Below are 288,358 nucleotides of genomic sequence, written 5' to 3' on the forward strand. Positions count from 1 at the left end.
TTATCTTAATGAAAAAAAATATTTGTTTCTGAGGCTGATTACTTACGAGGCTGAAAAACAAAATTTTTATAATTTCTTTTTTTTTTATTTTTTTTTTTTTTTTATAATTTCTTAATTAAGAACAGACCACCAACACAAACAAGAAACCCAAACAAAAAAAATCTTTTTCATTTTGAGAAAAGAAAACAAATTTTAGTTTTGCATCAGTATACTATTAATACTAGGACTATTAAAAAATAAATACATGCATCAAATCTTAGCCAGCTCTGACTGCACAAGATAAGATTTTTTTTCAAAAACGTTTTTCTAGAAACCTTTCTTTGTTCCTCTTTCTTTTTTTCTGTACATTTTCTCTTTTTTTATTGTGGAATAACCAGTTATTCTACTTTAATACTGTAATGGTTAATAATGAGTGTCAACTTGATTGGACTGGAAGATACAAAGTATTGAGCCTGGGTGTGCCTGTGAGGGTATTGCCAAAGGAGATTAACATTTGAGTCAGTGGACTTGGAAAGGCAGACCCCCCACCCTCAATCTGGGTAGGCACAATCTAATCAGTTGCCAGTGCAGTCAGATTAAAAGTAAGCAGAAGAACGTGGAAAGATTAGACTGGTTTATTCTTCTGGCCTATACCTTTCTCCCATGCTGGATGCTTCCTGCCCTTGAACATTGGACTCCAACTGCTTCAGCTTTGGGACTCGAACTGGCTTCCTTGCTCCTCAGCTTGCGTCTCTTGTGATTGTGTGAGTCAATACTCCCTTTTAATAAACTCCCCTTTATAAATACATCTATCCTATTAGTTCTGTCCCTCTAGAGAACCCTGACTAATACAAATACAGAATTATTCCTTTTTCTCTTAACCACAACAAATCATCATGACTTATAACTTATCTTGTCAAAAATGTATTTCATTTTTTCTTACACATTTAGCATATATAATTGTCTCCTTTATAATTTGCAGTGGTTTTAATTCTATTTGTTAATTATAATTTTTAACCTTTAGTAACCTTAATTTCTAGTGAAAACTGAAAAGTAAGAAACTGTGACGTATTATACCAACATTGTATAGATGAACACAATTTCATAATTTGTAGAAACACATCCTTCTTCGTCGTATATTTTTTCATGTTTATTAACTAACAGACTCAAAGTATTTTATTTTTCTGTGCAATTTAAGAGCCCAAAAGTAGATAAATTCAGGTTCAGCAGTTAATGTTTCAGTACCACATAGATCTGAAGTGACCCAGACATTTAATTATTACCTATTACTTCATTTAACTTTGCATAATATTAGAATTACACTTACCAAGAAGATTTTTTAAGTACTTATAAACATAATGGTATGTGAGAAGTTTATTTATACACATTTTTCCAAGTTATATCCTATTTAACACCCTTGTTCTTAACAATTATGATTGAACTCCTCATCAAAATTCCATTAGACATTAGTCAAAGCTAACCGCTATCTTGTTTTTTCTAGTTGACAAGTCAAGCAAGTATCACAAATATCACAGAAGCAAAGGAAATTAAACGTGGTTTTCCCTCTCCCTCCCTCCCTTTTTTTAACTTCTATTCAATCAGTCAATTCATTTTTATTGCATATTTTGCTCTTAGTTTGTAATTATAGTTTTGTAACCTTAAACATCTGGTAGAGATAGCATAGAAATGTTTGACTAGTAAACCTGGGTAGAAAAAAAATGTGTATAATGACAATGATTCATACATTCTTGTTTTTATTTTACCAGTACTATTTAAACTAGTTTTATCTATCAAAGCTTATTTCATATTAGGTCAAGTTGAAAAAAAAAATAAAGAAAAAGACTTGGGTTTTTCTCTATATGTCTGAAAGTTTTAGGAACACATAATATACATAAGCCCTCATTTATCTCTAAGCAAATTTGAGTAGAACTCATTTATGAGATTCTATAAATTAGTAATATCATCAAGAGGTAGAGAAAACCACACACAGAAATAACCTACAAAAACAAATACAAAAACATATACAAATGTACAGACAGATACACATATCATAGTTTCCATTCTAAAATTTTGGTCGTGAGTCAGTAAAACATGGAAATATAAGCTCACTGGCTAATCTCAACTTACATTTTTATTAAATTGCGTTTCTGACAAAAATGGGACAACTTAAGGTTACTGCTTACATGGAAAAAAAAATTTTACTATTTCTGGAAAAGACTTTTAAAGTTTTTCATTTACCCAATTTCCAAATTTTGTGTGTGTGTGTGTGTGTGAGAGAGAGAGAGAGAGAGTAATCTCTTGAAGTTTTTAATTCCCAAAAGATAACTGCCACGTTGTAAAAGAGACAAGATAGAAAACTAACATATCAGATGAACACAGAAAGAATCCACATTTCTCTATGAGGGAGTTTCAGAGGATATTTGCCTATTAACAGAGGTCAATCTTCCAGAGGTGGTGGGCTAGCTTTTAGGCAAATGACTAAGAAGAAATCTATCAGCTGTTTTTCTCCAAAGCCCTTCTAAATGGACAGAATACTCATTTCCAGATAGTCTTATTTTATTTTTATCTTCAAGTGGTTACTTTAGGGGGAGCTTGAGATCCTTGAAAACCAGGAACTCAAGGGACTGAGAGGCTGGAGTGAAAAAATGTCTGTCAGATGTGGACAGAGAGATGGAGGAGGTAACAGCTTGAAGGGGGAAGTAGTGGATTGAAAAGGGATACATCAAGGATTGAAAAAGAAAGAAAAAGTGAAGGGAAAATCCAAAATGTCAAAAAGAAGAAGAAAAAAGCGGAAATAAATGGAAAGAAGAGGTCCTAGAGAAGCCAGTATGGGGAGATCTTACGTTTCTCAAAGAGACCAATGAATTTTCACATTATTATTGGCAACGAACATTCCAAGAAAAAAAAAAATAGGAAACTAATACGAGAAGGCAGAGCATATAGTTAGCAGGGATTGGAAAAGAGGATTTTAGTCCGCTGAGAAAAGTTCACAGGAAAGCAGAATCCAACAGAGACAACAGGTTTATACACTTACAAACCTGAGTAGAATACTACATATTCATAGTATTTAATGACAATTCTGAATTTCTGAATACATTTTTATATTATATGTAATATAATCTTTTATATATGTTGTATACAGTGTAAATAGGATATATATGATATATACATAGCCCAAATCTGAATATCAGCTTTCAGTTAAATCAACTTCTGACCACAGAGCTCTTAAAAATAAGCTTCTCAAATATTTTATCAAGTTTCAGTCAGGACAAACAACAGATATTTCTAGAAGTATTGATCTCCTTTTTTCCTTTTTTTGGAGACAGAGTTTCACTCCAGGCTGGAGTGCAATGGTGCAATCTCAGGTCTCTGCACCCTCCGCCTCCCAGGTTCAAGCAATTCTCTTGTCTCAGCCTCCTGAATAGCTGGGATTACAGGCACACACTAGCATGCCAGACTAATTTTTGCATTGTTAGTAGAGACAGGGTTTTGCCATGTTACCCAGTCTGGTCCCCAACTCCTGGCCTCAAGCGATCTGCCCACTGTGGCCTACAAAAGTACTGGGATTATGGGAATGAGCCACCACCCAGGGCCCTTCTTTTTCTTTTAAACTAACGGTACCTCTCAAGTGACTCAGAACCCAAACCAATAAGCCTTTAATAACTTATCCATGGACAAAAGAGATGTCCTTCCAATAGGATGCAAGGCAGGGTGTGGTGGCTCATACCTGTAATCCCAGAACTTTGCGGAGACAAGGTAGGAGGATCACTTGAGTCCAGGAGTTCAAGAACAGCCCCTGCAAGATAGCGAGGGACCATCTCTACTAAAAATAAAAATTAGCCAGGTATGGTGGTGCACGTTTGTGGTCCCAACTACTTGGGAGACTACTGAGGTGGGAGGATCACTTGAGCCCAGGAGTCTCAGGCTACAGTGAGCTATGATTGTGTCATCGCACTCCAGCTTGGGTGACAGAGTGAAACCCACTCTCAAGCAAAAAAAAAGAAAAAAAAAATAGAAAACAGAAAACAAACTGGGTGCAGAAAATAGATGCAGCCCTCCCAAGATTTAAAGCCACTTCCAAAGAAAGCAATAAGAAAGAAAAGATCTTTGTTGCCTGTAAAATGACATCTCTCATCTCCTATAAAACATAGAATGCCTCTGGTCACAGATTACTAGGGCGAATAACTAACCAAGCAAGAAAGGCTGAGATAACAAACTGTCTTGAGAGCTGGTACTGCCAAACAAAGAAAATTCTTGGACTCCCAGCCTATTCTACTGGCCGCCTGACACAAAACAATACTTGCACCCTCCAGCTGTGAGAAATCAGAAAGAATAATCTCACTGGTTGTAAAGCCAAGCTCACAGGACATAAAATTGGATGAACAGGAAAGAGATGACCATCCCTGGGAGAGAAGAAATCAATAACTAATGGATCTTCTAAAACCAAATTTACACAAGAGTGACCTTTCAAACAAATGATTTTATCCTGCTACTCTGAATTTGGTAAGGAAAGGAAAGAAGAAATTTTCTGTCCAACTGGACACCACCATCAGAGATCAGGGAGGGCTGATCTGGGTAAAAATTCTTACCTTTCTGTCTGCTTTTTGTCAGTTGTCCCAGGATCTCATCTGTAGGCTGCAGAGTGAGTAGGTGTCTCAGCTTTCCGGGGTTGGGTACCAGAAACTGTAGGGGATAAAAATAATAGCTTTTCCTCACCAATCACAACGCTGATGGCTGAAGCCCCCATAAAAAAAGCTGATTAACAAGAGAAAAGCATACAAATTTATTTAATATGAATTTTACATGACATGGAAGCCATCAAAAATGATGACTCAAAAAATGGAGAAATACGTGTCTTTTTACGGACAGATGTGCAGAGATATGATATGATTGGAGGACAAAAGAGTACAATCTATTGTTACAAAACTGACAAAGCCTGTTTTTTCAGATTCTTCTTAACATCACTGTGTGTCATTCCTTTCCTCCGGGTAAGGCAGGACACCTGCCACATTAAGGTTTTCAGGGAAGAAGGAAGGGAGAAGACCAGAGAGTGACCCTCCTAAGTTTTAGGGGTTGCTTCAGGAAAAAGAATGAAGAGAAGGTGAATGTGTCTTACTGCTTCCATTGTTTTCCCAAATGCCAAAGTACCATATTATGGGGTAGCATGTCCTGAATCCAATTACTAGCAGATAGTGGTCTTCTCCCTGCGTCCTTCCGCCATCTTTCATCTGTGTGTGTATGTGTCCAACTTTCCCCTTCTTATAAGTACATCATTCGTAGTGAAGTAGGGCTTAGCCTAGTGATTTCATTTTAATTTAATTATCTCTTGAAATACTCTGTCTCAGGACAAAGGTACTAGGAGTTAGGATGGCAACATATGAATTTTGGAGAGATGCAATTCAACCTAAAATAGTTTCCATCATTTTCTACTTACTCCATGTACATTTCTATGGAATATTTTCTTCTTGAGTAAATAGACAGAGCTGGAAAAAAGATGAAACCTCACTCTTTTGATTAGCTTATTAATCAGTTGACTTTGTGTTAATAAAAATAAGAAAATTTTCTGAATATATTTGACCTAATCAGGTGAGTTCTCCAAAAGAAGGTGTAGTATAAGACAAGATACTCTCTGGCTGGATCCAATAAGAAGCAAACTGCTGTGTAACAGAGCCTATTGAGAGGGTTGCATGGTAGGATATTGGAGCTGAGAGAGGTTTTTAGGTGACAGCCAACAAGAAAACTAGACCTCAGTCACAGAGCCACAAGAAGAAACATTCTGCTAACAACCATGTGAGCTTGAAAGAAGACAGGAGCCTCAGATGAGATCAAAACCCTACTGAAATCTTGCTTTCACCTTGGTGAGAGCCAACTAATATGTATTCAAATCATGTCTCACAAAAAACGTGAGATAATAAGTTTATGTTGACTTGAGATGTGAAATTTATGGTAATTTGTTTTATAGCAATCAAAAGCTAATTAATGATCTAAAATGAAACACATTCTATATGCACATATTTTTCTTCATAATTGATGCATTATCTATCAATAATAGATATTTTAATGATTAGATAGCATTGTTACAAATGTGCCATCTCGGTCTCAGACACTTGAGAATCTTAAGCAATACATTAAATATTTTTATCTCAAATTTTATTTTCAAAAAGAAAAATATATTGCGTATTTGTGTTAACTTAAAACTACGCAATAAAATGCTCAAGAGTTCTATATTTAACACTTTGGCCTTTATTCCACTCAATTTTTTATCAGATGTTATAAAACCAAAGAAAAAAGAAGCATGTATGGAGAAAGCATATAGAAGTATATATAAAGGAAAATATAGAGATGTTAATTAACATTATAGTGGTATTCACATATACATTAAAATAACTAAGAATTAAGACTTAAAGATTCATGAGGCCAGTTAAAGTAAGACAGAAGGATGTGATTCATCATGTTACATATAAATTATTTTTAAAGCATGATGTGAGAATTAAATGAATAATAATATGAAGTAAACATCAAACTGAAAACAACTTTTGGACATTTTTGGCCACTGTGTCTCAGAAAGTAGAAACAATATAGAATCTTTCCTGCTAGTTAAGTAATTGAATACATGGACCACATAAGCTTCAAGAGAAAAACAATATTCTCCAGTGTGTTTCTTTAAGAAATAATTAGATAAAATATGAAATTGCCTCACCTATTCTCAGAGAACAGCTCTATGATACATATATGTTGAGTTGACTGAGCTGAACACCATATGGAGGACTTACTATTTATTTATTAATGCTTTTTTTTTTTTTTTCCTTTGAGACCCTATGGTGAGTACAGCTTAAGTCCCTGACACGGAAAGGTGTTGAAAAAGCCACTCACCCCACATTTGCCTTTTGTCCTAACAAGAGAGTTCATCTGTACATTGAGGCACAGAGACATTTTATAGCTCCTTATTTAATGACTCAAATCTCTCACTAACCAGAACAATGAGCTCCTATTATTACAACATATTAACATATCTTCATCTTCCAAAAGTTCTGCATAATTATATTTCTACAAAATTGTGTATACAATTTGAACTTCATTCCTAAATTGATTTTTTGGGGGGAACAGGTGTTATTTTTTTCTAAAGCAGTGTTACATATTTTTTATTTCATCTTTAACTTTATTGCCTGCTGTTCAGAGATTATTGGTGATAACTATGCAGATCATTATAAAGTTTCACAATTTAATATAATTTTGAAAGAGCATTGCATTGAGATTATGAATTTTTAGCATTATCTTAAATATAATAATGAACATATATGAAAGGATGATGTACAATTACATATTTGATATTTCAACTTATCAATTCATTTTCAAGTCCTAAATTTTCCTTAATAATTTTTGGTCAGAGACATAAATATGCATTATATTTTTCTATATTAATTGTATTTTTTTCTATTTTATTGGTTTTAATGAATACTATGCAAATTACAGTACTTTGTTGTATTAACTACCTTTTGTTTCCTCTTTTACAACCCTTGATTTCATGTGTTTTTGCCCTAAATACAGCATTATCTCAAGGAAAGACTCTTATAATCAAACTGTAAAATATTTGCTTTTACATTTCACATGTCAGAGTTTAAATAAATAAATATGTCGTGAGAAAATATGTGAAAGCTGGAAGTTCTTCTCTCCTGATAATAGAAGATGAAGATTCTCTTAGCTGGGAGAGTGAAAAGAATTAATTAGAAATCAAGAGTTATACTCTCTTGAACTTCTATGTATCTTAAAGAAGAGACTTTTAAATTTAAATTTTATCGTAGCAGAGGAGAAGATACATATTGAAAACAAAAGTGTGTTTGAAGGATCCAAGAGAAGAGGGCCAATGTATTGCTGTTACGAAGGAGGAACTAAAGTGTATAGCATACAAGCAGTAGTTGAGGACGTGGCTCCACTTGTTATTTGGGCAGAAATTCTTGGCCCCATATTCCCTCGCCAAGTTTTCCTATGTTCACTTTGACTGAGAAGCAACCAAATGACTCTCATAAGGTCAGGAGAGATATAGAAGTAGCCAATGGAAAGGGATAGGCCTAAGAGAGCTTCGTGTATGGTTTAAAAGAGAAGCTGCAATGATCTACTAATAGAGACTTTCTGAAAGCATAAATGTGTTAGAAAAATCAGCACACACAGGTTAAAAACAACTCTGGTAAGTGGGCTGGATGCCTGGATTGACTGAGGAAACTTGAAAAGACTTCACTAAAATTGACAGATTAGGTTTCTGGTATCAGGGGAGTGAATCTCAAAATAGGAATTAAATTCAGACATAAATAAACCGATTATATATATATGTATATATAGCCTTTCTTAAACTCAGAGAGACAAATATATATCTATATATACTTTTACATGTATATTCACTTATATAAATGCAACTATTTTTCATTTTTCAATTACCAAAAAGGAGATATGTATGTTTAGTTGATCTATGTGTCTACATAAATATGTAAATAAACACATAAATTATGCTCCAGTCATTTTGAGATCTAAGATTACAATAAATGATACCATATAATTTATTTTTAATACAAAATGCATTTTAATAGAAAAATTTAATAAATTGATAGAAATTTGCATGGCTAATTCATCAGATGTTACTTGTCTCATAGTGTCTAGAATATCTATTTTTTTACTCCTTTTGATTTTTATTAGTTTATCTATGTCTCTATAGATCATAATTTATTTGAATATATTTTTAAATATTTCTCATCATAAATTCCATATACATATTTTGCTATTCTTAAAGTTGCTAAAATATTATTCTTCATTTTCTATTTTAATCATCAGTGATAACATTTTATCTTTTGAGCAATTTCTTATATATGATATAAAATGAGAAAATAATTTTATTTTTCTTCACAATGTCTTTCTACAGTTTATTTCTACAATCTGAAATTTTTAGATGCTTACTGTTTTGAATATTTAATTTTAGTGTTAATTATTTTTCCTTTACTGCCTTTTTTCAAAATTTCATTTGATGTGTTTCTAACAATTAACAGCAGTTATATTATTTTGTATGTTGTTTTGCTTTATTTGCTTATCGTCAGCCTTTTATGTATTGCACAGGGAAGGTGAGATGTACATTGACTGTTTTGTTCTTTGGAAATACAGATAATAATATATTGTTACTGTTTTGGATCACTTTTTTGTTTGTTTTGGGGTTTTGTTTTTTGTTTTTACAAGCTGGTTGTATGCAAGTCTCTTCCTTTATTATTAAAATTTATACTTACCAGATTTTCACTGTGTGTATTTTTCCTCTAAGAAATTTTACCTAATAACTGATTAGCTTTTTGAATGTAGTTATATTTCCTTCAGCTTAAAGAAATAATTATCTAGCATTTGAAAGAATTTTGCTAGCTGCTCTTATAATTTGCTGATTAAATTTAAGTTATATCTAAACTTTATTAACTATTTTATTCATTGAAGTTTGTCTTTCATTCCTTGTTTACTTACAATAGTAACACACGGATATAATCTTGATAATCATTATTAAGTAGTACAGATAAAATAAATGTTACTCCTTGATTAGTCTCAATTTTCAAACCATTCTCCTCTACAGAAGGTGTTTTTTTTTAATAGTAAGAACTTAAGATATCTAGTTCTTTTTTCTATATATTTATAATTACACATGGGCATATTCACATGTACACACACACACACACACGGGAGTTTTGATTTGTCAGTTTTTCCCATAAATGAGATAAAGCAATAAAATGTCCGTCTTTCTTTTGCCAGTTAACATGTCTTTAAATTTTTTTATGTCATTTTACAAGGTTTTACACATTTTTTAAAGTATTGACTTATACTTTCTGGTATGGATATAAAACAGCTCAATATTGGTAAGCATTCAGTTACCTTTATTTTTTTACTTTATAAATGATTATGCAAAGCATATCTTTTGACTAGGTTTGTTTTTCATCTCCAGGCATCTGTCTTGTTCACAAGTATTATCTCAACATGCAACGCAGCGACCAACGACAGTAAGTGCAACAGAGTGTATGTAAATTATCAAAACCTTTGGAGTAGTTATAAGCAATAACAAAACGTTTATATGAATTTGACACTTGCTATGTACAAACTATTAACCAGGCCTGGAATGGTAGCTGGTGCCTGTAATCCCAGCTACTTGGGAGGCTGAGGCAGGAGGATCATTTGCGCCTAGAAGTTTCAGGCCACAGTAAGCTATGATCACACCACTGCACTCCAAACTGAGTGACAGAGTGAGGATCCATTAAAAAAAAAAAAAAAAAAAAAAAAAATCAGTGGTGCTACAGAGATTCCAATGGAAAGCACCCTAAGATCGTTGAATGATGTAGGTGTTTTCTGTTTGACAATAACATGATAGAAATGGATACTATGTAATCATGTTTTTAAAAACAACTTGAGTTCTTGAAGCACATAATTTTTCTTCAAAATAGAGAAAAACAATTCATTTTTGGAAGTTTCATGTGTGAACCAGAATCTTTTAGCTTAAAAAAAAAAATCTAGGGTCATTTTCACTATTGGCTAAAGATAAGCAGAAATTGATGAAGGGGTCAATTTTCAATAATGACAAATTATAATATAAATATTCACCATAGAAGATGGTCAAAAGGCAGAAAATATTTAAGATAAATATAATGCAGATGCTAACCGAGGAAAAAGTCATTTCCCGTTGACAGTTTTCAAGTTTTTATTTCCTAGTTTTTCCAGTTAGTGCTCTAAAATGAGTGGTTTAAGCATTTTGACAAGGAAACGTAAATTAGCTATGAACTACTGTTGGCTCTCTGGAATGACACATTTGACCCTGGGCTATGACTAATTGGGACATATACTCATGGGCTCCAGGCAGCAGACATCTTGGCAGAGGGTCTGGAAGGCTGATGATAGTAGTAAAAGATGTGGATGAACTAGGTCTTTGAGGTGAAAAAATAAGGGAAAAGAAATCAAGATTGAAACTCATTCACATATAATCACTCCAAACTCTCTCATTTATTATTTATTAAGTTTAGCATGCCAGCATCATAGTCCTCACACTCTTTTTTTTTGCCTGAATGTTGCCATTTTCTGTTTTTGTTGTTGTTTTTAAGATTTCCCTTTTTCTCATTTTAGGCATATTTCAGTGGATTGGAAAGAAGAGGTGTCACAATTTGTTTGGGAGATGAATTGTGAATTATAGTTCTGCTTTTTCCATTGTAATTTTCTCAAGGTTGCATGACATAATATTACACTTTAGTTTTCAAAAGTCTTTGACTATGTCAGCAATATCAGAGCAATCAGTCAAATCCAACCCTCTTAAATATCTAAGTTTAGAGTATAATTAGTATGATTCTCAGTACTGTATTACAACAGATATGAGAATAATATTTTCAAGGAGACCAATCCTAATACAAGAAGAAATTACTCAACTCAAATAATAATCTAGTCATTTTCATAGATTCATTCAGAGACTCTGTTAGTCTGCTCGGGCTGGTTTATGGTTTGAATGTTTGTCACCTCCAAATCTCGTGTTGAAATTTAATTTCCAAAATTGGAGGCAGGTCTTGGTGGGGGTGATTGACTCATGGGACAGATCCCTCATGAGTGGTTTAGCACCATCTCCTTGGTAAAAGTGAGTTACCCCTCAGTTCACATGAGATCTGGTTCTTTAAAAGAGTCTGGGACCTGCTGCTTCTCTTTCTCACCATGTGATGTATTGGCTTCCCTTTGCCTTCTGCCTTGTTTGTAAGCTTCCTGAGCCCCTTGCAAGAGGCAAATGCCAGCACTATGGTTCAGTACTGGTTGCAGAACCATGAGCCCATTCAACCTCTTCTCTTTGTAAGTTACCCACTCTCAGGTGTTGCTTTATGGTCATACAAATTGACTAACATAGGCTGCCATAACAGAATACCCCGAACTGAGTGTCTTAAAGCACATAAAATTAATTTTCTCACAGTTCTGGAGCTTAGAAGTCCGATATCCATCAGAGTTGGTTTCAGGTAAGTTTTCTCTCTTTGTCTTATAGGCAGACACCTTCTGGCTATGTACTCACATGGCCTTTTCTCTATGCCTGCAGAAAGAAGGAGAAATCTCTGGTGTCTCTTCCTCTTATTATAAGGATATCGGTCCTGTTGGATTAGGGACCCATTCTTATGACCTCACTTAACCTTAATTACCTCCTTAAAGGACCTATCTTCAAATACAGTTACATTGGAGGTTACGGCTTTAGGACATAAATTGTGGGAAAACATAACTCATTCCATAACAGAGATGATACTAAAAATATTTCACAATTAATAGATCATGACACCAACCACTCACAATGGGAAACAATAATGACCACAACAGTGTCATAAAAACCTCAGTAAAGTCTCTATAAACTGATTTTTATTCTAATTAGAATTAGTTTATTAACATTTGGTCTTATTAAACCATACATTAAGTCTGTTCAATATCAGTATAATTATACCCACATTAACTCCTTGAAGGTAATATTTACTTCCACAAACTTAAAACTTACCAATTAAAACACACAAAAAAGTCTGTATAGGATAATAGTAATAACTATAATGCCTCTCAGCTGGATGCTACTATAATCTAGAACTAATAGTCATAGTCATCAAAATTATTATTCTTGGCTAAAGATTAAAAACGATTCTGTATATGCTCTAAATGCAATGCCCACCATAAGAAAACTACAATTGATTTTCATTACCTGAACATCCAACTTTATAACTAAAAAGTAACATTTTCCTGTGACTGATATAGCTTACACTAATACTGTCCTTTAGAACAGGCTTTATAATTTTTCTTTTCTTGGGATCAAAGTTATCAATTCATCAATGTATTTTCTATTTAAGTTTTTAAAAAATGTGTTAACATTTATTTGCAAGATTAAGAAGCATATTTAAAAAAAACAAAAAATTCATGCAAATGCTTAAATATCTTTTTCTACTTTAACATAGTGATGTTGCAGCTGACAGTGTTAACATTATATCTCCAAAAATTGAGTCACAGTTTCCATAAATCCTAATTGGTAATGCTTTCCTATTCAGAAGAAGTTTTTTTTTTTTTTTTTTTTTTTTTTTTAGAGGGAATCTCACTCTGTTGTCCATCCTGGAGCGCAGTGGCACAATCTCTGCTCACTGCAAACTCCACTTGCCTCATTCAAGAGATTCTCCTGCCTCAGCCTACCAAGTAGCTTGGATTACAGATGCATGCCACTGCAACCAGCTAATTTTTTTTTTTTGTGTGTGTGTGTGTGTGTGTGTGTGTGTGTATATATATTTAGTAGGGACGGAGTTGCACCATGTTCCCTAGGCTGCTCCCAAACTTCTAAGATCAAGGAATCCACAGGCCTTGGCCTCCTAAAAGTGCTAAGATTACAGGCATGAGCCACCGTGCCCGGTCTCGGAAGATTTTAATTATTTATTTATTTATTTATTTATTTATTTATTTTTATTATACTTTAAGTTCTGGGGTACATGTGCACAACGTGCAGGTTTGTTACATATGTACACATGTGCCATGTTGGTGTGCTGCACCCATTAACTTGTCATTTACATGAGGTATATCTCCTAATGCTATCCCTCTCCCCTCCCACCTACCCACAATAGGCCCCAGTGTGTGATGTTCTCCTTCCTGTGTCCAAGTGATTTCATTGTTCAATTCCCACCTGTAAGTGAGAACATGCAGTGTTTGATTTTCTGTTCTTACAATAGTTTACTGAGAATGATGGTTTCCAGCTGCATCCATGTCCCTACAAGGACACAAACTCATCCTTTTTGTGGCTGCATAGTATTCCATGGTATATATGTGCCACATTTTCTTAATCCAGTCTGTCACTGATGGACATTTGGGTTGATTCCAAGTCTTTGCTATTGTGAATAGTGCCACAATAAACATACATGTGCATGTGTCTTTATAGCAGCATGATTTATAATCCCTTGGGCATATCCGCAGTAATAGGATGGCTGGGTCAAATGGTGTTTCTAGTTCTAGATCCTTGAGGAATTGCCATACTGTTTTCCACAATGGTTGAACTAGTTTACAATCCCACCAGCAGTGTAAAAGTGTTCCTATTTCTCCACATCCTCTCCAGCACCTGTTGTTTCCTGATTTTTTGAGGATTGCCATTCTAACTGGTGTGAGATGGTATCTCATTGTGGTTTTGATTTGCATTTCTCTGATGGCCAATGATGGTGAGCATTTTTTCATGTGTCTGTTGGCTGTATAAACGTCTTCTTTTGAGAAATGTCTGTTCATATCCTTTGCCCACTTTTTGATGTGGTTGTTTGGTTTTTTCCTTGGAAATTTGTTTGAGTTCTTTGTTGGTTCTGGATATTAGCCCTTTGTCAAATGAGTAGATTGGAAAAACTTTCTCTCATTCTGTAGGTTGCCTGTTCACTCTGATGGTAGTTTCTTTTGCTGTGCAGAAGCTCTTTAGTTTAATTAGATCCCATTTGTCAATTTTGGCTTTTGTTGCCATTGCTTTTGGTGTTTTAGACACGAAGTCCTTGCCCATGCCTATGTCCTGAATGGTATTACCTAGGTTTTCTTCTAGGATTTTTATGGCTTTAAGTGTAACATTTAAGTCCCTAATCCATCTTGAATTAATTTTCATATAAAGAGTAAGGAAAGGATCCAGTTTCAGCTTTCTACTTATGGCTAGTCAATTTTCCCAGCACCATTTATGAGATAGGGAATCCTTTCCCCATTTCTTGTTTCTGTCAGGTTTGTGAAAGATCAGATGGCTATAGATGTGTGGTATTATTTCTGAGGGCTCTTTTCTGTTCCATTGTTCTATATGTCTGTTTTGGTACCATTACCATGCTGTTTTGGTTACTGTAGCCTTGTAGTATAGTTTGAAGTCAGGTAACGTGATGCCTCCAGCTTTGTTCTTTTGGCTTAGGATTGTCTTGGCAATGTGGACTCTTTTGGTTCCATATGAACTTTAAAGCTGTTTTTTTTTTTTTTGTTGTTGTTGTTGTTTTTTCCAATTCTGTGAAGAAACTCATTGGTAGCTTGATGGGGATGGCATTGAATCTATAAATTACCTTGGGCAGTATGGCCATTTTCATGATATTGATTCTTCCTATCCATGAGCATGGTATGTTCTTCCACTTGTTTGTATCCTCTTTTATTTCACTGAGCTGTGATTTGTAGTTATCCTTGAAGAGGTCTTTCACATCCATTGTAAGTTGGATTCCTAGGTATTTTACTCTCTTTGAAGCTATTGTGAATGGGAGTTCATTCATGATTTGGCTCTCTGTTTGTCTGTTACTGGTGTATAAGAATGCTTGTGATTTTTGCACATTGATTTGCATCCTGAGAAATTGCTGAAGTAGCTTATCAGCTTAAGGAGATTTTGGGCTGAGACGATGGGGTTTTCTAAATATACAATCATGTCATCTGCAAACAGGGACAATTTGACTTCTTCTTTTCCCAGTTGAATATCCTTTATTTCTGTCTCTTGCCTGATTGCCCTAGCCAGAACTTCCAACATTATATTGAATAGGAATGGTAAGAGAGGGCATCCCTGTCTTGTGCCAGTTTTCAAAAGGAATGCTTCCAGTTTTTGCCCATTCAGTATGATATTGGCTGTGGGTTTGTCATAAATAGCTCTTATTATTTTGAGATACGTTCCATCAATACAGAATTTATTAAGAGTTTTTAGCATGAAGGGCTGTTGAATTTTGTCAAACGTCTTTTCTGCATCTGTCAAGTTAATCATGTGATTTTTGTCTTTGGTTCTGTTTATATGCTGGATTACTTTTATTGATTTGCATATGTTGAACCAGCCTTGCATCCCAGGGATGAAGCCCACTTGATCATGGTGGATAAGCTTTTGATGTGCTGCTGGATTCAGTTTGCCAGTATTTTATTGAGGATGTTTGCATCGATGTTCATCAGGGATATTGGTCTAAAATTCTCTTTTTTGTTGTGTCTCTTCCAGGCTTTGGTATCAGGATGATGCTGGCCTCATCAAATGAGTTAGGGAGGGTTCCCTCTTTTTCTATTGACTGGAATAGTTTTAGAAGGAAACATACCAGCACCTCCTTGTACCTCTGGTAGCATTTGGTTGTGAATCTGTCTGGTCCTGTACTTTTTTTGGTTGATAGGCTATTAATTATTGCCTCAGTTTCAGAGCCTGCTATTGTTCTATTCAGGGATTCAACTTCTTCCTGGTTTAGTCTTTGGCGAGTGTATGTGTCCAGGAATTTATCCATTTCTTCTAGGTTTTCTAGTTTATTTGTGTAGAGGTGTTTATAGTATCCTTTGATGGTAGTTTGCATTTCTGTGCGGTCATTGGTAATATTCCCTTTATCATTTTTTATTGCATCTATTTGATTTTTCTCTCTTCTCTTCTCCATTATTCTTGCTAGTGGTCTATCAATTTTGTTGATCTTTTCAAAAAACCAGCTCCTGGATTCATTGATTTTTTGGAGGGTTTTTTGTGTCTCTATCTCCTTCAGTTCTGCTCTGATCTTAGTTATGTCTTGCCTTCTGCTGGCTTTTGAATTCGTTTGCTCTTGCTTCTCTAGTTCTTTTAATTGTGATGTTAGTGTGTCATTTTTAGATCTTTCCTGCTTTCTCTTGTCGCGACTTAGTGCTATAAATTTCCCTCTACACACTGCTTTAAATGTGTCCCAGAGATTCTGGGATGTTGTATCTCTTTTCTCATTGGTTTCAAAGAACATCTTTCTTTCTGCCTTCATTTCGTTATGTACCCAGTAGTCATTCAGGAGCAGGTTGTTCAGTTTCTATTTAGTTGAGCGGTTTTGATTGAATTTTTTAGTCCTGAGTTCTAGTTTGATTGCACTGTGGTCTGAGAGACAGTTTGTTATAATTTCTGTTCTTGTACATTTGCTGAGGAGTGCTCTACGTCCAACTATGTGGTCAATTTTGGAATAAGTGAGATGTGGTGCTGAGAGGAATGTACATTCTGTTGATTTGGGGTGGAGAGTTCTGTAGATGTCTATTAGATCCACTTGGTGCAGAGTTGAGTTCAATTCCTGAATATCCTTGTTAACTTTCTGTCTCGTTGATCTGTCTAATGTTGACAGTGGGGTGTTAAAGTCTCCCATTATTATTGTATGGGAGTCTAAGTCTCTTTGTAAGTCTCTAAGGACTTGCTTTATGAATCTGGGTCCTCATGTATTGGTTGCATATATATTTATGATAGTTAGCTCTTCTTGTTGAATTGATCCCTTTACAATTATGTAATGGCCTTGTCTCTTTTGATCTTCAATGGTTTAAAATCTGTTTTATCAGAGACTAGGATTGCAATCCCAGCCTTTTTTAGTTTGTTTGTTTTCCATTTGCTTGGTAGATCTTCCTCCATCCCTTTATTTTGAGCCTATGTGTGTCTCTGCATGTGAGATGGGTCTCCTGAATACAGCAAATTGATCAGTCTTGACTCTTTATTGAACTTGTCAGTCTGTGTCTTTTAAGTGGACTGTTTAGTTCATTTACATTTAAGGTTAATATTGTTATGTGTGAACCTGATCCTGTTATTATGATATTAGCTGGTTATTTTGCTCATTAGTTGATGCAGTTTCTTCCTAGCATCAATGGTCGTTACATTTTGGCATGTTTTTGCAATGGCTGGTACTGGTTTTTCCCTTCCATGTTTCGTGCTTCCTTCAGGATCTCTTGTAGAACAGGCCTTGCAGTGAAAAAATCTCTAAGCATTTGCTTGTCTGTAAAATATTTTATTTCTCCTTCACTTATGAAACTTAGTTTGGTTGGATATGAAATTCCGGGTTGAAAATCCGGAAAATTTTGGTTTTAAAATTCTTTTCTTTAAGAATGTTGAATATTGGTGCCCACTCTTGTCCAGCTTGTAGAGTTTCTGCCGAGAGATCTGCTGTTAGTCTGATGGGCTTCCCTTTGTGGGTAACCTGACGTTTCTCTCTGGCTGCCCTTAACGTTTTTTCCTTCATTTCAACTTTGGTGAATCTGTCAATTATGTGTCTTGGAGTTGCTCTTCTCGGGAAGTATCTTTGTGGCATTCTCTGTATTTCTTGAATTTGAATGTTGGCCTGCCTTGCTAGGTTGGTGAAGTTCTCCTGGATAATATCCTACAGAGTGTTTTCCAGCTTGGTTCCATTCTCTTTGTCACTTTCAGGCACAACAATCAGACATAGATTTGGTCTTTTCACATAATCCCATATTTCTTGGAGGCTTTGTTCATTTATTTTTACTCTTTTTTCTCTAAACTTCTCTTCTCACTTGATTTCATTCATTTGATCTTCAATCACTGATAGCATTTCTTCCAGTTGATCAAGTCAGTTACTGAAGCTTGTGCAATTGTCACGTAGTTATCGTGTCATGGTTTTCATCTCTATCAGTTTGTTTATGGTCTTCTCTGCATTGGTTATTCTAGTTATCCATTCTTCCATTCTTTCTTCAAGGTTTTTCGATCCTTTGCGCTGGGTACCTAGCTCCTCCTTAAGCTCTGAGAAGTTTGATCGACTGAAGCTTTCTTCTCTCAACTCTTCAAAGTCATTCTCCATCCAGCTTTGTTCTGTTGCTGGCAATGAGCTGTGTTCCTTTGGAGGGGAAGATGTGCTCTGATTTTTTGAATTTCCAGCTTTTTCGCACTGCTTTTTCCCCATCTTTGTGGTTTTATCTGCCTTTGGTCTTTGATGATGGTGACGTATTGATGGGGTTTGTGTGTGTGTGTGTCCTTTCTGTTTGTTAATTTTCCTTCTAACAATCAGGACCCTCAGCTGTAGGTCTGTTGGAGTTTGCTTGAGGTCCATTCCAGACCCTGTTTGCCTGGGTATCAGCAGCAGAGACTGCAGAAGTTAGAATATTGCTGAACAGTGAGTGTTGCTGTCTGATTCTTGCTCTGGAAGCTTCAGAGGTGTACCCAGCTGTGTGAGGTGTGAGGTGTCAGTCTGCATCTAGTGGGGGATGTCTCCCAGTTAGGCTTCTCAGGCTTCAGGTACCCACTTGAGCAGGCAGTCTGTCCGTTCTCAGATCTCAACCTCCGTGCTGGGAGAACCACTGCTCTCTCTTCAAAGCCGTCAGACAGGGACATTTACATCTGCAGAGGTTTCTGCTGCTTTTTGTTTAGCTATGCCCTGTCCCCAGAGGTGGAGTCTACAGAGGCAGGTAGGCCTCATTGAGCTGCGGTGGGCTCCACCCAGTTCGAGATTCCCAGTGGCTTTGTTTACCTACTTAAGCCTCAGCAATGGTGGGCACCCCTCTCCTAGCCTCACTGCCACCTTGCAGTTAGATCTCATACTGTTGTGCTAGCAATGAGGGAGGCTCTGTGGACATAGGACCCTCTGGGCCAGGCATAGGATATAATCTCCTGGTGTGCTGTTTGCTAAGACCTTTGGTAAAGTGCAGCATTAGGATGGGAGTTACTCTATTTTCCAGGTGTTCTATGTCTCAGTTTCCCTTGGCTAGGAAAAGGAATTCCCTTCCCCCTTGCACTTCCCACATGAGGTGATGCTTCGCCCTGCTTCAGCTCTCGCTGGTTGGGCTGCACCCACTGACCAGCACCGACAGTCCGACACGCCCCAGTGTGATGAACCCCGTACCTCAGTTGAAAATGCAGACATCACCCATCTTCTGTGTCGCTCACGCTGGGAGCTGGAGGCTGGAACTCTTCCTATTTAGCCATCTTGGGCACCCACCCCAGGAAGATTTTAATAATAGCACAAATCTTCTCCTTTAAATCCCATTGACAAAAACTAAGTATCTTGTCCATCCCTAGTGGCAAAAGACAATGAGTATAGTTCATTTTAACCTTTAACTAAACATGGGTTTGACAGTTGTCATTTGCCATACTCTGTGTTAGGCAGAAAATATTATTTCTTAGTCTATACAGCAACCAAACAAGGGATTTATTTTTATCCTTATTTTATGAATGCTGTCACATTGTCACCATAAATCACTGAAAGACACGAATATTTTGTAATGTTGGCATCTAAAACTAACTCTACTATATCTACCTACAAATCATGTTCTCAAACTTTGCCAAATTTTAAGTTATTTTTTCAGTTTAAAACATATGATCACTACTTGTGTCTATTAGGTACATTGTATGCTACAGACTGGAGGTGACACTCCTTTATGGCTCTTACAAATGTCATGAAAATTTACTTCTATTTAGTTATAGTGTTTGAATTAGAATATGCCTTGTGGTGGGGAGAGTGGGTGTGGACAACAAAGAAAAGAGAGAAGGAGGGAAAGAGAGAAGGAAAGATTCGGTTGGAAATGAAAAAATTCTTATGATTCAATTAGAATTTTATCTAATTTTGCTTATGGTGAGCCTTGAATAAAGGTATTATTCAAGGAAATAAAGGTATTATTAAAGGAAAGCCATTAAAAGCAATTTGAATTCCCTTAATAAATATTTTGAAAGTACAAAAGTAGTACTGAGCATATATAATAGATATAATATTCAGAATTTAGTAATTACAAGATGATTTGTCCTTTGAATCTAAGTTCAATTTTGTTCTAGCTTTCATTCATTAAAAAACCTCTTATTTTTATAATATTAAAAAATTATAATTATCACTAATACATTGATAAACCAATTTTTGAAGTAACCCTAGTTTAAAAGAAATGTCTTAATGTCTTAATGTAATATATTTAAATTTCCAAGAAAAGAAAATCAGAACTCATTTTTTAATTGCTAAAGGAAAATACTAGCCATTACCTAGATATCAGTTAATAAAATATATATATATATAGTGTTATATTAATGTAATGTATTATTAATTTATATGTAGGGAAACAGGTCTATTGTTTACTATCTTTTACTAAATTGTCTAAAGTACAATTTATATCTAAATATAAACACTACTGTTTCTAGGTATATAGAACAATGCTGCAAGTCTTATACTTCAACAACTGTTGCTCTACACAAACTTGAGAACAACATGTTTTGATGGGAAAGTGGTAGAATCTATAACCACCTCTGAATTTTAGTTTCCACTCTTTCATCTGTTAACCTCATGGTGCAGATCAGACAAGTCTACATTTCCAATTGGAATCTTTATCTTTATTTTATAAAACTATTAACAATAAAACTCACTCAATGCCTTAGTCAGTTTGGGCTTTTATAACAAATTACGATAGACTGAGTGGTTTATAAACAACAGAGACTTATTAGGTTGTTTATAAACAACAGAAGCTTATTACATTGGCCATTAAAATGGCAAAACCACAATTACTTTTTCACTAACCTAATATTTACCATGGTTCTGGAGGCTGAAAATTCAAGGCCAGGGTGCCAGCATGGTCAATTCTGGTAAGATTTTTCTTCCATCTTAGAGACTACTATCTTCCTTTGGCACCCTCACATGGCAGAAAGAGAATAAGAGAGTTTTTTGTGGTCCTTCTTATAATGGCACTAATTTCACTTATGAAGGCTTCACCTTTATTACCTAATTACCTCTTAAAAGTCCCACTTTCTAATATCATCACAATGAGGATTAACGTTTGTGAGGAAACAAAAACATTTAGTTGGTTGCACCCAGTAAGCTATCATGAGAATACAAGATAGGTGAAAACAATTACTATATCCTTCACACTCAAATAATATTGATTTTCTTTCTTTCCATCATATCACATGATCCGAAGACACTGATATCTCTAAATACCTACAATTCCTTCATTCCTTTTGTTATCAGTAAAGAAGAAAAAGGAAACATATGTTCTGATTACAGATTTTGTGGCTAGCATTGTACACAGATTTAAACATTGTATGTCTAAGCCACTCCACAAACCTAAAAGACTTTTGTTTATTCCTACACATTAACTGATATCTAAACACTTAATGAATTCTCCAATTTAGCCAAAAAGTGATCAAAGCAGGGTTCATTTCAACCATTTGATTTCAACTCTTATTTCTGCAATTTGCATTGCTTTATTATCCAAGGAGTAGATCTAGTGATTTCTAAAAAATGGAAGAAAATACAAGTGTATAGTTACACTGGAGGAATGAGAAAAAATATTCATACATATAGCATAATTTGAGGGAGGGGGAGGATATCAATAAACAGATAAAATCTAGGCATTTTTCTCTCAGAAATGTCATATTTTATGTATTTGAAATAATCTAGGAATATTAAAATTGATGTGGAAATTGTATACCTTGTTAATTGTTTCCTTAAAGAGATACAAGATCAAAGAGTAGGAAGTTCTTCATATCAAAATAAGATAAAATGCTCCCAAACTTGTATGTCTTTTGCTGGAATTTAGCTTGATGTTATCATTAAAATTCAACAGTTATTTCACCCTCAGAACATTAGTAAATGGACTGATTACTTTGATAATAGTAATAGCTGTTAGGCACTTCCCTGATAAACCTCTTAAATTTGGAGGACTTTGAAGCAAGCTTACTAGAAAGATATTGCACTGTTCCTTTATCTGCAACAAAATTTCTCCCACAATTTAAAAAATAACTCCACTAGGATTTAAATTTATTATTGTTCAAAGGATTTTCAAAGGAAAGGAAGGTGCTGCTAAATACATTTAAGGAAGTTTTGATGTTTTCAACCATTTTGAAACCATTTTGACTTAGTAACATATAAATAATTATTTGTACAGAATTTTTTACACAAATACAAATAGTTGCTTTTCATTTCTAGTTATAAATATAACATTAATACATGAGAGGAAAATGGAAATATAGAAATTATATTATATGCAATTAAAAAATATATTATATGCCTAAACACAAAAGCTAAAACTATTAAAGTTTGGGGGAAAAAAAAAAGAAAAGAAAACATAATTGTGACCATGAGTTAGGCAAAGCATTTTTAGGACAGGATAAAAAAATAAAAACCATAAAAGACTAAATAAATAAATAAATAAAAAGATTTAGACATCATCAAAATTTAAAATTCTGCACTTCAAATATATCATGAAGAAAATAAAAGAGGAAATAGACTCAGAAAATTTCACAGTAAAAATATCGGAATAAAAAGGACAACATTTTAAAAATATAAGATCATAGAAAACAATTACTGTTATGTTTACTCTTAGAAGCAACACACTAGTGATGACGGAAAATTATGTTACCTTAGTGGAATATTTTATAACCCTATCTTGCACCGACATTTAAAGATAACTAATGAAATAATGCCATATTATTAACAATGCAAAATAGTACAAATTCAACTGGAGTTCTATCTGAAAAAAATGTGAACTACAAAGTATATATCTCAAAGCCCTTAAATTTTTAGGTATTAACACTTGAAATAATTTATTCAAACATTTGAGTTACGTCTTACTTTTTATGATTATACACTTTTTAGGAAAGAAAAGAATGAAGGAAGCACAATAAAAAACAGAAAAATAGTTTTCATTAATTTTCCAATGAGTTCTCAGTGCCTGCAGTTGGTAGTTAATTGAAAGGTTTCCAGTGGTGTCAAAGGAAATAACATAAGTTGCTTTAACAAAAAGTTGTAAATGAAGTCCACCTTTTTAATTAGTACCCTGAATGTTGACCATTCTAAGCACTAATTTGTTACTGGCCTTTTTAACCTCAGCTATGAACAATGTGCTATAATGAAATTTAATTTGACTCCTACATTATTTTTTTTAAAAAGATTGTTAATACTAAGCCTATGAAATTATTTTTTAAATGTGGACAAGTTCAATTAAGACCCACAAAAGGAAGTGAGGGTGTCATCTGGAGGAGACCTTCTGGCCACGCATACTTGTATCTTAATGAATTAATCATTGTCCAGACTGACATTTGGCTTGCAGGACAAGAAACTCAGTCTCATCACCATCCCAAAGCTGTTTCAGCTGGGTAATATTAATTTATGTCAGTCAAGCTAAGAAAGATTTAGAATAAAATTTAAAGAATATGATATGAGGTATTACTCCCAGGATATTAGATAGGTGAGACAATCAGACTAACTCATACTTAATTTTAAAATAAGTTACCCAGTAGAACAAGTAATCAGAGGCTGAGTTTATGCTCAGATAAAAGAGACACATAGTTTAACAAATCAAAGTAAGAATCCAACAGGCTCTAAAAGTTGTAGATAATATAGCAAAGTTTGCCAGATTCTTACATGGGATGTCAGGGAACTGCTTCGGGACAGTGACTTAGTTCGCATTGCCTTCCTTTGTGCCTGTGATACTTCAAAATGTGTGTGAAATTTATCTCTTATTCTAAATGATTTAGATTTTTTTTTCTGATTAGGTTGATATGTTAAACTATTTTGTGTTTATGCTCTATGGGTACTGGAGTTGTCCTGTTAGAGAGTGTCTTTTTTTTTGAGGCCGGTCTCGCTCTGTCACCAGGCTGGAGTGCAGTGGCGGATCTCAGCTCTGCAAGCTCCGCCTCGGAGTTCACGCCATTCTCCGGCCTCAGCCTCCCGGTAGCTGGGACTACAGGCGCCCGCCACCTGCGCGGCTAGTTTTTGTATTTCTTAATAGAGATGGGGTTTCACCGTGTTAGCCAGGATGGTCTCGATCTCCTGACCTCGTGATCCGCCCGTCTCGGCCTCCCAAAGAGTGTCTTATAGTCAATCTTGATATTCCACAAAAAGTATTGTGCCTATAAGTGCAAGTTTATTTTCTTCTCTGAGAAAAGGATTTCATAGTTTTGTTAAATTGGCATCACATCCAAAAATTTGTAATCCGCTGATTTAAAGCAAATTGGGCATCTTTCTCTTTCATTCGCAATTTTGATTTCATAGGACAATCTTGTTTACCTTATTTCCTGGAACTGAAGAGGCATATGACTTTTGCCCCTTGAATGAACTAGAAGTTTAATAATCACAAAAGCAAAGTTATGTACAGTTTTTGAAAGCATGTGTATTAATTTTCTATTGCTGCATAATGCATTAACATAAACTTTTTAGCTTAGTAAACATTTATTTATTATCTCACAGGTCTATAGGTCAGATGTTTAGGTGGGTTTGGCTGGTTTGTCTGGACAATATCTCACAATACCTAACCTAGAAATAGGCACTTGTCTGGAAACTGAAAGAATCCACTTTAAGCTAAGTCATATGGTTAGCAAAATCTAATTTTGACAGCTGTACAGGAGGCAAAATTTTATCTCTATTCTTTTAGATTTTGGGCTAGGCTTGAGAATTAAGTGGACATAAAACAGATTAACAGGAGAAAAATGTACACATTTATATAAGTTTTATGTGACATAGGAGCCCTGATAAAGAAATGAGGACCCAAAGAAGTAGCAAAACCTAAATGTTTTTATATTAGGCTAGACAAAGACAGGCAATTGTAGAAAATTAAATGGTGTGGGGAGATAAAAAGACAAACAAGAATTATCTTTACATGATCTGCTTGTGCAGAATTCTCTTGGTTATGACTCTTAGTTATGTTTCTTTTCTCCTAGTATAGGCAAGGAAGGCATCTTCACTGGGAGTTTTTTTTTTTCTGGTTCTTTTTTTGTTTTTTTATTTCTCTATTTTTTTTTTATTATTATTATGCTTTAAGTTCTGGGGTACATGTGCACAATGTGCAGGTATTTTACATATGTATACATGTGTCATGTTGGTGTGCTGCACCCATCAACTCATCAGCACCCATCAACTCGTCATTTACGTCAGGTATAACTCCCAATGCCATCCCTCCCCCCTCCCCCCTCCCCATAATAGGCTCCAATGTGTGATGTTTCCCTTCCCGTGTCCAAGTGATCTCATTGTTCAGTTCTCACTTATGAGTGAGAACATGCGGCGTTTGGTTTTCTGACAGAATCTTGCTCTGTCGCCCAGGCTGGAATGCAATGGCATGATATCTATAGCTCAAAGTAATCTATATTACAGAGTGGTATATTCTGCCACCCTTCACAGTGGTGAGTCTGGAATCTCTGTAGCCTTGCTGGCTGTCAGGTACAGGCCACTCACTGTTCCTAGAGGCCACAGCCTTCTTCTCATGTGGTCTCCTCCATCTTCAAATCAGGAATTGGCTTAGACAGATGAGACAATCTAACTAACTCATACTTAATTTTTAAATAAGCTACACAGTAAAACAAATGATCAGATGATATACAGGAATTGTATATTAAGTCTTTACCACAATTTGGCATTTCTCAGAGTTCCCTGTTTGCTATCAGTTGGAGAAGGCTCTCTATTTTTAAAATGATTCATGTAATTAAATCAGTTCCTCATACATTATGTCCTCTTTGTGTGTGTGTGTGTGTGTGTGTGTGTGTGTGTGTGTGTGTGTGTGTGTGACAAGGTCTCACATTGTCACTCAGGCTAGAATGCAGTGCCACAATCACAGCTCACTGCAGCCTCGACCTCCTGGGCAAAAGTGGTCCTCCTGCCTCCACCTCCCAAGTAGCTAGGACGACAAGCATGCACCACTATGCCCAGCTAAGTTTTTTAGTTTTTCCAGAGAGAGGTCTCACTATGCTGTCCAGGCTTGTCTCAAACTCCTGAGCAGAAATGATCCTCCTGCTTTAACCTCCCAAATTGTTGGGATTACAGACCTGAGCCACTGTGCCCATCCTAAGGTGAATTTCTTATTTGTAGGATCTGAGGACAAAGTCAGGACATTGTTGGGGTGCCATTCTAAAATTTTGCCTACCACAGTTGAAAAATCAATCATTTACTAATTTAAAAATATCTAAGATTCTGGCCAGGTGCGGTGGCTCACGCCTGTAATCCCAGTACTTTGGGAGGCCGAGGAGGGCGGATCACGAGGTCAGGAGACAGAGACCATCCTGGCCAACATGGTGAAACCCCGTTTCTGCTAAAAATACAAAAATTGGCCGGGTGTGGTAGCGGGCACCTGTACTTGGGTGACTGAGGCAGGAGAATCGCTTGAACCTGGGAGGGGGAGTTGGCAGTGAGCCCAGGTCGCTCCACTGCACTCCAGCCTGGCAATAGAGCTAGACTCCGTCAAAAACAAACAAACAAACAAACAACAACAAAAAAACAGCAATAACAAAAAAACAGCAACAACAAAAATACATGTATATATTTTTAGGTTCATATTCCCAAGGTACTTATGTAAACTGGCTCAAACATAATATTTTCTGTGGAATTTTTCACTATTTTAACATACATAATATCACCAGCTATTATCAAATATACTTAAATAACTTAAATAACTCTATCTATCTATCTGTCTATCTATCTATCTATCTAGATGATTCTATACCAGAAAACTCAATATCAAATTTTATAAAGCTTTTCTTTAAAGAAAATTAAAAAGCCAAGAAACTTTGTGACTGTATAAAATTAAAATCAAGTGATATTCATTTGATTGTTAAAGTTAAAGTCTATTACTATTTATTCTACATTTGTAAGCTTAAGGTGACATAGAGAGAAAGACATAAAAACTCTTCTGGTATAGTAGGTAAATTCTGTAGTAATTAAGATTTCCAGGTTTGTATTATCATAGATTTGTATTATATGCCTGATAGGTAATATTCATCCCTCGAATATATTTTAAAAAGTAAAATTTAGAATAATTCATTTTAGTGACAATAGACTTTATAGTGGAGAATTGAAGTGGTGAAAAGTATTATTAAAAAGACATTTCTTTATATGAGCTGATTATCTTGTGAATATATCACACTGAAAAAATATAATGAGAAAAATCAAGCCACTCATGCTTAAAATTATAATTTTCTAGGAATTTTAAAAATACAAGCTCAACTGTAAGGCAGGAAATAATTATGTTTGAGTAACATCAATTTTCAGAATTTATTTTTATATCTATGTGAAGATTACACTACTAATACTCTTGGATCATTTGAGAAATCTCTGCTGGATATCATCTTTTACTTTTCTTACATTAATTGTAAGGCAAATATATATATTTTAGGTTCATATTCCCAAGGTACTTATGTGAACTGGCTCAAAAATAATATTTTATGTGGAATTTTTTCACTATTTTAGCATACATCATATTACCAGTTATTATCAAATATACTTAAATAACGTGAAATCTTTGAGTATAATTATTACTGTGGCATAGGACTCTGAGGCTTTATCATGTTCTTAAGTACTACCTTTAAAAGGTAATCATTTAATTTAATTTTTGAGGAACTGCCTAACTGTTTTCCATGGAGGCTGCAATATTCTCGTTCCCACTAGCAATACACAAGGTTTTCAATTCCCTACATCTTTGCTAACACTTATTATACTCTCTTTTTTTAAAATAACCACTGTTGGAGGTATAAGGTAATATTATAATATCGATCTGTGTATCCCTAATAACTAATATGTTGGGCATCTTTTTATTTGCTTATTGGCCATTTGTATATCTTCTTTGGAGAAATGTTTATTCAAGTTATTTGCCCATCTTTTTAAACTGAGTTGTTTGTAGTTTAGTTGAAGGAGTTCTTTATACGTCCTGGATATCAATCCTTCATCAGATATATGCTAAATATATTTTGCCATTCTCTAGGGTAGTTTTTTACTGTATTGATAACATCCTTTGATGCACATAAATTTTAAAATTTAAATCCAATTTATTATTTTTGCTTTTCTGTGTGTTTTTGGTGTCACATCCAAGAAAACATTATGCTAAGTAAATGATATAATTATTATCGTGGCATAGGACTCTGAGACTTGCTTCATCATGTTGTTAAGTACTACCTTTGAAAAGTAATCATTTGCCTCATAAAATCTATACTACATCATCACATGCTAAATATAAACTCTTATTAGTTTTCACTGGGGTATAGTATAAGTAATATAACATTGTTATTTTAAATATTTTAAGTGTGTAATTCACTGTTACTAAGAACAGCCACAATGCTGAGTAACCATAACCACTATCAATTTCCAAAACCGTCTTATCATCTGACACAGAAACTCCGTAAACCATTAGGCAGTGACACTCTGTGCTTTCCTCTTCCCAGCCCTGGTAAGCTATATTTTGTTTTCTGTGTCTTTGAATTTGCCTATTCTAGATACCTCAGATAAATAGAGTTATACAATATTTGTCATTTTGTGACTCCCTTGTTCTAATTAACATAATGTTTCAAGGTTTATTTACATTGTAGCATGTATCAGAAATGTATTTCTGTTATTGTGGGTAATATTCCAATGTATGTACATAGCATATCTATTTATCCATTCATCTATTGATGAACATTTGGATTATTTCCACCTTTGGCTATTGTGAATAATGCTTCTACGGACATTGATATACAAGTATGATTTTGAGTCCCTGTATTCAATTACTTTATGTATATACCTATGAGTAGAATTGATGGTTCATTTAAATTAATTTTTGAGGAACTGCTGAACTACTTTCCACAGAGTAGAATTGATGGTTCATTTAAATTAATTTTTGAGGAACTGCTGAACTACTTTCCACAGAGGCTGCAATATTTCACATTCCCACTAGCAATACATGAGGTTTTCAATTCCCTACATCTTTGCTAACACTTATTATATTCTTTTTTTAAATAACCACTGTTGTAGGTATAAAGTAATAATATAATATTCATCTGTGTATCCCTAATAACTAATATGTTGGACATCTTTCTCTGCACTTATTGGCCATTTGTATATCTTCTTTGGAGAAATGTTTATTCAAGTTCTTTACCCATCTTTTTAAATTGGATTGTTTATTATTTAGTTGAAGGAGTTCTTTATACATCCTAGATATCAATCCCTCATCAGGTACATGCAAAATATATTCTGCCATTCTCTTGAATAGTTTTTTACTGTATTGATAACATCCTTTGATGCACATAAATTTTTAAATTTAAATCCAATTTATTATTTCTGCCTTTCTGTGTGTTTTTGGTGTCACATCCAAGAAAACATTGCCAAAAACAATGCAGTGAAGCTTTTCCCCATATTTTCTTCTAAGAGTTTTATAATGTTAGCTCTTAAGTTTAGGACTATTGTTCTCTTTAGTTGCTACTTTTATAGGTACAATGTAAGGGTACAACTTCATTCTTTTGCATGTGGATATCTAATTTGCCCAGCATTATTTGTTGAAGAGGTTTTAATGTAGCAACTCTGGAAATCTGATTCTCCTACTCCCCAGCGATCACTGATTTTCAAAGTTAATGGTAGGGAAATTCTTAAGTAACACAGTTTTCAATTAAATTAAAAATCCTAATTTTTAAGATAAATGTGGCCAAAAATTTTGGCATGACATATGTATTTTTTTACCCAGATATTGAGGAAAGCATTACTGCAATCTTGCATTTTGTTTCTTTTGAAAGTTTTATATCTTTAAGACACAATCCTGAGCGAAATTTGGTATGGTTATCAAAATAACAACAACAAAAAAAAAATTGGCATGTTACTATAAATTAATTGGAAACCCTTTCCTTACAACTGAGATGACCTTTATTTGGATATGTTAAACTAGAAATTTCTGGATTACCTGAAACCAAGAGCTATATATGGTGTTTTTAAAAATTTAGACAAATTAAATTTAGCCGAATTTATTCCAGCAAAAATGAGTCCTAAATCAAACAGCACCCTGGACCAAAAGAGTTTCACAAAACTACATCAAGCAATGTGGTCAGACAGTATTTGCAGACAGAACAAGAAAATGACTTACAGAAACAGCTTGATGGAATACAGCTCAGAATTTGCCTTATGTGGACATGGTCTGATCAGTTGGATGTCTGCCTTAGCCCAAGATATATATACAGAAATATACTCTTAAGTTAGGTTGCAGTTTGTTTATATACTAATTTAGGTTGCAGTTTGTTATGTAGGAACGCAAAGTACCAAGGGAGCCTCAAACTAAATTTAGTTTAATTTAACAGTTCTCCTTCAAAACTGAAAGGATAACAAAAATCCTGGGCATTGATAGCACTCTGTTACCATCATAATTGACTTCTTCGTCTCAGTATGGAATTCACAATTCTTGATAAGTCAGCTGCATATTTATTTACGTTCTCTTCACAGTTTCATTTTCTAACCATAGACAGTTTGATGTATAAGGAATGGCTGCATATGAACATTTAAGATTCTTGAGAATATATGAAATTCCAGGGACACTGTTATGATAGCTATTAGGTGAATAATACTAGGAAACTAAAGTATACTCTTTAGAAGGAGCTCCCATAAACCAAACTGATGAAAATAAAACACATCAAAAACGAGCCATAAAAGGAATCTACTTGTTTTAGTCAGATACCTTGTTGAGTTTTAACCATAGCAGATATATTTATCCAAGTGCAGTAGGAGGTGTTAGCTATGGCATACACCTCCTCTTCAGCCAACAGGTAAGTTAAAGCAATTGTTTGATCTAAAACAATTTTAGCAAGAGAAGTTTGCTGGGCAATGGTAGCTTTTGCAGTGGAGTCAGTATATTAGCTAATGTTTGAAAAAGATCTTTAATCATAACCTTATTTACATTTAGCCAGAGAAGGAGCATTCTCCCAAAATATGCCCATTTGGAGGAATTTATGACTGCTGGCAAGTTCCTCTTTATGCCATAATGTAAATTAAGACGTGTGCAATTTCCAATTTGGTTTGGAGAGACCATGGTACTATTAGAATCTCTAATCCACATTGGCCTCTAATTTTCCACTTATGGGTACATGAAGTTGCCCACATGTTGAGCATTAAATCCTGTAGAGATAAAGTATATCCTAGTGGGGCACAACAGAGAGGCCTCTATGAGATGCCTTGTGCATTAGGGGTCACGAGCAGGGAAGCACTAGTAATATTTATCTGAGGCTCCATTATTATATGATTGCCTGGTTGGAGGTTACTAATGATTAAGGGATTAAGATGATACATTTGCCTATAAACTTTCAATTATCCTTTCTTTGATTCATTTTTTAATTTCTGGCGTAATTTAACTATAAAACCCTCATTATAGGTTTTTCCTACTGCATCTGAATGCCTGAAACTAAAAATGTAAACCTGTAGAAAAAAACACACATTCCACTTAGAATATCAGTAAAATTTGTTACAGGATAAGCCAAACAATCTCTAGTAGCATGTAAGGATTTAAGTTTATCATGACATATCTAACATTCAATTAAGTTCCCTGTGGAAGCTATTGATTAGGAAATCTTAATTATCTTGTCATACATAAATGGAAAAGAAACATAGGCAAAGAAGAAAGGTGAAAGAGATTTTATGATGACAGAGGAGAGCGGTCTTGATCTGTAATCTTAGGAAAGCTGACTAGGCTGTCACCCGGTTTTGAGGAAGAACGTCTCTTGTTAGTTTTACCTTGAGGTCTTCAGTGGATTTAGAGTCCCAAGATTCTGAAGGGGCTCTGTTAGATTGAGAAATGTGGATCTAAGCTCCTTAAGTTTTACTGCCACGTGGATAGAACTTGGTATGGTCTCCTCCAACAAACTTCGAAAGCAGTTTTTTTGTGGTGTAATTTCCAAAAGGCCCAATCTTCAGGTTCTAGGTTGTAAATGGTTAAGCTGTTGTTGGATCATGAAGGGCTTTTACTGGTGAAAATATACTTTGGCAAAATGCTTTAAAGCCTGGCAATATTGAGTCATGTCAGAATTCATGAATGTGAGATACATGAAGTTCTATTATTAGGGCATAGGCCTTCCAATGACTGTTTGTAAGGGGTCAATTAATGTTTCCCAGTGGGATTGGATCTGATTGCTATCAATTGATAATACCTTCGGCCAATCTAATTTATTCAGTTAGGTTCCTGGTTGCCATTGTGTTTGAAACACTTGATTATTTTGCAACTCGTCCAGTAAAATGAGTACCTCTATCACTGGAGATTTCTCCAGGAATATTCCATAAGCAAACATATTTTCTCACAAAATAATTATGTATTTAACCAGAGTGATAATCCAAATAATTCAAAGGAAAATACAGTCAGTTACAGAGTTGTAGGAAAAAAATTAACTTTTTAATAGAGAAGACTTGGTTTTTCTTAAGAAGTAACAAATTAAATAATGACAACATGAAGTGCAAGATATCTTGGTAAAATACTAAATCTTTGTTTCTTAGGCCAGTTTCTCAAAAGGTAAAGGAAAACCTTTCATAATTACCTATTAAGAGCAGTTCAATACCCTAATAAAATCTTTTTGTTAACAGAGAGGACCAAATTCTAGTTTTACATGAATGTATTTTGATATTAATCTTAGTTTTAGAAATACTTATGAAAAATTACCTTCTACAGTTGGTCACATATAAAGTTTATTTTACAATATTCATCTTTCATAAACTTCTATGATCTTCTTTTATCCTTTTGGTTATCTGTCTTATAATTTTGCTTTTTTTATTTTAAAATAATCATTCTATTCTAGGATAAAAATTACTATTTTTCCCTTAAAAAACACATCTTTGATTTAAGATTCACTTACCAAAATCACGTCTTCCATTTCTCATCTAAGTTGTTTCCTTTTTTATTTCTAGTTTTAATTACCATATATTAATTAGTCTTAATTCTTAGCAACTGTGAATCAGCATTTTGTAGATTAATGAAATTTTATAATTTCTGGAATTATGTATTTCCTTAAAGTGTAAGTTTTCATGTTTATTAACAATCTCAAATATATTTAGTTTCTCTATACCATATTAAAAACTATATGGCAGAAGTGCAGAAACATAAACCTGTTCAGCAATTAATGTTTTAGTATTATATTTGTAAATTATCTAGATGTTTAATGAATATCTATCATTTAATTTAACTTGGTAAACCTCCAGTGGTGTACGTTTCCAAAGAGATTTGTAAAGCTATTTTGAAGTACACATGTCATAACCCAAAACAAAGCAAGGCACCCAAGTTATTTCCTTGCTAACTATTTTTACTGCATAGGCATCTTATATAGTCATCACAAAAGTAATGAACCTAAAGAGCTAAAAACAAGATTTTTTTTCATGTTTTGTTGCTTGATATATATGAAATAATGGATATTATACTTCAGCTTGCACATTTGTTCTTAACTTGAAATTACAGTTTTATTATTTTAAACATCTAATAAAGATACAAGTTATTGGCCTGCATCATACTTAATGCTGATAACTCTGATGACATGCCTGCTTGTATTACACCAACAATATTTTTATTTATCAAAGATCACCTAAGTCATGTGAACCTAAAAATAATTTGGATTAGTAATCATTTTTTGAAAGAACAATTAATGTATCTATTTTTAAAGCCAATTAAATAAAGCTCTTTAACAATGTAATTTGACAATGTAATAAGATTTTTGAAATCATACATAAATACCATACATTCAGACATACATAGACATATTTAAAAACTATGTGTCCAGTACAATACTACAAAACGTAATAATTGATGAAAGCATCCAGATTGGATCTGATAATTAAGTAGACTCAGTCGTAAAAAGTTGGAGAGCCTAATACACAAATTTGGGAAGCTCTAATATGAGAGAGAAGTCACCCATAACCCTAATTGCTGTAAGAGATTAATGGACACAATGATCCTTGGAAGGTACCTTTGCTTGATCTCTTGATGCCCCTAGGGTTGATAGAGGTCTATTTTGGATCTAAATACTGACACACCAAATGGTTATAAGACTTTAGATAAATACATTTAGCAGAGTTTATGTGAGCCAAGAATGATTCATGAATTAGGTAGAAACTTGAACCAGCCGAAGTTCAGAGAGCACGACCCACTAATGTGAGCAGATCATATTTATAGATAGAAAAAGAAAGAAACACACAAAAACAGCTTGATTGATTACAGCTGGGCCCTTTCCTTATATGGACATGGTCTCGTAAGTTGGGAGCCTGTGATTGGCAGAAGTTTGGTTGCTGTGATTGGCTTAGGCCCAGCTAGTTGTTCAAATGATGTACTCCTTAGTTAGTGTGGAGTTTGTTTGCATACTATGTTAGGTTACAGTTTGATATGCAGGCAATTAAAATACAAAAGCAGGCTTAGGCCAAATGTAGTGTAATTTAACAGTGGTGAATCAAAAGCAATATAATATCCCTGAGTATCAATAAAAAGTGCTTAATAAAAAATAGTCATGATTACAGGGAACATATTACCTACAAAATGTTATTGTAATGTTGCAAATTTGGCCAGCACAAAGTTGGACAAAACCTGGCAACTGAGAAGATTCAACGTGACCTAGAGATGGCCAATATTTTTTTTGGTGTGTGTGTATGTGTTTTAATCTTATTGTGTAAAAACAATTAACATGAGATTTGGCCTCTTAACAAATTTTAATTGTACAGTACAATATAGTTATCTATAGGCACGATGTTGTACAGAGGATTCGTATAACTTAGCTACAGTAATTGAAATTTTATACTCATTGATTAGCAAATACCCCTTTGTCCCTCCTCCAGCCTCTGGTAACCACCATTCTATTCTTTGCATCTATGAGTTTGATTATTTTAGGTAACTTATATAAGTGGGGTAATAAAGTATTTTTCCTTCTGTGACTGGCTTGACTTAACATAGCAATAGTAGTAGACTTCAATATCTCACTTTCAATAATAGGTAGAACAAAGAGACAGAAGATTACCTAAGAAACAGTAGACTTGAATAACATTATAGTTCACAGGCACCTAGCAGACCTATTCAAAACATTCAAGCCAACAATGGCAAAATATATATTCTCCAAGATAAATCACATATTAAATTACAAAACAAGTCTTAACAAATTTAAGAAAGTTGAAACATACCAAGTATCTTTTAATCACAATGGAATAAAACTAAAAACCAACAGCAGAAGAAAAACTGAAGAATTCACAAATATGTGGAAATTATACGACATATATTTGAACAATCTCTGGGTCAAAGAAGAAATCAAAAGGGAAATCATAAGATATCTTGAGAAACAATAAAACTCAATATGTTATAACTTATGGGATGCAGCAAAAGCAGTACTAAGAATAAAAATTTTGGCCATAAATGTCTATATTAAAATGAACAAATACTTCAAATAAACAACCTAATTTTATATCTCAAGGAAGTAGAAAAAGAGAACAAACTAAATACAAAGCTATCAGAAGGAATCAAATAATAAAGATGGGAGCATAAATAAATAAAATAGAGACTAAAGAAACAATAGAAAAAAATAAACAAAACTCAAAATTAGGAGTCAATTTTTAAAAGAAATAAAATTGACAAAACTTTAGCTAGACTAAAAAGAGAGAAGACTCAAATCAATAAAATCAGACATGAAAGAGGAGGCATTACAGTTAGTGCCACAGAAATAAAGAGGATCTTCAGAGACAAATATGAATAATTATGTAACAACAAAAACTAGAAAATCTAGAAGAAATGAACAAATTCCTAGAATTCAACGACCTACCAAGGCTAAATCATGGAGAAATAGAAAGTCTGAAGAGGCTTATAATGAGTATGGAGATTGAATCAGTAATGAAAAACATATCAAGAAGTAAAAATCTAAAATCAGATGGCTTTACTTGTGAGTTCTGTCAAACATTTAAAAAATAAACAGTGTCATACCTTCTCAATTTTTTTTTCAAAAACATGAAGAGAAAGAAGCATTCCCAAATTCATTTCAGGAGATCAGGACCACGCGGATACCAAAACCAGACAAAGACACCAGAAGAACATAAAATTACAAGCCAATAATCCTGATGAACATAGACGCAAAAATCCAGCAAAGTACTAGCAACCAAATTCATCTGCACGTTAAAAGGATCTTACATAATGTCCAGGCATGTTTTATCCCTAAGATGCAAGTGTGGTTCAACATAACCAAATGTATAAATGTGATATACAGCATGAAAAAAAAAATGAAAGATAAAAATTACATGATTGCTGCCGGGCGCGGTGGCTCAAGCCTGTAATCCCAGCACTTTGGGAGGCCGAGGCGGGTGGATCCACCCCGAGGTCAGAGTCGAGACTATCCTGGCTAACATGAGTGAAACCCCGTCTCTACTAAAAATACAAAAACTAGCCGGAGGCGTGGTGGCCGAGGCGCCTGTAGTCCTCAGCACTTGGGAGGCTGGTAGGGAGAATGAAGCGTGAACCGGGGCCGGGCTGCAGTGAGACGAGAATCAGGCCACTGCACTCCCAGCCTAGAACACAGCAGAGACCAAGTCTCAAACAAAAACAAAAACAAAAAAAAAAAAAAATTACATGATTGCCTCAATAGATGTAGAAAAAGCACTTAAAATTATTAACAAGCATTAATAATTTTAATGCTTATTAAAATTAAGCATTTGACAAAAACTCCCAAAAAAGTAGTAATATGAGAAAATTACCTCAACATAAAGGCTTTATATGAAAAGTTCATAACTAACATTATATTTAACATACTTAACATTCATCATACTTTGTGAAAAATCTTTCAGTTTTTACCATTAAAAACTGACAGCTTTTTCAGTAAGACAAGGAACAAGGCCAGGATGTCCACTTTTCCACTTCTATTAAACACAGTATTGGACATTCTGACCAGTGAGTTAGGAAAAAGACATAAAAGTCATCCAAATCAGAAAGGAGGAAATAAAATTGTCCCTGTTTACAGATGACCTGATCTTATATATATTAAAATAGAGCATAATTAAAAGAAAAATAAGAAAACAATGTTATTTATAATACCACTAAGAAGAATAAAATATTTGGGAATGAACTTAACTAAAAAAGTGAAAGACTTTTACACTGAACTGCAAAACATTAATGAAAAAAATTACAGAAGTTACACAAAGAATGGAAAGACATTTTATGTTCATGGATTGGAAGACTTAATATTGTTAAAATAACCATACTTCACAAAGCCATCTACAGATTCAATGCAATTTCTATCAAAATTCCATTGACTTTTTTCTTTTTTACAGAAATTTTACATGGAACCAAAGAAGACAGCATATATCTAGAACAATCTTGAAAAGCAGTAAAATACGAGGCAGTATACTTTCTGATTTCAAAATATAAAACAAAGATTTAGTAATTAAAACAGCACAACATTGGCATAAAGACAGAAATATTGATCAATGGAAAAGAATAGAAAGCCCAGAAATAAAAACATGCAAAATATGAACTTTCTACTTGAAGATCTGATATTACTGATCTAAAACTTGCATCATTTAATTATTTGCTATGTTCTGCCAACAGGTTATCACATGAGTAACCGACTCCTTATTATGTGTACATGACAAAAGGAGACTGTTTTCTAAATGCATAAAATTAATTGATCTAAATGAAAAATCATGCTTTACAGAATGTAAGCAATAGTACTTTCAGCAACTGCAACCCTTTGTCTTTTGGAATGGTCTTCCTAAGGCTACTACATTCACAGAAGGTTGAATTATAAGCCTAGAGAAATCTCCTAGGCCAAAGGAAATATCTGGGTAGCTATTGAAAATGCCTTTGCAGGCTAGGTGCAGTGGCTCCCGCCTGCAATCCCAGCACTTTGGGAGGCTGAGGTGGGTGGATCACTTTAGGTCCGGAGCTCGAGACCAGTCTGGACAACGTGGTGAAACCTCGTCTCTACTGAAAATACAAAAATTAACTGGGTGTGGTGATGCATGCCTGTAATCCCAGCTACTCAGGAGGCTGAGGCAGGAGAATCACTTGAACCTGGAAGATGAAGTCTGCAGTGAGCCGAAGTCACGCCACTGCACTCCAGCCTGGGCAACAGAGTGAGACTGTCTCAACATAATAATAATAAGAAGAATACATTTTTAAAAAAGGGAAAAAAAATTCCTTTGCCAAATTATGACAGTAAGATAAATCTGACATAGTTGACTCCATCATGCTTCTGACCTCCAAATTGTCCTTGATCATTCCTGGGCATACTAGGCCAAGCAAACTTTGGGAGGAATTTAGTTTATAGTTTAACCTTAAAACAAGGATGATAATAGTGATTCCCAAAACAAAACTGTGTAGTTTCTGTAGTTGCTTACTGCTCAGGGGTTCTGTGGCCAGAGATCACAAGATGCGTGACTATTACAACTGCTTCTATAAATAACATAAATATTGTAGAATCTAAGATTGTTTTTTGAGATGTTTTCCAGAGTGACTCCACCTGGACTTCTGACTCATGACTCAATTGATCTTGTGGCCCCCATCTAGAATTATATACTATTTTGATTAATTATGAAATGACATATAACAAAAAATTCCATTGGGTAAATAGTCTAGACCACTGGTTCAAGCTATTTTATTGTTTTTATGTTTTTTCCCTTAAATACTTTTCAAATTCTATTATATCTGTTGATTTAGCAAATATTTATTTGCTTATAGTGTAATGAATAATCCAATGTGTTCACAGATGAATTTTCTGATTAATATTCATAATACAACTTTAAGGAATACTTGATTTTGAACGATCTTAACTACATTCATCCTGTTTCATTTTTTAACTTTTAAAATTGTAAAGTTTTTCATTTAAAACAATACATTAAAACTATGCTTATGATATATATAGAGATAGATAAAATGAAATTATGTGTGGGATTTATTGTAAAGTAAATCAGGAGGGAAGTCATTAGATAAAGCTAGTGTCATTGATGAGTAAATGGGAGCCCATTACATTTTTCTCTTAAATTCTTTATATTTGAAAATGTTCAAAATAGATAGCAACAAACAATTATAATCCTATTAGAAAGTAATTGTTTAGAAATATTTCTGACTTTTTCCCAAAGTTACCTATTTGAATCTTTGTATTATGTTGCATGAGATTAAAGTGTTTTAAAAATTATACTTAGAGTCTGAGTGCAGTGTCTCACACCAGTAATCCCAGCATTTTGGGAGGCCTAGGCAGGCAGATCCCTTCAGCCCAGGAGTTTGAGACCAGCCTGGGCAACACAGCAAAATTCCGTCTCTACAAAAAATAGAAAAAATTAGCCGGGTGTGGTGGTGTGTGCCTGCCTGTAATTCTAGCTGCTCAGGAGGTTGAGGTGGCAGGTATACATGATCCTAGAAAGTCGAGGCTACAGTGAGCTGTGATTGTGCCACTGCAGTGCAGCTGGGGTGACAGAGTGAGACTCTGTTTCAAAACAACAACACAAACAACAAATATGTGTATAAATGTATGCATACATATTATAGTACTGAAAGGTTAGAAGTCACTTCTTGGCTACCAGGAATATTTTTATATTTTAATGCATCAATTTTCTTTATAAATATATTTCTTTCATTTTTTTCACCTAAGTTCAAGTTATGATGTAAGAATGTAGCATCAGATATTAAGAAAAATAATGTATCTCACTGGTACTAAGACAGATCATTATGTATTATTGGGTATACCAAGTTAAGTACATTAGCCAAATATTTATGCCAAAGTAAATATTAAAAGAACAAATCAAGCAAATCTAAATTATTTTTTATTGTTTTATTTCTCCTTTATTAAATCTAAAGATAAAAGAATACATGTGTAGAGGAAGCAAAACTTTCTAATTACTCTCTTAAGCCCTAGCTGGACCTGAGAATCAACTTGGTATAAGATAGATTCACAGACAAAAAACATTCAGATTTATTTAATGAAAATTTTAAATCATCTGGGAGCCTTAGTAAATAAGTAAAGACCCAAAGCAGTAGCAAGAACTACTTTTTTAAAAAAAATTCTAAGTTGACCAATGTGAAGTAAGTTGCGCGCGCGCGTGTGTGTGTGTGTGTGTGTGTGTGTGTGTGTGTGAATGTAACTAAAATATGTGGGGAGACCAACGAAGATAATTATTTCAAAAAAATGTACAGAAAGTTTTCAGTTTTAACCTCCATTCCTTTATGGTAAGAATATATATATATATATATATATATATTTTTTTTTTCCCCCTTTCTCCTTTTTTTTCTGAGATGGAGTCTCTCTCTGTCACCCAGGGTGAAGTGCAGTGGTGTGATCTCAGCTCACTGCAACCTCCACCTCCCAGGTTCAAGAGATTCCCCTGTAGTAGAGACGGGGTTTCACCATGTTGGCCAGGCTGATCTTGAACTCCTGACCTCAGGTGATCCACCTGCCTCAGCCTCTCAAAGTGCTGGGATCACAGATGTGAGCCACTATGTCAGGCCGGTAAGAATTTTTTCTTTTATACTCCTAGCATAGAAAAGGTAGCTTTCATACGGAAACTGTATTTCTTATTTTAAAAGAAAGAGGATTAGAGTACTCTTCTTACATCTGCTGTTTTTCAAATGACTTTAACTCAAAATAGTCAATTTGCTAGAATAGCATATTTTCAAGTGTCACGTTCTAATCTCCTTCACACACCTTAAAATATTCTGAAAGCCACATACATGATCATTTATCTTTGTTTTGCTTAAAGATTTAATTAAAATGTAACAAATTCATAGCTCTCTCCCCATTCAATATGTTTTCTAGATATTCTCTAACTTGTTAGGTACAGACCTTTTTAAGGTCTTGTGTTATCTTTGCTAATGTTCATTGCGCATCAGAGAATGACTCATTAGGTTACTGTATTTTTGAAAACACAGTTCACCTACATGTTGACATTAATTTTTAATTACAAGTTTTACAAATAAAACAGCTGTCCCCCTTCCTGGTTTTGTTTCTGTTCTCTGAATGAATCTATTTTCCAGTTGACATTCACAAGTTATATATGTATTTTTATGACTTTTCTAAATATAAAACAAATTATATATCTAAAAACTTTTAAAACTCCTATAATGCAGAGAAATGTCTAGAAATAACCTCAAAGGAAGAAACTATAAAGATAGAGGTAGTTTTAAATACAGAAATACTGTCTTAATTTTCAGAAAGTACAAAATTAAAAGTCACATGAAACGTGGGAAAAAAACATGTGATCATGAGCTTCTGTTCATTTTTACGTCTTTCACATCACTATACTGCGAGCTCGTTGGTTACAGGAAATGTATTTTTATAATGAAAACAATGCTTTTTAGCTACTTCTGCAAGTCTTATATCAGCCTATGTTCTGGACTATGTTTGCAAGGATATTTGTATAGCAAATGGCAGATAACATCCCCTCTGAGTGAAATGGCAGATGTTTTTCCACACGAGAATAATGAAGATAACGTCTCCCTCCAGGGAAAGGTCAGCTAAATTTGCTAGCACCATGGTTAAAAGATCGGGAATGTCATGTTCTCTGGATTTCTCAGCTGTGACACAAACACACCCAGGGTGCGATATCCACCTATATCAAGACCTGCCGATTATGGAGTCAAGGGAAAACAATGTAAACATAAACTTCATGCTGCCTGGTGTGCCATAAATAGAAAAGTCTTCTTCCTTGAACCTAAGAATTGCATACCTTCTCACAGTAGCTATGAAACTGTCCGGCTAATTTGTTAGCTTCCAATCCCAGTAAAATATCAGACCTTGCAAAGTTCTTCACCTATCAAGTCTTTGCCTGATAGCTGTGTATGAACCTTATTGGAGACAAATACAATAAATTTGAATAAAAAAGTAATAATTGAGGCCAAGAATGTTGAATCTTGCAAGAATTTTGAAGTCTGCATCTTTAGTAACTAAAATAGTGTCTGACACCATTGAGTTAAAACCCAAAAAATTTCATAGGCATGGGCAAGGACTTCATGTCTAAAACACCAAAAGCAATGGCAACAAAAGCCAAAATTGACAAATGGGATCTAATTAAACTAAAGAGCTTCTGCACAGCAAAAGAAACTACCATCAGAGTGAACAGGCAACCTACAGAATGGGAGAAAATTTTTGCCATCTACTCATCTGACAAAGGGCTAATATCCAGAACCTATAAAGAACTCAGTCAAATTTACAAGAAAAAAAAACTAAACAACCCCATCAAAAAGTGGACAAAGGATAAGAACAGACACTTCTCAAAAGAAGACATTCACACAGCCAACAGACGCATGAAAAAATGCTCATCATCACTCGCCATCAGAGAAATGCAAATCAAAACCACAATGAGATATTATCTCACACCAGTTACAATGGCAATCGTTAAAACATCAGGAAACAACAGGTGCTGGAGACGATGTGGAGAAATAGGAACACTTTTAGACTGTTGGTGGGACTGTAAACTACTTCAATCATTGTGGAAAGCAGTGTGGTGATTCCTCAAGGATATAGAACTAGAAATACCATTTGACCCAGCCATCCCATTAGTGGGTATATACCCAAAGGATTATAAATCATGCTGCTATAAAGACACATGCACACGTATGTTCGTATGTTTATTGTGGCACTATTCACAATAGCAAAGACTTGGAATCAACCCAAATGTCCATCAGTGATAGACTGGATTAAGAAAATGTGGCACATATACACCATGGAATACTATGCCGCCATAAAAAGGATGAGTTTGTGTCCTTCGTAGGGACATGGATGCAGCTGGAAACCATCATTGTCAGCAAACTATTGCAAGAACAGAAAACCAAACACCGCACGTTCTCACTCATAGGTGGGAATTGAACCATGAGATTACTTGGACCCAGGAAGGGGAACATCACACACCAGGGCCTATTGTGGGGAGGGGGGATGGCAGAGGGATAGCATTAGGAGATATACCTAATGTAAATGACGAGTTAATGGATGCAGCACACCAACATGGCACATGTATACATATGTAACAAACCTGCACATTGTGCATATATACCCTAAAACTTAAAGTATAATAAAAAAGAAAAGAAAAAATAAAAAAGCCAATCAACCACAACAAATGTATTGAACAAGCAAACGAATTAGAATTGAAGTATTTTGTCTCTATTTTAAATGTTTTCCTACTGCACTATAAATACTAGTTAGACTTATAAAATATAGTTTAATTATTTTAGTAAACTTGACACTTAGGAAAAGTCTATCACCACTTGAACCTGTTAATTCAAACTGCTTATTGATAGAGGGTTCTTGATTCATTTTACATGCCAAAAACATCATCATTGGAACATTTTATTTTTGAAAAACACCACAGAAATACCAGTCTAAAATTTTCCTTTGCATATAAAATTAACTAAATGTTAATACTCTGTTTTCAATATAATCATTTCAATGAATTAAATATTTTATATTTTTAACTCATATGTAAAAGTGTCTATTCACATAGTATCAAAGTCAGTAAAGTGCTAAAAATGTGCCTTTTACTGCTTTTCTTTGTGTACTTTTGCACTGAAATTAAATTGAGTGGGAATTGTGTTTTTGTCATATGTGACTCAAAGTGGAAGTGAGCTCTCCAAATAAATATGTCTGAGAGATAAGTAAGCATGTCAGACAGGATACATGAAGAAAATAGATTGTGTAAAGAGAACTAGACATGGTATTTAAAAATGTGATTTCATGAAAACTTGTAAGTGAAAAACAGGAATTTATATTGAATCATGAAGAACATTTGCAAAGAATGGTGAAAATACTGATGAGAATTACAAAGGAGGTCACTGAAGAGAGAAATGAGGCTTGCTCAGAACAATGAATTTTTTCTTGTAAATGAACTGGGTTCTGCAAAGAGATAGTCACTTCATTTATCAAAACATTGGTGAATGAGTTGTCTCCTTGCCATCACCAAAAGACCCCAGACAGTAGAGCTTAAGGTAAAAGCGAGACTCCGTCGCCCAGGCTGGAGTGCAGTGAAGCCGGGATCTCAGCTCACTGCAAGGACTCCGCCTCCCAGGTTCACGCCATTCTCCTGCCTCAGCCTCCCGAGTAGCTGGGACTACAGGCGCCCGCCACCTCGCCTGGCTAGTTTTTTGTTTTGTTTTGTTTTGTTTTGTTTTTGTTTTTGTTTTTGTTTTGTATTTTTTTAGTAGAGACGGGGTTTCACCGTGTTAGCCAGGGTGGCCTCGATGCCCTGACCTCGCTATCCGCCCGCCTCGGCCTCCCAAACTGCTGGGATTACAGGCTTGAGCCACCGCGCCCGGCCAGTCTTGGGAATCTTAAGACATATCAGAGAGTGCAGCTTCTTTACCAAAGCAAAGTACGGAATTGTTTGGGGAAAAAGTTGCAAATGAAGTAAATGGGTGGGAAACAAAAAACAGCATAAACATGTGTTAAAAATGTCATCAACCAATAGAGTCTAGAATGACGAAAGATACAAGGCCTCTTCTAGAAATGAGGTCTGGTAAGAACTTTGTTACTCCCCATCATCATTACAATTGTTTTTCTGCTTGGGAGTGAATCTAGCCCAGTATACTAGGATCTACCTGCTTAGAACTTATTTTCCAAATACATATAGTGTAAAGAAGACCCAGTAAGGGATATATTAATTATAATAATTAATGTCATAATGTCTTTGCAATGTGTAAATCTTTTGATAAATAAGAAATATGTTAAATCCAGGTAATACAGATTCAAAAATGTTAAAATGCCTTCCATAATTCCATTGATAGAGGCAGAAGTCAGAGAAATTCCAGGTGGACAGGGGTAGGTCTCCAGTAAAACCCCACCCTCAAGGTGAAAAGTCTGAAACCCATGGCCCAAAGTGATAATTTCTATCCCTGTTTGCCGACTCTCTCCCAATTAGTTGCTTTTAAATAATGTCTTTTTACAAATCGAATGTTGCCTTTTCCAAAAGTATCTATGCTCCGCCCCCTGCCCAGCAGCTCCCATGCTGGACCTGTAAAGACCCCAGACTCAATCAGTAGAGAGGGGGATGCAGCTTGACTGGAAAGAAGCAACTTGATTTGAGAGGTACGGCTGGACTTCAGGGGAGAGATGGCTTAACTTCGAAGAAGAGCTGGCCAGAGATAGCTGGACTTCAGGGAAGATTGCTTGCCTGTCCTTCCACCCCTCCAGCTCCCCTCTCTTTTGAGAGCCATTTTCATTGCTAAATAAAATTCTCCACCTCCACCATACTTCAAGTGTCCGTGTGACCTCATTCCTCTCAGATCCTGGAGAAGAGCTTGGGACTCATTGAGCATGGGTACCCGAAAAAGGCTGTTACACTGCCCCTTTACCATCACTGGCAGAGGGCAGCTGCCCCACCTGACAAGGCAAGGTACCCATTGAGCGGACAACACACTGCTGTCCATGGATGGTGGAGCTAAGAGAGCATTGTAACACACACTCTGGGGCTTCGAGGGTCACAGGCACCCCCACTTGGGCTCCACCATGGGGCCCGCACAGAGCCTGCGCTGGCCAGTGCCGAAAGTGGCCAGCTGGATCCCGCACTCACTTGCTTACTTTCTCCTTCCCATAAGAGGTTGAATACACCTGGCCGAGTAAGTGGGGCAACCCTGTTGTAAGTCCAACGCAGGGGTCGAGAAAAATTCCGGCATCACCATGATATAGAGATAATGGAATGAAATGTGAAAGTCCCATTTGTTTTTTCCCAACAATTTAATTATAGTTGTGCTTCAGGCACTTGGTTGATGACTGGGGATAAAATGACAAACAATATAGCTATACCCATAAGGAGCACATATTTTATTAAAGAAATAAGAGTTAGGTACAGGAACAACAACAACAAAAACCTAGAGATTTAAATATGCTATGAAAGGCACTGGTTGAATGTTGGCTAGAAATTGTTAATGTTGCTGAATAAAAAGTTACTTTAAATGGGATAGGATAAAAATATTTCTCTGAGGTGAGGTGCTCTAAATTGAGTCCTAAGGGATGAAAACTTCCACGTGAGGAAGCATGGTGAAGAATATTTTAGGCATAGGAAACACACAGGGTGACTATAGAAAATAAAAATGACAATGTCACCAGATTAGATTGGAGAGAGGAAAAGTGCAAAAAATATTGCGGTGTCTTGTAGACCAATCATTAATGATTGATTCTTCTACCCAATTATTCAATTAATGTTTATTGAGAACCTGTTATGTGCCAGGAACTATTCTAGGCATTTAGGAATATTCTCTATGGAGTTTACATTTTACGTGAGAGAAAACTGACAGTGAATGCAAAAGATAAGAACAACATTTAGTATATTGATAGGTGATCAATGCTTTGGAGAGAAATAAAACTGTGAAGGGAAAGAGGGAGTAGCTCCATGGAGAATTGGCTTACAATTTTTATTATGGTCTATGTAGATATGACAGATAAAGGCAAGAATAAAGGCTTGAACTGATTTGGGTGTAATGTTCAGTGTTACATTTTAAACATGCTAATGAAATTGTCCTTGCAAAATTATGACAGTAAGAGAAATCTGACAGAGTTGACCCTAACTTGCTTCTAACCTCCAAGCTGTCCTTGGTTATTCCTATACATAGGCCAAGCTAACTTTGAGAGAAATTTATAGTTTAACTTTGAAACAACAATAATACTAATCCCTACCAAAAACTAATTCCCTCTCTCTTCCTGCAGCTGTAAGTGCTTTGTAAGACTGATGAGAGGTTATGAGATACATGCAGTTTCTAGAGTCCCTTACTGCTCAGGGGTCATGTGGCCAGAGGTCACAAGATTTGTGGTCTTCCCAATTGCTCCTATGGATAACATCACTACTGTGGAACCTAAGATTTTTTGTGTGAGATATTTTTTAGAGCGACCTCACCCAGACTCCTGACTCAGGATTCAACTAATCCCGTGGCTGCATCCAGAGGCAGATGCAAATGGTTTTCCATACCTCCATGATTTCATCTTTAACCAAGCAGCAGTATCCATTCCCTATTCCCCTGCTTTCTAGAGTGTGCATAAAACCCTTGGAGTCTTTGGGAAGACTGATTTGAGTAATAACTCCAGTTTTCCCTTGTGGACCGGTCTTGCATCAGTTACATTCTTTCTCTACTACAATACTGTGGTCTTAGTGGATGGATTTTGTCTGGGCAGTGGGCAGAAAGGACCTGGAAGATGATTACATTAAGTTGAAATCATTCTTAGATACTAAGTGAAAATTAGCTGGCTATAGTAAAAATTTAATTATAAGTTATGGAAATTTTCAAGATCTTTTCACTATTTTATTTTATTTTATTTTTATTTTTTATTTATTTATTTTTCTTTCTTTTTTCTTTATTATACTTTAAGTTCTAGGGTACCTGTGCACAACGTGCAGGTTTGTTACATGTGTATACATGTGCCATGTTGGTGTGCTGCACCCATCAACTCGTCAGCATCCATCAACTCGTCATTTACATCAGTTATAACTCCCAATGCCATCCCTTTCCCCTCCCCCCTCCCCATAATAGGCTCTGGTATGTGATGTTCCCCTTCCCATGTCCAAGTGATTTCATTGTTCAGTTCCCACCTATGAGTGAAAACATGTGGTGTTTGGTTTTCTGTTCTTATGATAGTTTGCTGAGAATGATGGTTTCCAGCTGCATCCATGTCCCTACAAAGGACACAAACTCATCCTTTTTTATGGCTACATAGTGTTCCATGGTGTATATGTGCCACATTTTCTTAATCCAGTCTGTCACTGATGGACATTTGGGTTGATTCCAAGTCTTTGCTATTGTGAATAGTGTGGCAATAAACATATGTGTGCATGTGTCTTTATAGCAGCATGATTTATAATCCTTTGGGTATATACCCAGTAATGGGATGGCTGGGTCATATGGTATTTCTAGTTCTAGATCCTTGAGGAATTGCCATACTCTTTTCCACAATGGTTGAAATAGTTTACAATCCCACCAACAGTGTAAAAGTGTTCCTATTTCTCCACATCGTCTCCAGCACCTGTTGTTTCCTGACTTTTTAATGATCGCCATTCTAACTGGTGTGACTGGCCATCAGAGAAATGCAAATCAAAACCACAATGAGATCTTTTCACTATTTTATAAAAGAATATCCTGATAGATGTTTGGAGAATTGGTAGGAGTCTACTTTGAAGGAATGTGATCATGGAAGATTATTAATATTGTTTGAGGATAAAGATGTTGACTTGGACAGTGGTGGCAATAGAGTTGGAGAAGAAACAGCTTTTAAATATATATATATACACACATACATATATATACACACACATACATACATATATATATATATATATAATATATATATATTTATCCTTTAGGGTTTTACTTCACAATGGAATCAGTAGTTAGTACAGGAATCTGTATCAATATTGTAATATGAACACTAGATATTTTGATTATTCACTTGATAAGGAAACTCTGAAAATATAATGAATTCAAAAGGCCTAGGGTTTAATGTTTTTATATAATTCAATATTTGTAGCAGTACTGCAAATGTTATAAATTCCCTTGGTTACAAGGCAGACAAAAATTTATTAGGATTTGTTCCATCCATAGGTCTGAATTACTTGTACCATATCACATTATTTTAATTACTATGTTTTTGTATTATGTTTAACAATTTAGTTGATGAAACCCTGTCTCTACTGAAAATGCAAAATTAGCCAGGCATGGTGGCAGGTGCCTGTAATCCCAGCTACTTGGCAGGCTGAGGCAGGAGAATCGCTTGAACCCGGGAGGCAGAGATTGAAGTGAGCCGAGATCGCACCATTACACTCCAGCCTGGGCAACAAGAGCGAAACTCCATCTCAAAAAATAAATTAATTAAAATAAAATAAAAAATTAAATATATTTTAGAAGAAGAAACTACTGAAGACACGATAGATAAGATATATGGCATAAAAAGAGTAAATATTGAAGAGTGCTTTGGAAGTTTTTGGTTTGAAGAAATCAATGTTTATTCAGGGCACGACTAAACTATTAGAAGGTGAAGAATAGTCAAGACATAGATTCTATTTTGGGTGTAATGTGGGAGGGAGCTAAAGTCAAGAGTTTCTCTTTAAAATTTGCAAAACGACACATAAAAGTGAGTTGATTAGTCAGCAAGTTACTGACAACAACTCTTTTTAAGCTCTTGTTTTGTGTCAGACACTGCTATAGTCTCTAAAGGACACAAGAAAACAAGGTAGAGGTTTCTTGACATCTCTAAGCCTCATTTTCACTCTTCTATAAAACTAGTGTCTACTAAATGAAGTTGTGAGGATTATATAATAAATAACCATACTTTTGCATACTAATTATGTCTGCTAAAAGGTGACCACTATAGAATAAAACTGAGAGTGCAAATTAAATTTGGAGGAATATATTTGATTGAAATTTAAATGTTAAGTAAATAATTGTATGCAAACAGTTAAAGACAACTCTTCCTGCAAAATAAAATATTCTAAGGGTTTGAGGTTCCCAGGGAGGAACCTGGGGTCCCATAAAACATAGTTTAAAAAATTAAAGTCTAAATCTATGATTTATTACTTAGCAAGTGGTGGTTAATTGGCTTTTCTCAAACATTCTGTTTTCTACCTTCGCTTTAATTTCCTCAAGTAAGTGCATTATATTTCCCACACTGAGATATTAGAAAGCAAAGTTAATCTACGCTCCCAAGGAGAATCAAATTAATTTAGTCACCAAAATTTAGTAATGTTGTTTCAGTGCTGTCAGATTCTATTTTGAAATCTGTCAAATTTTCATGTATCAGTGATCAAAAGGGATCCCCCCAGTTTGATTTATTTAATATATAGGTAAATTTATTGACTGTTTTTCTTTAAAATGTCTTTTTTCTCTTCTTTTATGTTTTGTTGTTGTTTTCCAGTGAACAATTTACTATTTTAAACACGCTTGCTGCTACCAGCATTGAAAGCAAAAATTATGGCTTCAACTACTTTTTGTTTTTCACTTATAAGTTTATATATTTTCATTTAGAGAAAAGGAAGTTCTCTGTTATTACCTACCATTGAAAAGCAGAATAAGAGTCTAGATTTAACAACTGTATAAATCTACCAAGGATCTTTCATTTTGGTGACACTATTAGTTGAGTTGATAGGTTGACTATCATGACTCATCTTCCATTTGTTGTGTGGGTTGAGGATTTCTTTTTGGGAAAACACTAAAAAGGGAATATTTTTAAAATGTGATTTCCTTCATATTTTTCCTGATTGATTGCACAGCTTTTTCTCTGTGGCTTCTTCCTCATCCAGCATATTTCAGTTTTAATAGCATCTTTTTTAGAGAGGCTTTCACTAATCACTCCGCAGAATTAACTCTCTTTGTACTATGCTCTATCCGTATACCTTGTTTATTTCCTCAACAGCACTCATCAAAATTTCTGATTATCTTCTTACTTTTTTATCTACTTCACTTTATTATAATTTCGACAAGGTCAGAGACCATTCCTGCTTTATGCATTCACTTAAAACATTTATAATTTTGCATAGGACTCTTTTCAGCTAGCTCTCTAGCTCCTGTCAGGCCAGTGCTGTGGTGATCAGGTCCTCATAGGCTTGCACCAACTTCATAAAAGCATCTCATCTGGGGCCCATATCCATCACTTTCCTCCTTATTATGTAATTTTTCTGTGCACCTGAGAGAGATGTGCCCAGTAAACCCACTTAGCCTTTACACACACAAAACCTCAAACTGTGGAGAAGGCAATGCCTGTGAATTTCTGGATCAATGGGGAATAAGAGCAAAGGACAAATGCTTGTCCCTTTAATCTTCTGAGTGGACAGTTTTGAAATATATGTCAGAAAGCTCCTCAGACGTTCTGAAAAACTGTACGTGAATTGCTATAATCTGTGGCCAACTTGATAAAGCATTCATATATTAAACTTTTCTTCTTCATCTCATTTTTCTTTTCCCTCATCCTTACTCCCTGGTATAACATTAGCAAACAAACTAACTCCTTGCAAACCATTGTCTCAGGCTCAGTTTTTTATGCTACCCTAAAATAGGCTATTTCAATTTAAATTAATTAATATAAAATAAAAATTAAAAATTAGTTTATTAACAAAATCAATGCACAAAAATTAGTAGCATTCCTATACACAAACAACAGTCAAGTCAAGAGCCAAATCAGGAATTCAATACCATTCACAATTAACACAGAAAGAAATAAATACCCAGGAATATAGCTAACCAGGGAGATGAAAGATGTCTACAAGGAGAACTACAAAACTGCTCAAAAAATCAAATGGAAAAACATTCTATGATCATGATAGGAAGAATCAATTTTGTTAAAATGTCCAAACTGTTTAAAAGAATTTGAAGATTCAATGCTATTCCTATCAAACAACCAATGACATTCCTCACAGAACTGGAAAAAAACCCTATTTTAAAATTCACGTGGAACAAAAAGGAGCTGAATAACCACGGCAATTCTAATCTAAAAGAACAAAGCTGGAGGCATCAGGTTACCTGATTTCAAACTATACTATAGAGCTACAGTAACCAAAACAGCATGGCACTGGTACAAATACAATCATATAGACTAATGTAACAGAATCAAGAGCCCAGAAATAAGGTCACACACCTAAAACCATCTGTTCTTTGACAAACCTGACAAAAACAAGCAGTGAGAAAAGAACTCCCAATTCAATAAATGATGCTGGAATAACTGGCAAGTCATATGCGAAGGATTGAGACTGGACCTGTTCCTTATACCATAGGCAAAAATTAACTTGAGATGGATTAAAGACTTAAATGTAAAACCCAAAACTATAAAAACCCTGGACGACAACCTAGGCAATACCATACTGAACATACAAATGGGTAAAAATTTCATGATGAACATTCCAGGAGCAATTGCAAAAAAAAGCAAAAATTGACAAATGGGATTTAATTAAACTAAAGAGCTTCTGCATAGCAAAGGAAACTATGAACAAATGGACAACCGACAAAATGAAATAAAATTTTTGTAGACTAGCATCTGGTAACAGTCTAATATCCAGTGTCCGCAAGGAACTTAAACACATTTGCAATAAAAAATCAAACAATCCCATTAAAAAGTAGGCAATACGACTGGGCACAGTGGCTCATGCTTGTAATCCCAGCACTTTGGGAGACCAAGGCGGTCGGATCACGAGGTCAGAAGATCGAGACCATCCTGGCTAACATGGTGAAAACCCGTTTCCACTAAAAATACAAAAAATTAGGCAGGTGTGGTGGTGGGCACCTGTAGTCCCAGCTACTTGGGAGGCTGAGGCAGGAGAATGGCGTGAACCTGGGAGATGAAAGTTGTAGTGAGCCAAGGTGGTGCCACTGCACTCCAGCCTGGGTGACAGAGCAAGACTCTGTCTCAAAAAAAAAAAAAAAAAAGTAGGCAAAGGACATGAACAGACACTTTTCATAAAAAGACGTACATGTGGGCAACAATCCTATTAAAAAATGCTCAACATCACTGATCATTAGATAAATGCAAATCAAAACCACTATGAGATACCATCTCACACCAGTCAGAATGGCCATTAAAAAAAAAAAATAGGGCCGGGCGCAGTGCCTCAAACCTGTAATCTTAGCGCTTTGGGAGGCCGAGACGGGCGGATCACGAGGTCAGGAGATCCAGACCATCCTGGCTAACATGGTGAAACCCTGTCTCCACTAAAAAATACAAAAACTAGCCGGGCGAGGTGGCGGGCGCCCATAGTCCCAGCTACTCGGGAGGCTGAGGCAGGAGAATGGCGTGAACCCGGGAGGCCGAGCTTGCAGTGAGCTGAGATCCGACCACTGCACTCCAGCCTGGGCGACAGAGCGAGACTCCGTCTCAAAAAAAAAAAAAAAAAAAAAAAAAAAAAAAAAAAAAAAAAAATAACAGGTGTTGTAGTTCACAGAGAAAGAGGACACTTATAAACTGTCGGTAAAATTGTAAATTACTTCAACCGTTGTGGAGAACAGTGTGGTGATTCTTCAAATACCTAAAAACAGAACTATCAATCAACCCAGCAAACCTATTACTGGGTATACATCCAAAGGAATAAAAATCATTCTATTACAAAGACATATGCATGCATATGTTCATTGCAGCACTTTTTACAGTAACAAAGACATGAAAGCACCCTAAATGTCCATCAATGGTAGACTGAATAAAGAAACTGTGATGTATATACATCATAGAATAGGTAGTAATAAAATGATAGATTATGTCCTTTGAAGCAATATAGATAAAGCTGTAGGCCATTATGCTTAACAAACTAACACAGGAAAAGAAAACCAATTACTCATGATCTCACTTATAAGTGGGAGCTAAATGATGAGGACACATGGACACACAGAGGAGAACAACACACAGTGGGTACTTTCAGAGGGTAGAAGGTGGGAGGAGGGAGAGGATCCAGAAAAAAATAAGTGATGGCTACGAGACTTAATAAATGAGTGATGAAATAATCTGCACAACAAATCCTGATGGCACACGTGTATCTATGTAACAAACTTGCCTACACATGTAACTCTGAAATATATATATATATATATCACATATATATATCATATATATATGATGATCAGTCTTACTAGCCACATTTTCTTTTTTTTCCCCTCTTTTTTCAGAGAGGGTCTCTCTCCCTCTGTCGCCCAGGCTGGAGTGCAGTGGTGCCTCCGCTCAATGCATCCTTGACCTCCTGGGCTCAACGGAACCTCCCACCTCAATCTCCTGAGTAGCTGAGAACACATCACAACAGCTGGCTAGTTTTTCTTATTATTATTATTTTAAATTTTTTGTAGAGATGAGGTCTCACTATGTTGCCAAGGCTTATCTTGAACTCCTGGACTTAAGCAATCCTCCCACCTTGGCATCCCAGAGTTCTGGGAATATAGGCATTTGTCACTGCACCCAGCCTCACTAACTGTGTTCCTAACACTCAATAGTCCCATGTGTCTAGAAACTACCACACTGGAAAATAAAACTTTAGAACATTTTCATAAAGATGAAGAAGTTTATTGTATGACACTTACTAGTCCACGGACTAGTGCACCACAGAACCTCAGTAGACAAGTGAAGGTACGTCTAGGTAGGAATTAATCCACCTTTCTTATCTAGAGAGATAATCAATAAGCCTGATCGTTTTGATAGGATTTTATTGACTGATCCCTTTCACTTATATCATATGCTTTAATTTCCAAGACTCACTAATTTGTAGGAGTTAACAAATGGCTATGCCAATTGTGAGACTTATTGGAAGAAGATGTGAATAATTTATAAAGACAACACTAGCATAGGAAAAGGTGATTACAGTTTTTTTTTAATTGAAAACAAACGTATTCACTAAACATGTAGAAGAGATACACTACTTCTATATTAAATACATATTTTTAGATCAGTCCATAAAATGAGTTTGACAGTCAATCTTAAGGTATAATTTAAAATAAAATTCAAAGAAAAAGAACAATTCAGGTTTAACCAAATAAATTGGGACGATTAATTAAACTAATTATTGGCATGATAAGTAATCAAACTCTTGTTTTCTCAGTTAGAGGGTTATTTGAAATGTTTCTTGAAATTAAATTTCTGCTAAATAATTTTTGCTTTAAAAAATGCTTTTTGGTTTCAAATAGTAATGTTGTGGTGATGCTTCTAGTTGTATCACTTCAGGCATCAACATTTTAATTTGTACAAACTGGGACTTCATTTCTGTCTTACTTGTTGATTCTTTGAAATACTCATTATGTTTATTTATAGTTACAAGACGGACATTATTTGTTGGCTATACCACTGACCTTTATCTCCTCTAGAGTCATGAATATTTTCACCAGAGGCGGTTGGCTCACGAAGTCAAGAGATCGAGAGCATCCTGGTCAACATGGTGAAACCCTGCTTCTACTAAAAATACAAAAATTAGCCGGGTGTGGTGACATGTGCCTGTAGTCCCAGATACTCAGGAGGCTGAGGTAGGAGAATTGCTGGAGGTTGCAGTGAGCCGAGATCGAGCCACTGCACTCCAACCTGGCAACAGAGTGAGACTCTGTTGGAAAAAAAAAAAAAAAAAAAAGAAAAAAGCATACAAAACCCCATTTCCTTTGTAGAAAGGTAAGCGTATCAGCTTTATAAACATGCAATTTCTGATATCTAGTGTGTTTTATTAAAGTCCCCAGTGAAGTCAAAAACAAGCATTCCCCCAGTGTTGACTGAATCTGAATTCTTGTAAAATTGTGCCTACTTTTCTTTATACAAAGCTGGAAATACATATTTATATATTTAAAAATAAATGCTTATCAAGTAGAATCATTACATTAAAAATTTTATCATATATGCTAAAAGTAACTCTATGCACTAAATGATGATTAAATATGTACAAATGAATATTAATTTGTTGTCTCTTCAACTTTATGAAAAATCTTCAAAATGAAAATCAATTGATTATAATTAACAAATAGTACAAGATCTAAACTTTCAGTATAATTGTACTTATAAGTTAAATATCTTTCACAGTCAAACTGAAGAGGTGAAGCACCCCAAAAGTAAGTTACCAAAAAGAAATACCAGTGACCCATAAATATACAAAAGTGTATCTAAATGATCAGTATTCAGCAACTAATTTGGAGAGATAAAAAAGGATGATACTATAAGTGTAAGTATAGATTTTTTTTGAAACAATATTTGACAAAAAATTCAAAACAAACTTAATGCCAAAACTTTTGACCAAGGCATACCATACGTATATATTTATTCTATGAAGAATGAAACAAAGAAAATTACAGAAATGCTTGTTTTAGAATATTTATCATACGATTGTTTATGAAGGAGAAAAAAGTAAAGAGCTGTAATATGCTACTTTAAGGGTCTGAATTATATAATTGGATAAATTTTTTTTTACACATAACTTTTATAGAGCCACAAAATTATGTTCTTATAAATCTAAAACTCTTCTAAAAAGTAAAGTCTCTTTAAGTAATATTCTTAAATATATTTATAAATCTGTAGATATTCTTACAATATATTATTAGGTAATTAAATCTAATTATGAAGCATTGTTGTGATGCCAACAATATGAAATGATAAAAACTTAAATAGAGAAAAAAGATTGTCATGGGCCAGGCACAGTGGCTCATGCCTGTAATCCCAGCACTTTGGGAGGCCGAGGCAGGCAGATCATGAGGTCAGGAGTTCAAGACCAGCCTGGCCTACATGGTGAAACTCCATCTCTATTAAAAATACAAAAATTAGCCACGCATGGTGGTGGGCCCCTATAATCCCACCTACTACGGGAGGCTGAGGCAGGGGAATCACTTGAATCTGGGAGGTGGAGGTTGCAGTGAGCTGAGATCACACCATTGCACTCCAGCCTGGGCAACAAGATCAAAGCTCCCTCTCAAAAACAAAAACAAACAACAAAGATTATCATGATGTAATAGTAAAGTACTTTATGGCGTGCTATAAGCACTTTGAGATGTCTCATTTAATCATTACTGTTCTTTATGTAGTGTGATTAATTACTGTTCTTTATGTAGTGCTATAAGTGCTTTTATATTTCCAAGACAGATATTACTTGTTGGCTATACCACTGTCCTTTTTCCCCTTTCAGTTCATTCTGTAAAACTCACTTTAGTTTTTCTTTCAAGACAGGTCTAGTAGTAATGAACTTCTTCAGCTTCTGTTTGTCTGAGAAAGTCGTAATCTCTACCTTATTTTCAAAGGATAATTCTGTTGAATGTAGGATATTCTTGGTTGACCGTTTTATTATTTGCACTTCGAACATGTTGGCCCACTGCCTTCTGGCATCCAAAGTTTCTGATAAAAAATACGCTTAAAATATTTTAATGGATTTCTTGTATGTGACATGTCATTTCTCTCTTGCTGCCTTCAAGAATGTCTTTGTCTTTCAGAAGTTTGATTATAATGTGACTCGGTGTGTGCCTCTTTGAGTTCATGTTAGTTGGCATATGTTGCGTCTCTTGGACGTTTTTTCAGGTCTTTCATCAAATCTGGGAAGTTTTCAGTGTTTACATTTTCAGATAGTCTCTCTGTGCCTTTCTTTTATCTAGCTGCTTCTTCTAGAAATTCCACAATCCATATGTTAGTCAGCTTGACGGTGTCCTACAGGTTCTTCAGGATCTGTTCAATATTCTTCAAATTGTTTTTTTCTTTCTGTTCCTCAGGCTCAATAGTTTCCACTGACCTATTGTAAAGTTCATTATTTATTCCTATTCTTTATTTTGCTTTCTCATATTTGCCTTTGAATTTGTCTAATTTTTCGTTGCAGTTACTGTACTTTTCAGATGCAAAATTTCCTTTTTTAAGTTTTTTCTCTTTATTATCATATTTTGTTCATGTATCATTTTCTTAACTTTTGAAAAATGTTTCTTTAGTACTTTGAGCATCTTTTGAAAGAAAAATCTTTGTTTAATAGATATGTCAACAGCTCCTTCTCATGAACAGTTCTTGTCAGTTTATTTATTTATTTATTTTTCTTTTGAATGGGCAGTACATTTATTCTTCTTTGTCGTTCTTGTGATTTCTTTTGTTGAAGATTAGAAACATAAATCTGATAATTTGTAACTCTGGAAATCAGATTCTTCCATTACCAAGGGTAGGCTTTGGTGTTATTTTGGTTATGACTTTTGTTTATTGTTTTTATTTTTTGCTTGTTGTGAGCTGTGCCTATGCCAAGTATCAACTTAAAGTGTAAACTTAAGGTCTTCCCATTTCTTTTGAGCCTTGTGTTTCCCTGAACATGTGTGGTCATTTCTAATTTTCCTTATATATAAACTTACTTTTTCGTATTCTAGCTTTTAATGTCTGGCTCTCAAAATGGGAAAGAAAGAAAATTGAAGAGTAGGGAAAAAAGAATACAATCCCTTTACATCTTCTGGAAGTCACTTCAGCTGCTGAGGAAGGAGGCTTTAACCATGGGACAGGTACAGCATCAGACCATCCCCTGGAAGTTGGAAGCATTAGATAGACTCCTTCTATGACAAAAAAGGGACTTCTGATATCTGTCATTTGTCTATCTCAGTCATCTGTAACTATCCACATGTAGCAAGAGAGATGTTTTCATTTGACAGTATGTTTTGGAAAACACTCCATATCACTACACAGATATATTTTCAATTTCCTTTCATGTGTGTATAGTAACTCATTTATAAATGTGTCATTGTTATTTCAATCAATTCCTTAATGAATATTTGAATTATTTCTAATATTTGCTATTACTAATAATGACACTAATAATGAAGAAATTTTGTGCATTTCAATTAGCTTTGCATGAGTATGTTTAAATACCTATACACAAGTCAAGGAGTAAATGGATATGTGATTTGCTAAATAGTGTCAAGTTTTCCTTCAAAAAATTTGCACGATTTTATATTACCACCAATAGTATGCCATTTCTGTAAACATTTAAAAACTATTTGCTACTTAAGTTTTTGTTTTTTTTGTAATATGATAGATGAGAAATAGTGTTACTGTAGTGTTACTTATCTCCTTAAGAGTGAGATTAAGCACCTTCTTATATGTTCAGAGATGTTTGCATTTCTTTTCCTATATATTGAATTTATTTATTTTTCCTATCATAACATTGGTATATATCTTTTTTATTTTGTAGGAGCTCTTTCTATGTTAAGGACATTAACATTTGATTGTCATATAAGAATATTATAGTTTCTCTTTTTAGGATAATTTTTGTCAATTATTTTATCTGCTATAATTTCTGATTTGCAAAGTTGCTGCAGGTTATTATGCACAGATAATAATTCTTATATTTTTATGGGACATTTAGAGAGCATGAAGTAGCTCTTTATCTCTTATTTTTGGCATAAATTCTATTTTTTTAGATATGAAGATTATGGCTTATTTTTCTTTTATTTGCGTTTGTCAAGTTTATGATTCCCAATGTTTTTCTAAAATTTACTTATTTACTGTTTTTTTATTTAAACAAATAGATGTAAGTCTCACTATGTTTCCCAGGATAGTCGAGACCTCCTGGCCTCAAGCAGTCCTGCCTGAGCACCCCAAGGTATGGGTATTATAGGCATGAAACACTGCACTCAGCCGTGCTTTTTAAATTTTTAAACGTCCAAAATAATTTAGTTTGATTTTTTTATCTTCTTATTTTTGCATTGAATGGCTGAATTTTACATTGTTAACAAATCTTAAAAAATTGTCATTTAAAGGGAGAATTTGACATATTTATATACATAAGATAGACGTTTGATCTCAATTTTGTCATAATGTTTCGTTCCACTACATATGCAAAGAAAAAAAATACTATGAGGTTTATTTCTTTATCATTTTTCTTTTGTTTTGGTATTTTTGGAATTTAGTAAGTAAGATTTCTTGGCTGCTTAAAATAAGAGTAAATATGATTAGCAAACAACGTTTTATCCTTTTTACCTTCTCTCACTCTATTAAAATATTATCACTAATATTATCTTAATTCGGGTATTTTCTTTGTCCTGTTTAGTGTGATAAATGAATTGAACTACTTAATTTTTTGGCATGAAATGAATTTTTTTTGCATCTATCTGACATACACCCTGCCTTTTTTTTCCAAATATCTGTAAGTTCTATACTCTTACATTATCAGATCATTTGTATTTACATAATATCCTATTGCAGTTATCTCTATTTTTAATCTTAATTTTGTATTTAAATATATTTAATGTATACAAATGACCTGTTGTAAAATCTTCAATATCTTGTTTGTTTGAAGTTCTTTCTTTGTTCCTCAGGAACACTGCCCGAATATATTAATGCAAGAGGATTTTTTGTTTTTTTGTTTTAGATGCTTTTAGCCTTTATTTACTTTTTGTACTAAAATTTCTTTTGGTTGGATAGAGAAAAATACTTGATTCATATTTTCTTTCTGTTTGTAACCAGTATCTTTGGTATGCAATGTTACTCTTCAGACGTTTGATGAAAGCCTGATTTTTCTTAATATAAGAAAATTGGTATTCATGCCTAGGTTCTCAGAAATTTTTTTCTTTGTTTTTGTAGTCTAATAGTGTTGCTCTGATAGTTCTGAGTGTCAATAATTATTACTCAGTTTCTCCAGGTAAATAGCATGCCTTATCAGTGAGAATATTTCTGAAATAAGGTTCTCTTGACATAGGTCTATATATTTTTAACATTATTTTTTGCTTTTGGGGGGAAGATAGAGTACTTTTGTGGGAGCTCAAATTAAACATGTGCTAAATAACTTCATCTTCTGCTTATATCATTTTCTCTTGAAATATTTTCATGCTTTTCTCTGTATCTTGAACTTTTCAATATTTTTCTATTCTAGTCTCTATTTTTATTACAGGGCTTTATGAAGTCTGTATTTGCTCTGTGTTAATTCTACACTGTCATTTCTGAATTTCTTTTATGTTTCACCTACTTGTTTTGTCTAGTTAACAAGAAGAAATTTGGAAGATTTAAAATTATGCCATGGTTTTATTTTCTTGGAACTGAACATCTGGATTACATAATAAAATATCTATTTTTTAAAAAGTTAGTCTAATTTGTGAGAATACAATTTGGGCCTTTTAAAATCACTTTTTTGTGTGTAGAATATTATTATAAATCAGAATTATCTTTTGACTTACAGGAAAGCTAAAAATACATGGACCTAGAGTGTATTTCCAATTCCCCTAATTTTTGTAGCACAATAAGGAGTCACCCGAACAGTGTGATGAGATAGACAAGTATTAAACATTTTTAGATTCTCATTAAAGAAAAAAAAAAATGACCACAAATGCCTTTTTTTTTTTTTTTGAGATGAAGTCTCACTTTGTTGCCCACGCTGGAGTGCAATGGTGAGATCTCAGCTCACTGCAACATCGGCCTCTCACGTTCACAGCAATTCTTGTGCCTCAGCCTCCCGAGTAACTGGGATAACAGGAGTGAGCCACCTCGGCCAGCTAAATTTTGTACTTTTGGTAGAGACAGGGCTTCGTCATGTTGGCCTGGTTAGTGTCTAACTCCTGACCTCAGGTGATCGGCCCGACTCGGCCTTCCAATATGCTGGGATTACAGGGGTGAGCCACTGCACCCTGCCACAAATGCCATTTTCTGATAGAACCAGGAACTCCCTCTCCTAGTTTTTCTTCGTTTGATTCTGCACATTGCCTCATTTCTTTCCTTTCCGGATAAATTAGTATTAGCTAACTTAAATTGCCATGGACCGTGAAAATACATGCTTTCTTCCCACCCCTTCAGGTACCCCGCAAGTGGTAAATACCTTCCCTAATTTACTAAGGATAATGAAGTCGCATTTACTAAGGATAATGAAGTCAGCATATTCTCAGCATACGTAATGAATAGAGTCTCAATCTTCTGGCCTTTAAAATCTGCCTATTTTAGTCGGCAAATAACAAAACATTCAAATATTAAATTTTCAGTTTATTTCTAATGGTAATATACTTAAAATTTACTTTGATGACTTTTTACAGAATTGAAGTATCATTTTGTCATGAAGGAAAAATATGATTCAGCATCGGTAAACCTGTTTTTCCACAATCCCTCTAAAACTGACAATATGCCAGACAGAGACAGATTTAGATAATTTGAGACAGGTGCAACAGTATGCGTATAATAAATCTGTTCTCTACAGACAATGATGTGGATCAGATGGGCCAGGTGTCAAGAACATAACAACCAGCATCAACTAAGAAGACAGGTTTGGAGCTGATACTGTTTGAACAGGTGCAAGGTATCTACAAATATAAAAAATATCCATCTATTGAATGGAACATGTCCAGTTGGAATCAGTACTGATTCATAACAGATGAAGAAAATCCAGCAAACACCTGTTAGGTTTTCAGAAGAGAAAATATGTTGGTGCTGTTAACTAGGTTGTCAAATAATTATAAAATGCTATTATAAGACAACTGAAATTTAATTTTAATTTTCCTGTAATGCATCACCATACTGAACTACTTCCCCTAGAGATACGGGTGATAGGAACTCGCCATCAGCAAAGCAACTTCTCCACAGGAGATGCTGGAGGACATCATTTCACATAAATTGGAACTTCACATTTATGGGCAATACCATAAATAGCTTCACCAAATACAACTGAATTGGCTGACTTAACTACATTCTTATAATTGCTATTCAATTCAACGATAGAATTGATTTATCTGGTAATGCACTAGCTCACAGAAGGTTGACAATTGGATGTCAGATTTTCATTTTAAATCAAATGTGTTGTTTGTTTATGGTCCAATAACTTGTCAACACAACCAAAATAAGGACAAAAACAAAATAAACAACTGAAACAACTCACACACATATAGAGATATCAGTCTGAGGCTATTGTAAGTCAGTTCTAGTCTAAAAATTGAAACAAAAGTATGGTTATGCTTGAAAGTGCTCTAAAATATTTCCAGTTGTAGAAATTGGTATTTAATTTGAAGATAAAAATAAATACTTTATAATTATTATTATATATTGTAATGTCTCAGTGTTAAATGCATATGATTTACAAAAGAAAATATATAATACCTACCAATAAAAAACCCTTAATTGTGTATAATTCACTTGAAAGATGAAAAATCTAGCTTTTCCCTAAAAAAATATAACAAATACATATGCAAATATGTTTGAAATGATATTAATTAATTTCCAAATAATTCAATTTAAATTTTGTAAAAATTTTAAGGATGTTATAACAGCAATATAGATTAATTTGGAATATTTATTCTAAAACTAAAATTGAAACCATAACCTTTTCAGAGCAATATCAAATATTTATATTTAAAAATACTTACTAGGTAAAAGTATGCCCACACCTAAAATGGACAAAGTGATTAAATATGCACACACTTGTCATTAATATCAGTTTGTAATAGATGTCTAAAATATCATTTCTTTTGCATACATAGTCTTCAAATCTCTGAAATAAAGTGAATCACAAGGCCAACCAATTTAAGTGAGTATAATTCTTGCAAACAATTAAGAGTACATCTACTGAAGCAGTGTTTAGCATCTGAGTTATCTCTGCTGTCATTTCTTTTCCTTAAGTTAATTATTTTATAAATTAGAAAATGAATATCAGAAACTTTACATGAAGACAGTCACAGAGATTTAGCATAGGCCTAGGTTAAGTAGCTAAAACATCTCACCACAGTCTGTTGCTGTTAGAAGGTCCAGAATGAAATCCAAGTACAATATAATAAATTAGCACCTATATATATATAGGCATAAAATTGGTGTGATTTGTAGTGTCTTATCTGCACATACTTTCAAATGTATAATTTATTTTTAATATGCTTAAAAATATGTGCATTTTTGAAGGAAGCGTATAATAATTCCTAATAAATACACTGAATGTTCTTTGAGATCTATGGCCTTCCTTTATTTTAAATCTTCACTTCTTTGTATTAGTGTGCTTACCACCAAACTATTGTCTCAAGTTACTTTAAAAAAATCATCTAGCCTGTTATATTTATTACTTTAATTAATACTCAAATGCTAATTCTTAAAACGTTTTCATCTTTAAACCCCAGTAATCTCTGAATATGATTAAATGGTCAAAGACTATGACTGGTGCCACACATGAGATGGTTACAGTATCTAATACTTGCCTCAATTTTTGAAAGTAAATCCAGCACAACAGATGCAAATGACACAGTGACTGTATCAAAATCCATTCTCAAGCTATGATTCTTTCCTGTGTTCAGAGGTCCTTTCTATTTTGAATGTCTAGCCTCTGCTTGGCCGAAGAATCTAGCAAGTAACTCTCCATCTCTCCTCAAGGATGGGTCACAACTGGTCTTAGCTAGGCAGAGTGATGTCATTCCTTTTAGAATGATTGTTTTAACAGAGACATGTATTTTTTTCCAGCCAGTGGGATATGAAATAAATTCTGTGGGAGTCATGAATAAGGTTTGTCTTCCTTATAAAAGGAAGCACTTGGGAGTAATTGCCTGTCTTCTTTGCTGCATCACATAACTGCATGTGATACCTAGAATTACTGCAGCAGTCATCTAACTGGAGAGAAGGGCGGAGGAGAGAAATTATTAACACCTGTGGTAATGACAGAAGTAGGAGATTAAAATCACCTGGATCCCTGTGATATCTATCATTCAACCAGCAGCTCTCAAGTTCTGGAGACTCAGGAATTCTTTACAGTCTTAAAAATTACTGAGGATTCCAAAGAGCTTCTGTTTATGTGGATTACATCTCTCAATATTTGCTGTATTAGAATTTTTTAAAAAGAAAATAAAACATACTATATATTAATTCACTTGATATCAATATATTTATTACACACTATCATGAATAACATGTTTTTTATGAGTGATAACTATATTTTTCAAAATAAGATAATTGTGGTCAGGCATGGTGGCTCATACCTGTAATACCAGCACTTTCAGTGTCTGAGGTGGGTGGATCACCCGAGGTCCGGAGTTTGAGACCATCCTACCAACATGGTAAAACCTCATCTCTAGGGGAAAAAAAATTAAAATAAAATAGCTGGGCATGGTAGCACGCACCTAATAGTTCCAGCTACTCGTGAGGTTGAAGTAGGAGAATTGCTTGAACTCGAGAGGTGGAGGTTGCAGTGAGCCTAGATCACGCCACTGTGCTCGAGCCTGAGTGACAGAGTGAGACTCTGTCTCAAAAATAAAATAAAATAAAATAAAATAGACTGTGTGAGAGGGAGCATAACTTTACATTGTGTTCTAATCTCTTTAATATTTGGCTTAATAGCAGAGGGTGGATTCTTATATCATTTTTTGCATTATCCAGTTGTGATATCACACATAATATAGCTCCTAGAAAATGTCACTGTACACTCATGAGAGAAAGAGAGAAATAGGCAAATAATATATGAGTATTATTTGGAAGATATTTCAGATCCACACTATGAAAACTGCCTTATCAATTCACCCTGAATTAAACACTTTCTAATTATTGTTTTGTGAAATAACATTAACTTTTATTACTTAGAGTCCCTTCAATTGATTTTCTGCTGTTTTTAGCTAACACCATTTTAAGTAAAACAACAGTCAAAAATATTTCAGTCATGAGTCACAGATTTTTTTTAATCTCAAAAAATAGTTACTAAGTTTAGAAATTATTATTCTCTATGCTTACTTTCACCTGTGTGTTGTATAACTGGTTCTAAAAGTTGCTGACTCTCTAGGCAAGGAGGGCCATTGGATTAAAAATACAGTATAAATCTTTTGTATTACTAACATATTTGTTATTATGTTTTTACTTATTTATTTATTATTTATTTATTTATTTATTTATTTTGATATGGAGTCTCTCTCTGTCACCCAGGCTGTAGTGTAGTGGCACAATCTCTGCTCACTGCAACTTCTTCCTCCCAGGTTCAAGAGATTCTGTTGCCTAAGCCTCCTGAGTAGCTGGGATTACAGACACCCGTCACCATGCCCAGCTAATTTTTGTATTTTTAGTAAAGATGGGGTTTCACCATGTTAACCAGGATGGTCTCGATCTCCTGACCTCATGATCCGCCTGCCTCAGCCTCCCAAAGTGCTGAGATTACAGTTATAAGCCACCTCACCCGTACTAAATTATTTATTATTAAGAGGTGTTCATTACAACATCTATTAGTTCCTGAGGAGGAAAATTAAAATTGTCATGTAGAAAAGAATAAAAAAGTATTTAATCCTAATATCTGACTCATATGCAGATTTATAAATATATGTATAAGAATTCAATAATAATTAATAATTTTGCACATATAATTTGGTTATAATATATTGACATTGCCCAGTTAAAGAAAAATAAAATTGTGTAGCTAGAGATAAGTTCAGTGTCAACAAAACTCTAATAAAAACCAACTGTAAAATGGTTTCAAATTTTAAAATGGATTATGTAAAAATAGCAGGAGTTAAAAAATTATTTATGTGTAAAGGAACTCACTCAAAGATTCTAATCCTGATTTTATCTTTTATTTTTTGTAATTGCTACAAAAATGCTGAATTAAGACAGCAAAGGCTGTAGAGAACATTAGTTGAAGTAGGAAAGGTGAGATTATACTTGTTTTTTAGGTGAGATTTCCTAGCCACAAAGTCAGAATTGTTACATTGCAACTGTAAATCTGAGTTTTTAAATATTTATTATTAAATAATAAAATTAAATATTTGTTATAAATTTACAGAAAATTATATACTGGAACTGGAATTTAATTTATTGAAATGGAGAACACTCAAAGAGAAAGCACTTTAATTTGACAATTTGTGGAGTACTAAAATTGATTCCATTACAATTTGAAGTTCAATAATTTTTGCTAGACAAAATTATAGTTAGAACAGAAAAATTAGTATTTGCATATTAGAGACAGAAATGCATTAAATTTGTGATGATCAGTATTTAAATTGATTTGATAATTTAAAACATTTTAAATAAATTAGAAACAAAATATTGCTTGAGCATGATTTTGAAACTATCTTTTCTGGAAGTAAAAATAATAATTTATTTTTTAAAATGACATAGAAAATTAGCCTTAGAAACATGTCTTTAATTTTGAAGCCATAGGATGTAATATTCAATTACATTTATCACTACATATTTCAAGCTAATTCTGAATTCATTTGAACTACTTTGAAATATGAGCTGAGTATTGTCTGCATTATTGTTGTCTAATTCAACACTGAATTAGTGTTGCCTGTATTTCCCGAATTTGACATGCAGTGAAAGTAAACAAATCTCAGTAAAAAATATTAGCAGCTGCAGGGCGTGTTAAACTAATTTATCATGAAATACTCGCAACTCAGAAAATTATGAAAATGTTTTACAAGTGACCAAAATAATGTGAACTAAAAAGATATTTTAAACCTTAATTTATTTTCTAGTAGTATTCTAGAATTAAATATTTGAGGAAAGACATTAGTGGAAAATCAATTTAAATATTAATGAAACACAGAAGTTTTATAATGCTTTGAAACTTGGCCTATTGTAAAATTATTTCTTTATGAGAACTAATGGATTTTTAAAACTTAACACCATTGTTACATTGTCTTGTCTTATCTTGCTTTTGCTTTCTGAGTTAAACCTACACCCGAGTTGTCAAGTTTTTGTTTCTGCCATCTGCATTGAAACTGTCATTCAGTTGCCAGGTTTGGTGGCTGCTCCACCATTTTGGCCAAGCAGTATATTCTACCTCTTTGGAATGTTTTCAGTGGGGGTACAGGTTATTTGATTCCACTTAACAGTAAATATTTCTCTTTTTGTGTATGTTTCCCAACAATCTACAACCCCAGTCGAAGCTAAAATTTTAATGAGAAAAAAATTAGAAAAACCCTAATTGGTGTATGTTCTACAAAATATATGACCAATATTCTTCAAAAGTGCCAAGGGCATGACAAACAAGAAAGAATCAGGCAACTACCAAAGATTTGAAGGACACTAAGGAGACATTATTACTAAATGCAATGTGGTATCAACTGTGCCTTAGAGTAAAAATAAGGCATTAGTGGAAAACTTGGTGGAATAAGTAGCTTAGTTAATAATAGGATTATATTACTATTAAATTCTCAGTTTTGATGAATGTACCATGATTATGGTTAGAGGAAGATGAGTAAAAGCTATATAGGAGTTATTTACTATCATTGCAACTTTTCTGTAAATTTATAATTTTTTTTTTCTTTTTTTTTTTTTTTGAGACAGGGTCTTGCTCTATTGCTCAGGCTGGAATACAATAGTGTGATCACAGCTGACTGTAACCTCAAACTCCTGGTTTCATGTAATGCTCCCACCTTGGCCTATTTTAAAACTATTTGAAATAAAAAGTACAAAAAGGTAAGTGAAAATATAATAAAAATTGTCAAACCTTTGAGGCTTTCTCAAGGAATTTATGTTATCTAACTATGGATGGGACCAGTAGTGGGAGTGGGAATGGTGAGAAACAAGACACACATTCTTAATGTATGGCTTTGGGAGTGCCAAAGGTTTCTCAGCCAGAAGTTATGTATTTATCTAGTAAAAAATAAAGTATAGGTCTTCAATTAGTTTAATAACTATATATTAGCAACTATTTTGGCAGAAGGATGGGTCAGGATTTATGTTTAGTGTGAGTAAAATGCTGGGGAATATGATAGTCAAGTTTATTATCCTTATAAAACTTGCATTCTAGTGAGGGAAAGAGAAAAAAGAACAATTAATAAGAACATTGCAGAAATCTATGAATGCCAAGAAGGATGTAAACATGGACTCTTCAAAGGCAATATGGCAGATATTCATGGGCCCTAAATCTAGACCCTGCAGTCTTACAGGGTAAACTGACTCGTGCTTAAACAATAGTATAGAGATCTGTGATATTTGTAAGAGTTTGCAGGATGCAGAAAATATTTTCCCCAGATAACATGTTGTGAGAGTGATATTCATTGTATTTGTTTGGATTTTAATATGTCCATAGGATTTAAGGAGGATCTAAAAACAAGAAATTCTGAGCCAGCAAAGGATTTACATGGAATATGAAAAACCTGAAGAAAAGCAGTGGAATATTTTTGGGTCCTCCCTCAAATCTGACCCCAAAATTTATGTAGTTATTGATCAACAAATATTAAACAAATACATGACAAAGTATAAAGCTATAAATTTGGGATATACAGAAGTCTTTAAAAGCCAAACTAAGGAATTGTGGTTTTACTTATGTGTCACATTAGAATAAAGACAAATTTGAGTTATCAGGTAGTTTCAAAAGATAAAGTTGATAGTGTGGTTTCAAAAAAGAATGGTGGCAGAAAGTTAAATTAGGATATAACAATAAATAATATGTACTTTATGTTTATTAGCCAACCTATAATGTAAGTATAAATTAAATATATACACATATATATATAAAATATGCACTAGTATCCCTGTTTTGTAGATAATAATGATGGTATTTTTCCAAAGATTAGAAAAAAAAAAATACCATTATGGTTAAAGAATTTCCCCAGTATCAACATTTATTAAGTGGTAGAGTAGAGATTCAAACCTAAGGATCAAAGAGTTTGAATTCTTAAACCAAGATGCACTGTAATGGGAGAATATGTTTGATCCAAGGTGGTGACCATGGGAATGCAAGGAAGTGTAGATTAAAATACCGTTATGAATAGAATCAATAGAATGTGGTTATTTCGCAAGGGTTGGAATAAGAGGAGTAATTGATGCCACCAATGTTTCAATCCCCCAGAGGGGTGGAAAAGGGATTTACTAAACAAAGGATGTTCTTTTTTCGTGAGAATAACGGATGAGATCATCTCAGCAGAGGCTGAAGTAGTAGGGTAAGTTTTGTTAATAAATACATATGTTGGATCTCTGTAAGTCAGGAAATGAGTACAGATGAATATATGTAGACATTAGTTGGTGAGTTTTGTAACCTCATCTCTCATTTGTAAAGTTCATGTTTTGGCAGAAAAAAGCAAATGTGCACAATACTATATCTACAAAAATACAAAAGGAATATTAAAAATTAATTTAATTAATAAGGAATTTCCATTGCAGGTAAAGCAAGTGATAAGTGAAGTTTCAGATCTGTTATTAGTTATTTTCATGAAAGAGTCTTGTATTTTTGAATTGTTTTAAAATAATTATGAATATGTTATGCATTTTCATTTTTATTAATATACATTATATTCTTCATCTTTTCTTTGCTCTCATTCTTTCTTTTGCCATATAAAGCATCCCTAAACAACATTATTTTTAACTCTATTTGCTTCATATAAATAGAAAATGAGATCTAATTGGTTATGGTATCCACTAGCACCTGGGTAAAAGAAACTTTAGAGAAAAAACAAATTTCTGCCTTTCTTTGTCAGTCACTTCATTTAACAATGGCAAATCATTATTTTAATGCATAGGTATAGCCACTCAATTTGAATCTAAGAAGTTCTCTTAAACTCTCTTACAGTGAGATTTAGCTGCTTTCTATCTCTTAAGTATATTTCCCTGCTGCTTGATAACGCGATTCTCAGACAGCAGGATCAATGATGTTTTAATGTTCCAGGTATAGAAAAGGTTCACTGCACTTGACCAAGAGTCAGCAGGATGAGCAGGTAACTCATGTCATTTTCTATACAAACATTTTTCTTCAGGGTATCACACATATTTTCTTCCAGTGTCTCCAATGTTCTTGCAAAAGTCTTATCATATAAAGGAGTACCATGAATTAACTCATTTAATTCTTACAAAATTATAGGCAATATTAATTTCATTTTTCTGCCAAGTAGAGAAACATGATAAGTAACATGACAAGAAATCATGCTCAGACGTTTGCTTCCAAATTAATGTGATTTTTTTTTTCTTTGCTCTGCCCCGTGTTGTGGTGGCTCTGTTATTGCCTCCTATGTGACATTGCAATGGGACTTTAGCAAGGTCTTTCCTAGAATGTTTGGAATCACCAGTTGTTGCTTCTACACTTCGTTTATGATATGTTGCTGTCATCCCCATTACAGAGTCTGTGAAGCTGGATTAAAGGACCATCCAAAGTTGCGGCACCAAAACAAATGTGTAATCCCACTGCCACTAGGAGTCTGCCTGTGGTAGATCAGTCTCATCTTAGTTAATATGACATTGTTTGTGTTGTTGCCATTCCACTAAGATACAGTGAACTCTCAAAACATTTTCTCTATGTTTACTGGGATTACCTCTAATTTACATTTCACATTATTTTGAACACTTAAATTTCAAGTGATTTCTCTAAGATCACAGCTACAACTGAAAAAAGGATGAGTGCTTGCCTGTACACCTTGCGGTGACTACTCCAGCATGATTTACAGCTCTTACCTAGTGACATTTTTTTTTTCCTGATCTATCCTTAGGAAATGTAGATCTACAGGAGCAATAATAAGGCATCTATGCCTTTATTTTATTTGATTTTCATTTTTATGGATACGTAATGGTTTTACATATTTATAGAGCACATGTGATCTATTCATACATGTGTGTGTAATGAATAAAACTGGATATTTGGTATATCCATCACCTCAAACATTTATCATTTCTTTTTGTTGGGAACATCCCAGATCTTCTTTTCCAGTTATTTTGAAATATACAATAAATTATTGTTAACTGTAGTTGCCCTATTTTGCTATTGAACACTAAATCTTAATCCTTCTCTCTAATTGCATTTTTTTTTACCCATTAACCAACCCTTCTTTATTGCCCCTCTCCACTACCCTTTCCAGGCTCTGAACACCACCATTCTATTTGTTACCTTCATGGACTGCAATTATTTTAGCTTCCACATGTAAGTCAGAACATGCAATATTTGTCTTTCTGTGTCTGGCTTATTTTACTTAACATAATGTCCTCCATTCCATTCATGCTGCTGCAAAAGACAAGATTTTATTCTTTTTTATGGTTGAATAATATTTCATTGTGTGCATATACCACATTTTCTTTATCCATTTATCTGTTGATGGACACTCAGTTTGATTCCATGTATTCACTATTGTGGATAGTGCTGTAATAAACAAGGGGGTACAGATATCTTATTTATATACTGATTTCTTATTTTGGATATATATCCAGCAGTAAGATTTCTGGATCATATGGTAATTCTATCTTTAGTTTTCTGAGGAGTCTCCATATTGTTTTTCAGAGTGATTGTACTAATTTACATTCCCACTAACAGTGAAACTATGCTCCCCTTTCTCCACATCTTCACCAGCATGCATTACTGATTGACTTTTTAAAAATAACATTTTTAATTGAGCTGAGATGATGTATCTTTGTCGTTTTGACGTGCATTTTCCTGATAATTGGTGAAGTCAAGCATTTAAAATATATACCTATTTGTTATTCTATGTTTTCATTTTAGAAATAGCTATTTCAGGGTAAAAAGAACCCCTCCTATCAGGCTCTTTAAATATTAAACAGCTTGGGACTTTGAGACCACTTTTCCATGACATCTTAACCAGGGGAATGCTAACCAGGATTATGCAATGCAATCCTCAAAATTTCTCTGACTCAATTAAAATGGCTGGATTAAAAGTGGAAAACTCCTAGGTTTGAAGACTAGATAGATAGATGATTGAGATAGATAGATAGATAGATAGATAGATAGATAGATAGATAGAGTCCTCTGAAAGTGAGTTGAATTATCAAGGCATGAGATTCTGTTATAGATTGTTGTAAGTATCTCTTTTCATATAGGGAACAACTGAATAAAAAGAAAACAAAATACAAATAAAATTTTCTAAAATATGCAAATGGAAGTGTGATGCGAGAGCCTCATTGAAGGTCAGAATATTCTTCTAAATTATTTAGGATTTTAAGAGGCTATACACGGCCGGGCGCGGTGGCTCAAGCTTGTAATCCCAGCACTTTGGGAGGCCGAGACGGGCGGATCACGAGGTCGGGAGATCGAGACCATCCCTGGCTAACAGTGAAACCCGTCTCTACTAAAAATACAAAACCCAGCAGGGGCGAGGTGGCGAGGGCGCCTGTAGTTCCAGCGCTACTCCGGGAGGCTGAGGCAGGAGAATGGCGTGAACCCGGGAAGTGAGGCTTACAGTGAGCTGAGATCGGCCACTGCACTCCCAGCCTAGGCGACAGAGCGAGACTCCGTCTCAAAAAAAAAAAAAAAAAAAAAAAAGAGGCTATACACACCATTCTCTTCATATTGACAAACAGTGAGAAATTAAAATCTTCCCTTGAGTCCATTAGGTTCTTTGAAAAGTTTCTGCAAATAGAGCGTTGACACAATACTTATTGCTACAAACCCATGTCTAAAATCTTCTTTAAATATATGTGTCTTATGTTTTAGCCAATGATGTGGTATATCTCATAGCCATATTCATGTAAACTATTTCAATTAACGACCGATCAAATTAAATTACCAAGACATGCATATATATGCATCTACATCTATGTATAAATGTATATATAAATATGTATATTTATATGTAAAAACATGCTCTTAAAACTTAATGGACTCCAAGAGAGATTTAGTGTGGGAAGCATCAGAAGTTCTTTTTTTTTTTTTTTTTAATTTATTTATTATTATTATACTTTAGTTGTAGAGGGTACATGTACACATAGGTACGGGTTTGTTACATGATAACCAACGTGCCATGTTGGTGTGCTGCACCCATCAACTCGTCATTTACATCAGGGTATAACTCCCAATGCAATCCTTCCCCCTCCCCCTCCCCATGATAGGCCCGATTATTGTGATGTTCCCCTTCCGAGGTCAAGTGATCTCATTGTTCAGTTCCCACCTATGAGTGAGAACATCACGGTGTTTGGTTTTCTGTTCTTGTGATAGTTTGCTAAGAATGATGGTTTCCAGCTGCATCCATGTGTCCCTAAAGGACACAAACTCATCCTTTTTTATGGCTGCATAGTATTCCATGGTGTATGTAGTACCACATTTTCTTAATCCAATCTGTCACTGATGGACATTTGGGTTGATTCCAAGTCTTTGCTATTGTGAATGATTACTTAATAAACATCGTGTGCATGTGTCTTTATACTTGGCATGATTTATAATCCCTTTGGTATATACCCAGTAATGGGATGGCTGGGTCATATGGTACATCTAGTTCTAGATCCTTGAGGGAATCTCGCCATACTGTTTTCCATAATGGTTGAACGGATTTACAATCCATCAACAGTGTAAAAGTGTTCCTATTTCTCCACATCCCCTCTCCAGCACCCTGTTGTTCCTGACTTTTTGTGAAATATGCATTCTAACTGGTGTGAGATGGTATCATTAATGGTTTTGATTTGCATTCTCTGATGGCCAGTGATGATGAGCATTTTTTTCATGTGTGTCTGTTGGCTGTATAGATGTCTTCTTTTGAGAACTGTCTGTTCATATCCTTTGCCCTTTTGATGGGGTTGTTGTTTTTCTTGTAAGTTGTTTTTGAGTTCTTTGTAGGTTCTGGATAATGGCCCTTTGTCAGATGAGTAGATTGCAAAAGGGTACTACTCTCCCATTCTGTAGGTTGCCTGTTCACTCTGATGGTAGTTTCTTTTGCTGTGCAGAAGCTCTTTAGTTTAATGAGATCCCATTTGTCAATTTTGGCTTTTTGCTGCTGTTGCTTTTGAAAGTTGTTTTAGACATGAAGTCTTTGCCATTCCTATGTCACAGATGGTACTACCTAGGTTTTCCTCTAGGATTTTTATGGTATTAGGTCTAACATTTAAGTCTCTAATCCATCTTGAATTAATTTTCATTATAAGGGAGTAAGGAAAGGATCAGTTTCAGCTTTCTACTTATAGGCTAGTAATTTTCCCAGCACCATTTATTAAATAGGGGAATCCCTTTCCCCTCCATTTCTTGTTTCTCTCAGGTTTGTCAAACATCAGATGGCTGTAGATGTGTGGTACTTTAAAGAAATGAAAAGCATAGGAATTTTTCAGGGAAATTTAAATGAGAGGATTTAAATTAGAATGTTATTTCTGGTTCTTTATAACCCAGCAATGTTTTTATTAATGGTATTAAAAAAAGAAAAGAAAATGTATAAATAAGGCTTTGTAGGAGCATTTCCACATGTATCAGTGACTACATAAAGGTTAAAAAAAGTAAACCCCACCATTGATTGCATCACTCTAATACACACATCATCATAATTGTAGTGAATATCTCTTCACTTATTTTATTATAAATATATAGGTTTATGTACCCATTGAAATCTCATCTACTATTTTATCAATGCTGTCTTTACACTGAGTTATATTAACATGTGGTCTTTATGTTTCCTAATTCCAGTATTCACCTGACCTCAATCAAAATAGTGTTGACTACAAAAGGCTAAACATACATTTTATCATATATAAATATAATAATGCTCCCAGAAACATGCCCTCTGCTTAGAAACATTGGTTATCCTCATTCTTTTAGGAAAACAGACACATATATAATGATAAATATCTTACTTTTCTCACTTATTTTATGGTGCAGGTACAGTGTAGAAATTCTGATACTCATATGACATTTAGTTCTAAGGAATAGCCAAATAATATTTCATGATCTTGAAATATTTATGCAACTTTTCTCCTAATGCTTCCTTATTGAAGCACTTTCACTTTCTTTCTTTCTGTTTTTTTTTTTTTTTTTTTTTTTTTTTTTTTTGCCTTTGCTACTACAAACAATGGTACATAAAACATTCTAAAGAATAAATTACTGAGAACAGAGCTTTCTAATATGATATTCTTTTATTTTTTTGATACAGAGTGCCAGGAATTGAATTGCTGAGACAATGAGTATATGTTTAATGCAATAGTTTTAAAAATATACTTTTACTTCTATAGTATGGAGTCCCAGAAATGTGATTGCTGAATCAATGGGTACATTCGTAATGAAATTGCTTTTGAATTACATTTTTATTTCTATACGATAGTGTTGCCTGAATGGGATTGCTGAGTAAATGTATACATTTTTAATGTAATAATTTTCAAATAGTGATCTAAGAAAACCAAGAGTTTGGAAAAGGCTTTTGTTGTTATTTTGGCTGTTTTTTAAAGGGGCTGAGAGAAATGTCTACTGGGTGATACTGGTTTCACTTTCGTGTTTCAACCACAGAAGTCTTCCTTTTATACATTTGATATATTGCTATCGTAGCTGTTGATAGCTGTCTATCAGAATCAATTTTCCTTTCCCTGGGCATACATCAACACTATATTTTCTAGCTTTCCTTGCTTTTACTTGCCACTGTGTGACAGAGTTCTCGGCAGCCGAAAAAGAGCAGAACAAATGAGATCAGTGACTTCCAAGCTTGTCCCATAGAAGTGTCCCATATACCCTCCATCTATCTTCTTTCTGACTGATCCAGGCTATCATGGTTGGTGAACTTGTAAGCCACATTTTGAAGCTTGGAGAAGCTCTGTAAGTCTAAGTGATTATGGGGAGAAAGTCCTATTGCTGACTAGAGAAACTCGTCTTGGAAAAATAATTTGTTTAAAAAAGTATTATGTTTGAACCATGATACACTTTGGAATCAATTTGTTACACAGGTAGCACCAACCTAACTAATAATTGCATGACTTGAGCAGAGAAAAAGCTTTTTGAAGTCTGGTACTCTGTTTCAGTAATGTCCTACTTATTTTTTAATATAATTTCTGAAAGAATAAATAACTTAATTTTCTAATAATAGCGACAAAGATGATGATTTTCAAAATGAAATAAAGCAAGTTGTTTAAAAAAGTGCAATGTGCTCTTACAAGCTTGAAGCTCAGGAATTATTTCCAGCTTCAGATCACAAGAAAATAACACTAAGCCATATATATATTTCAATTTTTCAACTTCTATTTCAGAGTCTTATAAAAGATAAGAATATGGTCTGTCTTTTAATAAATTAAGCTTTAGATGTTGATAAATGTGTGATAGTCTTTAATAAAATAGGATAAAATCAAGATTAAAATGTGACCACTGATAATACTTGTGATGCCTGTTAACAAGAGCAATAGTAATATTACAAAATAAAGACCAGGAGAAAGACATTATTCCTTTCCATGAAATAGAAATACATTACATCAGTTTCTTTCCCTTTTCATATGTTTCCTTCCATCATTAATTGTATCATGAAGCAAAATTAGATTTGTCTTTCAATATTTGTTCAAAGAAAAATATTATTTTTTCTCTTTATTTCCTTCCTTCCTCCCTTCTTTAATAATGTCATCAAAAAGTCATTAAACAAACAAGCATAGAAAGAGGCCTGGTGAGTCCTGCGGTCCATGTGAGGAAGCAGGACAAATATAGTGTAAGCTGTTGGTGTCATAATGTTGGTTATGTATAGGAGATTGAGAAATAACTAGTAGATAGATTTCTCAATATTGGATAAAACAATTACAAGTTTGAAAAGGAGGGAACCTAGAATGAATATTGTGGTGATGGGATAGAATTGAAGTTATTAGTGTAAACTAATACAGACACACACATATATACATATATAAAATATATTTAAAATAGATATATAGATATTTATATATTACATACATATTTACATACACATATGTATGACTCAAAATTATGCACACATATGTTCATCTATGTAGTATACGGCTACACACACACACACACGCACACACATCTTTGTCCTCATTTTGCCCAGTAAAAAGGCCACAGAGTACCAAGCAGCAATAAAGTAAGTGCTGAAATCTTGGTTTCTGAATTCATTTCCCGCTAAAAGGAACCAGATCTCCTTGAAGAAATGGCTACTTCTAAAATTGAGAAAGGGAAAGGACAATATAAACCTGTAATATCTCATGTCAAAAATTACAGAATAGAAGTCATTTCTAAAAGATTAAGTTTAAAAATAGAACATTGTATACTTGCGGTTTGGTTTAGAATAGTATTTTTAATCTACAGTTTATGACTTTAAAATAATCTATAGTTACATAGTGGTCTATATAAAAGTTAAAAACAATATACAATAAACTATTTTTACATTTTAAATATGGAATTCTATTTCATTATAATTATTAAGTTATAACTATCATATTTTCTTATATAAAATGACATCAGAATATATCATTGTTATGATAATTTTGTGCTAGTTTAAAGAGAGACAAAGTAGCCAATGGAACAGAAGAAAGAGTCCAAAAACACACCATACTTCTGTGGTCACCTTATTTATCCCAAAGGCAATAATACAGTGTAAAGAGGAGAAGATGGGCTAGGTGCAGTGGTTCACACCTATAATCCCAGCACTTTGGGAGGCCGAAGTGGGTAGATCATCTGACGTCGGGAGTTCGAGACCAGCCTGACCAACATTGTGAAATCCCGTCTATACTAAAAAAAAATATACAAATTAGCTGGGCTTGGTGGCGGGCGCCTGTAATCTCAGCTACTCGGGAGGCTGAGGCAGGAGAATCACTGGGAGGCAGAGGTTGCAGTAAGTCGAGATCACGCCATTGTACTCCATCCTGGGTGACAAGATTTAAATTCCGTCTCAGAAAAAGAGAAGAGAAGATGGTATTTTTGAAAAAGTCTTTTGACCCATTACCCTCACATCATACACGGAAGTCATTTTAAGATGGACTGAAAATTTAAACAACAAGTAAAACAATAAAATTTTTAATTGAAAATATAGGAGAAACTCTCAGTTACCTTGGAAGAGCAGACTTTTTTGAAACAACACAAAATTTATGACAATGACCGAAGAAAGCTAAAATAAGCTTTATTAAAATTAATAAACTTACATTTAACAAAATATACCATTAAGAGAAAAAATCGTAATCTACTAATTGGGAGAAAACGTTAACAACATATACATCCTTCAAATAACTCATTATATACATATAAAGAGCCACAAATTAATAAAAACACAGATAACTCGATGGAAAGAAATGCACAAAACACTTGAATGGATAGCTTGATAAAAGAAGATATCCAAATGGCCAATAAATATCTGAAAAATTCTGCAATTTCATTAGTCTTCAGATAAATGCAAATTAAAACTACAACCTGATACCACTGCATGCACTTCAAGGTAATGGGAAAGCAGAACATAATGTGAGCCAACCAACACTATCATGTAATATTGATAGGAATATATGTTGACACAAACACTTTTATAAAGTGTTTGGTGGTATCTGTTAAATATGAACAAATACATACCATATGACCTAGCAGTTTATTCTTAGGTATATGCCCAATAGTTATGCCTGTGTATATTCACCAAACAACATGTATTGAAATATTTGTAGCAGCACTATTTTTATTAACCCTAAAGTTTCAGCTAATTGTGTACAATTATTAGGAAAAAGAATAAATAAATTATGGTACATTAATGAAGTGGAATACTATGCAACAATGAGTACAAATGATATAGCACTACCTGGAAAAAAAAAAAAAAAGAGATAGATTTTATAATTATAAAATTAGGTGAAAGAATCCAAACTTAAATGATTGCACTGCATGATTCTATTTACATAAAGTATAAAACAGCCCAAACTATTTTTTAGGTTAGAAGTAAAGAAAGTGAGTATCTTCAGTGTGAGGAGGGTATTGAGTGAAAGGAGCATGAGACCTCTTTTAAGAAGCAGATAATGTTTCTTCTTAATTTGAGTGCTAATTACACAGATGTCTTCATTTTGGGGAAAATGCATTGTGCTGTATATTTATTTCTATGCGCTTTTCTGTTTTATATATATCTCAGTAAACTGAAAAAATGGAAATTACAAAATAAGAATAGATCTTCATCATACACGGAATGGAAACTGAATATAAGAAAGCACAAAAAGTATGAAGCTTATAAATGTGAATTAAAAGTCTATAAAGTTAGATGTTACCCTGATGTGATTATTATGCATTGTATGCCCGTATCAAAATATTTAATGTACCCCATAAATATATCCGTCTACTATGTGCCCATAAAAATTAAAACAATTTTTTTTAAAAAAATTGAATGTATTCATAATTATTTTAGTAACTTATTGACAGTCATATTTAAATAAGTGTGCTTTGGAATAAATCATATAACTCGATTAAAACTTTCTATAGCTTTTATGAATGCTAATAAGTTTCATTTCTGCAGTTGTCACAAGGTATACTTCTGAAAAAGAGTCTAGTTTCACAGCAGTTCTCACTATAACCATGTAGGAATTTCTGACATGGAAATTTTTTCCCTGTAGTTTTGTAAAATTTACTCTCTCTCTCTCTATATATATACACACACACACACATATACACATATATACACACACACACACATTTTATATAATTAAATGTGAGACATTAAATATTTAATATTATATATACCTTTAAATATATAATTTATATGATATATTTAATGTCTCACATTTACTTCTTAAATATAGATGGTCTGAAATCTAACAGTGAATTTTACTTTTAGAAATTTCAATCATTCAATCAGCATTTATTAACAATATAGTGGATAATTTAGTGAAACACAACTCAAGTTACGCGTATTTATTCCTTGTTTGCTGTTTTATTCTTTTTGCTTGTAGTAAGTAAGTCCTAGAAAGTTATGTTTTTTGTTTTTTTTTTTTCTTTTTGGAATCTTTGATCGTGTTCAACCTCATGAAAAAGTCAGTTGATCTCTACTATTTTGGGAAAGGAGGCAAGGTGAAAGAGCACTTTGAGTTTCATAGTAAGAAAGAGAAAGCTCCCTGATCCTTAGTTTGATCACCAAGCTTGTAAAAACAGTAACAGTTGTAAATTTGCAAAGTGAACAGCTAAACATACACTTCTGAGGTGCCAAGCAGCTTAGAGGATTATGCATTTGAAAGAACTGAAACCTAAGGAATATCTCCCTGGGAACTCAGGGAACAATCTAAGTTGAGTCTGACAAGGAATGAGTGGAGTTGCCACTGGAATCTGTTTCTTGTGAAAGACTGCTCTAGACCCTGCCTTGATCAGGTCAAGCAAGATAGAACTGCATTAGGATCTTGACTGCAGCAGTCAGACTAGGAAAGTTTAGCGCTCAACAGCAACACATTTTGGTAGCTATATGTAAGAGTAGCCATGGGTTGACTGAAAACCAAAGCCATCTTTGCATGTGTATGGAAATGATTGGATGTCTTTTGGAATGTGAAGATTATTTAGAAATGAATTATAAGAAATAATCTTAAGATTGAAAATGAGGGGTGGATAAGGTGTCAAAGAAAAAGCTATTAGGCTTTCTGCCACCCTAGCCAGCAGCTCCCTGAAATGAATTTAATTTGAGAAATAAAGGAAATTAACCCTGCATCTGAATGTTGTGGATCATTTCCTATTGTTTACTAGTTACCATATACTTAGGTACCAAAAAGATAAACAACAAAAACAGAAACAAAAATTAAAAAAAAAAAAAAATTACCCTAAAAGAAGTAAATATAGAGGCTGAAGAAAGCATGCAAGTAAAAAATATATTGGGATATTTGAGATTTTATCTAAGTAGCAGGTAAAGCATAAAATGTTTCTGAGAAAAAATTCAATGTAAAGCAAAATAATGAAATTATATGACAGTGATGCAGAAAGACTAAGTTAATATGTTTTTGTTGTTTGTAGGATGTAGAATATTGCAATCAGCTTGGGTCACCATGTCCAAAAAGAATATTGAAAGAATAAAACTAAATAAATCAAAATAAAAGCATAAATGATAACAAATAGGGAAGATGGAGAAAAAATTTAAATGCAAAAGGAAGAGAATCTTTGGATTTTTTTTTCTTTCTTTTTTTTTTTTTTTTTTTTTTTTTTTGATGGAGTCTCGCTCTGTCGCCCAGGCTGGTGGGCAGTGGTGTGATCTCGGCTCCCTGCAAGCTCTGCCTCCCAGGTTCACGCCATTCTCCTGCCTCAGCCTCCCGAGTAGCTGGGACTGCAGGCGCCTACTACCACACCTGGCTATTTTTGTATTTTTAGTAGAGACGGGGTTCACCTTATTAGCCAGGATGGTCTGGATCTCCTGACCCCGTGGTCCACCCACTTCGGTCTCCCAAAGTGCTGGGATTACAGGCGTGAGCCACCGCACCCGGCCGAGAATGTTTGGATTTATATTAGCTATAAATACAAAGACGCTCAATTAAAAATGTTCTTATCCTCGAATGCTCACTTAGAAATACTCAAAATATAAGTATTTGGATGTATAAAACTCATGACAAAGATGGTATACAAAAGTAGGTAAGTTAAAGTAATTTTTTTTCTTTTAATTTAAAAACTCTGACAGAGTTAGCTATCTTCAATGGTTTGATTCTTTACTAATAATTTCTTATTGTTGACAGTTGTACCTAATAATTTCTTTTCTAGCTTAGTGATTTTTTTCATAGAAACACTGATGTAATTAATAATAGAACCATTTGTTATTTCCTTCTTTTATATATAGTCAACACATTAATATATATTTGTTAGATGTTAAGCAATGCACTAAGCTATAGGAATTCACTAGAAATTCAATCGCGACCAAAATATACTGTTATTTCTAGGTTTTTAGTTCCTCTCTCTCTCTTCTCTCTCTCTCTCTCTCTCTCTCCACGCACACACACACACACACATACACACAAAATGCGTGTGTATCTATGTCTATATTTATCATATTGTACGGTACTCAACAACTTATGGCCCATGGACCAAATTCTGTCTTTCTCCAATTTTTGCATGGCCCATGATTTTTACACTTGTAAATGGTTGAAAAAAAAAATCAAACGATAATATGTTGACATGTGAAAATTATGCAAAATTGACATTTCAGTATTCATAAATAAAGTTTTATTGGAACACAGGTGCACTAATTTGCTTATGTATTATCTATGGCTGCTTTTATGCTGCAATAGCAGATTTGAGTAGTTGCAAAAGAGTGTATATCACTTGAAAAGTCTAAATTACTTACTGTGTCTATGAAAACTGGTTGTTGTAATAGATACTTGCATTAAATGTATCTTTTTCACCTTTATTTATAAGTGAATATGCCTATATGTATACCCATCCTAGAAACAGAATGAGTCATGGGAAATCAGGTTGTAAATATAATGAAAAATGACATATATGTATTTCTATTGGCAACATAATTTAGATCAAAAGGATTACAGTCTAACGTTTTAAAAATGATGCAGGGGAAAAGGCGAAGGGAAGAAAAAAGTGAGTATTTATAAATTTATTCATAAAATCTTATAAATTAAACAAAAAACTGTCGTGTGCCTTACATATGCTTTTTTAATGAACAATATATATTTTAAGAATAATTCATTAAAATTTATTGATAGGTATAGGAAGGGGTAACTACCTATGTGTATATCTTTTTCTTATATGAAAGTGTCATCCTTTCATAGAGTATTAAAACATTGTCTTACAACTCATACATTGAAATAAAACTTTCATAGGACTTCATGTATAAGAAGACATCACTTTAAAGAAAGTCAGTAGCGGTTCTAGAGTATTTGATAGTCACCTTTTCAAACCATTAGTTCATATAAAAAGTGAAAGCAAGATAGAAAGGTACAATGTGGTTATGCCATAAGATTTTGCTGTTTTTCCATAAGAATAATGAGTGTTTTCATTTTAAAATACAATTTAAAATATGATGCAAAATACAATGCAAAAGCCACAGATGAGTTTTTCTACACAGTAATGACTAGGTAATACTAAATCACATTTCATCTAAACTCCAAAATGTTTCATAATTACATTGTGGTTTGTGCCCTTGTTCATGTTCATGCCTTGTCAATATGCTCCTTATACATTCAATTTATTTTTGTCTTGCTCTGTTAGCCACATCACCCTCTAAATTAGTAATGGATTTAATTGGATAGAGTAATAACCAAGAGCATTTTATTTTCAGAAATGAAATTATATAAATTGTGGTTTGCTTAGTTATTTGTAAATTATGAGTTTTATAAATAATAGCAAGCCATCATATGTTTAGTTTATCAGAAATTTCAAAACTTTTTATGTCATAGTGATATAGTTTGGTTGTTTTCCCAGTCTGGTTTTACTTCTTTTGTGTTTGTTAACATAGCTGTACTTCATTTTGATGCTGATTTGGCAACCACTTATACCGCTGCCTCTTGTGACTGATCTTCAGTGTGTTATGTCGGTCCATCTCGTATACGAATAAACCAGAGACAGAGAGAGACAGAGACAGACAGAGACAGAGAGATGCTGCTGTGACAAAATTTTTAAAAGTTGAAGAGAAAATTCTTCCAGACTAGGGAAGGTTAAGAGATCATCAGGACATCTGTAATATAGTCAAGCTAAAGATAGTGTGAAATCCAGATAAGTCTCAGATGAGATCAAATGGTTGAGTCATTTCCAAGTTGTTACAACCTTCAAATGTCACTTTCCAATATAATAAACTTCAATAAGATTTCTGGAACCTTATTAGATACATAGCTAACCTTGTTTGGTTAATTTAGGCAGTAGATATAAGAGATTCCATTCATGTTTGGTCTGGCAATATTCACAACTTGATACTTAATGAATTAATATTTCTTCTTTTCTTGCATTGGTTTTGAGGAATTGTGATTTGTTGTACCTTAATTGCAACGTCCATTTAGCTATTAGAATTTTTTTCACACATAATTTTAATGGATGTTAAAATTTCTTCCATCGTCATGCAATCACTAAAATTTTTAATACCTGCAATGTTGCCGAATGTAATCACATTTGTAATCTGCAAGTTGGTCTCTTATACTGCTGAATTCAAGTAGCTCAAGATTATTATTGGATATTCATTTTCCATTTAGTTAAACTTATGAATAATAATCCTTTTTATTTATGATTTCCTCTTAATTTCATCACAATAAAAATATACTTATGACAGCATGTGATATTTTAAGTGAAAAATGTGGTTTCCAAAAATGAAAAGATCTATTCATTCAAAATCCAAAACACAAAATCTAGAATAGGTAATAAAAATGTATTGGACACATTAGTAAAATACTATTTAAAAAAGAAATAGCACTGAACCAGTGGTCAGTATTAGAGTGGAAGCTTGAACATGACACATGCCCTCTGCACATCACTTTCTCCATCACAAGATTACACAATTGGAATACATGCTTTCTAATGAATCATCTAATTCAAATAGTTTTGATTCATAGAGAGTCAGCTTTTAATCATCTATAAGTGAACTTAATTATCTATTCTTTACTATCCAATGGTATATGAAAGTTGGGCTTAACTATATAGATATTAATGTCATCATAAGTAAAATGGGTACATGTATGTACACACACATCCTCTCTGTATTATCATTCTGTCCATATATTCAGAGCACAATATCTCATCTGGTTAAATTCTCATGTGTCGTCATAATTATTAGGCTCTTACTAACACTGTAATTCTTACAATAAGAAATGATTGGGCAGGCAATCTAGTTCAAATTCACACTAAGTGAAGGAACTTTTTACACTTCATACATTAAAGATAGTCACCCAGAGTTTCTATTGAATACTCAATATCATTGGATATTATTATCTCCAATAATAAGATAATTGTAGTAACAAAAAACCTTACTAACACTCAAGGCAACCCATTCAATTTTAAGTAGATTCAGTTATTCAATTAAATCAAATTTATTTATTGATCATTTATAACAATCCAAATATTGTTCTGGACATTTGTAATAACTGTCCTTATTCTGAAGATATGCTTCAATGTATTTTTTCCAATTGGATTATGTGATTCATGACTACAATTGATATACCTTAAGACTATGGCTTTTTTTCTTTTCTTTTTTTCCAAAATAATTGAAATAGCAACCTACACAGCTTTGTTAGAGTCATCATTGTTAATTTTCCATTCAGGGAAGTAGTCTGATTATTGCTAACTCTCTAGCGGCATATTCAGCATAGGGGAAAGTAATGACAAGAGTATAGATACACTGTCTGTACTGTTGTCTTTTCCTGCCATTTCTCAGTGTAGCTTTGACAGGTAATGTAAGTTTGCCCTATTCTATGGGTAGTTAGACGACATTTGCTTCATAAATTGTCAACATGTTCTCTCTTCAAAGTTGTAAGGATGACCTTAAGCAAAGACAAATGTCTTGCTAGAATACTAAATTTCCTCTAAAAAGCCCTACCCGTCAGATAGAATATCAAGATATTTTCTTAAAAGTGTACCTAAAACTTTGAAACACAAATAAGAATAGATCTAAATTAGTGATTTCCTGACCTTCAATATCTGTACATGGGGATTTACTTAAAATTCTCCTAGGTTTCTTTAATGATATTATTAATTAGAGAAAACCATCACACCACAGGAAATGTTTTGTAGTGAAAAGATTTTGGTATCTCTTTTTAATTTGTATTACTCCAGTCATTCTTAAATTACTCTGAGGCATGCCATGAATAGCAGCTACCCAGGATTTGTCACTGCTGCTCTCATTTCTATATCTAGAGTAAAATTTATCTCTATTCAATTAAGAATTTTCATTTTTAAAGAATATTGAATTACTGTGACATATAGTGTTACATAATAATTTGGATATAAAACACTAGCCTGAAAGCGTCTTCACTTCTAGAAAGTACCCGTGCAATTTATCAGTTAACTCTGTAGACAATGCTCTTAGTTTCTTTACATAACACTCAAAAGAATAGCATCTCCACTAATAACTGGATATGGAAGTCATGTGGAAGAGTAAGATGGCATCATTGTTTGCTTTTATGCAATAGCGTGGAGAAAGTTAGCAAGAGTCTTCAGATTATATTATATAATCACAAACTACATCAAGGGAGATGCATATTTAACAAAAATTTACTCGATAAAGTTGTTGACTTATTACTTCAGATGATACTTTCTGAATGCTACTATGTATAAGGCACTTGGAGTACAGAATTGGAAAAACAAATCTACTTTGAAGGAATTTTTATTTAATTTAGTATAAAAGCCAGTCAATACAGCTGTTATTCATAAACTACTATTTCCTGCATTTTAAATTCAGTAGCATTTATAGCATTTGACTATATACTAAACCAAATAGCAAATATGGGGATGGCAGATAGTTTCTATAAATTTTCAGCATAAATCCAATAATGACATCATGCTAATTAATCTTTGTTCTAAATAGATAGATAGATAATAGATAGATAGATAGATAGATAGATAGATAGATAGATAGATAAATAAATTGGGGGAAGAGGTTTCAGTGTGAGGTGATTTTTCTTTTGTTTTGCTTACTTTCCTTCCTTGTAAGATTTACCTATCCATCACTCTTTAAATGCAGAGTAATTCAAAGGCCCTTTAAGTCTTGGAAGACTGCTGCTGCTTAAATGTCAGTACAATGATCGTGGAGAAATTGAAAGCTAGCAATACAGCAATTAGGCAAACAAATAAATAGAAAAAAAATAGCGTGTGGAACAATAAAATATTATTTTCATACTTAAATAAATTTTTCAAGAGATAATGATGCCTTGGATACAGAACTGCTGTTACCAGAGCGGTTGTTTGACAGATTTAATCTTTTTCCAATTGAAAAATTAGATGTCACATGTTCTTTTACCACAATTGTATGATGGTTACAGGTCGTTTTTTGAACTGTAATGAACTTGAACTATGATTACTTTGATCCCTGTTACACAATGAACATTTATTTTTGCTGCTGTCATTGTTTTAGCTTATTTTAAAGAAGAATCCAAAAAGTCCTAGCAAAGAAAGGATTTTGTTCATTGGCAAAAACATGATTGGTGTTCTAGTAATGTTTCATTATACTAATCAAATACCCTGAAAGTGTATTTATTCTTCCGCTTCAAATAGAAGCATATGGTATACAGTAGGAGCCAGGAAACTACAATTTGTCATCTGTGTTTGTAAACAAAGTTTTATTGGAACACAGCCATGGTCATCCATTTAAATACTGTCCGTGGCTAATTTTGCACTCACAGGCAAAGTTGAAGTGTGACATAGACCATTTGGTATGACTTGAAAAGCCTAAAATATGTATTATCTGGCCCTTGATAGAAAATGTTTCCTGACCCCTTCAATAGAAATAAAGAAGAATGTACTGCCAGAGAATGGAGCAAAAACCAATGTGCAGAATATGCACTATGCAGTAAGACAAGAAGGAAGAAAGAGTGGAATAAAGTGAAGAGAAGCAGAAAGATGATAAAGGTAGTAGAGGGAATATATATGAAAATGTTTACAGAAATATGAAGCCATTTTAAAGGTGAAAAATGCCTTGGTAGTAGTAATTAAAATTGTACATTCTTCTCTTATATATTGAAAATTAGAGACATTAAAAAGGCAATATATGACAAGCCAGAAGGAGGCAAGATTTAGGTCAAGTGCCTAAATAAATCTAGTATGATAAGGCTCCATGAAAACAAACCTGGTTTTAAGGGAAAAGGACAGAAGCACTGCACATATTTTTCTGAGGCTCAAGAACCATACTAATCTCAAGCATAATGTCTAAATGCGAAGTTCAAGGAGAAATGCCAAGTATTGACAGCAAATGTATTAGCGAACAGGTATTAGGCAGCAATTATCTGTGAAGGCTGTATGCAGGATTCATCAACCCATACTCTGCTGGACCACTATACAGATAAATTAAATCCTGGGGAAGTGGTAGTCACAACAGTAGCCTCCTGCTAATAATTGTACCCCTGGAAAAAAGGTGAAGGTATAACCTGAGAAGCAATTCAGGTGTCAATAGTGATCACAATGCTACAGATGATGAAGATTGACCTGGTAGCAATATATGCATCATGATGATGCCAGCAGAAAACTTCTTTATCTTTTGAAGGAAACTAGTGAGGGATATGGTGTTACATTTCTGATCACCAACTTCCATACAGAGCAGATGTATAGACACATATTGGTAGACTTTGTGATATTCTTTGTGGAGGACATGGGCAGGGAGGTCAGTGGGATGAAGCTGTCAATGCTGGCAACGTGCGTCACTGCGACTGAGGAGTTATTTATGAATTTGCAAAACATATGGTTGAATCCGGTAACCTTTCTTTTCCTTTTCCCCAACGCATCTTTGAAGTTGTCTTATTACTCAGGTGTTCTGCTTCTCGTGGTTTGTTATCGTTGTTGTTTGTTTGTTTTTTGCTTATTTGTTTATTTGGTTGTTTTCCAGGTATAAAGCCTACTGTTTAGATAAATAAATTAATGACTTTAGTTTTGCATTTTGGAAAAGATAGAAAGAAGGGAAAAGAAGGATAGATTAATGTCTTTGTCATAGCAACAAAGTTAGATGTATTTTAAGAATTAATGGTTTAGTTTGAGAGAAGAGTACTGTATTTTCACACAGCAAATTGTAGATGGATAATACACACTAAGGATGAGTCATTAAACATTGCCTTCAAAACCTCTGTCCAGTTAACTGTTGCCAACTCTCTGTGAATCAGAAATTATAACCTATACAACGTGCTGTATTATGTATGTTTAATTTGGTAAAATATAAGCTAGCTTTTGGGATTTATATTAATACAGTCATGTGCCTCATAACCATCTTTTGGCCAACAATGGATGACATGTGCCATGGTAGTCTCATAACATTATAATAAAGCTGAAATATTACTATCACTTACTGATATTGTAGCCATTGTAACATCCTAGCACAACACAATACTTTTTATATGTTTAGATACACAAATACCGTTGTGTTACAATTGCCTACAGCATTCAGCACAGTAACATGCTGTACAGGTTTGTAGCCTAAGAACAACAGGCTACACCATATAGCCTAGGTATGTAGTAGGCTATACCATCTAGGTATGCATAATTGCACTCTATGATGTTCACACATTGATAAAATCACCTAATAACGCATTTATCAGAACATATCTCTGTCATTAAGCAACACATGATTGTACAAGTTTTTTTTGTTGTTGTTGTAGACACTATGTAAGAATCCTATCAAAGGTAGTGGCTGCATTTAAATGTTCTTAACATTAGTTGTATCTATTGATTTTCCCGTTAACCTGGGGACACAGTAAGTTATGACTGAACTTTGCTTATGTTCTTACCTACAGCAGAGAAAGAGAAGAGAAATAAAATAATGTGAAGACTTTGTAGAGGACATGATATACTTTGGAGTTAATACTTATATTAGGAAGTAAATATTCTCACTCCTCTAATATTTATTAAGCCAGATTTTCATAATGTATAAATATTATCTAGTTGCAAATAAGGAGTTAATTTTAGCACTGAACCAAGGAACACTGAAACATTTCACCTGTTCTTTGGAATAGTATATTAGTATCTCCAGTGAATACATACAGCTCCCCAAAGAGCTGAATGGAAAACTAGAGCAAAGTCTTGGTATAAAATAATCTGATTCACTGATGTTTCTTTGGATTTATGGTATCAAATACTTAGGTACTCCCAATCAATATTTTGTTTTTTTTAAATAAAAAAATCATCAATAAATTAGTTCTTGTCCATCACATAAAGTTTTATGCTTTTAATTTTTGATACAATGTGGAATAATGTGGAAGTAATTTTTATATTCCATCATTTTATAAACATCAAAATTAAGGGTAAATTATTGGTCTATTACACAAAAAACTACCATTTATATTCTAGTAATTGCTTCTTCTCTACTAATTCTGATCATAACAGAGAACTTTACTGCACTTAAGTACACTTTTAAATATACTTCTAAACTAATTGCACCTCCTTATTTCTAGAAGATTATAACCCTACTTTTTAATTGTTTTGATTGTATTAAAAGTTCTTCTTACACAATTAATAGAAAATCAATACTGCTTAGAACTGTAGAACAGTGACTTAATGCAATTATATTACAGGATACCATTTATTCTACCAAAATTCTACCATTACTTGTAGAATTTTTCACTTCAATTTGTATCGGTAAATTTTTATATATGCATATACATTTTTAAATTATTAAAATTCTCTTTTCTCAACTTGTTTAAACTGATTCTTAAGATATTTCTAAAAATTCTATTTTCAATGTCTATAATGCTTGTAAATTAAATAAAATGCTTACTATTACATTTAAACCACTCTTCATCTGCTTAACCCTTCAATTATTTGGAATGTTTATCCTGGCTATATTGTAATATAAGTGTTTATTTTGTTGACAAGTGTTTCAACATTTAAAAATGCCTTCTAAATTAAACAAACAATGTTCCACAGAAGTGGTTCAGAATTTTGAGGGTAAGAGTTTCATATTTTTAAAATTTCAAACCACAATTCTTGAGCTGTGATAATGTAATATTAAATTTTATTTGCATGTTTAAGTTTTACCATTTTTATCTACAGTAGAAATGTGCCTGAGAAAATTGATGTTAGAAATTTCAGGCTTTCATTGGAACACGTTAGTATTTCAAAATGCTATTTAAAAGGCAATACTCTGAAATAGAAGCATAAGGATATGCTTGTGTCTTATTGGAGGCTTAACAGTTATTGGTTGTAAGTTGCAAATCTGCTAGCATTTCCTCCTGGTGGTTAAAAGCAGAGGGCTCAAGTGAACACATCAGTGGTTAAAAGCAGTTCCTACCAATCCTTAGCGCTGTGAACTTAATTCACTTTGCTTCTGATCACAATTCCTTTGTCCTTAACACTGAGAAATAATAATTGCACAAGGTTGTTATAAAGAATAAATGGAATAATATTTCTAAAAAGAGATAATACTTAGCATATAGTATTCTCTAAAAAAAGGGCAGCTATTTTTTTAACTATTATATTTTTAATTCACTGGCTGTACTCCTTCATGTAAAATGCTACTGTTTGTAACTCCAGGTAGAAAAATCATTAATAAATGTTCATTGGCATAAATGAAAGGTTACAATGAGAAAAAAATTCACAATGAAAATATTTCAAGAAAATAAAATCAATAAAAGTGAAATGTAAAAACTAAAAAAAAAAAAAAAAAAAATCAAAGTGAACTTTATAATTCTACTACCAGAGGCATTTTAAACAAAATAGATTTAATGAAAGGAGTCAATTATTTACTCAGAGCATGAAAGGTTTTTGTTTTTTTTTTTTCTTTTAAAGTGGAGAAAGTGGTAACGGAAATGTAGCTACAAAATGTATAACAAGAGTAAAAATAAAAGGATTGGGGCTATCAGAATATAGTTGCTTAGATGAGGGGACCACACATGTCCTCAAATGCCATGAGGTACTATCTAATGACCCTTAGGGAAACATGGGAAGGTGATTTTCTGAGTGCTCATGGGAGCCCAGACTGCAGCTGTATCTGTCTTTAGCTTCTAGGGGATGTCTACCAGAGGTGGAGAAGAAGCAGGTATCTCTTGCTTCACTACTTGCTTCAATCTTTCCTCAGTGCCTCCCATCCTGAACCTAATAAGAAACTAGGTAGTAATAGTGTTGGAGACATGCAGTTTTCTTGTTTTCATCTCAAGCACGGAACAGATTTTAAAAAGAGTGATTGGGGCAGAAATAAACAAGTAATACATACATAGCATGCTAAATCTATTATTTAGGAAGAAAGAAAAAAAAGATAAAAATCTACCAGCTTAACAAAAAGGAAAAAATAAGAACCAAATGAACTTAGACAAAGTTTATATTAACCTTAAAATAATGAGAATAGATTAAGAGCTGGAGAAATTCAAGTACGCTTCATGTTCCTTAGGCAACCACTTTCACAGGCACATGGGAAAATTAGCTAATTATGTAGAAAGTGTAAAAAGAAATGAAGGCATAAAATTGGCTTAGTCCAGAACAAAGTAAACTCAATAGAAAAATAGGATTGAGCCTGATACAAGAAATCAGGACAAGCCACAAAGGGAGAGTAGAAACAAACAGTACAGGCATATAGGAAAGCTGTTGGAAAGCAGTGCACACAAAATGGCAATGCAGCTTGAGAGGGCTGTTGACAGCAATGAAAACAAAAGACCCACTAAATTATTTGTATGAAGTGATTGTTTAGAGAGAAAGTTGAATCTCATAAAAAATAGTAATATAGGTATATACATTTATCTAAAAATAACTGTCACTTTTATGAGATAAAACCTATGTTATTTTAATTATTAGTGACTTTTAATGGAGTATAGGGTTTCTACTTGGAAGCATGAAGATATAGAGTCAAAAAAAATATTTAAAAGAGCATGCCAAAACCTTTGGCAGTGTTCTTAATAAGCACTTCTTGATGTCTTGAATCACAGTGTTCATATGTAATCAGCAAGTGCTATTGCAAAGTAATTAGCTATTAATTTTACGTTCCTTGGGGGCCTGCAGAAGTAGTTTAGGATTATTCAAATTTGAAATCAGGAAAACAATGATTTTGGAAAATATAGGGTTGTCATTTTAATTTGGGGAGAGTTTCCAGAAAAATGCAAGAAATCAAAGAGCAGAGTCGTTCTCAAGTAAAAAGTAAACATTTGAAAATAATATTTAAATTTAACATAATTTATTTTTTAAAAAATAAAGTGGTAAACCAAACACATAAAAGGTAGCTATGGTGAGGTAGTTATAAGTTCACACATTGAAAGTCACCCAGACTAATAGGGTTCAAATCTTGCTACTTGTCCTAAAAATTTTCAGTCTTTCGAAACCTGCATAAAAAATTTATTGTACTAAGTCTACTTTGTATGAAATGCATTCAACAGGAAAAAAAATCAAGTTTTTGTTGATGTTATTTGACAATATTTTAATTTTGAAATCTTTTTTTCTTATTTTAACCTTTCAATTATGCCAATGAACTTGATCACTTAACATCTCAGTTTCTTTAACTTCAAACTTAGATAGAATAATAATGTTACATCCTTAGAGGGTGACACAGATTGAACAAGTTAATATACATACATACAATACACTTAGAAGAATATCTGATATATATCATGAATTTTAAAATGCTATATCTCCTCATTGTCATCTGACAGATGACTTAAGTTATCTTTTGATCAAGTATTTTATTCAGTTTCATGATATTTTCATAACTAATGGATGACTAATAGAGTAGTAAATGAGTCAACTGATAGCAATTATTTTAACTCTGAAGAAAAAAAATATTCTCTTTTTTTCTGTCCTTAGGTCTATTTCATTCCATTGTCAACCTCAGTCTTATCATTGCAACCAAAGTATGCTTTTTTCTCACTTTCATTTGAACTTTTTATTCTACTTTACATATAAAATCTGCACACATTTTGCCCCCTCCTCTTAGAAACATCCACCTGCCACATATACTTTAACTTGTCACAGCTTACATTCAGTTTGAAATTAACCTGCTCAGAACATAGTTCTCTGATCTATCATATTATATTAGGTACTGACGTCTAATGTCATTTCTCACTCTTTATAACGTTTATCCTATTTTAATTATCTTTTCACAGATTGATCTTTCTCATTATATATAAGCTCCTTGGGAGCTGCTGCTGTGTCTGCCTTATCTAAGAACCAAAATATTAGTTTATCTTAGGGCCTGGGATATGTGACATTCTACATGTGTTAGTGCATTCTCACACTGATATAAAGAAACACCTGAGACTAGGTAATTTATAAAGAAAATAAGTTTAATCTCTCATGGTTCTGCAGACTGTACAAGGAGCATGATGCTGGCATCTGCTCAGCTTCTGCGGAGGCCTCAGGAAACTACAATCCTGGTGAAAGGTGAAGGAGGAGCAGGCACGTCACATGGCCAGAGGAGGAGCAAGAGAGCAAGGAGGGAGATGCTACACACTTTTAAACAATTAGATCATATGAGGACTGACTCCCAATCCCAAGGACAGTACCGAGCGGGACGGCGTTAAGACATTTCTGAGAAATCTGCCCCATGATCCAGTCACTTCCGACCAGGCCCCACCTCCAACACTGGGAATTACATTTCAACATGAGATTTGGGCAGGGACACACATCCAAACTGTATCACTATAAATGTGTGTGTGAAGTGTTAATAAAAATTTTTATGCAAATTAAAAAGTGCAGGTGTTCTATGCTATAAATATAATAAATGAATATAAATAAATCTGAAAATAAATTCATAATTACTATTTGAAATCTCTGGAGAGTGAACAAAAGCAGGCACAAGTTGAAAAAATTCGACTCTTGAAAAAAGCATACTTGAAAAAATCAGTTCTCATATGTTTTTTATATTGAGGGAACTCACTGGTCTGTTTGGTGTGATGTAAATAGAACTTAAGCAGAACGATTTTTGCCCTGAAGGGCTGAATTGCTGAATTTGTGGCTGCCAGAACAGGTGAAGTATCTGCATCAAAATTCCCTTTGAATCATTGGCTGACTCCCAAACTACTCAGGCATGGGAAGACTCCAAGCAGCTCAAAAAAAAAAAAAAAAAACAAAAAAACAAACAAACAAACAAACAAAGCACACACCTGGATGGCTGAGAGAACTGGGCAGAGATTTCAATTTTTGCTTAATGCAAGAGAGAGACTTGTTATTGCTATTTATTATTACCTTTTTAAATTTCAGCTATTATTTTTGGTACAGGAGGTACATGTGTAAGATTGTTACATGGACATGTTGGATGTGGGTAGTGAGCATAGTGTCCAATAGTAGTTTTTCAAACCAGGCTCCCTTCTCACCCTCCCCATTCTAGCATTCCATAGGGTCTATTGTTTCCATTTATGTTCATAGGTGCTCAATGCTTAGCTCTCACTTAAAAGTTCAAACGTTCAGTATTTGGTCTTTTGTTCCTGGATTAATTCACTTACGATTACAGCCTCCAGATCCATCCTTTTTGCAAAGAACATGATTGCATTCTTTTTATGACTGTGAAGGATTTCATGGTGTATATATGCCACATATTTTATTCATGCAATACATCATTGAGGACCATCTGGGTTAATTCCACATCTTTGTTATTGTAAATAGCACAGTGATGAACATACAAGTGTATGTGACTTTTGGGTAAGACGATCTATATTTCTTTGAGTATATGTCCGGCAATGATATTGATGGATCAAATGGTAGCTTTGTTTGAGGTCTTGGAGAAATCTCCAAAGTGCTTTCCACAGTGGCTGAACTAATTTACATTCTCACCAACAGTGTATAAACATTCCCTTTCGCAGCAGCCTTGCGAGCATCTGTTATTTTTTGACTTTTCAATAATATCCATTCTGTCTGGTGTGAGATAGTATTTATTGTGGTTTTGATTTGCATTTCTCTGATGATTACTGTTGATAAGCATTGTTTTCATATGTTTGTTGGTTGCTTATATGTCTTCTTTTGAGAAGTGTCTGTTCTTGCCTTTTCATCACGTTTAATGGAGTTATTTGTTTTTGCTTGTTGATTTGTTTAAATTTCTTATAGATTCTAGATATTTGACCTTTGTTGGATGCATAGTTTGTGAATATTATCTCCCATTTTATAGGCTGTCTGTTTAATCTGTTGATAGCTTTTTTTGTTGCATAGAAGCTCTTTTGTATAATTATGTCTCACTTGTGAATTTTTATTTTTATTGTGATTGTTTTGGGGACGTGGGCGTAAACTCTTTGTCAAGGCCAATGTTGAGAAGGGCATTTCATAGGTTTTCTATAGTTTGAGGACTTACATTTAAGTCTCTAATCTATCTTGGGTTAATTTTTGTGTATAGTGAAAGGTAACAGTCTAGTTTTATTCTTCTGTATATGGCTAGCCAGTTACCCCAGCACCATTTGATGAATAGATGGGCACAGTGGATCACACCTGCAATTCCGGCACTTTGGGAGGCTGAGATGGGAGGGTCAGTTGAGGTCAACAGTTCGAAGAAAGAGAGTATTAATCAAGTCAAGTTAGAGTGCTGGTAAAAACCTCAGTCTTTACATAGCTGGAGTCTATCAAAATACAAAACCAAGCCTTCATGATTTCAGAAGTATCAACAAATAACTTAATTGTTTGCTTAAAAAAAAAAAGCAACCAACATACTTAAGAGAACGAAAACCTAACTGAAAGCCTCTGGATTGCATTATCTACATTGTTCAGTATATAATCCAAAATTACTACATGTAAGAAGAAACAGGAAAATGTGAGCCATATTTGGGAGAGAAAAGAAAAACAAGTAATAGAATAAGACCTGGTAATGTGAGACTTAACAATCAGAAACATTAAATAAACCAATAAAAATATGGGGAAGAATATATAGGAAATGACTATCATAATAAGTGAACAAACAGTAAATCTCAATTATGAAGTGAAAAACAAAATATAATACTAAATAAGTATCTCATAATTGAAAATTCCAATATCTGAAATGAATTTAGTTTGTCAGAATGGTTAAACTGCACATTGAAAATAGCAGAAGAAAGTTTTAGTGCATGTGGAAAAAGATTAATAAAAGTTATCTTATATAAAGAAGAAAAAATAAATAAAATTGACATAGTGACCTATAAGATAATGTTGAGTGGTCTACCACGAATGGATTAGGGGTCCAAAAAAAGAGAGGAGGTAGAAGAGCTAGAGAAAGAAAAAAAAAAAAAAAAAAAGAACAAAACAAAACAAAACAAACAAACCAAAACTGAGAAAAAAGAGCTTTAAATCTTTCAAATCTGATGAATAAAATAAATGTAGAAATCCAAAAGCTCAGCACAATTCAAAGACAAATCCTAATCAAACTATAGAAAATCAAAGATATTAAAGTAAAAATTGTTAAATGAAGTCACAACATGAATGCTAATATGAATTAGGCCTGGTTTCTCCTCAAAGATAATAAAAGCCAGAAAATAATGCAACATCTAATGGTAAAACAAAATTATCAATCCAGCATCCTAGTCAGTTGAGGCTGCCATAACAGAATGTCATGGACTTGGTGACTTAAACAACAGATATTTATTTTCACAGTTTTAGAGATTGTGAAGTCCAAGAGCAAGGTACTAGGAAATCCTGTATCAAATGAGGTCACTTCTGGATAGTCAATCTTGTGCCCCCAAAAAGCAGTGAGTAAAGGGAGAGAGAGAGGATGCGCCTATGTCCTGTCTTAAAAGAGCACTAATGCCATTTATGATGGCTTCACTTTCATGACTTAATTACCTCCCAAATGCTTTACTTCCAAATACCATGAAATTAGGGATTAGGCTTCAACATATGAATCTGGGGCAAGACAAACATTCAGCCTATAGCACCTAGTGAAAAGTAAGGCATAAAATCAGATAATGTGACATCAGCTAAATTTACTAAAAAAAAAAATCATAAAGAAAATTATACAATTAAAGGAAAATGATGTTTTTAGAGTCAATGAATCATTGACTCTAAAGGAGGGAATGCAGAAAACAACACACTGTTAAAGGCAAATTTTATTTAAGCTTATAATATCTTTACATTGGAAATATGTAACAGCAATGGGGAAAATACTAACAATAAGTAGACTCTGATAAGTTCATGGTGCTATTTTAATCCTTAGAGCAAAATAAAAGTGATTATAAGTGCAAGAAGAGGTATAGCTTAGAAGACAATAAAGGAATCAAATAGGAACCCAAAATTTTTAAAAATATCTATTCCAGAAAAGACAGGGAAAGAGGTAAAGATAAACTAGATAACCACACAAAATAAATATAAAACAAAATAACCACATAGAACAAGCACAAAACAAATAAAAACGCATATGTTTATAGAGTTCAAAGTATTTAAAATATTTATCATACATTATCTAGAAGAAAAAGGTAAGATCCCATCTAGTATCAAAGTGCATATAAATTGACTTCCATTGTTGGTGGGTTTGATGAATATATTCAATATATTCTTCAATAAATTGAAAAAACAAAAAGAAGTTTTAAGAATATCCATCTTCATCTTATTATCTGGTGGAACCCCAGTAATAGATATAAATGGTTTATTCCCAAGGATATAGAAACATTTAAAAACTTTGTAACTATAAAACCTAGTGATACTATTTCAAAATTGCAGTTGAAAACCTCATTGAAATATTTACAAATCTATCAACTCCTGTGCCATAGTGCAGTAGACTATTTTAAAATTTTTTAAATTGGGTAAAATATCTAAAAATACGTTTGACAGAGTATATGAATATTGTTATTCAAGCTACTGATATTTATTTACGAAAGACCCATGCTTACATTTTGAAGCATCTACCTTATGAATAGAAAAGTACTTGTTATGAACTGAATTTCTGTGTAGAGAATATGTACATCAATGTTGTTGCTCTAATTGGCCAGTATGAACAATAAGTGGCTAGCATGATGGAGGCCCTGTGAAGAAAAATATCTTCCAATGCGTGTTAAGATAAATCTTTCAAAAGATTCAAGGATCTGCCAATTCAGTAAAGATTTTAGAGGTCCAGTAATGAGAGACATGTTAGGATATCACCTTCAAAATAGCAGACAAATTGTCCATTTTACATTCCATACCACCAAGAGGGAGGCACAGTGTCCACATGTCTTTTCAATTTCTGAAAGATATATTCCACCCCTAGAAATAATTATCCAGCTCATATATCGGGTGACATAGAAGGCTGTCAGTTTTTAACAGCTTTTACAGACTACCCACTTTCCTTAGCTCATGGCTCCTCATTTCATCTTCACTCAAAATAAGACATTTATGCAGCCAACAGACACATGAAAAAATGCTCATCATCACTGGCCATCAGAGAAATGCAAATCAAAACCATAATGAGATACCATCTTACACTAGTTAGAATGATGATCATTTTAAAAAGTCAGGAAACAACAGGTGCTGGAGAGGATGTGGAGAAATAGGAACAGTTGGTGGAACTGTAAACTAGTTCCACCATTGTGGAAGACAGGGTGGCAATTCCTCAAGGATCTAAAACTAGAAATACCATTTGACCCAGGCACCCCATTACTAGGTGTATACCCAAAGGATTGTAAATCATGCTGCTATAAAGACACATGCACACTTAGGTTTACTACGCACTATTGACAATAACAAAGACTTGGAACCAACCCAAATGTCCATCAATGATAGACTGGATTAAGAAAATGTGGCATGTATGCACCATGGTATACTATGCAGCCAGCCATAACAAAGAATGAGTTCATGTCTTTTGTAGGGACATGGATGAACCTGGAAACCATCATTCTGAGCAAACTATTGCAAGGACAGAAAACGCAACACTGCATGTTCTCACTCATAGGTGGGAACTGAACAATGAGAACACTTGGACACAGGGTGGAGAACATCATACACCGGGGCCTGTTGTGGGGTGTGGGGAGGAGGGAGGGATAGCATTAGGAGATATACCTAATGTAAATGACGAGTTAATGGGTGCAACACATTAACATGGCACATGTATACTTATGTAACAAACCTGCACATTGTGCACATGTACCCTAGAACTTAAAATATAATTTTTAAAAAGTCAATTTTGGTCCAAATTGTTCTCATGCTGTTATTTCTTTAGTTCTCTGAACACAGCTGGGAAAGAGTCTCCACTTATACAGACTCATATGTTTAGATGGTGTCCACTGGGATAGACCGGGATAATCTCCCCATTGCAAGGCTGTTAACTTTAATCATATCTGTAAATTATCCTTAATCATGTAAGCTAACATAGCTACAGTTTCCAAGGACTAGGATGTGGACCTCTGAAAGTCTATTGTTCTGCCTATCACACCAACCTTCCCATCTTTCTGTTTTCATGTTCTTGACAGCCAGGCCATGAACAACTTCTCATGAGTGTATATTTGAACTATGTTCCACTCCTCTTTTCATTCAAAGTGTATGAATAGGTATACAAGCTGATGCTCTGACCATGAAGAAAATTTTTTTCTCACTACTTTCTTTCAAGATCTTCATTGAGTGGAATTCTACTGTGGTAATTAATCTGTTTTTGCTTGCATCAAAGTATCAGCCAATCAGTCAGGAATTCTTACTACCATATGTCTGAACTGAGCTGTGCAATAGTGATTGATGACATGAGGCCTGTATTTTCTGATGATGTAGCTTGCTTGTGCCTTCAGTTCCCACTTGTACTCAATCCTGGTTATCCTATCTCCATCGTAAAATTGGTTATTTCTGGGTTTGTCTTTGACTTGTTGAATTTTGTAGAACCCAATTTATGACTATCTATTCCGGACACGTGGTCAGTTATGAGGTGTTCCATCTCTACAGGTGCCCAATGTCAAGTCAAGAGGTATTTTCCTAAAAAGCATGTATTTCTTTAAACTGTTGGATAAAGACATGGTTCAGGGTTCTAATTTTCCCATTGGGGCACTTCATAAACTCTAAAGAGTGTATTTTACCACCTCTACCTCTATAATATAGTATTATACCTCTAACATTCTGTGGCATAGAGTCTACTGATTGTATGTTCCAAGCAGCAGGGCTGCTTGCATCACAACCTGAACATTCTACCCATCCCTTTCTTAGTCTGGACTTCATTTAAAGCTAGGAGATTTTTCTGTCACCATGTGCAGGAGTCAGAGCAATATTCCTAGGAGCAGAACATACAGAAGAGGACTACTAGGCATTATTGTCCCTTATTGGTGTTGGGATATTCAATAAATGCAATATATTTTTCTTTATTATGGAGGGGATGACCAGTATGTCCCAGACCATAGGCACACAAACATAAAAAGTTTTACTAATGTAGTCTTTTCATTTTCTACAGTTTACCTTCCACGATCTGGATTTCACATGCCTTACCAAGGTCTTCAATGGGCTAGCCTTTTCTTGCTCCACTAATTATGATGACATCAGTAGAATGGATTAGTATGAAATTCTACAAAATGTCAAACAGGTCCAGATCTCTTTGAACCATATTACAAGCGAAGGTGAAAAAATTAACATAGCCCTAGAGAACAACTACTTGTTTGCATGTTTGTTTGTTGAAAATAAATACAATCCACTTTTCTAATGTGAATGTAAAATAACTCATTTGCTAACTAAATAGCTCCACACTCTGCCCCTGAAAATGCAAATCTGCACCTGCAAAAACACCATATCTGCCACAGTACCTGTGATTACAGCTTGGCTAATTAAGATAGTTCACTGTCATTATCCAGAATCCATCTGTGTTTTTTGTTTTTTAGTTTTTTTTTGTTTTGTTTTTGTGTGTGTTTTTGTTTGTTTGTTTGTTTGTTTGTTTCAGGAACCAGATAGGTAAATTAAATTGAAATGTGATAGGGATGACTACCAACTTGCATTTTTAAGTCTTTAAATGTGTCACCAATTTCTGCCATTTTCCCCATTGTATGCTATGAAACAATGCCTGTAATAACAAACCCCACGATATGGAATGACAGAAGGCACAAGCAAACTACATTATCAGAGTAGAGGCCTCGTGTTTTGATTTGCTGTTTTGGAGATGGAAAAAGGTAAGGAATTGGAGGCTCCTACTTGGCTTTGTTCATTATAATATTTCTTACTCTGCTGTATACAGATCTGGGCTTTGTGCCTACCAACATGTATGTCTACTGCAACGAGAAATTCACTGGCTGGGCAATGAGCACTTTATATGTTCATAAATCCCATGAACTCACTCACTGTGAGCTAGATCCAGCCCAAAGCTATTTATATTTGGCCCCACATATAGCCTAGAGCCATAGTGGCCCTTCTAATCTCCAGACATAAATGACAACCTTGACTCGATGTCCAATAGTCCTTAAAATATTTGAGTACCTCCTTTTTGCTTGAGATACCTGAATACACATATTTATGTAATTTTAACATGTATTAAGAGACTCATTGCTGAGTAGACTTGCCTTGTCAGTACAATCTTCCTTTATGGGATCAGACTTTTTTTTCAAGCATTGAGTTCTGTGTATGAAAATGGGCTCTAGTTCGGAAACTGAGACAGAATTAGGGAGTTTTTATTGGAACAACTATCTCAGCCTCATGATCTCCTTTGAATTCTTATTTATTTATTTATTGATACAGGGTCTTACTCTGTCACCTACTTTGGAATACAGTGGCGCGATCTCAGCCCAATGCAACCTCTGCTTCCTGGGTTCACGCGATTCTCCTGATTCCCAAGGACTGGGATTACAGGCGCGCGCCACTACACCTGGCTAATTTTTGTACTTTTAGTAGAGATGGGGTTTCACCATGTTGACCAGGCTGGTCTCAATCTCCTGACTTCATGATCCACCCCCCTTGACCACCCAAAGTGTTGGGATTACAGGCGTGAGCCACTGCAACTTGCCCCTTTGAATTCTTTAATGATACAACTCGAGATATGCTCATAATTGTTATCATCCTATTTTGTTCCTATATATGTTTTGGTCCATTATTTTGTGTCAGACCAATTTGACTGTTTCTCCAAATTGCCATACCAAAGTTTTGAAATCAAAGACTTTGTACACATAGCTTTTGAGGATTTGATTTCAATCTGGCATTTATTGTTGCAGCTCCTATTATCCCCAGTGCTGTTAGTGAGCCCAGTTGTGCAACAGGGTCTCCTACCGTTAGCTTCAGGTTTCAGAGTAGCTACCACTGACTTTTTAGTAATGATGGTGCCCCTCTCATCAGCATAGTTCTCATTGCTTTGGGATATGATGTGTTTTCCATGCCATTCATGGGAATGTATTCACCTGAGCGTTTTCTAGTCTTACAGATTGTATCCAATCTCATATGCCAACTTCTCTGAGCATTTTAATTCCTTCTTCCAACATTTATTTTTGTAATTCTGGCATTTCACTTCACTTAAAGGGGTGAATGGATTTCTTTATACATTTAGAAGCCTCCCCAGAATCATGTTCATACTGTCTCTCAGAGTTATTCTCAGTATGTTAAATCCTGTATCCTGGAAGAGTTCTGCCATGTTAATAAATCATAATATATCCAAATGTATGCTTCAGTCCCTGTATTACAAGACTCTCAGAAGCCAAAAATATGTGCACTCTCCAGGACCCTAACAGGACATGTTGGCTAGGTCTTGCAGTTTCTTCATGTTATAGTTCCTTTTCTTCCATCAGGCTCACCATGCTTCTGCCAGGATTCTGTTATGACTTAATTATAGTTAATAGCCTAATGTCTAGGAGAAAGGGAAGGTAGGGGCACATTATGAGTGCGGGCCTATTGTCTTTCAGAAAAGAGTTATCTTCTTTTTATATAAACAAGATGTGTATGGAAGTACGGGTAGAGGGAGATTAAATGCTGTAATTAATGGAGAGTAGATTAATGGACAGGTGGTTCAGAGGAATCAAGAGCTTCAAGATTTGGGTGCATCAACCTATTTTTACATCATGATTCAAGATTCTATTCTAGTAGAGATCTGATTTTGGCCTACCAGATTTTCTTTGGTTGGACTTTTAAGTTTGTTTGAAATTTGGTTACTCTTACAATAAATTCCTAGTCTTGATCTTATCTTTTATCTGACTGCTACATGCAGATGAGAACATCTTTATATGAGACAAGTGAGGCCCTGTGGCTTTCACAATTAGCTTTAAATAAACAATTTACTATTCTCTCTCATCTTTTTGTTGTCCTTTCCTTGAACACCAAGTGATCTTAACAATACCTCTACAATTCTACTGCCCTTACAGTTACATTTCTCCCCTGCCACATAATTCTGAAAATCTTGATACATTGCACAGTTTAGTGTATCCTTTTCCTTTAGATGTGCCTCTTTAGTTCACTGTGAGTGAAAATTTTAACAATTGCCTTTTTGTGACAAGATATCTGTGCCCTTGCTACCACTAGTTATCTGGTTCTCATGCCGAAGAGGTGTTAGGAACAGTGCCAAAATCCAATCTGAGTAGTTGCTTTCTCCAATCGCTTCTGGTACCAAGTATCACAGCAGGTTGTGTTTCAAAGGAAGCAGATGGGTAGCTCTGAACTCTGTCCCACAGAGCTGTCCCAAATTGGGATAAGGTAATGAAGCATTTTACTACAGCATTTCTTTCAGTCCCTGCTTTAGGACTGTCCTGGAAAAGCAAGGCAGTTTTCCTCAGTTGAAATAATTCCAAAAGAAATCTGATAGCTGAGGGCCATCTCCTAGCTTCATTACAAACAGCTAAAAATGAAGATTAAGGCAGTGCCTCACAGAGTACTTTTTACATAGTAATTTAAAAATTATTTAAATTTAGCCTTATATGCTCAACTGAGGCTCTATTAAGATATAAAATGCAATACAAATATTTTTATCTCTGAAAATGAAAACATGAGAAAACATTGACAGAGACTATGATGTAGAAAGGGAGAGAAAGGATGGAAAAAGAATATATCTCATACCCTCAAGTTTCATGATGAGTTATGATGTGACTGAAGATGTGGAATATGAAATTTAAAAATTGAATGTATTAAAATAGCAATATAAATATAAAAATGGAAGGAAGAAAGAAAGAGAGCTGAATGGGAGTTAAATAAGGCAGCAAAATGTCATTTTTTAGATTAAGTTATCAATGTTATCTTACTTTAACTGATAAAGCAAAATTGATTTATTAGTATATGAATTAGAGTTATGAAGGTAAGCCACACACCAAGTTGAAATAGAGGCTTTTAAAATAATTAAACTTAAGGAGTGAATGGAGATGGGGGTTGGTAGGACAGGAGATTGACTCTTTTCATACCAGATTTTTCTGTTTGTATCTATCTTGTTTGTATTTTGAAAGCAATGTGTTAATATGTGCACTAAAAATAAAGCAACAATTATTGTTTTGGAAAAAGAATATTTGTAATTATGCAATTTAAGTTAAATTATTTAGTAAAGATTTAGTGTTTGATTGTATTGCTAGAAGTTATGAGGAACCTGGTTAACAAACAAAGTTAATTTATAGTTAATTCCTCTGGATGTCAAAAATGTAATATCAATGTTAAGAAGAAGCTGAAAATATTATATACACAAATCCACAAAATATGTTGTGGTCTCGGCATAGATCATTTAATCAAATGAGGTTTGTATTGATACTTTCAGTTTCCATTTGTATCTTACTCTCTTCCCCAGTACTCATCTCATCTCTTTCATTTCCTTGAAACTCTCTGTTTAGAGAGTTTTGAAATTATATGTAATACCTTGAGTAAGATAAGACAATTTTTAAAGAGTTAGCTGTAGCGGATAGGGTGACTTTTGTGTGTGTTTGTGTGTGTGTGTGTGTGTGTGTGTGCCTGTATGCATATATACGTCACAGATAAAAAAACCTGTCATCGGAATCCTCACCAATTGAGAATAAAGGAAAGCATTTTTAAGTATTAATGTAAGCTCCTCTGTAGTAATATGTTGCTTTTGTAAAGTTAAGAGCTTCATATTTTTTAGATGTCTAGATTTTTAGTTTTTCTTATTAAATTGTTGTTTTTTCTATTTTATTTTTTTCCCAGCTCATAGACTCAATTTTTTTTAATGTGAATATCAACAAATTATAATGGCAAACAGCACTTTCTACTACATCAAAACTACCGCTCAGCAAATTGAGGACAACATGCCAGAAAGTCAAAAAAATGCAGAAATGATCCACAAATGCTTTGTGAATAAAGTCCTTAATCTTAGTTACTAACTATACCATCTGTTCTCTAACCATGCAATGTTCTTTCTCAAAAAAATGACTGATATGAATCATCCTTATTAGAGAAGAAATGTTAAAAAGCCACATGAAGTAAGGAAGTTCTTTTTATTCTTTTAAGGTTTTCCTCGTCTGCAAAGGAAAAAATGAGTTAAAGACACAACACAAAGTTTATAGTTAAAAATGAATAAAATAGTTAAATGAAAATTAATTTTTAAATAGGTGAGAAAAACTGAGCAGTAATTCACTTTCACAAATGAATGAATATTTAAAGAATAAGGATGAAATCATGCATTAATAACAAATCTCAGATAAATGGTGGCTATATTTGTTGCTTTCCTTGAAAAAGCAAATTTGTCTTTGAAAATAAGGATAAATTAGATCAATGTTTAAAATAGATGTTTCAGTATAACTTAATGAAACTGAAATAATAAAAATCCTTTTCTAATTGGGGGAACTCTTGACCAATAACTGTAGAATGCTCTTTTCCCTTGCACTTATGAGTAGATATATTCATATATATGGTGTGTGTATATATATATATGTGTGTATATATATACACACACACCTTTTTATACTTATAGTAGACAAATAAAATATGTCTATATTTAAAAAATATAGAATATATACATATTTTAAACTTATATATAATATATAAATATTTTAAACACACACACACACACACACACACACACACATACGTATATATTACTACTACTTACAGAAACTTAAGACTGGTACCAAAGCACTGGCCTGGTAACTAAAGCTTAATGAAGAAGTAGAATTAATGTCCTTTTCAGGGACACGGATGAAGTTGGAAACCATGTCTCTCAGCAAACTAACACAAGAACAGAAAACCAAACACTGCATGTTCTCACTCACGAGTGGGAACTGAACAATGAGAACACATGGACACAGGGAGGGAACATCACACACCGGGGCCTGTCAGGGGGTGGGCGACTAGGGGAGGGATAGCATTAGGAGAAATACCAAATATAGATGGCAGGTTGATGGGTGCAGCAAACAACCATGGCATGTGTATACTTATGTAACAAGCCAGCATGTTCTGCACAAGTATCCCACAACTTAAAGTATAGTAATAAAAAAAAAAAAAAAAACAGAAGTAGAAGCAGCATGAAATCCAGTAAGGGTCATCTTGTATGTGAGCTGGTAGAAATTGGCAGCAGTTCATCAAACTAAGGCTCACGTACATAATATAATACAAATTGCCAAATCTAGATTATGGAAAATTTTATAAGTGGTTTGTGAATAGAATATAATAAAAGAATAGAATAGAATAGAATAGCAGAATAGAGTAGAATAGAATAGAACAGAATAGAACAGAACAGAATAGGAAATTCTAAAACTCTAAAGGCTCTTTGGAAGTCTTTTCGATGCCTAGATAGCTCCAAAATAGCTTGTTGTAAGACAGTAGGAAAATGCTCTAAATGTTTTCAACATCATCATCTTAAACTTACCAAACAGATCCAAGACTTTTGTTGAATGCTGTGGCTAAAAATGGCTTTATTTCTTTTATGTTAACTTACTTCTTAGAAGACTAAAACAACATCTTCATCTGCTCAAGAATGTTCTGTTACATGTCACACAAAAGAAGCATAATTTCTGGAGTAATTTGGAAATTATTAAAATTTAAATATCTCATTCTTAAAAATTGGAAGCTTATCTTTACAATCAAGCAATTCATACACTGTGCAATTCACTCAGATAAAAGATTTTGCCTTTCTAGTTTGACATTTACTCATTCATTTGTATGACTGAAACCCCACTTCTTTTATGCCACAAAAGATACAGTGCAACTGATACATATACATAAATTTGACTGTGCTGATGTTACTGTTTCTTCTTCTCATTTACCTTTTTGGATTCCATTTCAACATTAGCATTTGCATAGTTGTAAGTACTTATATAAATATTCATGAAACAAATATTCTACCTAACTATTGTGTATCATTTGCACTGTTGCCACAAACATATTTTTAAACTGGCTATAATCTGTAAAAGACAATATTCTTCATAGTTATTAAATATTAACAAATTTATTAATTTGATTGACATTATAAAAATAATTAGCAAACTTTCTCTTTTCATTTGCAGTAAGCATTGAGTACTCATTTACTTATGAATTTAACAGAGGTCCTGAGAAACATAACAATTTACCAAATGTCTGGAACAGAAATAATAGATGAACAAATGCTTAAATTTTTTAAATTATTGTTTTAATTCTATTAATTTCATATTAGGCTACAGAAGAATAATTACTAGAAGTATGTAATGGAAAATGGAAAAACATAAAATTCAGGAAAGTAGTTCACACAAAACTTTTTCTCCGTTAATATTGATAAATTAACAAGCACAAGAATCACATGGTTTTTGGATCATGTTTTGTTTTACAATTTCTTTCCAAACTACTGCACAGCCCTTAAAGATGCTGATCCCATCTATGACGGTTAAGTAGAATATTTTTGCATTAAGTATGTCTAACTAGGATTAAAAAAAAAAATGGAAAATGCTCCCTGAATTTTCTTTTAGATTATGAAAATAAACTACATCATTTTCAGAAAACTACTGTCATAAGAAATGTGATTTAAAAGATTTTCAAAAATTTATTATACAAAATCTGGAGATATATTGGCGACTTTCTAATAGCTTCAAGTTTATTCTAAAAAGGCTCTAAAAATATGTACAATGAAAACTCATCTATGAAAAAAATCTTACATTTTAAATAGGCCATTAGATATCTACATATTGAGTAATCATATTATTGACAACCACCATATTTGTGCCTATCAGTACAATAAATTTGATTAACATGATATTTAGATGAGAAAAAGTTTTACACTGTGCATAAGTAATAATGGGTTTAAAAATTTGTGTTTAAATCTGGAAGATAAAACTAATGCTTCTCTTTAGATTAGATTTAAGTGAACTGATCAACTACCTTTAAAAATTAGAAATTTAGTCTCTTCAGAACGAAAATGAAATAATTCACAATGTAAATGTATTTTTAAATATTTCACATGGATTATTCTAGGACAATTTAAGGATTTAGAGTATTATAAACCATGAAATACGTGATACAAAACAAAACATTACAGACTTCAGACAATAGGAGTGCTAGTTCTAAACATTAGATTATTCCTCAGCCGACATCTGCATGTTATTCTTAAGAAGATAGATCAATATATTGCATAATACAATTAGTATAGAGATAAAAGGCATAGATCAAAATGATGAGATTTTTATGAGGTAGTGCTTATTGTTTGCCAGCAATGCATGATACAGTCATGCCGGGGACAGCATCCAGTTTCTAGGCTGTAAAAGATTATTCATTCAGAAAACAAAGGAATATTTATGTTATCAACAAGCTAGTCATAAGGAATGCAACATATGTCATTAGTAAATGCAAAATGAATTTAATTCCTATTCCACCTCAAATATCCATTTTAGTGTGGAAGTTTTAGGGGAAACAGAGATGATTACACGTGCCTATAACTGCAAACTCTAGTAGAAAGACATATTTGTCAGAAAAATATTCATGATGTATTCAACTGAATAATTATTTATACTATTTATGAAATGAATTATAACAAGACCTAGGACATTTAAATGTATTCTAAATCACCATCCCTGAAATGCACTTGTATATAACATAAAAATAACAATGGACAATTTAAATAAAGGAGTAAGGATAAAATTGACTAATTACCAGAATAAATAGGACACATGTTATCTGTAATAGGTGCTCAAGGAGGGAGAAATTAGCATGAACTAGAGCACTATTTACCAATGTGCCATTCTTCATGGACAGTCTTCACACGTTTTGTCATAAGCACACACCACCTGTTATCTTATTTACTTTGAATCTACACACAATAAATATTCAATCAACTCAAATTTAGTTTTCATGCATTTTTTTAAGAAAACAGATTAATGAGGCTTATTTTTGCGGGAAATTTTGCCCAAACATTTTGAGGCATTATTAGTGTGAAAAGGAGAATTTTCCATAGACTGACCTCTTTTCACACACACACACAAACACACTCACACTCACACACACTTTGAGATGGAAGCAAATAATTGGCAGGAAACTACAACCATCATTGCAGTCAACGAGAAGTAGCATTACCTCAATTGCAGATGTTGACAATATCCTGACTAACAGGACACTCAGCCCTGTGCAATTTGCAGAGGAAACAAAGCTGGAAACTCCAATAATGAGCTGATACTCCTAAGGGGAACTGAAGTAATCTGAGATTGTGAAATTGTTACTAGCAAACGCCAAAGTACATTTGTTGTGGAGGAAAACTTTTCCAATTTGGGTCCACAGGCTACCCACAGGTTGTGATAAAACAATAAGCTGAAAATCATAAAGTCAATAAACATAAGATTTATGCTGGTAATAATTATGCCTAGAAATAATTTATTTATTATTTATGCCAGTCAGCCAAACAACCAACAGTCCTAGCTCCTCACTACAAAGTGCATATTTTGGAATTATCAGATACAGATTTTATAACTGAATGCATAAAATATTTAAATATATAAAATACATAGTTGCTAAGTGATAAGGAGGTATTACTAGGAATTAAGTGTTATATAAGCAGTCTTGAAGAGGAAAATAATGAACTGGAAGAAACAGCTAAAGAACATCGTCTGAAAGAAATGAATTGGAAAATATTTAAAAGAACATTAAAAAGAATACCTTGACTATAAGTCCTCAAGAGAGAATAGAGAGAATGAAGGAGAGGCAGTGTTTAAGAAATAATAGTTTTTTAAGAACTTGTTTAATATGTGAATCTACAGATCAAGGATGCACACTGTATACAAGAATAATACAAATAATATATACTCACTTATAAATCATGTGGAACACCAAAGACAAAGCAACTACTTTAAAATAGCCAGAGAGAAAGAAGAAGTTAAATACAGCAAAACAACAATTAGAATGATAGTGGACTTTTTGAATGCAACAATGGAGTAAGAAGACAAAAACGTTAGTCTCTCCCTGTAAAAAATATCTGTAGATTATGAAACCTAAAGAATTTACCCCAGCAATTGGTTTAAGACACAAGAAGTGATGGTGGCCGGATGCAGTGACTCACACCTGTAATCTCAGCACTTTGGGAAGCCGAGGTGGCTGGCTCACTTGAGGTCAGGAATTTGAGACCTACATGGCCAACACAGTGAAATCCCATTTCAACGAAAAGTACAACAATTAGCCTGGCATGGTGATGCATGCTACTCAGGAGCCTGATACAGGAGAATTAATTGAACTCAGGAGATGGAGGTTGCAGTGAGCCAAGATAGTGCCACTGCACTCCAGCCTGGGCAACAACAAGGAGACTCTGTCTCAAAAAAAAAAAAAAAAAAAGAAGAAGAAGTGATATAATAAAACAGTAAAAACATATGCAAATCATAAAATGTGTTCTTATATGTGTTTTTTGATTAATATAAGTATACCTTTCTGTGAAATATGAGTACAACTGCTGGGTCATAGGATATGATTACATTCAACTCTAGTAAATAGTATAGTGCTAAGCAATTTTCCAAAGCAATTGTATCAGCATATACTCTTCATAGTAGTACATACTACTGTCTATCTTCTATTTATTTATTCATTCATTATTCATGCTGGTGAATATGTAATGATATAACATTAGTTTTAATTTACATTTTCCTGAAGACAAATAGTTGACTCTTACTGTTTTAATTTTCATATTCTTCCAGATTCCTAAAATCAACACTATCCAAATTTCCATCAAAAACAAAGTGGATAAATTCATTGTGATATATTCATACACTGAAATACCATTTTCCAGTAACATGAATCAGTAAGTATAGACAATTACATGTATGAATTTTGTAAACATAACCTTCAAGGAAAGATGCCAGAAACAAAAGTATGCACTGTTTGAATTTGTTTATATAATGTTGAAACACAGGCAAAAGTAATCTATAATGTTAAAAACCAGAGTACTGGTGATCCTTGGGGAAAACTGAGTAGTTGCAGTAGGAGGCAGGGAATGGTGATGAAGACACAGGTAATATTTCTCTATCTTGATAATGGCCAAAAAAAATGTGTTTACTTTTTGAAAAACCATCCAACTTCAATAGCAAAATACCAAAAAAAAAGAGAGACAGATATTACTAAATTAGATTATAAGAAATTTAGTTATTTGTTATTTATAAAATATAAATAGAAAATACAAAATAAATTAAAATCAAGTCTGAAATAAGGAATATATAATAAATATTACCCCAAAGAAATCTGGTACATTCAAATAAAATAAACTTTAAAATATAAAACATTAATGGGGATAGAAGAAGTAATGAATAACGATAAAATAAAGTAAAATTTGAGAAAATTCGAAGAAAAAATTGACGAGCCTTTATTATATGAGAAATGCAAACAGAATACTTTTAAATTATTGATAATTAAATCATAGAAGAAATATGCAGTAAATTTAAAGAATTAATTTACCTCATCTAATAGGCTTATAGATAACTCTGCCCCCAATAGCTAGAACATATCTATTCTTTTCAATTGCACATGAATTATTTATATAAACTGATGAACTCCATAAAACAAATTTCTAATAAACAATACCATTTAGAACACGTTCTGTGACCACAGTACATTGAAGCAAGAAGTGAATAAGAAAAAAAAGAAACAAACAAAACTCAACTGCAATGAATATGTCCAGTGTCAGATCTCAGTTTCTAAATACCAAGATCTACAAACAGGAACCAGATATACTCGAAGAAATTATAGATTCTAGAACCAGGACAATAAGAGCAGCAAATGACCACACTGGTTTATCTTATACTAAAAAGTAAGAAAGTGCTCAAAATGTAATAGGAACATATCATAGAGTGCAAAATCCAGCTTGACAGGCCCCTACTGGCCAAAATCTAGGATATTTGAACATCAAAATAAATTATAATAGTGTGGTGGGTTGAATAACATCCCCCTTCCAAAATGTATGTCCTCCTGGAACCTCAAAATGTAAACTTATTTGGAAATAAGGTCTTTGCTGATGTAGCTAGTTAGGTTGAGTTGAGGTCAACAAGATTAAGATACACCTTAAATTTGATTAGTGGAGTCCTTATAAGAAGAGAAGTTAACACAAAGAGATAAACACAATGAAGAAAAGCATGTGATGATGAAGCAGAGATTGAAATAGTGTAGTTACAAGCCAAGGAAGACCAAGGGTTGTTAAGAGCAACCAGAAGGAAGGAATAACTGAGAAGGTGGCCAAGAACCATAAAATAATGCTCAACATCACTAATGATCAGAGAGATGCAAATGAAAGCTACATTTTGATACCATCTCACACTAGTCACAGTGGCTACTGTTAAAAAGTCAAAAAATAACAGACGCTGGCAAGGCTGCAGAGAAAAAGGAATGCTTATACACTGTTGGTGGGATGTAAATTAGTATAACCTTTACAGAAAACAGAATGGAGATTTCTCAAAGAATTAAAATTAGAACTACCATTTGACCCAGGAATCTCATTACTGTGTATAGACCCAAAAGAAAATAAATTCTTCTATCAAAAAGACATATGCACTTGTGAGTTCATTGTTGCGCTAATCACAAGAGTGAAGACATGAAATTAACCCAGGTCCCCATCAATGGTGGACTGAATAAAGAAAATGTGGTTTATGTACACCATGGAGTACTCCATAGACATAAGGAAGAATAAAATCATCTACTTTGCAGCAACACGGATGCAGTTGGAGGCCATCACCCTAAGCGAATGCAGAAACAGAAAACCAAATACTACATGTTTTCACCTGTAAGTGGGAGCTAAACCTTGAGTACACATGGACATAAGACAGGGTACAGAGACACTGGAGACTCAAATAGGAGGGAAGAAAGGAGTGGGGAAAGGGATGAAAAACTTTCTGTAAGGTACTCTGTTCACTATTTGGGTGACAGGATCAACAGAAGCCCAAACCTCAGCATCATGTGATATTCCCTTGTAATGAACCTGCCCAAATACCCCCTGAAGCTAAAATAAAAACTGAATTTTTTTTTAAAGCAAGAAAGATTTTCCTTTACCTGTAGAATAATCATGACTCTACTTCCAACTTGATTTTGGACTTCTAACTTCCAAAATTATGAGAAAATAAATTTCTCTTGTTTTAAACCACTTAGTTTTAAGTACTTTGTTCAGCAGCCCTCAGAAATTAATACAGGTAGGAACAGATTATAATCCACTAAATGAAATGCAAAATCATGACTTCATGATGATATGAGCAAGTAAACATATACACTGAAATTCGAAAAGGAATGGAATATATACAGAGTCAAATTACACCCTCTCACATACATTTAAATAATTTATGTATTAATTGCAGAGGGAAAAATTGTAATATTAGAAAAGGAAACTTGGCAGACGTCACTTTAAGTTTTTAAATTTAACGATAGTGATCAGGTAAATCAAGATCACGTACCATCAGATAGGTTGCAATGAAAATAAAATAGCGCCTCTGTGTTGTTTCTGCTAAAGATGAATAACCTGAGTCTATTCACAAAAAAAGACAAAGTCCAAACTAAAGAGCATTCTATAAAATAAGTGCTCTGTAATATTTAAGTGTCAGTGTCACAAATATTAAGAACATGCAGAATAACTATCTCTGATTAAAAGAAACTAAAGTGACATTTTAAGAAAGTGTAACATTATTGTAAACTAATATTTGAGCTATAAAGGATAATATGAGGACAATTAGTAAAAGCTGAAAGGAGTAAGAGTATTAGATATTAGTAATATATCAATGTGAATTTTTAAAATTTGATGGTTGTACAGTGACTATGGGAGAGAACATCATTGTAGAAAACATATACTAAACTATTCAGAAAAGACAAAGCATTATGTTAGGAAATTACTCTCAAAATGTTCAGGAAAAAATATTTATTGTTTGTATTACAGTTGGAACTTTTCTAAGTTTGAGGTTTCAAAAATTTAAAAAAAAAATCCACATTTATTCATCATGTGTATGCCCTAGACATCTATTTATTGAATAATCATAATATTCCAGGTGCTGTTCTGGACAATTGAGGTACAACATTAGGCAAAGTACACAAAAATCCCTCTCCTCATGGATTCATTAATTTCCCCATTCATAGATATGAATATTGCAATTGCTTCACTAACTTTTCTGTATGTGGCAAGCTAGTGAATGATTTTCAGCTCTCAGAATGGTCATTTGTAACCAATCATTTATTTACTTATAATAAGAAATAAAACTGTGACTAAGTAATACATTACAACATTTAATTATAACAGGAAATAAAATTGATGAATAAATACAACATTATTATAGATACATTAACAGGAACTATAGCCATAGTGATAGAGCTCTTGATGGGTGTGTGTGTGTGATTTGTTAGTACATAATAAGAGAATGGGCTAACATATTTTCAATCATATAACTAACTGAACTATCTTTTTAACCAAACTTTCTTACTTCAAGCATCTATGTCAAGGACTGATATTTGAGTGTATATAGATATGTATTTTGTCAGATAAGGTATTTTATTGGATCATCAAAATAAATAAAATTTTATATATTCATGAAGAGTGAGAATTCAGATAATCAGAGTTTGTCACACGTATCTGAATGGAGAAAGAACCAGCTAGTGCTTCAATAACTCACCATTATTAATCCCTATGAATTCATGACAAAATAATATAAGGACAATATGTCTATATTATTAAATAATAAATGTATGCATTACTATATATGAATGCTTTATAATTTTTTGTTATTATTTACTTTTTGGATTGCTACTTAATAAAACATATGTCCTCTCTGTTTTCACTGCTTTTAATGTGGGGTAACTTATTGCTCCTGCTTTGTGGACAGCATTCATAGGATGATAAAGGCACTAATTAACGATAAGAAATACTATAAAGCTGTAATTTATCTAGAAGATAATTAACTGCTTATTCACATAAAATATAAACTTGATAATTTACCTCATAGTAAAATAATAAATAAGTTGGTCTACAATGAAGTTATGGAGGAAAGAGAACAGTATCTTAAAATAAAATTTAAATCTTGCTAATGAAACTTTACCTCAACTATCCTCATAAACTTCTTACAGCTATTAAAAAAATAGAAGGAACTTGTGTCTATTTATATATCTAGATAAAAATTGCTTTTGCACCAACTTTATTGAGTGCTGAGAAATACAACTGCTCATATTTATCCCTGAAGTAGCTTTACTTTTCCTGAACAAACACCTCTGAGCTGTATTTCTTGAGAAAGCATATATCTTCCTCCCTGCAAGTTCATATAATTGAGGTGAGTATCATCATCCTTGCAAAGGTCTGTAAAAACTGAACTCTGTAGTCCAGGAACGATAGAGGAAATACCACGATTGACATCTGCTCCCTAATTTCAGTGGAACTGATGAGCTCCCAGTGTGTCATAAGCTAACTAACCATACTTAATTACCAGAAATATGGTTACACAATTACTGTAATGGACTACAGGGATGAAGTGTCAACCTTATGGTTTTGACTTCAGAGATATGGTAGCTAATTGATTGCCATGTTTCTAGAAAATACTTGAGAAGCTTTCAAATGTATTAGGTATGTTTAGTAGGAACACAAATTGAGTCAAATATTTGAGATGCAGTGCCTCTAATGTCCAAAATAAATATTTTAACCAAGTCATAGACTCAGCTATTGATTGAAGGAATCACTGGGTCCAATTCAGAAATTGCCTTGTAACATTATCACAAATATGTACTGTAAAACTTTTTCCAGGTCTTCTCTTTAAGGCCTGAGGTAATTTACTAGGCGATTGTGCCAGAAAAAGAAAAAATTCAGAGTTTGGAAGATGACACTGTGATCTACCAAAGTAAAGGTTTATGAAGCTCAAGAGATAAACTCTTGACTTAAATATATTTTATATATGATCTGTGTTTATTCCCCATGTGCCTGAATGACTAACTGAAATTGGAATATGTGAAAAACGGCAGAATTTCCTAATTGATTACTTAACATTTGAAATAAGGACCATTATAGTAGAAGGGTTAAAGGAAAGTCTTAAGAACTTTTCCTCCTAGCCAGAATAGTAAATAAAATATGGCAACACATAATGGGGAAATTCCTAAGATTAGTCTCACTTCCCTCATCACTGGATATTTAAAATATTAAAAGTAGTGATTTCTATCCTATGTCTGTTTAACTTCGGCTTGGCTTAATCAGAAGGCATATGAATACTGGAGATTAATTGTGTATTACTGTGAACATAATCAGATGGTGAGTCTAATTTTAATTACTCTTCCACATATATAATTTTTCCTTGGACAAATCAATACAGTTTCATCTACCTGATACATATGTATTGAACTGACAAATACTTTTTCTCTATTTGTAGAATCTACCAGAAGCCATTTACTTTTTTCTAGAAAAAGCAGGAGTAAACCTTCCCTCTCTTGCCTCAGAGCCATGTCTACTCTTTTGTTTTCTTTCATGATGTAGTTTTAGAAATTATAATTGATTGGACACACAACAAAATAAAATGCTTACCCATTATATTGAAAACTGAACATCATGAATCTCGATAAGACATATCTGGCAGATAATTAGAGATTAATCATCTTATCATCACCACCTTGGTGAAATTTCTAAGAGATTGCATTTTTGGAATCACTCCCTACAAAATGAAGTAGAATTTGTTGTGCCATGACTACCACTATATTGCTCCTATCATTACAAATGACTGACAAAACCTCACTCAATGAGGCTATTTGGATGTTGGAGGCACATTTGAGTGTGTTGCTCTGACCCACTTACTGAATAACAGAAATGACTGCCAGCAGGACTAAGGGAATCCCTGAGTGAGAACCTTGGCAAATTCTCTTACCAAAAAACAAATGTGAAGCCTGACAAAGTTGTCAAAAACAACCATTAAAAGAGACTGAATCGTTGACCAAAGGCATACACCAAATCAAGAAACATTTGTTTAAAAACAGTGAGTTATTGTGGCATATTACCCAGGGACTAATCCTGGTTCTAGCTTTAAGCCCCAGATCTTTGACAAAGAAGTTCTACCCAGGAGAGTAAGGTAGCACAGACCACAGAAAATGCCTTTTTTTTTTTTCTCCCTGATGGAGCAAGCCAACTTTACTGGAGCAAACCATGTATATTGCATATGCAGAGGTGTTGATGAAAATAATAGTGATTTCAGTGACAAAAAGAGGGAAGGCTTATTGTGCAGCTTATCTTTTGTTATTAAATAGGCAGAGGGAAGCAACAAAAAGGAAAATTAGCCTGAAATTTAACAGGAATATCTGAGATTTAAGATTTCCAGAGAGTCTTGCTGAAATTCCATTTATTGGGCTGGTCAGAAATGTTGCATGCATGCATGTACAAGGCTGCACATTTACTGGAGCTGGCCCTAGTGAGTTAGTCATCACTGGCTAAATGTGAGCCTGAATGTGCATCTGTGTACCCAGAGTTAACTAGGGCAGACCTGTCAACTGCCTGAACTGTGAACCACTCCTAAACCTATACACAGAAATTCATCAGATAAGGATGGAAGCCCTACTTGCCAAGCATATGTAAGTAAAATCCTTGAACACACATTGACAGACCATTAAGTTATATTGACCTATGAGTGACCCTTAAACATATAGACTTAAACATCAAAATTGAAGAAAAATCTTAGTGGAAACATTAGAAGTTGAAAACTTCAAAAGAAACTGACTTCCAGATATAGTCCAGGCAAGTTATTACACAAATTAAAAACAAACAAAAATAGCAACAAGTATTCTTATATTTGTGTGTATGGGGGTGAGGAGTAGAATCCATGGATGTTGCGATGTATTATCTAAAAAAGCTCAACTTTCAATAAGAAGTTATTGGACATGCAAAAAAAAAGTGCTCCATGTAAAAGAAATATAGTAGTCAATAGAAACTGCCTTGGAGGGATCTACATGTTGAATTTAGTAGGCAAAATCTTCAAAGTAAATGTCATAAACATGTTCAAAGAACCAAAGGAAAGCATGAGAATTAAATGGAAGAAAGATGACAATTACTCATCCAACACAGAATAGCAATAAAGAGATAATAATATATAAGAAATGACCAAATGGAAATTCTAAAGATAGTGCACAAAAACTGAAATGAGATGCTCAATTAGAATGATTCATCAGCAGATATTAACTGGCACATAAAGAATCAGCGAACTTGAAGATAGATCAACAATGTTTACAAAGTTTTCTATACTTTCTATAGAATAGAAAGTACATGAATTGACTGGGAGTGGTGGCTCACGCCTGTAATGCCAGCATGTTGGGAGGCCAAGGTGGGTGGATCAGCTGAGGTCAGAAGTTCGAGACCAGCCTGGCCAACATGATGAAACCGCATCTCTACCAAAAATACAACAATTAGCTGGGTGTGGTGGTGTGGGCCTGTAATCCTAGATCCTCAGGAGGCTGAGGTAGGAGAATTACTTGAACCCAGGAAGGGGAGGTTGCAGTGGGTCAAGATTGTCCCACTGCACTCCAACCTGGGAGACAGTGCAAGACTCCATCATAAAAAAATGTACATGAACAAAATAAACACAAAAGCTCAGAGATCTGTGGTCATAAGTGTCAACATATACATAATAGGTTTCTCAGAATTAGTGAAGAGTAAGGAATAAGCAGAAGATATATTTGAAGAAATTATGGATCAAAACTCCCCAAAATTGATGAAATATTAAACTACAATTCCAAGAAATTCAAGTAACTCCCAGTGTAATAAACACAAAGAGAACCACCACTAGACACATCATTGTCCACTGAAAGGCAATGGACAATTGTACCTAAGAGTAGCAAGAGATAAACAACTTTAACATGTACAAAGGGACCAATTTAAACAAACAAACAAAAAAAACCTTTCATCAGAAATAATGGAGGTCAAATATATCCAAAATTTGGAAAACAAATAAATAACAATTGACAATTTTATATTCAACAAAATTATTATTTAAAATTAAGGCAAATAAAGACATTTTAAAGTAAACATAATTTTGTTATTGAGAATTTATTGCTAGCATATTTTCTTTAAAATAATATTAAATAAAACTAGTTATTCAGGGTTAAAGGAAGTGATACTGATTGCAACAGCGGCCCTTCTGGAGTGGCTGCCTCAAAGACTCCAGATACAGCGGTGTCAGGGTGCAGTTAGGTCTGCACACTCCATGAAGTCGGTGGGAGCCAGGAGCAAGCAGAAGCCCTGGCCCCTTCTCAGTTGAAGGGGTGGGAGCCCTGCAGCTGCCCAGTCTAGGCTGTGAACTCAGCATCTCTGCTCTCTCAGAGGCCCAGAAAGACCATCCTGTACCCACAGACTTGGAAATACCTGCTCCCACTGCCTGGCCTTTCCCCACTGCTGGTGCCCACTCTGATTTTGGAGCAAAGTAGAGGCCAACCCCAGGCACTGTCATGACCCGACCAGGTGTGTGTGCACTCATGGCAGCACTTACACACCAGCACCACCATACTACCTTGGTCATCTCTGGACTTTGGGCACCAATAAGCAGGTTGATGGGGGAGGCCAAGGGGGCACTGAACACAGCTTGGTGCGGGCCCACAGGAGCCCCTCAGCACAAACAGCCTGGGCACTGGGGATGTCAGGTTGATGGCAGTGGGAGGCAGACAGGCTTCTGAGTGGAAAGAGGCAGGTCCCTCGTGAAGCCCTATCTTGAGGCCTGTGATAGCCTGAGGCATGGGGGCTGGGAAGCCAGATTCATGGCCTGAAATGAGAACTCATGGTGCTTTTTCCAAGCTCTCCACGGCCACCTATAGACCAATCAGCATGCGCTTCCTCCCTTCTGATGCCCATAAAACCCCTTGACTCAGCAAGACACAGGCAGATGTCAGAACGGCCTGCCTGAAGAGAAGAGCTACACATCGTGGGTCTCCTCTCAGCTGAGAGCTGGGAAGACATCAGATGACCTGCCTGTGGAGAGGAGCTACCCATTTTGGGTCTCCTCTTTGCTGATAGCTGGACACACTGGGACCTCCTGCCTGTTGAGTGGAGCTACCCACTGCAGGTCTCCTCTGAGCTGTTATGCTGCTCAAAAAAAAAGCACCTCTTCACCTTGCTCGCCTTCCACTTGTCCTGGATGTGAGACAAGAACTTAGGACCCACTGAATGGCAGGGCTGAAAGAGTTGTAACGTAAACAGGACTGAAACACACCCCTTACCTGCCCACTGTGGGCAATGAGGAGAGAAGGGCTGTGACTTTTCAGGGAGCCCATACCTCAGAGATCCCAAAGCTAGGGCTGTGACACCCTCTTTGGGGCTTTGCAGTTCCAGGTGTCTCCAAGTTTCTGGGACCCACTGTGTTACCTGGTGCCAGCCATGGAAGCTGCTTGTGGTATGCTTGGTCCAGTCACAACCTCACAGGGAGTTGGCTCCCATGCCAGTGCCTGGAGCTCCCTGCCCGGCTGCAGATGATGTGATGTGCCTGGCTGTGTGCAGTGGCTGGACCCCATACTCACTCATATACCCCTTGCCACTCCTCACCTGGGTAGCCCTTGGGAGGCATGGGATCTGGGCCAATAGCACAAGCTGAGTGCAGCCTGCCAGGCCGATGATCCCAGCAGATCCAAGCAAAACTCAGGAAAAGGCACCACTGGCCACAGAGGTTTCCAGTCAGAAAAGCAACACTCCAAGGATTCTGTGACAATATTAGAAAGTAAATCAAAGCCATGTAAAGGCACAAAGGGCACTGGTAAAGAGAATAAGGTAGGTAATTACAAAGGACAACACAAATTTGGGAAAAAAGATCCGCTGGATTGTGCCCTGTGCAAGGACACCAACTTAACAACTATCTACACATAAAACACCTTCATAAGTACTAACAATCAAGTGAACACTCACAATACTGGTTTTAATTTAGTATTGCTGAAAGGGACACTGAAGAGATTGAGAAAAACAATCTTGAATCGCTGATGCCACTCCTCTCCCACCTCCTGACAGTGGCAATATTGTGTGAAGAGTGTTTCAGTGTCCTATGGGAGGAGGAGTGCAGTAATTGTGAGACTTTGATCTCAGTGCTGTCCTTTATAGCAGAAAACATAGCTGGACCAAACTCAGCTGATGCCTACCCACTAAGGGAGCATTTAAACCAGCCTTAGTCAAAGGGGAAAGTGGCCCAAACTTGAGTTCTTTCAAGCCTCACCACCATAAGCTGAAAGAGCTCTACATAAACTTGAAAGGCTGTTTAGGCCACAAGGTCTATAACACCTGGACAACTCTGAGTGTTGAACTGGGCCCAGAGCAAGTGGATTATGGGTCATGTAGCCTATGAGACTCCAGCTAGGGTAACTAACGGAGTGCTAGCATCACACCTCCACTAATCCCAGGCCGCACAGTTTGCCGCTCCAAAGAAGACCCCCTCTTTCCACTTGAGAAAAGGAGCAGGAAGGGCAAGGCAGACTATGTCTTTAATGTTGGATAGCAGATCACCCACAGTAGTATAAGGCAGTGATGAGAGTCCTCAGGCCCCCTTTCCAGACCCTAGCTTCCAAATGACATTACTAGACACACCCTAGGCCAGAAAGGGACATGCTTCCTTGAAGGGAAGAATCCAGTCCTGACATCACTAGTCACCTGCTAGGTGAGGAGCCCTTGGGCCCTGAACAACAAGCAGCAGTACTCAGGTACTACATCAAGGGCTTTGAGTGAGTGCCTAAGACTTGCTGGCTTTAAGTATCAGGTAGACCACGGTGGGGTAGAGCACCAAACAGGCTCCTGTGGTCCCCCATTCCAGGACTTGGTTCTTGGTTGACATTTTTGGACTGTCCTGTGCCTGAGGGGAGCCCAGTGCCCTGAAGGATGAGTCCAAAGCCAGGCAGCACTCACCACAAGCTGATAGAAGAGCCCTTGAACCTTAAGGGAACATCAGTAATAGTCTGGCAATACTCCCCATGGCCTGTGGTTGTGATGGCCATAGGCGAGGCTCCTTTGCCTTTAGAAAGGGAAGGTAATAGTGAAAAGAACTGAATCTAGTGGACTGAAGGCCAGGTCAGCCACAGTACAGTAGAAAACCAAGCTGACTTCTAAGGTTTTTGACTCTACTCCCTGGCTCCTGGATAGTACCTCTGGACTTCTGGGGACCTGGGGAAACTCACCACCCTGAAGGGAGGAACATAGGCTTGACTGACTTTGCCACCTCCTGATTACAGAGCCCCAGGAGCTTGATAAAACACAGGCAGTAGCCATGGAGTGGTTACAGTAGGCCTTGGCCAAGAGCCAGGTCTGTGCTGGCTCTGTGCTGGCTTTAGGTCTGATCTAGCAGTCATAGTGGTGGTGGCCACAAGGGTGTAATTGTTTCACTCCACCCCCAGTTTCAAGTGGGTCAGAACACGGACTTCATTTGTTTGGAAGAAAGCAAGGGTAGAGAGAAGAGTCTCAGTCTAATAATTCAGATAATTCTTTCAGATCCAAGATCATCAAGATGGTGTCTGTAAGAGTCTGCAAGAACCTCAGCATTACTGGGCTTGGAGTGTTCCCAATAGAAAATACAGCTTAGATCACGACATCCAAGTCCTTTTTAACATCTGAAAAACCTTCCCAAGAAGGACAAGTACAAATGAGCCCAGATTACAAAGACTAAAATAGATACCTAACTCTGCAATGCCAAGACACAAACAAATATCTACAAGTATCAAGACAATCCAGGAAAAAAAAATGATCTCTGTAAAAGAACTAAATAGGGCATGAGGGGCCAATCCTGGAGAAACAGACCTATCTGACCTTTCATACAGATAATTAAAAAATAGCTATCTTGAGTAAACTCAAGGAAATTCAAGAATTCTATCAGACAAATTTAACAAAGAGTTATAAACAATTTAAAATAATCAAGCAGAAATTCTGAAGCAGAAAAATGTAATAGGCACACTGAAGAATGCATCAGAGTCTTTCAGTAACAGAACTGATCAAGCAGAAGAAATAATTAGTGAGCTTTAACACAGGCAATGTAAGAATACACAGTCAGAGGAGACAAAGTTTTTTTTTAAATGAAGCATGCCTACAGTACCTAGAGAATAGCCTCATTAGGGCAAATCTAAGAGTTATTGGCCTTAGAAAAGAGGTAGAGAAAGACACAAGAATAGAAAGTTTATTCAAATGGGTAACAGAGAACTTCTCAAACGTAGAGGAAGATATCAATATCCAAGTATAAGAAGGTTATAGAACACAAGCAGATTTAACTCAACGACTACCTCAAGTCATTTAATAATCAAACTCTCAAAGATCAAGGATAAAGAAAGGATTCTAAAAGCAACAAAAGAAAAGAAACAAACCACAGAGAATGGAGCTCCAAAATGTCTGCGGCAGACTTTTTGGTGGCAACCTTAGAGGCCAGGAGACAGCTGCATGACATATTTAAAGTAATGAAGAAAAAAAAAAAAAAATACTCTCCTACCCCAGAATAGTAGATCTGTTTACAATATGTTTCAAACATGAAGGAGAAATAACTTTCCCAGACAAACAAAAGTTGAGGGATTTCATTAACACCAGACTCATCCTACAGGAAATGCTAAAGGAAGTATTTCAATCATTAAGAAAAGACATTAATGAACAGCAAATAACCACTTGAAGGTACAAAACTCACTCGTAACTGTAAGTACAAAGAAGAACACAGAATACTATAACACCATTACTGTGATGTGTAAATTACTCTTATCCTAAGTAGAAAGACTAATCAAAAATAATAACTACAACAACTTTTCAATACATAGCACAATGAGATATAAAGAGAAACAACTAAAAGTTAAAAAGCAAGGCAGGGGTACTAAGTTAAGACCTAGTGTTTTTATTAGTTTCCTTTTGGCTTGTTTGCTTCTGCAAACAGTTTTAAGTTGTTGTTAGCTTAAAATAATAAGTAATAAGATAGCATTTGCAAACCTCATGGTAACCTCAAACTAAAACAAACAAACAAAACAACAACAAAACATACAACTGATACACAAAAGACAAAAAGAAAAAAACTAAGTTATATTACCAGAGAAAATCACCTTCAGTGGGGTAAGATAAAAAGGAAATGAAAAAGGAAGAGTAGAATGCAAAACAATCAGAAAACAACAAAATTGCAGGAGTGTCTGAGTGGATTAAAAAAGAAAAGTGAGACATATTGACCTATTGCCTACAAGAAACACAGGTAACCTATAAAGACACACATAGACTGAAAATATAGGGATGAAAAAAGATATCCCATGCCAATGCAAACCAAGAAAGAATAGGAGTTGCTATACATATATCAGACAAAATAGAGTTCAAGACAAAAACTGTAAGAGACAAAGCAAGTTCATATATAATGTTAAATAGTCAATTCAACAAGAGGATATAACAATTTTAAATATATCTGCACCCAATATTGGAGCACCCAGTTATATATGGAAAATATTTGAGCTAAAGAGAGAGACTCCAATACAAAAGTAGTTAGAGACTTCAACACCCACTTTCAGCATTGGACACATCTTTCAGACAGAATCTCAACAAAGAAACATTGGATTTAATCTGCACTATAGACAAAATGGATCTAAAAGATATTTATAGGACATTTTATCCAATGGCAGCAGAGTACACATTCTTTTCCACAGCACATGGGTCATTCTCAAAGATAGATCGTATGCTACATCAAAAAACAATTCTTAAAACATTCAAAAATTTGGAATAACATCAAGAATCTTCTCTGACCACAATTGAATAAAACTAGAAATCAATAACAAGAGGAATTCTGGAATCTATACAGGTACATGGAAATTAAACAATATGCTCCTTAATGATAAGTGGGTCAATGAAAAAAATTTTAAAAATATTTAAAAATGCTTGAAACAAATAATCGTGGAAAGGTAATACACCAAAACCTATCAGATACAGCAAAAGCAATATTAAGAGAAAAGTGTATAGCTATATAAGTGCTTACATCAAACAAGAAGAAAAACTTCAAATAATCTAATGATGCATCTTTAAGATCTAGAAAAACAGAGAAAACCAAACTAAAAATTAGTAGAAGAAAATAAATAATAAGGATCAAAGCACAAACAAACAAAATTGAAATGAAGAAAATAATACAAAACATCAATTTTTAAAAGTTAGTTTTTTGAAAAGTTAAACAAAATTGACAAAACTTTAGCCAGGCTAACAAGGAAAATAAGAGAGAAGATCAAATAAACAAAATAAGAGAAGAAAAAGGAGACATCAGAACTGAGACTGTAGAAATTCAAAGGATCATTAGTATCTACTATGAACAACTATATGCCAATACACTGGAAAATATAGAAAAAATGGACAAATTCCTAGGCACATACAATCTACCAGTATTGAACCAGGAGGAAATCCAAAACCTGAACAGACTGATAACAAGTAATGAGATGAAAACTGTAATAAAAAATGTCCCCATAAAGAAAAGTCCAGGACCCAATATCTTCACAGCTGAATTCTGCCAAACATTTAAACAAGAAATAATATCAATCCTACTCAAACTGTTCAAAAAACATAGAGTAGGAAATATTTCCAAACTCATTCTTCAAGTCCAGTATTACTGAGATACTAAAACCAGAAGACACATATAGGTTAATATCCCTGATGAAAATTGATGCAAAAATTTTGAACAAAAGACTAGAAAGAAAATTCAACAATGCATTACAAAGATTATTTATCATGACCAAGTGGGTTTTATCCTGGTTTGCAAGGATGGTTCAATACACACAAATCAATCAATGCGATACATCGTATCAACAGAATAAAGGGCATAAACTATACGATCATTTCAACTGATGCTGAAAAAGTATTTGATAAAGTTCAATATCCTTTCATGATAAAAGCCTCAATAAACTGAGCATAGAAGGAATATAATAAAAGCCATATATAACAGACCCACACCTACTATCATACTGAATAGGAAAAAAACTGAAAGTCTTTTCTTTAACATCTGGAACAAAACAAAGATGCCCACTGTCAGCATTTATTATTATTATTATTATTATTATTATAATACTTTAAGTTCTAGGGTACATGTGCATAACGTGCAGATTTGTTACATATGTATACTTGTGGATGTTGGTGTGCTGCACCCATCAACTCGTCACCACCCATCAACTCCTCATTTACGTCAGGTATAACTCCCAGTTCTACCCCTCCCCCCTCCCCCCTCCCCCCCCCCATGATAGGCCCCAGTATATGATGTTCCCCTTCCCGAGTCCAAGTGATCTCATTGTTCAGTTCCCACCTATGAGAGAGAACATGCGGTGTTTGGTTTTCCGTTCTTGTGATAGTTTGCTGAGAATGATGGTTTCCAGCTGCATCCATGTCCCTACAAAGGACACAAACTCATCCTTTTTATGGCTGCATAGTATTCCATGGTGTATATGTGCCACATTTTCTTAATCTTGTCTGTCACTGATGGACATTTGGGTTGATTCCAAGTCTTTGCTATTGTGAATAGTGCCGCAATGAACATACGTATACATGTGTCTTTATAGCAGCATGATTTATAATCCTTTGGGTATATACCCAGTAATGGGATGGCTGGGTCATATGGTACTTCTAGTTTTAGATTCTTGAGGAATCCCTATACTGTTTTCCATAATGGTTGAAATAGTTTACAATCCCACCAACAGTGTAAAAGTGTTCCTATTTCTCCACAGCCTCTCCAGCACCTGTTGTTTCCTGACTTTTTAATGATTGCCATTCTAACTGGTGTGAGATGGTACCTCATTGTGGTTTTGATTTGCATTTCTCTGATGGCCAGTGATGATGAACTTTTTTTCATGTGTCTGTTGGCTGTATGAATGTCTTCTTTTGAGAAATGTCTATTCATATACTTTGCCCACTTTTTGATGGAGTTGTTTGTTTTTTTCTTGTAAATTTGTTTGTGTTCTTTGTAGGTTCTGGATATTAGCCCTTTGTCAGATGGGTAGATTGCAAAAATTTTCTCCCATTCTGTAGGTTGCCTGTTCACTCTGATGGTAATTTCTTTGGCTGTGCTGAAGCTCCTTAGTTTAATTATATCCCATTTGTCTATTTTGGCTTTTGTTGCCCTTGCTTTTGGTGTTTTAGACATGAAGTCCTTGCCCATGCCTATGTCCTGAATGGTATTACCTAGGTTTTCTTCTAGGGTTTTTATGGTATTAGGTCTAACATTAAAGTCTCTAATCCATCTTGAATTAATTTTCGTATAAGGAGTAAGGAAATCTTGAATTAATTTTCGTATAAGGAGTAAGGAAACGATCCAGTTTCGGCTTTCTACTTATGGCTAGCTAATTTTCCCAGCACCATTTATTAAATAGGGAATCCTTTCCCCATTTCTTGTTTTTCTGAGGTTTTTCAAAGATCAGATGGCTGTATATGTGTGGAATTATTTCTGAGGGCTCTGTTCTGTTCCATTGGTCTATATCTCTGTTTTGGTACCAGTACCATGCTGTTTTGGTTACTGTAGCCTTGTAGTATAGTTTGAAGTCAGGTAGCATGATGCCTCCAGCTTTGTTCTTTTGACTTAGGATTGTCTTGGAGATGCAGGCTCTTTTTTGGTTCCATATGAACTTTAAAGCAGTTTTTTCCAATTCTGTGAAGAAACTCATTGGTAGCTTGATGGGGATGGCATTGAATCTATAAATTACCTTGGGCAGTATGGCCATTTTCACGATATTGATTCTTCCTATCCATGAGCATAGTACGTTCTTCCATTTTTTTGTGTCCACTTTTATTTCACTGAGCAGTGGTTTGTAGTTCTCCTTGAAGAGGTCCTTTACATCCCTTGTAAGTTGGATTCCTAGGTATTTTATTCTCTTTGAAGCAATTGTGAATGGAAGTTCATTCCTGATTTGGCTCTCTGTTTGTCTGTTATTGGTGTATAAGAATGCTTGTGATTTTTGCACATTAATTTTGTATCCTGAGACTTTGCTGAAGTTGCTTATCATCTTAAGGAGATTTTGGGCTGAGACAATGGGGTTTTCTAAATATACAATCATGTCATCCGCAAACAGGGACAATTTGACTTCTTCTTTTCCTAACTGAATACCCTTGATTTCTTTCTCTTGCCTGATTGCCCTAGCCAGAACTTCCAACACTATGTTGAATAGGAGTGGTGAGAGAGGGCATCCCTGTCTTGTGCATTGTTATTCAACATAGTACTGGAAGTCCTAGCTACAGCAATCAGACAAAAGAAATAAATAAAGGGCATCTAAATTGGAAAAGAAGAAGTAAAATTGATGACAGCAGCAGCCCATATGGAACCACCACTGCAAAGATGCCAGGAGCAGCAGGGCAGGCATGGCCAGGGCTGCATGCTCCATGGAACAGCAGAAGTCAAGAACAAGCATAAGCCACAAACACTTGAGAGTTGTTTGGGCAAGAGTCCTACCTCCTTCTGAGTTGGTGGGGCAGGAGCCCCACCCAGCTGGGTTCAGCTGCAGCCACAGAGCTGATGCTGCAAACCCAGGCATCCCTGCACTGTTGGGAGCCCAGGAAGCTGTACTTTTGCTCCTCCAGGTTCAGAAGTACCTGCTTTCACTGTCTGGCATCTCCCTTCTCCTGGCACCCACTCTGATTTTGGAGCAAAGTTGAGGCCAATCCATGAGACTGTCCTAATCTGGCCAGGTTTGTGGCTACTCAGGGTAGTGTTGGCATGCCAGTCCTCTGCCTCCTTGGACCCCTTTGGGCTTTGAGCACCAATGAGCATGGGAGGGAGATGAAATGGGGAGGGGGGGGGCGCTGAGGATAGCTCAGTGTGGGCCAGAAGGCGCCCCTCTTCATGAGCAGCCTGGGCATCATGAACGACATGATTGGTGGCAGCAGGAGGAAGACAGGCTCCTGGATAGAAAGGGGACAAGTCTTTGGTGAAGCTCCACCTTCAAGACAAGGATGGTCTGAAGTATATGGGCTTAGCTGTCAGTTCTGGGTGGAATCTGGATCCCAGAGTAAGAATTTATGGTGTTTTTCCTGGGCTCGCCCATGGCCACCCATGGACCAATCAGCACATGCTTTCTGAAGCTCATAAAAATCCCTAACTCATCCAGACTCACAGAGAAGTCTGGATTACCAGCTGTGAGAAAGAGTTATCCACTTTGGGTCTCTCAATTCATTGGGATGACCTGCCTGCAAAATGGAGCTACCCATTTTGGGTCTCCTGAGAGCTGTTCTGTCACTCAGTGAAGCTCCTCTCCACCTTGTTCACCCTACAGTTGGTTGCATACCTCATTCTTCCTGGACATGGGACAAGAACTGGACATCTACTGAATAGTAGGACTGAAAGAGTTTTAGCGCAAACAGGGCAGAAACATGCCTCCCTGCTCATCACATTGTGGGCAATGAAAAGGAGAGAAGAGCCACAACCCTGTGGGGAGCCCAGACCTAGGAGTTCCCTGAGCCAGGGCTGCAACACCTTCTTTGGGCTTCACAGTTTCTAGTGTCTTTGAGTTTTTGAGTGCCACTGTGCTCCCCTTATCCAGACACTGGTGCCTACCGCAGAAGCCACTTGTGATATGTTTGGTCCAGCCGCAACCTTGCACAGAGCCAGCATCTGGAGCTGTCTGTCCCACCACAGCAGTCAAACTGCCTGGCTGTGTGTAGTGGCTGGACCCCACACTCACTTTCTTACACACCCCTCACTGCTTTGTACCAGACTTGCCTTTGGCAGGCATGGGCTCCGAGCTGGTAGTGTGGGCTGAGCGCAACCTGGCAGGCTGAGTGAGTGGAAGAAGACCACTGGGAGTGAGCAATATTCAGACAGAGGGCACCACCAGCCACAGAGGTGTCCAGCTGGCAAAGCAACACCCTAAGGATCCTGTGACAAAATTATCCTTGTTCCTTGTTTGTTTATGATATACACTTATATCTGGAAAAATCTAAACACTCCATGAAAAATATGATTAGAATTGATAAACAAGTTCAGTAAAGTTTCAGGATACAAAATAAACCTGCAAAAATCAGTAACATTTCTATGTACCAACAGTGAACAATCTAAAAAAGAAATAAGAAACAATCCCATTAACAATAGCCACAGATAAAATTGAATACATAAGAATTAACCAAAGAAGTGAAAGATTTATATAATTAGAAACTATAAAACACTGATGAAAGTAATTGAATAGAGCATAAAGAAATGGAAAAAAATTCCATGTTCATGAATAGGAATAATCAACATTGTTAAAAAGTACATACTTCCCAAAGCAATCTACAGATTTAATGCAATCTCTATCAAAATGCCAATGACATTCTTCACAGATATAGAAAAAAATAGTACTAAAATTTATATGGAACTCTGAAAGTCCCAGATTAGCCAAAGCTATCCTAAGCAAAAATAACAAAACCGAAGGAATCACATTACCTGACTTCAAATTATACTACAGAGCAATTATGACCAAACCAGCATGGTACTGGCATAAATACAGGCAGGTACACCAAAAGAACAGAACAGAGGCCCAGAAGCAAATCCACACACCTACAGTGAACTCATTTTTGACAAAAAATGTCAAGAACATACATGGGAAGACAGTGTCTTCAATAGATGCTTCTGGGCAAACTGGATATCCATATGCAGAAGAATTAAACTAGACCCCTATCTCTTGCTATATATAAAAGTGAAACCAAAATGGTTAAAAACTTAAATCTTAACACCTCAAAATATGAAACTCCAAAAATACATCGGGGAAATTCTCCAGGACATTGGTGTGGGCAAACATTTCTTGAGTAATGTTTCTCAAGCTCAGGGAAGCAAAGCAAAATGGACAAATTACATATCTAGTTAAAAAACTTCTGTACAGTGAAGGACACAATTAACAAAGTGAAGAGAAAATGTACACAATGGGAGAAAATACTTGCAAATTACTCATATGACAGGGGATTAATAACCAGGATATATCCAGGAGCTCAAACAACTCTATATGAAAAAATCTAATAACGCATTCAAAAAATAGGCAAAAGATCCAAATAGGCATTTCTCAAAAGAAGACATACAAATGGCAAAGAAGAATATGCAAAGTTGCTCAGGATCACTGATCATCAGAGAAATGCAAATCAAAACTACAAAGAGATATTATCTCATCCCAGTTAAAATGGCTTGTAGCTGAAAAATAGGCAATAGCAAATGTTGGTGAGGAAGTGGAGGAAAGGAAATCCTCATTTACTTTTGGTGAGAATGTAAATTAGTACAACCACTATAGAGAATAGTTTAAAAGTTCCTCCTAAAACTAAAAATAGTGCTACCATATGATCCAGCAATCCCACTGCTGGGTATATATCCAAAAGAAAGGAAATCAGTATATCAAAGGGATATCTGCACTCCCAAGTTTGTTGCAGCACTGTTCACAATAGCCAAGATTTGGAAGCCAGCTAAGTGTTTATTAACAAGTAAACAAATAAAGAAAATGTTGTAGATATACGCAATGAAGTAATTTCCAGCCACAAAACAAGAATGACATTCTGTCATTTGCAACAACATGAGTGACACTGGAGATCATTAGGTTAAGGAAAATAAGCCAGGAACAAAAAGGCAAACGTACATGGTCTCTCTTATTTGGGGGATCTAAAAATCAAAATAACTGAACTCTTGGAGTCAGAGAGTAACAGGATAGTTACCAGGAACTGGAAAGGGTAGTTGAAGAACAAGTAGGGGAGAGCTGTGAGATGGTTACTGTGTACAAAAAACATAGTTGGAAAGAAAGAATAAGACCTACTATTTGAAAGTATAGCAGCTATCATCAATAATAATTTAATTGTACATTTTAAAATAACTAAAAGTATAACTGGATTGTTTGTAACACAAAGGATAAATGTTTGGGGGATGGATATCCCATTATCCATGATGTGATTATTATGCATTACATGTCTGTATCAAAACATCTCCTATACCCCATACATTTATACACCTATTATGTATATAAAATTAAAAATAAAGTAAAAATTCAAAAAAGACTAACTTATTTGTTCTCCTTACTTATCTTAAATGACTTAAAAACCATCACATAAAATAATAGTTTAAAATTGTATTGTAGGCCTTATAATCATATAATAATATTTTATGCAATATGTAATACATATGGCAAATGCAAAGGAAGACACAGAATTATGGTGGAGCAAGGAAATGACACCATGCTATAAATTAAATCCACAGGAAAAAATGAAAATTACCAGTAGCAATAAACACGCAATGTATATAGTAGACCACGTAAATACATATTTCTTTTTTGCTTTCTTCTCTCAAATTCTTCGAAAATATAAGTCAGTATGAAATATTCATTATATAAAATAATAAAGGGTTATGTACTATACATAAACAATAAATAGTGTATGCTTTATATACTCATAAAAACATATAACACTGTATGAACTATAGGTAACAATAATGCTTTAATACTTTAGTAGCACAAAAATGGGAAGGTGTAGTTATAGATTTAAGTCAGTATCAATCTGTGGTCGATTCTGATAGGAGCGTATTTTAATTTCAGGAGTAGGCACTTAAAAAAATCCTAAAAAATATATAAAATATAATCTATAATATAATATATATTATATATTATATCTATTATATATTATATATTATATAATATAAATAAATATATCTACATAATCTATAATATATATTATATATAATTATATTATTTATTTATTTATTTATTTATTTATTTAGAGACAGAGTCTCATTCTGTCACCCAGGCTGGAGTGTAGCGGGGCAGTCTGGGCTCACTGCAAACTCTGACTCTCGGGTTCATGTCATTCTCCTGCCTCAGCCTCCTGAGTAGCTGGGACTACCAGTGCCTGCCACCACGACAGGCTAATTTTTTTGTATCTTTAGTAGAGACGGGGTTTCACCATATTAGCCAGGCTGGTCTCGATCTCCTGACCTTATGATCCGCCTGCCTCGGCCTCCCAAAGGAAATATATTTTTTAAGTTCAACAAAGTATTTTAGAAGTATACATATTTTAAAAGTCATTTTTTCTTTTTTTTATGCTGCGATAACAGAATACAACACACTGGGTAATTTATATTGGATAGAAGTTGATTTGGCTTATGGGTCTGGAGGCTGGGAATTCAAGAGCATGGCACTGGTGTTGGGCAAGGATCATCCCGTGGTGGAAGGGTAGAAGGTAGAAGCAAGCATGAGGGATACTGTGCTAAGAGCATTAATCCATTCATGAGAGTAGAGCCACCATGACCTAATCGCCTCTTAAAGGCCCCATCTTCAAATATGATTACCTTAGCAATTACATTTCAACTTGTGTTTGGTGGGGACATTCAACTCATAGCAATTCCTATGAGATAGATTTTTAGAAGTGGAAATGATGGCTCAGAGTCAATATATGTTTTTATTTTTTTAATAGAAGTAATAATTTTGTTTTTAAAAATTGCTATAACTATTTACATTACCAACATTTATGTATGATTCATTTTCTCTGATTCTCCGTCTGTATTAGGTATTATCTCCATGTTTAAAATATCCTGTCTTACGGGTATAAAATGTTGTCCAATGTTACCTTAATTTGCATTTTGACTGCTAATTGGTTTGAGTTTCTTTTAATATGCTTATTAACCATTTGAGTTTTTTCCTCTGTGAATTGCTTCTTCAATATCACTTCCATATTTTCCTATTGTGTTATTTGTCCCTGACTTATCACATTTTTTTTCTTCTGTGTTTTGAATGTTTCACTGGATATTTTAGGCCAAAATTCTGATCTCGATGGTGATTATGTCTTCAATTCATTTACTAAATTATTCATTTGGGAAATTATATTTTTTATGCATTCCAGCTCCAAAATAAATGTTTTCCATGTGTATACTGCACTTGAATATAATAACTTGCTTTTTGTCGCTGTTATTCAGGTAGATACTTGTCAGCACCAACAGCTCTCTTTTCCTTGGTCTGTGTTATTTTTGTTTTAAGTGCTTTTCTTGTCTTGCTACTTGAAATCTTTGTTATTATATTTTTAAAAATTATTTTTTGGACATCTGGTCCAGTTGATGCAGCACCACCTAAACTGTGTGCATATGACATAAAAAGCATTTTCCACCTCTGCAAGCATGGGGATACAGTATTAGACAGGCTGCCATTCAACAACTGACACACCAGGAGAAGTGTATACCTAGGTCTCCTTACGCATAAGGTGTCAGGTTTGGGAAGGACCCAGGCGACTTATTCACATCCTCATTGTGTTAACATTTCATGTATGACTCAAATTATTTCAGAGAATCCAGCTTTTTCCAAGATAAGATGCACTTTAATATTAACTCGAGAGCTTTAGTCCAACCTATGATACCATGGAACCCCCACAGAGTCCTAGATAGAGGAACTCTGAAGTTCAGAGTAAAAGGGAAGAAACTGCATTCAGCTCTCAATTTTCCAGAACATTTTCTGGTTGTATATTCTTTCCATGATTAAATATCTACTAATTTAGATTAGCTCATGGTTACTCAAACAGAGTAAAGTCTTTAAAATATCTCATCCAAAATTGCCTTCAGCATGTGAGTACAAAATGATAATAACTGACTTTAAAATAGTCAAGTTAAAACTGGTCAATGTTCTATTGTCTCATTAAATGCAAATTCATTCTGATCCTCTTTTTCTCTGACTATTCTCTGCTCTTACATTCTAACTATCAATCGTAAAGTTCATAAAGAAAAAATAATGAAGTGATATGAATGAAAGATGAGATGTTTATCTTTGTATATTACTTTTAACAAGTGAAAGTCCAATAATATTGAATTTCTCCTTAAAATATAACTTGTCTTGAGGATTCACAAAATAGAGGAAATCCTGGGAGTGATGTTGTGTACTGTGTTTCATGCTAACAATAGATTGATTCGTAGTATAAGTTATCTACACTCCCTAAATCTCAATGAATACCTACATTTAGAATACTTCCCTTAATTTGCATTTATATTCTACAAGTTTTACAGAATTTAGATGCCTCATGTCTTACCAAGAAATTTAAACATCATCTAGTTTTACTCTTTCAGAAGTTATTTTAAATAGAAGATTGAAAATTTTATGTTTCCCTTTAAAAGTTTGGAGTAAAATTAATAATGCATAATAAAAATTCACGTTGAATTTATACCTATTTTAAGCTAGCAGTTTTCAAAATATTATTGTTATGCTTCAATAACAGACATTAATGGTGTGTTAGTAGTTTTACGGTCAGTTTTCTTATTACAGATAATGTACTTTATAATACACAGTTTCTATTTATATTCATGGGTTGGTTTTCTTATCTTTTCTATACATCACATATTATGGGCTAATTGTCCCAAGCATCAAAGGTTTCCTACATAATATTGTAATGCAACTAAAGAATCTGCCATTTAATAACATTGTAAGGAAAATAAAGTGATCACTTTAGTAAATCAGATGTCATATTAAAGTTTTAATGATATTGCAAATAATAGGAAGACATAAAATTTGATACATTTTTATATCTTCCTAAAATGAATAAAATACAGGACTCCGAAAAAATTAAAGGATGTATAAAAGTATTCAAACAGGAAAATTAAATAATAGCAATAATATATAATCATTAATTCAATAATATCAAATAATATCTAGGAAACATTTCTGACAAGTAGTGAAATTGTAATTCAAAGACAAGTTTAGCTTTGCTTCTAGTGTATGAAAAATTGATTTTAAAACTTTTGAAAAACTATTTTATACATCTCTGAAGCTTATTTTCTTTGTTGGTCACATGGAGGAAAATAGGATTATCATAAAATAAATGAGATATATGAAAGGGATTTTGAAACTCTTGGTAAGAGGTGGTACAAAAGTTAAGCATTGCTATAATCAAGTAGTGCTACATTTTAACACATCAAAACTAATCAAATAATAAATGTTAATCCCAAATTTCTTATAAGTTTTACGTTTCAGAGATAGTTACTGAGTGAATTTTCAGGCTTACTTTATATTTCTGAAAAAAAAATGAGAGAAAACAGAAGAAGGGGACAAAGAAGGAAGAAGAGGAGGAAGGAAGGAAAAAAAGGAAAAAAAAATAAAGAAAATTCATAAAAATTAGAAAACCAAAGCTATCTATCTGACTCGTATTTAATGAAACAAATTTATGTACTGTTTACATGGAAAACAAAAAATTACTAAGCTATTAAATTGATAATAAAATTTATAAAACAAATATTTTAGCTTAACTATTTTTAATACAAATTCATAGTGTTTGTTTAAAAAGTTTCACTTTTTAACACTCATGTCAAAACATGAATCTGAATCATGTGTAACTGTCTTGGCATCATGATGCTATTTGTGAGGAGAGTAGGGGAGTCCTTTGCTAGCTGTGTACTATATTAGGTATGTTGACTCTTATTCTAGTTAATCCTTGTAATCACTCTCTGAATTACACATGATCCCCATTTCACACACGAGATAACTGTTAAAACACATTCAAAATTACACATTACACAAACTGGATCCATAGCCAAGTATTGCTGATTCAGAAGACATTTTTATTTCATTACCCCATCTCCCTTCTTTATATGCTCATATTTTCTTAATAATTAGGTGAGAAAGTAAAGAGGAGGTAGGCTAATCTGAATAATATTATAAATATAATTTAATAGGCACAAGATTAATATTATTTAGGCAATGTTTATGAAACTAATAAATTTAGAGAAAACAAAATTAGCAAGATCAGTAGTCCCATTTCAACATAACCTTTCAGATAATTTTCCAACGTTTGATCAAATGAAGCATGATTACTGTTAATTTGAATGTAGTTTTCTTATGTGAAAACATTCCCTTGTTGATGATTAAATTCATAAGAAAGCCACAATGTAAAATGTTGGCCATAGCAATTTGTTTCATTTGGAAATTGAAAATAATTAATTGAAATGATTACTTAATTTAAAAGAAATTCAAATGTTTTAATTGATTGATTGGAGTGTTTGGATGTTCTCACATAATGACTTTTTCAAACACCTCAGTTTATGGCAAATTATGATATATACATGAAATGCATGGTATTCGTGGATTAATGAGAATACAAAAATTTAAATATTTAATTCTGCTAAATACTATAAGATTGCTTTGCAGAAATGTTAATATTTCACTTTTATCTTCAAGTGATAGTTCTATTGTGTATAATATTTGTGGAGACAAGCATGTTTTCTTATCTGATATCTTTGATATTGCTGGCCAGAAGCTGGCTTTGTATCTGGGCTATGCCTTCACCCCAGAGGTAGAAGTTGTACTCAATCTCAATTTCTCTTGGGATTCATGGACTCCTTTCCACAGCAACTCTGCAGAGATTGAGAAACCATTTTCCTAGTGGTTGCTTTAAATTGCTGTCATCTCATGTCAAGTATCTATGCCATAAAAAGGTATAATCATAGGAGGTGATATCTAGTGCATTCAGTTCAGCTTTGGAACAAGTTATTAGCAAGTTATCCACAAGTTATTAGGAAATAAGAAAAACAAGCACCTGCTACCCTACGCCTCTGAGATTTAGCAAGCAACAAGCAATGTAGTTGGTGTTTACCCTGAGCACAGGACACAGTAGTTTTATTTCAACCCTTATAAAATATTACTCCATTGCCTGCTTGCAATTAGAGTCCTAGAGGAAAATCTGATTATAATTTGACTGTTATTTATTTTTAGGTGATCAGTTTTTCTTCTATTTAAGATTTTACAACTATATCCTGGTTTTATTTTTCTAAAATTCTATGACAACACAGAGATACACAGAATATTATTTTGGTTCATGATTTTAAATTTTATAATACATCCAGGTGTGCCTTTTCTTTATCCACCCTCCTTGATACTCTATGAAATATTCCAAACAAATATTTTCCATCGTTTTTATTTATTTAGGAAATTTTCGTGCATTATATTTTCAACTAGTTTCTCATTTTGACTCACTTTTTTCTACTCCTTCTGGTAATGCTATAATGTCTATTAGATATTAATGTAGCCACTCCAATACATTTTATTGATTGTATGTATATATCTTTTTTATTCTTTTACTTTCAATCTACCTTTATCATTGAGTTTGAAGTGAGTTTCTTGTGGGCAAAATACATTTTTGATTTTGTTTTAAATCCACCCTTTCAATTTCTGTCTTCTGATTGATGTACTTATACCATTTATGTTTAAGATGATTACTGTTATGTTAATGTCTAATTCTGCCACCTTATTATTGGTTTTCTATTTCCTCTGATTCCCATCTCTCTGCTTTATTTGTTTTGTCTTCCTGAAGTTTATTTGAATATTTTTAGGATCATTTTTTGATTTATTTACAGCGGATTAAGTGTACCTCTTTGTAGAATTTTTATTGTGGTGACATGGGGTGTTACATGACTTATGTGTAATTTACAAACATGACTTATAGCACCCTACAGTTATCAGCATTTAACATTTCCAGTAAAGTGTGGAAACTTTGCTTCCATTTGATTTCCCTTTTTGACTTACATTTAAATAATATTATCTTGCATATCAGATGGTGGTAAACTTTTGCTTCTGTCATTGAATATGATGTATAAAACCCATAGAGAACAAGATAGGCTATTTTATGTACTCATATTTCTATTATTTTTATTATTGTTTCTATTCTTTCTATTTGATATTCCAAGATTCCTTATTTAATCATTTGCTTTCTATTGGAAAAATTGTCCTTAGCCAATTTTAAGAGGTTTTCTTCAAATAATTACTTTTCCTTTACCTGAGAAATCCTATATTTTTCTTTACTTCCTAAAAGATAGTTTTACCTTGTATAGAATTCATGGTTAGAAGTTCTCACTGGATGTGGAAACTTGAAAGTGATAGGTTTTATTGACAAGAGAATATTTCTAAAGTGATCAGAACAAAGATCAGAGCAGAACTAAATGAGATTGAGATTAAAAAAAATACACAAAGGATGAATGAAATGAAAAGTTGGTTCTTTGAAAGGATGAACAAAATTGAGAGACTACCACCTAGACTAACCAAGAAAAAAAAGGAAGAAGATTCAAATAAGCACAATCAGAAATGATAAAGGTGATATTACAACTGATACCTTACTATACCATACCATACCGTACCACAGAAATGCAACAGATCATCAGAATCCATTATGAACATATCTACGTGCATAAACTAGAAAGCCGAGAGGAAATGGATAAATTCATGTGAACATATTAATGATACTCCCCAAGATTGAACTAGGAGAAAATAGAAACCCTGAACAGACCAATAATGAGTAATGAAATTGAATTAGTAATACAAAATCTTCCAAAAAAAAGAAATCCTCAGGACCAGACAAATTTACAGCCAGATTTTACCAGACACACAATGAAAAGCTGATAGCAATCTTACTGAAACTATTTCAAAAATTTGAGGAGGAGAGATCTTTCTGTAACACAATCTACCAGCCAATATTCCTAATGAGCATGAATGAAAAAGAGCAAAATACTAGCAAACTTAGCCCAACAGAACAACGAAAAGGTAATTCATCACAATCAAGTAGGCTTTATTCCAGGGATGGAAGGATGGGTCAACATATGCAAATTAATAAACATCATTCACCAAACAAAGATAACTAAAAACAAAAGCCATATTCTCATCTCAACAGATGTCGATAAAGCTTTCTGTGAAACCTAACATTCCTTCATGATAAAAACCCTCAACAAATTAGGTAACACAGAAACATACCTCAAAATGATAAGAGCCATATTATGACAAACCCACAGCCAATATCATAATGAATGAGAAAAAGTTGAAAGCACTTTCCCTAATATCTGGAACAAGATAAGGATATCCATTCTCATCATTCCTATTCATCATAGTACTAAAAGTACTAACCAGAGCAACTGGGCAAAAAGAAAAAAGAAAAAGAAAAAGAAATAAAAGTCATCCAAACTGGAAACTAGGAAGTCACATTATCTCTGTTCACTGCTGAAATTGTCATATACGTAGAAAACCCCAAAGACTCCTCCAGAAGGCTCCTAGATTGACAAATGACTTCCATAAAGTTCCAAAACACTAAGCCTATGCGTAAAAATCAGTAGCATTTCTATACACCAATAATATTTAAGCTGAGTAACAAATTAAGAACTATTTCCCATTTGTAATAGCCACAGATAAATAGAATACCTAGGAATACATCTGAACAAGGAAGTAAAAGATCTCTACATAGAGAACTACAAAACACTGATGAAATAAACTGTAGAAGATACAAACAAATGGAGGAACATACTATGCTGATTGATAGGAACAATCAATATCATTAAAATGATCATGTTACTGAAAGCAATCTAGAGACTCAATACAACTTTTATTAAATAACCAATGTATTTTTTTTTTACAGAATTAGAAAAAAAAAAATCCTAAACTTTATGTGGAGAAATAAAAAGAGCCTGAATAGCCATAGCACTCTGAAACAAAAAGAACAAATCCAGGGACATCACACTGCTTGACTTGAAATTATACAAGGCTATAATATAATCTGCAAGACTCCAAGTTATCACAAGAATATGGTAACTAAAATAACATGGTTAATATGTTTTGGATGTGTGTCCTTTCCAAATCTCATGTTGAAATGTGATCCAGAATGTTGGAAGTAGGACCTAGTGGGAAGTGAGTTCTTACCATGAGTTCATGTGAAAGCTGTTTTTGTTTTTATTTTTATTTTTAAATAAACTGTCATTTCTTTTGCTTCTTCCCTTGCCGTGTTATACACCTGCTCCCTCTTGACTTTTCACTATGATTATAAACTTCATGACACACTCATAAGAAGCAGATGCCAGTATCATGCTTCTTTCATGGCCTGCAGAACTGTGAACCAAAATAAACCACGTTACTATATAAATTAGGCAGTCTCAGGTATTTACTTATAGCAGCATGAGAAAAGGCTAATAGGATAGTACTCGTAAAAAAATAGACACATACATAAATAAAACTGAATATAGAACTAAGAAATAAAAATACATACCTACAACCAACCTGATATTTTATAAAGTAAATGAAAGTAAACAACAAAGAAAGAATACCCTAATCAATAATTAGTTCTGGGAACACTGGATAACCATTTGTAATAGAATGAAACTGGATTGCTGTCTCTCACTGTATGAAAATTAACTCAAGATGGATCAAAGACCTAAATGGAAAATGTGAAATTTCATTTGTCTGAGGATGAAAGTCCTAGACTAAAACCTAAGAAAGACTATATTGGTCATTGACCTAGGCAAATAATTTATGGTGACCTTAAAAGCAAGTGCAACAAAAACAAAAATAAGCTAATGGGACTTAAATAATTGAAAAAGTTTCTGCACAGCAAAAGAAAGAGTCAACAGTATAAACAGACAGCCCACAGAATGGGAGAAAATATTTGCAAACTATGCCTCTAAAAAAGGTTTAATATCCATAATCTACAGGGAACCCAATAAATCATCAAGAAAAAAATAAAAAAACCCATTAAAAACTGGGGGAAAGACATAAGCAGACATTTCTCAAAAGAAGAAATACAAAGGGCCAACAAGTACATGATAAAAATACTCAACATCACTAATCATCAGAGAAATTGAAATCAAAATCACACTGAGATATCATCTTATACCAGACAGAATGAGTGGTTTTTTTTTTTTATTATATGTATTATTGAGACAGGGTATAACTCTGTTGCCCATGCTGGAGTGCAGTGGAATGATCATGGCTCACTGAAGCCTCAACCTCCCAGGTTCAAGTGATCCTCCCACCTAAGCCTCTCAAGTAGCTAGAACTACAGGTGTGTGAAACCATGCCCAGCTAATTTTGTATATTTTTCTTTTGTAGAAGCAGGGTCTCACTGTGTTCTCCAGGCTGGTCTCAAACTCCAGGGCTCAAGGAATTCTCCTTCCTTGACCTCCCAAAGTGTTGGAATTACAGGTTTCAGCCACTGCAACCAGTCCATACGACTTTTAATAGAAAGTTAAAAAACAACACATGTTGGTGTGAATGCAGAGAAAAAGAAATGCTTGCACAAAGTTGGTGGATGTGTAAATTAGTTCAACCTCTATGGAAAACAGTATAGAGATTATTTCAAAGAAATAAAAATAGAACTACCATTTGACCCAGCAATCCCACTATTGGATATCTACCTAAAGGAAAGGAAATAATTATACTTAAGATATCTGCACTCATATGTTTATCATAGCATTATTCAAAATTGCACATTTTTTCATGGAATAAACCTAAGTGTCCACAAAAGGCTGACTGTCTAAAGAAAATATTGTATATATACACTCTGGAATACTATGCAACCATAAAAGTGAATAAAATTACTTTCTTTGCAGCAATGTGGATGGAACTGGAGGCTATTATCCTATGTGAACTAACTCAGAAGCAGAAAATAAAATATTGTATGTTCTCACTTACAAGTGGAAGCTAAACAAGGAGTATACATGGACATAAAGATGACGATAATGAACACTGGGGGCTCCAAAAAGGGAGAGGGTGGGGGAGGCTGTGGGTTGAAAAATTATATATTGAGTATAACGTTAGATATTTGAATTATGGATCTACTAGAAGCCCAATCCTCACCATTATGCATATAATATCAGTGTAACAAACCATTACATGTACTGCCTAAATCCAAAATAATATTTTGAAAAATAATAAAAACAAAGTAATCATACCAAAAGCCTGACTGGTTTGGGCTCAAGGGAGAATGAGAAAAAGGTTTCTGGATTTCTAGAGGATAACAGGGTTAAATCAGAGTATTGCAGCATGTCTTCCCAACACACACACACACACACATACACACAAGCATCAATGAGGAAGACTAACAATATAACTTATGATCTATAATTAATGATATCATACAACATAAATAAAAACAAAAAATACAGCAAACTTTAACTTAATGGGGAAATCTATTTCTGAAACTGGAAGAACCATCTACCATCCCAGAGCATAGAATTGAGAGAAATCCAGGCAAGAAACAGAAAATAACTCTCCTAAGTAGAACATACATGAATATGGATTGTGTTTTTTCATCATGACCAGAGAAACATGTTTACTTTGTGATTCCTGGTTGTACATTACCTAACCAGTGTTGTTACATAAATGACCTTCACATACCCATGCTATTGCTGAGACTGAAAACATTGGTCTTTAAAAAACTGATTTCTGTTGTTATTACTCAAATTTAGTTGTTGATTACCACAAACAAATTAAAAACATAACATATTTATTGAGTCTATCTTATGGGAAAATAGATGAATGTTTTAGTTTAAATTAAATTTCAGTTATGATAGTCTCACATTTCTATGCAAAAATTATAATTCCCAATTATGTAACTCATAATGACAGTATAACATAGTTTGAAAATTATGTTATAAACTTGAAATACTTAGGAAAACATTGCATAAGTATGTGTGTAATCTGAGAATATGTTTCTAAGTAACATGTTAGGTAATATAATAATTATTCCAGAGGAAATTAAGTTCTTGTTTCATTAGCCGGCTGAGATATTGAGATTTCATTAATGTATACTTTATGGTCAATCTTCCATGATAATATTCAATTTAGAGAATGAGAAAGAGCAACAAATTTAAAAAAAAAATACTAAAACTATATATACATGCAGTATAGATAAAAGAAAAAAAATAGCTCTTTCATCATATAGAAAAGGAAACCCGTACTTTATATCTCTTATTTAACTTATATAATTAGAGTTGCACATTAAAATAAAATGTTCTTCAAAAAAATAAACATTAGCAAAAACAAGTCATATGTTGCCAATTAAGTGAAATACCAAACCAACAACTAGGGACAGAGTGAAATGGGAAAAACAAAAATAACAAACCTGAATTTGGAATTGCAAGTCTAAATTAGTGTCCCAGATATATGCTCTTGGTAGAAAATTGCATTTTCTTGTTATTAAACAGGCTTTGTAATAATAAGGTTAATAAATTATTAACATAGGACACTTTAAAAAATATAATTTACTAAATATGTATCACATAATCATTTTATGCATAATAATACACGTGATTTTTATGCATCAAATGCACCAGAGGTAAGACATACAAGAAGATGCATGTGACACAAAGCTGTATAGTATTTACATACCCAGGCCTTATTAAGTATAAAATTAAAATATAATTATATTTATTGATATATTATAAGTTCTGAGTAATATTAATATATTACAATTGGTGTTAATAATAACTGTATTTCTTGATTTTTTCTCAGAAATAAAATTGTCACTGAGCTCCAGTAAAACATAAAAGACCTTAGATGGACCTTGGCACATGGTAGCAAAGACACAATGCAGTGTGGTGACTTTATCTTTAGTTGGAACTCCATTGATAAAGCTCATGAATTTCAGTGTTTCAGTGATATTCCCACCCCAAGAAAGGGAATGATCATAGGTAATAAAAGAGGCTTAGAGATGTGTTGTAGAAAGTGAAATTTAGTTCGGTTGTGTACATACTACTGAAATATTGTTAAATAGGAGGGAAAAAGACAAATATATTTCCAAAATTTTGCACGAATGTTCTTCTTTGGGCGGGGTAAGGTAACAGAGTAACTTTAGCTGTGAAACAAATGATGCAGGTGTCTTTAATACAAATAGTTCCTCTTTTTTTAGGCCATCACCATTTATATTGCATGCCCTCTAACTCTTAACCATGTATTTATTTATTTGACAGAATCTAATGTCTTTCAGATTCCCTTAAAAAAAAAAGTTAAATTTCATTTGTCTAAGGATCAGTGATTGCATGAGAATGCTCCACATCCATCCTCCATATAACAAATTATTTGTCTGTCAATATATTGGTGACTGTGGTGCTTTTCCTTTGGAAAAAAAAAAGTTAATTTATTTATTTATGTTATTATTAAAGATAAAAGGCATGATGTTTCTATGTTAACTCTGATGCTTATTTTTGTTAAAGAATAATTAAAAATGTCAAGTATAAAGACGAACAGGAGAGTTTTTGTTTTGTTTCTTTCTATTTTAATATAGAAAAAGCCTTAAAGAGGGTAGAAATCATTCTGGGTTTGAATAGAGAAAAAGTTTGCTGTCTAAGGCAAGAATAAACAATGAAAAAGCTACAGAAATTGTAGTTTCAAAATAAGTAATTTTCAAAGATTTCAACATTGTTGAAAGAGTTACACAGATTTACTGTCGCCTGAGTGTGAACAAAGAGAAGTTGTATGAATAGGTACAAACCTCAAAGCTCATGATTGATAAGATATTTTTTTCCCATTTAACAGGATTGAATGTATTACAAAAGAATCTATTCCTAGAAGATTCATTAGTCCAGGTATCAAGGTATATAGGATAGTGGTTCTCAAACTCTACTGCACATAAAGTAGCCCAGTGGTCTAGTTTAAAAAGACAGAGTTCCTATTTTCCATTCTTAGATTGAGTCATAGATGGAGAAAAGATGGAGAAAAGTAGCCTGGGTGATTCTGATATGTATTCTATAGACCCCCACATGTTCAAAAACAATGTTCCTGGACAGTGTTTAATGATGACCATATGGAGAGCAACTATTTCTACATGTGCATTGAGAACATTCACTTGAACATTCACTCTGCAACATGCTTCATTAATGACAACTAACATATTTGTCCTGGACGTAATATCTTGTTAAATCCTCACAACCATCATGTGATAGAGACATTTTCTTTATCACCATTTTCAAGATGAGGAAACTGAAATTCAGACAATTGGATAATATACTCTTATTCACATGTATTCAATAAATATCAAGTGTCTCTAATGTGCCTGGTGCTCCGCAAGATGGTTGGCAAGCTTGTGGTGAACAAGAACAAATCAAGTCCTTGTTCCTACGATGGAAAGGTGTAGTAGACAGAAAAAATCAAGTATGAACAAATAAATGCAAGCATGAGAAAATTTCAATGGATTGTAGAAAATAGCAAAAGATTATATAATATAAATTGAGTAGTCAGATTAGGACCTGAGAAGCAATTTTTTGTGTGTATATGTGTGTCTGTGTGTGTGTGTCTGTGTGACATGAATAACATCTTGGAGCCCAGCCATGAAAAGAAGTACAGACTCCTTTCAGGAACAGCAAACGGCAAGGGTAAAAGGGTCAAGGCATTTATGTTAAAAGCTACAGTTGTAAAACTTTGAGCTGATTTTCTATTTAATAGTTGACTATATTTGATCATTTCTCAAAAAGGCATGTACCCCTGGAGGGATTTATCTTGTGCTTCTGTTAAAACAGGGCTCTCATACGAAATGTCAAGTAACACAAAGATATTTTCTCTTTGCAAGATGAGAAGAGTGCTTTTTAGTCAGATAACAATGAGACTGTATGTCATTAATTTTAATAGCTAGAATCAAATGTATGTGGCTTAACAATTACTCATTTGTGCATACTTTAAGTTATTGGAGTTACGGAAAAAGAGAAAAAAGTGAAGGCTGTGAGCATGGAGAGGTTGAGTAGTTGAACAACTAAGTAATTCTGGGAAAATAGCTTTAGCTAGTGAAAAGTAAGGGGAAAAATTACAAAACTTTTGAACTCAGGACCTCTGATGAAGTGCTCACCTAAACTGTGTGCCATCAGATAAAACACCTGTGTACATTTATATGGCTCTGGAAACTGTGAAAGCCTTGATATATGAAGATTACTTTTATAAAAAGAAATGAGTTGACTATTACGTTATAAACTTGAGTTAAAATAAAGATGATGGTTCACTTATTATGTGACCAGAATGTGTTTTTTCAAACGGTTTTTGAATGTAGACCTTAATTAATAACTAGCTATTAGTTAGAAGTAAATAGTCTTTTCTAAGATTTTTGTCCTATCTTGTACATACTAATATGTAAAACTAGTCAATTTGAAGGGAGGAAATATTTACTGCTACTTTGGAAAATGTAAAACAACTCCAAAATTGACTTTGAGTTTTGTGGATTCTGAATGTTTCTAGTTGAAGACTTAAGAAAATAAAAAATGCTCTTGTGTTAACAGGTCACGATTTTGCTATGATTGTAATGACTTTAATTGATGTACAAGTTTTATCTAAATGTATAATAGCTTGTCTTCTCATTAAAATGTGAAAAAAATATGAGCATCATATTTTCAAAATGAAAAGTGATCTGGGTCCTGAAAAACACATGTAGTATCCTGTTTTGAAATAGAGAAATACATGCAGCATGAATGTCAAAAGCTGCAAAGTGTTCACTGTCTATTTTACTACCCACTGTTATTCCAAGATCCCCAGTATCATAAGCTGATTATTTAATTCTCACATGCAGGCTCAAAGCTTAATCTGATTACTATCAAGATATGACATAAATCAAAGTAATTGAAGGCTGAGCCTTCTGCCCTACTGACTATTAGTACATGTACTTCTTTTAATTTTGTGTCTTATTCTTCACAAGAAAATCATCAACTTGTATTACTGTTACAATTGCTGAGGATCTTTTCCATCCAGCTACTAGTTTCTTTTTTGGCCTTCCCTTAATTCAGTGTCATTTTCTGGCCAGGAGTTCTGCCCTGGACCCTGGTTCCCAGTGCAGCCTTCTCTTACTTTTTGCCACGTCTACTGATCAGCCTCCTGCTATTTTCCAAGTTTCTCCACCCTCCTGCCAATATACTGGGGCCTTGCTCACTTTTAAATAACCTGACAGAGAAACAAATTTCCACTTCCAGGTTTCTTTTCTCTACCAAGAAATTACTTAATAAATGTGATTACCTAAAATAATCATAGGAAGAATTAAAGAAATCTTTATTATTGGGGCACACATCCGAAGTTTATGGAAATAGAAACCAACCCACATCGTATAAATCAATATTTTGTAACCTCCACAGGTGACATCTATATTGCAAAGATTAGCAAGCCTGAATATATTTTAGGATTGCCTGAGGGCCTTAAAAATATATTTCTTGAACCCCAGTCCAGACATATTTAATCAGAATCTTGGGAGTGGATGCAGGTCTAGGTAGAATTTCTAAGCTTACTAAGTGATTTTTAATATGTAGTACAAGTTGAAAAGCTCTGTATTATAACCAACTTGTTTGAGATTCACTGTTCCAAAACTCCTTCAGTCATCTGTAGATACTACTAGATGCTCACTCTATTCTCCCCTGGCCTGCCTTATATATGTTGCTTATCTACAATTTTAGTTATTCCCTCATTACATATTTTTAGTGCTGAAAGGTGGCAAGTATAATGTCAGGCTCCACTGCCTAAACAATCTTGATCTATTTCTATAGACTCAGCTGTGATTGTTCTGGGAAGAAAAAAAAATGTATCATTAAAAGTTACAGGGGGAAATTTATAAAATAATAAGTTCCTGAGATCTTGTAGCCAGGGGGTAGCTTTCTTGTGTGACAGCAGTGTTATGATTTCTATAACTTAAGCAAAGCAAATATTTTGCCAGTAATGTAAAGCCTAAAAGTTGTGTACATTTGCAAAAAGAAAGAAAAAAGCAATAGCCACAACATGAGAAAGAAAGAGAGAAGAGAGATCTGGCAGAAAGAGAATTTTTTTTTAAAAAAAGCACCTCTTTGGTAACTGAAATAGGTAATTTTCAGTGCCTTGTTGATCCAAAGGGAACTTCTTATGCTCAATATGCATAGACCTTCTATACCAGTGGATCTTTTGTTGTCTAGATGGCATTGGCAACATCTTGAAAAAAATCTGGGTTATCACAACTTGGGGTAGGATGTTGCTAGGATCTAGTGAGAATTGTCCAGGAGTGCTGCTAAATACCCTACTCTGCAAAGGACAGGCCTCCACGACAAAAACTATAAAGCCTAGAATGTTAATAGTGCTAATGTTGAGCAACCCTGATCTATAATAGTAAATTATGAACAGTCAGAGCTGCAGCTAAAGAAAAGATTGTTGAGCAATTAGGGAGACCGAAATCTGAGTTTATATAAAAGGCTTGATAGTATTATATTCTATTCTAGACTTCTAGACTGACCTAAGATGTGAAACAAAGGAAAAAAATATAACACATGCAATATAAGTAAAAAACCCAAATAACACTGTGACAGTTATAGCTAATGGCATAACCAAACTGCATCGCCCAACAGAACTTTCCATGATGATGGAAAAGTTCTATATCTGCATCATGTCCAGTACAGTAGCCACTAGCCACCTAAGGTTATAGAGAAATTTATATGAACCTATTGAGCTAGTGTGAGTGAGAAACTGAAGTTTTCATTGTATATAATTTTAATTAAATTTAAATAATGTGAGCTAAATATGATTTAAAGTCCACTAATCCAATGCATTCATAGGGAGCTTAAATTTAGAACAATGTTTATTAGGGAGATAGTCAAGACTTGTGGAATATAGATGAATAGATTCTGGGGCCAACAGCAGTAGTGATAGTTTACCAATTTGGGAGAGGAGCAACAGTTTCCCTGGTAGTTTACGCAATGTGGCTTTGTAAATATTCTTGAGAGCAAACCCTATGACAAAAGTTCCCAAATATTTTTCAGTTTATAATGCCTTTAGTCTCTTGGCAACCATTTTTTTTTTCCAGTGCCAGTAGGAATTTAAAATCTAAAATCTATGTGTCTTAGTTTGTTTATGCTGCTATAACAAAAATACCATAAAACGGATGTCTTATAAAAACATAAATTTATTTCTCACAATTATGGTGTCTGGGAAGTCCAAGATCAAGGTGATGAAAGATTCAAAGTCTGGCGAGGGCCAGCTTCTTAGTTTAAAGATGCTCATTATCAAGCCCTTACATGGTGAAAGAGACAAAGGAGCTCTCAGGGACCTCCTTCATAAACACACTAATCCTATGTCTGAAAACTCCACCTTTATGACCTGATTATCTTCAATGGTACTCCATCTTAATGATATTGCTTTGGGGATTAGGATTTTAACAAATGCCTTTTGAGGGGACACAATTTCCATAACACCATGTTATATTTGTACAATATAATCTTTAACACAGGTACTATGCTCTATTATATAGGTCAAAACAACTTCATAGGAATAATTTCCACAGTGACCAATACATGTCACTGTGTTAGCCTCAACAATTTAAGTTATCATTTAGCATCTCTGTATAGCTACAGTTTGAGAACTGTGGTTCCATGGTAAATTGTTTGCTGTTAAGACTACCGTAGAGTCGATTTTTCAGTCTTTTCAATGTTTCCAAAAGCTTTTTAGGGTGAATTCTTCTTGCCCAATCTAGTTAGAATGAATTTTGTATTTGCAACAGATAGGGACTGATACAGCATGAGCCTATCATTATATTCTTTAAACAGATGAGAAGGGTGCATTTTGAAAAGATAATAAATTTCTCTCACAAACTCATAGGTGGCAGAACCACACTTCTGAGACAGGTAATATTCCTTCAGAACTAATGGCTAATGTCACCATTCTACTATATATCCAACTACTTGGGAGGAAAGTGAGACTTAGTGAAGTTTATTAATGAAGTTGAAATCATTCACCTTCACTGGAGTGGCTATGGGGTTTTGAAGCCAGGTGTGTCTAATTATAAAACTCATCATTTTATAATATTCTAACCTTTCTTTTAGTTATTTGAAAATAATGGGGCAAATTCTTTCAATTTGACATTGGTGATTAACATACAAACATCTGCCCATGCCTACTGCTTCAGTGATTTTGTACTTGAACTACATGACTTAGTAATAGTTCTCAAGTCTTGTTTCAGTATGATCCTGATGGGAAGGGGCATAGCTTGGCTTTTTCATAACTAACATCAAAACTGACCACTAAGTTTTATTCTTATGTCTGTATTCTACTACCTGATTTTTAGATTCTGCCGGAAATATGCCTGGACACAAAACTCAACTTATTTTAAACCATAATAATAGTATTTTGGTCAGTTTAAACTTAATCTCTATTTCACTTGTTCAGAATTATTCCTCTGGTAAATTATTGTGTTGTGTCATCTCTGATTAATTTATCTGCATTTGTGTCATTAAAATTATACCACTGTTGTGCTATTTTCTTATTTATGAGCACACTTTAACTCATTTTTTTCCATCTAAATTTCATATTCTAGGAAATCTAACTAAGAACTAGCTTGAGTTGGAGATAATGTGGGGTTGGGTAATGGGAACAAAAATACAGGTAGAATGAATAAGATCTATTATATGGTGGCACAATAGGATGACTATAGTTGATAATTTATTGTGTATATTTAAATAATTTTAAAAAGTGGAATTGGAATGTTTTCAACACAGATAAATGATAAAAGCTTTAGGTGACAGATATTCCAATTGTCCTAGTTTTATCATTATTCATTGTATGTCTCAACACATATTAATACATTGTATGATACATACATTGTATATATGAAAACATCACATGTAACCCATAAATATATACAACTATATGTACCCCAAATAATTAAAAATAAAAATGTTAAAAAGAATTCTCTCCTAGTTAACTATACAAATTATTAACAGAAATATTGAAATACTGAAAATACTTCAAATATTAGAGTGCAGTGGATTCTCCTTATTCATGGATTCTACATTTTCAAATTTGCTCATTTGGCTACAATTTATTTTTCAACCCCCAAGTCAATACTTACGTCCCTTCTATGTAGATAGACAGATTGGTGAAAAATTTGAATTAGCTGATACATATGTTCTTAGTCAAGGTTAGACAAGACAATGCTCTGACTTCTTGTGCCAACTCTCATACTATAAAGTGTCTTTTGTGTGGTTTATCTAATGTCATGTTTTTCACATTTTTTTTTTTATTTTGCCAGTCTAATCTTTTTTTTTTTTTTTTTAATTGATTTATTATTATTATACTTTAAGTTGTAGGGTACATGTGCATAACATGCAGGTTTGTTACATATGTATACCTGTGCCATGTTGGTCTGCTGCACCCACTGTCTGTCATTTACATCAGGTATATACCCCAATGCAATCCCTCCCACCTCCTGAAGCATAGGGGCCCTGGGTGATGTTCCCTTCCTGAGTCCAAGTGATTCCATTGTTCAGTTCCCACCTATGAGTGAGAACATGCGTTTGGTTTTCTGTTCTGGGTGGATAGTTTACACGATGGTTTCCAGCTGCATCCATGTCCCTACAAAGGACGCAGAAACCCTGGTCCTTCTTATGGCAGTATCTCCATGGTGCTATGTGCCACATTTTTAATCCAATCTGTCACTGATGGACATTTGGGTTGATTCCGTTCTTTGCTATTAGGAATAGTGCTGCAATAAACATACGGTGCATGTGTCTTTATAGCAGCATAATCGGTAATCCTTTTGGGTATATCCCCAGTAATGCATACCAATACTATGGTACATCTAGTTCTGTGATCCCTATAAACGCCGGTATACTGTTTTCCATATAATTGCCAACTGTCATAAACCTGCCCAACAGTGTGTGTAAAAGTGTTCCTATCTTCCACATCCCTCTTCCAGCACCTGTTGTTTCCCGACTTTTTAATGATCTATCTCAAACGGCAGATGGTATCTCATTGTGGTTTTGATTTGTGCCTCTCTCTCTCTGATGGCTATGATGATGAGCATTTTTCAGCATGCCCTATGGTTGTATGAATGTCTTGAAAATTGGCCTGTCTGTTCTTTGCCTCACTTTTGATAAGAGCCAGAGTTTTTTCTTTGTAACTGTTTTATGTTTTGTAGGGTTCTTAAGATATTAGCTCCTTTGGCCGATGGAGTAGATTGGTAAGGGAATTCTCTTTCTTTCTCCCATTCTGTAATGCCTGCTCCCAAATGATGGTGTAGTTTCTTTCTGCCGCAGCCTTGAAGGCTTGAGATCCCATTCTGGCCCTAGCTTGGCCACACAGCTTGGTGTTTCTAGACACAGTCTTGCTCATGCCTGCGTCCCTGAATTGGCACTACCTGGGGTCTCAGGATTCTTTTAAGTATTAGGTTCAAGATTTTTAAGTCTAACTCATCTGAATTAATTTTCTGTATAAGAAAGCGATCCAGTCTCAGCTTTCTCTCAGCTTCATGGCTTAGCCAATTTTCCTGCAGTACCATTTGCAAATATAACCTTCCTACTTCGTTTTTCTCAGCCCAAACAAAGACTGTGACACAGATGGCTTGCTCTGAGAATTTGTCTGCCCCATTTGGTCTATATCTCTGTTTTCATGGTACCAGTACCATGTTGTTTTGGCTTACTGTAGCCCCAGGCAGTTTAAAGTCAGGTGGCATTCCAGCTTTGTTCTTTGACTCTAGGATTGTCTGAGATGCAGGCTCTTTTTGGTTCCATATGAACTTTAAAGCAGTTTTTCCAATTCTGTAGCAAACCTATTGTAGCTTGATGGGATGCAGAATTCATAAATTACCTTGGGCAGTATGGGCCATTTTCACTTTATATTGATTCTTCCTTTCCATGAGAGCATGCTGTATGTTCTTTTCCATTTGTTTGTGTCCTTGGCCTCACTGAGCAGGCCTAGTTCTCCTTGAAGAGGTCCTTACATCCCTTTGTGCTGATCCTGTGGTATTTTATTCTCTTGAAGCTAAATTGTGAATGGAAGCCCATTCCTGATTTCACCTGTGTTTCTCGTTCTGTTATTGTGTATAAGAATGCTTGTGATTTTGCACATTAATTTTGTATCCTGAGACTTTGCTGGCTAAGCTTATCAGCTTATGAGATTCTTGGGCTTGAGACAATGGGGTTTTCTAAATATACAATCAAGGCCATCTGCAAACAGGATGAACTCCTGGACTCTTCTTTTCCTAACTGAATACCCCTGATTTCTTTCTGCCTAATTGCCCAGAACTTCCAACACTATGTTGGAAGAAGTGGTGAGAGGACATCCCTGTTCTGTGCCACTTTTCAAAGGAATTTTTCCAGTTTTCGCCCACCGGTACATGTCAATGTAACAATAGCTCTTATTAGTTTTAGAGGACGCCCACCAACAACAATTTACGGGAATGCTTAGCATGGTTGGCTGTTGAATTTTGTCGTTTCTCTGTATCCAACGAGAGCTAACCCATGGTCCTGGTTCCTGGTCTGGTTTGCCAGACTATGTTTTATTGATTTGCTATCGTTAACCAGCCTTGCATCCCATGCCTCCACCTGCTCGGCGGTGATGCTTCGATGCTGCTTGAACCGCCACAGTATTTTATTGGAGGATTTTTGCACCATGTTCATCAGGATATTGGGTCAAAATTCCTTTTTGTTATGTTTCTGCCAGGCTTTGCATTTGCATGATATAATTTATAAAATGAGTTAGGAGGATTCCTCTTTTTCTATTGATTGGAATAGTTTCCAGAAGGAATGGTACCAACTCCTCCTTACATATACTTGTAGAATTCAGCCGTGAATCATCCCTATCCTGACTTTTTGGTTGGTAGGCTATTAATTATTGCCTCACTGAGCCTACCACAGCCTATTCAGGGATTCAACTTCTTCCTGGTTTAGTCTTGGAAGAGGGCGTCCATGGAAACAATCCATTCTCTGCATTTTCCAGTTTACTCAGAGTTTAGAAAGTATCTCTGATTTCTAGTAATGGGCTCTGTGGTGATATCCTTTATCATTTTAATCATACGATTTGATTCTTTTCTCTTTTCTCTTTTATTAGTCTTGCTAGTGGTCTGTCAATTTTGTTGATCTTTTTCAAAACCAAATTCATTGATTTTGAGGGTTTTTTGTGTCTCTATCTCCTTCAGTTCTGCTCTGATCTTAGTTATTTTTGCCTTCTCTGCTAGCTTTCAATGTGTTTGCTCTTGCTTCTCTAGCGTTCTTTTTTAGTTCTGCTAGGAGTGTCAATTTTGATCTTTTCCTGCTTCTCTGTGGGCATTTAGTGCTATAACCCCCTCTCTACACACTGTTTTGTGTGTCCCAGAGATTCTGGTATGTTGTACCTTTGTTCTCATTGGTTTCAAAGAACATCTTTTATTTCTGCTTTCATTCTGTTATATGTACCCAGTAGTCCACAGGAGCAGGTTGTTCAGTTTCCATGAAGTTGAGCTGTTTTGATTGGTTTCAGTCCTGGGAGTTCCAGTTTGATTGCACTGTGGTCTGAGAGACAGTTTGTTATAATTTCTGTTCTGCATGTTGAGGGCGCTTCTGGGCTTCCCACCAGGTCACCTGGAGGCACGAGCAAGCCATAAATACTCATGACTGGGGTGGAGAGCGTCTCTATAGATGTCTATTAGGTCTGCTTCTGCAGGATGAGTTCAATCTCTTGGATATCCAGTTAACTTTCTTCGTCTTGTTGATAGTGAGTTGAAGTCTCCCATTATTATTGTATGGGAGTCTAAGTCTCTTTGTAAGTCTCTAAGGACTTGCAACGGGTGCTCCTGCATTGGGTATATATTTAGGATGTTAGCTCTTCCTCGCCAATTGATCCCTTTTACCATTATAAAATACTTCGCCCTTTGATCTTTTGATGGCTTTGTAAAGTCTGTTTTATCAGAGACTAGGATTGTAACCCTGCTTTTTTTACCATTTCAGCCTGTAAATCTTCCTCTCCATCCCTTTATTTTGAGCCTATGTATGTCTCTAAGGCAGAGATGGGCCCTTCTAGTCATGCTGGTGCACTATGCCCGACTCTTATCTAGTTTTAAGCAGTCTGTGCCTTTAATTGGAGCATTTAGCCCATTTATATTTATGCCAGATTGTTAAACTTGATCCCGCCATTATGATATTAACTGGCTATTTTGCTCGCTAGTTGATGCAGTTTCTTCCTAGCCTCATGGTCTTTACATTTTGGCATGCTTGCAATGGCTGGAAAATCGTTGTTCCTTTCCATGTTTAAGTTTCCTTCTTCAGGGTCTCTTGTGGGTGTGAAATGGTGGTATGCACCCTGGAAGCACGGCTATTCAAAGGATTGTATTTCTCTTCAATTTATGTGAAACTGGCTTGACATGGCACCCCTGGGCCGAAAACCTAAGAACATGAACATTGCCCCACCTCCTCCTGTCTGCAGCCTAAGACTGCCGTGAGTCTGATGTCTCTTGTGTAACCTTTAATCTTCTCTCTGGGCCGCTCCTTAAGAGTTTTTCCTTCCATTCCCAACCTCTGGTGACCTGGCAATTTATGGTCTTGGAGTTGTTTCTTCTCGGAGGAGTATCTTTTGTGGTGTTCTCTCTGTATTTCCTGGATTTGAATGTTGGTCTGCCCTACTTTAGGGTTGGGAAGTTCTCCTGGATGTGATGTCCTGAAGAGTGCTTCCTAACTTTAGTCTCATTTTCTCACTTTCAGGTAGGCACCCCAACTATCGTGAGTTTGGTCTTTTACATAATCCCATACTTCTTGCAGGTTTGTTCATTTCTTTTTCTTTCTTTTTTTTCTTTTTTGTTTCTCTCTTTCTCGCTTTCCATTTCATTCATTTTGATCCTAATCGCTGATACCTTTCTCCCAAAGACGAAATGGCTACTGAAGCTTGTGACGGTTTCATTTCTGCCAGTGGAGCACCCTTCACTTTGCTTATGACCTCTCTCTGCATTAATTACTCTGCCATCATCTTTCCAGGGACTCTTTTTTTCATGATTTTGTTTCTTTTATGCTTGGCACGAATTCCTCCTTAGCTCTGAGAAATTCCAGATGGACTGAAGCCTTCTTCTCTTCATCTCGTCAAAGCTTATTCTCGTCCAGCTTTATCCACACACACAGAGCCTTTGGCTTTCTGAGATGTGCTCTTATTTTTGAATTTCCAGCTTTTCAGCCCCGCTTCCCCATCTTGTATTTTATCTGCCCTGGTTCCTTGGACATAGAATGCACGATGTTTTGTAGTGTCCTGTTTGATTTCTGAGCTTTTCTTTCTAATAAAGGCCAGAACTGGCTGTGGTGGCTGGTCTGTTGGAGATTGTTTGAGTCCATTCCAGACTCCTGTTTAAGTTTTGGTATCAGCAGAGTCTGCGAAGAGAATATTTCTGAACATGAAAGTGTGCACCGTCTGATTCTTGCTTTGAAGCTTCCCTTCTCAGGGGTGTACTCCACTCTGTGAGGTGTGGGGTGTCAGACTGCCTCAGTGAGGGATGTCTCCCCAGCTAGGGCTATCAGGCCAGGACCACATGAGCCTCGTCCCTCTCAGATCCTGAACTCCTCCGTGGTTGGGAGATCCACTGCTCTCTTCAGTTGCCAGACAGAGTCAAGCTGGCCTGCAGAGGGTGTGCCTTATTTAATACCGCCCGCCCCTCTGGAGTCTGAGCAGGAGCCTTTGCCGCCGACCAGTTGTTTCCCGAAAGAAGCGACTTAATTTCGGCTCCTTAGTATTTATGGTGCTCCTCCCCCAGCCTGTTGCCTTTGCCGTAGATCACAGACTGCTGTAGGCAATGAGGGAGGTCTGTATTGGACCCTCCCAGCCAGAGGTGTGCATATGATCTGGTGGTGTGCCTGTTTGCTCAAAGCGCAGGCTTGGGGGTGGAGTTACCCCGATTCTCCAGGTGTTGTGTGTCTCAGCCCTGGCTAGAAAAGGATCTCCCTTCCCCCTTGGCGCCTTCCCAGGTGAGGTAATGCCTCGCTTCCCCAGCTTCAGCTCCTCGCTGGTCGGGCTGCAGCAGCCGACCAGCACCGATCGTCCTGCACTCCCAGTGAGATGAACCCAGCACCGCTGAAAATGCAGAAATCACCGGTCTTCCTGTGTCGCTGGCGTTGGAGTTGGCACGGTTTGTCCTATTCGGCCATCTTGCTCCGCCCCTCGTTTTTCACATTTTTGTTAGTGATTTTGACATTTAAAATGGATCCCAAGTATATGACTCAGGCATGAGTTATAGTGTTGTGGCAATGAGTACAACATTAATGATTCAACTATTTGTGTGTGTGTGTGTATGTGTGTGTGTATAAAATAAGCTCTATATTTACATAGGTACACATACATAGTGTGTGTATGTATATTTAAAAGAAGGTGTCTTAAAAAATACAACAAACAAGGATATTCATTGATTAACTGATAAAAATATTTTGACCAAAGGTGCACAGGAACTGAAATCTGCATCTCCCCTGTGAGCAATGATTTGGTGTTCGCTACCCCAGTGCTTGTGATGACTTCACAGAACATAACTACAGCAAATAATGGTCATTAATTACATTAGAAATTAGTTTCTTTGACCTAAAGCAGAAATGCTGATGTTGAAATTTATTACATTATTACTTTTTCTGTGTCTCACCAAATTTCACTGCGTTGGCACTAAAATTGTGGAATCATTCAAACATCGATTTTTTAAATAAGAAGTATCACAGTAAAAAGTTTAATAAAACTTAGTATCACTAATCAATTCACAAAAGTGAAACACTTACCTAATAATTATATCTATGGCTTTCTTTATATCTCATATAAAATTCAGGCAGACACTGAAGAAATAACATAAAGATTTCATTCTATTCTGATATTTTAATACATATGGACTCATGACAAACCAAAAATTAAATTATCAATTTACTTGATCCTATAATAAATGTAGAGTTGTTTTGAAGTGATTTAAATTTTAAAATCTCAGTAAGAATTGTACAATGTAACTTTTACTACGTGCTTTATGATATCACACATATTCAGCTTAACTTTGTATTTATTTTTTCACATTTTCTAATATATTACAAAATTTTATGTTAAGAAAAATCATTATCATTTTATTTGTTGGGAACATGTATCTAACTGAATTTTTCAGGGTTCTCCAGAAAAACAAACACATATATCTTTATATATAATCTTTACATGTATATTCAAATACATGTATATTTAAATTTATATATTGTAAATATATATAACTATTATCCCACATATTTATATATAAATATATGTATATAATTGGGATATATATAAATGATTTATTTATTTTTGTTTTTATTTTTTGAGACAGAGTTTCATCCCTATTGCCCAGGCTGGAGTTCAGTAGCATGATCTTGGCTCACTGCAACCTCTTCCTCCCTGGTTCAAGCAATTCTCCTGCGTCAGCCTCCCCTCCTGAGTAGCTAGGATTACAGGTGCCCACCACCATGTCTGGCTAATTTTTTGTATTTTTAGTAGAGATGGGGTTTCACCATGTTGGCCAGACTGGTCTCAAACTCCTGACCTCCAGTGATTCACCCACCTAGGCTTCCCAAAGTGCAGTGCAGTGGACTCTCCTTATTCATGGATTCTTCATTTTCAAATTTGCTTATTTGCTAAAATTTATTTTTCAAACCCCAAATCAGTACTTATGGCCCTTTTGGGTACATGGACAGATTGGTGAAAATTTTGAATTATCTGATACATATGTTCCTAGTCAAGGTTAAACAAGGTAATGCTCTGACTTCTTGTGCCAGCTCTCATACTATAAAGTATGAGGCATGAGCCACCTAGTCTGGCCCTATATAATGATTTATTATAAGGAATTAACTCACATGATTATGTTAATATCATGTGATATTAATAAGTTCCAAGATCTACAGTTCACAAGCTGGAGACCCAGAAGAGGTGATGGTGGTATTTCAGTCAAAGGGCCAGCAGGCTTGAGACTTGGGAAATGTTCATGTTTTAGTTCAAGTGCAAAGGCAGAAAAACACAGATGTCCCAGCTTGAAAGCCATCTGGCAAGAGGAATTCCTTCTCATTCTGGAGAGGGTTAGCCTTTTGTTCTATTAGGCCTTCAGCTGATTGGATGAAGCCCAGCCACATTAAGGAGAACAATCTGATTTACTCATTCTAGCAATTAAAATGATAAATTCATTCAAAAATATTTGCACAGAACCACTCACAATTACATTTGGCCAAATATCTGGGCACCCTGTGGTCCAGTCAAGTTAACATGTACAGTTAACTGTTATGGTGACCAATACACATTGTGCCAAAATTTTTAATTCATTTGTTTAAAAAACATGTATATTGAACAGGCTTATTTTAAGAAACTTCCAAATGTTTTCTCAATTAAGCTACCTAAACATTTTCGATAGTAACTCTATTTACAGATGAGAAAACTGAGGCACACTGAAGTCAATTAATTTGCCTGAGGTAATAGAGCTGGTAAGTTTTAGAGCCATAAGTAAATCCATGCCATAATCATAAAGCACAAGGTGATGCTGCCTTTTCATCTTCTTGTACAAAGTCCCCCACACAGGCAAACTCATTGTATTTTTATGATAGCACCCCGACATAACCATTATTACCTCCACTTCACAGGTGGAAAAGTTGAGTTCCAGAATAATTATTCACATTTAGAAAACTGAAAATATAGTTAAGCCAGGACTAAATTTCAATTTGTTTTTAAAGTCCCTGAAGTATTCCCATTTTAAAGTAGAAGCATTATATAAAAACATTTTTTTGTTATTGTCGAGCTCTTATTTTACAATTTACTTCAATGGTATGTGCAATGTACTTTAAAAATGACCACATAGAACCAGAAATTCTAAAATGTTTTTCTTCAGCATGCTACAGAGTTTTTGAGTTAATATTTTACCAGGACACACTTGGTCTAATTATGTAACAGTGTGATTTATCACCACAAATACACCATCACACTGATAATGTATTACTCAATAAAGTCACAACAGCTGGCAAGAAATTCCACGGAATTTGGCAGTATGTGAGTTGATTGTGTTTTATTTAATTTAGTCAATTCAGTGCAATTCGGAACAAAGACGGGTAACATATTTGTAAAACCTCGAGGAAAAGTTTGAAATTACAAAAATTAGCTTCTCTACTGTTTTTTCCCTAATAGAAAATATAAAAGTAAATAAATAAAATGACATTTATTTGCAAACCTTGTCCATTTATCAAGCTTCACTGCTTAATAGCAGTCATAAGAATGTCTCTATGCCATGACCTATTTGAATATCTCTCTAAATGTAATTTGCATCTAGTTGTTTTGATATCCTAATTAAAGTTCTATTTCCATCTTATAAATGAAAGCTCACAATAGAAGAGCTTTAAATAATCTCTACACTCTCGGCTACTTTTATTATGTGCAAATAAATATGTATCAACTTGTGTAACATTGTGTCCTGTAGACTGATTTCCCGTAGGGGTCTGGAAAGATTGTGAGTAGCTCACAATCTTGTTCTTATATGATTTCCTATTAGACATCAAATGTACTAAAAATGATAAATTTGTGTAGCAATAAAAACATTTTTGTGTGATTTTCCTGATTTTCAAATATGAAATAACAAGGTCTAAAATCCTAGGAAAGAAAGCTTCACCCACATCCACTCTATTTTTGCTTCTAAAAGAAATATGGTTAAAAGGACTTCTTTCTGGTAGTTTCAATAAAATCTCCTCCAAATAATAACTTTTCAATCTGACTGTGCTGAGGGCATAGGGTTTCAATAAAATTCCTTTCCAAATAATGATTTTTCAAACTGACCCCACTAAGGGGCATAAATATATGAATGATTTACTTTGATCTTATTTGTGGTCTTATCCTTTCAGCCACACAGGCTTGAAAACTCTGTCTTTGACTCTTTCCTCTTCTATATCCCATCATCCACTCAACTTATAATATAATCTTTTCTTTGGGGATATCTTTCAGACCTGATCTTTGTCATCCTACTTGTTGAGATTTTCTGCAGGTACTGTAACTACCAGATAAGAGTGGTCCACTTGAATCACCATCAGACTTAGAGTTAAAGCAAATCCCTGGTGTTTAGGGTCTTTTATTTACCCCTTCAAGGTGTTCACTAAGTCTCAGTTTCCTCGGATGATATTTTGACCATCATCAACTTTATATGTTTTGTGAAGTTCAAATAGCAGAGATAAATATTATAAACAGAGAATTTTAAAATGGAAACATATTATAAGGCTACAAGGATTTTTTTTTTTTTTTTTTTGAAATGGAGTGATGTGTTGGAAATAGTATTGGCATTGACTTAAAGAGAAATAAATTTTAATACTAAGTTTTCAAGGAACGAGTACATAACGTTACTGGGTCCCTGTAAAGTGTAAATCATTAGTAACAAATATGTTTTTTCTCCTCCTAAATAGTTTATTTGAATCCATTCAACACACTGCTTCTGGGTGAGAGGCCATATAGGAAAGAGGTCTTGCAAACTTTCAACTATGGAGGATATAGCTGACCAATGGCACCACCTGCTGTACTCTGAAATTCATCGGTCAGGTTTACAAAGGTTCTTCCTCAATGACTAGGCATGGCTGAAAAAAAAAAAAAAAAAAAAAAAGTTAAGTCAGACCTTTTCCTGGAAAACATAAAACTCCTTTGACTTAGACTCTGAGACTGCCAGCAGACCATTTGCATGCTGTCTCATAATTCTCCCAGGCTTCCCCCATTCTCTTCCCATTTTCTCCACTGTGATGGTTAATTTTAGGTATGGACTTGACTGGATAGGGAGATTTCTAGATAGTTGATGAAACATTATTTCTGAGTATGTCTATGGGGATGTTTTTGGAAAAGAATGGTGTGTGATTCAGTGAACTTGGTAGGAAAAATCTGCCTTCAGTGCAGGTAGGCACCATCTAATCACCTGGAGGTCCAGATATAACAAAAAGGCAAAAGAAAGGTGAATTATTTCTCTCTCTTCTAGAATGGGATGCCCTTCTCCTCCTGTTTTGGAAATTTGAACTCCAAATTCTCCAGCTGTTGGACTGTGGGACTTGCACTAGTGGCCTTTTGGGGTACATGAGCCTTCAGTTGTAAACTGAGAATTGCATCATTGACTTATTTGGTTCTCAACCTTGAGTGAGCCATGCTGCTGGTTTCTCTGGTTCTCCAGCTTGCAGAGGGCCTGTTTTGGAACTTCTCAGGCTTCATAATGAAATGAGGCAATTTCCTAATAAATTCCCTGTCTACTCATCTGTCATCTATCTATCTATCTGTCTATGTATCTATCTATTTATCTTGTATTGGTTCTATTTCTCTGAAGAACCATGACCAATTCTCTGAAGAACCATGACCAATACACACACATACTATTATAGACTTTTCAGGATGCTATAACAAAAATATCATGAACTGGGGCTTATAACAATAACAACAAAAAATACCCATTTCTCACAGTTCTGGGGCTGGGAAGTCCAAGATCAAGGTGACAACAAAACTGATGTCTAACAAAATAACTTTTCTTCATACACAACAATTTTTCATTGTGTGCTCACATGTTAAAAGGGACAAATAAGCTCCTTTGGGCTTCTTTTATAAAAGCACTAATGCAATTTAGGAGGGCTTTGCCCTCATGACCTAGTCATCTCTCAAAGGCTCACCTCTGTTACCATCACGCTGGGGATTACTTTTCAATATATTTTAGGAGACATAAATATTCAGAATACAGCATGTCATCTCTGGTCCCCCAAAACTTATGTCCTCCTTTCATGCAAAATACATTCATTTTATCTCAACAGCCCTCAAAGTCTTAACTAATTCTAGCGTCAATTCAAAAGTCTGAAGTTCGGAGATTTATTTAAAATTAGATATGGGTGAGACTCAAGGTACAAGCCATCTTGGGGTAAACTTCCCTTCAGATGTGAGCCTGTAAAATCAAACAAGTTATGTGATTCCAAACTACAATAGTTGAGCAGACATAGGATAAACTTTCCATTCCAGAAGGGGAAAATAGAATAAAAAATAAATGTGTAACTGTTCCCACAGTAAGTAATGTATAAGAGTTCCCAAGTAAGTAAATGTATAATAGTTCCCAGATAAGTCCAAAACCAACAGGGAAAACATTAAATCTACAGGCTAAAGAATAATCTTACTCAATATCATGGCTTCAGGACTCTAGGACAGAGATTGGACCCCAAGGTTCCAGATGGCTCTGTCTCAATGGCTTTACTGGGCACCGTCCTAATCAGGCCTCTCTGCAGTGGCCCTACTCTAGTGGTTTCCCTTCACCTGAATCAAACACCCAATGCTCTGGGTGGCTAACTCTTCAAAATCAAGGGTTCACAGCTCAGATATTCTGGAAATTTGTGGACATGGCACTGTGAGGATACCAACAAGATTTACCACCTGAATTTTTATAGGAGTGAGCACGGTGGCCCATACCATGCTGGACTGCTGAAGCCACACCTGTATGGCTGAGAAGCTCTATGCTAGAATGCTGGGAAAACATACTTAAGGTGGCACTAGTCAGTAAATTATATGGTCCCATGGTGCCCAAGGACCCTCATTTGATATCAATTTGTCCCCTAGGTTCTGGCACTATGGTTTGTGATGTGAGAAGCAGCACTAACAACCTTTGAAATGCCTTTGCGGTCAGTCTTCCATTTTTTTGATGGATAGCATCTGACTTCTACTTATCCATACTAATTTTCTTAATAGTCACTTTGCCACACCCTAATGTTTTCTACCAAACATCTCTTCTCATTTATTAACCACGGTCAGGCTGATAATACGCCAAATCTTTGAGTTATGCTTTCATTTTGATTACAATTCATCTTTAGTTTTTTATCTCTTTCTGCATTTTGCTATAAGCATTGAAGCATGGCTCTTTCCAACCTTGAATGAGCCATGCTACTGACTTCTCTGGTTCACCAGCTTGCAGACAGCCTGTTGTGGGGCTTTTCAGACTTCATAATCATGTAAGTCAATTTCCTAATAAATCTCCTGTCAACACATCAGTCATCTATCTATCTGTCTGTCTGTCTGTCTATCTATCTATCTATCTATCTATCTATCTATCTATCTATCTCCCATTGGTTCTATTTCTCTGAAGAACCCTGACTAATACAAACATACAAAAGCACTGGGATTACAGGCATGAGGACTTACTTGGGAAATATTATACATTTACTTACTTGTAAATGTATTAGTAATTAGTAAATGTAAATTAGACATTTCTTCAGTCAGCCAGGCACAGTGGCTCATGTCTATAATCCCAGTTCTTTTGGAAGCTAAGGAAGAAAGATTGCTTGAGGTCAGGAGTTTAAGGCCAGCCTGTGTGACATATCAAGATTTTATCTCTATTTTTAAAAGAGGCTAAAAAATTAGTCAGGCAGAGTGGTGCATATCTGTAGTCCTAGCTACTCAGCAGGCTTGGGTGGGAGGATTACTTGAACCCTGGAGTTTGAACCCTATAGTTTGAACTATGATTGTGCCACTACATTCCAGCCTGGATGAGAGTGAGACCCTGTATCTAAAAATAAGAATACAATTTCTTAGTCAAATATCCAGTTTTATCAGTCACAGTTCTACCCTCCACAGAAACAAGGACAAAATGTAATTCAGTAAAGTTCTTTTGCACTTTATAACAAGTATCACCCTTCCCACAGTATCCAATATCATGCTACTCATTTCTAGCTAAGACCTACTGATGATGGCCTTTATTGTCTATATGTCTATGAACATTCTGTCAGGACCGCCTACAAAATCTCTGAGAAAATAGGTTTCCTTTTAGCTCTCCTCTTCTGAGCCATCACCAGAATCACCCTTAACATTCTGTTTCCAGCAATATAGACTTTCTAGCATCTACCTGAAAACTTTTCCAGTCTGTATCCATTGCCCTGTTCCAAAGCCACTTCCACATTTTTTTCCACACTTTTTTCCCACTCTCCATACCAATTTCTATCTAAGTCTGTTCAGGCTTCTATAGTAAAAATACTACAAACGGGGTGACTTAGAAACTACAAGCATTTATTTCCTATAGTTCTGGCAGCTGGGAAACTTAAGATCGAGGCACCAGCAGATTTAGTGGCTGATGCAAGCATGTTCCTCATAGACAGCACTTGCGCACTGCATCCTTACGTGGTGGAGGAGGCAAACAAGCTCTATTGGGCTTCATTTCTAAGGACACTAATCTCATTAATGGGAGCTACACCCTCATGTTCTAGCCATTTCCCAAAGATGAAACTTGTTAATATCAACACACTGGGAATTAGTTTTCAACATATGAATTTGGTAGGTAGGAGGGGTGCATAATTATTCAGACCATCATGATTTTCTTAATAAAGTATTGGTACATTAAATCCAGTCTCAGTATTTGATTCTCAGAGAACCCAGACTAAAACAAGAGGTAATATGGAACACCCTCAAAAATCTACTCTCCATTACCCTCTAGAAAATCATTGCTGACAAAATTATAGCCATTTCTATTGCCATAATTAAACCCATCATTTTCAATAAAATTATTCAACATTTCTAGTGTATAGTAAACCCTCAAATATACTATGTTTAAATTTTAGAGCTCTCAGATGTGATAAAATTCTTGTCATTTTGTGTAAGAGAAAGTAAGGACTTGTAGATATTTAGTAAAGTGACATATTGAAAACAGTTAATAGATAGCAGATGAGTAATTTAATCCCGTTCTGCCTGATACAAAACCAAGGCTTCTGAGAGTTGTGAGATGCTACCTCCTGGATATCATCTAACACTTGCCATCTGTGTAACATAATCCAACTCAACCGTATCTCCAGCATGATCTGCCTCTTGTCTCCCATTAGTCCTCTGTCTTAAGATGCTTGTGTACCCAAAATTATCACACACTTTGTAAATGAGAAGCATTCTAAGGGTTCAATAAACATGTATTAGTTAATGAATCAACATACAGATAATGAGCAAGTCAGCTTTTCTAAAACATAGTTACAGATTTTCAAATCATATTTATAAATATTCATTTCAAAATATTTCTGACAAGTTCTCCTTTTAATGTTGTTCATAACGCAGTATCATTACAAGCTTGATAAACATCTGCACAGTCACTAAATATTGTAAACAGAAAGAATGTAATTTGTCCAAAGTACACAGTAAAATGTCTGTAGCTCTCCTCTTACTGAATTTAAATACAGCCACAATGTAACCACAAGATTATTTAACTCTTCTAGATTTTTAATATATTTATTGTTCATGTGATTGTATTTTTACCAAGAATTAAAACACTTAGAAGATAGAGTGATTTATGTAAAATATCACTTACACCTTAATTAAACAGGCCAAATTAAAACAAGGGGAAAGTGGATATGATGCCAAGTGTATATTTATCCCTAGTCATACCTAAAAATTTATGCATTTTTTTCTGTTAAATACTTGACAAAATACCTCTCAACTTTAATGATGAGAAAAGGAGGTTTATTGTATGGGCGAAACCAAATTTCTGGAGCATAGTTTAAAACAAAAAAACTAAAACTAACTAGTATGTATGTTTTTAATGACATTTTTGTAAGTGTGTGTCTTTTACATTTCTGAATCTCATTTTGTTTATTGCTGTGGAAATTACTACTTGCCGAATTGCATCCCCATGGTGTGAGTGAATCGCAGACATACAAGTGTATTCAAAGCTGTCACATTTAGTACAAGAAAACTTGGAGCTTGAAATTGGCATTCAAATGACAACCTAATCTTACTGCTTACAATGCCAGAAATGTGCTATTAAGTGCCAGGTTTATGCAATTTAAAAAGTTTAATGCATTTTCTCAGTTTAAAGAAGCTAAAACATGGTTTGTTAAACACAATGTATGTTTAAACTGAAACATTAAAGTTACAAATAGTCATTAATACAATAATCTGAAATCATTGTATTACATTTATTTCATTCTTTCCACCATGTTTAAGAGCACCAATTATGTGCAGAACACTTTGGGACTCAGTTTGCAAGAGGTGTAAAATCTAGTGTGGGAGGTAAGTCATGCATACAAAACATCATATACATTATTTAAAGTTACAAATATCATATGCAGAAGAATTTTGGTAAAATGACAGCTTGAGTGGTTGAACCTAAATAATTATTTTCCAAAGTTAATGAAATCTCTGATTTAAAAAAAAATTCAAAATTAATTATGAACTTAATTTAGAAATGGAGAGAAATTTAAATATTCATCTCCATTAATAGGATACAATTAATAAATGAATCTTACCACTGCTCACTTGCCAGATCAAACCTAATTTCATGAAACATCGGTTTGCCTCTATGTTTTGTCAAGTGGCCTTAGGAATCCAAGATGAATGTTGTGGGATATCTGGGGCTAAGAATTAACTGAATGCTTATGTGAACACCCTTGGCGATACCCTGAAGCAAGAGGCTCCAGCTAAGCTGTGCCCAGATTTCTGGGCCATAGAAACCTACAGATAATCAATGTGTTTTGTTTTAAGCTGCTATAACTGTGATAATTTTATTATGCAGAATTAGATAATGAATATATGGTATGTCACTGTCACAGCATCCTTGGGTTGTCACTTCAGCAGCTGGAAACCTCTTTGGCCAGTGGTGCCTTTGCCTGAGTTTTGCTCAGTCGTGCTGTGCTTGTTCAGCCCACTCGGCCCTGCAGGCTGCACTCCACTTGCACTACCAGCCCACATCCTATGACTACCAAGGACAAGTCAGGTACAGAACAGTGAAGGATGTGTGAGTGAGCGTGTGGTCCAGCCACTGAGCACAGCCAGATATGCTGAGTGCAGTGGGATGGGCAGTTTCAGGCACTGGCACGGGCAATGGCTCCATGCAATGCTGCAGCTGGACCAGGTATACCACAAGCGGCCTCCACTGTGGCCACCAGGGAACACAGTGGCACCCAGAAGCTTGGAGATGCCAGAAACTGCAGAGCACCAAAGAAGGTGTCACAGCCCAAGCTTGGGGAGCCCCTAGGTCTGGAATCCCCAAAGGGCCACAGCTCTTCTCTGCTTCTCATAGCCTGCAGTGTGATGCGGGTGGGGGGAAGGCGTGTATCAGTGCTGTTTTTGTTACAGCTCTTTCATTCCTGTCATTCAATGGGACATGAGTTCTTGTCCTGCATCCAAGAAGAACGAGGTACCTGGACAACTGGAGGGTGAGTAAGGCAAAGAGGTGCTTTATTGAGCGACAGTACAGTTCTCAGGAAATCTGAAGTGGTTAGCTCTTATCTGCAGGCAGGTCTTCCTGTCTTCTCTGTAGCCTTCAGCAGAGAAGAGACCCGGAGTGGGTAGTTCCAGTCTGCAAGCAGATTATTAGGTGTTCTCTGCAAGTCTAATTGAGTTCAAGGTTTTTATGGGCTTCAGAAGGGAGGAATTGTGTGCTGATTGGTCCATGGCAGGCCCAGAAAAAACACCGTACATTCTCGTTCTGGCACCTTGGCCCCCCTTCTTTAGGCTGTCCCTGACTTGAAAGTGGGGCTTCACCAGAGACCCCTTGTTTTCCACTCAGGAGCTTGTCTGCCTCATGCCATCAACTGCCATTCATGGCGCCCAGGCTATTTGTGCTGAAGAGCGCCTGGAGGCCTGCACCAAGCCACGCTCACCTCCTTCTTGCCTCCCTCCTATGCTTATTGTGTCCAAAGTCCAGAGGGGGCCAAGGTGGCAGAGGGCTGGTATGTTAGCATCCCCTCGGGCATGCACATAGCTGGCTGGGTCGCAACAGAGCCTAGGTTTGGCTTCAACTTTGTTCCAAAACTGGAGTGGATGCCAGGAGCAGAGAGAGGCCAGGCAGTGGGAGCAGGCACTTCTAATCCAGTGGGGGCAGGAGGAGGCTTCCTGGGCCACCAAGAGCATAGGGATGTCCTGTTCCAAAGTCAATCTAGATGCCTGCAGCTGCACCTGGGAGGATGGGGGACCCTCATAGCCAACTTGGAAGACAGCGGGGCTTCTGCCTCTTCTCAGCTCCATTGGCTCCAAAGAGGACACAGCCCTGACCACACCTCCCGTGCTGCCGCCAGTGTCTTGACAGCTGTTGCTCCAGACAAGCTGCCACTGCCATCATCGCTATACACAAGACTTCTCATGCAGTATAATCTGTTATCCTTCAAAATCTGAGTATCATAAATTTTGCTTCCACTGGTGGTATTTTTTTTCATTTCATCAAACAGTTATAAATTTATCATGATAAATACCAAATAACTAAATAAGTATGGGAGACTATGAAGAAGCCTGTAGCGGAGTGCTGTGTCCAAAGAGAGAAAAAAAGTGGATTTTAAAATAAGCTCAAGCCCACAAAATAGGTTTATATGGGAAAAAAAAAAAAAAAAAAAACCAGAGAAATAAACCACAACCAAGAAACTTGTAAAACAAAGCTTGGAAGTTGCCATTTCTATCCCAACCACAAGTACAAAGCTGTACAAACTGAAAAATCAAAAAATCTTCTTAGATCTGTAAGAGGTGAGTCAAAGGACAAACTAACTGCTGCCCCTAAAATAGGACAGATAGGTGGCTGCAGAGAATTACAACATATCAGAGTAGATCCCTCCCCAGGAAGAAGTGGGAAGGAGTGCTGGGATAGTAAAACCTGAACTATACTTGATTAATTCCTGGAAATTCAGTGTGGACAAGTGTAAAAGTTAAAAACTCCAGAAGGACCCTATCATAGGGGGGCCCAATTTTTGCAAGTTTTGCCTCTAGGAGTTTGACTGGGTTCTCATAGTAAATATAAGAGAAAAACATCCTGTAGGGGAGGAAAACAGAAACCATTTTGAAACATACCAGAGTGCCCTGTTCTTAACAAGGCCTTCTCTCAGGAGAAACTAGTTAACCAGAGCTTAACCTACTAGAGTTCTCTCATAGCCTAATTGACCTAGGTGTGGGGGAGGAAAATATCCAACCCTAGTCCACTTTAGCCATACTGAACAATTTGAGCAGTGTGATGTTGGAAGGCTGAGAAATCCTGTGATGTTCACTGTCCAGAGGCGTAGGCATAGGCCTACTAAAAGACTGAAACACATTACAACTCTATAGAAGGCTTCCCTGGACAGACCTCCTTTTTCAGCAAATTAATAAAGGCTTAGTTACAGCAGGATTTTTTCCAATTACATCATGTACAACTATTAAGAAAAAATTACAAGGAATACTAAATGGCAAAAACAAAAACAAAAACAAAAAACAAAAAAAAAAAAACCCAGATTGAAGAGACACAATAAACATCAGAACCAAGCATGAGAAAAGGTGTTGGAATTACCAGTCTGGGAAATTAAGACAACTGTCATTAGTACGCTAAGGGCTCTAATGGATAATGTAGACATCATGCAAAAATAGATTGGCAATGTAAATGAAGAGATAGAAATTCTAAGAAATAATCAATAATAAGTGCAAGAGATTAAAAGCTCTGTAACAGAAATGAAGAACACCTTTGATGAGCTTATTAAGAGACTTGATACACCTCAGGAAAAAATCCCTGTGCTGAAAATATCTCGATGGAAACTTCCAAAATTGAGAAGCAAAAAGAACAAAGAATGAAATATCTTAGAACATTGGTACAACTACAAAAGATGTAACATACATATAACTAGAAAATGAGACTACCAGAAAGAGTAGAAGAGGAAAAAATCAGAAGAAATATTTGAAGCAATAATACCTGAGAATTAATATCATAAACCATACCACAGATCCAGGAAGCTCAGAGAATACTATGCAGATGAAATGCTGTACAAAGGTGTATCATTTTCAAATGACAAAAAAAATGAATAATAAAGAAAAATATCTTAAAAGAAACCAGAAAAGAAATTGCTTCTAGGGAAAGAAAAGTAAAAATTGGACTCAACTTCTTCTTAGAAACCATGCAAGCAAAAGGACAGTAGAGTAAAATATTTAGTGTGAAGAAAGAGAGAGAAAATTAAAAGAACCATCCAACCTAAAAATCAGTACCCTGTGAAATTATTCTTCAAAATTGAAAGAGAAATAGAAAAATAAAAATTGAGAAAGCTTACTGAAAGTGGATCAGTCTTGCAAGAAATTTTACATAGATTCTTTAGAGAAGGAAAATAACATAGCTCAGAATCTTCAAAGACTAGAAATTATACATTGTCTTCTCTCAGATTACAATGTAATTAAAGCAGAAATCATAATAGAAAGATTACTAGAAAATCACAGGTGTATATAGAGTAAACAAACTATCTGTAATACCTAGGTCAGGTAAGAAATCACAGAATAAATTAAAAATATTTTCATTAAATAGAAATCAAAACACAACTTAGAATTTTTCATATGCATTAAAAGCAATGTTTAGAGAAAAAAGTTTTTGTATTGAATATATATGTTAGAAAAGAAGGAAAGGCCTATGTCACTCATCTAAAATGCCATATAGGAAACAGGAAAAAGAAGAGAAAATTAAATTTAAAGTGAAAAAAAAAATAATAAAAGTTAGACCAAACTCAAACTGCAAGGAGAAAATCAACTGAGAACATCAACAAAAACAAAAGCTGGTTATTTGAAAAGATCGATAAAATCATTACGCCTTCAGCAAGTCTTATAAAAAAAAAAAAACAGAGGGGATACAATTACTAATATAACTGAAATAGAAAACATCCCTACATATTCCATAGATGGCAAAACATTAATAAAGGAATATTATGAACATTTCTATGCCCACAAACTTGATAACCTAGATAAAATAAACCAATTCCTTAAAAGATGCAATCTGATAAAACTCACACAAAAATAATTGAACAAAGTGTACAGGCTTATAACTGTTATGGAAATTGAATCAATAATTGATAATATTTAAAAAGAGAAAGCACCAGGCTCAGATGAATTCATTGGTGCATTCTACCAAGCATTTAAGACACAAACCGTACCATGTCTCTACAATCTCTTTCAGAAAGTAGAAACAGAGAGGTATGTTTACTTATTCTATGAAGCCAGCATCATACTAATACAAAAATCAGACATTACAAGAAAACTGCAGACTGGTATTTCTCCTGAAGACAGATGCAAAAATTCTCAAAAATTAGCAGATTTAATCCAACAATGTATAAAGTATTATACACTACAACCAAGTGGGATTTGTCCTAGGTATGTAAGGCTGGTTTAGCATTCAAAAATCAATTAACATAATCCATCATACCAAAAGCTAAAATATAAAAATCACATGATTGTATCAATAGATCCTGGAAAAGCATTTGATGAAACTTAATGTATTGGCATTGATATGCCATTGATTAAATATGATGATATATGGCATTGATAAAAAATACTGGAAGTGGATAAAAAATATTTACAATAAATTTTGTAGCTAACATGATACTTAATGATGAGAAACTCAAATCAATCCATTAATAACAGGAACAAGTCAAGAATGTCTCTTTTCACTGCTTCTTTTCAACATTGTACTGGAAGTCTTAACCATTTTAATAAGACCAGAAAAAGGAATTAAAAGTATGTTGATTGGAAAGTAACAAATTTGTCATTATTCACAGATGACATGGTTATTTGTGGAGAAAATTTGAAATAATTCATTTTAAAAAACCCTTGGAACAAATAAGTGATTATAAGAAGGCTGCAGGATACAAGATTAATATGCAAAATTAAATCAGTTTTCTATATATTGTTAATAAACAAATGGGATTTAAAATTAAACACACAATATTGTTTATAATAGCACTCAAAAAGTAAACACTTAGATATAAATTTAATAAAATCTATAAAATATCTATATGAAGAAAACTACAACACTCCAAGGAAAAAAATTCAAGAACTAAAAAAATGGAGAGATATTCCATTTTTATGAGTAGGAAGACTAAACATTGTCAAAACATTGATTCTTCCTGGCATAATCTATAGATTCACTAAACTCTCAATAAAAATTCCAAAATGTGATTGCTTGACTGTTGACAAACTAATTATAAAGTTAATAAGGAAAGGCAAAGTATAGTAGTCAAAACATTACTGAAGGAGAAGAACGATATTAAAGGACTGATGCTACCTTATTTCATGACTTACTGCAACACGAGAATAATCAAGAACATATTGTGTGGTAAAATAATAGACAACTATATCAATGGAATAGAATAGAGAATCCAGAAATAGACCTATATAGATGTAGTCAACTGATCTTTGAGAAATGAGTCAAGGATATATAACTGAGAAAATACAACCTTTCAACAACAATGTTGGAAATACATCAACATTAAAAAATTTAAAAACATCTAGACACAAATTTATACCCACCACAAAAATTAACTCAAAAGGGATCACAGACCTGACTATAAAATGCAAAACTATAAAACTACTAGAAGATAACAGAGGAAAAAACTTAGAACTTGAGTTTGGTGAGGATTTTAGATACAACATCAAAGGTATGGTCCATAAAAGATATAATTTATCATCTGAACCTCACTAAAATTAATTTTTTTTTCTCTGTAAAAGACACTATCAAGAGAATGATAAAGCAAGCTGATGACTGAAAAAAAATTGCAAAAGCTATATCTGATAAAGGACAGTTATCCAAAATAAACAAATAAATATTTTAAATTCAACAATAAGAAAACAATCAATTGGATTAAAAGAATAGGTCAAGGACCTTAACAGACCTCTCAAAAAAAAAAAAAAAAAAAAGACGTACAGTAGGCAAACATATGAAAACATTTTCTCAATATGTATTATAAAGACAATACACAGTAAAACAATAAGATACTATTACATCTATTAGAATGGCCAGAATCCAGAATGTTGATAGTATGAAATACTGTTGAGCAAGTGGAGCAATAAGAACTCTCATTCACTGCCAGTGAGAATGCAAAATGGTACAGCCATGTTAAAAGACATTTTGTTGGTTTCTTATTAAATCAAACAAAACGTGCTCTTACCACACAACCTAGCAGTCATATTCTATGGTATTTATCCAAAGAATTTGAAAATTTATGTCCATGCAAAGATCTACACAAGTGTGTTTACAGACACTTTATTCATAATTGCCAAATATTAGAAGAAACCAAGATGTCCTTCAGTAGGTGAATGGATAAAGATATTGTGGCAACCCCAGACAATAGAATATTATCCAAAGCTAAAAATAAATGAGTTATTAAGCCAAGAAAATATGTAGAGGAACCTTAAATCCATATTACTAAGTGAAAAAAACTAATCTGAAAAGGCTATGATTTCAATAAATGATAACCTGAAAAAGATAAAACTATGGCAACAGCAAAAAGAATAGTGGTTGACAGGGGCTAGTGAGGGGTGAAGATGAATATGTAAATCAGAGAGGGATTTAAGGGCATTAAAAATATTCAGTATAAAACTATAATGGTGGATACATGTCCTTATATACTTTTCCAAACCCACAGAACGTACAATTCCAAGAATGAACCCTCATGTAAGTTATGGACTTTAGATGATAAAGATATATCTATGTTGGTTCATCAGTCGTAACAAATATACCACTCTGGAGAGGGATGCATAGAAGCATAGAAATATGTCTGTATGTGGCTGGGCACGGTGGCTCACGCCTGTATTCCCAGCACTTTGGGAGACTGAAGCGAGGGATCACGAGGTCAGGAGATCGAGAAATATATCTGTACCATCTCAATTTTGCTATAAACTTAGAACTGGTATAAACAAATAGTGTTTTAAAAACTGAAGCTAATAATTAAGTTGACTGATACTTTTAAGTTCTTCTGATAGCATCTAAGTATCTCTCTCCATACGCATATAGGTCTATGTATATACGTTTTCATCTATCGACCTAATCTATTTATCTGTAGTTATATAGATACAGCTATGCATATATAACTGTACAGATATAAATTAGATAGATTACTTTAGATTCACTGTCAATGTTACAAAAATCTAAAAGGAAATCATATAATTAAAATAAATATTATTTTGGCGTTCATGAGATTAATACCATGCTAAAATCATGTAAGCTGATACCTTTAGAAGATACGTAGTATATAACAAATATGTACATCAATCACTTTAGTGACTATTTTGCTATAGTCACTATGTTGCTAGGAGCTGCAGTGTTTGGATCTCAGGTTCTTTTTTTTTTTTTGAGGCTCATTTTCCATTTTAAAAGGAGATGATACTGGCTTCAAAGGGTTTCTTAGCCAAAATATCTATAATTTATGAAAACATGTTTTTAAAATGTTACTTAAGATACACAGTAGTAAAAGAGATTAAGTTTTTAAACTGGAATGCCTTACAAAATACTTAGAGTCATGAATCAAACGTAGATTATATAAGAAGAACATATTTCATGTCTCTACCTTCCTTTTTCTGACTCTGGGTCACTGCTCCTCTTTACCCTGTCATGCCCATCTCCTTTTTGGTCTAAGATTTCCTGGAGAACTGATCAAATATTTACAAAAAGCCTGCAGTCTCGGGCATTCATTTTGGGAGAAATGTAGATCAGGATCTTTGGATTCACAGTCCAGGTTGGCAAAATGTTTTTCTGAATTCTTCACTCCATAAATCTTGGGTAAACACTGAGCCTCAACCTAGTATCTTGTACTCATCATGCTTAATAAAACCTAAGAACTAGATTTGTATCCTGTACCTCATCCTAGTGGATCTAATAGATATGTTAGCAGCCTAGGTTCTTTAAAACTGAGACCCTGAATTCCTCCCCTTTGTGTAATTCTTGCTAGAAGCCTAAGGAATGCCCCACATACACCTACTAAGAGAATGGAAATCTTATTTATAGACACATATCCCTGAAGAATGTATAGAACCTTTCTATGTAAGCACCCTCAAGATTCCGTATATCAACATCCTTTCTACCTGATTTGACCAAGCCCCCAGATTTTGTCACTTTCACTACTGTACCTTAGATAAATACTTTATGTCTTACAGTACTCTTTTCCCATTTATCTCTTTCTGCATAGCAAACAAACAAACAAACAAACAAACAAAATCTGGGTAACTTAAAATAACAACTGTATATTGGTTTTCATGACTTTTAGGTTGAATAGGGTCACTCTGGGCTGACTCATGTAGCTGTGCTCATCTGCCTGTCACCTAGAGGTTAGGTTCAACTGAGACGGTGAGCATGGCTCTAGCTGTGTTTCCAAAGGGTCTTTTGCTCCACCTTCTTTACAACATGATGTTTTCATGCTCAAAAGTCACAAAAATCTTGTTGCATTCCATTAGTCAAAGCATGCCTGAAACTATCCTCACCATTCAAACTAAGGGAAAATAGACTCTACTTCTTGATAATGGCAACAGCAATTTTAATTATTAAGTATATGATTAAAGGAAATGAAAGATATTTTGTGACCAGTTTTGCAAACAATCTACCACACCACTGTGAACCCGAAAAATCTGAGAAGAATCTCAGTTATTTTACAAAGTTTATTTTGTCAATGTTGAAGATGCATGCTCATGACACAGCCTCAGGAGGTCCTGCTGGCAAATGCCTACAAAAGTTGGGGCACAGCTTAGTATTATAAATTTTAAGAAGTTATGAGACATAAATCAATTATGTACAAGATGTACATTGGTTCAGTCCGGAAAGGTGGGACTACTCTAGGAGAAGGCAGGACAACTCAAAGTGGGGAGGGTGCTTCCAGATCATAGGTAGATAAGAGACAAATGTTTGCATTCTTTTAATTTTCTGATTAGCCTCTCCGAACGAGGCAATCAAATATGCATTTATGTCACTGAGCAGAGGAGTGACATTGAATAAAATGGGAAGCAGGTTTGCCTTAAGTAGTTCCCCGCTTGACTTTTCCCTATAACTTAGTGATTTGGGGGCCCCAAGATTTATTTTCCTTTCACACTTCTCCCTTCTCTTTTTAAAAATCATTTGGAGAAAGCATTTTAGGAGAAAATGAGTCTCTGGTTTCAAGTTTTGTCTGAGCTTTCATGGCTAGGATGGTTTATTTCTAGGATGGTTTATTAGGAAAGTTCATTTTTAGCAAGTTGTGAAGTCTCATGTCTTATGAAAAGAAAATAAGTGGAGGAAGGGAGAAAAACAAAAACAAACAAAAGAATATTCCTGGAAAATCAAAATAGGTGACATTACTCTGAAGTTCATATATCAGTAGGCAGGTATGAAATTGGTTTATGTATGTAAATATGTTGCTGTTATTTTCTTCTGAAGTTTATTTGTCTAGCTTCAGTTTGCAGGGCTTTACAAAAGCACAGCTTAGGTTTCAGTGGCTCCAAATTATGAAAAATGGCAGGGGGGGAGAAGGAAAAAATTGAAAACATTATTTTGAATTCTTATAGCCAAGAAAAATTAGAATTTGGTCCAAACTGTAGAAAATAATAAAAAATTGAAAACCAGGTAAAACTAGCATATAAAACAGATGTGCTATAGTTTTTAAAACAATTTTTTTCTCTCTCCAGTTTCCCATTTTGACTAAAGACAAATCATGGTAGGACTGATTTGCTTTATTTTTTGTTGCCTAATTATTTGTATATGGTACAGCAAGAATAATTATTTTTTTACATAGGCTTTTAAATTGGCTTTGATGAAACCTTGTTTCATAGAAGGAGTCTCAGATAAAATTTTTAAAAAGCTGATCCCAGCCATGAATTTGTACCATCATATTTGTATAATTGTATCAACCTGTGAGTTGGGTCAGTTCCTCTCCTCTTGAGGTTCCAAGATAAATTTTGTGCTCCTGGGCCTGTCAGAAAGTAGCATTCCTTACTTAACACAGGTCAGAAACCCTGTACAGGGATGGTGTAGACAAGGTATTAGGCCAGTTTCCTCAAGGGCCTTTTGTTTGCTCTGTAAGTCAAGCTTGATTCCTTAAAGGAAAGCACATCATTCCACTCAAAGCCTTGGTAAAATAACCAGTTTCTCCAATTGTGTCCTTTTATAAATGAAAACAGATTCTTATTGAACTTATGTGAATAACTGTATTGCCATAAGTTAAGAACACTCACAAATAGTTTCCAAATTCTGGGGAAATCAGGTAGAGAGAAATGAATCTGTTCTAAATTTTGTTCTGAAGTATATACTAAATTGTTAAAAGCTGTCAATAGCTCAAAAGAAGTTTACTTGACTCTGAAAAAACAAAACAAAGAAGTATCTGCAACGTTTTAGGCAAAAAGTCAACAACAGTCTTCTATTAGATCAGTCCCTGTAGTTAATTCCTGTTCTGCTTGATATTCATGAATATTTCAGTTCTTCACGAGTTGTAAAAGTTTTTTTTTTTTTCTCTTCTGATATCACAATCCCCAAACTTAGTATGTTAGAGTTTTATAGCAGATTATAAAACCACCTTCTAAAGAGGACCAAAACAAGACAACAATAGTTGATGGATGATAAAAAGTTTTAAGGCAGCCATAGTCAAGAACACTGTTGACAAGAAAATTTGTTACTGCTGTGGCACACATAATTTAATATAACAATTATAATTATTAGTGATAACATACAGTAAGTCATATCAGACTTATAGGAGTTTTTCATAATTTTGGAATGCATACGAATAATGTTTATAAAAATACAGCCCAAAGAAAATAAAACACCATTTTATATTAGACAATATTTCCTATATAATTTTTCTAACAAATAAGCCAAATTATGTAATTTTTGGACTTTAGGAAAACTAATATCTTAAAAGATTAATTATATCAGAAAGAGACATAATTGATAATTTGACTTCGGAAAGTTTGTCAAATATCAAAGGTTTAAAACACTTGATATCACAGGTCATTGTAAAATAAGTCATTCAAGTGGCCAAAGTTGTAACTCAAGGGTTTTGAAAAAAAGGTGAAAACCTTCATTCTTTGAGCGAGTAGACTTAATTTTCAAAACAATAAGGCCTAATAAAAGCAGCATGAAGACAATCCAATTTGTTTTTCAAAATTTTATAAACAATTGATAAAATTTTGTTCTTGATTATATGTGACATAAGTTCCATAAGACCCTTATAGCCTTTATTAAGGAGTCAGTTAATGCTTAAAGAAAACCTTGTTAATCAGAAACAGGGGCTCGTATGTTGATCTTACATCAGTGTGCCTTTGACATTAATGATTAACTTATAGAGAAGCTGAACTTATTCTCTCTTTCAATATCTGCCCTTAAGGTCTCACAGCCCACCTCTTCCTTTCAATATCTGCCCTTAAGGTCTCACAGCCCACCTCTTCCATGATAGTCCCTGGTCCCTGAGGAATTGAATAACTTTAATTTCTTGCCCTGTGTCTCAGGAATGCAGTTTATTTTGATTGGCATCTTCTACCAGGCCTGAAGAAGAGGCTTTAATTGTTGTCAGTGTTTAAGATTTAGCAGAACTTGGAATCTTTTTAGACCCAGAAGTCAAAGCCCTGTAACTCAATGTCACAGTACTTTAAAAGCACATAAAGAAAGCTACATGGATGTAATAACCTTAATTTTTTTAAAAAAAAATCTCAGTTTTCTTCCTAAGCACACCAAAAGTTAATACTAATGGGCTAGAAATTCTTCTGATAAAACATAAAATCTGTTAGGCTAGTTACCAAAAGGCAAAAGAAATGACTTTCTGCACTGCACAGAATATTATGCTGGAGTAATTCAATTCCTTCAGACCTTTAAGGAAACATTGTTAGCATCAGTCTACAACCAATAGAACTTGAGGCAAGAAAAAAAAAAAAAAAAACTTAATTAGATGAAAATGAGTTGAAGGACAGCATCACTATTTCAAGCCCTTTAAAAGGGGAGAGAAAATCAAAAACAGCAAGATGCAATAAAAGTTCAACTTCAGGTTAAAAAATTAAAATATCTTATAATTTATTAAAATAAAAATTAATTCCTACAAAATTTCATTGTTCCAACCAAAAAACTCAAACTCATCTTCCCTGCTGGGTGTGAGCTCAAACTCTATAAAGGAGTTGCCTGCCTTCCATCATCATGGAAACAGGAAATCTTGCCTTCACTGTTGGAAGTAAGTAAAATTCCAAGAAAAAAGAGGAGGGCTTGTAATCCTAGCATTTTGGGAAACCAAGGCAGGTGGATCACTTGGTCAGGAGTTCAAGTCCAGCCTAGCCAACATGGTGAAACTCTGTATCTATTGAAAATACAAAACTTTGCCAGGCATGGTGGCACGTGCCTATAATCCCAGCTACTTGGGAGGCTGATGCAGGAGAATCACTTGAACCCAGGAGGCAGAGGTTGCAGTGAGCCAAGATCATGCCACTGCACTCCAGCCTGGACAACAGAACAAGACTCCATCTCAAAAAAATAAGGGTGGGTTGGAGGAGTTGTACAGCAAGATGAACTTTAGATCTCAACCAAATTTGGGGAGATTAGGGATTCTATGAAGGGGGTGCTCTCAGACCTCAGCAATTTGTCCTATTGGTTTGAGCCATAAAGTTAGCTCATGCTGTTTTCAAGCAATAGAAGACTTGTCAAAGGTCAAGGGCATCTCTACTCAGAATCACTTCATGGTTACTAAAATGTAAGCCCAGAAAATCTAAGACAGGTCACAGTTAATTTCGAAAGTTTATTTTGCCAATATTTAGGACAGGTTCGCATGACACAGCCTCAGGAGGTCCTGAAGACAAGTGCCCAAGGTGGTAGGGGCACAGCTTGATTTTATACATTTTAGGGAGACATGAAACATCAATCAGTATGTTTAAGATGTACATTGATTCAGTCCGGAAAGGTGGGACAACTCAAGGCAAAGGTGAGACAACTTGAAGTGGGAAGAGGGCTTCCAGGTCATAAGTAGATAAGATAAAAATCATTGCGTTCTTTTGAGTTTCTGATGAGGCTCTCTAAATGAGGCAATCAGAATTACATTTATCTCAGTGAGCACAGGGGTGACTTTGAATAGAATGGGAGACAGGTTTGCCCTAAGCAGTTCCAAGCTTGACTTCCCCCTTTAGCTTAATGATTTGGGGGCCCCAAAATTTAGTTTCCTTTTATACCACTCTTAACTCAATTTTTACCAGATTATATGCCATCCCATATTTTACCCATTTCCATAATCATCCAAACAAGCCAATCTGCTGACTCACATAGCAATATGATGAGGATCTGATTCCAATGGGATATGTCATAAACAAGTAGTGAGAAATAGCATTGGCATTGAAAGAGAAATAATCTCTCTAGTTAAGCCAAAGAGACAAATTATAAACAACAAATTCAGAAAGCAATGAAAGGAATCTTTAACTGAGACAGAGATTATATTTTGTTGTCTATAACAAAAAGAATGATAACTAGTATTACAGCCAGAGCTGTGGAACCTTAGTATATTACAGTTTTGTCCAGTTACATTTTTCAGTTGATAGGTACATGCGTATGTTGGGATAGCTGGAAAATATGGAGTCCAAATAGTAAAATTACCACCCTGTTCAACCTCTATTGCTTTCCCATTATCTATTGTACAAATCTCGATTTAATTGCCTATGTCCACTTGAATTATAATATATGACTGCATAATAAATGTAATATTATGAATTATAATATATTGCTTAAATATAAATTTAATTCAATATCATTTAGTTTCAGAAAGTATTTATGATAGCTTTTATAAATCAACTGATCAATTTTCATAGCATTAACATATCTATGCACATGATTTAAAAATCATTTGGCCTAAATATGCTTATGTTGGTTTAATTTACTTATAAAACAATATAAGGAATATATACATCAAATTTTTTAAAACACAGTTTCACTCTTTTTCCCCATGCTAGAGTGTAATGGTGAGATATCAGCTCACTGCAACCTTTGCCTTCCGGGTTCAAGAAATTCTCCTGCCTCAGCCTCCTGAGTAGGCTGAGATTACAGGTGCCTATCACCACACCCAGCTTGTTTTCGTATTTTTAATAGAGATGGGGTTTCATCATGTTGGCCAGGCTGGTCTCGAACTCCTGACCTCAGGTGATCCATCCACCTCAGGCTTCCAAAGTGCTGGGATTACAGGTGTGAGCCACAGCACCTGAATCAAAATTTTTAATCTGAAAACTCCATTATTTCTTAGAAACTATAACATTGAAAATAGATATTACACTTCAAATGGTAAATTTTTCTATACTATTATTCCAACTATTAGAAAACCAGAATTTTAAAGAAAATAATATACATTTACCACAACTTTAAAATATAAAAATAACACCAAAATCTGCCACAATTCAGATATACTATTTAAATGTTAATTCCTGAATATGTTTCTCTTCCAATGCACAAGACTGAATATTGCTGTACATTAATTCCATTTAGTGGAAACAAATACAATTCTACTAGGTAAATCTCTAATATGTCTAGACTGAATTTGCTTTCAATATCAGCATCTAAAGATTATTTGTAAAATGATCTGAAATTGTGAATAAAACAATTAAGAAATGGAGGAAAGAAGGAAGAAATGAAGAAAAAGAGAAAAGGGATAAAGTGATAAACGGAGGGGAAGTGAATCGAAATAGCTTAGCTTCCTATGATTGCCAAGTAAATGTAATTGTATTTAAATAAAATGCTGAAAGATACAACGTATTTTGTTCCTAAGATTTCATCTTTTCTTTACAATTACAAAGTATTATTGCTCAGATTGGGCAACTATTCAAATAAAAAAATAAACAGCACATTAAATGTATTAGACCCAAATAAATATCTCAAGATTATTATAATACATAAAAATTATATTGTGATTTCTTTACATTTTAATTTAAGATAAAATGAGAAAAAAAGTCTATAAAATTAATCAAACCTGATAATTCTAATCCAAAAATTCCATAAAATGTTGTGTTTTATTTGCTTGATAACTGTGGGAAAGTCCTATCAATGTTGGTATAACTGAAAAACTATAGTAAGTTACTGTCATTCATTGGCCACCAATTAAGGAACTGAGTAGGCAATTTTTCCCCAGTCACCCTAAGTTTGTTGACTTCTACCACAGGCTTCTAAGCCTTTTCCTCCCATAGCCTGTGCCTGCAGGTTGAGCCAAAGTTTCTAGACTTGAACAAGTAACCAAGTGTGACAGAGCATATGTGCTTATGGGAGAAACAGACACCATGTTTATAAAACAATCTGGCATTTTAAAAATTTTTGGAGGAGGGAGAAAAGAGTTCATTTACAAAATGTCTTTGTTTATATGTCAAAACCATTCATAATGTGATTAATCAATTTCAAGGTATTGGCAAAACTGGAATATTTTATGTTTTAGTATCTTTTTTTTTTAAACTTAAACTCCTGTGTCTAAAATATTGGCACAAAAGTAAAAATAAAGTTTATAAATTACAACTTAATATTTATTAGTCTATTTGTATTTGCTAGTGAGATATTAACATTATTTATTTAAAATGTTAACCAGGGGCGGAGCAAGATGGCCGAATAGGAGCAGCTCCAGTCTCAACTCCCAGCGCCAGCAACACAGAAGACCGGTGATTTCGGCATTTTCAGCTGGGGGTACTGGGTTCATCTCACTGGGGAGTGCCCGAAGATCGGTGCTGGTCAGCTGCTGCAGCCCGACCAGCGAGCTGAAGCAGGGGTGAGGAGCATTGCCTCACCTGGGGCTTACAAGGGGAAGGGAATCCCTTTTTCTAGCCAGGGCTGAGACACTGGCACAGGGGCCAGGGTAAACTCACTGGCTGGCGGCGGCACCGGGGATCGCCGGGAGGGTCCCGCCCACAGGAGCCTCCTCATTGCTATGGCACAGCGAATGCCAGATCTACCGGCAAGGCAGCAGCCAGGGGAGGTGGGGGGAGAGCGCCCGCCATTACTGAGGCTTAAGTAGGTAAACAAAGCTGCTGGGAGCTCCAACAGGGTGGAGCTCACAGCAGCTCAAGCCTGCCTGTCTCTGTAGACTCTCCACCTCTGGGGCAGAGCACAGTAAGCAATAACAAGCAGCGAACACCTCTGCAGGCATAAACGACTCTGTCTGACGGCTTTGAAGAGAGCAGTGGGATCTCCCAGCACGGAGGTTGAGAGATCTGAGAAGGGACAGACTCCTGCTCAAGCGGGTCCTGACCCTGAGTAGCCTAACTGGGAGAGACATCCCCCACTAGGGGCAGTCTGACACCCACACCTGCAGAGTGATGCACCTGAGGAGGCTTCCAGCAAGAATCAGACAGGCATGCTGGTGAGCTCCATTATCTTCTGCAGCTCACTGCTGATAGGCAAACAGGGTCTGCAGTGGACCTCAAGCAATCTCCAACAGACCTACAGCTGAGGTCCTGACTGTTAGAAGGAAAACTCTCAGGCAGGAAGGACACCTGCATAAAACCCCCATCAGTACATCCACCATCATCAAAGACCAGAGGCAGATAAAACCACAAAGATGGGGGAAAAAAGCAGAACAGAAAAGCTGGAATTCAAAAAATAAGGGGAGTGCATCTCGGCAAGGGCTGGCTCATGCGCCAACAGCGGATCAAAGCTGGACCGGAGAATGACCGGCGAGATGAGAGAAGAAACTTCAGTCCATCAAATTTCTCAGAGCTAAAGGAGGAATTACGTGCCAGCGCAAAGAAACTAAAATCTTGAAAAAAAAAGTGGAAATTGATGGCTAGAGTAATTAATGCAGAGAAGGTGCTTGGCGAAATAGAAAGAGATGAAAACCATGACGAGAAATGCGGTGACAAATGCACAAACTTCAGTAACCACGACTTCGATCAACTGGAAGAAAAGAGGTATCAACGATTGAGGGATCAAATGAATGAAATGAAGCGAAAGAAATAAAAATAGACAAAGCCTGCAAAGTATGGGATTATGTAAAAAGACCAAATCTCCGTCTGATTAGGGTGCCTGAAGTGAGGGGAAAATGGAACAAGTTGGAAAACACTCTTCAGGATATCATCAGGAGAACTTCCCAACCCTAGTAGAGACAGACCAACATTCAAATCCAGGAAATACAGAGAACATACAAAGATACTCCTCGAGAAGAGCAACTCCAAGACACATAATTCCTTCCAGATTCATAAAGTTGAAATGAAGGAAAAAATCTTAGGGCAGCCAGAGAGAAAGGTCGGGTTACACAAAGGGGAAGCCCATCAGACTCACAGCAGATCTCGTAAGAAACTCTCCCAAGCCAGAAGAGAGTGGGGGCAATATTCAACATTCTTAAAGAAAAAGAATTTTAAACCAGAATTTCATATCAAAGCCAAACTAAGTTTCATAAGTGAAGGAGAAATAAAATCCTTTGGATAAGCAAATGCTTAGAGATTTTGTCACCACTAGGCCTGCCTTACAAGGGCCCTGAGGAAGCACTAAACATGGAAGGAACAACCGGTACCAGCCATTGCAAAAACATGCCAAAATGTAAGACCATCTGGGAGACACTGCATCAACTAACGAGCAAAATAACCAGTTAATATCATAATGGCAGGATCAAGTTCATATTAACAATCTTAAAAGCTTAAGTAAATGGACTAAATGCTCCAATTAAAGGCCACAGACAGCAAACTGGATAAAGAGTCAAGACCCATCAATCTGCTGTATTCAGGAGACCCATCTACACCAGAGACATACATAGGCTCAAAATAAAGGATGGAGGAAGATTTACAAACAAATGGAGAACAAAAAAAAAAAAGCGGGGAGTTTACATGCTAGTCTCTGATAAAACAGACTTTAAAACCATCAAAAATCAAAAAGAACAAAGAAAGCCATTACATAATGGTAAAGGATCAATTCAACAGGAAGAGCTAGCTATCCTAAATATATATGCCCAATACAGGAGCACCCAGATTCATAAAGCAAGTCATAGGAACTTGCAAAGAGACTTGAACTCCCCATACAATAATAATGGGAGACACAACACCTCCACTGTCAGCATTAGGCAGTCAACAGGGGCAGAAAGTTAACAAGGATATCCAGGAATTGAACTCATCTCTGCAGCAAGCAGACCTAATGAACATCTATAGAACTCTCCACCCCAAATCAGCAGAATATACATTCTTCTTAGCACCACATCATACTTACTCCAAAATTGACCACGTAATTGGAGTAAAGCACTCCTCAGCAAATGTACAGGAGCAGAAATTATGGCAAACTGTCTCTCAGACCACAGTGCAATCAAACTAGAACTCAGGACTAGAAACTCCAATCAAAACGCTCAACTACATGAAACTGAACAACCTGCTCCTGAATGACTACTGGGTACCATCACGAAATGAAGGCAGAAATAAAGATGTTCTTAAGAGCAGCTGAGAACAGATACAACATACCAGAATCTCTGGGACATTTAAAGCAGTGTGTAGAGGGAGATTTATAGCACTAAATGCCCACAAGAGAAAGCAGGAAAGATCTAAAATTGACACTCTAACATCGCAATTAAAACAACTAAGAGGAAGCAAGAGCAAACACATTGAGAAAGCTAGCAGAAGGCAAAATAACTAAGATCAGAGCAGAACTGAAGGAGATAGAGACACAAAAACCCTCAAAAATCAACTAATGAATCAGGAGTTGGTTTTGAAAAGATAACAAAATTGGCCGACACTAGCAAGACTAATAAAAGAAGAAAGAGAAAGAATCAAATCAGCGCCAATTAAAATGATAAAGGAGTATCACTACCGACCCCACAGAAATACAAACTACCATCAGAGAATACTATATAAACACCTCTACGCAAATAAACTGGAAAATCTAGAAGAAATGGATAATTTCCTGGACACTTACACTCTTCCAAGACTAAACCAGGAAGAAGTTGAATCCCTGAATAGACCAATAGCAGGCTCCTGAGTGGGGGCAACAATTAATAGCCTACCAACCAAAAAGTCAGGACCAGATGGATTCACAGCTGAATTCACAGAGAGGTACAAGGAGGAGTATTCCTTCTGAAACTATTCAATCAATAGAAAAGAGGTATCTAACTCATTTTATGAGGCCAACATCATCCTGATACCAAAAGCCTGGCAGAATACAACAAAAAAGAGAATTTTTAGACCAATATCCTGATGAACATCGATGCAAAATCCTCAATAAAATGCTATGGCAAACCGGATTCAGCAACACATCAAAAGCTTATCACCATGATCAAGTGGGCTTCATCCCTGGGATACAGAGCTAGTTCAACATTTGCAAATTAATAAACATAATCCAGCATATAAACAGAACCAAAAGACAAAATTCACATGATTATCTCAATAGATGCAGAAAAAGGCTTTTGACAAAATTCAACAGCCCTTCATGCTAAAACAACTCAATAAATTGGGTATTGATGGAACATTACCTCAAAATAATAAAACTGGCCCATGATGACAAACTACAGCCAATATCATACTGAATGGGCAAAACTGGAAAAATTCCCTTTGAAAACTGGCACAAGACAGGGATACCCTCTCTCACCACTCCTATTCAACATGGTATTTGGAAGTTCTGGCTAGGGCAATCAGGCAAGAGAAAGAAATCAGGGGTATTCAGTTGGAAAAATCCCTGTTTGCAGATGACATGATTGTATATTTAGAAAGCCCCTGTCTCGGCCCAAAATCTCTCCGCCTTAAGCTGATAAGCAGCACAACCAAAGTCTCAGGATACAAAATTAATGTGCAAAAAATCGCAGCTTTCTTATACATGGTAGCAGAACCAAGCAGAGCCGTCGGAATGAACTTCCATTCACAATTGCTAGAAGATCAAATACCTAGAATCCAACTTACAGGGATGCAATGGACCTCTTCAAGGAGAACTACAAACCACTGCTCAAAGTGAAATAAAGGACACAAACAAATGGAAAAACATACCATGCTCATGAATGGAAAAATCCAATATCGTAGAAAGCCCATACTGCCCAAAAGGTAATTTATAGATTCAATGCCATCCCCATCAAGCTACCAATGACTTTGCTTCACAGAATTGGAAAAAAAACTGCTTTAAAGTTCACATGGAACCAAAAGAGCCCACATCTCCAAGACGATGCAAGTCAAAGAACAAGCTGGAGCATCACGCTACCTGACTTCAAACTATACTACAAATTTTAGTAACCAAAAACAGCATGGTAGCATTTTTAGAGAGCAGAGATATAATAGACCAATGGAACAAGACAGGAGTCCTCAGAAATAATACCACACGAAACTACAGCCATCACAGTCTTTGACAAACCTGGAAAACAAGGCATGGGGAAGGTTCCTATTTAATAAATGGTGCTGGGAAAATTGGCTAGCCATAGGTAGAAAGCTGAGAAACTGGATCACTCTTGCTCATATGTGAGTGTTCAAGATGGATTCAGGGCTTACGTATTAGACCTAATACCATAAAAATCCTAGAGGCCTGAGCCAGAACATTCACGGGACATAGGCATGGGCGGGCTGTGTCACAAACACCAAAAAGCAACGGCATGGCCAAAATTGACAGAATGGGTCTCATTAAACTAAAGGAAGCTGCGCACAGCAAAAGAAACTACCATCCAGAGTGAACAGGCAACCTACGGTGGAGAAAATTTTTTTGCAATCTACTCATCTGACAAGGGCTGTATCCGAGAACCTAGAGACTCGAGCCGATTTACAAGAAAAGAGCCGACGTCCATCAAAGTTGGGCAGAAGTATGAACAGACATTTCTCAAAAGACATTCAGCAGCCAACAAACACATGAAAAAATGCTCATCATCACTGGCCATCAGAGAAATGCAAATCAAAACCACAATGGTGCAATCTCACACCAGTTAGAATGGCGATCATTAAAGTCAGGAAACAACAGGTGCTGGAAGGATGTGAATGAGACACTTTTACTGTTGGTGGGATTGTAAACTAGTTCAACCATTATGGAAAACAGTATGGCGATTCCTCAAAAGGATCTAGAACTAGATGTACCATATATTAGCCATCCCATTACTGAGTATATACCCAAAGTTATAAATTGTATATAAAGACATGCATGTATTTATTGCAGCACTATTCTAATAGCAAAGACTTTGGTCGCCCAGTAACCATCAGTAGATTGGATTAAGAAAATATGGCGCCGCACCATGGAATACTATGCAGCCATAAAAAGGATGAGTTTGTGTCCTTTGGGACATGGATGCAGCGGAATCCATCATTCTTAGCAAACTATCACAAGAACAGAAAACCAAACACGCATGTTCTCATAGGTGGGGCTGAACAATGAGATAAGCTGGACTCATGAAGGGAACATCACACCGGGGCCCATGTGGGAGGAGAGGGGAGGATTGCATTGGGAGTTATACCTGATGTAAATGACAGGCAGCACACAACAAGGCACAAGTATACATATGTGGCAACCTGCCGTTATCGCATATACCACAGCACATTATATTAATAATAAATAAATTAAAAATAAATAAATAAATAAAATAAAATAAAATAAAATAAATTCAGTGAAATTTTAAAAAAATAAAAAATTAAAAATTAAAAAATAAAATGTTAACCAGACATTCAGGATGACATTCAGTCCCCTGTCACCATATAGAAAAATTAACTCAAGATAGATTAAAGACTTAAGTATATATTCTCAAACTATATAAATTCCAGAAGAAAATCACTGAAATAACTTTCTGACATCAGCCTTTAAAAAGAATTTGTGACCCTCTTCAAAGAAGCAATTGCAACAACAAAATCAGCAAGGTAGAGCCTGATTAAACTGAAGACACCACTGGGAAGGAGAAACTATCAACAGATTAAACAGACAACCTACAACATGGAAGAAAATATTTACCAAACTGTAAAATACGGCATTTCACTACATCCCAGAATCTAAAAGGAACTAAACAAATTAACAAATAAAAAACAAATACCCCCACTTAAAAGTGGCCAAAAGATACAAGTGAACCTTTAAAATGAACGTCAGGTATTTGAAACTGGCAAAAAGTGGTTAGCATCACTAATCAACAGAGAAACGCAAATGAAAGTCACAATGAAATACTATCTCACACCAGTGAGAATGGCTTTGTTAAAAAGTCAAACAATAATAAATGCTGGCTAGGTTGCAGAGAAAATGGAATGCTTATACACTGCTGGTGGGAGTATAAATTAGTGCAGCCACTATGGAGAGCAGTTTGGATATTTTTCAAAGAACAGAGTTGAACTACCATTTGGTACAGTAATCTCATTACTGGGTATATACTCAAAGGAAAATAAATTACTGTACTGAAAATACACGTATCCATATGCCCATCACAGCACTATTCACCATAGTAAAGACATGAAACCAACTCAGCTGCCCATCAGTGGAGGATGAAAGAAAATGTGATACATATGCACCATGATATTCTATGCAACCATAGAAAAGAATGAAATTATGTTATTTGCAGCAACATGGATAGAACTGGAGTTGATTATCCTAAGTAAACAAATGCACAACCCAAAAATCAAATACCACATGCTTTCACTTATAACTGGGAGGTAAACATTGGGTACACATGGACATAAAGATGGGAACAACAGACATTGGAGAATACAACAGGGGAAGGGAAGAGGAAGACAAGGGCTGAAAAACTACCTATATGCAAAACTATCATAGTACCCATAGTACCTACTGGGTACTATGATCACTTCCTGGGTGACAGTTTCAATTGTACTCCAAACCCCAGCATCACACAATATACCTTTGTAACAAGCCTGCGTGTGTACCCCAGAATCCAAGATATATACTGAAAAAGAAAACAGATTTAATTAAAAAAACGCTAACTGAATATTGAAATGATAATATTTTGGACATGTTAACAAATAAAATATATCATTTTTCTAAAAAAAAAAAGTTACCCTGAATTTACATCTCAATATATATGATGTTTTAGAGACAAAAAGTTTAAATCGCTCAACCTTTGTTTGATCTTCATTTTCATAATTTTGAGACATATATATATATATATATGGGTTTATATATATATAATCTCTTCAAACACTTGATTTGAAGTCAAAATTTTAAATGCATTAAAAGAACAGAATATGCATACCTCATTTGACCATTCTGAAACTTTACAATATCTGCTGAAATTTGACTTGATGCTAAAACCTTTTTATTTTATTAGAAAGAATGTATTTTAATTATATATTTAAACTAATTGTAGTTAACATTGCCCAAGCAACATTAATGATGACCCAAATTTCCTTTTTCTATTTTCATGTAAATTCAAAATATGTATGCCCATTTAAAATAATGAGTTCTGCAGTATTAACAGGAATTTAATACACTTCTTGGCAAATACTGGAAGTCACTAAACTGTTTATATTGTATGAATAATTTTATACTTAATTTTGTCCTTCCAATTATTAGATTAAATATCCTTGGCAAAATTAACAATGAAGGTACTTTTTCAAGAATTCACTCACTGAAAGCAGTAAGAATAATCTGGCTGTATGATACTCTTTTTCTCTTTTTCTTGCCTCACCTAATAATGGTCATGAGATCAAGATGAAACTACCAGAATTCAGTTGATCTAAAAATATATAGAGTCTTGTCAGGTCAGCTGTTAAGAAAATGGGAGTAAAGGAATGCTCAGTCAGAACTGAATAATTAAATTCTGCAATGATCATGAAATGTAGAGGAATAAGTCACTGGTCTGAGCAGCAGGCAGTTGGGACTAAGCAGGGGTACAGGGAGTAAAATTGAAAGTGCTATCAATATCAAGAAAGTCACTCAGAAGCATAGTATTCAAGTTGACAGGCAAAACTTCACATTTTAAATAGAGTTTCTAGGTTGGATACATGCAGGAAGTCAGAAATTCACATAAGCAGTTATAGAAGGAAAGACAGAATCACATACAATGACAGCCATTTTTAGGCCTTTTACTAGAAGCTGGAAAGTGAGAGGGGAGATTACAAATGAGAAATCCTAAAAGAATGTAGTAGGGGAACTTGTAGCCAAACACCTAAAACATCTGCTATAATAATTATTACATAATTAAATTATCTAGGAATTTGTGTAATAGGATGGTGGAAGGAAGGATGTAAGAGCAAGGATACATAATTTTATTTAATATATTTTATTTAATATAAAACCTAAATCCTGGTCAAGTAAAGCAAGTGAAAGTAAAATAAAAATGAATTTACTACACAGTTATTTAGTTAAAACTATGCCAAATATTTAAAAACACATTTTCAGTCTACTAATATCATCTAGAAGTATAAAAGTGATACAAGTGTAATTTTTGCTAAAAAAAAAAAATTGGCTGTTTTTACTTACTTGTTGGTAGATTGTCCTTTTTTGTTAAATGTTTAAGCTAAGCCTATTTAATCTATTTTTATTACTGAATAAATGATCTTCTGAACTTGGTGAGTGGCCAAAAAGACACACATGGGTATTTACTATCACTTTAAATGTCTTCTCCATCAGATTACATCTTCATATCCTTTTTAGTAAAACTCTCAAAGCCAGGTTCATAAGAAAGCTAATTAAGCCACTTCATCAACACTTCTATTACTTAGGGCAGTTTCACTTCCAAGTAACACAATATGTGGCCATGGCATGAGGACTAAAGTTACAGTTTAATATTATATGTTGCTTTGACATCTGGGAAAATTGAGAGGATCTCAAATGGCCTAACTATGAGTTGTCTACCATACTCTGCTCCTGTGGATAAAGTCCCCTAGTCAAACAGCCCTCTTTATCAAATAGGCCAAATGCCGTTCTCATTTATCTCTAGACAGCAGGTTTCAGTTTACTGCCATTTAAATAGTTATTCAAACAAGCCAGTCATATACTCTATGGGAACCAGGAATTACCTCAAATCCTTGATACTACAAGCCTTCCTCCAAGAAGCCCTGGTTGTTCACTCTGTTCTTGAGTACACTCTCTGTGGAGCCCTGAATGAAATGAAGTGTCTTTCTCTCTGAACTGTGATTATGTGACTAATAGACTGTTGTCAATATCATCTGTTCAGTGTTGGGTATCAAGTGTTCAGCCATCCTCATAACTCTAGGATGGAAATCCCTCTCATACCAATGGAGTGAAGATGAGGTGATGAAAACAATGACTAATAGTGGCTCAAAGAATAAAATTAAATTCACAACCAAAAAACAAGCAGCCCCATTAAAAATTGGGGAAAGGACATGAACAGACAATTTTTTTTGCTTGTTTTTGTTATTTCTTTGAGATGAAGTTTCACTCTTGTCGCCCAGGGTAGAGTACAGTGGTGCGATCTCGGCTCACTGCAACCTCCACTTGCTGTGTTCAAGTGATTATCCCACCTCAGCCTCCAAAGTAGCTGAGATTACAGGCACCCACCAATACTCCCAACTAATTTTTATATTTTAGTAGAGACAGGGTTTCACCATGTTGGTCAGGCTGGTCTGAAACTCCTAACCTCAGGCCATCTGCCTGCCTCAGCCTCCCAAAGTGCTGAGATTACAGGTGTGAGCCACCGTGCCCGGCTGAACAGACACTTTTTAAAAGATAACATACTTGTGGCCAACAAACATGTGAGAAAATGCTCAACATTGCTAATCATCAGAGAAATGAAAAATCAAAACCACAATGACATGCCATCTCACATCAGTCAGAATGGCTATAATTTAAAAGTAAAAAATAATAACAGATTCTTGTGAGGTTGCAGAGAAAAAGAAACACTTATACACTCCTGTGACTGTAAATTAGTTCAGCTATTGTGGAAAGCACTTTGGCAATTTCTGAAATAATTTAAATCAGAATTACCATTTGATCTAGCAGTCCCACTATTGGGTATATACCCAAAGGAATAAAAATAATTCTACCAAAAACAAACAAACAAACAAACAAACAAAACACATGTGTTACCACTCAACAGATACACCTTGCCTGGCTACGTAGACAGAACCGACTTATCAAGACAGAAGAACTGCAACAGAAAAAACGTTTTTCACATATCAGTGGCTACCTGAAAGACCAGTTTTATTATTATCCAAATCAGTATTCCCCAAAACTTAGGAAGGCAGGAGTGCAGTGGTATGATCTCAGCTCATTGCAGCCTCCCCATCCCAGGTTCAAGTGACTCTCCCAGCTCAGTCTCCTGAATAGCTGGGATTACAGGTGCCTGCTACCATGCTTGACTAATTTTTTGTATTTTTACTAGAGACAGGGTTTCACCAGGTTGACCAGACTGGTCTCAAACTCCTGACCTCAGGTGATCCACCTGCCTCAGCCTCCCAAAGTGTTAGAATTGCAGGTGTGAGACACCACACCCAGCCGAGACTTAATATTCTTAAGATATCAATATTGCTCAAAGTGATCTATAGTTTCAATTCAACTCCTATTAAATTCCAATTACATTTTTTGTAGAAATAGAAAAAAAATCATTAAATTCATATGGAATCTCAAACAACCCCTAGGAGCTGAGACAATCTTGAAAAAGAAGAACAAAGCTGGAGGACTCACACTTTCTATTTCAAAACTTACTGTAAAATAGTGTAGAACTAGCATAAAGACAGATGCACAAACCAATGGAATAGAATAGGTATTCCAGAAATAAACCTTCTCGTATATGGTCATATGAGTTTTGACAAGGGTGCCAAGACCATTTAATGGAAGAAAGACCATCTTTACAACAAATGCTACCAGGAAAACTGGATTCTCACTTTCAAAGGAATAAAACTGGATCCTTACCTAGAACCAGATACAAAAATTAACTCAAAATATATCAAAGATGTAAATGTAAGACCAAAACATACACAACTCTTAGGTAATAACATAGGACAAAACTTCACAATATTAGATTTGGAAATGAGTTAACAGATATGACACGAAAGACAGGCAACAAAAGAAAAATTAGACAAATTGGAATTTATAACTTTTTAAAAATGTTTATCAAAAGACACTACCAACATAATAAAAAGGCAACCAGCAAAATGACAGAAAATATTTGTGAATTCTATATCTATAAGGTATTAATATTCAGAATTTGAAGATAACTTGTAAAATTCAACAAGAAAACAAATAACTCACTTAAAAATGGGCAAATAACTTGAATAGACATTTCTCCAAAGAAGGTATACAAACATCCAGGATGTACATGACAAAATGCTCAAGATCACTAATCATGTTGCGAATCAAAACTACAATCAGATACTACCTCACACTTATTAGAATGACTACTACCACGAAGCCAGAAACTAGCAAATATCAGCAAGGATATAAGGAAAGTGGAACTTGTGTGTGTGGGCACTGTTGGTGGAAATGTAAAATGGTTCAGCCACTGTGGAAAACAGTATGGCAGTTCCTAAAAAATATTTAAAGTAGAATTACTATATCACGTAGCAATTCTACTTCTGGCTATACCCCAACCCCCAAAATTGAAAGCAGTGCCTTGAAATTATACTTGTATACCCACGTTCATATAATTTCACAATAGTTAAAATGTGAACGCAACCCAAGTGTCCATTGACAGATGAGTGGATGAGCAAAATGTGGTATATACATGCATAGAATATTATTCAGCCTTAAAAACGAAAGAAATTCTGACATATGCTGCAATGTGGATGAACTTTGAGGATATTATGCTAAGTGAAATAAGTCAATCACAAAAAGATCAATACTGTATGATTCCACTTAGAGGTACTCAGCATAACCAAAATCATAGAGCCAGAATGCTGACTGCCAGAGGCTGGAAAGAGTGGAGAATGGGGAATTATTGTTTTACGAGTCTAGAGTTTTAGTTTTACAAGATAAAAAGAGTTATAGATATGGATGGTAGTGAGGGTTGCATGACATTATGAATGTATTTATTGCCACTGAACTTAAAAGTGGTTAAGATGGCAGAAGTTGTGCTGCGTTTATTCACCACGATAAAAAAAAAAAATAGTTATTTCACATGAGAAACAGACAGTAGTCTTTTCATGATTGTTTCAACATCTCAACCTGATTAAGGATGTAAGTTCTTCCAACATTTCCAAGCATTCACTTGACTATGTATGGACTTGCATTTAAAATCTTTGCTGATTTTAATAGAATACATTTTATATCTGGGCTTGTTTTTTTCCTCATTGCTGCTCTTGGCATTACAATGTTCTCACACAATTGCATTTCATTATAAAATGCAAATGGTCCAGACAGGAAAGGAATGGTGGTGTTCTGACCCCTTTCTTTTCCTCAGAAAGGAAAATTTGTCTTAGAATCTATCACTGTCTCTACCCTGCGAAGTCAGAGAAATGACGTTTTATGACTATTAGCAGGTACTAAATAAGACCTACCATAACTTAATTGCCCCAAATTCTATATTCTTCTATGAATTGTATGAATTTGACAAACCACTCAAAATATATACCAACATTACCATTCTGTTAAAAAATTCCACTAAAAGATTTTCATATTCATGAGTTACTTTGTGTTTAATACATCATTTTTAAAATAAATTTATCTAGCATTGCCTTCTGAATGTATGAAGAATATTTCAATTTTTGTTTTTATGTTTTTAAAATAGAAAAAGCTATAAAATACTTATTATATTTAAGATTAAATTGTATTATATTCTATATTAAAATTTAAGTTATTTTCATAATGCATTTTTTCTCATTAATATAATCTAATCTTTTGTTTAATATTAACCAGTTTATATTTTTGCTTGACATCTTATTTTTTATTTACTAGGTTCCATACCAGATTGATAAACAGAAGTGTATATAACTTTTGGCAAAATAGCATCTCCAAGCAATAGAATGTATTTTTATACATAGGTGTATACATTATTTTTTTTCTAACTTTATTTATTCTAAAAAATTTACTATTCTTTAAAATAGAATTAATTCAGAAACAGATTAAATCACCACAGATAAGTCAGAATTGATTATAGCTTGCGTTTATGCAGTAGATATTATATACTAGATCTGTACCTATGTTGTATTATTTAATAGATCAAATACATGCAAAGCCAAGAGAATTGAGTGCATAGTACTTACTTGCTAATGTGAAGTACTATAATAATAGAGATAGAGTGTTTATTTAATCAACATACAAATCCTATGAGTTAGGTTTACTTTTCCTCATTTTATAAACTAGAAAGCATAAGCACAGAGAATGTAATATTTTTCACATTCAAACACTGGTAAATTAAAGTCAATATTCAAACTCAGGCCTATAAGATTCCAAATGGTTTTATCTTTCTTTGCCATTAGGGGAGGAAAAATTGTATTCTATGATATCATCATTCAGAAAGATCTGTTGGGAAATCAAATGAGCCTTACCCTGGAATGTAAAACATACAAACTGAAAATTCTGAGAAAAAAAAGTAACTTTCAGCTTCTACAAAAATATATATCCCCTTCAACCTTACTCTTTACATGAAGAATTCCAAGAAATATTCCACTTTCAAGAAATGACAAATACTTTCCCTTTGATCATTTTCTTCCCACTCCCACATCGCCTTCTCAAGGATGTATAACTGATGTATAACTGTTTTGTTTGTTTGTTTGTTTGTTTGTTTGTTTTTTACAAGCCTCACTCCACATGGCGCTATGTCAGAATCATGGGGAATTGAACTGTGATGGATAATCTCACCAGTCATGCTAACGAGAGAGAGTTCCTTTTTGGAATTTAAATTGGGACTAAACTTTCTCTTTCTTTCTCTCTCCCTCCCTCCCTCCCTCCCTCCCTCCCTTCCTTCCTTTCTTCCTTCCTTCCTTCCTTCTTTCCTTCCGTCCCTCCTTCCTTCCCTTCTTTCCCTCCTTCCCTCCTTCCCTCCTTCTTTCTCTCTTTCCCTCCTTCCCTCCTTCTTTCTCTCTCTCTCTTTTTCTTTCTTTGACGGAGTCTAGCTACGTCCCCCAGGCTGGAGTGTGCAGTGGCGCGATCTCTATTCACTGCAAGCTCCACCTCCCAGGTTCAAACCATTCTCCTGCCTCAGACTTCTGAGTAGCTGAGACTACAGGCGCCTGTCAACACACCTGGCTAATTTTTTGTATTTTTAGTAGAGACGGGGTTTCACTGTGTTAGCCAGGATGGTCTCGATCTGACTTCGTGATCCACCCGCCTTGGCCTCCCAAAGTGCTGGGATTACAACTGGAACCTAATGTTTCTAATCACTCCCCAAAGACTGAACAACAAAGTCGTGTAGAAGAAATGCTGGGTCTGAAATAGAGAACATGGAAGCAGATAAGACAAAAGAGGCAGAAAAAGAAATCTAGTAATTTCAGATAAAGAGGAATACTGAGAATCAGAGATAGTGAGAGAGAAAAAGATCTAGATTAAGAGTGAGGAAAAAAAGAGCAATATCCTTGATTCCTCATGGATTGCTAGTTTCTGGAGTCAGACTTTTCAAAAGCCTCATTGCAATTAAGACATCAGGTCTCATGAGATACGTTCATATCATTCCAATGAACTACCTTTTTGACTTTAATCTTTATTTATTATCTTCTTGTAGTTAAAGGAGCTCCACTTGAGAAAACAGAAATACAGTACAAACTGACTTAAGTTGTGCAAAATTCAAATGAATGAGTTTCCTATTTTTGGAAATATACATATATTTATGCTTATAAATATATGTGCTGCATTTTTTCATAAATTATACTAGATATAATTTGTGAAAATTCTGCTCAACATGCTTATTTTACATTTCCCAATTGACATGGAAAAACATTTATGTACAGCCAGTTTATTCACATGTAATCTCGTAATTATAACACTTTAATATGAAATCTGAAATAAATTACAAAAAGCAATTTTCACATAATTGGAAAAGTGCTTATGCATATTTATTACTCTGGGTTGTACAAAAATTATTCTTTTCACATTTCTGCACTTCTTGGAAACTATGAAATTTAAAAGATGAAAAGAAAAACACTGAGCATGCCAAATGTGTAGTGGTGCTATAAACACTTTCTTCTTTATTTCTAACACTTCATTTTCAATCTATTTCTAGAGAAGCAATAAACTGACACATATAATATTCCAATACATTTTACTCACTGAAATGTTGGCATGTTTGACACTCAATTGTGTCAATTTATCACAAGCATCCAGATTTTAGAACATATCACTGACAGATGATTTTCAGTAAGCAGTCTACTTACAGAAATGGTGTTAGTTTAACAGGATAAAATAAGTTGAGGGAGCAGACTTGGGTTTTTGAAATATTTCCAGGTTCATTTTAAGAAATCTACAGTTATTTAATCCTTTAGTTTCTGACAAATAGTGGAAAATTTGAAGACTATATGAAAAAAATGAGGACATAAGATCAAGTTATCATAGTATTAAAAAAACTTATCTACTGGAGGAATAAGATTTCAATAAATATAAAAGAAATAATGTTTTGTGTTGAAAAAATTATAAATCAGTTTTTTAAAATAATATGATACTAAATTGACCATTTATTCCAACAAGATAGAGAATATCTCACTGATCACAACTTTCTTTCTCTGCAGAATCATTGTCTACTGCTGTCAGTCTTAAACTTCACAGTTTAGCTATGCAGAACTCCTCTGAATTCTGTCACATACAGCATACTGTTTCAGACCTGTACTTGTGCTCATATTAATCTCATTGTCAAGACTTTCATAAAAAAGCCTGTCTTTAAACAAATCACCCGACCTTGCCTAACATGTTAGGCAAGAAATTTTTTCTCTATTGTCCCATGATACTCCACTCCAAGTTTTGCCACTTTAAATAACATATTATACAAACGTTTTTATGTTTCAATTTCTCCTAAATGTCTTGTATGTCTTTAAATATATAAGCTGTTTCTGCCCATTTTTGTAATCCCCTGCAAATAAATTACATCCTCACTTTGCTGCTGCATTCCTGGTAGAGGTAACAGCCTCTACCACATCGGAGTCTGTTCCCAGCTGGAGGATATGAAAGAAGGGCTGCTTTCTTGTTGCCTTCACCTGTTAGTAATCCTGCTAGAGGGACTCTTTTCTCTAGAGCTTTCTTTCCACATCACAAGATCTCTAAGAATGACTAACTTAAGTGCGCTCTAACTTCTGAATTGCAACTCAGTTGCCCTCCTCCCAGAATACCAAAGAAACCACGATAGTTATTGGTCACTGTCATTGTTTTTGCAATAAAATTTACTGATGACTTTAACGATGTGAGGTTTTCAGTTATGAATATTAATGTTTCCTTAAACAGTCAGCTTTCCCTTTGCCAACAAAACACACTACTCCATTTTTATAATCTAACATTGGCAGAAGAGGCAAGAAGGCAAGAGATTCCTCTACCTACTGAGCCAGTATTGAAAGATAATCAAAGCATTTATGAGGTTCTTCCTCTCCAGAAAAGAGATGTCAGTGTTGTCACCACTAGCTAGCAGAGTGCATTATCCACACATTACTGTCATCCACGCATCACTTGTAGCTCAAAAATTTCACGTTAAGCTCCTATTCAAAAAGAGTTGAGGGTCTTGACTCTCTAACATTTTCCCAATTGACAAATATTACAACTTATATAAGAAATCAGATGCATCTTGAGTATTCATTGCCAAGTAGTACAAGATGGAAAAAAAAGAATGGAGTTAACACACACACACGCATGCACAAAATACAACTTCCTCTTTTCCTCTTGGCCATTTACCTAAATAATGCACTGCTGGAACTACCAGTTTAGCTAGATTAGATGTTTAGTTAGGCGGTCTCCTGGAGGATCAACAAGTATCACACTCTAGCACATCATAGCCATCACAGAGAGAGGAATCCAGTCTCTCTTTCCAGTGAGTTCCCCACCCCTGACTCTTCACCAGGCAGGGTGCCTGACTTGGAACCACAGAGCAACCACCCCACCAGTGGTGAGCATACTCACTGGTAGTGGCTCCGTGTTTCTCTAGGGAGGGGAATTCCCAGCATAACCAACAGCCCCTCTGCCACTACCACAGCAATGGTTTTCTCCTTGTTGCCCTCGGTCTGGGAAAGAAACAAAGAGCCCAAGGGCTTCACCCAAGCTTCCAGCGTATCAGTTACCACAGAAAGAGGAACTCAGTATCTCATCCCTACATGCCTTTGATCCTTTACTCTCTAACAAACAGAGGCTGCAGCTTAGGCCAGCAGAGAAGCTGCCCCATCCCCTGGCTGAACATTCCCAGTAGCAGTGGCTCTGCGTTTCTCTGAGGTGCAGGTCCCAGAGGCAACTGAAAGCCAATCTGCCACTGTTCCTGTAGTGGTACTGCCCTTTCTGCCCTCAGGCTGAGGAAAGAGCAAAGACCCTAAGTGCTTTAACCATACCTCCAACAAGCTCTAGTAACCCTGAAGAAAAGACGCCTGTCTGTCTCCCCAAGTCCCACACACGCCTGCTATTTGTTGCAAGGCAAGGCCCCACTTACTTGGGCTCACAGCACAACTGCCCCATCCTGGGCCAATCACACTGATTGATAGCAGCTCTGTATCTTTCCGAGGTGGAGCTCCAAGAGACAAGTGAAAAACCCTCTGTCACAACCACTGCTAAGTTTCCTTCCCCTGATTCCTCCAAGATGGGAAGGGATATAAAGCTTGAGATTGCCCCAGAGCTGTGGTGTGCAGCTTGGGAGTGCCAAGCCAGGATTTTCAGCCAGCAATCAAGAGGGCGAGGAGCCCAAGCTTTCAGAGCACTAAGAGGGGGCACAGACACAACTGTGAAGGGCCACATAACTGAGTAACAGCCTACCTACTGGAAATTATGCTTAAGTGCCACCTACTGGATTACAGCCCAAAACATCAACACCAAAAATACTCTGCTAATATACTTCCCTGTGAAACCCAAGACAAAAATTTCACTGCAAATAAAGACCCTGAACAAAGGCTTGGCCCTCTAAAACCATATAGCAAAGAAATCTACTGACTGTACTCAATTTTCACCATAGTTAAAGGAACACCAACCCACACTGATGAGAAAGAAAAAGCACAAGAACTCTTACAACTCAAAAAGGCATAGTGGCTTCTTTGTTCCAAATGAACATACTAGGGGTTCTTTACCAGGCTGAAATGGCTGAAATGACAAAGATCATCAAGATTCAGGAGAATGTTGAAACACAATCCAAGTAAGCTAAGAATTACAATAAAATGATACAGAAAGTGACAAATAAAATAAACAGTTTTAAAAAGAACAAACTGACCTGATAGAGCCGAAAAACACACTCCAAGAATTGCATAATGCGAGTATTAACAGCAGAACAGATTGAGACAAGGAAAGAATTACAGAGCTCAAAGGCTGGCTCTCTAAAATAACCCAGTCAGACAAGATTGAAGAAAATAAATAAATAAAAAGAATTAACAAAATCTCCAAGAGATAGGGGATTATGCAAAGAGAACAAATCTACAACTCATTGGTTTATGTGAAGGAGACAGGGAGGAAGCAAGCAACTTGGAAAACATATTTCAGGTTATTGTTCATGAAAGCTTTCTCAATTTCACTAGAGAGGCCAATATTCAAATTCAGGAAATGCAGAGAACTCCTGCACACTATTATATAAGAAGACCATTCCTAAGACACATAATCATCAAATTCTTCAAGGTCAAATGAAAGAAAAAAAAATGTTAAAGGCAGCTAAAGAGAAGGGATAAGTCACCTACTAAGGAAACTCCATCAACCTAACACTGGAATTTTCAGCAGAAACTCTACAAGCCAGAAGAGATTGGGTGCCTATATTCAACATTCTTAAAGAAAAATTTTCAAACAAGAATTTTATTGCAGCCAAACTGAGCTTCATAAGTGGAGAAAGAAGATTCTTCTCAGACAAGCAAGTGCTGAGGGAATTTATTGCCATCAGATTTGCCTTAAAAGAGGTGTATTTTGCTAAACACAAAGAGAAAAGATTATCATCAGCCACTACAAAAACACATTAAAGTACACAGATCAGTAATACTATAAATCAACCACATAAACCAGTTGGTGTACCAGCCTTCCGGCAGAGCCTGTGAAAGGATCAGATCCCACAAATATCAGCACCAACATAAAATGTCGTAGGCTACGTTTGAATTAAAGGCCACAAGGTGATAAGCTGAATAATGAAGCAGACCGGGTGTATGCTATCTTCCAGAGACCCATCTTCCATGAAATAACATGCATAGTCTGAAAATAAATTGATGGAAATAATCTATCAAACAAATGGAAAACAGAGAAAATCAGAGGTTATAATCCTAATTTCAGACCAAACAGACTTTAAACAAAAGATTTTTAAAGAAAGAAAAGAAGAGCATAGCTAATGTTTTGTATTAGTCTATTCTCACGTTGCTATAAAGAACTACTTGAGACTGGGACATTTATAAAGAAAATAAGTTTAATTTATTCACAGTTCCATAACCTGCGCAGGAGACTGGGAAGGCCTCAGGAAAATTACTATCATAATGGAAGGTGAAGGGGAAGCAAGAGCATATTCACATGGCACTAGGAGAGATAAACAGTGAAAGGAAAGAGCCAAATACTTTAAAACCATCATATGTCAAAATAACTCCTCATTATAATGAGAATAGCAGGGAGAAATCTGCCTCCATGATCCAGTCACCTCCCACTATATCCCTCTCCTGACATTGGGAATTATAATTCAACATGAAATTTGTGTGAGGACACAGAGGAAAACCATATTATTGTGCTCCTGGTCCCTTCCAAATCTCATATCCTTCTCACATTTCAAAACACAATCATGCCTTTCAACAGTTCCACAAAGTCTTAACTTATTCCAGGGTTAACTCAAAAGTCCAAGCCCAAGTCTTATCTGAGACATGGCAAGTCCCTTCCACCTATGAGCATGTAAAATAAAAAAAAAAAACAAAAAAACAAAAAACAAGTTAGTTACTTCCAAGATACAATGAGAGTACAGGAATTGGGTAAATCCTCCTATTCCAAATGAAAAATAAAAAATAAAAAAAAAGTCCAAAACAAAGGGGCTTCAGGCCCCATGCGAGTCTTGAAACTAGGCAGTCATTAAATCTAAAATTCCAAAATAATCCCTTTTGACTCCCTGTCTCACATCCAGGGCATGCTGATTCAATAAATGGGCTCTCACAGCCTTGGGTAGCTCCAATCCTGCAGCTCTGCAGGGTCCAGCTCGTGGAGCTGCTTTCATGGGCTACCACTGAGTTCCTGTGACTTTTCAAGGTTCGTGGTGCAAGCTGTTGGTGGCTCCACTATTCTGGGATCTGGAGGATGATGGCCCTCTTCTCACAGCTGCACTAGGCAGTGCTCCAGTGGAGACTCTGTGTGGGAGTTCCAACCCCACATTTCCCCTCTGCACTATCCCAGAAGAAGTTCTCCATGACGGCTCCAATTCTGCAGCAGATTTCTGCAGCAGACTTCCGCATGGACAGCCTGGCATTCCATACATCCTCTGAAATCTAGGCAGAGGCCCTCATACGTCAACTCTTGCCTTCTGTGAACCTGCAGGTCCAATAACAAGTGGAAGCCACCAAACCTTGGGATTCACACCCTCTGAGGGTACAACAGCCTGAGCTGTGCATCTGCCCCTTTTAGCCACAGCTGGAGCTGGAGTGGCTAGGACACAGGGCACCACGTCATGAACTTCCACAGAGCAGGAGGGCCCTGATCCTGGCCCAGGAAACCATTTTTCCCTCCTAAGCATTCAGATCTGTGATGGGAGGGGCTACTGCAAAGATCTGTGAAATACGTTGGAGTTGGAGGCATTTTCCCAATAGTCTGGGCTATTAACATTAGATTCTTCTTTACTTATGCAAATTTTAGCAACTGACTTAAATTTCTCCCTCCAAAATAAGTTTTTCTTTTCCATCACATGGTCACACTGCAACAAACTTTTATGCTCTGCTTCCTTTTTAAATGTAAATTTCAATTTCAGATAATCTCTTTGTTCATTTGTATGAGTGTATGCTGTTAGAAGCAGCTACATCACCTCTTGAATACTTTGCTGTTTAGAAATATTTTCCACCAGATATTCTAAATCATCTCTCTTAAGTTCAAAGTTCTGCAGATCTCTAGAACAGGGTCACAATGCCACCAGTTTCTTTGTTAAAGCATAGTAAGAGTGACCTTTACTCAAGTTCCCAAAGAGTTCTTTATATCCATTCAAGACTACCTCAGCCTGGACTTTATTGTCCATATCACTATCAGCATTTTGGTCAAAACCATTTAACAAGTCTCTAGAAAGTTCCAAACCTTCCCTCATATGCCTGTCTTCTTCTGAGCCCTCCAAACTATTCCAACCTCTGCCTGTTACCCAGTTTCAAAGCTATTTCCACATTTTCAGTTATCTTGATAGCAACAGCCTACTTCTATGGTACCAATTTTCTGTATTAGTCTGTTCTGACATTGCTATGAAGAGCTACCTGAGACTCGGTAATTTATGAAGAAAAGAGGTTTAATTGGCTCACAGTTCCACAGGCTATACAGGTGGTGTGGTTGGAGAGGCCTTAGGATATTTACTCATGGTGGAAGGTAAAGAGGAAGCAAGGACACCTTCACATGGTGATAGGAGAGATGGAAAGTGAAGTGGAAAGTGCCACAGACTATAAACCACCAGATCTCATGAGAACTCACTCACTATCATGAGAATAGCAAGGGGAAAATCCACCCCCATGATCCCATCACCTTCCAAGAGGTATCTCCTTCAACACTGGGAATTACAATGCAACATGTTATTTAGGTGGGGATACAGAGCCAAATCTTATCAATGGTAAGGGGTTCAATTCAACAAGAAAACCTAATTATTATTAATACATACTCGTCCAATACAGGCACACACAGATTCATAAAGCATATTCCTAGAGACCTATGAAGAGACATAGATTCTCACACAATAATAGTGGGAGATTTCAACACCCCCCTGACAGTATTAGACAGATCATTGAGGCAGAAAATTAACGAAGATATTCAGGACTTGAACTCAGCTCTGGATCAAGTGGGCCTGATAGGTATCTATAGAACCCTCCACCTAAAACCAAGAGAATGTACATTCTTCTCATTGCCACATGGCACTGACTCTAAAATTGATTACATACTCACAAATAAAACACTCCTCAACAAATGCAAAAGAACTGAAATCATAATGAATAGTCTCTCAGGCCACAGCAAAATAAAATTAGATTTCAAGATTAAGAAATTCACTCAAAACTACACAATTACATGGAAATTAAATGACCAACTCCTAAATGACTCTTAGGTAAACAATGAAATTAAGCAGAAATCAATAAGTTATTTGAAACTAATGAGAACTAAGATATGACATAACAGAATCTCTGAGACACAGCTATGCAGTATTAATAGGGTACTTTATAGCACTGAATGCCCGCATCAAAAAGTTGAAAGGCTCTCAATTTAACCCCCTAACATTACAACTGGAAAAATTAAAAAAGCAAGAGCAAACCAACCCCAAAGCTAGCAGAAGACAAGAAATAACTAAAATTAGAGCTGAACTGAAGGTAATGGAGATAGGACAAACCATACCAAAGATCAATGAATCTAGGACTTGGTTCTTTGAAAAAGTTATTTAAGTAGTTAGACCACTAGCTAGACTAATAAAAAAAGAGCGAAGATCTGAACAAACACAATTGAAAATGACAAAGAGGACATTACCGCCAACCCCACATAAGCACAGATAACCAGCAAAAGTTACTATGAACACTTTTAGACAAACAAATTAGAAAATCTGGAAGAAACGGATAAATTCCTGATGCATACCACCTCACAATACTGAACCAGGAAGACACTGAATACCCAAACAAGCCGATAACAAGTTTTGAAACTGAATTAGTAAAAATGCTTGTCAACAGATAAAAGCCCAGGACCAGATAGATTCACAACTGAATTCTACCATATGTATAAAGAAGAGCTAGTGCCATTTCTACTAAGCTATTTCAAAAAGATTAGTAGAGGAAACTGCTCTTCAATTCATTCTGTGAAGCCAGCACTATCCTGATACAAAACCTGGCAGAGGCACATCAATTTTAACAGAAAACTTCAGGCCGATGTCCTTGATGAACATATACACAAAAATCCTCAACAAAATTCTAGCAAACTGAATCCTGCAGCACATCAAAAAGCTAATCCACTGCAATCAAGTAGGCTTTATCCCTAGGATGCAATGTTGGTTCCATATATGCAAATCAATAAATCTTATTCATCACATAAATAGAACTAAAAACAAAAACCAAATGATTATCTCAATAGATGCAGAAAAGGCTTTCAAAAATTTAGCATTCTTCATTTTAAAAGCTCTCAATAAACTAGGTAGTGAAGAAACGTATTTCAAAATAATAAGAGCCATCTATGACAAGCCCATAGCCATCATACTGTATGGGCAAAAGCTGGAAGCATTCCAGTCGAAAACTGGCACAAGACAAGAATGCACCCTCTCACCACTCCTATTTAACATAATATTGGAAGTCCTAGTCAGAGCAGTAGGGCAAGGTAAGTAAATGAAAGCCACCCAAATAGGAACAGAAGGAGTGGAACTATCCCTGTTTGCAGATGATTTGATTCTGTATCTAGAAAAACCCCTAATCCCAGCCCCAAAGTTGCTCTGATAAACAACTTTAGTAGTTTCAGTATACAAAATCTATATAGAAAAATTAGTAGCATTTTTATACTCAACAACATGCAAGCTGAGAGCCAAATCAGGCATGCATTCCTATTCACAACTGCTACACACATACCTAGGAAACCAGCTAACCAGGGAGGTAAAAGATCTCTACAAGGAGAATTACAAAACACTCCTCAAGGAAAACAGAGATGACAGAAACAAAAGGAAAAATATTCCATGCTCATAGATAAGAAGAATTGATATTTTTAAAATAGGCATACTGCCCAAAACAATTTAGATATTCAATGCTATTTGCATTAAACTCCTAATGACATTCTTCACACAACTAGAAAAAAAAGTAAAAATTCATATGAAACCAGAAAAGAGTCTGAATAGCCACAGCAATCTTATGCAAAAAGAACAAAGCTAGAGGTATCATATTATCTACTTCACACCGTACTACAAGGCTATAGTAACTAAAACAGCATGGTGAAGATACAAAAACGATGCATACACCAATGAAACAGAATAGAGATTCCAAAAATAATGCTATACGCTTACAGAAATCTAATCTTTGACAAAGCTGACAAAAACAAGCAATGGGGAAAGGACTCCTTATTCAATAAACATTGCTTGGATAGCCAGCCAGCCATATGCAGAAGACTGAAACTGGGCCACTACTTTATAGCATATACAAAAATCAATTCAAGATGGAATAAAGACTTAATTGTAAAACCTAAACCTATAAAAACCATGGAAGAAAACCTAGAACATGTCATTGGGGAAATGGGATAGATTTCATGACCAAAACATCAAAAGCAATCACAATAAAAACAAAAATTGACAAATGGAACATAATTAAACTAAAGACCTACTGCAAGGCAAAATAAACTATCAATAGAGTAAACAGACAACCTACAGAATGGGAGAAAATATTTGTAAACTACACATCTGACAAAGCTCTAATATTCAGAATCCATAAGGATTTTAGACAAATTTAAGAGAAAAAACAACCCCATTAAAAAGTGGACAAAGGACAGCAACAGATATCTTTCAAAAGAAGACACACATGTGGCTAAGAAGCATATGAAAAAATGCTGAACAGCACTAATCATCAGAGAAATGCAAATAGAAACCTCCATAAGATATCATTTTACATCAGTCACAGTGGCTATTAAAAAATCAAACCAATAACAGATGCTGGCAAGGTTGCAGAGAAAACGGACTGCTTATACACTGCTGGTGGGAGTGTAAATTAGTTCAGCCATTGTGGAAAGCAGTGTGGCTATTTCTCACCGAGCTTAAAACTGAATTACCATTCGACCCAGCAAGCCCATTATTGGGCATATACTCAAGAAAATAGAAATTGTTCTACCATGAACACACAATGCATGCGTATGTTCATCGCAGCAATGTTCGCAATAGCAAAGACATAGAATCAATCTAAATTCTCATCTTTGATAGACTGGTTAAAAAAATGTGGTACATATATACCATGGAATACTATGCAGCCATAAATAAAAAGCAAGATTATGGCCCTTTCAATAACATGTATGGAAGTGGAAGCCATTATTCTAAGCAAACTAATGCAGGAACGGAAAACCAAATACCTCACGTTCTCACCTATGAGTGGGAGTTAAACAATGAGGAAACATGGACACTAAGAGGGGAACAACTGACATTGGGGCCTACTTGATGGTGGAGAGTGGGAGCGAGAGGATCAGAAAAACTGCCTAAAAGATACCTTGCTTATTACCTGGGTTACTAAATAATCTGTACACCAAATCCACATGACTCACAGTTTATCTATATAACAAATCTGCACATGTATCCCTGAACCTAAAATAAAAGTAAAAAAAAAAAAAGTCATTAAAAAAGGCATCATCAAAAATGAAATTAGATAGTACAATACATATACTTCACCATATTTTCACCAAATTTTGCCTATAGAAAGAGTGATACATAAGTTTAGGATTGATGCTCTAATACATCACTTGGGATGGTGAGTGTCACCCGCCTGCCCCAGTTGCTCCAGTTGCTTTGTGAAAAATCTAATGAACTCTAGTACACTGATCTTGCTAAGTATATTATCAATCTTCAGTCCACAGCTGAATTACTTGAGATAAAAACAAATAGATTGAAATTCAAAAATAATCTACCAATTAATAATTAGCCAAATACTTTACATTAGGTACTATTTCACACAGTTTACATTTAAGAAACCTGGAACTGAATTGCATAAGGTCCCTACTAAAGGCCTCCCTATATTAAACAAAAGAGATGTGTTTCAATCTTTGTTTTATTTTAAATAAAATCCTACAATATTTCTACTCCAGATTCTCTAAAATAATACAAATGAATACATAGATTTTCATCAAAATGCTATGCACCTTCATCTTTAGTAACTAAAATATAATTATTACATAAAACAGTAATGTGTAACCCAAAGTCTGCATGTCCCATGTAGACCAACAAGCTTGACTGCCCAGCTCTAGACCCAATTTCACATCCAAACCCTCATTTTCTCTATAGGAAAAGAAAACTCAGAGTCAGTAATAGCACAGAACTTTATACCATCTGATTATTAAGAGTTTTATCCCTCTATTTATGGATTCAGTAGAAGAAAGAGATTCCAATTAATTGAGCTTTTCTGTAGGCTTTTATTAGCTGTTGACCTGCACTATCACTATCCAACGACCTAAAAATTTCTGGAAATCTTCATGCTGGCATTTGAATTACAACTGGGTGTGATACCTGGGGCTGAAGGCGCCTCTTCCTAACTCTTAGAAGGTGAAGTGACCTACACTGAAAGCTACTTTATGTTATTTATAATAAAATCAGTATATTCAATATAAGAGAATATAATACTAAATCATACAAGCTTTAGGGGTACTATCACACTCTGCATTTTGCAAATAAGTAACACCATGACTAGAAAATATATTCATCTCACTCAGCAACACTTTTTTATAAAGACAAATAATTATAATGTTACTGCAAACATACTATATTTACAGCAGAGCTGCAAAGACACTACAGGAAGTTCTCACGTACCCTTAACTCAACCTCCATTATGTAAATACTTCGTATAAAATTTTATTTTGGTACATTTATCAAAACTAAGAAATGAATATTGGTATAATGCTACTAATTAAACTACAGACTTTAGTCAGAAATGACCAGTTTTTCCACAAATGTTCTTTTTCAAGTCCAGAATCTAATCCATGCATTGCATGTAGTTGCTATGTCTTGATCCTCCATTCTGTGATAATATCTAGTTTATTCCTTGTCTTTTAAGTTCTTCACAGTTTTGAAGATTACCAGTCAAGTATGTAGTAGAACATCTCCCAGTATAGGTTTCTGAGATTTATTATTATTATTATTACACTGGAATTATGAACTTTTTGGACGAAAGCCTTTCTCATATATCAAACGTACATGGTATCAACATAACTTAGTAATGGTGATAACAATTTTGATGTTTTTGTTAAAGAGATCTCTGTCAGGTTTTACCAATGTAAAATTAAGTTTCTCCATGCCATACTCTATTCGTTAGAAGTTAACTAACATTCCAACTTGTGCTGACAGAGAGTAATTAAACTCTACCTCCTGAAAGGATGATTGAAATAATTGTGGATATATGTTAAATTCATTATTGGAATTAACAAATAGTTGGAGAGAGATTCTTTGAAGCTCTGAAAATGCTTTTCTAAAAATTTTTGTATGTTAATTTTAGCATTCATCAGTGGATTTAACTGGCAGTGATTATTACTGTGTTGTTGTAATGGTTTTCTATCATAAAAGGAAAAAAGATCTTGGAACCCCAAATCACTAAGCCAAAGGGAAGAGTCAAGCTGGATACCGTGACGACAGGCAATTCTGCCTCTCATTTTGTTCCTAAATACAATACTACAAAGAAAAAGAAAAGAAAAGAAAAGAAAAGCTACATACCTTTCTCACAATTTTCCCATATGGAAATTCTTTTATCCTAAAACAGTTTTGTTGAATTTCACCCTGGTAATATAAATTGATCACTTGTCTTCACAGGTGTGGGACAGAGGACAGAACTCAAAGTCATCTGTCTGCTCACCTGAGACAAATGAAAATCTGACTGCTTCCTCCACTCTATTGTTTACGTAAAAATGTAGATTCACTGAGTCAGGCTAAGGCATAAGTGACTATTGCTTTACCTCTCTCTCAAATGTAAATTTTGTATTCAGTGAAAAGCTGATCAAAGACTCAAAAAATGCAACTATTTGTCTCTTGTTTACCTATGAACTGGAAGCCTCCTCAGGCACCCAACCCCGCTTTGCCTTGTCCCACCTTCCCCGGCAAATCAACGTACATCAGTTTACATCTTTGTTCATCTTATTGATTGATGTCTTGTGTCTCTATAAAATGTATAAAACCAAGCTACCCCCACCACCTTGGGCACATATCACCAGGAACCCGAGGCTGACATGGGTGCATACTTAACCCTGGCAAAATAAACTTTCTAAATTGATTGCTACCTATTTCAGATACTTTTGATTCACACTCTTTACCTAATTTCTTCTACATTCATTGATTAAAATTTTTCTGTATGGAAGATTTGTCCGCTGTATACATTTAAAACATGTCTCATGTATTTGTATCAATAAACATCATCATTTTTTTTTTCAGTTTATAAGCCTGTACTATTATTATTTATTTATTGAAATTGTTTCTGCTCTTTTATGTGGGCTTCTATGTCCTTTTTATATGACACTTTTTTTTTTCACTTACATATTGTAGTAGCAGACAATGTTCCAGGTTAATCCTTTATTTTTTCCATACCAGTCCTGGAATTGGCTTCCTTTCTTGGAGGATGATATTATAAACCAAGATCTAGTTGGTAGATGTGATCAAAGTTACTCAGATGTCATAACTTCATGTACCTCTAAATAGACAAAAGCTAGGAAATATATATACACACACATACATACACATGTATTTATATCACTATTTCACATGTTACATACATTATATATAATATGATAAGCATACTTCCGTATTTAGTATACTAAGTATTATAAAATGTAAAACTCTTATATATTATGTATAGATATGCTCAACATATAGAGATTGTGTGTTGATACATGCTAATTCATTTATACATATATACCTGTATTAGTCTTTGTATGTATATATATAAAATACAAGTTTTACTAATTTCTTAGACCATTCCAGCACAAGGTTAATTCTAGCTTTCTTGACTTAATTATTATTTTAACTTTTTCTTTGACATTGAGAAACTTGGACCTCATTATCTACAATGTGTGCATTTATTTATTCGAACCTAATTTACACATCGTGTCAGAATTTCTAATCTGTACCACAGTGAGAAAGATATTTATCAACTATACTACGGCATCTACGTACATTTTAGTTTTTGCTTTCACCTCATAATATCTTGCCAAAACATTGTTTTCCTGCTATTTATTTCAGCTTCCTTTTTCCCTAGCCACTTTGGTAAGATTATCTAATATACTTGAAATACAGTTAAATACAATTGCTACAGTTTGTAATCCATATTGGCTTTTTCCACATTACACTGTGATATATATATATATATATATATATATAAAATATATATATTATATATATATTATATATATTATATATAAGATATATATTATATATATATTATATACACACACACCCCAAAGATATATTATATAATATATATATTATACACACACACACAGACACACACACACACCCCAAAGATGTATTACTGGTTATGACAAATGTAATTTGCATAGATGACAAATGCATGACAAATGTAATTATTATGGCTTTGACAAATGTAAAGAATGTGTGTCTACCACAAAGAGATGTGTCCACCAAAACTATACTATCCGTAAATGTTTCATCAGACTAAACATTCCTTTGCGCAACCCCTTTATAGTCAACTTCCTAGTAATCCAATCCCTGGCAAACACTGACATATTTTACATCCCAATAGTTTTTATGTTTCCTAAAAATCATATAAAGGCACCAGATGATATGTAACCTTATGCATCTGATTTCTTATACCTTGCAAAATACATTTAAGATTAATCCTTATTATTGCATGAATTAATAATTAATTCTAATTAATTGCTGGGTTATACTTCATTGTCTAGATTATATTACTTAGGTTTAGGGTTTTAAATTTCTACTTCTTGTTTATGGAGAATATTTATCACGACTAGATGTCAAGTGCTTTTTTGCATTTATTGAGATTATCATATGACTCTTCTTATTTACTTTTGTAGATAAAATATATTTGAATTATATCAGTTGATTTTGATTGTTAAACAGCTTTGAATTCTTATGGTAAACTATACATAGTCATAATATATAATTTTACACACAGACACGTCATGTGTATATATACGCATGTGTGTGTATATGTGTGTGTATATATATGTTGCTGATTTTGATTTTAATATTTTAAGAATTATTGTATCTTTATGTTCATCAGGGATCTTGATCTGCAGTATTTGGAGGTGCTTTTATTTCCTTATCGTGTCTTTGCCTGTTTTTGGTATTAGTAAAATGCTAGCCTCAAAAAATGAGTTGTGAAATATTCTCTACTCTTCTACTTACTGAAAAATATTGTATAGAATTGGTATTTTTTATTTCTTAAATAGTTGGTGGAATTGCCAATAAAGCCATATGGTCCTGGAGTTTTTTTATTACAGGTTTGATTCTTTAGTAGATGTAGGGCTATTTCGATTATCTATTGTTTCTTGAGTGGATTTTTATAGTTGTTTCTCTCTTTGGGGGAATGAGTGAATTTAGTTCAATCTAAGTTGTCAAGTGTATGGGCATAGAATGGTTCATAGTAATTGCTTATTATCATTTTAATGTTAGCATCATCAATCCCAAGCAGAGGACCCAGTTCAGCTATACTCAGAACCCTGACCCACAGCAACAGGGAATAGTACATGTGTGTTTTTTAAGCCTCCATATTTGTGGTAAGAGTTTTTCATAACCTACTGCAAACATAAGAGTGAAATATTATCCCATTTGCAAGATCATATTGATTAGAAGCAAATTGTAGGTGCCATCCACACTAAAGAGGAGAGAATTATACAAGGGTGTAAACACCAGGAGGTAAAAATCCTTGGGGTCATTAAAGAGCTTTCCCTCCACAGTCAGTTTGGCTAAACATTTGTTAATTTTATTGAGCTTAAAAACTACTTTTTGTCTCACTGATTTTTTTCTGTTATTATTCTGTTTATAATTTTATTTACATGCATTCTAATTATTATTATTACCTTACTTAAACTTTATATTTAATTGTTCTTTTTTTTAGTATATGAAGGATAAAGTTTAACACACTTATTTCAGGCATACTTTTTAAATAAGTACTCACATATATTTCTCTGTAAGATATGTCTTTGCTACATTCCACAAATTTTATTATGTTGTATTTTAACTTTTTATTCACTTCAATTTTTAAATTTTATTTTGAGATTTATTCTTTGACTCATAGATTATGTAGAAATTTTGCAGTACAATTCCTAGTTACTTTGAGATTTTCTAGTTATCTTTGTGGTGGCTTTTGCTTAAACTTGCTATCAACCAAGAAGATATTTTGTATAATTTGTATTATTCAAAATTTGCAAAACTTTGTTTAATGGCCCAGAATATGATCTACCTAGGTGACTGTTTCATGTTTTGCTCTTGAGAAAAACATATATCCATTCAGTTGTTATTGATTCTGTGTTCTATAAATATAAATTAGGTCAAGTTGATTGTGAAGGTCAAGACACCTATATACATACTGATTTTTCTCCTACCTGTTCTACCAATTACTAGAAAAGAAATATTAAGACATCTAAATATAATTATGAATTTGTCCATTTTTCTTTGAGCTATATTAGTTACTACTTCTTGCATTTTGAAGCTCTCGATATATATTCATGTGCTGCATAATAATGTTTCAGTCAACATCAGACTGTATATAAGATGGCAATCCCATAAGATTATAATACTTTATTTTTACTGTATCTGTTCCATGCTTAGATATATTTAGATATGCAAATATTTACTACTGTGTTACAATTATTTACGGTATTCAGTACAGTAATATGCTGTAAAGGTTTGTAGCCTAGGAACAATAGGCTATAGGCATGTAGTAGGCTATAATCACATAGGTTTCTAGAAGTATACTCTATGATGTTCCCACAGCACTAAATTACCTAACAATGCATTTCTCTGAAAGTATCTCCATCATTAAATGATGCATGACATTTTGTGTGTATATATATACTCATACATATGTATGTATACAAATATACAATTTTAAAATCTAAGATAACAAATTTATAAATTTTCTGTAATTATTTGAAATTTTGATATTCTCTCTTAAATGAAAAAACAAAATGAAGTTATCATATTGCTAATAGAATTAAAATTTGAGTGCTTCTTTAAGCCTCAGTGTTTAACTTAAAGCTATTAGAATAATAATAGCACACTTTCAATAGAAAAGCAGTTGCTGACCAACAGGACCTTGTATAACAGGAACAGCTAGGTCTTGGTGTACTTCTGATGAATCTAATCATTCTCACAGATCACCAACCTCAGATAAGGTCACTTTGTGACAATGATTAAGAGAGTCATCATGCCTGAGCACAAATTAAAAACAAGGTCACAGTGCAAACTATATAAATGACCAAACATGCATTTTCATGCTAACTTGGATTACTCGTGCTTCCTAAGCGATTAGAATTTTAGTCTCTGTTATTCCAGCTTCATCAACAAGGTTCTTTAAGATACTCAATCATAGAATTATCTCTGCCTCTCAATAATTACATACCCAGAGTCACCCTCAATTCCTTAATCCTTCCCTAAAATCACTTAACACAAAACCAAATCCTAAAATAAGCTATTCCTAACACCTTATTAAGACACTGCAAAGTTTCCCAAAGGCGGCTATCTCCTTGCTATCACAAGCATCAGAATGTCTAAATTTGATTACATTTTTATTCCTTGTGCGATTTGATAGTTGGTTATTAACAGACACAACATAGAGTTATAATAAGAATTAACTGGAGTAGTACTACAAAATATCTAGCATGATCACTCTCATATGATAAACATTAACTTTTTAATGTAACTTACTTTACAGTTGAAACAATTTAGCAAAGAAGCTGTATTCTAGTCATCTTTGAGTTTTTTTCTATAAAACAAAGTACTTGAAAAGTAATAGACAATCAATGAATATTTGTTGAATAGATTACTTATATTTAAATATTAATAACAAAGTTTTAGAGATTATAAAAGGTTATAATGAAGACCTCATACATAATGTAGAAGAAAGTTTGTAGAGAGTTAGGTGGCAAAAATAGTAGAACCATGGAATAAAAGAATTTAGTCTTCAAAGTGAGTGTGAAGGTGTTCTTACTAATATTACTCTAAGTATACACAACTGAACATTTGCTTTCCATTTCTCATTAGATGATATATTGAAAGAGTATTGGCTTTAACATTGTATCATAAGGTCCCTGAAGAGTTATTTCCCATTCATGCTCCCACATCACATTCCTATTCCAAAATTGGCTAATAGATTCTTCCAGAATCCATGGCCTATATAAATAGTGATTGGTTTCCTTTGAGACCCCACATGATCTTATTCCCAATGCAAAGTTATAACGCACATTTCAGCTAACTCTCATTTGGATTCAGCACCATTTTCCTAAGATTTCAGACCAGCATTGAATTTGTTAGATTGACCAACTTTAGGCCTCTGGGAAACCATGTGGTACACGAGAGAAGTCTCTATTAAACTAATGATGCACTAAATGGCATGCAAATGACCTGAAAGAATAATTATGTCTCCTTGAGAGCAGGATTTCTAGCTGGGGAGAGACTTGGATGTCAGGGAAAAAAATGGCTCATCAATGCTCAACCATCAACTACATAATCAATAATCTCAGAACCCAGAAGGTTTCTTTATGTAGTGAGGTATTAATGTATTATTAATATTCCTTTTAACCATTGATAAAGTACATCTTGTTAGCTAATTAAAACACTATTTCTGCTAGATAAATACAAAATAAAGTAAATTTCCCATATATTCCTGTCAGTTGATTAGCTTATAGACTGATTTACTAGCATTGTATGTAATTACAACCCAATTTGGTATTAATGGGAAGAAGTACTGTTTATAAACATTAACTTGCTTTTCTCATTCCTCCCTTTAACCTCAAAATTTATCTGTATGTAAAAAACAAATAAGCTTATCTTGCTTTGAGAAATCCAGCTGAGGCAGGAGGATCGCTTGAGCTCAGGAGTTCGAGACCAGTCTGGTCAACATAATGAAACCCTGTCTCTACAAAAAATACAAACTTAGCTGAGTGTAGTGGAGTGCACCTTTAGTCCCAGCTACATGGGAGGCTGAGGTGGGAGGATCACTCGAACCCAGGAAGAGAAGGTTGAATTGAGCCAAGATCGTGCCCAGCCTGGGTGACAGAGTGAGAACCTGTCTCAAAAATCAATAAAAAGAAAAAAAAAAAAAAAGAAACACATACAGACATATTTACACACACTTAATATATCTAGTTAAATTGTGCAAAACTGTCAATAAATTAAATATTACTTACTAATGTTAGAAATTAGAGTTTTTTCAATAAAACATTTATATTAAGAAGCTACATTTACTAACAGTTATGAAAACAATACTAATTTCTAGTATCTCCTATGTGGTTAAACTGCTTATTTAAATTTTTATTGGAAACCATTATAGACTCACAAGAATTTTCAAAAATAGTACAGTTTTGTGTGCCCTTTACCTAACTTCACCCAGTTATGCCATATAATTGTAGTACAACAACAACACCAGAAAATTGACATTAACATATTCCTTGGTAACTAGACTGCATCCTCTTTTAGAACTTGCATTCATATAGGTATGTGTATGCATGTCCTTGATTTGTGCCCTACATCTCTGAAAATATGGCAGTTTGCATCATCATCTTCAGACCTGCAGGAAAGCCCCTCTCAAGCCCGGCCTTCTTATAAATGGTTCATCTGATTAGGTCAACCCTAACTGGGTCAGACCCAACCGGGGTAATCTCCCTCTGATTAACTTAAAATTAGCTACTTAATTATATTTTATTATATTCACTGTCACTACTCCCACTTAATGGGAGGTGATTATACAGGACATGTACATGAAAGGGTTGAAACATTGAGAGGCATCGTTTAATTCTGCCTATCATAACCACAGTTGAAAATAATCTAAGGCAGTAGAGTAATGAAGAAATGGGGGAACTGATACCAGAAAACCAAATCAGAAGATTTCTCTTTTCTCACATGATGCCAAAGTGGTATAAGAAACCAAACTGAGATGAATACAAATGGTTTAAAGAAATTTGATGACATGTTATGCAGCCGTTAAAGTCTTGCTTTCAGACAATATTTAATGACATGGAAAATGCATAGTGTACAGTCCCAAATAAAATATGAAAATACATATAATGGAATATAGTGCAAAAGATTAGCAGTGGTTATAGCCAGGAAGTCATCTTTTTTTGTGTTTTATTGGTGACCCAAGTTTTCCAAGGTAATTGTTATTCTTATAACCAGAAAATAAAGTAAAAGTAAAGCCAATAGACTGTAAGAGCAATAGTCCATTTTTAGGAGATATATTAGACAAAGCATTAGCAGTTTAGGCAGTAAACTTCAGCAGTAAATTATAATAAAATACAATTATAAACGTGGAAATTGTAATAAACCTGTCAAGGAGTTATTAGAAATCTTTAAAGAGTTTAGAATTTTCAGTTTTGAAAACTGCTCCAACAGAGCAAACCAAATTACAAGCTTAGAAATAAAACTTAGATTTAAAAATCATTACAGTTAATGAATTAGAAAGGACACTACAGGAAGATTTGGATGAATCAATTTCTAAATCAATAAAAGTAGAACATCACATGAACAGAATAAAGAACAACACCCATATAATCATTCTAATAGATGTTAAAAAATTCAAATTCAAAATCTGTTTATGATAAAAGCCCTCAACAAATTGGATACAGAAGGAACATACTTAAAGATAAATATCCTATGTGACAAATCTATAGCCAACATCATACTGAATGAGTAAACTATTGTAAGCCTTTTCTTAGGATTTGGAAGAAGACAAAGGGGACCACTTTCACTAATTTTATCGAACTTCAAACTGGAAATCCTGGCCAGGACACTTAGGCAAGGAAAAGAAGTAAAGGGCACTCAAATTGGAAAGGGAGAAATGGAAGTAGCCTTGTTTTCATTTAATTTAATTTAATTAATTTTAATTAATTTAATTTTAATAATTTTATATTTTGAAAAACCTAAAGATTCCATGAAAAAATTTGTTAGAATCAATAAAGTTGTAAGATACAATATCAACATACAAAAATCACTAGCATTTATTTACACTAACAGTGAACAATCTGAAAAAGAAATGAAGAAAGCAATTCTATTTACTATAGCAACAAACAATATCAAATATTTAGAAATAAATTTAACCAAAGAGTGAAAAGTCTCTATAAGAAAAACTATAAAACACCAATGAAAGAAATTGAAGAGGAAACAAAAAAAATTAAAATATATTTCATGCTCATGGTTTAGATGAATTAATATTGTAAAATGACAATACTACCTGAAGCAATTTACAAATCCAGTGCAATTCTTACCAAAAATATCCATGACATTCTTCACAAGAAACAGAAAAAATAAATCCTAAAATTCATATGAAACCAGAAAAAACACCACATAGCCAAAACAATACTGAGCGAAAAGAATAATCTGACTTCAAAATACGAAATTTTGGAATTACATATAATGGAATGCATATGGAATTCTGGAATTATATATAATATAATGTATGTAACAAAACTACAGTAACATAATCAGCATAGTACCAACATAAAAACATACACATAGACGAATAGAAAGAAACAGAGAACCCAGAAACAAATCTATGCATTTGCAGCCAACTCATTTTTGACAAAGAGCCCAAGAATATACAGTAAGGAAAAAGCATCTCTTCAATAAATGGTGCTGGGAAAATTGGATAATCATATGCAAAAGAATAAAGTAGACCCCTGTGTTTCACAATGTGCAAAAATCAAATAAAAATGGATTAACTCTAAGGCCTGAAACTACTAGAAGAAAACTTTAGGGGAAATGCTTAAGGACAGTGATCTGGGTCAAGAATTTTGGGGAGTAAGACCTTAAAAAGCACAAGCAATAAAAGCAAAAATGGAAAAATGGGGTTACATCATGGTAAAAATATTTGCACAGGAAAATAAATTATCAACAAAGTGAAAAGACGACCAACATCTGACAAGGGATTAATAATCGGAAAAAATAAAAAGCAGAAACAACTCAGAAAGAAAAAAACACATTAAAAACTGGACAAAGAATCTGAACAGACATTTCCCAAAGAAGACATGCTCTGTATGTTTATAAAACAAGACAGTAAGCAGGTATATAAAAAAAGTTCAACATCACTAATCATCAGAGAAATGCATATCAAAACAACAGTGAGATATCATCTCACCCTAGTTAAAACTAATTTTACCAAAAAGACAGAGAATAACAAGGATGTGCAGAAAGAGAAACACCTATATACTGTTGCTAGGAATGTAAATCTGTACAGCCACTATGAAAAACAGTATAGAGATTCCTCAAAAAAGCTAAAAATATAGCTATTACATGATCCAGCATCCCACTACTGGGTATATATTTAAAAGTAAGAAAATCAGTTTATCGGAGAGATATCTATACTCTCACATATATTGCGGCACTAATCACAATAGCAAAAAGATAGAATTAACCTAATTGCCCATCAATGAATGGATGGATAAAGAAAATGTTGCAGGCATGCATATACATATACATATATATTATTCACACAACCAAACACATACACAAATGGAATATTATTCAGCCATAAAAAAATAATTAAATCTTGTCATTTGCAATAACATGGATGCATGGATGTAACTGGAGGTCACTATGTTAAGCGAAATAAGCCAAGCAAACAAAGACAAATATTGAGAGTTCTCACTCATATGTGGAAGCTAAGAAGGTGGGCATCACGAAGAGAGAGTAGATGGGTGGTTATCAGAGGTTGGGAAGTGTATGGCAAAGAGATGGTGAAGAAAGACTGATTAATGGGTACAAATACACAATCGGACAGAAGAGATAAGACCTAGTGATTGATAAATTAGTAGGGTAACTATAGTGTACTATAATCTATTGTACTTCTCAAAAGAGATAGATGAGAATAATTTGCATGTATATAGCATAAGAAAAAAGATAATTATTAAAGGTTCTGGATATGTTGATTACCTTGATTTAATATTTACACGTTTTATGAGAATATCAAAATCTCATATGTTCCACAAATTATGTACGTCTATCACATATGCATAAATAAAATAATTTTTAATAATAATACAATTAAACTAAGCATATTTAATAGGAGTTAAATATTTTTAGAAAAATTGTTCCATGAGAATTACAGCTCTAGACACATTGAAAATTATATTTCTGGCCAGGCATGGTGGTTCATACCTGTAATCCCAGCAGTTTGTGAGGCTGAGGTGGATGGATTGCTTGAGCTCAAGAGTTCAAGACCAACCTGGGCAATATGAGGAAATCCCAACTCTACAAATAATACAAAAATTAGCCAAACATGGTAGTGTGCACCTGTTATCCTAACTATTCAGGTGCCTGAGCTGGAAGGATGGCTTGAGCCCGGGAGGTAGAAGTTGCTATGAGTAGAGATGGCACCACTGCACAAGCAGCCAGGGTGACAGAGTCAGAACCTGTCTCCAAATGTGTGTGTGTGTGTGTGTGTGTGTGTAATCAGAAATTCTTTTAATCATTTTCACAGCCTGTAAACTTAATTCCAGTAAAAATTTTATCACTGGAAAAATCCTTCTCAAAAGAAAAAATATTTACAATACTGTGTTTGCCAAGAGTAACTGATATTCCTTTCAATTATGTCAATGAAAATGAAGTTGCTATAATAAATTAATTTGCAAAAAAGTGAATCAGACAAATCTCATGATCAATTAAAGCATTCTACTGTGGCTAACGATAGATAGTGTAAGAATACCATTTCTTCCTGTATACTGATACATAAGACTGTCAAGTAAGTTTTTCAGAATCTTGTCTACGTATTGTAGCAATTATTTCTCTGTATCATGTCATGATAAACTAAATGTAAGGCAATTGGTATTTGAGTGATAGCATTTCTTAACTGTAGAAGTGTGAGTGGCTGATATTATCTCCAACATAACACCTCAGTAGTCACTGTATTTTTTCCACTTTGTTGATTTTCTGTAAATCCCTCTTCCCCCTCTACTCATTACAAGAGATTGAATTTGTACTAACAAATTGATGAAATATATACAGATTTGGAAGAAACTGGGAGCTAAATTTTTCTTTACCATAGAGGGAGTGATAGATATGAAGATGGAGGAAACCAGAGTAAATATGGAGGGGTTATATTGCTTTGTTCAAGTATTCACACAGGGCCTCTACTCACCCTGTATGCAGGTAGTACTTTCCTCGTTGTGGCTTTGATCTGACACCTGCCGTAAAAGCCATCATTACTCATGTATGCCCTCCTCACCCTGGTTTGACTTCACCACTTTGTATTAATTTGTCTCCTCATCAAAATGCCCTCCCTATCCCACAAGGGCTCTGTACCCCACAAGGGCTGCTGAAATCCCTGGTATGTATAGTCCTTTTATTCCAATCAATCTCCAATATCCCATGAAGGGTTTTGCCTTTCTCCTCATCCCACTGCCATGTGGCCCAGGATAATTTAAGAATTCCTTTGCAATTGACAACAATTAACTTACAATTACATCAGCTGGAAAAGGTTTGTGCCTTTCTTCCACTACGTTTAGTTGTACAAGTAAAGTCAAAGAAAACGTGTGTTTGAGTATACCTACCAATGACAATTTGTATTCTTTCTATGAAGGTGCATGCTTTGAGAGACTACAGACAAAGAGAAAGAAAATATTTGCAATGTATACTGACACATGCATTTAACCTACATAAGTAAGAATGAGGGATATGAAAACAGAAGAGCACTAAAAACAATGGAATCTTGATCATGGGTCTAAATGCATGAATGAGCTGGGAGGATCACAAATTGTGGTTGGACAGGGAGTGATTTAATTCATAACTTTGGAAGATGTGCAACTGATGCTGGTAATGATAACATCCAGGATATGAACAAGTGTTCTACCACCACAATGGAAAGCAGATGTTACTAATGTTAAAACTGTTAGAAATGCAGATATATAAATTTTCCAAGGCAATGTTAGAGAAATATATCAAAAGTTGTCACAAACATCAATTGTTTGTAAAGATTTATTTATATTGCCTTTGACCTCTGAAACCAAGTTACTAAAACATAGAGAAATAGCAAGCCAACATTTCAGGTAAAATGTTTGCTTTTGTCTCAAATTCTATACTTGTCTATACTAAAGAAGTTACAAAACATGGCTTGTATGTTAATTAATCATGTACTCCCAAAACATAGCTAAACTATACACCAAGGACTTAAAATAGACTATAATCAACATGCAGTATGTAATGGTTGGTTGATTACTCTTGTGAATGTAATTTAAGTATAATAAAAATGAGCAATATGAAAGCTAATTCTAGGAGAATGTAAATTTGTAATTGTAGCTATTAATGGTTGAGTCCACACCGACAATAAATAATATCATGCTGTTTAATTGTGTGAAGCAGCTTTATTTAAAATAGGTATTTCATGACATTAATAACAGAACAAATATAGTTGAAGATAATTTAATTTAACCATTGCTTTAGCAAATGAAAACAAATTATATTTGCATATATAGTAGATATAGATGTATCTATAGATGTAGCTGTAGCTGTAGCTGAAGATGTAGTGTAGTTATAGACAGATAGTGGTATTTAAGAGTAAATCAATTCTAGACCCACCTAGCAAAGATCTGAGTCATTCCTTAACACGATTTATCTCAAAAATTCATTTAAAATATTATAAAAATATATTGACAAAGATTATAAACTGGCATTTCAATGAAAGGAAAACATACAAAGAGATTAATTTTGTCTGTTTTTAAAAACACATAAGTTTTCTAAGCTATGAGGATGCAAAGGCATAAGAATGATACAACGGACTTTGGGGACTTCGGGGGAAGAGTGGGAGAGGGGAGGGTGTTAAAAGATTACAAATATGGTGCAATGTATACTGCTTGGGTGATGGGTGCACCAGGATCTCACACATCACCACTAAAGAACTTACTCATGTAACCAAATATCACCTGTACCCCAATAACTTATGGGAAATTAAATTAAATCAAATTAAAAAGTGCATTGAAAGTGAGGAAGAGAAAATTTCTGCATGTGTCCAGGGCAGTTTAAAGCCGTTTCCCACATTTAAAAATAAACAAATAAATAAAAACGCATAAGTGAAATAATTCAATATAAGGGTCGTGGAAATATTTTCTTATTTTTTGAATATTTAGTATTTTGATGCTGCTGTAAGTGGTCCTATTTTTAAATATAATTTTCTATTTGTTTATTGTTAGTATTAGAAGTACAATGTATTTTTGTATGTTAATTTTTATACTTATGATATTACAAAATTCACTTGTTGATTTTGGGATTTTTTATAAATTACTGAAGATATTTGTAATATACAATGTTTTCTATGAATAAATACAATTTTACTTTTTAAGGGAAAAATCAATAATCCAGTCCAATTCAATATTTAATTCCTTTATTCTTTTTGTTTCCTTATTATACTGTCTTGGAAGTCCAGTAAAATATTGATTAGAATAATGAAAACAGAAATCCTTATCTCATTCCAAATTTTAGAGAAAAAAATATCAGATATTCTTTAATGCGTATGATGCCAGCTGAAGTTGTTTCAAAACTGCCCTTTTCTAAATTGCAAAATGTTTTCCCTCTTTTTTGAAAATTTTGTTAAAAAACAATGTTGAATTCTGCAAATACCTTTTCTGTAATCATTGAGATGATTGCATTATTTTATCTTATTTTATTATTATGGTTAATTACAGTACGTTAATTTAAAATATTTGTAAAAAGCACTGTGCATATTGAGTCTATATCCACTTGGTCTACATTTTTTTCTTTTCTTTTCTTTTCTTTTTTTGAGAAAAATTTCACTCTCTCGCCCAGGCTAGAATGCAGTGACACTATCTCAGTTCACTGCAACCTCTGCCTCCCAGGTTTAAGTGACTCTCCTGCCTCAGCCTCCTGAGTAGCTGGGATTACAGGTGCATGACACCATGACCAGCTAATTTTTGTGTGTGTGTATTTTTAGTAGCGATGGCGCTTCACAATGTTAGTCAGGCTGGTCTCAAACTCCTGACTTCAAGCGATCCACAGACCTTGGCCTCCCAAAGTGCTGGGATTACAGGCAAGAGACACCGTGCCTGTCCTGCATGTATTTGTTTTTATTGTTGGTAGATTTGTTTTGTAAATGCATCTCATGAAAACATTTTAATGCTTAAAAGTTATGCAGCATTTTAAAAAAATAAAGACAAGACAAAAAGAAGACATGAGAAAGAGAAGAATGTTCATGCCTTGTACAAGAAGTAAGTTCCACAAATACGAAAGAGAATGATCTGATAAACCAAAGTATTGGAAAAAACGTTAAAAGCAAGTAATATTTGAAGAGGACTTTAAATTATTTTAGCATAGTGTATTTGGAGAATCCAGTGAATATAATACTATGTATAGGTTAATGATGAATAATAAGAAGAATAGATTTAGGGGAAAAATCAAAATAATGACTAGGTTTCAAAGCTTTCCGAATAACTTATTACAATGTTTGCTATATATTTGATATAAACTTAATTTGTTAAACATTAGATTTAAATGATCAAGTAAAAGTTTTAAGAATATTAATTTGGCAGTGGTAACAGGAAACATGAGATGAGAATAAGATTACAGAGGAAATGTACACCTTGAAGACTATTTCAGTAGCCCCTAGAAAGCTATAGAAAGAATGCAATGCATGCATGATACATGGTAGTTAGAGTGGTTGGTGGGGTAACTCTAAATTTGAAAGATGAAGGAGAGGGAGGTGTGTATGAAGTGTTTTCAAAAATTTGAGAAGCAAAGTAGTGAAATCTATTTTTTTTAAAGTAAGATAGTAGAGAAATTGAGTTTCTTAGTCCTGAGTTCTAGTTTGATTGCACTGTGGTCTGAGAGACAGTTTGTAATAATTTCTGTTCTTGTACATTTGCTGAGGAGTGCTTTACTTCCAATTACGTGGTCAATTTTGGAATAAGTACGATGTGGTGCTGAGAAGAATGTATATTCTGTTGATTTGGGGTGGAGAGTTCTATAGATGTCTATTAGGTCTGCTTGCTGCAGAGATGAGTTCAATTCCTGGATATCCTTGTTAACTTTCTGTCTTGTTGATCTGTCTAATGTTGACAGTGGAGTGTTGAAGTCTCCCATTATTATTGTATGGGAGTCTAAGTCTCTTTGTAAGTCTCTAAGGACTTGCTTTATGAATCTGGGTGCTCCTGTATTGGGTGCATATATATTTAGGATAGTTAGCTCTTCCTGTTGAATTGATCCCTTTACCATTATGTAATGGCCTTCTTTGTCTCTTTTGATTTTTGATGGTTTAAAGTCTGTTTTATCAGAGACTAGTATTGCAACCCCCGCTTTTTTTTGTTCTCCATTTGCTTGGTAAATCTTCCTCCATCCCTTTATTTTGAGCCTATGTATGTCTCTGCGTGTGAGATGGGTCTCAACCCAAATGTCCATCAGTGACAGATTGGATTAAGAAAATGTGGCACATATACACCATGGAATACTATGCAGCCATCAAAAAGGATGAGTTTGCGTCCTTTGTAGGGACATGGATGCAGCTGGAATCCATCATTCTTAGCAAACTATCACAAGAACAGAAAACCAAACACCGCATGTTCTCACTCATAGGTGGGAACTGAACAATGAGATCACTTGGACTCGGGAAGGGGAACATCACACACCGGGGCCTATCATGGGGAGGGGGGAGGGGGGAGGGATTGCATTGGGAGTTATACCTGATGTAAATGACGAGTTGATGGGTGCAGCACACCAACAAGGCACAAGTATACATATGTAACAAACCTGCACGTTATGCACATGTACCCTACAACTTACAGTATAATAATAATAAATAAATTAAAAAAAAAAAAAAGATAGTAGAGAAATAACTTCTTATTCAAGGGAAATAAAGTGGTTAAAGTGGGAAATTAAGGTGAGGATGAGACATCAGGAGTAATTATTTTGCAACCAATGGAAAAGGATACTAGCATAAGGGTTATGCCTAGAGATTAAAGATCTTCAAGAAAGAAAATATGATGAATTTCCAAATCTATTTGAAATTAAAATAAATGGAAACTGTAAATATTCCAGGCATATTGATTTCCTTGAAATTAGCTCAAAATCATTCTGAAAAAAAATTTAATTATGATAAAATATTCTGAGATTGTTTTAAGCTTTGTTTATGGGGGCTGAAAATGCAGATAATAAAAATTTGAAGCAGAAACTGAAAATACACTTTCCTACCACTACCCATTCTATCATACCATCCAAGTCATCACTGGGCTCAGAAAGTTTTGTAAAAACTGATTTTCAACCATGTATTGTTCATATTTATTTCTTCTTTCTATCACTTAGCACTATGTATTGAATATGGTAGGTACTCAAATATTTTTGGGTGTAATAAAACAAATTAAAAAGAGATGCATTAACATAAAAGATAAGGTACAATGGCATTACAACAACTGCATATCAAAATAGGAGAAAACATTTCTAGCTTAAACTATACATACAAAAACACTTAAGCATAGGAAAAATTAAAGATGTAAAATTATTATTTTGTTCCATTGGTCTATATCTCTGTTTTGGTACCAGTACCATGCTGTTTTGGTTACTGTAGCCTTGTAGTATAGCTTGAAGTCAGGTAGCGTGATGCCTACAGCTTTGTTCTTTTGGCTTAGGATTGTCTTGGCAATGCGGGCTCTCTTTTGGTTCCATATGAACTTTAAAGTAGTTTTTTCAGTTCTGTTAAGAAAGTCATTGGTAGCTTGATAGGGATGGCATGGAATCTATAAATTACCTTGGGCAGTATGGCCATTTTCATGATATTGATTCTTCCTATCAATGAGCATGGAATGTTCTTCCATTTGTGTCCTCTTTTATTTCATTGAGCAGTGGTTTTAAGCTCCCCTTGAAGAGGTCCTTCACATCCCTTGTAAGTTGGATTCCTAGGTATTTTATTCTCATTGAAGTAATTGTGAATGCGAGTTCACTCATGATTTGGCTCTCTGTTTGTCTGTTATTGGTGTATAAGAATGCTTGTGATTTTTGCAAATTGATTTTAATAACATTTGACCCAGCCATCCCATTACTGGGTATATACCCAAAGGATTATAAATCACGCTACTATAAAGACACATGCACACATATGTTTATTGTGGCACTATTCACAATAGCAAAGACTTGGAACCAACCCAAATGTCCATCAATGATAGACTGGATTAAGAAAATGTAAAAAAGGATGAGTTCATGTCCTTTTGTAGGGACATGGATGAAGTTGGAAACCATCATTCTCAGCAAACTATCGGAAGGACAAAAAACCAAATATCGCATATTTTCACTCATAGGTGGGAATTGGACAATGAGAACACTTGGACACAGGAAGGGGACATGACACATCAGGTCCTTTTGTGGGGTGGAGATAGGGGGGAGGGATAGCATTAGGAGATATACCTAATGTAAATGACAAGTTAATGGGTGCAGCACACCAATATGGCACATGTACACATATGTAACAAACCTGCACGTGGTGCACATGTACCCTAGAACTTAAAGTACAATAAAAAAATAAAAAAATAAAAATTCTTTATTGCTAAAAAATTTTTGAGATGATTATGATAATTCCTATTACACTGGTGTAGGAAAGATTTTTAAATATTGTGACAAAAAGCAAAAACCTACAGAAAATGATTATAAATATTGTCACACTAAAATACAAAAACGTCTTTAGTTTTGTAACATGCTACAAATTGGGAAAATATATTAACATTTTAATAAAAAAAGAAGTAAAACATGCTACAAACTGAGAACATATATTTACATTTTAATAACAAATGCAATATTGGTATCTAGAATATATAATAATGCTTTTGTTTTAATTCTGAAAGCAACAATAACCAATCAGGACAAATCAAACATTCAAAAAGTGAAAATCGGAGAGCCTATCAACAGGAAATTTTCTCGTTCTCTCTCTCTCTCACACACACACACATACCACCACCACCACCACCACCAAATGGGCTAGCCATAAAGCTATGAAAAGATGCTTAGTTACACTAATAATCAGGGAAATACAAATCAATCATGAAACACTATGCAGCAATAAAAAAGTACAAGATCATGTCCTTTGCAGCAACATGAATAGAGCCAGTGGCCATTATACTAAGTGATGTAACACAGAATCAGAAACCCAAATATCTCATGGTCTCACTTTTAAGTGGGAGCTAAATATCAAATACATATGGATACAAAGAAGGAAACAAAACATACTGGGGTCTACTTGAGAGTGAAGAATGCAAAGAGAATGAGAATCAAAGTCTACCTATCAGGTACTATATTTATTACCCGGTTGACTAAACAACCTGTATACCAAACCTCCATGATGTGTAACTGACCTTTATTAAAAAAAAAAAAAAAAAAAAAAAGTACGTGTACCTGGAACTGAGGAGTAAAAAAAAAAAAAAGAAAAACAAAATTAAATGATAAATGAAAAAAATCCAAATCAACCAACATTTTGCATTTTGACATTTTGGAACTATCATATTGTCAAAAAATTAGCATCTGGTAGTGTTAAGTGCTTCCAAGGGCATTCAGCAAATGGGACAGCTTACGTATTTCTGGTAGAAGTGAAAATCATTAAATCAATTTCCTTTTAAAATTTTCATCCTAGAGATATTCTAGTATAAGAGAAAAAGTTTAAATGGTTCAGAAGATTCACCGTTTTACTATGTAATGTTGAAAGTACACGTAGACTCATTACAGTAATAAATTACATTTAATCCAATAATAAAATTATTTCTATAGACAACTACATTTATTTATTTTTGCATGAATCAAACTAAAAATACATAACACAGAGAGAAAACTTGCAAAAGCTTGTTAATAGTATGAAATCATCCAAATAAAACAGAAAATAATGCAATGTATTCTTATATGAATGTACATGTAAGGGCCAAATACTTTTAAAATACATACAACTAATATACACAAACTTCAAACTTCAGGAGAATGGTTATTTTTGGGGATGGAGGGTAAAGGGATCAAGATGGTTATTTCTGGGGATGGAGGGTAAAGGAATCAGGATGGGATTTTGGTGATACTGATAACCGTTTGTTAGCAACAAAAAATAAAGTAAGGCAAAGACTGGGCGCGGTGGCTCAAGTCTGTAATCCCAGCAGTTTGGGAGGCCGAGACGGGTGGATCACGAGGTCAGGAGATCGAGACTATCCTGGCTAACACGGTGAAACCCCGTGTCTACTAAAAAATACAAAAAACTAGCTGGGCAAGGTGGCGGGCGCCTGTAGTCCCAGCTACTCGGGAGGCTGAGGCAGGAGAATGGCGTAAACCCGGGAGGCGGAGCTTGCAGTGAGCTGAGATCCGGCCACTGCACTTCAGTCTGGGCGACAGAGCGAGACTCCGTCTCAAAAAAAAAAAAAAAAAAAAAAGTAAGACAGAACTAAGCCTACGTTTAGTTTATTTAATCTCAGTAGTGACTACTAAGTAGCTATTATGTTAATTCTTCTTATGAATTGAAATATTTCCAAATTAAAATTGTTTCAAAATAAATAGCAAAGGTGAATGGAATGTATCTTTTATTCTAACATTGGGTGACCTGAATCTAAACATCTACTTCCTGAGAGGCTTGTTCTATTCACTAGGTTCCTCCAAAAAGCCCAAATTCTTTGTGGATCCAAACAAGTCTTGAGTTCTCAGTATGCAGAATGAGAGAAACTTCCCTAGTTAAAACTAATAAAATCTCTGAAGAACAACTATATAAAAATTTTTTGACTCGTCTTTCGTCCAATTAAAATAAGCCATATTAAAATTTAAGTATGGCTTCTAAGACATACACATAGCATTAAATTTGCAGGAATAATGAAGGCAGCCAATTTTAATCCTCTTCAATAATGCATCTCTATATTTGCTCTTAAGGTAAGGGTAGCATTTATTTATTGATCATGATGCATTATCTACACAGTGGAAACTATTAAGCAGTTTCATCTCCTGTGATATTTCTAAATAATTCAAAAACTGATTTCTGTTTTCTTCTTATCATTTAAAGTTTGTCTCATTTAAATGTAAAATTTAAGTGACCTATGATTTTGTTTCTTTATTCCCTAGATAGCACAAATGGCATAAAGTAGCCATATAGAATTTGCAGACATAAGTATCCCCTATTGTTTCATCTTTTTCTGCATCAGCACCTTTTCTTTCCAAGTATTTAGGAACAAAACACAAAATAATTTTAGAAATATACTTTTTAACCAGGCTGGGCTCGGTGGCTCACGCCTGTAATCCCAGCACTTTGGGAGGCTGAGGAGGGTGGATCACAATGTCAAGAGATTGAGACTATCCTGGCCAACGTGGTGAAACTCTGTCTCTACTAAAATACTAAAAATACAAAAATTAGCTGGGTGTGGTGGCGTGTGCCTGTAGTCCCAGCTACTCAGGAGGCTGAGGTAGGAGAATTGCTGGAACCTCTGAGGCAGAGGTTGCAGTGAGCCAAGATCAGGCTACTGCACTCCAGCCTGGGCAACAGAGCAAGACCTGCTCTCAAAAAAAAAAATTTTTAAAAAAAAAGAAAAAAAGAAAAAGAAAAAAAGAAATATTCTTTTTAACCTACCACTCCATCTAAACACTAGTTTCCCTCATGGTCCTCATAGTCAGGTATTTTTAAATGCCCCCTCTTTTTTTTTTCTTTTCATCAACTCCTAAATTTTTGTTTTTGGTTTTTCATCAACTCCTAAAATATCTGGAAATCTGGCTTCTGCCTTCAACCTAATTTCAGTAAAACTGATCTTGCTAATATCTACAGTTACTTTCCAGTTTTTTTATTTGACCTCTCCTTCAAGGTTGATCATATAAAGTATATAATTTCTCTACAGAAATAATATAGGTGAGTTAAGGTCCCAAAAGATAAGGATGAGGTTTATCTTGAAATGGAAATATAGATGGATGAAGTTGAAAGAACATTGCATTTTATGCCCTCTTAATTTTATACTTCACAATTATTATTAGTGTATAAATTTCTTTTGCTATTTTTTATTTTCTCACAATCATTTCTTCAATCTACTTTCTTCCCATTTCAACCCATAGCTCAGGTTGCATTTTGTCTACCAGAGCTTAAATGATTGGATTTGCTGTTTTCTCAGCAATGTGACTTTTGGCAAGTTACTTAACATCTCACTGCCTCTGTTTCCTTAATTATAATATGGGGTTAATAGTAATCATTATTTTTTGTGTCATTGTGAGGATAAAGGTGCTTAATATCTGTGAAGTAGTTAAAACAACAGACAGACACTGACCAATAAAACAAAATAGAGATTCCAGAAGCAGACTCATATATATATATATAATCAACTGATTTATTACAAAGGCAAGAGTAAAGTCATGTACAGAAATACTTTCAACAAATGATTGTGTTAGTTGGATAACCTTATCTAACACTGTAAACACAAAACAATTCCAAACTTCTCACGGGTCTAAATGTTAAAAGTAAAGTGATAAGACTTTTTTAAGAACACATTGGACAGCAGTCTTGTGACTTCAGTGTAGGCAAAAATTTCTTAAACAGATACACAGAGACACCTAGTGTGAACAAAAAAAAAAAAAAAAAAAAAGAAAGAATTAAATCAGGTATATCAAGATTAAGAAATTAGGATTACCAAAAGTAGCCAGTAAAAGGGTGAAAAGGCATCCTAAAGAGTGGAAAAGATACTCAAAATACATACATTACATCAGACAAACATACCTGTAACCAGTACATATAAAAATTATGCAAATCCATAAGACAGATAATCCAACAATGAAAAAATGAGCAAAAAGTTCAATTTACACTTTACAAAAGTGGTGTAAAAGTAAAAACATATGAAGCTAATTTACACTGTTGGAGAGGAGTGATTTACATTGGTGAGCATGTGGAAGGGATAAAGTAGCAACAGAAAGGGAAAACAAAAGGGACTGGTAGAGCATGATAATGTTCCATTTATCTGGTTGTGATTCCATAAGTCAGTTTGTAAAAGCATGATCAAGCTGTAGACTAGTGACATGCTCACTTTATATATTTATATAAATATACACATACTTGTATGTATGTTTAAAAAGTGGCACATAGTAAACACTACACAAATGTCAGCTGTATCAGTGGTCACATTTTTTAATACCTCCTTATGAACATAGCAGACCACTTTTCTACTTGGTTTAGAAAGTGATTTTTAGAAGTAGGATTTATTTTTGCAATTCTTTTCAGGGTAATACTCTTTGGTTCTTTATGGTGCTTAATTTTTATAGATCTCATGTTGATTTTTTCCTGTTTGCTAATCCTCATACAAAGGAGCATCTGCTATTCTGGGCCCTTGCCAACAGCAGGGTGTACTGACTGCACTTGACTCCCACTTACTGTCCACATGAGTGCTTGTAGACCCTCCCACATGGATGTAAAACAGGGAGCAGGTTGACACAGCTCCTAGTTTAATTTTTGGAGTTTTACAGGGATTCATGTAGTGTTTTTCTATCAGATTGAAGGGCATCCTTTTCTGCTTCAGTACACCATGCTCTGAAACACAAGGAAAATAATATATGTCCCATATCAAAGGCTTTCCAAAGTGTGTTTCTCAGAGGCAAACAAGTATTCATTCAAAAGAGGCACTTAAAACTTTTTGTTGTGTAAATGGGGGTTCTGCATACAATTTGATTTCAAAAAGAATCAAAGAATACAGTTCCCAAGAATGGTTTCAAAGAAACAATTTATAGATAATATAAGTTATCTATAACTACACCACAAGAAAGTAATAAATATGACTCATAAACCTTTAATACCGTAATGGCCTGTGAAGAAATTCTACACTTCTTTCCTTGATTCTGAAGACCCTTGGCAATCTTGCTCAATCTACTTCTTATCTCAGTTCCACTCACCATGCCTTTTCTCCTCTGGTCAAATCTAACTAACTCTATTCACCATACATGCCATACTATTTACCAGATCTAATATTCTGTATAATTACTATATTTTCACCTCGAGAAGCCTTCTTCCAGATATCCACATTTTCATATTTTAGGAACTAGTTCATTTGTCATCTATTCTAATGACATATTTCCCTCTTCTGAATGTCTAAAACGTTTTATCTATACATTGTTTTGGTTGTTTTTTAATGGCACTTCAGCATAGTATCACAGTTGCTTAAATATGCATTGCTCCAAAGGCAAGATCATCATCCAACACAACTGTGTACCATATTCACCTCTTCTTACACCACCATGGTCTCTTATATTAATATTATTTGGATAGTTACTATTGACTGCATTATCTATAAATATATTATGGCATTTGACAGATCTAGTGTCAAATTCCACTCTTTATATTTGTAGCTGTGTAATCATGGGCTATTTATCCACTCTATACTATACATTCATGAAAATGATTAGTGGAAAATAAGTTATGTAGTATATCTACAAAGTCTTGCAATAAAGGCACACAATAAACACTTCATAACTAGAAATCATCTAAATTTAAATTCTCAATACAGATTTTAGGATACCAGGATATAACGAATCAGGTTTTTCTCCCTTTCTTTTTTACATATTGCCTAAATAACATTCTTACTGCTTAATTAATGTCTTTACATTTTTCTCATACTCTAGCAATTTGCCTCTTTCATTTCCAGAAAAAAAAAAAAAAAAAAAAAAAAAAAAAAAAAAACCTCTGAAGCTTTTGGTCTTTGGCCAACGTGACCAAAAGTTCAAAAATAATTCAGAAAATATGGTTCTATGATGCTTTCCCTTCAATAAAACAGCAAGTGCAATTTTAAAGAAAAAGTTCTACACATTTTCTGAGAGGACTAGAGCTCAGACAGCCTGCCAAAGAATTTCACGTGTATCTATAAAGTTTTGCACAAGGATTTAAAAAGATTAAGACAGTAGCTGCTTTGCTAAGAGTATAAGATTCCAAAGGAAATATGATCATAAAATATTTGTAAATTCCCTTTAAAAAGAGGTACAAAACACTGAAAAATTTTATTATACTATTAGAATTTACAAATTGATAGTGCAAGGCAATCATCCTGTGATGTGCAGTCTGTGATTTGCAGTTCTGGCCATTAAAAGAAGCTCATGATGTTAAGGCCTTTGCTCTTTTTTAAATCCAGTCCTTCCTGTTTTCTTCTGTAACCTTTTGTAAATGGAAGGCTCTGACAATCTTTCAGGATTCAAGAACTAACTCTGGCATACCTACATCTGCATCTGTCTCAATTTTGGTTTGGTGACTGAGTTTAAGCATCTTCTGTGGTTCCAGAGACAGCCTTCCTGGACTCTCTATGGAATGTGAATTGCTGGTTGTTCTTTCACATTTTAGCGGTTGTTGTGGCCCTATGTAAACTGAGAAAGTATTTTTCAATCAAGTATTATGTCAAGAATATCCCCGTAATTCTTTAACATGGAGCTTTGTTTACCCTTCAAGAGCATCAAGAGTAAGCAGATGAGCCCCGCTCTGTCTCTGTAAGTCCATAAACAGATTAGAGAAAAACATGACAATTTTAATAAAAAACAGCAATATGACACAAAACTGATTAATATGAGAGTAAAATCCAGCTTAAAAACATGATAACTTTTCAACCACATTTGTGTGAACTTGCTCTCTAGATGTGTATTTTTTCAATGTAAAATCTTTACTGTTTATTTTTAAAGTACAAGTTAACCAAACCTATAAATATTGTTAATATTAATGTTAATTAATTAATTAATTTGAAGCCGGGTCTCACTCTCACCCAGACTGAAGTGGAGTGGCACAATTGTGGCTCACCGCAACCTCCGCCTCCCAGACTCAAGAGATCCTCCTGCCTCAGCCTCTCAAGTGGCTGGAATTACAGGTGTGCACCACTACCGCCTGGCTAATTTTTGTATTTTTAGTAGAGACAGAGTTTTACCATGTTGGCCAGGCTGGTCTCAAACTCCTGACCTCAAATGATCCACCCGCCTTGGCCTCCCAAAGTGTTGGGATTACAGGTGTGAGCCACCACACCTGGTCTAATGTTAATTATTTTAAATATATTTTAGAATACAAGATTTCATTGTTCTCTGAATTCAGTAGTCCAACAAATCTGGTTCAGACTCTTTTGATTTGTTATCTGGATTACTGCAACTATTTCCTAGTTTCCCTGTCATTAGTATTATACACTTCAAATTTCTTTAACAGTGATATTCCGAAAAAGCAAACATCATTATCAGTTCCTTACTGTAAATCATTTAATCACTGCTCACTTCAGGATAAAATTTGCACCACGATGTATCAGATATTCAGGAGTTGAGACCTATTCATTTTCTTTTCTAATTTCAACCTTCTCCCCAAATGCATACCTACTCTCACAAACTACTACTCATTTCCAGAAAGGTCTACCATCTTTCTTGGCACAATTTTGGATTGGATTGGTATTGACTTTGCTTAGAATGCTCTTTTTATAGGTGGGTATCCTTCTTAGTTAATGTATTAGTCAGGGTTCTCTTAGAAGGACAGAACTAATAGGATATAGATCACTGAACAGTCTGTCTGCAAGCTGAAAGGAGAGCCAGTCTGAGTCCTAAAACTTAAGAACTTGGAGTCTGGCATATGAGGGCAGAAAGCATGCAGCACGGGAGAAAGATGTAGGCTGGGAAGTTAGGACCATCACTCCTTTCACATTGTTCTGCCTGCATTATATTTGCTAGAAGCTGATTAGATATTGCCCACCAGATTAAGGGTAGATCTGCCTTTCCCAGACCACTGACTCAAATGTTAATCTCTTTTGGCAACACCCACATGGACACACCTAGGATTAATATTGCATCCTTCAATCCAATTAAGTTGATACTCAGTATTGACCATCACAGTTAATCATTAAGATTCTTCTTGTGTTACTTTCAAGAAGTATTCCCTGGCCCACCCAGATATTCAATGTATAAATATAGTACCATTGTTATAAATATGGGTAAGTCAGATTCATGCTTTCATTTACCTAATGTAGTATTGCTTAAGGGTTTGAGCTTTATTTAATAATTTCAGTCTAATTTGTTGCTTCTGCCTCTTCAAATCCCACAGTGATGAAATATTTCCTTTCATTTATTCTTTCAAGATATGTTTGTATACCAGTTTTGAACATACTTTTAATATCTACTACTTCTAACCAAACAAAATTGAAAGGTATTAACATCATTATCATCATCATCAAATATCATCATGTAGTTATAAAAAGACAAGCTGACCCTATATTAGCCCTCTTCCACTTGATAAACTAAATGGAGAAGATACTACCTAGGTTAGTAAGAGTTTAATCTATCCTAGGCATTTTTATAATATATTCAGTATACATGAATTAATTCTCCCATAAATGGCAAATAGGTAAGTAATATTTTCTCTACTTTACAGTTGAAGTATAGGGAGGTTAAGTAACTTGCCAAAAAGAATCATGAAATGAATACATATGAAGTCAAGATACAGAAGCAGGCAGTGTATTTAACATTATACCATCCTGTCAGAAAACAGACACTGGGGACTACCAGAGATGAAAGGGAGGGAGGGAAACAAGGGTTGAAAAACTGTCTATTGGCTACTATGCTCACTACCTGAATGACGGGGTCATTCATACTTCAAACCTTAGCATCACGCAATATACCCATGTAACAAACCTGCACATATATCTTTTGAATCGAAAATAAAAGTTGAAATTTTTTAAAAAGGGGTAAAATAGAAATTGAAAAAAAAACAAGTAATTGGAAAAAAATACCATCCTGATTTTTAAAAATTATTTTTCTCTATAACGAGAATATGTTGAGAATGTATCCTGAAAATTATAAAAAACACCCCCAAATAGTATTAGTAAGACATAAGTTATTACAAGAAAAAAAATCTCTATTTTTCTAAAGTTATGCTGAAGGTAATCAGTGTAACCTAATCAAATGTTAATTCTTAAAAGTTAAAAGTGCAAATAATATACTTTTATACACACAATGTTTCAAAACAATCTATTGATTATACACTGTAAATTATATGTGAGAATTTAGTTAATAAACTAGTTTTGTTTTCTTTTGTCAAACATGCTATTGAAAATAGAATCTCTATCATCTATAAGAATTCAGTGGAGCTATATAAACAAAGTATTAGCTATTAATATTCAATGCTCTTTTAAAGAGATTCGTATCTGGAGTACAGAAATTGACTAAATGAGGTTTACATGGTTTTCTGAATATAACATGCTATTTTTCTGCCATGTTTCACTACTTGATTAAACAATTTTCCTAAAAGAATATGCTCTGAGCTTAAGTGAGCAGTGCTTACAACAAATTGCCAGTGATGTAACCCAAAAGCCCAGTGATAAGCCCCCAATATCACCTCCACATTAATGTGAAGATTCAGTTCCTTAAGAGATTTTCCCTGTCCAATTGTAAAACCCAACAACTAGAAATTTGCACTGATGGAAAATGTATTCTAAGTCCTTGAGACTGGAAGACCTCAATGATAAAGTATTAGATATTACTTAAGACAAACCTTGCCAAGAAAAGACAGAAAATTACGAGGAGATCAATCTATGTATGGAGTTCAGTTTTCTGCCTAGCATTAATCATAAAATTGAAAATAAAAAGGAAGTGGACCTAATGACATTCACAGAACTCTCCACCTCAAATCAAGAGAATAGACATTCTTCTCAGCAACACACAGCACTTATTCTAAAATCAACAACATAATTTGAAGTAAAACCCTCCTCAGCAAATGCAAAAGAAAGGAAATAATAATAATAATAATAAACAGTATCTCAGACCACTGTGCGATCTAAAAAAGAATTCAGGATTAAGAAACTCACTCAAAACCATGCAACTACATGGAAACTGAACAACCTGCTCCTGAATGACTATTGGGTAAACAACGAAATTAAGACAGAAATAAATAAGTTATTTGAAACCAATGAGAACAAAGACACAACGTACCAGAATCTCCAGGACACAGCTAAAGCAGTGTTTAGAGGGAAATTTATAGCAATAAATGCCCACACGAGAAAGCAAGAAATATCTAAAATTGACACCCTATCACAATTAAAAGGACTGGGGAAGCAAGAGCAAACAAATTCAAAAGCTAGCAGAATACAAAAAATAATTAAGATCAGAGCAGAACTGAAGGAGATAGAGACACGAAAAGCTCTTCAAAAAATCAATGAATCCAGGAGCTGCTTTCTGAGAAGATTAACAAAATAGCCTGCTAGCCAGACTAATAAAAAAGAAAAGATAGAAGAGTCAAAAAAGACACAATAAAAATTGATAAAGGGGAGATCACCAGTGATCCTACAGAAATACAAATTAATATCAGAGAATACTATAAACACCTCTACTCAAATAAGGTAGAAAATGTAGAAGAAATGGATAAACTCCTGGACACTGAAATTGAGGCAGTCATTAATAGACTACCAACCAAAAATGTCCAGGACCAGACACATTCACAGCCGAATTCTACCAGAGATACAAAGAGGAGCTGGTACCATTCCTTCTGAAACTATTCCAAACAATAGAAAAAGAAGGAATCCTCCCTAGCTCATCTTATGAGGCCAGCATCACCATGATACCAAAACCTGGCAGAGACACAACAAAAAAAGGAAATTTCAGGCCGACACCCCAATGAACATTGATGTGAAAATCCTCAATAAAATATTGCCAAACCGAATCCTGCAGCACATTAAAAAGCTTATCCACCACAATCAAATTGGCATCATCCCTGGGATGCGAGGCTGGTTCAACATAGGCAAATCAATAAATTCAATACACCACATAAACAGAACCAATGACAAAAATCACATGATTATCTCAATAGATGCAGAAAAGGTCTTCGATAAAATTTAACACCCTTCATGCTAAAAATACTCCATACACTAGGTATCGATGGAACGTATCTCTAAATAATGAGAGCTATTTATGACAAACCTCCAGCCAATATCATACTGAATGGGCAAAAGATAGAAGCATTCCTTTTGTAAAAAGGCACAAGATGAGGATGCCCTTTCTGATCATTCCTATTCAACATAGTATTGGAAGTTCTGGCCAGGACAATCAGACAAGAGAAAGAAATAAAGGGTATTCAAATATGAAGAGAGGAAGTCAAATTGTCTCTGTTTGCAGATAACATGATTGTATATTTAGAAAATCCCATCGCCTCAGCCCAAAAACTTAAGCTGATAAGCAACTGCAGCAAAGTCTCAGGATACAAAATCAATGTGCAAACATGACAAGCACTCCTTTACACTAATAATAGACAAACTAAGAGCCAAATCATGAGTGAACTCCCATTTACAACTGCTAAAAAGAGAATAAAATACCTAGAAACACAATTTAAAGGGGATGTGAAGGACCTCTTCAAGGAGAACTACAAACCACTGCTCAAGGAAATAAGAGAGGACACGAACAAGTGGAAAAACATTCCATGCTCATGGATTGGAAGAATCAATATCATGGAAATTGACATACTACCCAAAGTAATTTATAGATTCAATGCTATTCCCATCAAGCTACCATTGACTTTCTTTACAGAATTATAAAAAACTACTTTAAATTTCACATAGAACCAAAAAAGAGCCCACATACCCAAGAAAATCCTAAGCAAATAGAACAAAGTTGCAAGCATCATGCTACCTGACTTCAAACTATAGTACAAGGCTAGAGTAACCAAAACAGCATGGCATTGGTACAAAAACAGGTATATAGACCAATGGAACAGAACATGGGCCTCAGAAATAATGCCATATATCTACAATCATCTGATCTTTGACAAACCTAACAAAAACAAGTAATGGAAAAAGGATTCCCTGTTCATTAAACAGGGTGGTGTTGGGAAGCTGGCTAGCCATATTCAGAAAACTGAAACTGGACCCCTTCCTTACACCTTATACAAAAATTAATTAAAGATTGATTAAATATTTAAATGTAATACCTAAAACCATAAAAACCCTAGAAGAAAACCTAGGCAATACCATTCAGGTCATAGGTATGGGCAAAGACTTCATGACTAAAACACCAAAAACAATAGCAACAAAAGCCAAAATTGTACAAATTGGATCTAATTAAACTAAAAAGCTTCTGCACAGCAAAAGAAACAATCATCAAAGTGAACAGACAACCTACAGAATGGGAGAAAAATTTTGCAATCTATCCATCTGACAAAGGGCTAATATCCAGAATCTACAAGGAACTTAAACAAATTTATAAGAAAAAAACAAGCATCCCCATGAAAAAGTGGGCAAAAGATATCAGGAGACACTTCTCAAAGGAAGACATTTATGAGGCCAACAAACATATTTTTAAAAAAGCTCATCATCACTGGTCATTAGAGAAATGCAAATCAAAACCACATTGAGATACCATCTCACGCCAGTTAGAATGGTGATCATTAAAAGGTCAGGAAACAACAGATTCTGGAGAGGATGTGGAGAAATAGGAAGGTTTTTACACTGTTGGTGGGAGTGTAAATTAGTTCAATCATTGTGGAAGACAGTGTGGTGATTCCTCAAAGATCTAGAACTAGAAATACCATTGACCCATCAATCCCACTACTGGGTATATACCCAAAGGATTAGAAATCATTCTACTATAAAGACACATGCACACATACTGCAGCACTGTTCAGGAAAGAAAAGACTGTTACTTTAATGTTTAATGTTTACTTTAATGTTTAACATTTACTTTAATGTTAAAGCCCATTACTGTTAGATTGGATAAAGAAAATATGGTATATACACACCATGGAATACTATGCAATCATAAAAAAGAATGAACTCATTTCCTTTGCAGGGATATGGATTAAGCTGGAAACCATAATTCTCAGTAAACTAACACAGGAACAGAAAACCAAACACTGCATGTTCTCACTGGTAAGTGGAAGTTGAACAATGAGAACATACGAGCAAAGGGAGGGGAACATCACACACCGGGGCCTGCTGAGGGGTGAGGGGCAAGGGGAGGGATAGTATTAGGAGAAATACTTAATGTAGATGATGAGTTGATGGGTGCAGCAAACCACCAGGGCACATGTGTATCTATGTAACAAACCTGCATGTTCTCACATGTATCCCAGAAGTTAAAGTATAGTAAAAATTAATAATAATAAAGAAAAGAAAAGAAAAAAGAGGAAAGAAGAGAGGAGAGGAGGAACAGAGGGAAGGAGGGAGAGAGAAATGAGTTAACTTAAAAATTTCAATTAACTTCAAAACCTTAGCTAGCAAACTGAACACCCGATAATTTTGTGTTTTCTTTGTAATTTGATCCCTTTGAAAGTGCTGATAGCCAGACTTTAAAAATCAATTTTAGATATGTCTGTCTGACTATTAACTTAGCAGGTGCTTAAGATCCATCAATCATGTACAATAAAACTTCCATTTACAGTGTAATTTCTGGAAGGTTTTCTTATTTATTGTCAAATCAGCAAAGCTGTTCTCCCAGACTCCTAGGCAAGCTAGTTGAAGCTCTGAGATTTGGGTATGATAACCGGACATACCCTCACTCAACCTTGATAGCTTTGGTTTTCTCAAGCAACCTGGGGAGGAGAATGTTAAGGATGACTCCTCATGTTAGCAATGAGAATGTGGCAGTGCAACTGATTGTGGTAATAGTCAGCAGCAGCCTGGAAAAACTAGAGCACCAATAGCCAAAAAACATATTTTTCAGTTTCATTAAAATTCTTATATGTGATATCTGTTTCATAAATTCAAAGCTTGAACATGTAGTCTTGTGTTCATTGCAATGACTATCTCATAGTCTCAGAAAGCTTTTTAATATTTACAGGGAATAATCTTATTTTGTCTCAAATGGGTGTGTATATATTACCTATATATACATATATTTTGTGTTTACATAATCTTCTTCCTGTTCATTCCCTTAATATTTTTTGCCTCAACATGTACACAGAGTATAGAAAAGGTATTCTACCAGTACCAGTACTTGAAAGTATTCATTGAATTAGTTACCTACCTCTTTTTTTTTTCCTCTTTCAACAATGCCTCTATGTTAGGAAAAATATTGGTTAGAGAAATACTGTATTAAGCTAGATTTGATGTGAATTTATCAGAGAGTGAAAAGCAGGTATATAATAATTTGAAATGTGTTTGAAAAGTAATGTTTACATACTGAATAACCTGTTCTTTTATTTTCAGATTCTGGATTAGACTGCCTCAACATAGAACAGAATACTACTATGTCATCACATTTCAAGATGCCTCATCATTTCTATTATTTGTGCCACGTGTATTTATTTATTTGAATACTTAGCATATTTTAAATAAACACTTAAAAAGGAAGTTTGACACTAGTAAAATATTAGTCATCTCAAGTGCTTGCACTAATTGGACCATATATCCAATCATATAAAAAAATATACTGAGAAAGATCGTACACCTGGGCTCTATTGCCTGCATCAGTTAAGTCCTTTTAGTACTTTCTGAAAATGAACTATGCCCGGGATCCTTAGAGCAGTCATCAGAGATGTAAAGATATCATATCACTCATGTGAATTCACACCTACCGAGGAATTTTTTGAAGTAGCAATTTTTGAATTTCTGTTCCTCTTGAAATATCAGTGCTGCACTTAAAATTCCCAGTACCTCCATATTTAGAAGTGCATCTTTGCTAGACATGGTTTGGAATGTTCCTGTTCCCCTTGCAGTGAATCTGCTCACAGTGCCTGCCAAGTGGCCACATTTGTTTAAACCTTGTGTTTCCTTAGCCCAGTTCTTAAAACCAAAGTTAGACAACTAACTCCAGGGAGTCTATCATCAGGAGAACAAAATACTATGTTTTGTAGGACCTGGGATAATCAATATCCTTCCTAGAAAGGTGAAATTTGGAAACAGGGACTATTTTCAAGACAGCTGTAAGCAGCTGAGCTGAAATGTCATGTAAAGCCTAGAACTGAGGAAGCCCCTTTGAGCTATCTGCACAAGAAGCTATCTGCACAGGGTTCAGTTGAGGATGGGTCAGGGCAATGTACGATCAATCTACAGTGAGAGATCAAGACTCCCATTCCAGTTTCATTCTGTCATTGAAAATTTTTATTTAGAAAAAATGATTATCCTCACAATTTCAATTTTCCCTCTCTTAAAGAGATGCTATTTACACGTTTGGCAGGGTTGTTCCAGAATCAAGGAAGAAAATGCTTCTAGCCTGTACTAAATATCCAAAAAAGTAGTTATTAATATTATCATCACTCTAATGCCTACTTCTTTGTCGATTCTGAGGTCCCTGATGATAGAGTTTGTGGCTTATTCCTCTTTGCATTTGCAGAATCTCTCACACAATGCCTGGAACCAAGGAGATGTTGCATATTTATTTGCTGCTTTTAATAGAACTGCCCCAAACAAAACTAGGACTTAATGTCAGTGAAGCAGTAGTAGCAGGTCAGGTGGGAGAAGTTTGTGAGACTGGTCATGTTGGGAAAATACCAGCCACACACAAAACTGCAGGAAAGTCCAGGAAATTCATATAGAGACATAGGTCATACTATTGAGAGGAAGCCACTCACAGAAATGGGAAGTAATCAACTTCCATAAATTAGTAAAGACCAGAAAGAAAACAGAAGGCAAGTATGTCTCAGTTAGAAAAGCCTGCACTTTGATAGCTATCAACTTGGGACATATAGTAGGTAATAACAGCATCAGGAAAATGTTTTAGAAGTTAGCATACAGTTACCAGATAAGATAGAAAATGCCCAGTTAAATTTGTTTCTCAGGTAAAGGGAGAATAATTGTTTTAGTATAACTAGTTTCCATACAACACATTCTCTTTCTTCATTCTTACAACAACCCTGCCAAGTGTGTCTAACTATAATCTTTTGATGAAAGAGGAAACTGAGATTCCAAGGAAAATCCTATGTAGTATTTGGGACATATTTAAACACAAAGAAATAAGATGTTGCTTACCTGAAAATCAAACTTAACTGGTATCCTATATTTTATTTGCTAATCTGATAAACTAAATTAGTGTGTGAAGGTTAGGATGCAGGTAGGATGCCAGGCTAAAGTGACATGTAGTCAAAAGCTTGACTGACTTCAATCAGTTACTACTCCCACCAGCTATATACTGTGGATCCATGGCCCCCAAATATAGCAACCTCATATACAGCAAAAAACTAGATTACTAAACAGTCCCATAGAAAGTAACGTAAAGATGCTCTTCTCAGATTTCCAATATCTTAAGAGACCTGCATCTGATATTTGGACACTTCTTACCTTCAAGAACCTAGGATCTCCTATTTCCCTTTAAGTAGGAACTGAAGTGGAGCTAATGCCTAAGTCAAGGACAAACCTGAAACTGGATATGGGAAGGACCAGGGCCAGGAATCCAAGCATGTTTTCATTTTAAAAAATAATGTATTTCCTTGTTTTATATTGTATTTAATCCTGTAAACTGTCTCAAATTGCTGCAGGACATAAGCTCAGGAAATCATAAAAGAATAAATAAATGAACAAGCAAAATCTTGTCCAAAGCTAGGCAATTATAAGAAAACTAAGATCAGGCACCCAGCCATATTCTACAGAGTAGGTTCCTTTGCTTCCTACTTCAGATAGCAGCCTGCAGTTCCTTTGCCCCTTTAAATTAACACCTTGATATCCTCAACAAATTAAATTTGCATTTCCTTTTTGGAGTTTCTTTTTGGACACCGGAAGATAGGTATTCTAAAGACCAGTTTGAGTTAATGTAAATAATCAGGCACTGGGAAAGATATTAATTGGAGCCACTTATTTTTGGGAAATAATTTTCGACTCTTGCAGTTTTTGTTACTTTAACTTCATTCTGCTTAATTTTTTGTGGTTTCTTGTTAATAAGAGGTAATATGACTTAATTTCCACATTTCTTAAGGTGGGTGTGGGGAATCAATTTAAAAAGATACTTTTAAAGAATGTTATTTTGTAAGTTCCAGGACTTTTTAATAAGGTGATTGTAGAAAATACTATTTTTTGCTGGTTAGATTCAGTATTTTATACCATAGGCTTGTAGTAAATACAGCAATACTTAAGTGACATGTAGTAAAAAGCTTGACTGAGTTCAGTTGGTTACTACTTGCACAAGCTAGACTGGATCTGATGGCTACAAAGCACAATGATTTATTTAAAATACTACTTTTTGGTGACTACCATTATAAAATGAAATATTTCTACATTATTTTTTCCTGTTGTAATAGGTCTCTGTGTATGTCTCCTATTCCTGTCCACAAGGTCCACATAAAGACTGAGGAACATCTCTTTCACCATCATAAGAAAGGAGACTTAATAGTCGGCACTTTAACACAGCATATTTTTTGGGTCTTTGCAAGGAGTTACAGTAGCAGTAGAGACAAAATTATGTCAGTAAAAACTCAGGATCCATTTACTTTTCAAAGATACAAGTACTAAGCTCTCATTCAAATACTAAAAGAATAAAAGAAATGACTGGGTACTCTGTTCACTACATGCTGTCCCTGTTCTCTCAATGATGTATTTATTCTTTTTAATTTTCTATTTGAAATACATTGACACTTTAGGAAAATGCTCTAATACTGTGATACTTTTCAAAGATCCAAAGTCACCCAAATTGCCTTTTCTGACATATTTATTAACTAGCATTCCCTTATTTTACCTTTACTGTTAGAAAAGAACAGATTCATCTATAATGTGATATATATATAAGGAGGAAGATGGAAAGAGGAGGTATCATTTTTAATAACTTATCATATTATTTTTAACCAATTACTCAATAAACAACTATCTGCATAATTAGAAGGACCTGCAATATGACTAGGGTAGGGTTAATTGATAACTACCCAGGACTACAAATGGCTAAATACCAAATAAGAAGCCTCTTCTCTCTTCTTTTTCTTCTAGTATTCTCAAATGGTGTTGACTATGCCAGAATTTTTGCTCATATGGAACTCAAAAATCCTCCTTTTTCAAAAATAAAAATTATAAAAGATGTAAAATAAACTTGCTTACTTATTTGATATCTCCATTGTATTGATCAGTGTTCCACTGCAAGAAAGGAAAATCACTCTGGCTAGTTCAAACATATGGAATTTATTATTGGTATTAAATGGCTTGCAAAATGCATGCAGATATTGAAGGAAGACTACAGACTAAGCTTTTAGTTGATGGTTTCAAAAGCTACACTCTGGAACTGGGTTATCAAAGGAACTGTAATTTGCGTTCACAGTAATGAACCAGTCAGAAGAGTGAATAGCCACCATCCAAAGTCTGCATCAGAAATGCAAACATTTCCTTCATAGAACTTGCCAACCGAAGCTGCAGAAGTCTCACAAAACCTGGTTTTCACATACAGTATTTCACACAACGACATCTTGTAAAAAAAAACAGCTACATTCATCCAGGTATAAGAAAATTAGAGTAATGCAATTCTTAGCTTTCCATATTTAGCACTTTAGACAGTTCACCATAAGAAATTGATGCTAAATGCTAGATCTGAAGATCTATGAAGTTAATCCATCTTTGCTCATCTTTCAAGCCTCATCTCTTCCCGATCATGACCATCTCTTATTCTAAGTGACTGCTTGTTTTCTGTCAATTTTATTATAAAATATTACTTTTGCAACAACCTAATACATCAATTTTCATCATCTGGTTGATTAACTTTCTGCTTCCAATGTCTAAAACACTTTTCTTTACATTTACAAACTCCTAAACTTCCCCCTGTACACCAAACTCCCTTCCCCATAACCCCAACACACACAGACACACACACACCTGGCTCACATCATTCCACCAATGTGCCCATTGAATATGGCTTCCTCCAGGCAATCTTCAATGACCTCCTACAACCAAGAGAGGTGGTTTCTCATTGGGCTTCACAACACCATGTCCCCCTGCATCAAATCTGTATTTTCACACAAATTTATTTCTCATACTACTTTTTGCTCTAAGGCTGGTGGAGCAGATATTAGCCATGTTCACAATTGTTAGTTTGGGCTCAGTGCAGCTATACAATAGCAAACTTTTTTAAATCAAATAAATTCATAATTAATATTTATGCCTGCAAAGTGTGAATACACAAGCATGGTGGATGGATTTTTGTCTTTAAGATAAAAATCTCGAAGGTAGAGTTTCATTAAAAATTAGCCTTTCAATATGCTGTGATGTTAATGGAGTGTCGTAGGAAAATTTTGATTGATACCTCAGGCTATCAGTGACCACACTGGTTACCTAATTGAATAACAGTGCTTTAAGGCAGAATAGAAATGCCCAAATTAGAATAGAATACCCACTGTGAAAATAGATGTCTCCCTTCTCTGGTAAAGTAGGTTCTAACAAGTAGCAGAATAAAATGAAACCCAAGAACACTCAGTCATATCAAAATCCTGGCACACACCCGTAATCTCAGCTACTCCGGAGGCTGAGCCAGGAGAATCACTTGAACCCAGGAGGCGGAGGTTGCAGTGAGCCAAGATTATGCCACTGCACTCCAGCCTGGAGACAGAGTGAGAGTCCATGTCAAAAAAAAAAAAAAAAAAGAAAGAAAAAATCCTGATTAATACTTTGGCTTATTGAAGAACTTTTTATTTAATTTATTGTTTTCTTTATATCAGGTGGTTTAGATTATGGAAAATCTTTGGGGCTAAAAATCATTAAAACTATAGAAAGCTGAAGTCTGTGTTACATTTAAATTACAAGATTTATGGAAATAATAATCATTAGGTCTTGCTCTGATGACTTTCATAAGCGTCTTAAACAGCTTGAATATTATTTGAGGGAAAGTAACAGATTGAAAATACTAGAGGGATTTGATACAAATTTCTATTCATTTCTTGATACATTAGTATAAAAATCAATGTATGCAAAATGTGATAAGCTTATTTAATGAAACTATATGATTTTTTTCTACAATATTCACTTTGTGATTATTCTATTATTTTTAACTATAAATTAATTTGTAACTATTTTTAAATTTTGCAGTAAAATGACTTAACTCATCGTGGTGGAAGTCTTTTTAATACTGTGTTAAAATAGGAAGAAAAAATGAGAAAAGTGTCTCTGATAGCGAGAATTTAATAGAATATCATTAGAGGGAATAGAAAATATTAAATTTTAAAAGATTGGCAGTTGTGATTGGCAATGTCCCGTGAATTTTAAGGTACAAGAAAGAACATGAGTCCAGGCACATAGATTTCTACTTTATGAACAATGATAGCTCAGACTGGAAGATATATGACAAACGTACAAAGTTAAGACTGTAACAAGTTTAAGTAAAATCCTGGTTGCGCTGTCTAGAATTTTAGATTGCTTAGATTTTCAGCAAGTAAAAACTAAGTAATCTCAATCTTCTTTCTCTTCCTGAACACATTGCTGGCCCACATAATTCTGAAAAAAAGGCAGAACATCCTTATAGGAGGCTTTAAAACCAGAATAGATGATTCATTAGGGAAACTCAAACTAGCAAAAACGTAGTGATAATTTTTTAAAATGCAGTGAATCCCATATATTAATCCAATGCCTCCAGCATATATATATATATACACACACACATACTTACTACTCATTACTGGTATAGAAATATCCTCAAACCTTCCAAAGCAACTGAATTTTATTCAATTTTATTTAACGTTAATATTTGCCAGTTATTGTTTAAAATATGTAAACACAATTTGTAGCAATCATAGTTAAAAATACATCCTCAAATTATTTAATTGCCTAGATAATCAGTAAACTAGGTTAAATATATTTATATGTATACATACTATACGTATATATATTATAGCTGGACTACTATATCCTCTGATGATAATATAATTTTATATATACGTTATATAAATATATCTCTTGAATTTTTAGTTTGAGAAATGTGCCACTGTTGGACATTACTTGGCAGTTAATAACTAACTGGATTAAGAGTTCCTAGTTTCAACAGCTGGGGATATTTACTGCCAAAAATTGTTCTTGGCTCATGCCCACCTTAACCATTATTGTTTAAGTAGATATGCAATGTGACGATTTTTTAAAGTATAAATGTATTATAAGAACTCTAAACAATTATCTCTATATATTATTATAAAATATTTCATACTTATAAATATTTTAATACAATGTATATTAAATGTGTATAAATAATAAGTAGCATACAATTCATTATCTGATATACTGTGCTAAAACATTTTATCATTTTATCTAATCTCTAATATTGTCTTGATGAATTTTTCCCTTCAAATTGTTTTTCAACCCATATTCTAAATCACCTATTTATTTGGATTTATTAAAAATATTGGGCTGGGTGCGGTGGTTCACGCCTGTAATTCCAGCACTTTGAGAGGCTGAGGCAGGCGGATCACGAGGTCAGGAGATCGAGACCATCCTGGCTAACACGGTGAAACCCCGTCTCTACTAAAAATACAAAAAATTAGCCGGGTGTGGTGGCAGGCACCTGGTAGTCCCAGCTACTCAGGAGGCTGAGGCAGGAGAATGGTGTGAATCCAGGAGGCGGAGTTTGCATTGAGCTGAGATTGTGCCACTGCACTCCAGTCTGGGTGACAGAGCGAGATTTCGTCTCACAAAAAAAAAAAAAAAAAAAAAAAAAAAAAAAAAAAATTGTGTTTATTAAAGCTCTCATATAAGATTTAATTGAGAAGCTAATATTACTTTGACCTTATTAATAAATAGCTTAAAGCACATACTAAGACATTTAGAATTTGTTAAGCTATTTTATTAAACATTGACTTTGAGTAATTGCTTTTTCTTATAATTTTATTATTAAATTTTGGGTTACGGAGGAAATTCTCCAAGTTGTTTATTTTACCCACACACACTCACTTGTGCATTGTGTACATTTAGTAGGCAAGGCTATGTAAAGCATGAATGTAAATCATTCAAGACAAGGGAGAGAGGGTTAGGAAAAGAACACACATACTGAAATATAATAACGCAGATGAAGAGAAAATAAATTCTTGGAATAAAACTATGCATTTAAATACTCTTTCAGCTGTCCTTAAACAATTACAGTTTTGAGTACGTAGAAAATACCTAAATCAAAGATACCAATTCTTCAAATGTTCTCTATGCATTTTACTCAGCCTCAGGTTCATATGTGCCTCAAGATCCAGTGGTGACTACCAGAGGTAAGAGCATACCAGATCTCTCTAGATAGTTCTCCCTTCATATGTTAAAGAAAATAGAGCTTAATATCTTAAACCACAAGATAACACAACTTGCAGGTTTTAGCTGTAAAGAGGAAAAATGATGAAAGCATTGCTAACTTGACAGAAGACTTTTGATTTTTACTGAAAGGGACCATGAAGTAATACTTATTCAGTCTTGTTTCTTACTTCATTAAAAGTAACAGCAAAGGCCGGGCGCGGTGGCTCAAGCCTGTAATCCCAGCACTTTGGGAGGCCGAGATGGGTGGATCACGAGGTCAGGAGATCGAGACCATCCTGGCTAACCCGGTGAAACCCCATCTCTACTAAAAAATACAGAAAACTAGCCGGGCGAGGTGGCGGGCGCCTGTAGTCCCAGCTACTCGGGAGGCTGAGGCAGGAGAATGGCGTGAACCCGGGAGGTGGAGCTTGCAGTGAGCCGAGATCTGTCCACTGCACTCCAGCCTGGGCGACAGAGCGAGACTCCGTCTCAAAAAAAAAAAAAAAAAAAAAAAGTAATAGCAAAAACCGCAATTAATTTTGCACCAACCTAATTAAATAACCATGGCTTGAATTAATTTCTAAAAATACCTCAGTGAAACTTCTCTCTGAAAAGAATAGAATTAAGACAAAAAGTAAGTAATAGAGTCTTTTTTACAAACCTCTTAATTCTTTCTGAAAAGACAGTCAAATTTCTCCAGTGACAGATTTCAATTCAGCATTATATTCTGTAGGAATAAACTTTTTCCAGCCAATGTACACTTAAAAGAAGAGAAATACTTGCAAGGGGTGTTCCAGCCTGCCTTATAAAAATACAAGAGCAGAGTTTGCAACGACTGACCCGCAAAATTTCTTTGTCCTTTATTATGTCACTAAGCAACATATAAATACCTTACTTTTTACACTCAGGCATTTTCCCAATGCAAAATTTGGGTTTTCCTCTTCTGATTCACTCAAGACAATACAAATGAATTATTGAAGATTTAGAGATATGTAAAAATAAAATATGTTTTATCAAGGAAAGAAAACACTTGGAATATTTCAGGCAAATATGTAAACCTTATATAATCACAGGATTTGTGTATTTTTACAAAGTTTTTATTTCATTCCTAAATGAAGCATTAGAGAGTGCTTCCTTTTATTTTTACATAACATTAACGAAAGAAAATTCAAACATCATAAAACTCACTCATTTAAATTATGATATTTAATATTTTATTATGTTTTTCAGAGATGTGCAATTAGCATCATAATCTAAGTTTAGACCTTTTTCATCAATTCGAAAATATGTATCTTACCCTTTTTAGTAGTTCTACGCAACCACTAGCCTACTTTCGTCTCTATATGGACATTTCTTATCAATGGAAACAATATGTGGTCTTTTGTGACTGTTTCTTTACCTTTGCAAAATATTTTTAAATTCATCCACAATATAGCATGTATCAATACTTCATTATTTTCATTGATATAGTAATATTCAGTTATATGGATATACCATATTTTATTAACCCATTCATTATTTAACAAACAATTGGGTGAAGGAAACCAAAATGTTCCTCTTTCTAATGCTGCAGATTTTAATTAAAGAAAAAAATCAAAACGCAGGGGCACATTCTGCCCTTCCTCTCTGTCTTTTCTACCTAAAGGAAGGCCCATTTACACCAGTTGCTTATCAGCTCAGAAACAGAGCTTAAGGGCAGCAGCACCAGAGGATCCAGGAGCAGACTCACTCTTCCGTTAAAGTCACCTTCCTGCATGTTCACACCTATTGCAACCCTGAAGATATTCTCTGATCTTGTCACTATATAGAATTTATGCCTATTTGTGAAAATACCATTTACGTAGGGCCCCTAAGCCATTGCCTTGAGAAAGAAACAATTTTGAACGGAAGGCTCTCCTGCATGATGGGTACGCCACACATTAATAAACCGCTGTTTGTTTTCCTTTTGTTAATCTGACTTTTGTTTTCAGGAGAGTGTCTCAACTAAGAACCTAAAACGAGAAAGAAAAGAAATTATAATTTTTCCCCTACATGGGTTATTTGCAATTTGTGATCATTACAAATAATACTGCTATGCATAATAATGCACACGTTTTCTTGTGTAGACATGTTTTCATGTCTCGGGTACATACTTAGGAGTGAAATTTCTGGGTCATAATTTAACTGTCTATTTAATGTTTTGAGGAACTGGAAAACTGATTTCAAAATATCCTGTGTCATTTTAAAACCCCATCAGCAATGTGGGAAGGTTCAAATATCTTGGAATCCTCAAGAACATGTTCTAATCTAGTGATTGTAGTTTCTTAAGTTCCACCTGCTGTTCTCAGTGAATTTGCTTTTCTGGGCAGTGGGCAAGATGAACCCATCAGGAGATTACAATTAGATATATGATTTAAAGAGGAATTTTGTCCAATTCTGTGTTGTCTTTGCACTTAATCATGTTGTTTGAAGACAAAGATTTTTAACTTTGAAGAAGTCCAATTTGTTTATTTTTAATATTCCTATGTTTTTCTAAGTGTTTTATAGTTCAAGCTCACATTTAGATTTCTAATCACCTTGAAATAATTTTGCATATAATGTGAAATAAAAAATCATTATCATTATTATTATTTTGCTTGGATATCTGGTTTTCCCAGCACTATTTGTTGAAAAGACTATCCCTTCCCCAGTATTAGTTTTAACACCCTGCCCCAAATCAACTGACCATAGAGTGTGGGCTGAATTCTAGACTTTCAGTTCCATATACTATATCCACATATCTATTCAGTATATCTACATATGTATCAGTATAGCTACATATCTATCCTGATACCAGTACTACAGTGTTTTGATTATAGTAATTGTATACTAATTAATGAAATCAAGCTATGTGAACCCTCTAACTCTGTGCTGCTTTTCAGAGATTGATTTGGCTATTTGTAATCCTTTGCAATTACATATCAATTCTGGCATCAACTTGTCCATTTCTGCAAATAAGCTATTGGATATTGATAGAGATTTCAATGAATCTGTAGATCAGTTTGGGAAGTTATGAGACCTTAATAATGTTGCTTTCTAATCCATCAACATAAAATTTTTCCCTATTTACTTCTTTTTTAATGTTTTATTGTTTTCAGTGTACAAGCCTTCTACTTTTTTGATTAAATTTATTAACAAAAGTACTTTAACCTTTTAATAAGATTTTAATAAAATTGTTTTCTAAATTTTATTTTATGAATGTTATGTTTGTATATTGATTGTGTACCTTACAATTTTGCTGAACTCATTTCTTATATCAGTAGTTTTTAGTGTATGATTTTTGAGTTGTTACATACAAGATTATGGCATCTGCAAATATAAAATTACTCCTTCCTTTCTAATATGGATACTATTTATTTATTTTCCTTACGTTATTGCCCTTATTAGAACTTACAGTGCCATGTTAAACAGAACTCGTAAAGGAAACCAAAAATTTTACCCTAAAGTATACTTCTTTAACATATTTCAAGATGGCTACTCAGAAGAGCTGAAAAAATAATTATAGCTAAAATGCTGTCTTTTGTGAAGATTTCCATCTGCTGAGAAAATAAATTGAAGAAAACAACACATGCAAATGGTCTTTCTCTGAAGTCTGCCTTATCCAAACACAAGAGAGATTAACTGAGAGTCTCACATCTTCAAAGATCTGACAGAAATATTTATCATCTATTTTTACTAAGGGCTGCTACCTGTGAGATTTCATCTACACAACAAGATGGCCTTTACCCTATGCCTATCTTCCTCTTCTCTCCCTCCCATAACCTGTTTTGCCAATATCTGTCTTTGCCACAGTTCAAGTTCCTGTTCTTTCTGTAATGTTAAGATAGTAGAAAAGCACCAGGTATCCTGCCTTTGAGTTTTTAGATTTTGTACACCTCTCATACACAAGAGTGCATGTAATAAAATTTGTATGCGTTTTTTTCCTGTTAGTCTATTATCAGTTATTTTAGTAGACTCAAGTTATCATATCTTAAATGTTTCTACATTTGCAAGAGTGGATATCCTTGTCTAATGTTGGGGAAAAACTTTTTTTACCATTAAGTGTGATGTTAATTGTCGGTTGTTTGCAGACGCTTTTTAATATATTGAGGAAGAGGCATTCTATTCAAAGATTATTGAGTGTTTTTTAGTCTCATTTGGCAAATTTTCAGTCATTATTATTTGTAATTTCTTTTTCATTTCTTTTTCTCTCTCCTATCCCTCTGCTCTTCCAATTTTGCATATACTACTATGCTTAATGTTGTCCTCATTCCTCTGAGATTTTATTTTCTTTAATGTCTTATTCTTTCTGTTCTTCAGATTGTAAAATATATATATTGAACTACCTTCAAGTTCATTGATTCTTTCTTGTACCAGCCCCAATCTAATGTGCAGCTTCTCCAGTAATTTTTCTTTTTACTTTGGTTACTTTACTTCTCTAGAATTTCCATTTTAAAATAGTTCCTAACACTTTAATGATATTCTCTATTTAATAACTGTTTAGTATTACACCATTCTTTAATTACTTAAACAGCTTCCTTTAGTAATTGGAACATATTTATTATAGGTTCTGTGAAGTCCTTTTGTGCAAAGTCCAACATCTAACTCTTCTCAAAAACAGATTTTGTTGCCTGATTGTACCTGTGTGTGGATAATATTTTTCTGATTCTTTGCAAGTCTCATGTTTTTTTATTACTAAAATGAGAGTTTTTAATAACATTTTGCAGCAACTCTGGATACTAATTCTTTTCCCCAGGACTTGTAGCTATTATCATTTGCTTCATTGCTTTTTTGTTTGTTTTAGTGATTTGCTTGGACTAACTCTGTGAAGTCGATTTCCCTTCTAGTGTGGTCTCTGCTGATTCTGATATGACTGCTTGTTTTTCCATCTTTTTATATTTAAGCCTAATTTTTTAGGGATTGCTCATGAGATAGCACAGTAGTTTTGTGATCAGGTGCTCATTAGTCAGAATTTGTGCTGAACATTTTCACATACTACTTTTGAAACTGTATGTGTCTTGGAGAGTGCTTTCACACTTTAGGGAGTTTATAAGGAGAAAATAACTTCTATCTCAGAAATGTGAGGATTTTTTTTTTTTTTAAATTATCAGCCCAGAGAGACATTAAAATAAGAAAACAATTCTTCCCGCTTTCCCCTGAGCTATGTATTTATAATTTGACACTTTTTGCTATTGTCCATAGTATCTGTAAATTAACCTAATAGTGCCCTAGCCAACACTTAAACCTGCACTCTATGGCTTAGCAATGTATAGCCAATCATATCAGTGAGAGTCTTCTTGAGAATATTTGAGAAAAGCCTGTGTTTACCCTTTATTTGACAAAGGATCATTCATTAAAAATTAAATTTAAACATTTTGGAATTTAAGGAAAAATTATGCTCTTACAAATCACACAAAATGTAAAAAATGTGAATTTAATAATGAACTAAATGCTAAGGTAAACGTGGCCTTGTTATAACAGTTAATAAAACATTAGTGCACCTTGAGTTACTGCATTCCAGTACTACAGATTTTCAATCTTGATTATTATTATTTTGAAGAGAAATTTCCTACTTTAGTTCTTATTATTTTACCTCCATCCTCCCAAAAAGCAAAACAAATAAAAACAAAAACACTGTTTCAAAGGTGATTATCTGACCACATGTGAGATTAAATTCTGAAGTAAAATATTTTCTTCAAACCTTCTGTACTTTTCTATTAAATGAAATACTTAATCATGCATATCTTCATAACTTTTATATTAAAAAATCAGTTACAAAAATTATCAAGATCTAAATCTTTGTAATGTCAAATATCTGAAGGACTTCAAATTGTTGAAAGTTACCAAGGTTCGAATAATGAAATTAAAAGTTGAATATATTCAGTATATTCATGGCAAATTCCCAATTAATACTATATTTCGACTAATGACTAGGTAAATAACATATTCAATATTTAATATTTATATGTTTTAAAAATATCAAGCATAATATATATTCGAATAAGGCAATGATCCATGCAGTATTTCTATCTGGAAAGATTAGATTTTAGAAAGAAATCTTAGAGTGTTTTCAATATCTAATTAAATATATCATTAAATATGAAGTATATCAAAAATTGCCTATAAATTAACACAAATAATTCATTCATAGAAACTTACTAATTACATGATAAAGATATCCAGTATTTTATTGACATGTATATGCAATAATAGATTTGTTACCTCAGAAAGGAAATCAAATAAATTCTGAAAGTTTAACACATTAATTGTGGAAATAGAAAGCAAATTAAGTACCTTCTTTTCAAAACCCCCGAGGCTGAAATGCTAAAAAACTATACATATTAAATTACTTTTTAAATTAAATTACTGTGATCTTGAATAGTATTGCTACATCTGTTTATTTCTAAATAGTGATTGAAACTGAGAATAACTATAAGAATGTAACATTAACTAATGTTTGTGGGAACAATGGAAACTATGATTCCTAATAAATGTCATCATGAGTGTAAAACTGAGTATATTACACTGATTGAAAAATTATTTGCATAATAGTAAATGTTCACTATGTTTGCAATTGCATTTCCTTAGCACTAGTCTTAAAAGCACTTTTAGTTTAGCTTTGTTTTTGTATTTTAACTTACAAAGATAGTTTCATAGATGCTATTGTTGGGAGAATATAATTGAAAACAAAACCTCTTCCAACCCAGAAGTCCCCTGTACAAAGGTAGTAGAAAAAGATAATAATAATAATAATAAAATATAAACCAGAATTTGACCACCTCATAAAAAATCCTCCAAGACAGAAAGATATTTCACACTCTTATGTAGCCAAGCAGATAAAATCAATTACATATATGTTTTTAAGATAATAATAACTAGTATTGAAGTAAGAGAACTTGATAGCACCATTTGTCACTTGGGGTTTACCATGGATTTACCTGGTAATTGGGGTATTAGTCTGTGTTTGCTAGTTAGCTTTATCCATAGGAAAAATAGAATTCTCATATCTTTATGAAAACAGGTGTTTTAGCAACTTAGAGCAAGGTGTCCACCAAAGTTAGGCTCTTACCCTTCCACACAATCAGAGATATGGAGGTCTCTTCCCTGTGTTTACATTTCAAAGATATGGTTGCAGTGCCTTTGAAAAAGACATTCTTGGTTCTACAGCTGACAAAAGGGCTATCTAAATTTCAAAGGGGGTTTTGTACACATAAAAAAGAGAGGACAATTTACAATTTTAAGTTTTCTAAAGTATAAAGTCTAAGAAAAAGAAAGAGAAGGGAATCTCTTCCATCTATTTTCAATAGCAGAATTACACCTTTATCTAGAATTTTGATTTGTCCTAACACCACATAAGAAAAAATGCTTTCTTGAAATTTTCTGTGCTCTTAACATGCCCACTTAAAAACTGTATATTCCATAATTATTGCACAATGAAATTGATGTTGGATATGGCTTGGTTCTGTGTCCTCACCTAAACCACACCTTGAATTGTAGTCCCCTTTTTCCCCATATATCAAGGGTGGGACCAGGTAGAGGTAATCAGATCACGGAGGCAGTTTCCCCCATGCTGTTCTCGTGATAAGTGATAGTGAGTGAGTCTCACAAGATCTGATGGCTTTAAAAGTGTCCCCAGATTCCCCTACTTGTACCCATTCTCTCTCCTGCCTCCCTGTGAAGAGGTGCCTTCTGCCATGATTATAAGATTCCTGAGGCCTCCCCAGATATGTGGAAGTATGAGTCAATTAAACCTGTTTACTTTATAAATTGCCCAGTCTTGGGTAGTTCTTCATAGCAGCACGAAAATAGAATAATACAGTAAATTGGTAGTGGGGCATTGCTATAAAGATACCCAAAAATGTGGAAGAAATTTTAGAACTGGGTAACAGGTAGAAATTGGAACAGTTTTGAGGATTCAGAAGAAGAAAAAATATATGGGAAAGTTTGGAACTTCCTAGAGATTTGTTGAACGATTTTGACAAAGATGCTGACAGTGATGTGAACAATGAAGTCCAGGCTGAGGTTGTCTCCGATGAAGGTAAGGAACTTGTTGGGAATTGGAATAAAGGTGTCTCTTGGTATGCTTTTGCAAAGAGACTGGAGGCATTTTTGCCCCTGCTCTCAAGATGAATGGAACTTTGAACTTGAGAGAGATGATTTAGGGTATCTGGCAGAAGAAATTTCTAAGTGGCAAAGCATTCAAGGGGAAGCAGAGCATAAAAGTTCGAAAATTTACATCCTAATGATGCAATAGAAAAGAAAAACCCATTTTCTGAGAGGAAATTCAAGCCTGCTATAGAAATTTGCATAAGTAATGAGGAGATGAATGTTAATCACCAAGACTAAGGGCAAAATGACTCCAGAGCATGTCAGAGAGTTTCACAGCAGCCCCTCCCATTATCAGCTCAGAGGCCTGGAAGAGAAAAAATGGTTTCACAGGCCATGCCCAGGGAATCCCTGCTCTATCCAGCCTAGGGACATGTTGCCCTGCATCCCAGCTGCTTCAGCCTCAGCCATGGCTAAAAGGGGCCATGGTACAGCTCCAGCTATTACTTCAGAGGGTGCAAGCCTTAAGTCCTGGCAGCTTTCACATGGTTTTGAGACTGTGGGTGCACAGAGGTCAAGAATTAAGGTTTGGGAACCTCTGCCTAGATTTCAGAAGATGCATGGAAACTCCTGGATATCCAGGCAGAAGTTTGCTGTAGGGGTGGATACCTTAGGGAGAACCTCTGCTAGTGCAATGCAGAAGGGAAATGTGGGTTTGAAGCCTACATACAGAGTCCTTACTGGAGCACTGCCTAATGGAGCTATGAGAAGAAAGCCACTCTCTTCCTGACCCCAAAAAGGGAGGACCACACACAGCTTGCACCACATGCATGGAAAACCCATAGATACTCAATACCCGCCTGTGAAAGCAGCTGGGAGGGGTCTTGTACCCTGCAAGGCCACAGGGACAGAGTTGCCCAAGGCCATCAGAGCCCACTTCTTGCATCAGCGTGACCTGGATGTGAGACACGGAGTAAAGAAAGATCATTTTGGAACTTTAGGGTTTAATGAATTCCCTGTTGTATTTTGGACTTGCATGGGGCCTATAGCCCTTTGTTTTGGCCAATTTCTTTCATTTGGAATGTGTATATTTACCGAATACTTGTACCCTCATGGTATCTAGGAAGGAACTAACTTGTTTTCCATTTTACAGGCTCATAGGTGGAAGGGACTTTCTTTGTAGCAGATGAGACTATGGACTTAGACTTTTGGGTTAGTGCTGGAATGAGTTAAGAGTTTGGGAGACTCTTGAAAAGGTATGATTATGTTTTGAAATGTGAGGATATGAGATTTGGGAGGGGTCGGGGCAGGATTATATGATTTGGCCTTGTCCCCATCCAAATCTCACCTTGAATTGTAATCCCCATAATCCCCACATGTCAAGGGCAGGAGCAGGTGGAAGTAATCAGATCATGGGGCTGCTTCCCCCATGCTGTTCTGCTGATAGTGAGTTAGCCTCACAAGATCCGATGGTTTTAAAAGTGCCTGGAATTTCCCCTGCTTGCCCTCATTCTCTCTCCTACTTCCCTGTGAAGAGGTGCCTTCTACAATGATGGTAAGTTTCCTGGTGCCTCCACTGCCATGCAGAAGTGTGATTCAATTAAACCTCTTTTCTTTATAAACTACCCAGTCTCTGGTATTTCTTTATAGCAGCATGAGAACAACTAATACAAAGTTATTTCTCTTAAAAATAAAATAAGAAATATTTTCAAAGTAATTATCTTCTTTCCAAGAACAGATTGGAATTCACTGCTTTACCACAGTTCTTTAAAGTTTTTATGAAATCTGTTATTTTTATACTACCTTTTTTTAATAAAAATACTTTCCATTCTAACAATGGGGAGAAATTAAATATCTAAAAGGTCATTTGACTCTTTAAAAATTAGGCACTTATAAAACCTAAATTATTTACCTTTGAAATTGCAAGGATTTTTTTTTTTTTCTTTTTTTTTTTTTTTTTTGTATACTGGTCCAATTAACAATTAAAAGACAAGGATAGTTGACCTATACTATGTGTTAAAGAGGTTTACCCATGGGGAAGAAAAACTATTTAAATGTGATTCCAAGAAGAAATGTAATGTTTAGTACATAGCAAGAATGGCAAAAATGTAGAAACAATTGGCATGCCTTTTTTTTTTTTTTTTAAAGAAGGCATACCAGCTCCTTCTTTAGTAACTGACCTCCAAGAATGTAAGAAAGGAATAAGGTAATGTCTTAGACTGTTTTGTGTTGCTATAGCAGAATGCCTGAATATGTGTAATTTATAAAGAAAAGAGGTTTATTTGGCTCTAGGTTTTACAGACTAGGAAGTTCGAAGGTATGGTGCCAGCATCTTCTCAGCTTCTGGTGCTATGTCATAACATGGCAGAAGGTCAAAAGGGAAACAGATACATACGAAGAGGGAAAACCCAAGGGGTATCCTTATTTTATAGCAATTCATTCTCTCAGGAATTAACCCATTTCCAGAAGAACTAATGCAGGCTCTCCGGAGTGAGAACTTACTCACTAGTTTGAGAAGGCACCCAGCCATTCATGAGGAATCCACTTCCACAACCCAAAGACCTTCCACTAGGTTCCACCTCCAATGTTGACACACTGAGGATCAAATTTCAATATAAATTTTGGCAAAGACAAACCATGTTCAAACCATAGCAGGTAGTTAACAAGTAGTACTATAAAAAGTCTCTCTTCTTTTTCCTCTTTTACAACCCTTTCTTGGCTTGAAAAAGTAACATTAGTATTTGGGAAAGGAACAGATACACACACATACACATGCTATCTTTGTGATATAAATTAAAGTTTTTTGTTTTTTGTTTTTTTGTTTTTTTCTGGGGATATTCACTGCTACAAAAATCAGTGCTTTAATTCTTCCTTATTCTTCTATCATTCATTTTAGAAAAAAGAGATGACAAAAACTCTATTAAATTGGCTCAACCTTTCTAGATTGGCCAAGACTTTGCATTGTGGAAGACTATTAGCTTGTTTTGTTTTAAAGCATTATTTTTATGTAGTGTTATCATGGTATAAAACTTTAGGTTAAACATGGTCAGGTGAGCCTAATTAAATTTTCAGAATAAGTCAGATCTTCATTTTATTTATTTATTTATTTTTATTTTTATTTTTTTTACTTTTATTTTACATTCGGGGGTATATGTGCAAGTGTGTTACCTGGGTATATGTCATGATACTGATGTTTGGGGTACAAATGATTCCTGTCATTCTATTTTATTTTAATATGCTTTATTATCTTTTTTTTTTTTTTGAGATGGAGTTTTGCTCTTCTTGCCCAGGGTGGAGTGCAATGGTGCAATCTCGGTTCATTGCAACCTCCACCTCCCGTGTTCAGTGATTCTCCTGCTTCAGCCTCCCAAGTAGCTGAGATTACGGATGCCTGCCACCATGTCTGGCTTTTTTTTTTTTTTTTTTTTTTTTTTGTATTTTTAGCAGAGACAGGGTTTCAGCATGTTGGCCAGGCTGGTCTCGAACTCCTGAACTTAGGTGATCCACCCTCCCCAGCCTCACAAAGTGCTGAGATTACAGCCGTGAGCCATTGTGCCCAGTCAACAATTTTTATTATGTGAAACTCAACTAATTGTTAATGTAAAAAAAAGCATTTTTAACTGCTACAGCACTTTAATTTTCTATCTTTTGAGACAACTAAATTGATCAAACAAAATTAAAATTGTCAAATTTTGATAATGCTTAAGTTTTATATTATCCCAGAGAATTTATTTTTAATTAAAAAAATGGAAAATCAGCTGATATCTACTGTATCAATTCTACTGTAACAAATTAATTCTGATATTTTAAGCTTCCTGATACTTCTTGGTACTATTAGAAGGTAGAGAATTTGGTAATGTAGAAAGACTCAAAAGTATATTCCCTAAGACTTATGATTTCCTTGGCCTTATACTCTTATATTTGTAAAAGGTATTTCAACAAATGGACACAGTAGTTTCTAAATAAAAGGAAAACATAGTATCATTTTGTCAATGATTGATCAATGATGCCATTCAAATTTACATACTGATTGTATTCCACTAGGGAAGCTGTCTTAAAGAAACACAAATATTAACCCCATTTAAAAAATAAATATGTATTGCATTAATTGAAAATAATTGGAAAAGAAAAAACTGAAACCTATGCTTTTTTCATTATGATTATTTCATTGTGATATTTAAACATTGCATTCAATAAGTTATAACTTTGGTTCAACAACAATTTTCATAAAATATGTTTATCCAGGATATATGCCAGTCATCATTGTCGTGTATTCTCTGAGAGAATTCAAAATAGAGTGGGTTAGGTTAATTTCTTACTGAGAAGGCTTCTGAGACTCTAATTAAATTTCAGAGAGAACAGCCAAAATTTCTGGCATGTGACCTATAGATGTAAATACACATTATCCTAAATAAAAGGAGAATTACTTTGTTGAATTATAATGAAGATAAACAATTGAAAATAAAGCCAGTCATGCAGGGAAGATAATCTCATTAAATATTTATGTTTCATTAATATCAGCATTTTAAAATTTTCTCCTATTTCAATAAAAAATAAGTTCTTATTACTCAGCAGTCATAATAGCAATGGCTGAATTTGAGAATAAATGGCTTAGATGCTTACCCTTCAGTTTTATAAGACAGAGTTTCTGTTTGTTTAAGTTTATATAAGAAAATATTAATGTGCTATGAATATTAGGCTAATGAACTGGTAGAAGTAACTTGAAGATTTGACATAAATGTTTTATCTAAATATGGTTTGTTTTCTAATTATATAGAATTAAATATAAAATCCATTATTTAAGAGAGACTAAGATCTTCAAACATAGGCATGTGGCAATTTTTACCTATTTTTTCCAAGGTAAAATCTTGTCAAAATGAATTTTAATACTTCTGATGTTGGTTAATAGATAATTCCTGATTTCAGAAGCTAGTGTGACTAATGAGCTCATGGTTTCAAATTTTAGTTCAACTGTAGTTATTGTTATATAAGGAATATTGCATTCATTATAAAACAGATATTTTATATATATATCAGATTCTGGAAGTAACAGCAAATATAAATTAATCAAATTATTTTAATAGAGAATATCAGGTAAAACTCCAGACAAGTTGATATTGCACTTAGTTTTTCTCCCAATATTTGTGTATCTTAACCATCTCTGTCTTCTATAGTGGCTCCTCTTCATTCTGATTTATAAGGCCCTATTCTATCTCCCTAGACTCACTCCTGAGATCATGCATTCATAGCTTTAACTGTCAAAGCCATTGTGAATGATCTCCGAAGAAACTCAACTACTCTAAGTTTTCACTTGTGTGTTTACAGGAATTTCTAGAAGACTTTGGAAATCATCATTTTGAATTCTTTGTTTTGTGCAGCTATAGCAGAATACCTGAGACTGGGGTAATTTATAATGAGTAGACATTTATTTCTCACAGTCTGAAATTCTAAGATCTCACAGTCTGGAAGTCTAAGATCCAGGGACCAGCATCTGGCAAGGGCCTTCTTGCTGCATCATTCCATGGCAGAGAGGGTGAAAGAGGGCCAAACTTATTCTTTTCCAGTGGCACAAATCCTACCCATTTGAATGGAGTCTTCCTGGCCTAATTACCTCTTAAAAGTCACAATTCTTAATACTGTCACATTGCCAATTAAATTTCTAAATGAGTCTTGGACAGGACAAACATTCCAATCACAGAAGTTTTCCCTCTACTTCAAAGACAACGTAAGAAAAACATAGAAATGCTTCTTAGCAAACTACCTTCCACTTCACAATTATATGGTTCTATCAATGGCATTACCATTCTTTATGTTTGTTCTTCGTTTAATAGTCCTTCTTTTTAATGTGTCACTAAATCATACTATTCTGCCTAATGAATTCATTCCCCCATTTTTCTTTTTAATCCAGTACCCAATTTTCTAGGTCTTCTGCATCCTATGTTTTCCAAGTTGCTTTTCCCAATATTTCTTTTTCTGCTCTTTTAACTACTCTATGTATGTAACTTAAATAAACTTTATAGAATATTCTACTTAAAATAGTTCATTAAAAATAACAATAAAATTTATTGTTTGTTGAATAATTGCTATTTTTCAAATACCATAGTGGACATTAAAGTACATTGCCATATTTAAACATAACACTCTCGAATTGTTATTAATGCAATTTACAGATAAATTTTTAGCAGCTCAAGAGGTTTGGCAGCCTGCAAAATTCATGCAGCATATCCAAAACCAAGTTAATAATGAAAATCTTCTGTTGATTACTCTCCCATAATGTGCATAGTCAAAGAACTTTTTATTACCAACTATAACAAATTCAGTGTTTAACTTGTAAAGTATGATTTTCAAAGAAATGTATGACTCTCAAGCAAATAGAAAGTGAACACATGCCAAAAGTTTTACTTAACTCGCTAATTAATTAGGGAATCAGTAAGATGTCATGATGGTTCAAAGAGCCATGACGGAAACTAACATAGACAGACAACTTAACAAAGTCATGTTAGTATATATTTTCTGAAATAGCTGAATGTCTGCACGGTCACTTATCTTTAGAGTTATCTCTTCCACTGGACAGAAATTACTTGTATCTCTGTTAGTCGAATATCTAGAAGTTAGCCAGGAACTTCTAAAAGTCTAAGAACTTTAATCAATAGTGATTAATGGCATAAGTGAAACACATTGCCCTAGACTAGCACAGAGAAATAGAACTATATTGCAAGCTGTACACATAATTATTTTAGTAAACACATTTAAAAAAGAGATAAAATTAAGTTTAGTAGCATATTTTTATGTAAACAAATACATCAAAAATATTGTCATTTCACCATTTAATTAACATAAAAAATTAAATATATATATATATATATATATAACACTAAGTCTTACAAATGTAGTATATGTTTTAAGTAGGATATCTTTATTAGGACAAGTCATAAAGCACATAATAGCCACAGTGGTTAACTGCTATTTTACTGGCACAGTGTGGCCCCAAATCCTTGAGAGGCCTGTCCCCTTGTATGATATACCACCCTTCTTCTATGGCCTTGTTTTACAAGATTCTGACAATTTATCTGGTAGGGAAAACTTTGAACACCTTCCGTGAGGATGAAATTCATTTGTCTCTAAGAATTACTTATCAGCCCTTAAAACTCAGGTCAACTCAATCCTGAAATATCACATAAGCCAGGCCATTTCTCACTGAAACTTTATCACTCATATTGTTGTTCCATTATGCTGGCAAATTTTTGACTGCTAACTACTTTAAATGTATTATCTCCTGTAATCCTTTCAACTGTCTCATGAGCTGAGTACAACATTATTCCTATTTTACAGATGAGAAACACAAGGCATAGAAGGTTAAGAAACTTTGCAAAGGTCACCAAGTTAGCATGTGGCAGAGCTGGGATTTCAATCCAGCAATTGTGTCTCTGAATTTTTCTATTTCACTTTAATGCTTTAGGATACCACTCCAGCTAATATTAACAGATGACTTTATGGGCTTAGAGTGCATTTATAATGAATGCTACATAATTTAGCACTTACTTTTATATAACTATTATAGCTGAACTATTCCTGTTTTCCCTGTTTTATTACAAGCTCTATAAACACTAGGGTCATAATTTGTTTTCACCAACAGTAGGCATTGCCTCGACTAAGAATCTGCTAGACAAACACGTGGATGCATATTATGGTTAAAGCTCCATACTCTCTTCTTTAGAGCTGATGCTTACCTTGCCTACATTAAAATGCCAAATAATAACTTCACATCTGGCTGAGCTATGATCAGGGGAAATATACCTTGCAAGGAAAATATGATTGAATAAGCAAATCAAGTTGTTCCAAAGGGCTATTAGTAAGAAGGAATCAGGAATATTGAGACCAACCAAAACTGGTAAGAACATTTTTCTTCCTGCTCTAAGGCCTATGCTTGATTTCTGATTGGTATATGATCAAAAAGTTACTGAGTGTGGCATACTAGACAAGGGAAGTAAAGGAAATCAATAATGGTAGAAGTAAAGTGATTAAACTTAAATATACTGTTTCGTTTAGCCATTACCTTTAAGCATACACACTGCTTCCCTCAGTTTTCACAACTTAGTGTCAAGAGAACATCGATTACCACATTTTATAGTACTAATGGATTTTCCAGTGTTGGAACTCAGAAAACAGTACCCCAAAATGAAAGCCTTAGAGGCAGCCTCAGAAGCAAAAGCTTTTCTCTAACCTTCTCCTCCCCTCCTAACTCTCAATTCCATTCTTCTCCCAGGCTAGCCATAGAAACTAGAATCCCTTTTCCCACAGCTAGTCAGAAACCAGAACTGCTTTTTCACAAGGTCTACTGTAAAATCTAAAAATAATATTTTAACTTTCCTTCTGCATTCCCTTGTAAAAACTGCCCATAAAGAAACCATATGACCTACCTTTATCACTGTAGGTCATAAGGCTCCTATTCCAGAAAGTGTTCTGCCCCATACCCAGAAGGGAAAGATGCTGCACAGAGAGGCCAAGGAGAATCTGGAAGGACACATCCTGCTGGGTTTCAACACTCAAGCCTATTAGAATTAGATCATATCCTTATTGTCCAGTCACATGTCTACACGACTGCCCATACTTTGTTGAAACTAAGCATAGAAATGTGAACTATTTTCCCTGTATCTTTGCATCCTTATTCTAAAGGTTCCTCTGTGCACATTAAGTTGTATGTTTTTCTCCTATTAGCCTGCCTTTTTGGTGATGTTTAGTGAGACTTCAGAGGGAAAGCAGAGGTTTTCCCTCAGCCCCAACACCAACAAAAGTAACTCTGCTTGTAACAATTTCTATTAACTTCAAGTAAATTAATAGCAAAAGGAAAATTGTAATATAAAAATATTTGGCAAATATATTTGAACCAGATACTCTATGGACATGTGGAAGATTTTTGGCTTTGTAATACCTTAGAAAAAAATAGAGCAATGTAAGCAATGATTTATTCTTTGTGATTGCTGATGCACACTAGATGGGTAGTCTCCAAGGGGGTCAATATTTCTGGAAATCTTTCCTTTTTATAAAATTTAGTACATCTAGCCTCAAAAATTTTAAATTTAAATATTTTTGTTCAAAGTCTTGAAAGGTGACAGTGTGCTAGCAGCCCTCACTCTCGGTGCCTCCTCGGCCTCAGCATCCACTCTGGTGGCACTTGAGGAGCCCTTCAGCCTGCCACTGCACTGTGGGAGCCCCTCTCTGGGCTGGCCGAAGGCCGAGCTGGCTCCCTCCACTTGCAGGGAGGTGTGGAGGGAGAGGCGCAGGCAGGAACCGCGGTTGCATGCTGCACTCACAGGCCAGCCCGAGTTCCTGTGGATGCGGGCTGGGCGGGCCTCCACACTCTGAGTGGCCAGCTGGCCCCACTGACCCAGGGCCCTGAGGGGCTTAGCACCTGGACCAGCAGCTGTGGAGGTTGCTCCAGGTCCCCCAGCACTGCCAGGGCTGCACTCAAATTCTCCCCGGGCCTCAGCTGCCCCACTACAGGGCAGGACTCAGGAGCTTCAGCCCACCATGCCCAAGCCCCCCACCCCCCACCATGGGCTCCCAAGCCTCCCCTAGGGTCACCACCCCCTGCTCCTTGACACCCAATCCTATCCACTGCTCAAGGGCTGAGGAGTGCAGGCATGGCTCAGGACTGGTGGGTAGCTCCACCTGCAACCATGGTGTGGGATCCACTGGGTGAGGCCAGCTGAGCTCCTGAGTCTGGTGGGGACTTAGGGAACTTTTATGTCTAGCTAAGGGATTGTAAATGCACCAATCAGCACTCTGTGTTTAGCTCAAGGTTTGCAAATATACCAATTGGTACTCTGTCTCTAGCTAACCTAGTGGGGACTTGGAGAACTTTTCAGTCTAGCACTCTGTGTCTAGCTCAAGGATTGTAAATGCACCAATCAGCACTCTGTCAAAATGGACCAATCAGCTCTCTGTGAAATAGATCAACCAGCTCTCTGTAAAATGGACCAATCAGCAGGATGTGGGTGGGTGGGTGGCTGGAGGAGGGTTGGGGAGGGGTCACATAAGGGAATAAAAGCAGGCTGCAGGAGCCAGCCGTGGCAACCTGTTCTGGTCTGGTTCCACAGTGTGGAAGGTTTGTTCTTTCACTCTTTACAATAATTCGTGTTCCTGCTCACTCTTTGGGTCCATGCTGCCTTTATGAACTGTAACACTCACTGTGAAGTTTTGCAGCTTCACTCCTGAAGTCAGCGAGACCAGGAACTCACGAAGAAGGAACATACTCCAGACACCATGTCTAAGAACTGTAACACTCACCGCGGGGGTCCGTGGCTTCATTCTTGAAGTCAGTGAGACTAAGAAGCCAACAATTCCGGACACAGTCTTGTATAGGTGTACTTATGTATATTAATCAGCAATTTATTAGAACAGAGATTCTGTTTGTTTGTTTGTTGAGACGAAGTTTTGCTCTGTAACCTAGGCTGGAGTACAGTGACGAGATCTTGGCTCACTGCAAGCTCCGCCTCCCGGGTTCAGGCCATTCTCCTGTAATTTTTTGTATTTTTAGTAGAGACAGGGTTTCACTGTGTTAGCCAGGATGGTGTGGGTCTCCTGACCCCGTGATCCAACCGGCTGGGCCCCCCAAAGTGCTGGGATTACAGGCATGAACCACCACGCCCAGCCTAGAAGGAAAATATTTTAAAAACAAATTATTAAGGTAAATGCAGGTGTTTGAATGTTTCTGCCTATATATATATACACACATATATATATGTATTTTAGAGTTCTAAAAAAAAAGTTTAGGTAGAATTTTTTTGGTCTGAAAATAGTTACTACTTCCATTACTGAATACTCATATATATATTCATACCTATACAATATATGTATTCTATATATATTATGTGTGATTGTGTGTATATATATAATAGTTCTAGAATGCAATATCTTGTTAAAAGGAGACTTTAAGTTTCTTCCTAGTAACCTAGCCGGTGGCAATCAGATACTTTGATATACAGGGACAAAGTAGTTTATTTTCAAGATTACACTTTTATGAGTTTGTGATTTTAGTCATTTTCCAATACTAGGGTATTAATTTTATATTTCTAAATTTTTGATTGACTCTGCAGTGTGAGTTTATTTTTACATTAGTGGAAAACTTTTTAAAAAATAAATATACAATATGTTGTTTAACATTAGTTTTAGAATGATAGTTTTCATGCAGAATTAGCTCCTTAGCCAAAAGCTTTGTGGTTTTTTTTTCTTCCAGGCACTGACTTCTATTCTAGACATTATATCTGAGATTACGATGCCAACTATATTAATAGTTGAGATTTCTTTTATCTTAAAAATCTTGGAACACAAATGCAGTTACTTTTCCATTACTGAATAATCATTTGATCATTTTATACAATATTACTTGAAACATTTCAGAGCTATAATAAAGCTCAAGAATAGAGGAGACCAAAATGAATTATACATAGCAACTCGCTTATTGTCTTGAGATTTTTATGAACGTTTCCAATGTGACCTTCTGTGTAGATGAAAAAGTAACACTCACAAATCTGGAATAGTCTTTACCTCAAGGGAAACGTCAAAAAATATTATGTGCAAAGTTGAACTTGGCTTTAGAAATCTTATACAATTTCGAAGTTACAGATTTTATTTCAACAATAATCAATTTTTGGTCTCATTATCTTCAATCTGATGTATTCTGTTTTTTCAACACTGCACATAATATAAGTCATGTACTACATTTTGAGTTAAGGAAAAGTTCTTGAACATTTTATTTTAATTGTCGAGAATTTAATGATAGCATTTTAATAAAAATAAGTGGCTCTCATTACACTTACTTTTTAAAGAAAATTTATTCATTATTTATTATTTTAACACACATTTATCTTACTCCCTTGGCTCCATTTTTCCAAGAAGCTGAAGATGCAAGTAACTAAAGATGGAGAGATACTGAAGTCAAAATTTAATATAATTTTATTGTATTTTATAATAAAATTTGACTTTTTAAAATGATGCTTTTAAAGTTATAGCATAGTTATGATTCTATCCTTTTAAGAAGGTAAAATTCTTTTGTCTGTAAATAGCTAATTCCTTCAAATTCTTCAATATTACAGACACATTCATGGGAGTTATGAATATAAAAGTGAAGAATGTTTTTAACAGATGGTTGCTACAGCCTCTAATCCTTATTTAGAGTAACCTCTCTCACTATAATTTAGAGTTGCATCTGTTGAGAAAGTGATCATTCAAACCTTTGTTTTGCTTATAAGACAAAGCACTGAGCATTGAAGGAGGAATCATTGAGATTTCAAAATTTACTAAATTCTAAAATTAAACAAATGTATTCAGAGTGACTCATGTGTTTCTCATAGACTGGGTTTATGTGTTAGAGAAAAATGTGGGTAGTATTCATATACTACCCACACTCTTCTGTAACATCAAAGACATTCTAAAATGAGAAATTGGTGTGAGAAATAAGTTTATACTTACTTAAGTGTGGTCTACTTGTATAGTCTCGTGTATAATAACTGGCTTTACTTCCATCATAAAAAACAAAAACAACATTTTGAACTAATTCTAGTGGTTGAAACCTAAAAATAATTTAGTGTCTTCCTAAAAATATAACTTGTAATCCCAGCACTTTGGGAGGCCGAGGCAGGTGGATCACCTGAGGTCAAGAATTCGAGACCAGCCTGGCCAACGTGTTGAAAGCCCATCTCTACTGAAAATACAAAAAATTAGCCAGGCGTTTTGACGGGCACCTGTAGCCCTAACTACTTCAGAGGCTAAAGCAGGAGAATCACTTGAATCTGGGAGGCGGAGGTTGCAGTGAGCAGAGATCGCACCATTCACTCCAGCGTGGGCAACAAGAGTGAAACCCCATCTCAGAATAATAATAATAATAATAATAATAATAATAATAATAATAAAAGTTGTAATATTGAAAATATACAGGGAAATGATATAAAATAAATTCTGACTTCACAAAACAAATGCCATTATCCCTAATACAGTGGCCTAATATTATGAATAAGTTTCAGGTTATTGCAACATTTATAAAGTTTAAATAAACATGTTGTTTTAACAAATAAAAACAAAAATGTCAATTTTGGCTCTAACATAAAATTGCTTTTTGACCTTTGTCAAAAAACATCTCGTTTCACTTTTCTCATTAAAAACATGATAATAGTATTTCCACTTATTTTTTATTTTATTTATTTATTTATTTTTTAGCTGGAGTCTCACTCTATCCCCAGGCTGGAGTGCAGTGGCGTGATCTCGGCTCACTGCAACTTCTGCTTCCCAGGTTCAAGTAATTCTCCTGCCTCAGCCTCCCAAGTACTTGGGATTTACAGGCACCTGCCACCATGCCTGGCAAATTTTTGTATGTATTGCAGAGACAGGGTTTCACCATGTTGGCCAGGCTGGTCTCAAACTCCTGACCTCAGGTGATCCACCTGCCTTGGCCTTCCAAAATACTGGGATTACAGGCGTGAGCCACCGTGCCTGGCCTAGTTCCACTTGTTTTTAGTGTCTATAAATGTACTTATCAAACAAAGGCCCCAGGGGAAGGTCCCAAAACCCCATCGGTTTTTGTGCTGACAATCATGATTATAAACACCAATGATAAGACTTTCTGTATAGTATGTATTTTTATAAGCACTAACTAAAATTTTATGAGGTAGATTTTATTATTATTATACAGTGTGATTAAACCAATATTTCTCCATAGCAGCATTATTGATATTCTCGACTGAATAATCCCTTGTTGTAGAGGGCCATCTGTGCACTGTAGAATGTTTAAAAGCTTCTTTGACCTCCACCCACTCAATGCCTATAGTTCACCTCTCTCCTCATGCCTCCTTTGTGACAACCAAACTGTCTCCAGATATTGGCAAAGAACCCCTGATAGACAAAATTACCTTTAGTCACGTACCACAGAAGTAAAGTTCATTCTAAAAGTGTACCAGAGATCTGTTAGGTTTCAGTGGTGTAACATAAAAACATTCAGACATACATATTTTTTAAAAATTTCAATGGGATGCAATAAAAAGCTTAACAGTATCTTTCTTTAATCCAGGTTAACATTAAATAGAACAATGATTAAGTATCATGAAACAATTTAAATAAGTTTTTAGAAAACAGAAAAACAGAAATTTTATAAAAGTGAATCAGACTAAATTTACATTTGTTCAAATGATTATGCAAGTTCCTCAACCAACATTCTCGAAGATGCAAAATTTGCCCTGCCAAACAATGCTTGACCAAACAAATCTGAAGCTCAGGGCAAAAGATGATGAAATTATATTAGATGCCTGGGCAACTTTTAAAATACTGAGGCCCCAAACTTGCCTGGACCTAAGAATTTCTTGTAAATCATTTTATATACATAAATTCCCAGTTGTCACTCCTAGAAAATAGATTTGAAGTGGGATTCATCAATTAGCACTCTAAAAGTACTCTAGAAAATTCTTATGCACCACACTTTGAAAAACTCTCAAATTGTACATTAAAAAGTCCTGAGAATAGAATGTATTGGGAACATTCTGTTAAATTACCCCAAAGCTGAGGTTGAACCTCTATTAAATATCCAAATGGCCCATGTGTAGTGTTTTGGTCACTGTATACTCTTAGTGGAAGAGATTCTTAGTCCGTATGTGGATCAATGAGTGTACTTATATTTTTGTAAGTGTTATATAATTCCATTCACTGGATTATTTTTCCCTCTTTCTTTCAATGGATGAGCACATAGTCCAAAACCTCCTTCATACTTCATAATTTCTTCCCAACAATTCTACTCCTTGTCTATTTTGAGATGTTCCTCTATCGCTCTTGCTTATGGTTATTATAAAAAAGGAGTTTATTTTTACCTCTGAGCTGTCATTTTTTATTATCCTAATGATACTTCCCCCCTCCATTTTTCTTCCCTAAAAAATCAGTATATAAACAAGTGAATCTACAACATTTAACTCATGGAAAATAGACATCAAAGAACTGTAGGAAAGTGAGGAAGCAGTATACATTACCATTACTTATTCTGTGAGTATGGTTTTTGTCATTAAGAATCCACTAATAATAGCTATAAGCTAGTCCATTTATATGTCTAAATTATTTTAAAAATCTGTCAGAAACAAACTTTATGATGGTTCCCACTGAGTATCCATTTGAAAACCATCAGTTTAAATTTGTAAAAATTGTGCTCACATACACAGTTTTAAAAAGTTTACTTTTGAATACAGCTCATGAAATTTGAGACAATCTGATACTGTACCCAATTACCTCTAGAACTGAAAAAAAAAAAAAGTCATATAAAATTACTGCAAATGTTGAATAGAAATTTCTTGGCAAAACAATACATTTCTGAAATAACAAAGCTAAAACTTCATTTCAGTCATTCTTTCAAGATAGTATTTATTAATTTTGTATCAATATTTTACAATTAAATATGCTTAAGCCTAATAAATAATAAATCAAATGGTTATAATTTATGAGAACAGTTATAGAACACATCATCAATATTATTATTACTGTCAGCTAATATTGATTAGTTCATAGTGAGAACATTGCCTATTTTTATATTCTCATAAAAAGCTTATCTTATTTGTTTGTCAGAACCAAGTAATCAGCTAAATTCTATGTTCATTTATTTTGGCTTCAATATAATTTGTCAGAGTAAAAAGTACAAAGAGGTTGGTTGTCTGATAGTTTAGGTTTTGAGACGAACTGTGGAACACACACTGTGTCATCTCAGGCAAGGCATCTGATGTTCATTCACAATTTTTAGATAATAACAAAGTACCTGTCTATTGATGATATTGCACAGTCACTAAATTATATATGAAACCAAAAATATTTTACAAATATAATATATTAGTAAATTTTACTTTATTTTTACTGATTAGTTCTAGGTTTCTGCTAACTGAAAAACAAAATGCATTTTATTGTTAAAAACCTTTCTGAAAACCATCTAACCCCAAGAACGCAAGTTATTTCGTTGAAACCAAATATTAATGATGAACATTATTCTCCATTGGTGATTAAACCATTAAGTCTTTCAATTAATTACATTGTATTATTATCATTACCCAAATTAAACATAATATTCTAAATCATATAACATTTTATTATGAAAATTTTTTAAAGAAAAATGGTATTTATTTTGTGATTGCATTTTTAAAACTGAAAAAATAATGTGTTTTATGTGAAAGTTGTTAAGAGAAGTACTAAAATACTTTGAGAGTGTTTTATTTTATTTTATTTTATTTTTGAGACAGAGTTTCACTCTTGTTGTCAGGCTGGAGTGCAATGGCACGGTCTCGGCTCACTACAACCTCCGCCTCCTGGGTTTAAGTGATTCTCCTGCCTCAGTCCCCAAGTAGCTGGGATTAGAAGCATGTGCCACTATGGCGGCCAATTTTTGTTTTGTATTTTTAGTAGAAATGGGGTTTCACCATGCTGGCCAGGCTGATCTTGAACTTCTGATCTCACATGATCTTCCTGCCCTGGCCTCCCAAAAGACTGGGATTACAGGGGTGAGCCACCATGCCTAGCCAAGAGTATTTACTCATAATATATTTAGAAATAAAGAAAAAGATAAGGAGACAGTGTTTTGGACAATTTGCAAAGGAACTATCCTTGTTGATAGATCTACAGAAGAAAGTTTATAATAATTTATTAAAAATATAAAAAGTTATAGTAAGTAAGTAGAAATTTTAGAGTGGTAGGGAATGGAGGATTTCAGAAAAAAATGCTTACCTCAGAGATAGCTATAAGGACAAAATTTAGCAATATAGATATATGATTTTTATATTTTATTATATTATTAATATTGGACATATAAGTTTACTTAACCATTGTTAACATTCCAAAGATAATAAGAATACTTTATGTTTTTTGTTTTTTTTTTTGAGATGAAGTCTCGCTGTGTTGCCCAGTCTGGAGTGCAGTGGTGCAATCGTGGCTCACTGCAACTTCTGCCTCCCAGGTTCAAGAGATTCTCCTGCCTCAGCCTCCTGAGTAGCTGGGATTACAGATGTGTGCCACCACACCCGGCCAATTTTTTGTATTTTTAGTAGAGATGGGATTTCACCATGTTAGCCAGGATGGTCTTGATCTCCTGACCTTGTGATCTACCCACCTCGGCCTCCCAAAGTGCTGGGATTACAGGCATGAGCCACCATGCCCAGCATACATTATGTATTTTTTAAGAAAGAAGAAAATCAAAATTTTACAAAAAAGAATTTTAAAATCATAGAAATTTCTCTATTTTGGAAGGTCAGTAGCTTACAATTCATTAAGGAAAATTCTCAGAGAAATATTTAATATTTTCTCTTCACTGAATCTTATATTCTCTGAAACTTTCCCTCACAATCCCGGTAAAGATTTAGCTTCCAGAGAGAATTAAATCTGAAAAAAAAAAAATTTTACAGATTTGACTTTTGACTAAGAAAACTAAGTGTGAAGTGATTCACAGAATTCTATGTTCCATGAAAAATTAAATCTTCTTAGGGTGCAGGGATAATTTTTCATGAGTAGTTGAAAAACTGCTCCATTTTTATATTCATGGGTAAAAGTTAATGATCACATTCAATTTAAGGAGTCACAGAAGCATAACTACCACCATTATTATTATATAGTTATATATCGAATGCTTATACTGTGCTACCTACACTCAAATTTATATCTATGTGTCTATAACTCTATTCCACCCTATTACTTTTCAGTTAATCCCTATAAGGAATATGTCATAGATTAGGAAACATGTTTAGAAAGCCAAGAACTTTTCCCAAGATCACACAGCATATAGAAGACAGAAGTATACTTTGAATCTTGTATCTGTTTGCTTTGGAAAGCCTTAATTTATTCTACACTTATTTATTGTTTGCCCTTTGTGTTCCAGCTGCTTTTTGTTCGAGAGGCAAACTAGAGAAGAAGATGAGAAATCTATTCTGCCCAGCCTTCCCTTCATGCTGGTTGTTTTCCTAGTATTCTCAAGATTTTCGTTAAAATGTGCAGTTGAATCTACTTCCCCATTTGTTGCAATGAAGGCAATACCAACTGTTGTGATAAGCACATCCCGCCAGGACAGCCCATGGCTGAGGTCTATCCTTCCTGACTTCCAGTTGGGAAGTCCTTTTACCACACAACAAAATAGCAAAGCAGAATTTAACAGAATTTACCCTTAATTCCCAGAGTATATAATTTAGGCTTCCGAAGAGGTACATTTACTTTCGAGCTTCTAGGACACTCCTGTCCTGCCTCTGTAATATGGGGAGAAATAAAGTTTATTTTTATTATTTGTTTTACTTTATTTTATTTTATTCTATATTTTTATTTTGAGACAGGTTACCCTCTCTGTCATCCAGGTTGGTGTGCAGTTAAATGAACATGGTTCACTGCAGCCTGAACCTCCTTGGATCAAGTGATCCTCCCACCTTAGCCTTCTGAGTAACTGCGACCACAGGCGCATGCTCGGCTAGTTTTTTATTTTTTTGAAGAGACAGGATTGCCCTGTGTTTCTCAGGTCGGTCTCGAACTCCTGGGTTCAAGAGATCCTCCCACCTCAGCCTCTTGAAGTGCTGGGATTACAGGCATGAGCCTCTGTGCCTGACTTAAAGTTGATTTTTTGGCTCAGCTGTCTTGACAGGGATACTGATCATTGCTGTCAACATGACCTTGTGGCTGCACTCCTTGACTTTCAGGACAACCAAAATAAAGAAATCACCCATATGTGCTCAGTTAATTTTTTATGTATTGGCAAGGTGATATATACAACCTGTGATAAGTTCACAGCTGGTTTAATTAAAGCACAACACATGTAGGGACAGTTTCTACTTGATTCACAAATACACAAAAAGATATACAACTAGTTTAAACACTGCAGTATTGCCTAAAATCTCAGTATTATCTCTTGCAAGTAAGATACAGTGAAGAAAAATAACAATCACAGTATCTATAAAGGATTTTCTGATATTAGAATAGCCAATAATAAGAAACATTTTACAGATATGCTTACTTGATCTCAACAGTTAATCTGAAATTCTTTGATGTAGTAAAATAACATTTATTATTAGACTCTTTTAAGAAAAACAAAACTGAAAATACTCACATTAGAAATGATTCTACTTGTTTTGACTTCTATTTGGAACTCCCTCCTCTTGTAACTTTGCAACTGTAAAGTTCACACACAAAAAAAATTAATGATGAAGTTAAAATGAGATACATATTAAAGACCCATGGCAATGGCTTCCATGTAACAAGTGCAGAATACGTGTGAGCATTTTAACATCTTTTTATCATTAAATGTTGGTGATTTTTCTACCCAACTCTTAAGAACAAATTTGATTCATCATTCTATAAAATTTCAAAGTAAAGGAAGCTGAGTCATTTGAGGGAAGAGAAAATACTGATTTTCACTGTTTAAGTCAAATTCTAAACCTAAAGCAAAACCTGTTTATATAGGTTATACTGTGTGCAGAAAACATGACTAACGTCAGTTTAAAAAAAATAAGGGAGAAAAGTACAGCAATTTGTACATTTTGCTAGCAATTATTTAAAATAGAAAAAAAAATGTGATTGTTTCTATTTCAATAAATCAAAAATCAAATAAAAAATAAAAATAAAGCATGCATATATTAGACAATAAAAATGTACTAATCTCTACAGATTATTTGAATTTTATAGTAACCTAGTTTATTTTCATTAAACAGAGGTAAGGAATAGAAGAACCTTTTAAAAATATGGCAATAGCAGGACTGGATACATTTGCTGCTCTTAATAAATCCTGAGCTGTCAGTGGGTAGAAATACTGTATTTATTTTAGTGTGAATATATTACAATAATGTTTGTACCTGTTTTTTTCTTTTTTGGCATGAGATACACATTTACTTTAATTGGCATCTCTTATAAAGCTGATCAATATTTTACATTTAATATCTTAACACTTTGTGGTTTTTCATAGGTATAGTAGTTTACGATGGCTGCCATAATGAAATAACCACAGACTGGATGACTTAAACAATGGAAATTTATTTTCTGTCACTTCTCCAGCCTGAAAGTCCAAGATTAAGGTGCCGGCAGAGTTTGTTTCTCCTGAGGTCCTTCTCCTTGCTTCACAGATGACCACCTTGTCACTGTGCACTCACATGGTCTCTTCTCTGAGCGTGTGTATCCTTGGTGACTCTTCCTCCTCTTATAAGGACATCAGTCTTACTGAACTGAAAACCCTGCCCTTATTATCTCAGTTAACATTAATTACCTCTTTAAAGGGTCTATGTCTAAGTATAGTCACACTCAGGATTAAAGCTTCAGCATACTAATTTTTACTGTTATTCAGTCCATAGGCATGGAAAAGGTGGAAGAAATTATATTTTAAAAAGCTAGTGGGCAGATATACAATAGAAAGATTATCCCAGCCCAAAGAGAAGTGTGAAGCTTTTTTCCTCAAGGTCCTTAGTGATAACATCTTGAGCCCATGAAATATTCTGCCTCCTACTGCTGTCTTCATATACTACCAGGTACCTGAGTAGACATGCCAGATAGTCCATGCTGACAGTGTGATTTATGGTGGGGGCTTTGAATTTAGGGTATCAACTTGACCTTTGGAGGGGCTAGAGAATATTTTACAAAGGAGTTCAGCCAAAATGAAGATTAAAGACACAGTCCTCCAGACTGCTAAACCTGCCTAAGACTTCTGACACAAATTGCAAGTTCAGGGGTTTTCCCAAACTACCTAAGGTTCAACGATTTGCTGGGCTTACATAAAGCCCTTAAAACTATTGTATTCATGGTCATATTTACTACAGGAAAAGGATCCAAATTAGAAACAACCAAAGAAAAAGACACATGGGGCAAAGTCTGGGAGAATTCCAAGTGCAAAGTTTCCATTGTCCTCAGGGATGCATTATTCTTCTGGCATCAATGTGTGGCAATATACATAGAGTATTGCCAACTCAGGAAGCTCATGAGAGCTTCATTATCCAGAAATTGTATTAATACTTTATTATCTATATATGATTGATGCATTTGTTCAAGGGGTTAAACTCAGTTTAACTGCCCCCCCCCACCAACCCTTAAAATCAACCGGATATCATATGACCCAAACCCCGAAACTTCTAATTGCATTGTTGGTCTTTCTGGCATGGCCAGCCTCAACTCCAACTCATCTTGTTAGCATAAACTACAAGATGTGGGTCAAAAATCCCACCATAAATAGCAAAGACACTCCTATCATGCAATTCCAAGTGTTTATCTAAATAAAAATACCTCCTATAGGGTTAAATTCCTTCCTTCACATGACATCACACATATGGATAGTCAACCATGTATCAGTGACCAACTCCCAATGAGGAGCCTGGATTCGAAGGCTCAGATATCTTCCCTGACTGGTAATGCTCAGTGATTTGTTGCCAAATATGGTTGCTGAGAAAAGTAGGCACTCTACATACTCCACAGGAAGAGAACAACATAAAATTTCATGCCTGGTCTTTCCTGAACCCTACTTTATGTGTCTCTTTCCTTTGATGATTTTAATCTGTATTATTTCACTTTGATAAAATATAATTTTGAGTTTAATGGTTTTTTGAGTTTTTGGAGTTCTTTTAAAGAATCATTAAACCTGAGGCTGATCTTGGGAACTTCCAGAGCACATGACACTATTTTGAGGATGTGAACTATACTGAAAACCATCACTATGTATTTTTTTTTGTTTGCATCAAGGTATGGCCTGCCCTTATTATAATACCCTTATAATATTATACTTATAATGCCCTTATTATAAGTTTGCTCGGGTCACAAAAACCATAATTCTACTAATTATTATATTGCATCATGGTAACACAGAAAATAATACAAAAGATCCTGAATCATAATGCTGCCTCTCATATTTCCACTTTTGAAAGGCTATATGAGAAGCACATCAATATTATAAACCATCAAAGGTAAGATATTTAGTCTGAGCAAACCACAGATGCTACTTGATTTGATTACCAGCCAGTGCAATTTAATGACCACACACATTTTCTACTATTCCACATTGCCAACAAGAACATCCAAGTCAGAGAAATCGGGATTTTTTTCTCATAAATATACCAGAGAATATTTCCTAAATCATGACATTAAGGAGAAAGCAAACTTAAGACTAACTTTAAAATTATGGGGGGAATGAAATCGCAGAAGACGCTAATTAAACTTCAACATACTCTAAACTCATTCTTACCTACAAATGTACATACCGGTGAGCATACAAAAGCTTTTAAAGCACTTTACATGTATTAACTCATTTAATCTTCACAATAATTCTATGACTTAAGTGTTTTTATTATACTTGTTTTATGGATAAGAAAACTTAAGCATAGAGGTTAGGTAGTTTGGCTCATTATAGACAGTTTATAAGTGGTAATGTGATTCAATTTCAAACCTTGTCAGTTTAGCCCCAGAGAATGGAACCACTATGCTGTAATCAAACACACACACACACCTTTGTTATAACACAATTATATGTGAGTGTGTGTATACATGTGTGTGTGTGTGTGTGTGTATATATATATGTTCAGGTTTCTTTTTTGTTCAATGATTAAGAGAAGTAGCATGATAATTAAAATCTTGGCTTCCACATTTTGTTTCTGTGACTTTTGGGCATGGTGATGATATTATTGTGTCTCAGTTTCTTCATTAATAAATTGGAGTAATCATGATACTCACCTCAAGGCATAATGTATTAATTAAATAAGGAAATGCATGTCAAGTACTCACAGATTTTCCCAGTGCATAATAAATACTTAAAGGGATATACTATTTACAGTTTTATAGCTCAAATTCACAAAATTTCAGATTATTATTAAACAGGAATTTTGAATTTCCTCACATACATTTATTCAAGTTTTATACAATAAGAAGAATTCAACAAGTGTTTGTGAGGACCCCCGTGATAACATTTGATTCAACTTGATTTTGAAACCTAGGTATACATGTTATAAAGGTACCCAAAATGTGCATTATTTCCATATCATACAGATCACAAATTCTGTTAAAATTTCAGAATCCAAGTACCAGTAAATGGTTCTAACTACATATAAATGTTTTTCTAAATTTGGATATAATTAGCTATTGATTCAGGTTTTTAAAATAAATAATGCAAACTCTATATACAATTTGACATGTTCAGTTCTCTATTGGATGGAATGGCAAACTTGACTAAGCAATTGGGGAATCTGTATGGCACTGATTTGGCTACTGGTATGAGGAAACTTTTCTGAAGATAAAAGTAAGCCAGAAGTTTAGACCTTGGTCCAGTGACAAGGATTTAATTATCTAATGAAAGAATTTCTAAATTCATTGTTTATACAACACCTATTTCTTTAAAAAATCTAAGAAATTGACTTGAAAGTAGAATGTGAGACATTTGTAGAACTTATTAAAAGTGTATCTTGGAATAAATTATTATTGAAATAAAATGTGTTTGGAATAAAATAATAAACTGAGATAAATTAGAACCTGACAGGATATGACTCTAATGAGGAAGGGGACATTTTGAGGTTAGGTTTATTCTAGAAGATGTTCTAGTGGACGAGTGTATTAGGAATTTTATAAGTTCGAAGAGCATATTTGGGAGGAAAACAGTTGGACAACACAGAAACTCAAGGCAGTGAAAATAGTAGGGCATCGGCATTTACTAGGCAATAAAGGATAAAAAAACGTACCATAGAAACACAAATGATAAAGTGTTTGTAAAACATAAACTTTGAAGATCTAAGGGATAAAAGCAGATTCTTTCTATTTGAAATTTAAAGATCAACTCAAGGAAGACAGCATTCCAAAGCAAGTCAGCATATGGCTCTAGAAATATATGGTGGAAAAGAATGGATAGGACCAAAACCTTTCCTGTGATCATCCATGATTGGGAGTTTCAAAAATTGTGTCTAGGTGATATATTTGGAGTTAGAATTAGGTCTATACAAAATATTAATTTTAGTTAATTGTGCATTATTTTGTCATAAGATATATAATTCTCTATTTTAATTATGTGATTTTAATGTCTACAATCACTTTGAAGTGGTAAGACATGTCAATGTGACTAAAAATATCAATAATTTGAACTCTTCTACTTTTAATAAGGCTTTTTAAAAAATTAATAGAGTTGCAATCAAGGAGTATCTTTTATATTTCACAGAGAAACTGATGACACTTTTGCTCAAAAATGATCCTTCTGATACTATATTTCCAGACTTCAAGGATTCTCTCTACTGCTACTATTTCCTAATGTGAAACAGCTTCGCTCCATTGCTCCTATTTGTCCTTCACCATGTCCTAGCACTTTTTCCTCTGTCTTCTCCGCTTCTGCACACCCAACAGTAGGTTGCCTAGGAACACTGCTGTCACTTGCCATTGAAGTGAATTTAATACAAAGTAGACATTGCTGTAAGTGCAACTCCAATGCCAAGAACTGGCTGTATTCTCAGAGTTGGCATAATGTAGTAGAAGTTGCACAGGACTTGAAGCAGAATCTATTTCTTTTTTAAGGTTAAGACTCAACTGAGCACGTTAACTTTGTGCTTTTAATTTTGTGAGTCATCTTGCAGTTTTAGAAGCACCAATTTCAAAAGTGCTTTAATAGACAATATGTGTAATTTTCAGTAAAGACAAGTTTTCTAACTTTGTCAATAAAGGATTCTCTGAAGAAGGGAACATATTATATTATTATATTTCTGTTATTTCTGTTTTACTCAAAACAGCTTCATTTTGATGCTGAAGCTGATCTATAAAGCGTGTTTATTACATCAAAATTCACTGACTGATAACCTTCCATAAAGATGTATACCAAGTAATTGCTATATATTAATAGTGATGGTATAATAATTCTGTCAGGTATGGGCATAAGTGATGAACTACAATTGACTTTAATGATGTGGCTGGCAGAAACTGTCAACATTTTATTCAGATCTATGAGCGAGTAGTGTGGGCATATGTAATTGTTAACCATTTATGAGGTGATGAAGCTTCTCCAGGCTGCATTAAATCAAAGTTTATACCATAAGTAACTACAATGTATTTAATAAAACAGCATGTGTGAGCTCCAAAATTCTCTGATTTTCATTGCCAGATTTATCATGCTGATGAGTTTTGCAGCCACACAAAGAACAGTATTCACAAGGGAGTTTTCCTTCTCTGTTTAGATAGTGCAAGAAACTCTAGTGGGTATTTTAATGATACTTCCAGAGGTCAAAGGGTGAATTGTAAAATTATGCCAAATGGGAAATACAGAGAAGGAATACTTTCTTTTGTAATTTCTAGTTCACGATTGAGAAAACATTTTTTCCCCCAATTTAATAATATCTTGGTCTTAGTCCATCCCTGCTGTTATAAGAAAACACCATAAACTGGGAGGCTTGTAAACAACAGCAATTTATTTTTCACAGTTCTGGAGACCAGGTAGTCTAAGATCAAGGTGCTGGCAGATTCACTATCTGTTGGGACCCTGCTTCCACATTGGCGAGCTGTCTTCTCACTGTCATCTCACATGCACGAAGGGGTACAAAAGCTGCCTAGGATCTCGTTTATAAGGACATTAATCCTTTTCATGAGGACCCTGCCCTCATGACCTAACCATCTCCCAAAGGTCCAAATTCCTACTATCATTACTTTGAGGGTTAGGATTTCAACATACGAATTTTAGAAGTATACAAATATTAACACCCTAGCAGCCACAATCAGTTCACAGTCATTTTTTTTCATATCCATGAGATCCATTTATATGGGGTTTTCCCCTCTTTGGTGACTTTTTGAAATAATTGTGCATCAATAAAATATTCTGAATTACTATTTTCTGTCGCGTATTATTGTACTTATTTGGAGGCAGGCATAGGGATACTGAATCCTCATATCAAGAGATATTTAACCTTCAATTTTGATTCCATAAATATGTCAGTGGAGATAATATGATAGCCTAGGGATTGAGGTTCTTTTATTTCTGAAGATGCATACTTTTCAATTTTGCTTTATGAAAACCATACATAGGAACTGAAAGAGCTCTGAAATAATCATAATGGAAAACATTAAGAAATAATTCTAGAGGCCAGGCGTAGTGGCTCACGCCTGTAATCCCAACACTTTGGGAGGACGAGGTGGGCGGGTCACGAAGTCAGGAGATCGAGACAATCTTGGCTAACACGGTGAAACCTCATCTCTATTAACAATACAAAAAATTAGCCGAGTGTGGTGGCGGGTGCCTGCAGTCCCAGCTACTCGGGAAGCTGAGGCAGGAGAATGGCGTGAACCCGGGAGGCAGAGCTTGCAGTGAGCCGAGATCCGGCCACTGTACTCCAGCCTGGGCGACAGAGTGAGACTCCGCCTCAAAAAAAAAAAAAAAAAGAAAGAATTCTATACCCAAATTAAAAATGTTACTGAGACAAAAAGAAAATCAGTCTAGGTAGTTTTTTCCAGCTACAGAAAAAGGGTACATGAAATTCTTCTATTAATTTCAGTAAAAATAATGCCCAATTTACCTCTTCTTAAAGATAAAGAACAGTCTCTGCATAATAGCATTCATTAGGGAATTGTTTGGGAAATTTGAAAAGACAAGGTATGTGTGTGTGTGTCTGTGTGTGTGTGTGTGTGTGTGTGTGTGTGAGTTGCTACTTTTGCATGATTTCACTGGATATATTTTACGTTAAGCATTTTAACATTTTCCTTTTTAATGTTTCTTCTTAGACTACATTTTCCATAAATAGAAGTGGCACCAGAATTAACATGCGTTAAGAATTTCTGAAGGTGCTGAAAATAGAATTTCAATACATAGAAATTAGAAGGCATATTTGAAAAAATGAGAACCTTTGTAACTTAAGTGAACTGAAGCTTAATCATCTTTCTTATCTAATATTTTCTTTTCTTAGTTTTATTCATTTTTTTTTTAATTTTTAGGTTTGGGGGTACATAGGTGAACTCGTGTCACCAGTGTTTGTTATACAGATTATTTTATAACCCAACTATTAAGCCCAGCACCCAGTAGATACCCTTTCTGCTCCTCTCCCACCTCCTGCCCTTCACTCCACTCAACACTCTTCCACCCCCAAAGACCCCAGAGTCTATTGGTCCTTTCTTTGTGTTCATGAGTTTTTATACTTTAGCTCCCACTTATGAGTGAAAACATGCAGTATTTGGTTTCTGTCTAATATTTTATTTGCTAGATCAGGCATTAGAGCAGTAGAGAAACTCATTTTTGAAAGTGAACTTACATTGAGGGCCAACATGTTGCACTAGTACTTAATAGTAGAGTTTGACTTCTGGTGTGAATCAAAATTCCAGAAGAAAGTAAAGATTATAGCCTCCTGTAAAATAGCACAGACTTTCATGTTTCCTACCTGACGTGTGTGTGTGTGAGAGTGTATATAATGTTCTCAATGGATAAAGAGGGAAAATAATTAGTATT

At 34.8% G+C, this 288,358-nt stretch overlaps 1 long non-coding RNA gene across 1 annotated transcript; it reads left to right on the plus strand.

The window, feature by feature from the left end:
* The first annotated feature begins 68,006 nt into the window (after positions 1 to 68,006).
* LOC103882217 lies at positions 68,007 to 71,492 on the plus strand. The gene is made up of 2 exons (XR_002520488.2): positions 68,007 to 70,299; positions 71,431 to 71,492. It is a non-coding gene; the product is annotated as an uncharacterized LOC103882217 (long non-coding RNA).
* Positions 71,493 to 288,358: the final 216,866 nt, after the last annotated feature.

This window comes from Papio anubis, chromosome 2, assembly GCF_008728515.1.
Source record: "Papio anubis isolate 15944 chromosome 2, Panubis1.0, whole genome shotgun sequence".
Classification (NCBI taxonomy): Eukaryota; Metazoa; Chordata; class Mammalia; order Primates; family Cercopithecidae; genus Papio; species Papio anubis.